We start from the raw sequence: 285,948 nt of genomic DNA on the forward strand, positions 1-285,948 counted from the left end.
CTTCTTAGAACTGCTGTTGCCTTATTGGTAGATAAGCCTTAACATCATGATCTTACGATCTGTTAGTATAACTACCTTAAGAAAAATAGGTATTAAGTGGAACAACAATAACTTATATTTATATAGTGCCTTTAACAGAATAAAACATTCCAAAGCACTTCACAAGAGCATTATAAAACAAATAATACACTGAGTCACATAAGGAGATGTTAGGGCAACTATGATGGACTGGACAGCTGATAGGCATCTCCCCCACCGGGTCCTGTTTTCTGAACTCTCAAATGGCTAGGGTTCCAGGGGAGAACAAAGAAAATGCTACAAAGACATTCTGAAGCTCTCCTTGAAGCGTGGCAGCATTCACATTAATGACTGGGGATTAATTTTTGGAATAATATTTGGCAGAATATTTGACATGTAATAGCACTATTAAAGCCCGGAAAAGATCCCTCAGATCCTAAGAGTTTTCGGACAATTTCATGCTCTGCCACAGCAATAAGCTGTTTGAATGCCTGATACTCAATAGGATAGCACCAACTGTAGATGAGAAGATCATTCCAGAGCAAGCAGGTTTCTGCCCTGGCAAATCAACAACAAGTCAACTGCTCAACCCACACAACATATCGAAGATGGTTTTGAGCAAGGGATCATAACAGGTGCTGTTTTTGTAGACCTGTCAGCAGCATATGATACAGTGAACCATAGACGTCTCCTCTGCAAGATCCTAGAGATGACAAAAGATATTCACTTAGCAGAGCTGTTAGAAAGCATGCTTCAGAATCGCTGGTTCTAGGTTGAACTAGGTGGGAAGCGCAGCAGGTGGCATATTCAGAAGAATGGTTTTCCTCAGGGAAGCGTGCTTGCACCGCTGCTGTACAACATCTACATGAAAGACCAACCTACAGAAGGTGTCACACACTGTTTTAGATATGCTGATGACTTATGTATCACTGCCCAAAGCACTGATTGTAACACCGTGGAGAAAACGCTTTCTGAGGCCGTGGAGGAACACTGGACTATGAAGAAAATTACCTTCGCGCAAACCCATCAAAGCCGCAAGTTTGTGCATTCCACCTCAGAAACCGTGAAGCCAAACAGCAGCTTAAAGTAACCTGGTGTGGAGCACACTGACGCATTGCGAGCACCCTATCTACTTAGGAATCACCCTTGACAGATGCCTCACCTTCAAGAACCACATCGAAAAGACAAAGGCAAAAGTGAGCACACGAAACAACATCCTGAATAAGCTCACTAACATAAAATGGGGAGCAAGTTTGAAAACATTGCGAACCAGTGCACTTGCTCTTTGCTATTCCACTGCTGAATACGCCTGCCCTGCATGGGAAAGATCTACTCATGTTAAGAAGATGGATGCTGTTCTGAATGTAAGCTGCTGACTTATCACAGGTTGTTTAAAACCACAAACACCAACAGCCTATATATCCTGGTGGGTATCGCTCCCCTGATGTAAGGAGAACAGAAGCCAGCAAGAAAGAGTGACTCCGTCAAACATCAGATGAGAGGCACCCTCTACATGGTCATACACCTACACCCAGCCCCTTAAGGTAAAGGAAAAGCTTCGTGAACAGTGTTGTTCCATTACAATCAACCCCATCTGAAGCCCGCATCACCTTGTGGAAAGACCGGCTCGCCAGTCTCGAACAACCCCCAGCGATGGAAATTCTACTGGATGAAAGCCTTCCCCCAGGAGCTAATTGCAACTGGGCAACCTGCAAGTGCCTTAACACAGTGAGTACTGGTGTAGGTCGTTCAAAGCTGTCACTAAGCAAATGGGGATATACAACCAGCGCGACAACTTTTGAATGTGGAACTGAGCCACAGACTATGCAACATCTCCTGCAATGCCTATCGCTAGAGGAACCCTGCACTGTTGCAGATCTTGCCGAATTCAACAACAAGGCGCAAAAATGTGTCCAGTTCTGGCTGGGCCATGTATAGACTGTCCGTGGACACGATAAGAAGACTGGGGGGAGCTCGCTACTTATCATTCAAAACGGTACAACTCCATCAAGCTACATCAGGCTGAGTCCAAACGTCTCAATGATGGAGTGGCAACAGAGAAGGAAAGAGAAGGAAGCAAATCCTGCACTCCAGATCCCACTAACTTGTGGGACATCCTGCCCCCCTGTGCCCAAAGATCTGACCCTGAGTAGATGTCATTCTCAAATCGAGGGATAGCCATCGACGACAGTAGGGCAAATGGACAAAAGCTTGGTCAAAGCAGTAGGATTCAAGGAGCACCTTAAAAGAAGAAAGAAAGGTAGAGATTTAGGAAAGCACTTCCAGAGGTTAGGGCCTAGTCAACCCAAAACTCAGCCATCAGAAGCGGGGAATTAAAACCGGGGATGCAGAGTCCAGAATTAGAAGAGCACAGAAGTCTTGGAGGGTTGTGGGGCTGGAGAAGATTACATAGATAGGGAAGGTTGAGGCCATGGAACGATTTGAAAACAAGGATGAAAATTTAAAACTGAGGTATTGTTTCACTGGGAGTCAAAAGAGTCAGTGAGCACATCTGAGAGCAAAGTTCCAGATGCAGGTTAACATCTGCCATTTGCTACGGAGTGACCTCTGAGCTGTAGCTCAGCGTGCAAGTGCACTGAATATGTCAGTGGGTGGTACTCTGCCCCCACCTGACCGCCCCCCTCAGTGTTAGCCACCGACCAAGACTCGAACAGGTAATCTTGGCTGACAATTTAATGCGGCACTGAGTGGGTGCTACATTGCCAGAGGTGTCGTTCTTTAGATCAACCAAGGCCGAGGAAAAGATTCCACAGCACTGCTTGTAGAGGAACAGGGAGATCCTGGTCAGCATTCCTCTCTGAAGCAGCACCCACAAAAAAGCAGGCTAACTAGTCACCTGTCTTACTGTTTTTTTGTGACTGCTTACATGAAAACCATGTGACACCATACACTGTGGGGGGAAACATTTTGAAACACTGCAACATGATTGGCGCTACGTATTATTTAGAAATCTGAGGGTGAGTTACTCAGACATTGGCAGAGGCTGCAGATGAGCAATTTGCATTTACATAGAGCCTTTCGCATCCTCAAGGTCCCAGGCAAAATGATGAAATTAATGGCCAGTTTTTGATGCCGGCCGGCTGAACGATGAACATTGGCCTGGATACCAGAGGGACAATGGTGCCATGGGATAGACGGGATCTTTTGTTAAAATCTGATCTGAAAGATGGCACCTCTGACAGTGCATCACTGGCACTGTTAGTATTAACCTAGATTTTGTGCTGAGGTCTCTGGAGTGGGAACTTGAATCCACAACCCCGTGACTCAGGTGTGGGACAATTAATCACTGCACTGAGCCGAGACCGACACCTGGCAAAAGTGAAACAAAGCAGAAAAAGGTTAACCGACACCAACAAAGTAAACATTCAAATGGTTGTCTTTCTTTGGTGCCAGCGCAGCTTGCATGTGGCAAATAGTTAAGTCGGCAATTGTGTGTCCATTGAAAAAGTCCAGAATTGAACAATATCCCAAGTCCGGGGAACGAAGCAGAGCAGCAATGCAAATTGCCAGCCTGTTATATAACACTGGCATTTCATATTAATGAATTCAATATTAATATAGAGGGTCAAAAAATGCATTCAGACAATTCTCTATGGCAAGATTTATAAAACTGCCAACAGCACCCCCTACAGGACAAATCATCAGACTTTGAAATCACTTAAAGCTCAATCGAAATGTCCATTTTACTGATGCAGTCGCTCAAAGTAAAAACATGACTTGCGGTTTTCACAACTGCCAGACATCTCAAAGCATTTTACAGCCAAAGGAGTGTTTTTGAAATGTAGCCACTGTTGTATAATGTTGGAAATGTAGCAGCCAAGCTGCCACAAACAGCAGTGATAATGACCAGTTAATCTTTTGTGATGACGGTTAAAGGATAAACATTGGCCAGGACACCGGGGAGAACTCCCCTGCTCTTCTTCGCAATAGCACCACGGGATCTTTAACATCCAACCGAGTAGGCAAATGGGGCCTCTGTTTAATGCTTCATTCTAAGACAGTAACTCCAACAGTGCAGCACTCCCTCAGCGCTGCACTGCAGTGCCAGCCTTGATTTCTGTGCTGGAATGGCATTTGAACCTGAGACCTTGTGACTCAAGAGACAAGAGTGCTACCAACTGAACTACAGCTACCAATAAATTGATTGCCTCCCGGGCATCAGTTGGGACACTACAACAGGCCTCAAACCTAAATACACAGCAGTGGATGCGGGTGAGGACAGGCTGTGACGACTATTTGATCAAGTAGTTTGCTGACATTGACTGTCTAGACCCACACTTGATGAATGGCCAAATCTGCATTTCAGTGTCAGCTCCTGTGAATGTACAACACAGGGTGAGTAAGAGGGAATGATTCACTCCTATCTGCTACTGTACGATCGCGGGTTTTAAAAATTGTTTCTTGGGTTGTGAACATCGCTGGCTAGGCCAACATTTGTTGCTCATCCCTAATTACCCTTGAGAAGGTGATGGTGGAGCCTCTTGAACCGCTGTAGTCCATCTGGTGTTGGTTCACCCAGCATCCTGTTAGGGAGGGAGTTTCGTATTTCCGACCCAGCGACAGTGAAGGAATGGCGATATCGTTTCCAAGTCAGAATGGTGTGTGACTTGGAAGGGAACTTGCAGGTATTGCTGTTCCCATACGTCTGCTACCCTTGATGTTCGAAGTGGTGGGTCATGGGCTCGAAAGATGCTGCCAAAGGAGGCTTGGAAACAATGCATTTTATATCTGGTACACATGGTGCCACTTAGGGTTGGCAACTCCAGCTTAAAACATTGTTTTAAAAGCCTCCCAGATTGCATTCAATGGGTAGATGCCCATTTCGATAGACTCCCAGCGAAATCAGGAGGGTTGACAGCCCCATTGTCACTATGCGTCAGAGGTGGAGGAAATTAATGTTTAAGGTGGTGGATGGGGTGCTGGTCAAGTGGGTTGCTTTGTGCTGGATGGTGTCGCGATCCTTGAGGATTGTTGGAGCTGCATTCATACAGACAAGTGGAGAGTATTCCATCACACTCCTGACTTGTACCTTGTAAATGGTGGACAGATTTTGGGGAGTCGGGAGGCGAATTACTCTCCGCAGAATTCCCAGCCTCTGACCTGCTCTTGTAGTCACCGGTATTTATATGGCTCCTGCAGTCTGGTCAATGGTGGCCCCCAGGATGGCAGTCACCCAGGCAACCCATGCCAACCCTCCTGGGAGTCCCCAGGAATTAATGATTAATCTCCCAAATTAATTATTATTCTCTAAGCAACTCCGGGTGAACAAAATCGTAGAGGTATTAAAAGAACGTGTTTTTTTTTTTCTTTTTTTTTCTTTGAGCATCTTTGTTAATCCATTGCAAAAATGTTGGAGATGGGTTGCTAGACTGCCTGGGGCAGGGTGGTTGAAGGTGGGAGCGCGAATGAACTCCAGGAATACATCCTGCCAGGGTTGGCAACCCTTGGAGTGGTCAGGCCGGCAAACTCATGGTGCCCATTGGCACCTCTCCATGGCTGGTCCAACTCACCGGGGAATGGCAACGAGCACAGTGGGTACAGCAGCAACCACCTTATGATTTCAAGTTCATAAGTTTTCCTTTCTTATATGTTTGTTTTGGCGCTTGTGTGTGCCTGTGCCCCTTTGAAATAATTTTTTTGAGGGGGAGGGGTGAAGAAAAGGACATTTTGAGCCTCCAACAGCAGAGGGCGCCACCTTATCTTCGGCTTTGGCCAGAAAAAACTATATATATATATATATATATATATATAGTTTATACAGCATTACAAAAGAAAACAGAGGAACTGAAAACAAACCTACCGCACCACCTCCCGACGACACTCGGTACACAAAGCAATCCAGGGCAGCGGCCTGAGAATCATTTGCCCCCAATAAATATGGCGCCGCGCCTGGCGCTGTGCCCGAAAAGAAAATGGCGGCAGGCGCCTGTGAGGGACCCACTCCTCCTCCGCAGTTTGCCCCTAACAAACATGGCGCCTGCCTCACCACCACCCCCACCCACCCCTTGCACGATGCGACGCCGGAACGATTGGGCGCCGGAAAATAAAATGGCGGCAGCCCGTGACCCCGCCCACCCGCCTCTAACCCTTGACCCCGCTCCTCCCCCCCCTCGTCCCACCCCCTCGAACTTTGGATTCGGCGCGAGCCAGGCAGGGTTGAAGAAAATGGTGAGTTGACCGGAAGGGGGGTTTCTGTTGGGTTTCGGGTTCGTGCTGCCTTTAACACCTTGGTCGTTTGCTTTTTTAAAAAAAAAATATATATAAAACATTTGCACGGGGCGGGGGAAAACACCGAGTCGATGGCGAGAATAATCATTTTGCCCCACCAACTCGCCATGTGAGTGAGCTCCTCGTCCTCGTCGCCGCAGGGAAGGAATTTGCATTGATTTAGCCTCAGGTCAGGCTCCAGGACTTCTCGCCAGCAATAAAATTTTTTTCATTCGCTCCTTTGAAATGCAGCCACTTGCTGCAAAGCAGGAGGCGCACAGCAAGATCCCACAATGCATGATTCTTCTCTTTTTTAAAAAAAAAAGCAATGTTCATTGAGGGATGAGTATTGGCCGGGAGATCAGATCATCAAAAAAAAACTTAGGTGAAGGGACAGAGAGTAAGGTATCCAAGGCATTACTATGGATTGAGAATGGTTAAGGTCCTAGCACTGATCCTTGCAGCGCTCCAGGAGTCATAGCCCGCCAACTTGAAAATGCCCCTTTCATCTCTATCTGCCCTGCTTCTCATCCGTCACCCTATCTGGTATCCGTGCCTATCTATAAGAACATAACATAGGAACATAAGAACGAGGAGCAAAAGTAGGCAATTCAGCCCCTCGAGCCTGCCCCGCCATCCCTCTCCCCATAACCTTTCAAGCCGTTACTAATTAAAAATCTGACGATCTCCTCCTCAAATTTATTCAGCGTCCCGGTATCCACTACACTTCGAGAAAAGTAATTCCTCCTCATCTCTGATTTAAATCTACCACCCCTTAGCCTAAAACGATGGCCTCTCATTCTAGAATGCCCTACAAGGGGAATCATCTGCTCCACGCCTTCTTTGTCTAACGCCTTTAGCATCTTACATACCTCAATTAGATCTCCTCTTGTCCTTATAAACTCTAGCGAGTATAGGCCTAAACCACTCCATCTCTCGTCATAAGACAAGCCCCGCATCTCTGGAATCAATCTTGTGAACCACCTCCAGTGCAACTACACCCTTCCTCAAGTAAGGAGACCAAAACTGCACAGTACTCCAGGTGCGGTCTCACCAATGCCTTGTACAGTTGCAACACCACTTCCCTATTTTTATACTCTAATCCTTTAGCAATAAATGCCAAAATTCCATTTACCTTCCTTTTAACCTGCTGTACCTGCATACTAGTGATTCATGCACGAGGACACCTAGATCCCTCTGCACTGAAGCATTCTGAAGTTTCTCTCCATTTAAATAATAAGTTGCCTTTTTACTCTTCCAACCAAAATGGAATACCTCATACTTATCCATCACCGCCCCCCCAACTCCACAAGTCTTTATCTTGTGTATGAACCTCTTCTGTGGCACCTTATCAAATACCTTTTGGCACCCCACCCATGTCCCACCTCTTCCAGCAGCGGCTGTGGGGTCTCTAATGTCCACCCCAGAGAGCAAGTGGGGCCTCGCTTTTCAAATCTCGCCCTCAAGAAGGCACCGCCATCAGTGTTGCGCTCCCTTGGTACTGCACTGGGAATGTCAGCCTGGATTATGGTGCTCAGGCTCAAACCCACGACCTTCTGGCTTGATCCTATGTACTGAGCCGTGGCTGACATCAAAGGAAGCCAGCCAGTCCAAGACAACTGAGGGTGCAACCCAGAAGATGCTGGCAGTGCAGAGCAGCTTGAGGGGAGTGAACTTGCAGGCTGAAATGTAACACTGCTACTCAAGAAAGGATGCAGAAAAAAAAACAATTACAGGTCAGTTAGCCTGACATTGGGTAGGTGCTGGAATCTAGTATTAAATAAATCATAACAATGCACTTAGAAAATTGGAACAACTCAGTTTTTTTTTTACAGAAAGGAAATCTTGTTTGACAAATTTGTTAGAAGGGTAGATAATGTGGAGCAGGTAGATGTATTACACTTGGATTTCCAAAAGGCATTTGATAAGGTGTCACAGAAGAGGTTACAAAAGCAAGATAAAGGTTCATGGAGTTGGGGGTGATACATAAGCATATATACAGGATTGGTTAACAGTTGGGAAGCAGAGTGGGTAGAGATAAATGGGGCGTTTTGAAGTTGGCAGGCTGTGTCTCGTGGAGTGCTGCAAGGATCAGTGCTGGGGCCTTCACTATTTTCAATCTACTAATGTCCTAGATACATTACTCTCTGTCTCTTCATCTAAGTTTTTTGATGATACAGAGCTAGGTGGGAACGCAAGCTGTGAGAAGGATGCAAAGAGAGATAGACAGGTTAAGTGAGTGGGGAACGAGGTGGCAGATGGAGTATAAGATGGGGAAGTGAGAGGTTATTCACTTTGGTCTTAAGAATAGAAAAGCAGAATTTTTTCTTTAAGAAGTGTGAAATTTTTAAATGGTGGATGTTCAGAGAGACTTGGGTGTCCGTGCAAAAATACATTTAGCATGCAGGTGCAGCAAGCAATTCGGAAAACAAACGGCATGTTGGCCTTTATTGCAAGGGGATTAGAGTACAGGAATAAAGAAGTCTTGCTGCAGTAGTACGGAGCTTTGGTGAGAACACACCTGGAATACTTTGTGTAGTTTTGGTCTCCATGTTTAAGAAAGGCTATGCTTGTACAGAGGATGTTGCAGCAAAGGTTCACAATATTGGTCCCTGAAGGTGAGAAGGTTGTCCTATGGTGAGAGTCTGAGTAAATTGGGCCTACGTTCTCTAAAGCTTAGAAGGATGAGAGATGATCTCATTGAAACATTCAAGATCATGAAGGGGCTTGACAGGGTAGTTGCTGAGATGATGTTTTCTTTGCCTGGGGAATTTAGAACAAAGGGTCACAGTCTCAGGATAAGGGGGGGTGATCATTTAGGACTGAGATGAGGAATTTCTTCACTCAGATGATTGTGAATCTTTGGAATGCTCAACCCCTGAAGATTGTGGATGCTCCATCACTGAATATATTTAAGGCTGGGATAGACGGGTCTCGAAATGTTAACTCTGTTTCTCCCTCTGCAGATGCTGCCAGACCTGCTGAGTATTTCCAGCATTTTCCGTTATTATTATTATTGGTCAGAACACCTACCCTTGGAATAAGTGCGATGCGATCTTCTAAAGCCAGCCATCTAGGCCCCCGTATGTTGGAGCTCCCCCTCTAAATCTCCCGACTCTCCCTCTTCATTTCAGTCAGTCCTTAAAATCTCTTTGGCCAAGCTTTGCATTAAAGGTGTGAGATAAATGAACATCGTTTATCTCTCAATAATCTTTTTTATTCAAATTGGAAATATAGTCCCTACCAACAGGTATGGGTCATTCAGCTTCTCAAACTTGCCCTGCCATTATAGAATCATAGAATGGTTACAGCAAGGAAACCATTGCTATCATTCACTGAGCAGAGGAGGAATCTTGAGCCATTCTTAAGAGGTTTATTCACATAACTCAGAGAGCACAGACTCCCTTTTCTTTCCCCCTCCACAGGTGGAAATTGGTTTGCCATAACCTTTCCCCAGTTAGTAAAGGACAACTACACTTCATTGTAATACAGTTGCACCATTTGGTCCTTCCTATATCTGCTGACCCTCTGCAAGAGCAACTCAGCTGGTCAAACTGCCCACCTTTTCTCCGTAGCCCGACAAATATTTTTTGTTATTCTCTCCTTTTTGTGAAGCCACGATTGAGCATGCCAACAGCACGTTCTCAGGCAGATCCTAACTAAACATGCTGCGTTTAAAAAAAAACAATAGGAATTCCGAAGAAAAACTTGTTTAGCCAGAGAGTGATGAGAATGAGAAACTTGCCACCACGGCACAGAGACGGTTGAGACGAATTTTATAGACGAGCTTCAGGAGAACCTAGATAGTAAGATTAGATCAAGGCCCATTGGTAATTCTGCTTTAATAAAAACAAAAAATTGCGGATGCTGGAAATCCAAAATAAAAACAGAATTACCTGGAAAAACTCAGCAGGTCTGGCAGCATGTGTTCTGTTGAATGGTCATGAGGACTCGAAACATCAACTCTTTTCTTCTCCGCCGATGCTGCCAGACCTGCTGAGTTTTTCCAGGTAATTCTGTTTTTGTTTTGATAATTCTACTTTGTTTATCTGCCTCTGATCCTTATCTTGATACAAAAGCCAAATAAAAGCAGAAATTGCTAAAAATACTCAGCAACTCAGCAGAGAGAAGCAGAGTTAACGTTTTGGGTCTGTAGTCTCCTCCACTCCCATAACCCTCTCAGATCTATGTGCCCCTCTAATTTTGGCTACTTAAGCTTTCCCGATTTTAATCACTGCACCATTGGAGGCCGGCTCGGCTAAAAGCTAAAGGCACTTTAGCTGCCTGGGCTCTAAACTCTGGAATATCCTCCCTATGCCTCTCCACTTTGCTTTCTTCCTTAAAGCCGATCTCTTTGACCAAGCTTTTGGTAACCTGACCTAATATCTCTTTATTTATTGCAAGGGGAATGGAATATAAAAGTAGGGAAGTTTTACTGTATCCATTCGGGGCCTTGGTGAGATCACATCTGGAATATTGTGTGCAGTTTTGGCCTCCTTATTTGAAAAAGGATATAATTGCGTTATAAGCAGTTCAGAGAAGGTTCACTCAACTCATTCCTGGTGTGAAGGGGTTATCTTACGAAGAAAGGTTATACAGGTTGGGTCTATACCCATTGGAGTACAGAAGAATGAGAGGTGATCTTATTGAAACATATTTGATCCTGAGGGGACTCAATAGGGTGGGTACCAGGAGGATTATTTCCTCTTGTGATGGAGACGAGAATGAGGGAACACAGTTTAAGAATAAGAGGACTCTTTTGGGGTGGAGATGAGAAAGTTTTTCTCTGAGAGTCATTAGTTTGTGGAATTCACTTCTACAGTGAGCAGTGGAGGCTGGGTCATTGGATAAGTTAGATAAGATTTTTGATCAACAAGGGAGTTGAAGGTTGTGGGGGACAAGCAGGAAGGTGGAGTTGAGACCACAATCCGATCAGCCATGATCTTATCGAATGCTGGAGCAGGCGCAAGGGGCTGAATGGCCTACTCTCAGTATCACAGGATCTTTACAGTACAAAAGGAGGCCATTTGGCCCATTGAGTCTGCACTGGCTCTCTGAAAGAGTATTCTACCTAGTCCCACTCTCCTGTCTTTTCCTCGTAACCTTGTATATCTCTCTTTTCAGGTAGCAATCCAATTCCCTTTTGAATACCTCCATCAAACCTGCCTCCACAACCCTTTCAGGAAGTTTGTTCCAGACTCCAGCCACCCTCTGGGTGAAAAAACTTTTCCTCACATCACATTTACTCCTTTTGCCAATTATTTTGAACCTGTGCCCTCTAGTTCTTGATGTTCTCATGAGTGGGAAGAGTTTCTCAATATTTACCCTGTTGAGTACCTCAAGCTCCTCTCAGTCTTCCTTTCTCCAAGGAAAAGAGTCCCAACCTCTTCAATCTATCCTCATCACTACAGTTCTTCATCCCAGGAATCATTCTTGTGAATCTCCTCTGTACTCTCCCTAATGCCTTCACATCCCTCCTCAAGTATGGTGCCCAGAACTGGACCCAGTACTCCAAGTGAGACCTAACTAGTGTCTTATACAAGTTCAACATGACTTCCTTACTCTTGTGCTTAATACCAGTGTTAATAAAGCCTAAGGTAATATATCCTTTATTAACTGCTCTCTCAACATGCCCTGCATCTTCAGTGACCGTTGTACATATACACTGAAGTTCCTCTGTTCCTGCACCCCCTTTATTTTATATTGCCTCACCATATCCTTTCTGCCGAAACAAATTACGTTCACAATTCTCTGCATTGAACCTCGTCTGCCCAATCCACCAACATGCCAATGTAGTTTTGAAACTCAAGACTACCCCCATCACAGTTGACAACATTTCCAATCTTCGTATCGTTGGCAAATTTTGAAATCATGCCCTGCACGCCACAGTCTAGGTCATTAATATATATCAGGAACAACAAGGGTCCCAACACTGAACCCCTGAGGAACTCCACTACAAACCTTCCTCCAATCTGAAAAACAACCATTAATCACTACTCTGTTTCCTGTCACTCAGCATGTGTCTTATCCAACTGCTTACTTTTCCTTTTATTTCATGACCTAGAATTTTGCTCACAAGTCTGTTGTGCAGCACTGTATCAAATGCCTTTTGAAAATCCATATACACCACATCAACAGCGTTTTCTTTATCAACCTTCTCTGTTACCTCAAAAAAACAGCAGCAAGATAGTGATTTTCCCTTGATGAATCCACACTGGCTTTCCTTAATTATCCTGCACTTGTCTAAGTTATTGATTTTGTCCCGTACTAGTTTCTAGAAGATTCCCCACCACAGAGATCAAGCTGACTGGCCTATAGTTGCTAACTTTATCCTTGCACCCCTTTTTGAACAAAGGTGTAACATTCGCAGGTCTCCAGCCCTCTGGCAACTCCCCTGTGTCTAAGGAAGACTGGAAGAGTGGCACTAGTGCCTCTGTAATTTCCACTCTGACTTCCCTCTTGCTCCTAAGTCCTATGTTACTCCGTGGCTTGGTGTCATACGTTGTTTTATAATGCTTCTGTGAAGCACCTTGAAATACTGCACTATATAAATATAAGTAGTTGTTGTGAAGTGTGTCACCTCCTTTAGTTGGAATAGAAATTAGACTCTAAGCCGAATTTGAGTTTCACTTCTCCAGAATCATTGCTGTGTTTGAAAATAAAGCTCTCTGAATTTCTGTGTAGGCCAGCAGGAGGCAGACTCTCCGCTGCAAGGTTTCTGTTTGCCCACCGGAGGGGGAGGCACAGCTGGACAAGAAGCCTAAAACACAGGTAAAGTCACTAACCCAGGTTCAACTTCTATCGACCTCCATTTCTCAGCACCCTTGTCACCACACCATGTAATGGTCACTATTCTCCCATTTTATAAAATGACACATTGTTTACAACACAGAAACTGGCATGACTGGTTTTGTGCTGTTTTTGATGCTCCCCACGAGCTCCATCTTGTCCGAACAACATAACCCTCTATTTCTTTCTCCCTGGTGTGTTTATCCAGCTTCCCCTTAAATGTATCTACACCATTCACCTCAACCATTCCAGTTGTAGCATGTTCCACGTTCTCAGCACTCTGAGTAAAGAATTTTCTCCTGAATTTCCCGATTGCATGTATTAGTGACTCTCTTATATTTATGATGGATGAATGCTGCTAAATGGATCAGCCCCCGGATGGCTGAGATTGAGAACTCATGGGGGAATTGCCATGAGGGTCCTGCATGTTAAAGGTAGCAAACTCTGCAGCTAGGTCACTGCGCTGCTTCCTAACTTCTAAAACACAAGACGTCCTGATTATAAGAGGTCTTGAGTTGCAGTGGGTAGCATCTCTGCCTCTGAGCCAGAAGCTCTAGGTTCAAGATCCACCCAAAGACTTGAAGGCCAAGGAAGGTGTGTCCATAACATGGCAAAGCAGGCTGAGTATCAACCTGTAGATCCTTGCAGGGGGAGGACTGGTTGGCTCGGTTGTATGGCCAGTGTGGATCAAATTGGTGCCAGCAGCACTGGTTTCGATCCCTGTTTTGGCTGGGGTGGATTCGGGACCTGTCTTCTTGCCCTACCTGTGGTGAGATCGTGGTGCGGTGGGTCAGACCGCCTTCGGGCAGATAAATGATGAAGGTGCCCTTGATCCCTTCATTTGAGGGGGCTCCACTATTTATGCAGGTCCCTGAAGACCCCTGGTGGAGGGAAGGCCATGGCTTCAGCGAGAGGGGCTGGTTTCAGCCTTTGTGCAGTTAGCACTGAAATATTTGTTTAACTAATTCCTGGGATGTGAGTGTCACTGGCAAGGCCAGCATTATATCCGCTCTCTAATAGCCCTAAAGTGAGTGGCTTGCTAGGCTAGTCAGAGGGCAGTTAAGGGTCAGTCATATTGCAGTGGACCACATGTAGGCCAGACTGGATAAGCGTAGCAGAGTCCCTTCCCTGAAGGCTATTAGTGAACCAGATGGGTTATTATGTCCATCCAATATTTTAATGGACACCGCTACTGATATTAGCTTAAAATTCCAGCTTTATTTTTTCAACTGAATTTAAATTCAGCACGCTGGATTGTTCATCCAGTAATGTACATACTGAACCTCTCCCCCACCGTCCCCTCGCCCTCTGCTCCCCCCCACTCCCAGTGTAAGAGATGAGTTTGGCCATGCTGTGACACAATGTCTGCTGTGCACACTGCTGAAAGACCAGACCACCCCAGAGTCACTACCACCTGTCTGCCCAGAGCTTAGCTGCGGTATGTATGCCACATTCGGTCCTAGTGCCCCTGGGTTAAGCAGGAGAAAATTTAACCAGAGTTGGTATTCCTGCATTGATTTTCACTGACCCTATCTGATTGGTGTGCGTGAACACGAGGGTCAGGTTACAATAGGCCCAAGCTTGCCTGTGGTGCCTGCCACAGTCGAAGAGCAGTCATGCACTGCTTAGGCTTGCATGTGAATAATAATAGCCCTCTCGTGCAAGGCACTGGGGGTTGCCAGCATCCATGTGATGTATCCTAAGAAGAGTTGGTGCTTTAGGAGAACTTTTATCTATGCTACAAGTATGCAGGGGAGTAAATTTATGAACTTTGTCCTAGAGTGTTGAAGAAGGTGACTGTAGAGATAGTGGATGCATTGGTGGTTACCTTTCAAAATTCTATAGATTCTGGAAAGATTCCTGCAGACTAGAAAGTAACAAATGTGACCTCACTATTTAAGGAGGTAGGGAGAAAAGAGAACTACATTCCTGTTAGTTTGACATCAGTAGCAGGGAAAATGTTAGAATCTATTAAAAAGATGTAAAAGCTGGACTTTTATAAAGGAATGGTAAAATTGGGCAGGGTCAGCATGGATTTATGAAAGGGAAATCATGGTTGCCAAATTTGTTGGGGTTTTTTGAGAATGTTACTTGTAGCATAAATAAAGGAGAACCAGTGGATGTGGTGTATTTGGATTTTCAGAAAGCTTTTGATAAGATTCTACATAGGAGGTTAGTAAAACAAAATCAGAGCGCATGGGATTGGGGTCATATACTGATAGGGATTGAGAATTGGTTAACAGACAGGAAACAGAGTAGGAATAAACAGGTCACTCTCAGGTTGGCAAGCTGTGACTAGTGGGGTACCACAAGGACCAGTGCTGGGCCCACAGCTGTTCACAGTCTATTTAAATGATTTGGATGTGGGGAATCAAATGTATTATTTACAAATTTGCTGATAACACTAAACTAGGCGGAAACGTAAGTTGTGAGGATGATTCAAGGGGATTTGAACAGGCTAATTGAGTGGGCAAGTACACAGCAGGTGGAATATAATGTGAATAAGTGTGAAGTTATCCACCTTAGTAGAAAAAGCAGAAAAGCAGAGTGTTTCTTCAATGATGAGAGTTTGGGAAATGTTGATGTCCAAAGGGACCTGGGTGTCCTTGTTCATGAATTACTAAAAGCCAGCATGCAGGTGCAGCAAGCAAATAGGAAGACAAAAGGTATATTGGCCTTCATCGCAAGGAGATTTGAGTCCAGGAGTAAAGACGTTTTGCTGCAATTGCATAGAGCCTTGATGATACCACACCTGCAGTAATGTGCACAGGTTTGGACTCCTTATCGAAGGAAGGATATACTTGCCATAGAGAGAATTCTTCAGACTAATCCATGGTACAGCGGGATTGTCTGGAGGAGAGACTGAGGAAACTGGAGATTTGAAAAATAAGAAGTAATCTCATTGAAAAATTACAGGGCATGACAAGGTAGATGTGGATAGGGTGTTACCCCTCAGTGGTGGTCTAAAACCAGGGTACGAAGGCTCAGAATAAGGGGTAGGCCATTTAAGACTGCGATGAGGAGGAATTTCTTCACAGAGGATGGTGAATCTTTGGAATTCTCTTCCTCAAAGAATCTCAGTCACTGAGCATATTGAAAACAGAGATCAATAGATGTCTGGATACTAATGACATCAAGGGATATGGGGATAGCGGGGAAAAATAGCAAAGAGGTAGATGATCGGCCAAGATCTGTTTAAATGGTGGAGCGGGCTCGTTGGGCTGAATGGCCTAATCCTGTTTCTGTGTTCCTAAATTGCTAGAGGGGATGGTGGGAGAGAAATATGTTGTGTGCCTTGTAGTTAACCAAGATCTGATTTATTTTCAGCCTCCCACTGATGCCTTGCAACGTATTCGATTTACGAGGAGTACATCTAAGAAAGCAGAAGAGGTAAGGTGTCTATTGAACACATCTCCCTTCTTAAAGAAACCGGCCGTTCGGCCCAGCTGCTCCATGTTGATGTTTATGCTCCATTGCAGCCTCTTCCCACAATACTCCTTCTCACCCCATCAGCCTATCCTTCTATTCCCTTCTACCTAATGTACTGTCTAGCTTCCCCTTAACTACATCTACATTATTCGCCTCAATTTTTAAAATTTATTCATTCATGGGATATGGGCAAAGCTCATGTTTGTTGACCATTCCTCATTGCCCTTAGACTGAGTGGCTTGCATGGCCATTCCAGAGGGCATTTAAGAGTCAACCACATTGCTGTGGGTCTGGAATCACATGTAGGCCAGATCGGATAAAAATGGCAGATTTCCTTCCCTAAATGATATTAGTGAACCAGTTGGGTTTTTATGACAATCAATGATAGTTTCGTGGTCACCATTACTGAGATTAGTTTTCAATTCCAGATTTTGCTTTTTATTAATTGAGTTTAAATTCCACCAGCTGCTGTGGAGGGATTTGAACCCATGCCCTGAGAGCATTAGCCTGGGACTCTGGGTTATTAGCCCAGTGACATTACTACTCCCTGTGTTAGTGAGTTTCGCATTCTCACCACTCTCTGGGTGAAGAGGTTTCTCCTGAATTCGTGATTGGAGTTATTGGTGACAGAAATAATTATGAATTATAGTTCTGGTCCCCTCCACAATTGGAAACATTTTCTCTGCATCTGCCCTATCAAACCCCTTTATAACATTAAAGACCTTTGTCAGGTCGCCCTTCCGTCTCTTTTCTGGCGAAAAGAGATGCAGACTGTTCATCAGCTCCTGATGGGTATAACCTCTCTCTTCTTATATCATTCGAGTAAACTTTTTTTTGGACTTTCTATATACTACCTGTAATCTGGAGACCAGAGCTCTTCACAGTGTGCCCTAATCAAAGTTTTGTACAAGTTTAACAGAACTTTTCTGCTTTTCAGTTCTCTAGTTATGAGCCGCAGTGTTTTGTTTTCTATTATGATTAGATTGACATTTAGTGATTTCAGTATTTGAGCCCCAGATCCTTCTGCACCTCTATCCCACTGAGAGAATTATTTTCCAAGGAGTATGTGGCCCCCTTATCCTTGCTAACAAAATGTACAGCCTCGCGCTGATCTATTGCGAGGAGAGGCACAAAGCATGACCTTGATGTTGCAATAAGTACAGAGTAGGCATGCTTTCACTTTAGAAGGGAGACTGACAGGTGCAAAGTATTTATTAATGGGGAGGGTGATGTAAGTGTGTAGTGAAGGGAACGGAGTGAGAACAGGTAACCTAGGAGTTGCGGATTTACCACTCTGCACCAATCAAAATGGTAAATACAATATTGGAGAGACACAGCTTAAAAAAAGTGGTACGTAAGTTTGTCGAGGATTTACATTGCACTGATAAGTGCTCACTCTGTGGTCGCCACTCTTCAAAAGGAGTCATAGTTGAGATTGTTGCAAAGAACAAGAGTGGTCCCAAATGTAAATGTAATTTCCGATGTTCCTTCTTGTAAATGTAATCTCTGAGAGATTAGAGAAGCCTAAACCTTACAGCCTTGAGAGTAAGTGGTTAGGAGGGCCAAATGGAATAATTAGAAATACATTTATATAATGCTTTTCTTGACCACTGGACACCTCAAAGTGGTTTGCAGCCAATGAAGTACTTTTTGAAGTGTAGTCACTGTTGTGCTGTAGGAAACGTGGCAGCCAATTTCCGTGCAGCAAACAGCAATGTGATAATGACCAGTTAGATAATCTGTTTTTGTAATGTTGATTGAGGGATATATATTGGCCAGGACACCGAGGGTAATTCCCCTGCTCTTTTTTGAAATAGTGCCCTGGGATCTTTTATATCCCTAAAGGTAGATGGGGCCTTGGTTAACATTTCACCTGGCAGCAGGCATCTCCAACATTCTAGTGTGGTAGTGCAGCCCTCCCTCAGTATCAGCTTTCATTTTGTGATCAAGTCCTGGAGTGGGGCTTGAACCCGGAACCGTGACTCAGAGGCGAGATGCTACCCACTGAGCCACAACTGACATGAAATCGCTTTAGCTATATCCTGCATATTGCAGTAAGCCAAGTTAAGCCATTAGGAAGCAGAGCATCAATTTATATATTTAAAACTGAGACACGAGAGTTTATGTTTTTCAAAGACTGCTAATTCCTTGGGATTGGCCGGGTAAAATGGTGGAATGACGTCTTGGGTGGAGGTGGGTCCAAGATTCATGCACGAGGACATCCAGGTCCCTCTGCACTGAAGCATTCTGAAGTTTCTCTCCATTTAAATAATAAGTTGCCTTTTTATTCTTCCGACCAAAATGGATAACCTCACACTTATTCATCACCGCCCTGCAACTCCACAAGTCTTTATCTTGTGTATGAACCTCTTCTGTGGCACCTTATCAAATGCCTTTTGGCACCTCACCCACGCCCCACCTCTTCCAGCAGCGGCTGTGGGGTCTCTAATGTCCACCCCAGAGAGCAAGTGGTACCTCTGTTTTCAAATCTCGCCCACCGCCTTCAGTGTTGCGCTCCCTTGGTACTGCGCCGGGGGTGTCAGCCTGGATTATGGTGCTCCAAGGTTCTGGAGTGAGGCTCAAACCCATGACCTGCTGGCTTGATCCTATGCACTGAGCCGTGGCTGACATCAAAGGAAGCCTGCCAGTGCGAGACAACTGAGGGTGCAGCCCAGAAGATGCTGGCAACTCAGAGCAACTTGAGGGGAGTGAACTTGCAGGCCAGAATGTAACACTGCTACTCAAGAAAGGATGCAGAAAAAAACAGGAGAATTATAGGTCAGTTAGCCTGACATTGAGTAGGTGCTGGAATCTAGTATTAAAGAAGTCATAACAATGCACTTAGAAAATTGGAACAAGTCAGTTTTTTTACAGAAAGGAAATCTTGTTTGACAAATTTGTTAGAAGGGTAGATAATGAGGAACAGGTAGATGTATCACACTAGATTTCCAAAATGCATTTGATAAGGTGCCAAAAAAGAGGTTAAAAAAGCAAGATAAAGGCTCATGGAGTTGGGGGTGATACATAAGCATATATACAGGGTTGGTTAACAGATGGAAACAGAGTGGGTAGAGATAAATGGGGCATTTTGAAGTTGGCAGGCTGTGTCTCGTGGAGTGCTGCAAGGATCAGTGCTGGGGCCTTCACTATTTTCAATCTAAATGTCCTAGATACATTACTTTCTGTCTCATCCTCTAACTTTTTTGATGATACAGAGCTAGGTGGGAACGCAAGCTGTGAGAAGGATGCAAAGAGAGATAGACAGGTTAAGTGAGGGAGAACGAGTTGGTAGATGGAGTATAAGGTGGGGAAGTGAGAGGTTATTCACTTTGGTCTTAAGAACAGAAAAGCAGGATTTTTTTTAAAGAAGTGTGAAATTTTTAAATGGTGGATGTTCAGAGAGACTTGGGTGTCCGTGCAAAAATACATTTGGCATGCAGGTGCAGCAAGCAATTCGGAAAACAAAGGGCATGTTGGCCTTTATTGCAAGGGGATTGGAGTACAGGAATAAAGAAGTCTTGCTGCAGTAGTATGGAGCTTTGGTGATGCCACACTGGAATACTGTGTGTAGTTTTGGTCTCCATGTTTCTCCATCTCCACAATACTGTGTGATTATTGATTTTATCCTGTACTAGTTTCTAGAAGTTTCCCCACCACTGAGGTCAAACTGATTGGCCTGTAGTTGCCAACTTTATCCTTGCACTCCTTTTAGAACAAGGGTGTAACATTCGCATGTCTCCAGCCCTCTGGCACCTCCCCTGTGTCTAAGGAAGACTGGAAGAGTGTCACTAGTGCCTCTGTAATTTCCACTCTCACTTCCCTCCTGCTCCTAAGTCCTACGTTCCTCCATGGCTTGGTGTCATACTTTGTTATATAATGCTTCTGTGAAGCACCTTGAAGTACTGTGCTATATAAGTATAAGTAGTTGTTGCAAAGTGTGTCACCTCCTTTAGTCAGAAGAGAGATTAGACTCTGAGCCGAATTTGAGTTTCACTTCTCCAGAATCATTGCTGCGTTTGAAAGTAAACTCTCTGAATTTCTGTGTAGGCCAGCAAGAGGGAGACTCTGCACTGCAAGGATTCTGATTGCCCACTGGAGGGGGAGGCACAGCTGGACGAGAAGCCAAAAATACAGGTAAAGGCACTAACCCAGGTTCAACTTCTATCCACCTCCATTTCTCAGCACCCTTGTCACCACACCATGTAATGGTCACTATTCTCCCATTTTATAAAATGACACATTGTTTACAACACAAAAACTGGCAAGACTGGTTTTGTGCTGTTTTCGATGCTCCCCACGAGCTCCATCTTGTCCGAACAACGTAACCCTCTATTCCTTTCTCCCTGGTGTGTTTATCCAGCTTCCCCTTAAACGTATCTACATCGTTCTCCTCAACCACTCCCTATGGTAGCATGTTCCATGTTCTCAGTACTCTGAGTAAAGAAGTTTCTCCTGAATTTCCCGATTGCATGTATTAGTGACTGTTTTATTTTCATGATGTATAAATGCTGCTGATTGGATCAGCCCCCCGGATGGCTGAGGTTGAGAATTCTCATGGGGGAATTGCGATGAGGGTCCTGCATGTTAAAGGTAGCAAACTCTGCAGCTAGGTCACTGCGCCACTTCCTAATAACTTCTAAAACACAAGATGTCCTGATTCTAAAGTTGCAGTGGGTAGCATCCCTGCCTCTGAGCCAGAAGCTCCAGTTTCAAGTCCCACCTAAAGACTTGAAGGCCAAGGATGCTGTGTTCATAACATGGCCAAACAGATTGAGTGTCAACCTGTAGATCCTTGCAGGGGGAGGTCTGGTTGGCTTGGTTGTATGGCCAGTGTGGATCAAATTGGTGCCAGCAGTACTGGGTCCGATCCCTGTTCTGGCTGGGGTGGATTCGGGACCTGTCTCCTTGCCCTACATGTGGTGAGATCGTGGTGCTGTGGGTACGACCGCCTTCGGGCAGAGAAATGAAGAAGGTACCCTTGATCCCTTCATTTGAGGGGGCTCCACTATTTATGCAGGTCCCTGAAGACCCCTGGTGAAGGGAAGGCCATGGCTTCAGCGAGAGGGGCTGTTTTCAGCCTTTGTGCAGTTAGCACTGAAATTTTTGTTTAACTAATTCCTGGGATGTGGGTGTCACTGGCAAGGCCGGCATTATATCCTATCTCTAATAGCCCTAAAGTGAGTGGCTTGCTGGGCTAGTCAGAGGGCAGTTAAGGGTCAGTCACATTGCAGTGGACCACACGTAGGCCAGACTGGATAAGCGTAGCAGAGTCCCTTCCCTGAAGGCTATTAGTGAACCAGATGAGTTATTATGTCCATCCAATAGTTTAATGGACACCGCTACTGATATTAGCTTTATATTCCAGCTTTATTTTTGCAACTGAATTTAAATTCAAGACTCTGGATTGCTCATCCAGTAATGTAGATACTGAACCTCTCTCTCCCCCACCCCCGCACCCCCCCACATTCGGTCCTAGTGCCCCTGGGTTCAGCAGGAGAGAATTTAATCAGGGTTCCTATATTGTTTTTCACTGACCCTATCTGATAGGTGTGCGCGAACACGGGCGTCAGGTTACAATAGGCCCAAGCTTGCCTGTGGTGCCTGCCACAGTCGAAGAGCAGTCATGCACTGCTTAGGCTTGCATGTGAATAATAATAGCCATCTTGGGCAAGGCACAGGGGGTTGCCAGCATCCATGTGATGTATCCTAAGAAGAGTTGGTGCTTTAGGAGAACTTTATCTATGCTACAGGTATGTAGGGGAGTAAATTTATGAGCTTCATCCTAGGGTGTTGAAGAAGGTGACTGTAGAGATAGTGGATGCATTGGTGGTTACCTTTCAAAATTCTATAGATTCTGGAAAGGTTCCTGCAGACTAGAAAGTTACAACTCTAACCCCACTATTTAAGGAGGAAGGGAGCAAAAAGAGCTACAGACCTGTTAGTTTGACGTCAATAGCAGGGAAAAATGTTAGAATCTATTAAAAGGATTTGATAACTGGACTTTTATAAAGGAATGGTAAAATTGGGCAGAGTCAACATGGATTTATGAAAGGTAAATCGTGGTTGCCAAATTTGTTGGGGTTTTTTGAGAATGTTACTTGTAGCATAAATAAAGGAGAACCTGTGGATGTGGTGTATTTGGATTTTCAGAAAGCTTTTGATAAGACTCTACATAGGAGGTTAGTAAAACAAAATTTGGGCACATGGGATTGGGGTCATATACTGATAGGGATTGAGAATTGGCCACTGAGGTCAAACTGATTGGCCTGTGGTTGCCAACTTTATCCTTACACCCCTATTTGAACAAAAGTGTAACATTCACAGGTCTCCAGCCCTCTGGCACCTCCCCTGTGTCTAAGGAAGACTGGAAAAGTGTCACTAGTGCCTCTGTAATTTCCACTCTCACTTCCCTCCTGCTCCTAAGTCCTATGTTCCTCTGTGGCTTGGTGTCACACTTTGTTATATAATGCTTCTGTGAAGCACCTTGAAATTCTGCGCTATATAAATATAAGTAGTTGTTACAAAGTGTGTCACCTCCTTCAGTTGGAAGAGCGATTAGACTCTAAGCCTCATTTGAATTTCACTTCTGCAGAATTATTGCTGCGTTTGAAAGTAAACTCTCTTTGTAGGCCAGCGAGAGGGAGACTCTGCACTGCAAGGTTTCTGATTGCCCACCGGAGGGGGAGGCACAGCTGGAAGAGAAGCCTAAAATAGAGGTAAAGTCACTAACGCAGGTTCAACTTCTATCCACCTCCATTTCTCAGCACCCTTGTCACCACACCATGTAATGGTCCCTATTCTCCCATTTTATAAAATGACACATTGTTTACAACACAAAAACTGGCAAGACTGGTTTTGTGCTGTTTTCGATGCTCGCCACGAGCTCCATCTTGTCCGAACAACGTAACCCTCTATTCCTTTCTCCCTGGTGTGTTTATCCAGCTTCCCCTTAAATGTATCTACATCGTTCACCTCAACCACTCCCTATGGTAGCATGTTCCACGTTCTCGGCATTCTGAGTAAAGAAGTTTCTCCTGAATTTCCCGATTGCATGTATTAGTGACTGTCTTATTCTCATGATGTATAAATGCTGCTGAAGGGATCAGCCCCCGGATGGCTGAGGTTGAGAATTCTCATGGGGGAATTGCCGTGAGGGTCCTGCATGTTAAAGGTAGCAAACTCTGCAGCTAGGTCACTGCGCCACTTCCTAACTTCTAAAACACAAGATGTCCTGATTATAAGAGTTGCAGTGGGTAGCATCCCTGCCTCTGAGCCAGAAGCTCCAGGTTCAAGTCCCACCCTAAGACTTGAAGGCCAAGGATACTGTGTTGATAACATGGCCAAACAGGTTGAGTATCAACCTGTAGATCCTTGCAGGGGAGGACTGGTTGGCTCGGTTTTATGGCCAGTGTGGATCAAATTGGTGCCAGCACTACTGGGTCTGATCCCTGTTCTGGCTGGCGTGGATTCAGGACCTGTCTCTTTGCCCTACCTGTGGTGAGATCGTGGTGCTGTGGGTTCGACTGCCTTCGGGCAGAGAAATGAAGAAGGTGCCCTTGATCCCTTCATTTGAGGGGGCTCCACTATTTATGCAGGTCCCTGAAGACCCCTGGTGAAGGGAAGGCCATGGCTTCAGCGAGAGGGGCTGGTACAGCCTTTGTGCAGTTAGCACTGAAATTTTTGTTTAACTGATTCCTGGGATGTGGGTGTCACTGGCAAGGCCGGCATTATATCCGCTCTCTAATAGCCCTAAAGTGAGTGGCTTGCCGGGCTAGTCAGAGGGCAGTTAAGGGTCAGTCACATTGCAGTGGATCACATGTAGGCCAGACTGGATAAGCGTAGCAGAGTCCCATCCCTGAAGGCTCTTAGTGAACGAGATAGGTTATTGTGTTCATACAATAGTTTAATGGACACCGCTACTGATATTAGCTTTATATTCCAGCTTTATTTTTGCAACTGAATTTAAATTCAAGACTCTGGATTGCTCATCCAGTAATGTAGATACTGAACCTCTCTCTCCCCCACCCCCGCACACCCCCACATTCGGTCCTAGTGCCCGTGGGTTCAGCAGGAGAGAATTTAATCAGTGTTCCTACATTGTTTTTCACTGACCCTATCTGATAGGTGTGCGTGAACACGGCCATCAGGTTACAATAGGCCCAAGCTTGCCTGTGGTGCCTGCCACAGTCGAAGAGTAGTCATGCACTGCTTAGGCTTGCATGTGAATAATAACAGCCCTCTCGGGCAAGGCACTGGGGGTTGCCAACATCCATGTGATGTATCCTAAGAAGAGTTGATGCTTTAGGAGAACTTTATCTATGCTACAAGTATGTAGGGGAGTAAATTCATGAGCTTCGTCCTAGAGTTTGAAGAAGGTGATTGAATAGATAGTGGATGCTTTGGTGGTTCCTGCAGACTAGAAAGTTGCAAATGTAACCCCACTATTTAAGGAGGAAGGGAGAAAAGAGAACTACAGATCTGTTAGTTTGACATCAATAGCAGGGGAAAATGTTAGAATCTATTAAAAGGATGTGGTAACTGGACTTCTATAAAGGAATGGTAAAATTGGGGCAGGGTCAACATGGATTTATGAAAGGGAAATCATGGTTGCCAAATTTGTTGGGGCTTTTTGAGAATGTTACTTGTAGCATAAATAAAGGAGAACCAGTGGATGTGGTGTATTTTGATTTTCAGAAAGCTTTTGATAAGTCTCTACATAGAAGGTTAGTAAAACAAAATTCGGGCGCATGGAATTGGGGTCATGTACTCATAGGGATTGAGAATTGGCCACTGAGGTCAAACTGATTGGCCTGTAGTTGCCAACATTATCCTTACATCCCTTTTTGTACAAGGGTGTAACATTCGCAGGTCTCCAGCCCTCTGGCACCTCCCCTGTGTCTAAGGAAGACTGGAAGAGTATCACTAGTGCCTCTGTAATTTCCATTCTCACTTCTCTCCTGCTCATAAATCCTATGTTCCTCCATGGCTTGGTGTCATACTTTGTTTTATAATGCTTCTGTGAAGCACCTTGAAATACTGCGCTATTTCAATATAAGTAGTTGTTATAAAGTGTGTCACCTCCTTCAGTCGGAAGAGAGATTAGACTCTAAGCCGAATTTGAATTTCACTTCTGCAGAATTATTGCTGCGTTTGAAAGTAAACTCTCAATTTCTGTGTAGGATAGCGAGAGGGAGACTCTGCACTGCAAGGTTTCTGATTGCCCACCGGAGGGGGAGGCACAGCTGAACGAGAAGCCTAAAAAACAGGTAAAGTCCCTAAACCCGATTCAACTTCTATCCACCTCCATTTCTCAGCACCCTTGTCACCACATCATGTAATGGTCACTATTCTCCCATTTTATAAAATGACACACCATGTACAACACAGAAACTGGCAACACTGGTTTTGTGCTGTTTTCGATGCTCCCCACTAGCTCCACCTTGTCCGAACAACGTAACCGTCTATTCTTTTGTCCCTAGTGTGTTTATCCAGCTTCCTCTTAAACGTATCTACACCATTCACCTCAACCACTCCCTATGGTAGCATGTTCCATGTTCTCAGTACTCTGAGTAAAGAAGTTTCTCCTGAATTTCCCGATTGCATGTATTAGTGACTTGCTTATTTTCATGATGTATAAATGCTGCTGAATGGATCAGCCCGGATGGCTGAGGTTGAGAATTCTCATGGGGGATTTGCCATGAGGGTCCTGCATGTTAAAGGTAGCAAACTCTGCAGCTCGGTCACTGCGCCACTTCCTAACTTCTGAAACACAAGATGTCCTGATTATAAGAGTTGCAGTGGGTAGCGTCCCTGCCTCTGAGCCAGAAGCTCCAGGTTCAAGTCCCACCCCAAGACTTGAAGGCCAAGGATACTGTGTTGATAACATGGCCAAACAGGTTGAGTATCAACCTGTAGATCCTTGCAGGGGAGGACTGTTTGGCTGAGTTGTATGGCCAGTGTGGATCAAATTGGTGCCAGCAGTACTTGGTCTGATCCCTGTTCTGGCTGGCGTGGATTCAGGACCTGTCTCCTTGCCCTACCTGTGGAGAGATCGTGGTGCGGTGGGTCAGACCGCCTTCGGGCAGAGAAATGAAGAAGGTGCCCTTGATCCCTTCATTTGAGGGGGCTCCACTATTTATGCAGGTCCCTGAAGACCCCTTGTGGAGGGAAGGCCATGGCTTCAGCGAGAGGGGCTGTTTTCAGCCTTTGTGCAGTTAGCACTGAAATTTTTGTTTAACTAATTCCTGGGTTGTGAGTGTCACTGGCAAGGCCAGCATTATATCCGATCTCTAAAAGCCTGAAAGTGAGTGGCTTGCTGGGCTAGTCAGAGGGCAGTTAAGGGTCAGTCATATTGCAGTGTAGGCCAGACAGGATAAGCGTAGCAGAGTCCCATCCCTGAAGGCTCTTAGTGAACGAGATGGGTGAATATGTCCATCCAATAATTTAATGGACACCGCTACTGATACTAGCTTTATATTCCAGCTTTATTTTTGCAACTGAATTTAAATTCAAGACTCTGGATTGCTCATCCAGTAATGTAGATACTGAACCTCTCTCTCCCCCACCCCCGCACCCCCCACATTCGGTCCTAGTGCCCCTGGGTTCAGCAGGAGAGAATTTAACCCGGCTTGGCATTCCTACATTGTTTTTCACTGACCCTATCTGATAGGTGTGCGTGAACACGGGCGTCAGGTTACAATAGGCCCAAGCTTGCCTGTGCTGCCTGCCACAGTCGAAGAGCAGTCATGCACTGCTTAGGCTTGCATGTGCATAATAATAGCCCTCTCGTGCAAGGCACTGAGGTTTACCAACATCCATGCGATCTATCCGAAGAAGAGTTGGTGCTTTAGGAGAACTTTATCTATGCTACAAGTATGTAGGGGAGTAAATTTACGAGCTTTATCCTAGAGTGTTGAAGAAGGTGACTGTAGAGATAGTGGATGCATTGGTGGTTACCTTTCAAAATTCTATCGATTCTGGAAAGGTTCCTGCAGAGTAGAAAGTAACAAATGTAACCCCACTATTTAAGGATGTAGGGAGAAAAAATAACTACAGACCTGTTAGTTTGACATCAGTAGCAGGGAAAAATGTTAGAATCTATTAAAAGGATTTGATAACTGGACTTTTATAAAGGAATGGTAAAATTGGACAGGGTCAACATGGATTTATGAAAGGGAAATCATGGTTGCCAAATTTGTTGGGGTTTTTTGAGAATGTTACTTGTAGCATAAATAAAGGAGAACCAGTGGATGTGGTGTATTTGGATTTTCAGAAAGCTTTTGATAAGACTCTACATAGGAGGATAGTGACACAAAATTTGGGTGCATGGGATTGGGGTCATATACTGATAGGGATTGAGAATTGGTTAACAAACAGGAAACAGAGTAGGAATAAATGGGTCATTCTCAGGTTGGCAGGCTGTGACTAGTGGGGTACCACAAGGACCAGTGCTGGGCCCACAGCTGTTCACAGTCTATATAAATAATTTGGATGTGGGGAATCAAATGTATTATTTACAAATTTGCTGATCACACAAAACTGGGCGGAAATGTAAGTTGTGAGGAGGATTTAAGGAGGCTTCAAGGGGATTTGAACAGGCTAATTGAGTGGGCAAGTACACAGCAGGTGGAATATAATGTGAATAAGTGTGAAGTTATCCACCTTGATAGAAAAAACAGAAAAGCAGAGTGTTTCTTCAATGAGGAGAGTTTGGGAAGTGTTGATGTCCAAAGGGACCTGGGTGTCCTTGTTCATGAATTACTAAAAGCCAGCATGCAGGTGCAGCAAGCAAATAGGAAGACAAAAAGTATGTTGGCCTTCATCGCAAGGAAATTTGAGTCCAGGAGTAAAGACGTTTTGCTGCAATTGCATAGAGCCTTGATGATACCACACCTGCAGTAATGTGCACAGGTTTGGAATCCTTATTGAAGGAAGAATGTACATGCCATAGAGAGAATTCATCAGCCTAATCCATGGTACAGCGGGATTGTCTTGAGGGTAGACTGAGGAAACTGGAGCTTTTGCAGAATATGAAGTAATCTCATTGAAAACTTACAGGGAATGACAAGGTAGATGTGAATAGGGTGTTTCCCCTGAGTGGTGGGTCTGGACCCAGGGGATGCAGTCTCAGAATAAGGGGTAGGCCATTTAAGACTGAGATGAGGAGGAATTTCTTCACAGAGGATGGTGAATTTTTGGAATTCTCTTCCTCAGAGGGCTGTGGAATCTCAATCACTTAGCATATTCAAGACAGAAATCAGTAGATTTCTGGATACTAATGACATCAAGGGATATGGCATTGAGGGAGATGATCAGCCATGATCTGTTTGAATGTGGAGCAGGCTTGATGGGCGGAATGGCCTAGTCCTGTTTCTATGTTCCTAAATTGCTAGAGGGGATGGTGGGAGAGAAATATGTTGTGTGCCTTGTAGTTACCCAAGATGTGATTTATTTTCAGCCTCCCATTGATCCCTTGCAACGTATTCGATTTACGAGGAGCACATCTAAGAAAGTGGCAGAGGTAAGTTGCCTATTGAACTCGTGACTCCCTTCTTAAAGAAACTGGTCGTTCAGCCCAGCTGCTCCATGTTGATCTTTATGCTCCACAGCAGCCTCTTTCCACAATGCTCCTTCTCAGCCCATCAACCTATCCTTCTATTCCCTTCTACCTCATGTATTGTCTAGCTTCCCCTTAACCACATCTACACTATTAGCCTCAAGTTTTAAAAGTTATTCGTTCATGGGATATGGGCAAAGTCCACATTTGTTGACCATTCCTAATTGCCCATAGACTGAGTGGCTTGCATGGCCATTCCAGAGGGCATTTAAGAGTCAACCACATTGCTGTGGGTCTGGAATCACATGTAGGCCAGACCGGGTAAGGATGGTAGATTTCCTTCCCTAAACCATGTTAGTGAACCAGTTGGGTTTTTATGACAATCAATGATAGTTTTGTGGTCACCATTACTGAGACTAGTTTTCAATTCCAGATTTTGCTTTTTATTAATTGAGTTTAAATTCCACCAGCTGCTGTGGTGGAATTTGAACCCATGCCCTGAAAGCATTAGCCTGAGACTCTGGGTTATTAGCCCAGTGAAATTACTACTCCCTGTGTTAGTGAGTTTCGCATTCTCACCACTCTCTGGGTGAAGAGGTTTCCCCTGAATTCCTGATTGGAGTTATTGGTGATATAAAATTATGAATTATAGTTTTGGCCCCCTCCACAATTGGAAACAACTTCTGTACATCTGCCCTATCAAACCCCTTTATAACATTAAAGACCTTTGTCAGGTCACCCTTTCGTCTCTTTTCTGGCGAAAAGAGATCCGGACTGTTCAACAGCTCCCGATGGGTATAACCTCTCTCTTCTTATATCATTTGAGTAAACTTTTTTTTGGACTTTCTATATACTACTTGTAATCTGGAGACCAGAGCTCTTCACAGTGTGGCCTAATCAAAGTTTTGTACAAGTTTAACAGAACTTTTCTGCTTTTCAGTTCTCTAGTTATGAGCCGCAGTGTTTTGTTTTCTCTTATGATTAGATTGACATTTAGTGATTTCTGTATTTGTGCCCCAGATCCTACTGCACCTCTATCCCACTGAGAGAATTATTTTCCAAGGAGTATGTGGCCCCCTTATGCTTGCTAACAAAAAGTACAGCCTCACACTGATCTATTGTGAGGAGAGGCACAAAGCATAACCTTGTTGTTGCAATAAGTACAGAGTAGGCACGCTTTCACTTTAGAAGGGAGACTGACAGGTGCAAAGTATTTATTAATGGGGAGGGTGATGTAAGTGTGTAGTGAAGGGAACGGAGTCAGCACAGGGAACCTAGGAGTTGAGGACTTACCACTCTGCATCAATCAAAATGGTAAATACAATATTGGAGAGACACAGCTTTAAAAAAGTGGTGTGTAAGTTTGTCGAGGATTTACAGTGCATTGATAAGTGCTCACTCTGTGGTCGCCACGCTTCAAAAGGAGTCATAGTTGAGATTGTTGCAAAGAACAAGAGTGGTCCTAAATGTAAATGTAATTTCCGATGTTCCTTCTTGTAAATGTAATCTCTGAGAGATTAGAGAAGCCTAAACTTTACAGCCTTGAGAGTAAGTGGTTAGGAGGGCCAAATGGAATAATTAGAAATACATTTATATAATGCTTTTCTTGACCACTGGACACCTCAAAGTGGTTTGCAGCCAATGAAGTACTTTTTGAAGTGTAGTCACTGTTGTGCTGTAGGAAACGTGGCAGCCAATTTCCGTGCAGCAAACAGCAATGTGATAATGACCAGTTAGATAATCTGTTTTTGTGATGTTGATTGAGGGATATATATTGGCCAGGACACCGTGGGTAATTCCCCTGCTCTTTTTTGAAATAGTGCCCTGGGATCTTTTATGTTCCTGAAGGTAGATGGGGCCTTGGTTAACATTTAATCTGGAAGAAGGCATCTCCAACACTCTAGTGTGGTAGTGCAGCCCTCCCTCAGTATCAGCTTTCATTTTGTGATCAAGTCCTGGAGTGGGGCTTGAACCCGGAACCGTGACTCAGAGGCGTGATGCTACCCACTGAGCCACAACTGACATGAAATCGCTTTAGCTATATCCTGCATATTGCAGTAAGCCAAGTTAAGCCATTAGGAAGCAGAGCATCAATTTATATATTTAAAACTGAGACATGAGAGTTTATTTTTTTCAAAGACTGCTAATTCCTTGGGATTGGCCGGGTAAAATGGTGGAATGAAGTCTTGGGTGGAGGTGGGTTCAAGATTCATGCACGAGGACATCCAGGTCCCTCTGCACTGAAGCATTCTGAAGTTTCTCTCCATTTAAATAATAAGTTGCCTTTTTATTCTTCCGACCAAAATGGATAACCTCACACTTATTCATCACCGCCCCGCAACTCCACAAGTCTTTATCTTGTGTATGAACCTCTTCTGTGGCACCTTATCAAATGCCTTTTGGCACCCCACCCACGCCCCACCTCTTCCAGCAGCGGCTGTGGGGTCTCTAATGTCCACCCCAGAGAGCAAGTGGTACCTCTGTTTTCAAATCTCACCCACAAGAAGGCACCGCCTTCAGTGTTGCGCTCACTCGGTACTGCACCGGTAGTCCGGTAGTGTCAGCCTGGATTATGGTGCTCCAAGGCTCTGGAGTGAGGCTCAAACCCACGACCTGCTGGCTTGATCCTATGCACTGAGCCGTAGCTGACATCAAAGGAAGCCTGCCAGTGCGAGACAACTGAGGGTGCAGCCCAGAAGATGCTGGCAATGCAGAGCAGCTTGAGGGGAGTGAACTTGCAGGCCAGAATGTAACACTGCTACTCAAGAAAGGATGCAGAAAAAAACAGGAGAATTACAGGTCAGTTAGCCTGACATTGGGTAGGTGCTGGAATCTAGTATTAAAGAAGTCATAACAATGCACTTAGAAAATTGGAACAAGTCAGTTTTTTTTACAGAAAGGAAATCTTGTTTGACAAATTTGTTAGGGGAAGGGGAGATAATGGGGAACAGGTAGATGTATCACACTAGATTTCCAAAATGCATTTGATAAGGTGCCACAAAAGAGGTTACAAAAGCAAGATAAAGGTTCATGGAGTTGGGGGTGATACATAAGCATATATACAGGGTTGGTTAACAGATGGAAACAGAGTGGGTAGAGATAAATGGTGCGTTTTGAAGTTGGCAGGCTGTGTCTCGTGGAGTGCTGCAAGGATCAGTGCTGGGGCCTTCACTATTTTCAATCTAAATGTCCTAGATACATTACTCTCTGTCTCTTCTTGTAAGTTTTTTGATGATACAGAGCTGGGTGGGAACGCAAGCTGTGAGGAGGATGCAAAGAGAGATAGACAGGTTAAGTGAGTGGGGAACGAGGTGGCAGATGGAGTATAAGGTGGGGAAGTGAGAGGTTATTCGCTCTGGTCTTAATAATAGCAAAGCAGGATTTTTTTTAAAGAAGTGTGAAATTTTTAAATGGTGGATTTTCAGAGAGACTTGGGTGTCCGTGCAAAAATACATTTAGCATGCAGGTGCAGCAAGCAATTCGGAAAACAAAGGGCATGTTGGCCTTTATTGCAAGGGGATTGGAGTACAGGAATAAAGAAGTCTTGCTGCAGTAATACGGAACTTTGGTGAGACCAAACCTGGAATACTGTGTGTAGTTTTGGTCTCCATGTTTCTCCATCTCCACAATACTGTGTGATTATTGATTTTATCCCGTACCAGTTTCTAGAAGTTTCCCCACCACTGAGGTCAAACTGATTGGCCTGTAGTTGCCAACTTTATCCTTGCACTCTTTTTTGAACAAGGGTGTAACATTCGTAGGTCTTCAGCTCTCTGGCACCTCCCCTGTGTCTAAAGAAGACTGGAAGAGTGGCACTAATGCCTCTGTAATTTCCACTCTCACTTCCCTCCTGCTCCTAAGTCCTATGTTCCTTCATGTCTTGGTATCATACTTTGTTTTATAATACTGCACTATATAAATATAAGTAGTTGTTATAAAGTGTGTCACCTCCTTTAGTCGGAAGACAGATTAGACTCTAAGCCAAATTTGAATTTCGCTTCTCCAGAATCATTGCTGCGTTTGAAAGTAAACTCGCTGAATTTCTGTGTAGGCCAGCAAGAGCCAGACTCTGCACTGCAAGGGTTCTGTTTGCCCACCGGAGGGGGAGGCACAGCTGGACGAGAAGCCTAAAATACAGTTAAAGTCACTAACCCAGGTTCAACTTCTATCCACCTCCATTTCTCAGCACCCTTGTCATCACACCATGTAATGGTCACTATTCTCCCATTTTAAAAAATGACACCCCGTGTACAACACAGAAACTGGCAACACTGGTTTTGTGCTGTTTTCGATGCTCCCCACGAACTCCATCTTCTCCGAACAACGTAACCGTCTATTCCTTTGTCCCTGGTGTGTTTATCCAGCTTCCCCTTAAGTGTATCTACACCTTTCACCTCAACCACTCCCTATGGTAGCATGTTCCACGTTCTCAGCACTCTGAGTAAAAAAGTTTCTCCTGAATTTCCTGATGGGATGTATTAGTGACTCTCTTATTTTCATGATGTATAAATGCTGCTAAATGGATCAGCCCCCGGATGGCTGAGATTGAGAACTCTCATGGGGGAATTGCCATGAGGGTCCAGCATGTTAAAGGTAGCAAACTCTGCAGCTAGGTCACTGCGCCACTTCCTAACTTCTGAAACACAAGATGTCCTGATTATAAGAGTTGCAGTGGATAGCGTCCCTGCCTCTGAGCCAGAAGCTCCAGGTTCAAGTCCCACCCCAAGACTTGAAGGCCAAGGATACTGTGTTGATAACATGGCCAAACAGGTTGAGTATCAACCTGTAGATCCTTGCAGGGGAGGACTGTTTGGCTGAGTTGTATGGCCAGTGTGGATCAAATTGGTGCCAGCAGCACTGGGTCTGATTCCTGTTCTGGCTGGGGTGGATTCGGGACCTGTCTCCTTGCCCTACCTGTGGAGAGATCGTGGTGCGGTGGGTCAGACCACCTTCGGGCAAAGAAATGAAGAAGGTGCCCTTGATCCCTTCATTTGAGGGGGCTCTGCTATTTATGCAGGTCCCTGAAGGCCTCTGGTGGAGGGAAGGCCATGGCTTCAGCCAGAGCGGCTGGTTTCAGCCTTTGTGCAGTTAGCACTGAAATTTTTGTTCAATTAATTCCTGAGATGTGGGTGTCACTATCAAGGCCAGCATTATATCCTATCTCTAATAGCCCTAAAGTGAGTGGCTTGCTGGGCTAGTCAGAGGGCAGTTAAGGGTCAGTCACTTTGCAGTGGATCAGATGTAGGCCAGACTGGATAAGCGTAGCAGAGTTCCTTCCCTGAAGGCTCTTAGTGAACCAGATGGGTTATTATATCCATCCAATATTTTAACGGACACCGCTACTGATACTAGCTTTATATTCCAGCTTTATTTTTTCAACTGAATTTAAATTCAAGACTCTGGGTTGCTCATCCAGTAATGTAGATGCTGACCCTCTCTCCCCCCCCAACCACATTCGGTCTTCGTGCCCCTGGGTTAAGCAGGAGAGAATTTAACCCGGCTTGGCATTCCTACATTGTTTTTCACTGACCCTATCTGATTGGTGTGCGTGAACACGAGGGTCAGGTTACAATAGGCCCAAGCTTGCCTGTGGTGCCTGCCACAGTCGAAGAGCAGTCATGCACTGCTTAGGCTTGCATGTGAATAATAATAGCCCTTTCGGGCAAGGCACTGAGAGTTGCCAGCATCCATGTGATGTATCCTAAGAAGAGTTGGTGCTTTAGGAGAACTTTATCTATGCTACAAGTATGTAGGGGAGTAAATTTATGAGCTTCATCCTAGAGTGTTGAAGAAGGTGACTGTAGAGATAGTGGATGCATTGGTGGTTACCTTTCAAAATTCTATCGATTCTGGAAAGGTTCCTGCAGACTAGAAAGTAACAAATGTAACCCCACTTTTTAAGGAGGAAGGGAGAAAAGTGAACTACAGACCTGTTAGTTTGACATTAATAGCAGGGGAAATGTTAGAATCTATTAAAAGGATTTGATAACTGGACTTTTATAAAGGAATGGTAAAATTGGGCAGGGTCTTGGATTGATGAAAGGGAAATCATGGTTGCCAAATTTGTTGGGGTTTTTTGAGAATGTTACTTGTAGCATAAATAAAGGAGAACCAGTGGATGTGGTGTATTTGGATTTTCAGAAAGCTTTTGATAAGACTCTACATAGGAGGATAGTGACACAAAATTTGGGTGCATGGGATTGGGGTCATATACTGATAGGGATTGAGAATTGGTTAACAGACAGGAAACAGAGTAGGAATAAACAGGTCACTCTCAGGTTGGCAGGCTGTGACTAGTGGGGTACCACAAGGACCAGTGCTGGGGCCACAGCTGTTCACAGTCTATTTAAATGATTTGGATGTGGGGAATCAAATGTATTATTTACAAATTTGCTGATCACACAAAACTGGGCGGAAATGTAAGTTGTGAGGAGGATTTAAGGAGGCTTCAAGGGGATTTGAACAGGCTAATTGAGTGGGCAAGTACACAGCAGGTGGAATATAATGTGAATAAGTGTGAAGTTATCCACCTTAGTAGAAAAGACAGAAAAGCAGAGTGTTTCTTCAATGAGGAGAGTTTGGGAAGTGTTGATGTCCAAAGGGACCTGGGTGTCCTTGTTCATGAATTACTAAAAGCCAGCATGCAGGTGCAGCAAGCAAATAGGAAGACAAAAAGTATGTTGGCCTTCATCGCAAGGAAATTTGAGTCCAGGAGTAAAGACGTTTTGCTGCAATTGCATATAGCCTTGGTGAAACCACACCTGCAGTAATGTGCACAGGTTTGGAATCATTATTGAAGGAAGAATGTACATGCCATAGAGAGAATTCATCAGACTAATCCATGGGACAGGGCCATTGTCTTGAGGATGATTGAGGAAACTGGAGCTTTTGCAGAATATGAAGTAATCTCATTGAAAACTTACAGGGAATGAGAAGGTAGATGTGGATAGGGTGTTTCCCCGAGTGGTGGGTCTGGACCCAGGGGACGCAGTCTCAGAATAAGGGGTAGGCCATTTAAGACTGCGATAAGGAGGAATTTCTTCACAGAGGATGGTGAATTTTTGGAATTCTCTCCCTCAGAGGGCTTCCTCAGAGCATATTCAAGACAGAAATCAATAGATTTCTGGATACTAATGACATCAAGGGATATGGCATTGAGGGAGATGATCAGCCATGACCTGTTTGAATGGTGGAGCAGGCTTGATGGGCTGAGTGGCCTAGTCCTGTTACTAAGTTGATAAGTTGTTAGAGGGGATGGTGGGAGAGAAATATGTTGTGTGCCTTGTAGTTACCCAAGATGTGATTTATTTTCAGCCTCCCATTGATCCCTTGCAACGTATTCGATTTACGAGGAGCACATCTAAGAAAGTGGCAGAGGTAAGTTGCCTATTGAACTCGTGATTCCCTTCTTAAAGAAACTGGCGTTCAGCCCAGCTGCTCCATGTTGATGTTTATGCTCCATTGCAGCCTCTTCCCACAATACTCCTTCTTACCCCATCAACCTATCTTCTCTTCCCTTCTACCTCATGTACTGTCTAGCTTCCCCTTAACTACATCTACACTATTAGCCTCAAGTTTTAAAAGTTATTCGTTCATGGGATATGGGCAAAGTCCACATTTGTTGACCATTCCTAATTGCCCATAGACTGAGTGGCTTGCATGGCCATTCCAGAGGGCATTTAAGAGTCAACCACATTGCTGTGGGTCTGGAATCACATGTAGGCCAGACCGGGTAAGGATGGTAGATTTCCTTCCCTAAACCATGTTAGTGAACCAGTTGGGTTTTTATGACAATCAATGATAGTTTTGTGGTCACCATTACTGAGACTAGTTTTCAATTCCAGATTTTGCTTTTTATTAATTGAGTTTAAATTCCACCAGCTGCTGTGGTGGGATTTGAACCCATGCCCTGAAAGCATTAGCCTGAGACTCTGGGTTATTAGCCCAGTGAAATTACTACTCCCTGTGTTAGTGAGTTTCGCATTCTCACCACTCTCTGGGTGAAGAGGTTTCCCCTGAATTCCTGATTGGAGTTATTGGTGATATATAATTACGAATTATAGTTTTGGCCCCCTCCACAATTGGAAACATAGAAGGGAGACTGATAGATGCAAGGTATTTATTAACGGGGAGTGTGACGTAAGCGTGTGGTGAGGGGAACGGAGTCAGCACAGGTAACCTAGGAGTTGCGGACTTACCATTTTAATTGGTGCAGAGTGGTAAATACAATATTGGAGAGACACAGCTTGAAAAAGTGGTGTGTAAGTTTGTCGAGGATTTACGGTGCTTTGGTCAGAGCTCACTCTGTGGCCCCTACGCAGTCATAGATGAGAGTGTTGCAAAGAACAAGTATGGTCCCAATTGTAAATGTAATTTCCGATGTACCTTCTTGTAAACGTAATCTCTGAGAGTCTAGAGAAGCCTAAACTTTACAGCCTTGAGAGAAAGTGGTTAGGAGGGCCAAATGGAATAATAAGAAATGCATTTATATAATACTTTTCTTGACCACTGGACACCTCAAAGTGGTTTGCAGCCAATGAAGTACTTTTTGAAGTGTAGCCACTGTTGTGCTGTAGGAAACGTGGCAGCCAATTTTCGTGCAGCAAACAGCAATGTGATAATGACCAGTTAGATAATCTGTTTTTGTAATGTTGATTGAGGGATATATATTGGCCAGGACACCGTGGGTAATTCCCCTGGTCTTCTTTGAAATAGTGCGCTGAAGATAGATGGGCCTTGGTTAACATTTAATCTGGAAGAAGGCATCTCCGACACTCCAGTGCGATAGAGCAGCACTCCCTCAGTATTAGCTTTAATTTTGTGATCAAGTCCTGCAGTGGGGCTTGAACTTGGAACCGTGACTCAGAGGCGAGATGGTACCCACTGAGCCACAACTGACATTAAATCGTTTTAGCTAGATCTGGAATATTGCTGTAAGCCAAGTTAAGCCATTAGGAAGCAGAGCATCAATTTATATATTTAAAACTGACGTGTGAGAGTTTATTTTTTTTGAAAGACTGCTAATTCTTGGGATTAGCCAGGTAAGATGGTGGAATGAAGTCTTGGGTGGAGGTAGGTTCAAGATGTGTTGGAGTGGTTGGCCTGTTGGGTGGAATGAACTAGAGGGATAGGCTTCTCGGACTTCATCATCCGTTATTTCTTCCTTCCTTGCAGACCAACCATCGCTCCCTTACCTTTAAGAAGGAAAGTTCCCCTCTTATCCCTTTCCTCAATTTGCTGACTCTTGCAGGGATTTCAGTCAGTGTCAGTGTATGTCCCCCAATGCCGCATTCAAGTGTCGTTCCTCACCTGAGACCAGGCAGCGAGTGTCAAGAGGCTACTTGTTTGTGGTGAACTCGACCTTGTCCTCACCCGGCAGCTTGTGGCCCCTGAATGGTGATAGGAGGAAGGAACCCTGGGTGAATGTTCCTCTGCGCCCACAGCCTCCCTATTACTACCCTAGCTAAGGTCAGCACAAACCAGGAACAAAATTCACCACTGAATATAAATACTGTAACTACCTTTGTTGCTGGATATTGTAAGTTTGGTGTGGAGACTGAACGATGAGTAAAGCAAGTGATTCATTCTTGCACAAGTCCGTTAGGAAACAGTTCCAGTGCTGTTATTGCAAAATTGCAGCACCTACAACATTTGGTTAATGTAATATTCACGGGATGTGGCCATCACTGGTGAGGCCAGAATGTGTTGCTCTTGAGAAGGTGGCGGTAAGAGATCGTTGCAACCGGTGTGGTGTAGGTACATCCACCATGCTGTTAGGAAGAGAGTTCCAGGATTTTGACCCAGTGACAGTGAGGGAACTGTGATATAGTTCCAGGTCAGGATGGTGCGTGGCTCGAAGGGTAACTTCAGGGATTGGTGCTCCCATGCTTCTGCTGCCCTTGTCTTCTAGATGGTAGAGGATGCAAGTTTGGGAGGCGCTGTTGAAGAAGCCTTGGTGCATTCTGTGGAGTGTAGGCACTGCGTCCGCTGTATACTGGTGATGGAGAGAGCGAATATTATGAAATATTGTGATAGTTTCCTACTCGTTTATTGACAGATATTTAATCCCAATGAATAGTTCCTTTTCTGTTTTCAGACGCCCAGCCAACCATCTGGATGCAGTAATGGAGCTCCAACGATGCCATCATTTGTGGAAATTCAAGAGGTATGGTTGGGCTGAGGAAACTTATTGCATTGCTGTAACATTCTCAGAATTCAGCAGAGATCTCAGTGTTTCAGTGGCTACAATGGGGTGAGGAAGTGACGTGGAGACCTTAAGACCCCAGGTTTTTTGCGCTCTTTTCTGTGTTCTGAGTTGACCAGATTGGCAGTAGTGGAGTGGGGTGTTCATTAATGAAGGCTTTAGCACTCGTGGATTAGGAAAGGAAAAGTCAGCCAGGAGTTATTCCGGATTACCATCATTAGATAAGAACACGACAAATCAGCACAGGAGTAGACCATTTGGTCCCTCAAGCCTGCTCCGCCATTCAATAAAATCATGACTGATCACCTTGTGTTTCGATTTCCACATTCCCATCTAACCTCGATAACCTTTGGTTCCCTTGCCTAACAAGCATCTACCCCCTGCAGATAGATACATTCTATCTACCTCCTCCTTTAAAAATATTCAATGACCCCGCCTCCATCACCTTCTGAGGCAGAGAGTTCCAAAGTTGCACAACCCTCTCTTAGAAAAAAATTTCTCCTCATCTCTCCTAAAAGGGCGTCCCCTAATTTTAAAACAGTGCCCCCTAGTTCTGAACTCACCCACAAGAGGAAATATCCTTTTGACTTCCACCTTATCAAGGCCGTTCAGGATTTTGTATACTTCAATCAAATCACCCCTCACTCTTCTGAATTCAGTGGAAACAAGCCCAGTCTGTCCAACCTTTCCTCATAAGACAGCCCACTCATTTCAACAATCAATTTAGTAAACCTCCTTTGAACCGCCTCCAATGCATTTACATCCTTCCTTAAATAAGTCCAAAACTGCACACAGTATTCGAGGTGCAGTCTCACCAATGCCCTGTATAACTAAAGCACAACATCCTTATTTTTACGTTCAATCTCTCGTAATAAAGGATAGCATTCCATTAGCCTTCTTCATTACTTGCTGTACCCGCATACTAACTTTTTGTGACTCATGTACTAGAACTCCTAGATCCCTCTGCACCTCAAAATTAGACAGCTGTTCTCCATTTAAGTAACAGTCTGCTTATTTGTTCTTCCTGCCAAAGTGAACAACTTCACATTTTCCCACATTAAACTCCATTTGCCAGAGTTTTGCTCACTCACTCAACCTATCTATATCCATCTGCAACCTCCTCATGTCCTCTTCACAATATACTTTCTTACCTATCTTAGTGTCATCTGCAAATTTAGCTACCATGTCTTCGCTCTCCTTTTCTAAGTCATTGATGTAAAAGTTGAGGCCCCGTACAACCCCGTGGGACTCCACTCGTCACATGCCAATCAGAAAAAGACCCATTTAAGCATATTCTCTGCTTTCTGCCAGCCAGCCAATCTTCTATCCATGCTAATATGTTAACCACTATACCATGTGCTTTTATTTTCCATAATCTTTAATGTGGCACCTTATCAAATGCCTTCTGGAAATCACGTCCAGTACATCTGCAGGCTCCCCTTTATCCACTGCGCGTGTTACTCCTTCAAAAAACTCCAATAAATTAGTTAAATTTTCCTTTCACAAAACCAAGCTGACCCTTCCCTATTGCCTTGAGTTCTCCTAAGTGCCTTGCTATAACCTCCTTAATGTTCGTTTCTAATAAGCTCCCCACGACAGACGTCAAGCTAACTGGCATATTTTCCTGTTTTCTGCCTCTCTCCCTTCTTGAATAGAGGGGTTATATTCGCTACTTTCCATTCTGATGGAAACTTTCCAGAATCTGGCGAATTTTGGAAAATTAACACCACATCAACTCCCTCAGCCACCTCTTTTAAGAACCTAGGATGTGGTCCATTGGGGCCCAGAGACTTGCCAGCCTGCAACCCCATCAATTTACTCAGTACCATTTCCCTAGTGATTTCAATTTCACCTTTCTCCTGTTCACCTCATGATTTGCAGCTATTATTGGAATGATTTTTATATGCTCTATAGCAAACACAGAAGCAAAATATTTGTTGATTTCTTCTGTCATTTCCTTATTACCTACTGTTAACTCCCCATTGTCACTCTCTAGAGGACCAACGCTCACTTTACTTACTCTCTTCCTTTTTAAGTACCTGTAGAAACTTTTAGTATCTGTTTTTACGTTTCTAGCTAACTTCCTCTCACACTCTAATTTCTTTCTCCTGATTAACATTTTAGTCATTCTCTGCCATTCTTTATATTCTGTCCAATCATCCGTCCTGCCGCTTATCTTTGCAGAATTGTAAGCTTTTTCCTTAAGTTTGATGCTTTCTTTAACATCGTTAGTTAACTACAGATGGTGGGTCCTCCCCTTAGAATTGTTCTTTAAAGTGGAATGTACTTATTCTGAATATTTTGAAATATCCCCTTAAATGTCTGCCACCACTTCTTTATTGATCTATGCTCTAGCCTATCCTGTTCACTTCAGCTAGCTTGGCTTTCATCCCCACATATTTGCCTTTATTTAAGTTTAGGGTACTAGTCTTAGACCTGCTCTTCTCCCTTTCAAACTGAATGTAAAATTCAATCGTATTGTGTTGCTGCTACCTAAGGGTGCCTTTACTCTGATGTCATTCATTAATCCTGTCACGTTACACAATACCAAGTCTAAAATAACCTGCTCTCTGGTTAGTTCCAGAACATGCTGCTTTAAGAAACTATCTGGAAAGCATCCTAAGAACTCCTCATCCAGGCTACTACTGCCAATCTGATTTTTCCAGTTTGTGTAGATTAAAATCACCCATGATTATTGCTGTCCCTTTATTACAAGCACCCAATATTTTCTCTTGAATGCTTTGCCCTACACTGTGGCTACTGTTAGGGGGCCAGCAGACCATTCCCACTAATGACTTTTCTCCCCTACTATTCCTCATCTCCACCCAAACCGATTCTACATCCTGATCTCCTGAACCAAGTTCATCTCTAACTATTGCACCGATGCTCTCTTTGATTAACAGTGCCACCCCTCCACCTTTACCTAGCTTCCTATTCTCCTTGAATGTCATGTACCCTTCAATATTAAGGACCCAATCTTTGTCACCCTGCAGCCACGTCTCCATAATTGCTATCAGATCATATTTATTTACTTCAATGTGCGCCATCAATTCATTAATTGTGTTATGAATGCTACGTGCGTTCAGGTAGAGAGCCTTCAGTTTTGTCTTTTTGTTACCTTTGTAACATCTAGTCTTGACTGTTGATGTATTCTTAGTTTTTTTTCTCTCTGTCCCTTCCTGCCATTCTCTAACTCTCATTTCTCATATTACTATTTTGCTGTCCTGTCTTGACTCTACACCCTGAATTGCTACCTCTACCCAAACTTGATCCCTCACCCCTGTTGCTCAGTTTAAAGCCCTCTACTTCCCTAGCTATGTGATTTGTGAGGACACTCATCCCAGCATGGTTCAGGTGTAAACGGCACAGCCCCCACTTTCCCCAGTACTGATGCCAGTGCTCCACAAACTGGAACCCACTTCTCCCACACCAGTCTTTAAGCCACGCATTTGCCTCTCTAATCTTATTTGCCCTATGCCAATTTGCACGTGGCTCAGGTAATAATCCAGAGATGATTTAATTTGGTGCCTAGCTCCTCATACTAACTTTGCAGAACCTCTTTACTAGTTCTACCTATGTCATTGGTACCTGGATGGACCACGACAACCGGATCTTCCACCTCTCACTGCAAGTTCCTCTCCAGCCCTGAGCAGATATCCTGAACTTTAGAGCTGGGCAGGCAACATAGCTGTTTGCTGCAGAGAACAGTGTCAATCCCCCTACTATTCCCTACTACCACTACATTTCTTTTTGCTCCCCTCACTTGAGTGGCTTCCTATACCACAGTGCCGTTGCCAGCCAGCTCATCTACCTTGAAGACTTTGCTTTCTTCCACACAGGCTGTGAACACCTCAAACCTGTTTGACAATTGCAAAGTCTGAGGCTCCTCCACTATTGTCTGCTTGGTCCCATTACCTGCCTCATTGACAGTCACATCCTCCTGTCCCTCACTGCTGACCAAAACAGATGTGACTGTCTTCTGGAACAAAGTACCCAGATATTTCTCTCCCTCCCTTATGTTGCACAGTACCGGCATTTCGGCTTCCAGATCAATAATCCTGATCCTCAAGCTGCTTACGTTTCCTGCAGGTTTGTTTGTCATGGATTGCCTTGGCGCCCAAAAGCTCCCACATCTCACAGCTGCAATATAACACCTGTCCCGCAATTCTAACTTATGTTATTTACACTTTAATTACTTTCTTCCTATGTATGCTACAATTTACTGCCTTTATTGAATGCTAGTACCACTGACAACTGAGGTTATATGCTTCATAACTGCAAGGTATGTCTTTGCACTCTTTTATCCCCTGTCTCTGCTCTCCTTGCGATCTTTTATCCTGTGCCTCCACTCTCCTTGCGCTCTTTACCCTGTATCTCTGCTCCCTTCATGCTCTTTTCGCCTGTGTCTCCACTCTCCTTGCGCTCTTTTCTCCTGTGCCTCCATTCTACTTGCGCTCTTTTCTCCTGTGTCTCCACCCTCCTCGCACTCTTTTCTCCTGTGTCTCCACTCTCCTCGTGCTCTTTTCTCCTGTGTCTCTGATTCCTTCGCACTCTTTCCTCCTGTGTCTCCACTGCTCTCTTCGCGCTCTTTTCTCCTATGTCTCCGCCACTCTCTTCGCGTTCTTCTCCTGTGACTCCGCCGCTCTCTTCGCGCTCTTTTCTCCTGTGTCTCTGCCGCGCTTTTTTCTCCTGTGTCTCCGCCACTCTCTTCGCGCTCTTTTCTCCTGTGTCTCCACCACTCTCTTCGCGTTCTTTGCTGTGTCTCCGCACGCTCTCTTCGTGCTCTTTTCTCCTGTGTCTCCGCCGCTCTCTTGGCGCTCTTTTCTCCTGTGTCTCTGCCACGCTCTTTTCTCCTGTGTCTCCGCCGCTCTCTTCGTGCTCTTCTCCTGTGTCTCCGCCGCTCTCTTCGTGCTCTTCTCCTGTGTCTCCGCCGCTCTCTTCGCGCTCTTTTCTCCTGTGTCTCCGCCGCTCTCTTCGTGCTCTTTTCTCCTGTGACTCCGCTGCTCTCTTCGCGCTCTTTTCTCCTGTGTCTCTGCCATGCTCTTTTCTCCTGTGTCTCCGCCGCTCTCTTCGCGCTCTTCTCCTGTGACTCCGCCGCTCTCTTTGCGCTCTTTTCTCCTGTGTCTCTGCCACACTCTTTTCTCCTGTGTCTCCGCCGCTCTCTTCGCGCTCTTTTCTCCTGTGTCTCTGCCACGCTCTTTTCTCCTGTGTCTCCGCCGCTCTCTTCGCGCTCTTCTCCTGTGTCTCCGCCACTCTCTTTGCGCTCTTTTCTCCTGTGACTCCGCCGCTCTCTTCGCGCTCTTTTCTCCTATGTCTCTGCCACGCTGGTTTCTCCTGTGACTCCGCCGCTCTCTTCGCGCTCTTTTCTCCTGTGTCTCTGCCACGCTCTTTTCTCCTGTGACTCCGCCGCTCTCTTCGCGCTCTTTTCTCCTGTGTCTCCGCCGCTCTCTGCGCTCTTTTCTCCTGTGTCTCCGCCGCTCTCTTCGCGCTCTTTTCTTCTGTGTCTCCGCTGCTCTCTTTTATCCATTCCCCAGTGAGTCCATCAGGCAAGTGTTTGTGTGGTGAGGCTGTTACGCACTCCATGGTTGAATGACCCGCCGGCAATCACTGCTTAGGCAAATGGAATGATTAGCAGCCGGCCACTCTGGACACTGTGGAGTAGCCAGTGCCCACGGAGTGGTTCTGGAGCAAGATTCAGAGCCTTCAGCAGAGGAGGGCAGAAAAGCAGGATAGGTTGCAAGTTCGCCATTGAAAGATTTTGAACATGTTTATCATGTCTTTGTGATCTTCCAGACATGTAGAAGACAGCTTCGTCGGAGACTCGTTAACATTCCACTCTGTGAAAACAGCAAGGTAATGTTGATGGGGAAGCTGCACCGAGGGTTGTAGGGTTAATTGTAAGCTAGCAAGCCAAAAATACATTTTCCCCGTGCTTGTGTACACTGTTCCTTTGGACGTACTGGTGCATGCACTGAAGTGCTAATGGTAAGATGGAGAGAACTTGGATCTATATGGCACCTTTGCTGACCTCAGCTCATGCCAAAGAATTTCATAGCGATTAATTACATTTGAAGCGTTGTCACCGCTGTAGGAAATGTGGCAGTCAATTGTGCACTGCAAGCTCCCACAAACAGCAATGTGGTAATGATTAGCTCATCTGTGTTCTTTTTCTGATGTTGATTGAGGAGTAATTATTGACCTGGAAACTGGGGAGAATTCCCCTGTGCTTTTTCAGCATAATGCGCATGGGATCTTTTATGCCTGCCTGGGAGGGTAATGTCTCACCTGAAAGACAGCATCTCTGACCCTGCGCCACTCCCTTGGCAATGGAAATGTCAGCTTGGATTTTTATGCTCAACTTTCTGGGAGTGTGTCTGGAGCCCACAACTTTCTGACTCAGACGAACACGCTACCCACTGAGCAATGGCTGACCTTCAGTTTATATTCTTAAGTGGGTGGGTCAAAAATAAGAACATCAATTGAAATACATAAATTGGAAAATTAGAATTGTGGTTCCATTTTTATTTTGTCAGAAGAGACACTTTTTTTTATTAATTGACTTTTTAGATGTCAGCGGAAAAATCTCCAAGGAGTTCATCGGGTGTCAGTGCTACACAGAAATCACCGCAAAATGACCTCTGGCAAATGTCAACTGCCCCTTGCGAAAAGCCCTCTCAGAATGGTAAGGACTCTGCTGGTATTATAAAAGGCCATAACTGGAGGCATTGAGGGTGCAGCCAACAAATGGTGACAACTTCTTGGGAAAATGTGTGGAAGTTGCAATCAAAACTGCATTTTTCCCCCCTTTTTGTATTCTGGGGATCTGGGGGTGACCTGTCTGGCAGTGAAATGGGCCATGGTTTACAGAACCAATGCAGGTGGATAAAGTTAAGATATGGATCAGCCATGAACATAGAAAATGGCCCCTTGAGCCATTCAGTACAATCATGGCTGAGCTACCTCAACTCCACCTTCTCTCCCCCCCAACCCCCTCTCACTTAACCCTTAACCCTAAGTATCCAAAAACCTGTTGATCTCAATCTTGAATATACCCGACAACTGAGCATCCACAGCTCTCTCAGATAGAGAGCTCCAAAGATCCACAACTCTTGAGTGAAAAATATTCTCCTCATCTCAGTCCTAAATAGCCAACCCCTTATCCTGAGACTCTGACCCTGGTTCTAAATTCCCCAACCGAGGAAGCATCGTCTAAGCATAACCCTCCGTAACTATTTATATGTCTCGATAAGGTAACCTCTCATTCTCCTAAACTCTAGGAACCATAATCTTAAGTCTGCTCAAAACAATCCCTCAACCCAGGAAATTAGTCTTGTGAACCTTTGTTTGCCCCCTTTAAGGCAAGTATATCCTTCCTTAGGTGAGGAGAACAAAACTGTACACAATATTCCAGGTGTGGTCTTACGAAGACTCTAAATAATTGAATAGCAGAACAGGCTCAAGGGGCTGTATGGCTTTCTCCTGTTCCTATGTTAGAGGTAGAACTTGCATTCAGGCTCGCACCAGCAGAATGCAGGGTCCCCTTGTGTTTGGTCTCTAAGGGTCTTGTGCAAAATGAGTTCGGAGCAGTCACAATCTAATTCCTGATGAGCGTGAACCAACAGCACTGCTTCAAATTTACTGCAGATTGCCAAACTGATAACCTCACCCACAGTGGGGGAAAAAAGGGGGATAAAATGGGTCATTGATACAATTAGGGAAAACGCTTGAATTGGGGCTGAGGAACATTGTTGATGCGGTGCAGAGAGAATTTTGGTCTGTTTCTAATCTGTGGCATTACCTGACCTTGGGAGTGTTTGACTTTGAGGTTCAAATATATAAATCCTATGAAAGTGAGAATCCAGGGAGATAAAAATGCTTAGAAAGAAAATTGGGATTTTATCAGTAGGGATATACAAAAGTAGTAGTATTGAATTTATGCACAACGTTGGTTAGGCCACAGTGCACTGGGTGCAGTCTTGAACATCTCCATTATAGGGAAATAATTGAAGCTAAGGTCAACAAAATGATGTTCAAGGTGGGAAAGCACTTAGAAGAAGCTTGAGATATTGGAATTATTGCTAGTGGAACAGAGAAAGCCAAGAGATTCAATCAAGATGTTCAAAATTGAATATTGCAGAAAAGAGAGACATGTTGCCAGAGCTTGAGGAGCTCCTGTTGCTTTTTTCATGGCCAATCAGAGTTGACTTACGAACCAGTCAGAGTTGACTTACGAACCAGTCAGCATCCTTTTCTTGGTAGTATAAATTGTTGTGCTTGTTTGAAATTTGGCATTCTTGTGCTTGTCAAGAGTGCAAGATGAAAAGCTTTGGAAACATGCCTCTCTGTGCTGCAGTATTCAAGTTCTGTACTACCAAACAACTGTTTTTAAAATTAATGGATATTTCCGAGTTGAATATTGAGAGACTTTTTTTTTTGCTTGAGGAGTCATTGATTCATAATTATCAGAGAGGGAGGCAAGAAATTAACAATGTCTTTGCATATTGCGTCCTTGAAGGACAGAGCATTTTGCCACTGGAAAATGTTAGGAATGTGGCAGGATTTAAGCAAGTACAGAAGTAGAGAAAGGCAGGCGACAGTGGGAAAGAAGAAAAAGGAAGGTCTGTGGTTGGATGGAAGGCAGGAGCAATTAAAGGGGAGACGGTGGTGTAGTGGTAATGTCACTGGACTAGTAATCTAGAGGCCCAGGCTAATGCTCTGGGGATATGGGTTCAAATCCTATCCCGAGACGTGGTGGAAGTTGAATTCACTTAAAACCTGGAATTAAAAGCTAGTCTTGGTGATAGTGACCACAAAGCCATTGTCAATTGTTGTAAAAAACCTCTCTGGTTTGCTAATGTTCCTTTAGGGAAGGAAACTTGCCACCCTTACTTGGTCTAGCCTACATGTGACTCCAGATCCACAGCAATGTGGTTGACTCTTAACTGCCCCCTGAAAATAGCAAGCCACTTCAGTTCAAGGGCAATTAGGGATGGGCAATAAATGCTGGCATTGCTAGTGATGCCCACATTCCATGACAAAATAAATTTAAAAAATAACAAAAAGCAGTGATTGTGCGATGCAAAAGGCAATGGTAATAGGACGAGAGATGGGTTGTTATGAGCACCCGTGGTCTGATAAAATGGGGGCAGTGGTTCTGATCTGGAGATATTGAAATCATTGTTGAGCCCTAAGGTTATAAAAGGCCTCAATTGAAAAGTTCACCCATTTAGTACTGAACCTTCTGGCAAATCACCTCACCCTGGATTTTTTTTTAAATTTCTGTTATTTAGCCTGTGTAAAGAAGTTTTTCCTAATACCTTTCACAAATTGAAATTTTTGTCCCGTTGTCCTATTATCCCAATTCATGTAAAGTAATACAGTGATTACACTTCAAGTATACTTCATTGGCTATAAAGTGCTTTGCGATATCCTGTGGTCATGAAAGGTATTATGAAAATGCAAATGTTTCTTTTTAATAGTTTGGGCCATGGCTCTATTGCATATGTAATTTTTTTTTACAATTTTACAAACGTATTCATTGAGGATCTGTCTTCTAGCAATTTAACCTGTGCCACCAGTGAATCAATTTGGTTAGATTCTTAAAAAAAAGCAGTGACAGAGGTGTTTCAAATGATCAAGTGAGTTGATAGTATAATAATTCACTGCATATTCACTGAGCAAAGGAGGAATCTGGAGCAAGTCTTTGCTTAACACCGGTTTATTCGCATACGCACAGGCTCCCTTTTCCACTTCTCCCAACAGGTGAAAACCAGCTCTTATATATACTTAAGAATAATGCCCGAACCTTTCCCCAGTTAGTAACAGCTGCTCTCATGTACAACTAGAGCATGTATTTGTGGCTGGATTACAACATTAAGAGATAAGGAGAAGCCATTTCCTCTGGTGGAGAGGGAATTCAGAACAAGGCGGGGTTTTAGAGCCAGGCTTTTCAGGGACAATGTCAGGAAGCACTTCTTCACACACACACACACACACGAGTGGAAATCTGGAAAACTTTCCCCCACCAAAAAACTGAGGCTAGGTGGGAGGTTTAGGGGAGGGGTGTTCAGTTGACCATTTCAGTACTGGGATTGATAAGTTTGTGTTGGGCAAGGATATTGAGGGCTAGGGGACGAAAGTAGGGAAATGGAGCCAAGGTATAGATTAGCCATGAGTTAATTGAATGACAAAATAGGCTGGAGGGGGTAATTGGCTTCCTCCTGTTGCTATATTCCCTGCTAACCTTACTCAAGCTGAACTGTTCTGTCTTTCGAGATGAGTTTGAGGGTGGAAACTCTGAACCAAAAGAAAATGAAGAACTGCCCCAGATGAGGTGCACTGAAGCCACAGGAACCGAATCGGAAAAAGTGAGGGTAATGTATCCAAGCCGTCTTCATCCATTTGAATGCTATTGCTTCCTTGGATTTATGCTAAGTATTATAACATTAATAGGACTGTAAATTGACTTTAAAATGTACATATTGAGGAAACGTTTTGAAGGATTTGTGCATAATGCTTCTAAGCGCAAATATAAAATCCTAAGATCAGAAGAAATAGGAGTAGGCCATTCAGCCCCTTGAGCCTGCTCTGCCATTCAGTAAGATCATGGCTGATCCGATTGTGGCTTCAAGTCCACTTTACTGCCTGCTCCCCCGCCCTCAAACCCTTGACTTCCTTGTAGTTCAAAAATCTGTCTAACTCAGCCTTCAGTACCCAATTGAATGACCCAGTCTTCACTGCTTTCTGGGGAAGAGAAGTCCAAACACTCATGTTCCTCTGAAAGAATAAATTCCTCCTCGTCTCTGTCTTAAACGGGAGACTTCTTATTTTTAAACTGTGTCCGCCCCTCCCCAAGTTCTAGAATCTTCCTCAAGGGGAAACACCCTCTCAGCATCCATCCTGTCAAGCCCCCTTTTAAACTTTAAAAATGCTTAGCCTATTTAAAAGGTGTGGTAGACTTCGGGGGGGACAGAGAATGGTGATATAGGAAGACATTTTAATCCAGCTTTCTAGCCTTTCTCTTTGCCTGTCATTCTTTTTTCAGAAATATGTTTTTGTGAGTGTGAACTTCTGCAGAAATTTCCCTTGTGTTTGATGTGGCTTTTATGCTTTGTCTGTTTGCTGCCTTGTAACCAAGACAATAGTTATATAGGCGGCTGTTGACACCCACATGCTATACTACTACGACTGCCCCTGACCAAGCCCAGACTGAAGGCATGAAGGTCTCTGTGGGCCATCATCGTCTAAGTCCACTTTTGCCTCGGAGTCAGAAGGTCACGGTTCAAGCCCCTCTCCTAACAGCTTGAACACACAATCCAGGATGGCACTCCCAGTGCAGTCCCGGGGGAGTGCTGCACTGTCTTTCAGATGAGTCGTTAAACTGAGATCCCCTCTGACCTTTCCAGTGGATGTAAGAGATTCCATGGCACTGTTTGGAGAAGAGCAGTAGAGTTCTCCTTGGTTTCCTGGCTAATATTTAGCCCTCAACCAAGGGTGCCAAAAATAGATTAACTGGTCATTTCCTCATTGCTGTTTTGTGTGGCATTGCTCTGTGGGAAATGGGTTGTTGTAGTTGCCTACATACCTCCAAAAGTAATTCCTTGACCGCAAATCTCTTTGGGACACCCAAGGACATGAAAGGTGGTATATAAATGCCAGTTTCTTCTTTCATACTAAATTTTTAGGTTGAGAGATTCTCAAAATTCTAAACTAGTAATCTCGTAATCAAAAATTCATAGAACAGTTACAGACCAGAAGGAGGCCATTCGGCCCATCGTGTCCATGCCACCTCTCTCCAAGAGTATCTCACCTTGTCCCACTCCCCTGCCTTTTTGCTGTAGCCCTGCAATTTTTCTCTCTCCAGATAGTTATCCAATCTCCTTTTGAAAGCCAAGATTGAATCTGCATCCATCGCACACGCAGGCAGTGCATTCCAGATCCTAATCACTCGCTGTGTAAAATAAGTCTTCATCATGTAGCCTTTGGTTCTTGTACCAATCATCTTAAATGGGTGTCCTCTGCTTCCTTATCCTTCTGCCAATGGAAACAAGTTTCCCCCTATCAACTCTGCCCTGACCTCTCATGATTATGAAAATCCCCTCTCAGCCGTCTCTTCCTCTGAAGAGGATAAGCCCCTGCTTCTCCCATCTATCCACCTATCTGACGTTCCTCATTCCTGCAACCATTCTTGTAAATCTTTTCCACACTCTCTCTCAGGCCTACACATCCTACCTACCTTCTGGTACCCAGAATTGGACATTTGAGCGCAAACCAGTGCTTTGTAAAGGTTTGACATTATTTCCCAGCTTTTGTATGCTCTGCCTCTCTTTACAAAGCCCAGGATCCCAAATGCCTTTTAAATGCTTTCTCAACCTATCTTGTCACTTTCAATGACATGTGCAAATATACCCCAGGTCTCTGCTCCTGTAACCACTTAAGAATTTATCCTTTATATCATTTCTCCTCATTATTCACACTACACCATGTAATGAATTTACCAACTGGCCCATTCAGTGGCCCATGGGATAACCGTGTTCAAGGGTACTGGTATCAAACCAGCTATATTAAATGGCCCAAAACTCTGGATTTGGTTTAAATATATTCATACAACAAGCAGTTTGTCAATTGCTGCAGGATCCATAATCTTGTGTTGCCTATTTCAACTTTTGTTGCTTTTTTTTGGTGTCATTTTCAACCATGAGGTCTGGACTAATAATCCAGAAAGCTGGAGGTCAAATCCCACCACAGCAGTTAGGGGAATGAAGTGCTGGTACCAGTAAAAGTGACCGTGAGGCTGTCAGGTCATTGTTTAAAAACCCCCAACTGGTTCACTCGTACCGTTTAAGGAAGGAAACTCGCCGCCTTCACTGGGTGTCACTTACACTCCAGTCCCGCGCCAACATGGCTGACCCTTGACTGTTCCCTGAAGTGGCCTCGCGGGTCTCATTGTTGTATCAAACCAGTGACGGACGCCAGTCCTGCCAGTGGCACCCACATCCTGAGAGTGAATTGTTTTTAAGTCTCCAGTTGAGAGGTATTCACGTGGAAATAGCTGGAAACTGAGGACCTCCTTATTGCAGTGCAGAGGGAGTATAACACACTGGGAGCTTTGCTGAGGTGAGTGTGAAGATGGATCACTGCAGGAGAGTAGAGAGTTTTTTAAAAAAAATTTAGATCTCTGAATGCTTGCTGCCAGCACTGGATGCCAGAAGTGAGGAATTCTCCAACCTCTAACATCCCACACCAGGGTGAACAGCAGCTTCCATTAAAGTGCATAAATTAGAAAATAAGATTACGCTGAGCCTGTTAACTGGAAGAAATACAAATTCTTTTTAATTGGCTATTTTTTTTTTTAGGAGGCAGAGAAGGCAACTTCGAGGAAACCACAACTTGTCAGAGGAACACAGAAATCGCCACAGAAAAGAGACCGCTTTGGCCACTGGTTGCCGAGGGTTAACTCTGGTGAGGGACTTTGGGAAAGGGTGGAGTTGTGATGGGGTAACTGAAGGCTCAAAGCTTAGAGCGTCTGGCCAACAAAAAGTGGTGGCATTGAGTTAGATGCTGGCCTTTTGCTTCAACTGCAATCCAGCCCGCCCTGACAAGCTGCCTCTTGTCTGCTGGCTGGAAGGGCCTTGCCCGATTTGCATTTGGGGTAGTCTTAATCTGGTTCGTCGTGAACATTGGCTCACAGCACAAAGCTGGCTGTAATTCAGCACTAATTGGTAATCTCGCTCAGAGAGGCCGGGCACAGGAGGGCTGATATAATAACCATAGAAAAATACAGTGCAGGGAGAGTCTATTCGGTCCATCGTGCCTGTACTGGCTCTTTGAAAGATTTAAAAAAAAATTCATCTTGGAATGTGGCTGGCTAGGTTGGCCTTTATTTCGTAACCCTAATTTCCCTTGAGAAGGTGGTGGTGAGCTGCCTTCTTTAACCGCTGCAGGCCATGTGGTATTGGTACACCACAGTGCTGTTAGTGAGGAAGTTCCAGGATTTTGACCCAGTGACAGTGAAGGAACGGGGATATATTTCCAAGTCAGGATGGTGAGTGGCTTGGAGGGGAACTTCCAGGTGGTGTTGTTCCCATTTGTCTGCTGCTGTTGTCCTTCAAGATGGTAATGGGTCATGAGTTTGGAAGGTACTGTCGAATGAGGCATGGTGAATTCCTGCAGTGCATCTTGTAGATGGTACATACTGCTGCCACTCTGCGTCAGTATTGGACGGAGTGAATGTTTGTGGATGGGGCCAACCAAGCGGGCTGCTTTGCCCTGGATTGTGTCAACCTTCTTGAGTGTTGTTGGACCTGCACTCATCCAGGCAAGTTGAAAGTATTCCATCACACTCCTGACTTGTGCCTTGTAGATGGTGGACAGGCTTTGGGGAGTAGATGGTGGACAGGCTTCGGGGAGTTAGGAGATGAGTTACTCATTGCACGATTCAGAGCCTCTGACCTATTCTTGTAGCTGCAGTATTTATATTGTTAGTCCAGTTCAGTTTCTGGTCAATGGTAACCCCCAGAATGTTGAGGATTCAGCAGTGATAATGCCATTGAATGCCATGGGGTGATGGTTAGATTCTGTCTTTTTGGAGATGGTCATCGTCTGGCACTTGTGTGGCGCGGATGTTACTTGTCATTGTCAGCCCAAGCCTGGATACCTGTGCAATTAATTCCCCTCCCCTTTTTCTCCTTGTAAGTGTTTCCCCTTCAAGTATTTAGCCAGTTGCCTTTCATAAATAGGAAGATGTCTCAATGATCCAGTAGGGAGCATCTAGGGTATTGCTGAGGTATATTTTAACAGTGGTGTAACTCTGCATGGTAGACCCACCCTTGAGAGAGGTGATGATTGTATGTGATGTGTAAACTGAAGCACCATGTATTTCCCCAGTTGTTAATGGCCTTTATGAATATAAAATTCACACAGATTCTCTTCTTGTCTACTCCTTCTCACCCCATCCCCACAATTTGGTGTAAACGACCTGCTTACTAATGTTAGACACGTAATTGGTTTACTGAAACATTATCATCGTGGTGGTGGTGGTGTCAGGTACCGAATTCTGATATGCAAATAAAGCCAATGATCATAATTTATGTTAAAGTTACGGGCAGTTAATAAAATAAAAATAAAGTATAAAATAATAAAAAGATTGCATAATTATGGTCATATCAGCATTCAAATAATTCTAACATATTGTAAATGCAGGTCTCCTTATATGTTGTCAGGTTGAGTTCATTGAATTCTTAACCATTTCCATAGTATTTGAGTTTTATAAAGTAGGGGATTGGGCTGTCTTATAGTCTTCTATTGTTCTATATTGGAAGGTATGACGGAGTGACCCATGTTGATTTGGCTGCTGAGATCTAAGTTTGAGAGAAATATTTGTTTAAAGCTTGCTTGCCTGTGCTTTCTCCATTCCAGCACATTGTTTATATTAGAGCCAGCCCAAAATGCCTCTTTATTTTATGATGCCTTACAATTTGAAAACCTAACGCAGCAGCACTTTGAATAACTCTGCTTGTTCCTTCAACCACAGCTGATCAGTTCTTCCTGTGCAATTGCCAAGCATTTTGCTTGGCACAGTCTGATGTGATACTGAGTTAGGGGAAAAAAAGTCCTAGGAAGCTTTACATGCTGTTATTGTCCCAGCAAGGTCCAGAACATTCAGTTCTTCACAGCCACTCAATTTCATACCCCATACCTCCTATTACTAAATGGCCTAACCTTTATATCTGCAATACTCTTCAATACTGAATAAATAAAATTAGTTTTAGGGGGTACATAATGAAAGAGTGATGGCAGTAGTTTCATTTGTGGCTTTCCAAAGGAAAGCACCTGGAGGTAAAGCAGGGCTCCAGGGAAAGGATGGGGGAGTGGGACTAGGTGAATTGCTCTTGCAGAGAGCCAGCAGGGACTTGATGGGCTGAATGACTTCTGTCTGTGCTGTAACCATTCTATGATTCTAATAAATTCTTCCTGATCCTATGTCACAACAGTGACTACACTTCAAGTTTTTCATTGGCTGTAAAGAACTTTCGCTGCACAGTGTGTGGTCGTGAAAGGTACAAGGAATGCAGAAAGTTAGCATGCAGGTGCAGTGACCAATTAGGAGGGCAAATGCGTGTTGGCCTTAATTGCAAGGGGATTGGAGTCCAAGAATAAAGAAGCCTTGCTACAGTTGTACAGGGTTTTGGTGAGACTGCATCTGGAGTAGTATGTACAGCTTTCGCCTCCACATTTAAGAAAGGATATACTTGCGTTGGAGGCAGTGCAGTGAAAGTTCAATTAATTGGCACCTGGGATGAGAAGGTTGTCCTATGATGAGAGGCTGAGTAACTTGTCTTATATTCTCTGGAATTTAGAAGAATAAGAGGTGATCTCATTGAAACCTACAAAATTTTGAAGGGGCTTGTTCGGTTGGACGCTGAGAGATTGTTTCCGCTGGTCGGGGAATCTAAAACACGGGGGCACAGTCTCAGGCCAATCACTTAGGACTGAGGTGAGGAGAAATTACTTCACTTAGAGGGTTGTGAATCTTTCAAATTCTCTACCCAGAGGATTGTGGATTCTCCATCGTTGAATACGTTTAAGGCTGGAGTAGACAGATTTTTGGTGTCTCAGGGAATCAAGGGATATGGGGAGTGGGCAGGAAAGTAGAGCTGAAGGTCAAGATCAGCCATGATTAACTGAATGGTGCAGCGGGCACGATGGGCCGTGTGGTCTACTTGTATTTCTTATGTTCTTATAAGTGCAAGCCTGTCTGCCATTTGTAATAAATTGACTTCTCATTTATTTGGATCAATGTTCTCTGAGGCGACATGAGGCAGAACTTTTTTTTTGCACGATGTGTAGCTAGGATTTGGAATGCACTGCCTGATGGGTTAGTGAACACAGTCTCAATAGCAGCTTTCAAAAGAGAATTGAATAAATACTTGGAAGGAGAAAAAATTGCAGGGTTAACAAGAGAGAGTGGGACTAACCAGGGGGACACGATGGCGTAGTGACAATGTAACCCAGGGGCCAGGCTGGGAACACCAGGTTGGAATCCCGCCAAGGCAGCTAGTAGAATTTAAATTTAATTCATAAATCTGGAATTGAAAACTAGTCTCAGTAACGGTGAAAGTTTTTTTTATAGTACTGGATTATTCTTTGACAGAGCTGGTGCAGACTTGATAGACCAATGTGCAAGGGTACGGGTAAAGGGCAGGGCAATGGCACAAGTTCAGGATGCTCATTTGGAGAGCTGGTGCAGACAAGATGGGCCAAATAGCCTCCCCCTGTGCTGTTAAGACTCTGTGGTCTCCTTATCTCCATTTCTCCTTTTTTTCCAGTTTGCTTGAAGTAATAGTCTGAGCTCATTACACCAAAGCTACCAATATTTTGATATACTTAATTGGAGATTGTTCAACTTTTAAGTTATTTTGTTTACTTTTTTCTGGTTAATACCTTGAAGGGAAGCTGGATACAAAGGTCAAAGGGAAGCTGGATACAAAAGCCAAAGGCAAGCAAGATGCGGATGTAAAATGCAACGCAAATGAAGAAAACTCACTCGTACAGCAAATTGAAGCACCAGGTATAGAGCCGGAAAGGACAGAGGTAATTCTTCCGAAGCAGCTATATCCCTTGTGTTTGCTGATGCTTCAGCGTTTAAGTTATATGTGTAGGGAATAGGGCCAGAGGTCCTGTCTTGTCCTCAAGGGCATGTGTGCCATGAGGACTCAAAGCAGAGAAGGTTAAGAGGAGTTTGATTGAGATGTTCAAAATAATGAATGGCTTTGACGAGTAAATATAGCAAAACTGTATTTTCGATGGGAGGCGTCTTGGTAACTAGAGGACGCAGATTTGATCTATCAAGAACCACAGGTGAGTTGTTGCGATCTGGAATACACTGCCTGAAAGGACGGTGAAAGCCATACAGATCACAGTGAGTGTAGTGGTATAGGAAGATGGCTCACCACCATCTTGAGGGACGTTATGGATGGGCAATAAATGCTGAGCTTGTTAGCAAAGTTGACATGCCATAAATGAATAAGAAAATAGAAGCAGATTCAATGGTAACTCCCAAAAAGGAATAGGGTGAGTAGGCGAAGGGAAAATTTTACAGAGCCAGGGAAAAAGGGCAGGGAATGCATGAAATTAACCTACCAGAAAGCCAGCAGAGGCAGGATGGGCCAAAAGACCACTTGCTGTGCTTTATTGTCATTGATTCTGACTGATTCGGAGATGTTATGGTAGTAATAAAAGTATAGAGATAATAATTTCCATGTAAAATCAACTAATTCTTCGCCTCTGCACATGGTAACTGATCCTGATCCCAGAAAATAAAAAAATTGTGCTTTAGCTGCTAAAACCTGCATTATTCTTTGAATCAAGTGGCTTGAAGCCTGATCAGAGACACTGGTCTAGGCTATTCTTAGCTGGTCTCGGGGAGACAGGGAGATAAGGTCATGTTCTTTCCAGGCGGGGAACACTTAAGATTCAAACCCACATTTGGCTACTGTACATTCATAGATTTGGAGATCGAATTACAAAAATGATATAAATACAGATTGATAGCAGCTACCAAAAAAATGACTGGCATATCCTAATTTACTGTTTGAGTGTTGCTGAAGAAAGAGATGAGCTGTCGAAACGTTTTGTCTTGCACGCATCAGGACAGATCCGCAAGAAAACCAATTGTAAAGGGAACAACCATTTATATTGCATAAGAAGAGAGTGCTGATCGGCTGGCAAGTGTATTCTGGTGAAGGCGTTGCCATGGAGAGTGCACCAGGGTATAGTTAACTACCAAGCTTCTTGACTCTGGCCAAGGCAATGCCCTGGAGAATGAACCAGGGAATGGCTGCCCCCAAAGATTTTTTTTTTAGTTGGTAAAGGCACAATATGCGGTTATGCTTCTTCTGTCTGAAAAGGACAGAGTCTTGTGTATGTGTAACTTCTAGTACGCGTAAGTGAGCCGCGCTGTGAGCCCGACTGATAAACTTAAATTGGTTGTCCATGTAATTCTTGGCACAGTCAGGATTGTTTAGCAAGTGCTGTACAATTACAGAATCACATTTTTGTCTTGAATTTTGCAAGCAAAGGCTGTTTGGGTGCGCTCAGTACTTTGCCTGTCGCAAACAGTTGAAGGGTTATGATCCGCCAGTCGTTGGGCTATACAACCTACATACCTGGCATCACACCGGCACTGAAATTCATATATCATATTACTCATTTGTGTGATAGAAAGTCTTTATGGCAGTATCCCATTAGTGGCAAATACCATTCGTGTCGCTGCTTCATAGCAGCGTCAAACAGCTAGCTTCACCTGTTGCTCAAATTTTTGAGACACCTTCGGGGTAATCCGAGGTGGATTGGGCACTTTTCAGGACCAGAAGTGGCAGCCTTAGGCCCATTCATGAGTTTACGCAATTATATAGCGAACAATGATCTGATCGGGGAGTCATTATCACAAAGGATGGCTTTGATACACCCTATTTCGGCATCAAGCCTGCACTGTGAGCAAATGTCTCAGACCCTTTTTGCAAATGTTGCTGATCAGGCCAATTTTATAGCGCATGGGACTGTAGGAATTCCGATGTGTATATTGACCAGTGAAGGTAGGCTTGCAGTAGACAGTAGTAAAGAACCTATTGACAGATCGCTCTCTTGTCATGCAATATAAATTGTTGTTCCCTTTACATTTGATATTCTTGCGAATCTGGCCTGATGAGTGCTAGATGAAAAGCTCTGACAACATGTCTTTTCAGCAATGTTCATTTACTATTTCTTCATTCGTTGTCGTCATAACCTTAGTGGGGCTGTTGGCATCATCTTGCTTCTTCTCTGGCTTTCTTCAAGCCTCCCTCAGTCTGTGTCTCAATGTCATCCACCCATCCGATTTTTTTTCTTCTTACTCTTCTGTTTTTACCCTCAATTTCTCCTTCAATTGTTGCCAGGACAAAGCTGTTGGATCTTTGTTTCCAATGTCTGTAGTTGACTATCTTTCTCTCCCTTAACTGTACTTAGCAACCGTTTTGATTCCTGAACTTCTGTTCTAGATCTAACCCACTCATTTGCCTTCCTCAGGAACTTCAGAAGCCTACTCGAAGGAAATCATTGCGTGTTGCCAACCAGCAATCCGTGCTAGAGAAGTCATGCTCAACAATCAACACTGAACATATTTGTCCTGAACACAATGGCAGTAAACCAGGTAAAAGAATCTGACAGCTGAATGGTGTAGACCTGTAGTTGAGCCATGGGACTCGGAGAGCTGCTTCAACATCAAGAATACATACTTCCATCTCCATAACATCTCCCATCTACATGCCTAAACCCTCTCCTGAAACCCTCATCCACCTCTTTATACCTCTAGACTCAATTTCTCCAATGTTTCCATGGCCAACCTCGCACCTTGCACCCTCTGTAACCTTGGGCTCATCCAAATCTCTGCTGCCTGTAGCTTCACCACCACCTGAAAGTTCCCCTCCAAGTCCCACACCATCCTGTCACCGTTCCTTTGCTGTCACTGGGTCAAAATCCTGGAACTCCTTCCCTAACAGCACTGTGGGTGCACCTAACCACATGGACACCAGTTCAAGAAAGCAGCTTACCACCACACTCTCTCTCTCTCTCTCTCTCTCTCTCTCTCTCTCTCTCTCTCTCTCTCTCTCTCTCTCTCTCTCTCTCTCTCTCTCTCTCGAGGGCAGTCTGGGATGGGCAACAAATGCTTGCTTAGCCAGCGATGCCCACATCCTGTGAAAGAATACAAAAGAAAGAGCAAGATCCATTCACCCGTCACCATTGCATTCATTGGCCTTTTGTTCTAAAGCCTTTCAGTTTCCTCCCCTTCCCTTTCCCTGTAATCTCCTCCAGCCCTATAACCCTCCAAGACCCCTGTACTCCTACAGCTCTGGCCTCTTGGACATCCCCGATTTTAATTATGCCCTCAGATGCTTGGGCCCTCAGCTCTGAAATTGCCACTACCACCTCCCAAACCTCTCAGCTCCTCTCTCTTCCTTTATGATGTTCCTTTAAATCCTACCACTTTGACCAAGCATTTGGTGGCTGTGTTTGATAATGCTCTTGCGAAGCATTTTGGGATTTTACTTTTTTTCTCTTTCAAGGGATGTGGGCATTGCTGGCAAGACCAGCATTTGTTGTCCATTCTTAATTGCCCTTGAACTGAATGGATTGCCACACCATTTCTGAGGGCAGTTAAGAGTCAACCACATTGATGTGGGTCTGGAGTCACATGTAGGCCAGACCAGGTAAGGCCAGCAGATGTCCTCCCCTAAAGGGCATTAGCCAGATGGGTTTTTACAACAATCGACAATGGTTTCTTGGTCTCCATTACTGAGACTAATTTTTGAATTCCAGATTATTAATTCAATTCAAATTTCACCAGCTGCAGTGGTTAACGTTTTGGCACATTGAAGGTGCTATATAAATGCAGGCTCTTAGCCAAACAAAAGAGTGTGGTTTTTTTGTGGTTGCCAGTTCTCTATCAATTGCGTGACCCCTTGTGAAATGAATTGAACTTAATATGATGGATAAGTAGCTATTGCTATTTGGACACATTTTCAACTCGAGCATGTCAAAGAAGCTTCTTTAAATCAAACATCCTTTGTTACTATCCATGTCTTAAGAAGGAACGCAAAGAAAACACATAACATGGATAGAGGACTGGCTAACTGAGGAAGCAGAGAGTTCAGATAAATGGGTCATTTTTAGGATGGTAAACTGTAACTATTGGAGAGCCACATGGGCCAGTGCTGGGACCTCAACTATTTACCACCTATATTAACGATTTGGACAAAGGGCCCGAGTGTATTGCTGGCGATTCAAGGATAGGTAGGAAAGCAAGTTGTGGGGATGGATAATACAAAGGGTCAGCAAAGGGATATAGGTAGGTTAAGTTTGTGGTCAAAATTTGGCAGATGGCATATAATGTGGGAAAATGTGAGGTTGCCCATTTTGGCAGGAAGCATAGAAAAACAGAATATTATTTAAGTGGAACAAGGCTGCAAAATGTTGTGGTACAGAGGGATCTGGGTGTCCTCGAACATGAATTACAGAAGGTCAGCGTGCAGATACAGCAAGTAATTAAGAAGGTAAACGGAATGTTAGCCGCCTTGGTAAGGGAGTTTAAAAGTAGGGAATTCTTGCTACGACTGTGCAGGGCATTGGTGTCTAGAGTACTGTGTACAGTTTTGGTCACCTTACTTAAAGAGGAATATACTTGCATTGGAAGCAGTTCATTGAAGGTTCACTAGGCTGGTTCCTGGGGTGAGGGGTTTATCTTATGAGGAAAGGTTGGGCCTCTACTCATCTGAACGAAACGTATAAGATTCTGAGGGGGCTTGATGGAGATGCTGAGAGGAAGCTTCCCCACCTTGGGAGAATCTAGAACTAGGGGGCACAGTTTCAAAATTACGGGTTTCCCAACGAAGATGGAGAGGAGGAGGAATTTCTTCTCAGAAGGTTGTTGATGTTTGAATTTCTCTTCCCCAGAGAGCAGTGGGTCATTGAATGCATTTAAGGTTGAATTAGACAAATTTTTGATCTACAAGGGAGTGAAGGGCTGTGGGGGAGGTCGGGCAGGCAGGATAGTGGGCTTAAGGCCACAATCAGATCAGCCAGTTCTTACTGAATGGTAGAGCAGGCTGAGGGGCCGAATGGCTTACTCCTTTTTCTTATGTAAACCTGCAAACCAGACACACAACAATCTCAAATTGCCTCCGAGCTACAGCTTGAATTGAAATTAAGCACCAAATGAAGTAGCTCATCATATACTTGGTAGCAAGTAGAATTGCGATGTTTTCCGATGTTAAAGGTGCTATATAAATTCATGTCGCTGGTTGTGAAGAGACTCTGGTTCACCTCAGCAGCAGAATAACATCCAAACCGGGATATCACCTGACTTCCCAAGAGCAATGCCCTGGGGCACTCGCTGGTAATAGAATGCTATTTTTTTTAAAAAAAACAGCATGTCTGGCCTGTGTTCCCACTTGTGCACTCTTCCAATATCAGGCTTAAATTTCTGAGTCGCGGTTAACAAATGAAAGTAGTGTTACAGCAGCAACCTGCGTTTTTACAGCAGCCTTAAAGTAGTAAATCATCCCAAGGTGCTTCACACGTGATTATCAAGCAAAATTTGACATTGAGCTGCAAAGGCAATCTTAGGGCAGGCGACCAAATCGGCCAGAGAAACATAGGAATAGGAGTAGGTCATTTGGCCTACTCCTGCTGATCATGTTCCTCAGTGGTGAACCTCCGTTGCACTCCTATGGCAAATATATCCTTCCTTAGCTAAAGAGTCCAAAGCTGTGCTGAATACCCCAGGTGGGATCTCACCAAGGCTCAATATAACTGCAGCAAGACATCCTTACTCTTGTATTCAAATTCCCTAGCGATGAAGGCCAGCATACCATTTGCTTTCCTAATTGCTTGCTGTACCTGCATGCTGACTTTTAGTGACTCGTGAGCAAGTTCCTTTGGACACCTACACTTCCCTACCTCTCACGATTTAAGAAATATTCTGTCTTTCTGTTTTTTTATTACCAAAGTGAATAACTTCGCACTATGTGAATAACTTCACATTATATTCCATCTGCAATACTCTAGGCCATTGACTTAGTTTGTCCAGGTACTCTTGAAGCCTCCTTACATCCTCCTCACAAGTTATGTTCCCACCCAGTTGGTGTCATCAGTAAATTTAGAAATATTACAAGTGGTCCCCACATACAAATCATTTATATAGATTGTAAATACCTGGTACTGATCCTTGCGGTACCTCGCCAGTAGCACCTGTCATCCTGAGAATGATCTGTTTATTTCTACTCGCTGCTCTGTCTGATCACCAATTCTCAATCCATACTAGTATGTTTTTCTCAGTCCCATGCGCTCTAATTTTATTCACTAACCTCCTGTGCGGGACCTTATCAAAACCTTTCTGAAATTCCAAATCCACTATGTTCACTGGATCTCCCTTGTCTATGCTACAAGTAACATCCTCAAAAAATCCCAAGTTTGTTGAACATGATTTCCCTTCCATGCTGACTCTGCTCGATTTTATCATTCTTTTCTATCTGTCCAGTTATCACATGCTTTATAATAGATTCTAACATTTTCCCTAATATTGACGTCAAACTAACAGGTCTGTAGTTCTCCATTCTCCCTCTTAAATAGTGGGGTTACATTTGCTACTTTCCAGTCTTCAAGAACCTTTCAGAATCTAAATAACCACCAATGCATCCACTATCTCTCTAGTCACCTCCTTCAATACTCTGGGATGAAGCTCATCTGGTCCGGGGGATTTATCAGCCTTCAATCCAGTTAACTTTTCAAGCACTACCACTTTACTAATACTAATTTCTTTTAGGTCCCCGTTTTCACAAGTCCCTTGGTTGCCTTGTATTGCTGGGAGATTTTCTGTATCTTCTTCCGTGAAGATAGACACAAAAGAATTGTTTAGTTTCTCCACCATTTCCCTGTCCTCCACTATACATTCTGTCCCCAGCAGTAATGGTCCCACATTAGTCCTAGCTAATCTTTTCCTCTTCACATTCCTAAAGAAGCTTTTATAGTCTGCCTTTATGCTCCTTGCTAGTTCACATTCATATTTTCTTTTCCTATTCTCAATCAGCTTCATGGCTGTCCTTTGCTGGGAGCAATTTAGAACCCAACCTTCAAGCCATTTCCTTTGATCTAATGCAATCTTTAACTTCTTTTGTTAACCATGGTTGATTTACCTTTCCCTTTGGGTATTTGTGCCTTAGAGGAATGAGGTAGGTTTTAAAAAGTGTCTTCAGAGGAGGAGAAGAGAGAGGGAGAGTTTGAAGGAGGGAATTCCAGAACTTGGGGTCCAGGCAGTTGATAGCATGGCCGCTGATGGTGGAGTGATTTAAAATCAAGGAAGTACAAGTGGCCAGAATTAGAGGAGTGCAGAGAATCTGAGGGTTGTGGAGCTAGAGGAGATTATGGAGATGGGGAGGAAAAAAAGGATGAGAATTTTAAAATCGAGGTGCTGCTTGACTGGAATCCTCTGTAGGTCAGTAAGCACAGTGGGCGATGAATGAATGGGACTTCATGTGAGATAGGAAATGGCAACACTGCCCCCTAATATAACTACCCTGTGCCTATCCCCCTGATTATATTGCCCCCTAATATAACTACACTGTGCCTATCCCCCTGACTTTACTGCCCCCTGCAACAACACTGTGCCTATCCCCTGACTGTACTGCCCCCTACAACTACACTGTGCCTATCCCCCTGACTATACTGTTCCCTACAACAACTACCCTGTGCCTATCCCCCTGATTATATTGCCCCCTAATATAACTACACTGTGCCTATCCCCCTGACTTTACTGCCCCCTGCAACAACACTGTGCCTATCCCCCGACTGTACTGCCCCCTACAACTACACTGTGTCTATCCCCCTGACTATACTGTTCCCTACAACAACTACCCTGTGCCTATCCCCCTGATTATACTGCCCCCTAATATAACTACCCTGTGCCTATCCCCCTGATTATACTGTTCCCTACAACAACTACCCTGTGCCTATCCCCCGATTATACTGCCCCCTAATATAATTAACCTGTGCCTATCCCCCGATTATACTGCTCCCTACAACAACTACCCTGTGCCTATCCCCCTGATTATACTGCCCCCTAATATAACTACACTGTGCCTATCTCCCTGACTATACTGTTCCCTACAACAACTACACTGTGCCTTTCACCCTGGCTATACTGTTCCCTACAACAACTACACTGTGCCTTTCACCCTGGCTATACTGTTCCCTACAACAACTACACTGTGCAGAGTTTTGTATTGATTTGACACGAGTCAGAAATCCAGTCTGAAGCAGTGTTAGGATATTGCAGGTTCTTAAGCTGACTGCAACACCACAGTTTCTAGGATGTTTTGTGCTTTCCAGGTTAGTTAAAATGAGTCTTTGTTTTGATATGATTTAATTTCTGTGACAGACACCTTGTTTTATGTTTAAAGAGGAGCACGTGGATACAAATTGCGGGCCAGATGTAACTGAGCAGAGTGAATTGCAGACGTCAGGCCTTAACAGAAGAGGTAAAGAGGAGCTTGAAGTCACGAAGGCTAAACAAGATAATATGGAAATGGACAAGAAAGAGGTAATAGAATGTAGCTATTTGCTTTGGAGATTGATCACACTTCATCCCTAAGAATCTTTGTTTCATTTTATCATTGTGTGCCTCATCTGAGAAGCAGGTGACTGGATAACAGCTCCTGGACCTCTTGACAGATCTGGACTGTAAATTGGCACAAGATAGTGTGCAAATTTCTCATTGTAGAGGTAGGTGGGAGGTGGAAACTTGATCCCTACTCTCCTTTGATTTCTTTCTCTCTCTTCCCATAAAAAAGCACCCAGGGTTCTGCCTGTTGTCTCCCCAGTGCAGCGTACCGTGAGGCTGGAAGGTTCAGTTTGCTGGGGTCTAACCCCGAGGCATGTCCCTGCTCAGCACACTGCACTATTCTACAAAATTTATAGGTGATCTAATATGGGGGGGTGGGGAAGAGACAGTGATGTAGTGGTAACATCACCGGACTAGTAATCCAGAGGCCCGGGCTAATGCTCTGGTACATGGGTTCAAATCCCACCACAGTCGCTGGTGGAATTTAAATTTAATTAATAAAATCTGCTGCTCTCAGTATGGTGACCATGACAGTTATCATTGCATGTCCGAAAGGGAAGAAGATCTGCAATCCTTACCTGGTCTGGCCCACATGTTGACTCTTAACTGCCCCCCCGAATTGGCCTCTTGGCTCAACGGCAATTAGGGATGGGCAACAAATTGTGACTTTGTCAGTGACACCCACATGACATGAAAGAATAAAAAATCCAATATATTTGCAATGCTGCAAGTGCTGGGCTATTTTGATCGAATTGTGTTCGTACATTTTTTTTTCCTTCAGGATAAAATTTTTGAGCAATTACCTTGCGACACTGCTTCCTGCGTTGTACTTGAGCAGGGGTCTTTGCTATTGGAAGACACGTGTGGAAGTTCAACACAAAGTGCCAGTAAATCAGGTAAAAATTGTCACTAGATCCCGAATAAATGATAGACGTGTGGAATGTTCTTAACATTCTTGATAAACGCCAGAGTATTGCAGTTGTGGGTGCAGAGCAGATTGCCTGGATGATATTGAATTATGAGGACAGGTTGCCTAGATCACATTTGTGGAAGACCCTGAAACAAGGGGTCTTAAATAGAGACCCACTAGGGAATTCGGGAGGAACTTCTTCCCAATATTCTTATGCAGGGACCCGTTCTCTGCTAACAATAAGTTCAAGCCTTGCACCTTTTTTGAATTACCTGGGAGCCTATAGTTCCCTGTTGCTTTTTCCATGACAACACCTCAGCCAATCAGAGTTGACTTGCCAACCAGTCAGCACCCTTTTCTCCTGTAATATAAACTGTTGTGATTGTTTGAAATTTGGCATTCTTCCTCTTGTCCTGATGATCGAGACCCAAAGTTTGGCAACATTTCTGCCTTTTCAGCAAAACTTCTTTACGCAGAGAGCGTTGAGGTTGTGGAACTCGCTATCACGGAGTAGTTGAGATAAATAGCATAGATACACTTCAGGAGAAGCTGGATGAACACATGAGAGAGAAAGAAATAAAAGAATAGGCTGATAAGGTGAGATGAAGAAGCTAAGAAGGAGGATCGTGTGGAGTATAAACACTAGAGTAGACCAGATGGGCTGAATAGTCTTTGTGCTGTAAATTAAAATTCCATGTAATCCTATGTACAGTTAAAGCCTTTGTTATCCGGCATGCTTGGGAAACAGGCGGTGCTGGTTAATCAAAAATGATGGTTAACTGGGAGTTACATTGTCCTGGATTGCTCCAGGGGTGAGGGGAAGCAGCTGGGCAGTCGAGGGCCCCAGCACAGCAGGGCACCACAACTGAAGACCAAACTGACACCACAACTGATGCCATGGCCTTCAAACCGGCATTTTTAAAAATAAAAAATCGAGCTGTCAGTTTCACAGAGTTCCTTTGAGTCTCTTTACTCAGGCACAATAACCAAAGCAAACCCAAAAAATGTAATAACTTTAATGTAAAGCCTAAGAAAAAATTTTCAGATTTGGAATCTACTGTTATTGTTACTAGTTTTTTTTAAAGAATGCATTAACTGAACATGGACAGTGACCGGCTTTTAAAAAGAATCCAGCTGTGAGAAATTTTGGTTACGAGAGAATTCTGGTTGGTAGAGTGTAGGATGAGGCACAGTTTATTGTATTTCCTTGGGTATAAAGACTACAGTGTGATTTAATTGAGGTGACGGAATGGCGGAACAGGCTTGATGGGCCGAATGGCTGCTTGCTGTCCCTATAGATTCTGTTGAAGCCAGCTTGAGTAGCAACTGGGGACTTCTGAGCTTTAAAACTACTGGGTCAAGTCTCGGTGGAAGAAATTTGAGGGGTGGGTTAACAATTTTACACAAGGGGTGTATTGGGGTTAAGGCAACTTCCAAAAGCGTATTGGAAATAATACACCAAGCAGGCTAAGTTAATAAGCTAATCCTGAGAACTTTTAATGGTCTCTGGCTGACCTGTCAGGGGATCATCAGGCAGGCGAATCTATTGAAGAAAAACGCTCGCGTTTGGTGTGAATAGTAGCAGCCCCCATCGTCCGAGCCTTCGTTAAAAAATTCAAAGATGTATTACTTGACCCAAAGAAGGGCAGTGAGTGAGGACAAAGCAAGAGGCTGTTTGTTAATTTTTCAATCCCAGGGCAATCAAGTTGCAAGAAGTTGCCAAGGAATACCATAGGAGGTTGACAACCCAATGGGCTGAAGGGACAATTGGAAGTGTTTGTAGGAAGGGGAGGGCCTTTTATTATCTTGATATCAGGCAGCCCCAAAAGAAAGCCAATGCAAGCCACTTGTGATCACTAAGTCTGATTTATTGCCAAACCCACAACAGAAACAGAAGGTGCTGGAAATGCATGAAGTTTATCGGAATAAATGTAGAAATTAACATCCTGCATGGCATTCATTGACTGAACTGGTATAGTCAGGGATTCAAAGTTTTCTTTTTGTATTATCAGAGAAAAAAGTTTTTTTGATAGGATATTGGCCTGGTATTTGCAGTTAGATGGGTTATTTACCCAAAATTTACAATGCACAAACAGGCCATTTGCTGGTCCATGCCAGTGTTTATGGTCCACACACAACTCCTCCCACTCTATCTAACCCAAGCAGCATACCCTTGTATTCCTATCACCCTCTTGTACTTATTCAGTTTCCCTTTAATTGCATCTATGCTATTCATCCCAATCCTGTGGTGGTGAGTTTCACAGTCGCATCACTCTTAATGTGGAGGAGTTTCTTCTGAATTCCTTTTGTATTTGTTTTTCTTTTTATTTAGGACCCCTTGTTTTGGACTGTTCTCCCCCTCCCCCCAGCACAGACATCGCTTTACCTCTATCCTATCTAATCCCTTCACACTGTTAAACACCTTCTGGGCAGCGATTTCAGCTGTGCTTAAAACAGGGGCAATTTTCCCAGCAAGGGATTCTTACTGAGACATTTTCCTCCTTTATAGCACAAGAAGAGGGACCTCTGGTTGCGGTGCCTAAGATCAACTTCGCAAATAAGGAAGTGCAGACTGTGAGTTGGAACCCCATTGTAGTGACTGCGGAAGAATTGAAGGTTGAAGACCTAGAAACGGAAGAGCAATTGGTAACGTTACCCTCATGATCAAACCCTTTATTTAAAACATTCACGGGTTTATCACTTGACCCAAAGAAAGGCGGTGAGCAGGGACAAAGCAAAGTGCCATTTTTCAATCTCAGAGCAATCAAAACTGCAGGAAATTGCCAGGGATGACCATTGAAGTAGACACCGCAGACGGGGCAAGGAGACGATTTGGAAACGTTTGTAGGAATCGGGTGGGGTATTTGTGAGATGTCTTAGGGTGGTAACTGAGGTGGTGGGAGGGGCGACCCATGAGTGAGAAGTGGTGGGGTGTGACCCATGAGTGAAAAGTTGGGGGGGTGGCGGGGGGTGGGGACAGTGGTCAGGAGGGCTTACATGGCTGAACAGTCTTTTCTTGTTCTGCAGCATATCTAGTGGAGTGCATAAGAACAATTACCAGGTGACTGTCCTCTTCATTGTGTTTCCCCTTCCTGCTGTTGGTGGGATAGCAACATGGCTGGGGGTCTGGGATGGCCGGCGGGTCGAGACAGAAATTGGTGATGGAAAAACTTGTCTCTCTTGAGAACGATGTAGGTGATTAATGCTTACCAGGGATCTATTGATTTTTTTTTCTCCCCACCGCCCCCCACCACACCTTTTTTTCCTTTCTCGCCAACTTCCCCATCTCATGCGTGGGTTCCTGCCCTCTCTGCGTCCTCCGAGGGCAGCAAGTAGCTGACAATTATACTCTCGTTTAATTTTCACTTTTCAGCAGGGGTTTAGTGGATGCTGAGCCAGAAGAAGTTAATTCTCTTCCTACCTCTTACTTTGCTCCCCCATTCCTATGATCCTGTTGGAACTCATACCAGGGACAGAGCTATATTTTAAAGTAAGTTCTGATCTGTTGTAATGTCTGTGTTCCTCCTTAGCTTGTGGAAGACTCTTCTCCAAAGGAATCACAAAAAGATGTTGTTAAAGAAACCCCTCCTTTCGAACCAGCCCACAGCAACCTCGGGGACGGAACAAAACCAGGTAAACGAAGATGAGATATTTTGTGTCTGAGGTATTTTGTGTCTGAGGTATTTTGTGTCTGAGATATTTTGTGTCAGAACTTTGCAAACAGGACTAAAGGTACCTCCTGTTCTAGAAATTTACACAACTAATATCTGTTCTGGACACTCGTGCATAACTTGCACTTTTCTGCATTTTCTTACACTGCCACCTCCAGCCATATTTCTTTCTTCTGGTCTCTTGTTGTGCTGTTTTTTCCCTGTGGAAAGTACTAATAATGGAATGGCACCGCCTCTGGCATTATTGCTCTTACTGAACCTATTAACAAATCCTTCTATTCCTTTCTCCCTCACGTACATATCCAGCTTTCCCTTTAATGCATTAATGCTATTTATCTCAGTTACTCCGTGGTAGTGAGCTCCACATTCTTGCCACTCTCTGGGTAAAGAAGTTCCTTCTGAATTCTTTTTGGATTTATTGGTGACAATCCTGTATTTATGACCCCTCATTTTCAATTTGCCTATAAGGAGAAATGTTTTCTTTACACTTTTAAAATGGCTGTCATTTCTGCCAACCATGGCACAGTGATAGCGTGATCGCCTCTGAATCAGAAGATCTTGGGCTCAAGCTGCACTACAGAGTCCCAAGTGTAAAATCTATCCTGGTGCTTCCAGTGCAGTCAATAAGGGAGTGCTGCATTGGTATATGAGGTTAGGCTGTCTGCAATCTAAGGTGGATGTAAAATATCCCATGGCTACTAGTGGAAGAAGAGCAGAGGGAGTTCTCCCTTAGCGTCTTAGGATGGTATTTATCCCTCAGCTAACATTGCTAAAAATATGATTTATCTGGTCATTATCAAATTACTGTTTGTAGGAGCTTGCTGTGTGCCAATTGACTGCCGTGTTCCCTACATTACAGCGGAAGCAAACTCACGTGGTTCAATAGTCACTGCGGGGGGGGTGGGGGACGCACTTAATCTTCGCCTTCTAATAGAGGGCGAATAATAAGAAAAGTGAAAGATACGGTGCCTGATGTAAATTTTTAATTCGCAAAAACATTATTTAAATGCATACTGCAGTATGCTTGGCCTCAAAGAGTTCTAAGCAAAAGTTTGTCTTTAGCAGTGAGCTTGTGCTGTACTTTTTGTTTAAATTCCCTTTGTTTGGCCAAAAGTTGGCTTCCAAAAGGCTTGATGAAAACTGACAGGCGGCAGTGTTGCATGTAACACGGGATCAACTGAGCCTTAGTGTGGCAAGGTTTTTTGTGTTGCTGATTGGTTCAGGAACTGGGCGCGGCCTGGTCCTTGGAGCATGTAATCGGCTGCTGAACCTCGAGGGCTGTTCAACAGCATTCAGACAGCCAGATTGGGATAGAATGTAATAAGAGAAATGAGTTGGTTGGGAAAGGTACTTTCTCGGGAAGGATCGAGCACAGATTTTCACTGTCGGGTTATTGCAACATAGGGTTATTCGGAGCACGAATAAGACTGAAGCGGGGGTGCTGAGATTTTCAGACGGCTTCTGCTTCTGATGATTGAATTGGAATTCTGTGTGGTGACTGGAGGTTTGCTCGCGAAACAATGTCTGGAAAACAGGAAGAGAAGGCGGAGGGGCTGGATGCTGAATGCTCTGAGGAGACACTTCCTGGAGCTGAAAGCCCCGAGGGCAACACGGATGCCTCATGTTCCAAGAGCCTGTTTCACGGGTCTGAACGTGGTGAGATTTTCAGTGGCCTGATGAATGAGCAGGCAAATGGAGAAGAGGAGCCGGTTTTGCATACCGATGTCACTGCTAGCAAAAGGGAAATCTCGGAGTTGTTCAGTGAAACCCTTTGTGAAACAACAGGAAATCGAGAGCGCATGGTGGAATGTGCACAGCACACTGGAGAAATTGGGGCAGCCGTGACTGACAGGGCACCTGTTAGCCAACCAGATAATTTTGCAGACGAAAGGCACCTTGAAAATGCTTCGCCAAGCAAACGGTTAAGTGAAAATGTGCTGGCTGTACAGACAAACCTTTCTGGGTCACAAACCTCTGAGATCGAAGCTGGGAGGACAAACCTTCCTGGATCAACCATCTTGGAGACTGAAGCTACCGGGACAAACCTTTTTGGGTCATCCATTCCTGAACCTGATGCTGAAGAGACAAATCTTCCTGGGCCGTTCATCTCGGAGCTTGAACCTGAAGGGGCAAATCTTCCTGAGTCAGCCACGTTGGAGACTGAAGCTACAGGGGCAAACGTTTTTGGGTCATCCATCTTGAAGCCTGATGCTGGAGGGACAAACCTTCCTGGGGTAACCATCTTGGAGACTGATGGATGGTCAAACCTTCCTGGATCACACATCTCCGAGCCTAAAGCTGTAGGGGCAAACGTTCCTAGGCCAACTACCTCGGAGACTGGAGCTGGAGGCACAAACGTTCCTGGGCCGACCATCTTGGAGAATGAAGGTGCTCCATCTTTGAAATTGCAGCTGCAGCATAAACAGAGAATGGCAAACACAGAAGATCTGTGTGCATCCCTACAGGAGTCTGAACATCGAAACATGGGAACTTCAGTGACTTCCAACGAACGATATTCAGAAGATGGGGGGGGTTCGCTGCTTTTACCTTTGGTCAAGTTGGATGTCTGTGAATTGAAGACGACGATAGGAACTGATTTTAAACCCTCGGAGAAACACTCCATCAGTAAGGAAACAACTGAAGCTTCAAATAGCTGTGAGGACTCTGTTGCTCTCCAACCAGCAGAATGTGTGGAAGAGCCGATGAGCATTCCGGTAAAGTGCTGGGATGCCACTCTTGAACCAGAGGGAATCTCCAGGTTAACGTTAGAAACTCTTTCCCCGCTTACAGATGGCAGACCTAGCATTTCAGATGCCGAGGCAACTATGGAACTCCCAAGGGTTTCTGCATCTATAGTTCAAGCAGAAAACCAGGAGAGAAATGCTGTGTTAAAGCTGAAGGACGCCCAGGGCGTGCCAGCTTCCATTCCAGTGGAAGAGAAGGCAGTCCAAGCCGGTAAAGGTGATGAACCTGTCACGTCCGCAGGCTCGGAAAACGAAGAGGGGTTGATGGACTCAGCAAATCGCAAACGATCAAAGTGGAGGAAGAGAAGGAGGAGGAGAGGAAGAAAATCTTGTTCCAGTGTGCAGGCAGGCTGTGAATCGAGGGTTACAGATGCCTCAGCTGATGTTATGATGTCAGACAGGGGTCAGCAGGCTGGAGAGATAACAGCCCCGTCTCCTATTGATGCGGTACAGACTTCTATTTATGAAGTAACGGAATTGTGCAGTGAAGGGCCAAGTGATGGTAGAGGGGATGACACCAAATCAGAGTGTGTGAAGATAATAGTGGGCTGTGATCAGACTGAAGATCAGACTGAAAGTAAGGATATTTTAATATACCCAATCAGCTTTGACTTTGGCACCCAGAATTTTTTACTGAACTTTAAAAACTTTTGATTTTAACACACACTAATTTAATAAGAAATAGAAGCAGGAGTAGGCCATGCAACCCTGCTCAGCCATTCAGTATGATCGTGGTTGATCTTCCACCTCAATTATGCTTTCCTGCCTGATCCCCATATCCCTGGATTTCCTTGGTATCCAAAAATCTATTGATCTCTGTCTTGCATATACTTAATGACCGGATATGCACAGTTTGCTGGGATAGAGCATGCCAAAGATTCGCAATCCTCTGAGTGGAAAAAATATCTTATCTCAATCTTAAATAACCAAACCTTTTAAGCTGTGACTGTACCATCTAGTTCAAGAATCCCCAACTGAGGGGAACACCCTCCCAGCATTTATTCTGTCTAGTCTCTAGGATTTTTGTTTAATGTTTCAATGAGATTATGTCTATTCCTTTAAACGCTAGAGATTTTTTAAAAAAATTCATTCACGGGATATGGGCTTCGCTGGCTGTGCCAGCATTTTTTGCCCATCTCTAGTTGCCCTTGAGAAGGTGGTGGTGAGCTGCCTTCTTGAACCACTGCAGTCCATGTGTTGTAGGTACATCCACAGTGCTGTTAGGAAGTTCCAGGATTTTGACCCAGCGACTGTGAAAGAACGGTGATATATTTCCAAGTCAGGATGGTGAGTGACTTGGAGGGGAACTTCCAGGTGGTGGTGTTCCCATCCCATCTATCTGCTGTCCTTGTCCTTCATGGTGGTAGTGGCCGTGGGTTTGGAAGGTGCTGTCGAAGGAGCCCTGGTGAATTCCTGCAGTGCATCTTGTAGATGGTACACACTGCTGCTACAGTGCATCGGTGATGGAGGGAGTGAATGTGATGGGGTGCCAATCAAGTGGGCTGCTTTGCTCTGGATGGTGTCAAGCTTCTTGAATGTTGTGGGAGCTGTACTTATCCAGGCCATCGAGGAGTATTCCATCACATTCCTGACTTGTGCCTTGTAGTTGGTGGACAGGCTTTGGGGAGTCAGGAGCTGAGTTACTTGTCACACGATTCCTAGCCTCCGACCTGTTCTTGTAGCCACAGTATTTATTTGACTCGTTCAGTTTCTGGTCAATGGTAAGCCCCAGGATGTTGATAGTGGAGGATTCAGTGATGGTAATTCCATTGAACATCAAGGGGTGATGGTTGGATTCTCTCTTGCTGGAGATGGTCATTGCCTGACACTCTTGTACAAATGTTACTTGCCACTTGTAAGCCCAAGCCGGGATATTGTCCAGGTCTTGCTGCATTTTGACATGACTGCTTCAATATCTGAGGAGTTGTGAATGGTGCTCAACATTGTGCAATCATCAGCGAATATCCCCACTTCTGACTTTATGATGGAAGGTCATTGATGAAGCAGCTGAAGGTGGTTGGGCCGAGGACACTACTCTGAGGAACTCCTGCAGTGATGCCCTAGAGCTGAGATGACCGACCCCCAACAACCACAGCCTGTGCTGATCCTGGCATGCCCTCCTGCACTCTTCATTGAACCAGGATTGATGCCCTGGCTTGATGGTAATGGTAGAGTGGGGGACATGCTGGGCCATGAGTTTACAGATTGTATTCGAGTACAATTCTGCTGCTGCTGACGGAACACAGCATGTCATGGATGCCCAGCCTTGAGTTGCTAGATCTGTTCGAAACCTATCTCAATTAGTACGGTGGTAGTGCCACACAACTCAGTGTGAAGGTGAGACTTCGTCTTCACAACGACTGTGCAGTGGTTACTCCTACCAATACTGTCATGGACAGATGCATCTGCAGCAGGCAGGTTGGTGAGGATGAGGTCAAGTATGTTTTTCCCTCTTGTTGGTTCCTCACCACCTGCCGCAGACCCAGTCTAGCAGCTTTGTCATTTAGGACTCGGCCAGCTCGGTCAGTACTGGTGCTACCAAGCCACTCTTGGTGATAGACAGTGAAGTCGTGTCGTCGTCGTGTCTCTCTCTCTCTCTCTCTCTCTCTCTCTCTCTCTCTCCTCCCCCCCCCCCCCCCTCCACCCCAGAGTACGTTTTGTGCCCTTGCCACCCTCAGCGCTTCCTCCAAGTGTTGTTCAACATGGAAGAGCACTGATTCATCAGCTGAAGGAGGGCGGTACATGGTAATCAGCAGGAGGTTTTCTTGCCCATGTTTGACCTGATACTATGAGACTTCATGGGGTCCGGAGTTAATGTTGAGGACTCCCAGGCAACTCCCTCCCGACTGTATACCACTGTGCTGCCATCTCTGCTGGGTCTGTCCGGTCGGTGGGACAGGACATACCCAGGGATGGTGATGCTGGTGTCTGGGACTTATCTGTAAAGTATGATTCCGTGAGGCTGACTATGTCGGGCTGTTGCTTGACTAGTCTGTGAGACAGTGCTCCCAATTTTGGCGCTTGCCCCCAGACGTTAGTAAGGAGGACTTTGCAGGGTCGACAGCGCTGAGATTGCCGCTGTCATTTCCGGTACCTAGGTTGATGAAGTGTGGTCCGTCCGACTTCATTCCTTCTTTGTGACTTTGTTGTGATTTGTTACAACTGAGTGGCTTGCTAGGCCATTTCAGAGGGCAGTTAAGAGTCAACCACGTTGCTGTGAGCCTAGAGTCACAGGCAGGCCAAACCAGGTAACTATGACAGATTTCCTTTCTTAAAGGACATTAGTGAACCAGATGGGTTTTTACAACAATTGACAATGGTTTCATGGTCATCATTAGACTTTTAATTCCAGATTTTTATTGAATTCAACTTGCACCATTTGCCGTGGTGGGATTCGAACCTGGATCCCCCAGAGCATTACCTTGGGTCTTTGGATTGCTAGTTCAGCGACAGTACCACTACGCCATCACCGCTCCCAAATGCGGGCCATTCTGCTCGATCTCCCCTCATATGACAGTCCTGTCTTTCCAAGGATCAATCTAATGAACCTTGGTTGTGCCCCCTTTTTAAAGCAAGTATAACCTGCTTTAAGTACGGAGACCGAAACTGTGCACTCTGCTCCAATTGTGGTCTCACCAAAGTCTTGTATAATTACAGCAAGACTTCCTGTCACTTTGATTCCAACCCCCTTGTAATAGAGGCTTGCAAATAATTTGCCTTCCTACTTACCTGCTGTAATAATAGAACATGTTCGCTCGCATATATCTGACATTTAAGTTGGTAGGGAAAGTTTCAGCTCATTCTTAATAATAATATTCTTAAATATTACTCATGATCTCCTGTGGCATCACTCAGTTGATCTGTTTTTGTAAGAATTGGATTATGTACAGCATATGAGTCAGCTATTTATCCTCTGCTGGCCCATTTTAAAGCCATAGGATCAATTGTTGTGAAAAGACACCATGCTGAAGCCCATTCTTGGGTGATTGTTTCTTTGTATATTAGCTGCTGTTTGTAAATCTCCAGTGCTTAGTGAGGAAATGGCTGGCTTTTTTTTTTCTTCCATGCACTCCATACATATTGGGAGCCCTTGCCAAGTTTTGGCTTTGTCCTCTCTCTCTTTGGGTTAATTGGAGTGTGTCCCTACAAAGAGAGGGTACACACTTCGTGTCAGGCTATCAAACCTTCCCCGTGTAGCTTGGTCAGGAATTCGAAGTGTCAGGACCAGGCCACTCAGCCCCTCAAGCCTGTTCTGTCAGTTAGTCTGATTTATGGGTGAGCTGCAACTTATCTCTATCCACCCACCTTGGTTCCATAACTCTCCAAACTCTAGCCTAACTAAAGATGCTAGGTGATGGATTGGCAAGTATCCTTTGGACCAAAAATAAATGTGGTGGTCATGAGCAAGGTGTTTGGTCTTTTGTTTTTTTTTGCAACGTGGGACCAAATGGGACAACTTGCTAGCAATAATGGAAGGTTTAAGCTCTGATAAATATTGCAATGGAAACCGTCTACAAGCTGAAGAAAATATATTTTTTTCTTGACTTGTAAGAGATGTTCCACTATATCTTGGCTCTACAAAAATGCATCTCAAACCAGGCAAGCAATCCAATGTACCTTTACAATTATCCTCTTATTCTGTAGAATTCCACTGGGCTCAGGTGATGGTGCAGTGGTATCGTCGCTGGACCAGTAATCCAGAGACCCAGGGTAATGCTATGGGGACCTGGGTTCGAATCCTGCCATGGCAGATGGTGGAATTTGAATTCAATAAAAATCTGGGTTGAAAAGTCTAATGGTGACCATTGTTGATTGTTGTAAAAACCCATCTGGTTCCCTAATGTCCTTTAGGGAAGGAAATCTGCTGTCCTTACCTGGCCTGGCCTACATGTGACTCCAGACCCACAGCTGATCATGGCTGATCATCTTGTGTTTCGATTTCCACATTCCTATCTAACCCCAATAACCTTTGATTCCCTTGCCTAACAAGAATCTACCTACCTGTGCCTTAAAAATATTCAATGACCCCGCCTCCACCACCTTCTGAGGCAGAGAGTTCCAAAGCCCCACAACCCTCAGAGAAAAAATTCTCCTCGTCTCTGTCCTAAAAGGGTGATCCCTAATTTTAAAACAGTGCCCCCTAGTTCTGGACTCACCCACAAGAGGAAAAATCCTTTTGATGCTTATCTTGTCAAGGCCATTCAGGATCTTGTATACTTCAGTCAAATCACCCCTCAGTCTTCTAAACTCCAGTGGAAACAGGTCCAGTCTGTCCATCCTTTCCTCATAAGACAACCCACTCATTACAGCAATCAATTTGGTAAACCTCTACTGAGCTCCCATTGTATAGAATGAGAATGGACCTATTTCATTCCTAGTAGGCCCACTCCTTCCCATTTCACAGAATATCATTGAAGTTAATTGTTTCCCTGTTCAATACAGTTGTGCAGGGTCCCAATCCATGTCAGTCATTCCAGATAATCCAACTTGGTGGATAAAAGCACCCCCACAAAAATATTGAATGAGTGTAAAATATTTCCAAGTTAACTTTTGCAATCCATGTGCGTCACTCCTGTTTATGGCCAGTAAACCGTGTGGTGGTGTCCATGGTGGTCAGGGCAGTGCATTGCTCAAGAATTACTCTGAGACTTGCATGCTATGCTGATGTTAAACGTGTTAATTTTAGTTTTCCATATTTCATATCTAGGAGCTGTGCAGTCAGAGGTGGATATGGAAGGCGTCAGTGCAGACCCTCTGACAGTGGGTGAAGAAAGGACAAGTGAAATGATGGTAAAGCAGGAAATGGACAAGGTAAAAGGCATATAGCACTTATGCCTAGTGACCATATTTGCAGTGTTTTGATGTGAAATGCTCATTCCTAGGTATTGGCGAACAAAATATTTTTTTTTATCTCCAGTTTTCTGCCTCCCTCTCCATCCTCTCACCTTGTTCTCCCCAGGGATCATCAACAGTGCTATCAAGCGGCACTTGCTCAGCAATAACCTGCTCACTGACCTCCAGTTTGGGTTCTGCCAGGGTCACTCAGCTCCTGACCTCATTACAGCCTTGGTTCAAACATGAACAGAAGAGCTGAGCTACCAAGGTGAGGTGAGAATGACTGCCCTTGACAGGGCAGTCATCATGGTCACACCCGACTGAACGTGGCACCAAGTAGCCCTTGCCCTTGCAAAACTGGAATCAATAGGAATCAGGGGGAAAACTCTCCACTGGTTGGAGTCATGCCTAGAACAAAGTAAGATCATTGTGGTTGTTAGAGGTCAATCATCTCAGTTCCAGGATATCACTGCAGGAGTTCCTTGGAGTAGTGTCCTCGACCTAACCCTCTTCAGCTGCTTCATCAATGACCTTCCTTCCATTATAAGGTCAGAAGTGGGGATGTTCACTGATGGCAATGTTCAGCATCATTCGCGACGACCCATACTGAAGCAGTCCATGTCCAAATGCAGCAAGACCTGGACAATATCCAGGCTTGGGCTGACAAGTGGCAAGTAGCATTCATGCCACACAAGTGCCAGGCAATGATCATCTCCAACAAGAGAGAATCTAACCATTTCCCCTTGACATTCAATGGCATTGCCATTGAATCCCCCGCTATCAACATCCTGGGCTTACCATTGACCTGGACTAGCCAAATAAATACTTTGGCTACAAGAACAGGTAAGAGGCTAGGAATCCTGTGATGAGTAACTCACCTCATGACTCCCCAAAGCCTACCCATCATCTGCAAGGCACAAGTCAGGGGTGTGATGGAATACTCCCCAATGGCCTGGGTGAGTGCAGCTCCCACAACACAAGAAGCTTGATACCGTCCAGGACAAAGCAGCCCTCTTGATTGGCACCCCATCCACAAATATTCACTCCCTCTACCACCAACTCACAGTGGCAGCAGTGTATACCATCTACAAGATGCACTGCAGCAACTCACCAAGGCTCCTTAGACAGCACCTTCCAAACCCAGGACCTCTACCACCTAGAAGGACAAGGGCAGCAGATAGATGCGAGCACCACCACCTGGAAGTTCCCCTCGAAGTCACTCACCATACTGACTTGGAAATGTATTGCTGTTCCTTCACTGTCGCTGGGTCAAAAACCTGGAACTCCTTCCCTAACTTCACTGTGGGTGTACCTACACCACAAGGACTGCTGCGATTTGAGAAGGCAGCTCACCACCACGTTCTCAAGAGCAACTAGGTGTGGGCAATAAATGCTGTGTGAAGCCCACATCCCGTGAATGAATAAAGAAAAAAAAGCCCTCGTCCCCTCGCTCCTCATTTCTTGCCCTTGCTGCACCCCCCCCCCCCCCCACTCCCCATTCCACTCTGCTCCTCCCTCACCACCCCTCCTCCCTCTTCTACTCCCACTCCATCACTCTTTGTTCACACACAGTGCAATGGGAGCAGCCTTCTACCTTCTGTGCTAGTAACATTGAGCAACCTCTTTTTTGATTGATGAATTCTGGAGGTGGCATTTCTTTTCACACCCTTCTTGGCTTCAAGGCAGAGATACCAGAAGCTGATGAGAAAGTTGAAGGAGTGAATGACCAGGCTGAAGCGATTGCAACGAAAGTGGATCAGGAAGCAGAGGAACAGAATTTGGAGAAAAGTGAAGTGACACCCAAGTCAGGTAACTGAGTGAAAGCAGGGCCTTTAAGAGGCTTCTTCAGAGCTCAGAGGGCCCTCGGGAAGGGCGGGTGTCGGATTTCCATTTTCTTCAACGGTTTTTGATTTATTAATACCATGTTCCTGGCTCTCTGCTCATAATAATTACTTTCATTAAAGAAAGCATTGACTTTCGGGGAAAGAGGATCCCTTGGAAGAGTCAGTGATGACAGCCCCACCATCTAGAACTTTAAATTTTATCTCTCTAAAAGTCCTGCCCAGACATCTACCAATTGTGAGTGAAATCAGAATGCTCAGGATTACGAGCGATAACAGGCATCCTGGAAATCTGAAATAAAAACAAAAGGAACGCTGGGAATTCTCAGCAGTTGTGGCAGCATCTGTGGAGAGAGAAACCGAGTTAACATTTGAGGTCAGTGATTCTTTCAAGAGGCCTGATGAAGTCACTGACCTGAAACATGGACTGTTTCTCTCTCCACAGATGCTGCCAGACCTGTTGAGTGTTTCTGGCATTTTTTAATTCTTATACAGTCAATAGCAACCTGTTTGAACGAGCACATTATCCTGAGCAGGCAGGGGAAAAGAGACCAGTGAATCATGTTTTTTTTATTCTTTTGTGGGATGTGATCAGTGCTGTCAAGCATTTGTTGCCCATCCCTAATTGACCTTGAGAAGGTGATGCTGAGTTGCTTTATTGAATCGTTGCAGTCCATGTGGTGTAGGTATACTCGCAGCGCTTTTAGGAAGGGAGTTCCAGGATATTGATCCACCGACAGTGAAGGAGCAATGATATTGCTCCAAGTCAGGAATTCTTGTGGCTTGCAGGGGCAATTGCAGATGGTGGTGTTCCCGTGAGTCTCCTGCCCTTGTCCTTCTAGGTGGTAGAGGTCGCTGGTTAGGAAGCTGCTATTGGAGGGGCCTTGGTGAGTTGCTGCAGTGCATCTTGTAAATAATAGACACTGCCACTGTGCGTCAGTGGCGGAGGCAGTGAATGTTGAAGGTGGGATGCCAGTCAAACAGGCTGCTTTGTGCTGGAATGTGTCGGGTTTCTTGAGTGTTGGAACCACACTCATCCAGGCAACATGAGAGCATTGCATTTCACTCCTGACTTGTGCCTTTGTAGATGGTGGACAGGCTTTGGGTAGTCAGGATGTGAGTTACTCTGCAGAATTCCCAAGCCATGACCTGCTCTTGTAGCCATAGTATTTATAAGGCTGGTGCAGTTCAGTTTCTGGTCAATGATAACCCCCAGGATGTTGATAGCAAGGGATTCAGTGATGGTAATGCCTTGGAATGTCAAGGGGAGGTCGTCGGATTTTCTCTTGTTGGAAATGGTTATTGTCTGGCACTTTTGTTCATGTTTGGACCAAGGCTATAATGAGGTCAGGAGCTGAGTGGCCCTGGTGGAACCCAAGCCAAGCATCAGTGAGCAGGTTACTGCTGAGTAAGTGCCACTTGATAACACTCTAAACAACACCTTCCATCATTTTGCTGATTATTGAGTGGAGGCTGGGGTGGTACTTAGCTGGGTTGGATTTGTCCTGCTTATTGTGGGCAGTTTTCCACATTGGAAATTGTTGGATAGATGCCAGTGTTGTTGCTGTACTGGAACAGCTTGGCTCAGGGTGTGGCTAGTATTGTCAGCATGTTACGAGGACCCATAGCCTTTGCAGTATCCAGGGCCTTCAGCCATTTCTTGATATCCCATAGAGTGAATTGAATTGGCTGAACGTTGGCATCTCAGGCAGAGGCTAAGATGGATCATCCACTCGGCACGTGGCTGAAGATGATTGTAAGTGTTTCAGCCTTGTCTTTTGCACTGTTGTGCTGGACTCATCCATAGTTCAGGATGAGGATATTTGTGGACCCTCCTCATCCTGTTTGCTATTTAATTGTTCACCAGCATGCATGACCAGATGTGGCAAGATTGTAGAGCTTTGATCTGATCAGTTGGCTATAGGATCGCTTAGCTTTGTCTATCACATACTGTTTCCACTGTTTGGTTCCTGTCCACAATTTTCCTCTCCAACCATGTAGCATTCTTTAAGTGTAAGTACTAAGAACAACAACTTATACTTATTTAGCATCTTTAACATAACAAAACATTCTAACACACTTAACAAGAGTGCTATAAAACAAAATGTGACACCTCAGTCACAAGGACTGAGGTCAGGTTAGGTCAGGTGACCAAAAGCTGGTCAGCAAGGTGGGTTTTAAGGAGCATCTTAAAGGAGGAGAAAGAGAGGTGGAGAAGTTTAGGGAGGGAATTCCAGAGCTTAAGGCCCAGGTAATTGCCAGCGCGACTGCCAGTGATGGAGCGGTTAAAGTCAGGGATGCTCAAGAAGCCAGAGTGAGATGGAAAGTATGGTACAAACAGTAAAAGAAGTCTTCGGGGCTTGTGCAACAAATGTGCCAACTGAGCATGGTGCTTTTTTTCCCCCCTCATTCCCTCAAGCAGCGCTTCAGCTGATTGTGAGTAACCTGGATTCTTCTAAGAATTTTGGCGAGCTGCAGATTGCTGTCATCAGCTTCTTCATGGAGAGAAAGCTGTCGGTCACATCCATCAGCATGAAGAAATCCAGGTACAGCGATGCACGTAACTGTTATTCGGAGAATGCCTGCTAGCTCGTGTGTCTGTTTAAGATAGTCAAACATCCCAAGAAGTGACTGTCAAACAAGAGGAGACGCTGAGCCACAGAAGGTGACATTAGGACAGGTGACCAAGTGCTTGGTCAAAAAGAATGACTTTAAGCAGCATCTTAAAGGAGGAGAGAGAGAGGCGGAGAGGTTTTGGGTGGCAATTCCAGAGCTTAGGGCCCGGGTGGCTGAAGGCACGGCTGCAATGGTGGAGCGACTAAGATCGGGGATGCTCAAGAGGCCAGAATTGGAGGTAGGCAGAGATCCCGGAGGTGACAGGGATTGGGACATGTCAAGGCAGCAGAGGAACTTGAAAACAAAGACGAGACTTTGGACATTATAGCCATTACCCAGTACACTGTCATAATCTGTAGGGCAATGACAGAGTTGCATATCAACTGCAGTTTTTTGATGTGTAAACACTTAGATTGCTATGATGGTAACCAAGAGCTGGTTATGAGTCAATGTACCAAGTAATGCCCATAGAATAATGTTATGACTCAGTCAGTGGTAAAGGCTGAGTTATTCAAATCCCAGAGGGGAAACTTGAAGCCACTGTCATAACCCATTTTTTTCAATTTGTATGTTTCGAGATGTAGGCTTTGAATTCAGCAGTAATAAGACCAACGAGCCTCAAGAGGGTTTTATAAAACTAAATTAAACATTTCTTAATACAAGAAAATTGTAAGCACAAACATACGCCTACAAAATTACTATTGCATTAACTACAAAAATCCCCTCATTAATCTGACTCTCTTAGACCCCCCAGTAAGGCAACAGTAAATCTCATAGATTTAAACAGACACCTGGCAAATCAGACCCTGGACAGTGGCATTCAAAATGAGTTTCTTTCAGCCCTGAGACCTTGCAGACAGAAACTTGAGGCTTCTCACACTTGTTGGATCTTAAAATGCCTCTATTTACCCAGAGCCTCCTTTATACATATCTCTCGCTTTGAATGTAAATTTTCCATTGTATCACTAGGATTTTAATTTTACCTCTTCTAACAATAACATCCTTTGATTCCACCAATTTTATTAAAAAAATAAACACATTGCTTGGCGCCTTCTCGCTAGGTGACAGATTTCACCCATTCTTTTGAATAGTTTATTTAAAAATGAAAATTGCCCCCTTGACATCTAATTGGCGTTTCAAACCTACTTCTTTCTATACATCAAAGTCTCTGGACCAGATGGCTTTAGTCCAATTAAGACACAGACACCGCAAAACTCTATTTTTAAAAAATAATTTCCAATAATATTATAGACATTAATATCTCTTCATGACAATAATGAGATTATTGGGAGAGTGATGGAGACCCTTTTTGGCTCTTAACTTAGAGCCTTAGAAAAATGGCCAAAAAGAAAACAAAAAATTTTGTAAAAGCTAGCCACCCATTCTGTTACCACCTTTCAGCACCAGGTCCGTAGCTTTGCAGGCTACAGAACTTCAGGTGCTGATACAGGCACCTTTTAAAAGAGTTGAGGGTTTCGGCCTTCACTACCAAACCAGGCAGTGAATTCCAAACACCCACCACCCTCTGGGTGAAGAAAATTTTTCCTCATGTCCCCTCTAATCCTCCTACCAATTATGTTAAAGCTGTGCCCCTGGTAACTGACCTCTCCGCTAGGGGAAACAGGTCTTTCCTGTCTATTCTAACTAGGTTCCTCATAATCTTGTACACCTCAAGTAAGCCACCCACAGCTGCCTCTGTTCTTAGGAAAACAACCCTAGCCTATCCAATCTTTTCCCATGGCTGCAATTTTTAAGCCTTGACACCATTCTTGTAAATCTCCTCTGTACTCTCTCCAGAGCAATTATGTCCTTCCTGTAATGTGGCGACCAGAACTGTGTACACAATTCCAGCTGCAATCTCACCAACGTTTTATACAGTTTGAGCATTACCACCCTGCTCTTGTAATCAACACCTCGTCCAATAAAGGAAAGCATTCCATATGCTTTCTTCACCACCTTATCCACCTGTCCTGTCACCTTCAGGGACATGCTCTCCCATGGCCCTGCATTTATCTACCCTCTCAATATCCTCCCATTTATTGTGTATTTCCCTAGCTTTGTTTGCCTTCCCCATATGCATTACCTCACACTTCTTTGGATTGAATTCCATCTGCCACTTTTCCACCCACTCAACCAGACCATTGATGTCATTCTAGGGACAACAGCTACCCTCTTCACCATCAACTACCTGGTCAATTTTTGTGTCGTTTGCAAACTTCCCAATCGTGCCTCCCACACCTAAATCCAAATCATTAATATATCCCCCAAATAGTGGGCCCCAACACTGTTCCCTGTGGAACTCCATTCGCAAAAACATCCATCAACCGTTACCCTTTGTTTCCTGTTGCTGAGCCAATTTTGGACCCAACTCGCCACATTTCCCATGGGTTTTTACATTTCTGACCAGTCTGCCATTTGGGACCTTGTCAAATGCCTTACTAAAATCCATGTAGACAACATCCACTGCACTACCCTCATCAATTTTCCTTGTTACTTACTCAAAGAATTTGATTAACTTAGTAAGACACGACCTTCCCCTAAAAAAAACCATGCTGACCAACCCTGATCAATCTGTGCTTTTCTAGGTAACAGTTTATCCTGTCTCTCAGAATTGGTACTAATAATTTGCCCACCACCAAGGTCAGACTGACCGGCCTATAACTTGTGCCCAAAATAATAAATTCTCCTCATGTGATATCTGTTGAACTTTTCTTGGTTGCAGATTCTGATAGCCCCTCAAGCAAGGGGAGATGGTGGCATAGTGGTCATGTCACTGGACTAGTAATCCGGGGGCTCAGGCTAATGTTGAGGGTTCGAATACCGCCACAGCAGCTGGTTAAATTTAAATTCAATTAATAAAATGTCTGGAATTGAAAGCTAGCCTCCGTGAAACTCTCATCGATTGTTGTAAAAACCCATCTGGTTCAATAATATCCTCCAGGGAAGGAAATCTGCCATCCTTACCTGGTCTGGCCTACATGTGACTCCAGACCCACAACAACATGATTTGACTCTTAACTGCCCTCTGAAGTGGCCGAGTTAGCCGCTCAGTTCAAGGGTAATCGAGGATGCAAAACCAATTCTGTCTTTCTAGTGACGCCCAAATCTCTGAAAGAATAAATAGAGAAAAGCCAACAATTTTGTGCAAATGCAGCCATCCCGTTTTGGTCAAGTGCCCAGTCCTCCTTGCAGAGGCCAATTTGAGTTATATTTCAAAAATCTAGACTTGTACTTGGGGAAATTACAATGGCAACAGGAACACGACACAGCCAAAAGAGATCTTAAGCCTAGAGCTGTGAAAGGAGCAAGTCTGACTTAGGCCCTGGGGCAATGTTGATCACAGCACAGGTAGAGATTTAGGATGTTATAGCTGGCATCAGCCGCACTGGGCAGTGAGGAAGAAAGTGCTTTGCTTTTATAAAACACTTTCAAGACCTCAGGATGTCCCAAAGTGCTTTACAACCAATGAAGCACTTCCAAGTATAGTCACTGTTGTAATATATAAAATGTGATTATTAACACACACAAATCTCCCCCAAATGAAAATGATCAGACCATCAGTTTTAGATGTAGGTTGAAGGGTCAATCTTGACCAGGGCATGGCAGGGGGAGAACTCTTTTCTCCCAATGACAACAAAGTGTAGTGTCTTTGACCTCCACTTGAGAAGGCTAACAGGGCTATGGTTTAATGTCTCATCCAAAAGACTTCCTTGGCCACCGCGAAGAGCGGTCAGCCTGGATCATCATCTCAGATCTCTAGAGTGGGCTTGATGCCTTCTACAGTCGAATAGCTCAGTTGATGCCTTGTGCAGTCAAATAGCTCAGTGACCCTTCCTGTCTTGGGCGCTAGCAACCTTGGAATAAATTCCAGCAGGTCAGAGCAGGGGTGACAAATAGCAATGCATTATGTACATTTAAATTTTTTGTGTGGATTTTCGTATTCTCGTTTGGCTGGGGGGGAGGTGGTGGTTTGACCCTTGTTGCACAGTAAATTCCTCTTCTTCCTATCTTATGTTGTGTTTTTTTTTCTCTTTTCCCCACACCCCACAGAAAACGTGGCCAAGTAACCTTTCTCTCTGGAAAGGATGTAAGCCGGGCGCTGAAGTACAACGGGGAGCAGTTACTGGGCCGTGCGCTGAGGTTGCGCAGACCACCGCAGATTCAGAAACCTGTGGCAAGTAAGTTAAAGGCTTGCATAACGTTCGATAGAGTGCAGTGTATCGCGGGTGAAATTATAATATATTTTTTTAATAAATACAATGATTTGTTTTAAAAGTTGTCAGGGGGAGGAAACGAAAGCTCAAGGAATCCGACTTGGGGGCCACGATTTCGCCCCCAGCCAAGAAGAAAAATGTGCAGAAAACAAGTACGTAGCCGCGTTTGGCATCTTTGAAAGCATTCTTAGGGAGCCACGGTAAGATGGTGGCGCCGTCGAGTACCTGTAGGAATTTGGTGAGCAGGGAACCTGAGCAGCTGCTGCTCTTGTTTTGGGGTTCTGTAAGCTGTGGCCCAGTGGGTAACACACTCGGCCGAGTCACAAGGCTGTGCGTTCGAGTCCCACTCGAGGAACTTGAGCACAAAATCCAGGCTGACGCTCCCTGCCGCGGTACTGATGGGAGCGCTGCGCTGCGGGGGTGCCATCCTTCGGATGGGACCTTAAACCGAGGCCCTGTCTGTCCCCTCTTGGACGTAAGGGACTCAATGGCATTACTTGGCGGGAGAAAGAGCAGAGCTGTCCTGGGGGCCAATATTTATCTCTGAACTAATATCTCAAAACAGCTCATCGTGTTGCTGTTTGTGGGATCTTGCAGTGCGCACATTGGCTGCCAGGTTTCTGACGTTAGAATTCTTCAAAAGTGCGTCATTGGCTGAAAACTGTTTTGCAGCGTCCCCGAGTTTGTGAGAGGCACTGTATGAATCTATAAAACTTGCAGGGCTACCGGGGAAAGGCATGGGAAGCGGGGCTAGCTGAGTTGCCATTGCAGCGAGCTGGCACAGACACGATGGGCCGAATGGCATACTTCCGTCTGATAACCATTTTGTGATTCTGAAAGTCTGGCCTAGTCTTTTCCTGAGTGTTCTCATTGTTACTCAGCTCTTTATTTTTGTTCCCCAAAAGCCGTTTTAACTAAGAGAAAAAAGAAGGAGCCTATGTCTCTGCTGAAGAAGAAAAAGAAGAAAGTACAGGAGCAAAGTAAGTATATATTATTTATTCCTTTACTGAACCTGTAAATGAATCTGTATTTTTCTTGCCCTCTTCTGTCTAATTCATTACTCACCGGAGAGCAAGGGACAGTGCACGCTAGTTCCAGCTCAGAAAATGACCACTGGTTGTAAACGGATCTGACCCATGCAGTCCAGGAGGATAGCTACCTGTGTCAAGCTGGCTCATTAGAGTAGGACCATAGAATCGTACAACATACAAGGAGGCCACTCGGCCCATCGTGCCTGTGCCGGAGGCGCTACACTTTTAATGGGGAGACAGGTAACCGCAATTCCCACCTTATCAGTATATAGTGACTCTCATGCTGGAAAGTTGAGTGAGGACCATATTGGACAATATAATAGTGTCTTCTGCTCACTCAACTTTCCAGCCTCATTTATGTCATTGCAACCGGTGAGAGCGGATGGGTGACTCCTGGACACCCCTTTTGCCTAGTTTCACAATAGCAGAATTGGGGGAAAAAAAGCCAAAAATGTTGCGAGAGCCATGAAGAAAATCCCAAATGATTTGGGTTGATCGGTGAATCCGCACTGACAGTGTCGAGTGAGAAACCAGTTGCCTTGGGGTGGAGTGACTTCCCACTGCAGCACTAACACATAGAGATCAGAAGGTAACTGTGTAGGATTATTGCTATTGATTGGTCCTCATGTTTAGGGGAGTAATCCGATTACTGGTTCTAACCTTGAACGGAGATGGCAACCATATTAAGCTAACTAAATAGAAGAGGAGATTTTTTTTGTCGAAGCTTTTCGTCTTGCACTCATCAGGACAATTCACAAGAAAATGCCAATGTCGTGAGAAACAACATATTTATACTGTATGAGAAGAGAGTGCTACAACCAATCAGCACTCTTCTAATACAGTATAAACATGTTGTTTCCCCTGACATCAGCATTTTCTTGCGAATTGTCCTGATGAGTGCAAAACGAAAAGCTTTGACAAAAAATATCTTTTTTAAGCAATACTTAAGTTCTGTACTACCAAACGACTATTACTAAATGACTTATTTGATTGCCAAAAAGCAGCGATAAGGAATACTCAGAACTGGAAACACTGTTCAGAACATAGATTTACTGGACTGTTATTCTGGGGGGGGCCAGGATTGTCTACCAAATAAATTCTTCCTCTTTCATGTCCCCTTTCCTCCCAGTTGTGCAGTTGTTCTCCTTTATAGACAGTTTTAGGTAGAGGGGACCTCGTCTCATTGTCTGTCTCGGCGATGAGAAGTCTATTGTTGGTGGCTCACTTAGGCTGAGTTTGCCAATAGCCCGAGAATCAAAATCCATAGCACTTAAAGAAGCCAAAAATATTCCTGTGCCCTACACCAGATTCATTTCCCAGTTTGTGTTGAGTTCCCAGGGTGGTTTTGGGAGCACTACAATTGACTTTGATGCTCCTGGGCTAGTGAGTCAGCGAGGGTTTTGGCTCCTGATGACTTACCAGTGACCTCCCTGTTGCTAGCAAAACACATGGGTGTGGATGGCTGAAGAGGACAAAGTTGGGTCTCGCTTGGATTTCACTTACTATCCTGGTGTCACTCATTGTATATTTATGCCTCAAAAGCTGAGAAAACTGAGGAGGAGGAGGAGGAAGCAGCCCCACTTCAGAAGAAAAAGAAAAGGAGCCAGGAAATGGGTATGTAAATAAACCCTTTCAGTTATATTGCTGAAAGAAAAGACATGTTGTCGAAGCTTTTCATCTTGTCCTCATGGACAAACACAAGAATGCTAAATTTCAAACAATCACAACAATTCATACTACAGGAGAAATAGGTGCTGGTTGGTTGGCAAGAGGTGGAGGCATTGGCACAGAGCTGCCAATGGGAACTGTAGGCTCTCCAAGCTTACCCGTAATTACCCATATAAATTGGTGTGATCGTTTGAAATTTGGCTTTCTTGCATTTGTCCTAATGAGCGCAAGATGAAAAGCTTTGATAACATGTCTCTCTTTACAGCAATATTGAAGGTCCGTGCTACTTTCAGTTATAATTTTCACAGTTTCAGTTTCTTCAGTACTGCACGGGTGGTTGACAGGCATTCCGGACAGAATAGTGAATGGTTTGCTATTTTAAGTGTCACTTTCAAGGCCAACCTTAGCTGCCGTGTGATGCTGATGATAGAACTAAGCATCTTGCTAGGCCACTTCAGAGGACACTTAAGTGTCCATCAAATTAACATGGGACTTGTTTCACACAGAGTACCAGACTGGGTAAGGGCTTCAGGTTTCCTTCCCTTTAGGACATCATTGAACCAGTTGGGGGCCTCTGCTCCTTGGTTGCTTTTATTGGTACGAGTTTTTCTTTGTTTCAAATGTTAAAGTTTTTTTTCATGAACTACATTCAAATGGTTTGATTTGAACTCATGTTATGAAACTAGAACTAGGGGACATCGTTTAAGAATAAGGGGTGTCCCTTTTAAGACAGATGAGAATGCTTTTTCTCTCGAGGGATGTTAATCTGTGCAACTCTCTTCCTCAGAAAGCAGTGGAGGCTGGGTCATTGAATTTATTCCACACGGAGATAGAGATTTTTGATGGACAAGGTAGTCAAGGGTTACTGGTGGGTGGAGGGGGTAGAGACAGGAAATTGGGACTGAGAGCACAACCAGATGAGCCACGATCTCATCAAATGGCAGAGCAGGCTTGAAGGGCCGAATGGGCTGCCTCCTCTCCTCAGTCCTATGTTATCTTATGATTAGTCCATGACTTTGAATAATTAGCTGAGTAGCATAATTACGATGGTATCATACCACTACCTAATTGACTCACACACATAGAGTCATGGTCATTATGGCACAGGAGGAGACCATACGGCCCATTGAGTCCATGCTGGTTCTCTGTGAAACAACCCGTCTCCCCGCCTTATTCTGTAGCCCTGCAAGTTCATTCCCCTCAAGGGCCCAAAAGATTTCCTTTTGAAATCATTCATCGTCTCTGCTTCCATCACCCTTATAGGCAGTGAGTTCTAGATCATTAACCACTTGCTACACCTCACCTCACTCCTGTCTCCCTTGCCCAAAGCCTCAAATCTGTGTCCCACTAGCCCTTGTGTGAATAGCAAATGGGAACAACTTTTCTTAGGTTAAATAGAGGTAGCCAAACATAATCTTGTCCACCTCTATCAAATTTCCCCGAATCTCTCTTGCTCCAAAGAGAACAGCCCCAGCTTCTCCGACCTAACCTTGTGACTAAAATCCTTGATCACTGGAACCATTCTGGTAAATCTCCTCTGCATGTTTATGGGAAGGCAGAAAAAAGATATAATCCGTTGTTTAAAATCTTTTGCAAAGCATGCATTTTCTGCCCTCAAATCTCACTTCCTATTCTCGGTTATACTTTTCCATCCATGTTTTCTATTCATTTTTACTATGTCAACTGTCATGATGTTGTTGAAGACTCCAACCATTAGTGGCTCTGTAAGAGCAAGTTTCTGAAGTCTCTCTTTCCAACTCTAAATGTGAATATATTTCACATACTCACTATACATCCAGGAAGCGTAATGTCACACTACTTATATCATCTAGCCTTTGTGTTTCATAATTTAAGTGCATTTTCTGTGTTCTCAGCTTCCAATTTAAGAGAAAATATGACATTTGACTCATTTTTTGGCCAGGCACTGACTCTTTTGCTCGATCCTTTTCCTCCACCTGATTCCAGCCTGCAGATCCGCCTGAATACCTCCAGCCTGCAGATCTGACTGAATCCCTCTCCCAATAGATCTGTAACCACCTCATATGTATTCGAGAAAAAAAATAAATACTTGCATTTTTATAGCGCCTTTCACAGCCTCAGGACATCCCAAAACACTGCCCAATCCAATTTGAAGTATGGTCACTGTTGCAGTTTAGGAAATGCAGCAGGTAGTTTGTGCACATCTGGCTCCCATATGCAGCCATGAGATAATGACAAGATAATCTCTTTTATGTGATGTTGAATGAGGGGGGATAAATATTGGCCAGGATACCAGGGAGAATTCCCCTGCTTTTCTTCAAAGTAGTAGCTGAAGGACCTTCCACACCTACCTGAGAGGGACCTTGATTTAACATCTCATCTGAAAGATAGCGTTTTCGAGAGTGCAGCACTCCCTCAGTACTTGCTACTGGGAGTGTCAGCCGAGAGATATTTGTGCTTGTGTCTCCAAAATGGGACTTGAACCACCCACCTCCACATAGCCCATTAAATCAGAGGTGAGAGAGCCAATGCACTGAACCATGTTTGACACATTAGCATAGAGACTTATAGACCCAAAAGAGGAGAGAGCAGAACCGAGACTGAAAAGTAAAGGCAGAGAGAAGCAAAATAGAAGTGAAACAAAAATGTAAGTGGAGATAGAGAGAGAGAGAAGCAGGAAAACACACAAAAAAAAACCACGAAGAGAGGAGACAAGAGAGCAGGGGCACATCCATAGACTTGTGACATGAATACAGTAAAAGCAAGCGGGAGATGATGCACGTATCCTCTGACTCAGCATGGGGAGTGCTACTGGTGTATGTTACGTTGAGTTTCTGTGGAGTAGTGGTAGCATTCCTGTCTCTGACCCAGAAGCTGTAGTTATGAGTCCCACACAGGACTTGATGGCACAGAAAGTGTATCCATAACGCAGCCAAAAGGGTTAACATCAACCTGCAACAGTCAGACTGGGAGAGATTCTCAGTCAGCCTTGTGATGGAAAGCAAGTTGGAGGCTCTACCGTCATTATCCATAGCCCCAGATGACTACATTTTGTAAAAGTGCATGTTGCCACAGCAACTTGGACTGCCTGAATAAACTGTTAACTCCACCATGTTACTTTGGGTCCATGGTCTTGTTCAGGGTAAGCCGCAGGACAGGCTGGTTCATGAGAACAGGAACACTTTACCATGTGACACATAGTATACTATTCTTTTAGCAAGTCTGTTCCTTAAAGGCCACAAGTTTGTCTTGTTAAATGGATGCACAGAACAATTGAAAGGGCTTGCCTTTGGGAATAACTGACGACCTCCAGCTCTATAACACCCCCGCAATCTCTGCACTTCGCTTATTCTGGCCTGTGGTACAACCCTAATTTTAATCACTGTGACTGGTGGCTGTGCCTTCAACTGCTGAGACCCTAAGCTCTGGAAGTCCTTCCCTAAGACCACTGCATCTCTCCTTTTTAAGCCGCAATTTAAAAACTACCCTGCCTGTCGTAATATCCCCTCATGAGGCTCAGTGTCAAATGTAATGCTCCTGTGAAACACTTCAGAATGTTTTGCTTTGAAACATATAAAATCCTGATGGGATTTGAGAGGGTGGATACCAGGAAGATGTTTTCTACTAGAACCAGGGGAGTGCAGTTTAAAAATAAGGGGTCTCCTTTTTAAGGTGGAGATGAGAATTTTTTTTCTCTCAGGCGGTCGTAGGTCTGTGGAATGCTGTTCCCTGGAATGCAGTGGAGGATGGGCCATTGAATTTACTCAAGGCTGAGCTTAGATTTTTGATGGACAAGGGAGTTGAGGATTATGGTGGGGAGGTACAGGCACGAAAGTAGAATTGAGACCTCAACCAGGTCAGCTATGATCTTATTGAATGACAGAGCAGGTTCGAAGGGCCAAATGGCCTACTCCTGCTGCTAAGTCTCATGTTCCTATGTCTGTTCTTTCTGGTGAATGTTTTTACATAAGCATGGTGCAGAAATTTATACTTGAGACAATAAATTAAGCTAAAAAGTTATTGTCTGTACTTTTTAAAAAATGCATTACTTGTACTGGAGAGAAGTTGCCCTTTGCGATTTGTGCCAATGCAACTAATGTGTTTCAGTTAATCTGAAACACACACTATTGATATGGTGCCCTTTGTGGTTGAACATCCTCCTTGATTCCTCTCCGTCAGGGAACCACACACAAAGAGTCACTCCCCGGAGGGTGATGGACTAAGGCAGAACCAAACGCCAATGAGAGTCATTGTCACGAAAGGGGAGACTAGCGAACAGGGATTAAACTGGATCCCATTCGCTGATGTGCCCGGTAATGTAACAAAGCTCTTTGTTTCTTAAAAGCTGCTTCAAATGAGAAAAGTGAGGAGGAAGAGAAGGAATTTATTACACCCTCGCTTAAGCAGCAGCAGAAACGAAAACAGGAAAAACGTAAGTGAATAAATCTTCTTACAAGTTGAGATCACCTTTTTCTTATCCTCTTCAAGCAGAATGCTGTCTTCCCTGGCCAAGCAGACCCCAAACTCGGTCAGTACCATGAGGGAGACATCTCCTGTTAGAGGAATTGGAATCATAGACCCCAACAGCACAGAAGGAGGCCATTCAACCCATCGAATCAGTGCAGCCTCTTTCAAAGGACCACCCAGTTAATCCTGTTCCCCTCCTGCCCTTTCCCCACATGCCTGTATTTTTCCTCCTTCAAGTGTTGACCCAATTCCCTTTTGAAGGCCACTATTGAGGTTATTTCCACTGCCCAGTCAGGTACTGCATTTCAAATCCTAACCGCTCATTGCAAAAGCTTTTCCTCCCTGGCTCGTTTGCTAATCAACTTAAGTCTGCTGTAGAGATGTTCTACCGAGAGGCTGCTTGAGTTGAACAACAAACTCTATTTACAGAGCTGCTGGATTAGCTGCAGGCCTCTAGCAAGGCTCCAATACACTCTCTAGACAAGGAAAACTCTGCCCATTATAAACTTCCCCGTGCTTGGTGCCAATTGGCTGTTCTGACCACGTGACCCTTACTCCGTAAGGCTGGCCTTAAAGCAACAATCACCACATCTGTGTTCTCTGGTCATCAACCTTTCAGCCATTGGGAACAGTTTTTCTTTATTTACTTAAATACCATTCTATTCAATGTCCCCCTGGCCTTCTCTGCTCTAAGAAGCACAAACCCAACTTTGGTCCACCCATGTAACTAATCCTTCATTCATGGAAGCATTCTCATAAACCTCCTCTGCATCTGCTCCGAAGGCTTCACGCCCGTCCTAAAGTGTGGTGCCCAGAATGGCAGAGTACTCCAGCTGGGGCTGAACTGCTGTGGTACGGTTCAGAAGGAGGCCATTCAGCCCATCAAGTCTGTGCCACTTCATTGGTTTTGCTGCTCTGGGTTACCAGTACCTGCTTTTAATTGATCCAAAGGACACAAAAAGGGTAAGCTCTTGGCAAATTTGAAGGAGTAGTGGACAGTAACGAGAAGACAATCACTGGGGGAAATGAAGAGACCAGATGGGCGACATTTCCAGCAAGATCTTTTAAAGGTGGAGAGTGGGGCAGGAACAAACCAAGGCCTCTAGTAGACGCTGGGCTGGAAGAGCGGGAGAGGCTGTAGCCACAAATGTAACGGGGTAGTGAGCCTAGAGTATTCCTTGTCTATCGAAATTGTCACAAAACTCATTGTTTCCTCCTCAAAAAGTGATTTTAAGTGAAAAAAGCGAAGAGGATGAGTGGAAGGACAAGCTGCCTGGGGTAAAGAAGAAAATTGCAGAAAAACGTAAGTAAATAAAAATAAATTTTGCTTTCTCCTCAGTCTCTGAACCCCATATCTGCTCAATGGGCAAGGAGGCTGGCAGGCACTTGGGTCTCAGACCCTGCCTGTTCAACTCTTCTCCTGACCACCAGGGTCACCCAGTGAGGTTGGCTTAATTGGGGAGATGGTGATGCAGGTGTAATCCAGAGGCCCAGGCTAATGCTCTGAAGATGTGGGTTCAAATCCCACCATGGCAGCTGGTGGAATTTAAATTCTTTTAATAAAATCGGGAATTGAAAACTACTCTATGACTGTGAAACTACCATGGATTAACAATGCAAAAACAGAATTACCTGGAAAAACTCAGCAGGTTTGGCAGCATCGGCGGAGAAGAAAAGAGTTGACGTTTCAAGTCCTCATGACCCTTCAACAGAACTAGGTGAATCCAAGAGAGGGGTGAAATATAAGCCTGTTAAATTTTTTTTTGGACTAACAATGGTTCACTAATACCCCTTTAGGGAAGGAAATCTGCCGTTCTTACCTGGTCTGGCCCACATGTGACCCCAGACCCACAGCAAATGTGGTTGATGCCCTCTGAAATGATGTGGGTGGCAAACCACTCGGTTCAAGGGCAATTAGGGATGAGCAACAAGTGTTGGCCTTGCCAGCGACGGCAGCATCCCTGAAAGAGTTTTTTTTTAATTCACTGGCTGTGCGAGTATATTGGCAGTATTCATATTTCATACAAATAGTCCCGTGTATAGCATGCACTTCCTGTTGTCCTAGGAAGTGTCTTTTTTTTTCAAGGCTGCATTTGCTGACAGCGCTGTGCATGCACAGTTTATCTGCCAACGGCGTGTTTTTATAGAGGGCAATGTGCAGCAGGGCACATGCCATCTTTATAGGGGGCAATGAGCGACATGAACCCAGTTTATTAAGTTTCAAAAACTCGATTGCATGCATCAAAATAAAGTGGCTATCTTGTGAGCTACATATTCCTAGCAACCTGGTCACTAAGGGCAGAATTTATCGCTCGTCGAGCGGGCATATGCCCGACCCGAATGAAGGTAAAATGATGCACAGTGACGCCGGGCAAGCGTCCAGCGTGGGAGTTGGCAGTGTGCCAGCCGACAATTAAAAGGCCCATTAAGGCCTAACGGTTGGCGGACAGGCGAAAAGACTTTTTGCAATTTTTGCGTAAACCGATCGATGGGCCGGATGAGGTTTCGGTCCGTCATTGTTTTTCTTTTAAAAATCATATAGAAATTAATATGCAAAAATTTTTACATATCCCTGCTCGTGTGATGGAGTCACGTAAGGGGACATGTTTTTTTAACATATTACAATGCTTTATTTTTCATTTTCAAATCTGTTCATCTCCCGAAGGCAGCTCAGTGCCTCAGGGAGCTTTTCCAGCAAGTACCCACGTATGCGCACTTGCCCTCCTCCTCCACCCAAACCCCTCACCCCCACCCGCCAGCTGCCACACGCGTTTCACGCTGGGCGGGGTCTGTATTTGGTCTGCCGGCGTGAAATCGCGGTCCGGCCCTGATCGCAGACTGATCCCACACGCCTGATGAGGGCAAAGTTCTGCCTTAGGTGATGTGTGAGATCCACAAACTAAGAGCATATTGGAATAACCAAGTTAGAAAGTACAATGAGTTGGCGGTGTGCTGGGTAGACTGATGTGTGCATGTCATTCCTGTGCAGGCGCAGATGGTTATCAGCCGGCCATAATGCGTTGGCAGAGGACAGTATGTTTTTTTTATTCTTTAATGGGATGTGGGCATCACTGGCAAGGCCAGCATTTGTTGTACATCCCTAATTTCCCTTGAACTGAGTGGCTTGTCAGGCCATTTCAGAGGGCAGTCCGGAGTTAACCACATCACTGTGGGTCTGGGGCTACATATAGGCCAGGCTGGGTAAGAACAGCAGATCTCCTTCCCCAGAGTGAACCAGATGGATTTTTACAACAATCGATGATAGTTGCCATGGTCACCATTACTGAGACTAGCTTTATATTTATTGAATTTAGATTCCACCAGCTGCCGTGGTGAGACTTGAACCATGTTACCAGGACATTAGGCTCTGTAGTAATGACATTCCCAATATGCCACTGTATTCCCCCCTAAATGCTATTTCTGTGACATCCAGCTGTTACAATTTGTGTATTGCTTGCATTTCTATAGCGCCGTTCACAACCCCAGGACATGGCCTTACAGTGAATGAAGTGATTTTGAAGTGTCGTCACTGGCGTAATGCAGTGAACCCGGCAGCCATATTTGTGCACAGCAGCTCCCACAGACAGTAATGTGATAAATGGCAAGATCGCCTGTTTAGATATCGTTGAGGGATAAATGTTTTCCCAAGCCTGGAAGACTTTCGTGGCTCTTGGTAACATTCACACCTCTGAGTCAGAGGATCATGTGTTCAAGCCCCCCACCTCCTGAGACTTGAGCATCTAATCCAGACCGGCACTTCAGTGCAACGCTAAGGGAGAGCTGCGATGTCACAGCTGCCGTCTGTTAGATGAAGTGTTAAGCTGAGGCTCCACCTGCGTCTTAGATGGATACAAAAAAATTCCATAGCCATTATTCAAAATGAGAGCAAGAGAGTTATAAAGCCATAAAATCATTACAGCATAGAAGGAGTCCATTCGGTCTATTGAGTCCATGCTGCTTCTCTGCAGAGCAGTCTAGTCAGTCCCATCTCTCCTCCTTCCCCATACCCACTCTTGCTGCATCCCAGTAGCCCTGCAAATTTATTTCCCTTTATTACCTATCCATTTTCCTTTTAAAATCATTAAATCGCTTTGCTCTCACAACCTTGATAATGACTTCAAGGCCATTATCACTCGCTGCGTAAAAGAACCTCTTTGTAATGTCCTGGCCAATATTATCCAACGTCACTATCTCATCTGCACCCTCTTGACATCCTTTATAAAGTGTTGTGCCCAGAATTAGGACACAGTGCTCTAGCTGAGAGCGAGCCAATGATGTATAAAGATTTTGTACTCCGTGTCCCTGTTTGTTTGCAAAGCCCAGGATCTCGCACGCTTTTTTTTTGAGGCCCTGGCCAACTTTGTACCTTCGGGAGGTGAAAGGGGAGAATTAGCAGAGAGAAAGTCGACCCAATCTCACTTGTAAAAATGTGGGGCCTCGACATTTTCCGCAGACCACTGTCATTAAACCTTTTCTTTCTTCCTGAAAAGCTACTTTAAATGAGAAAAGAGAAGGGGAAAGTGTTCCTCTACTTCAGAAGAAGAAGAAGAAAAAAAATCAGGAGAAGGGTAAGAAACTTTTTTTTTAACACTTGAAATTGTGTTCGCCTCAGCCTTATCAGTGATGACCATTGCTCCTTTGGGCAGGGAGCCTGGCAGGCAGACACATCCCAGATTCGTGCCAGTGCAACACTCTGCCTGGCCCTAAGGGACATTGATTACAGGGTGACACAATTAGCTGGTTGTATCTAAATGGGATGGTATTATTGGCAGTATTAGGGCTTGCGAATAGTCTGCATATCCTGTATTTCCAAGAAGTATCACGTTACGCTTATGTCACACCTAGCAGCCACATTTCACAGGGATATACTTATTTCTCAGTTGACGTTTCGAGTCCGTATGACCATTCGTCAGAACTAAGACATGTAGAAATGAGATGAAATATAAACTGGTAGAAGTGGGTGGGACAGGAGAGCTCGATAGGGGGCCAGTGATAGGTGGAGGCCAAGAAGAGACTGCCAAAGATGTCATAGACAAAAGGACAATGGGCTGTTGATTGTGGTGATATTATCTAAAGGATGTGCAATGGGGACATTAAGGGAAGCAAGCGAGTGGCAGATGACCCTAGTGTGGGTGGGGTGGGGGGAAGGGATCGAAATGGTCTAAAAGGTGGAGATGAAGCAACAGATCGAAATAACTTTTAAAATAGGGAAAAGAAAAAAAATTGCGTTAAAAAAAAATTATAAATCATTGAAAAAAGGAGGATTGGAGAGGGGGTGGGGATGGAGGAGAGAGTTCATGATCTGAAATTGTTGAACTCAATATGAAGTCTGGGGGGTGGGGGGGTGGTGGTGAAGGGAAGATGTGTTTGGTAGTGGCATCATGCTGGAGTTGGCGGAAATGGCGGAGAATGATCCTTTGAACGCGGAGGCTGGTGGGGTGATAAGTGAGGACAAGGGGGACCCTATCATGGTTCTGTGAGGGAGAGGAAGGTGTGAAGGCAGATGCACGGAAGATGGGTCAGACATAGCTGAGGGCCCTGACAACCACTGTGGATGGAAAACCTTGCTAAGGAAGATGGAGGACATGTCAGAGGAACTGTTTTGGAAAGTGGCATCTTCAGAACAGATACAATGGAGGTGAAGGAACTGAGAGAATGGGCTGTAGTCCTTAGAGGAAGCAGGGTGTGAGGAGCAGTAGTTGAGATAGCTGTGGGAGCTGGTAGGCTTGTAATGGATATTGGTGGACAGTCTATCACCAAAAATTGAGACTGAGAGGTCAAGGAAGGAAAGAGAAGTGTCAATGATGGGCTACGTGGAAATTGGAAGCAAAATTAATAAATTTTTCCAGATCCAGACGATAGCATGAAGCGGCACCGAAGCAGTCATCGATGTACTAGAGGAAAGAGTTGTGGGAGGTGGCCTGAGTAGGACTGGAACAAGGAATGTTCCACATACCCCATAAAGAGACAGACATAACTGGGGCCCACACTTTTTATTTGGAGGAAGTGAGACGAGTTTAAGGAGAAATTGTCCAGTGAGAGAACAAGTTCAGCCAGAGGGAGGAGAGTAGTGGCAGATGGGGATTGTTGGGGCCTCTGTTCGAGGGAGAAGCAGAGAGCCCTCGGACTATCCCGGTGGGGGATGGAGTTGTAGAGGGATTAGACATCCATGGTGAAGAGGAGGCGGTTGGGGCCAGGGAATTGGAAATTGTTGACATGTAGGATGTGAGAGGAATCGCAGATGTAGGTGGGGAGAGACTGGACGAGGGGAGAGAGAATGGCGTCAAGATATCAAGAAATGAGTTCCGTGTGGCAGAAACAGGCTGACATGATCGGTCTGCCGGGAGTGTCCTGTTTTTGGATTTTGGGTAGGAGGTAGAAGCGGGCTGTCTGGGGTGGGAGACTGAGATTGGAAGCTGTGGAGGGAAGATCTCTAGAGAAGATGAGGTCAGTGACAATCCTGGAAATGATGACTTGATGTTCAGTGGTGGGATCATGGTCCAGGGAGAGGTAGGAGGAAGTGTCTGCGAGTTGACGCTCAGCCTCTGCGAGGTAGAGGTCAGTGCGCCAGACAACAGCAGCACCACCCTTGTCAGCAGGTTTGATGACAAAGTCAGAGTTGGACCTGAGAGAACGGAGTGCGGCAAGTTCAGAAGAAGACAGGTTAGAGTGGGTGAGAGGAGCAGAGAAATTGAGACAACTGATGTCACGCCGACAGTTCTCAATGAAATGATCAAGAGCAGGTAAAAGTCCAGAGGGAGGGGTCCAGGTGAAGGGAGAATAATGGAGGCGGGTAAAAGGATCCGTTGAACCGGGAGAGGACTCCTGCCCAAGGAAGTGAGCACAGAGGTGAAGGCGGTGGAAGAAGAGTTCAGCATCGTGACGAGCCTGAAATTCATTGAGGTGAGGGCTTACGCTTATGAAACTGAGTCCTTTGCTGAACGTTCAGCATCAGAGAGGGGAAGGTCAGAGATTATGGTGAATATACGGCTGGGGCTGGGATTGGAAGATGGGACAGGGACAGAGACAGAGGGACGGGCAGGGCTGGAGGGTCCTGGGTGGGCGTTGGTGTCGATGAGTTGTTGGAGCTTGCGTTCCTTTGCACCTGAAAGAAAGAGACAAAGTTTCTTGTTGAGGCGTCGGATGAGACAAAGAATAAAATGAAACTGGTGGCAAGGACAGCTTAGAGATAGGGTGAGTCGGTGCTGCTGGAGGGAGAGGTCAGTGTGTTCATAGGGCTGCGCATGGCACTGAGTGTGGATCTCAGGATGCGATGAGAATAGCAGTCCGAGGAGCGTTGTATGTTCCAGAGATACCTGTAATCCTGGGTGGATTCGAAACGTGAGGGATGGAACTTCAGTTGGAATCCATGTGGGGTAGGTCGGAGACGGAGACAGTCACTGAGGAAGGAAAAATGGCTTTGAAAAGCAAGTTTTAGTAAACACCTCGCCAAACACCAGGAGAGAACAGTACTTCTTCAAGGGAGTCATTCCAGGAAGAGAAGTGGCAGTCAATTAAGCACTAAGATAAAAGCAAAATGCTGCAGATGCTGGAAATCTGAAACAAAACAAAAATAGCTGGAAAAACAAAGCAGGTCTGACAGCATCTGTGGAGAGGAACACAGTTAACGTTTCGAGTCTGTATGACTCTTCATTAGAACTAAAGAAATGTAGAAATGTGGTGAAATATAAGCTGGTTGAAGGGGGTGGGACAGGTAGAGCTGGATAGAGGGACAGTGCTGGTGGAGGCAAAGTAGAGATTGCCAGAGATGTCATAGACAAAAAGGACAAATGTCCCAGCCCCCTCAACCAGCTTAGATTTCACCACATTTCTATATTTCTTTAGTTCTGATGAAGAGTCATACGGACTCGAAACGTTAACTGTGTTCCTCTCCGCAGATGCTGTCAGACCTGCTTGAGTTTTTCCAGCTATTTTTGTTTTTGTCTCATGTTCCTATGTCCTTTCTTTCTGGTGAATGCTTTTACATAAGCATGGTGCAGAAATTTATACTTGTGAAAATAAACTAAGCTCAAAAGTTATTGTCTGTACTTCTTTAAAAATGCGTTATTTGTACTGGGGAGAAGTTGGCTTTTGCAATTTGTGCCAATGCAACTAATGTGTTTCAGTTCATCTTGAACACACACCACTGACATGGTGCCCTTTGTGGTTGAACATCCTCCTTGATTCTTCTCCGTCAGGGAACCACACACAAGAGTCACTTCCCGGAGGGTGGTTGACAAAGGCAGAACCAAACGCCAATGAGAGTCATTGTCACGAAAGGGGAGACTAACGAACAGGGATTAAACTGGATCCCATTCACTGACGTGCCCGGTAATGTAACAAAGCTCTTTGTTTCTTAAAAGCTGCTTCAAATGAGAAAAGTGAGGAGGAAGAGAAGGAATTTTTTACACTCTCGCTTCAGCAGCAGCATAAACGAAAACAGGAAAAACGTAAGTGAATAAATCTTCTTACAAGTTGAGATCACCTTTTTCTTATCCTCTTCAAGCAGAATGCTGTTTTCCCTGGCCAAGCAGACCCCAAACTCAGTCAATACCATGAGGGAGACATCTCTTGTTAGAGGAATTGGAATCATAGACCCCTACAGCACAGAAGGAGGCCATTCAACCCATCGAATCAGTGCAGCCTCTTTCAAGGGGCCACCCAGTTAATCCTGTTCCCCTCCTGCCCTTTCCCCACATGCCTGTATTTTTCCTCCTTCAAGTGTTGACCCAATTCCCTTTTGAAGGCCACTATTGAGGTTATTTCCACTGCCCAGTCAGGTACTGCATTTCAAAGATAAAAACAAAAAAACTGCGGATGCTGGAAATCCAAAACAAAAACAGAATTACCTGGAAAAACTCAGCAGGTCTGGCAGCATCGGCGGAGAAGAAGAGTTGACGTTTCGAGTCCTCATGACCCTTCGACAGAAGGTTCATGAGGACTCGAAACGTCAACTCTTTTCTTCTCCGCCGATGCTGCCAGACCTGCTGAGTTTTTCCAGGTAATTCTGTTTTTGTACTGCATTTCAAATCCTAACCACTCATTGCAAAAGCTTTTCCTCCCTGGCTCGTTTGCTAATCAATTTAAATCTGCTATAGAGATGTACTACCGAGAGGCTGCTTGAGTTGAACAACAAACTCTATTTATAGAGCTGCTGGATTAGCTGCAGGCCTCTAGCAAGGCTCCAATACACTCTCCAGACAAGGAAAACGCTGCTCGTTAGAAACTTCCCCGTGCTTGGTGCTGATTGGCTGATCTGACCACGTGACTTACTCCGTAAGGCTGGCCTTAAAGCAACAATCACCACATCTGTATTCTCTGGTCATCAACCTTTCAGCCAATGGGAACAGTTTTTCTTTATTTACTTAAATACCATTCTATGAAATTTCATCCTGGCCTTCTCTGCTCTAAGAAGCACAAACCCAACTTTGGTCCACCCATGTAACTAATCCTTCATTCGTAGAAGCATTCTCGTAAACCTCCTCTGCATCTGCTTCGAAGGCTGCACGCCGTTCCTAAAGTATGGTGCCCAGAATTGCACAGTACTCCAGCTGGGGCTGAACTGCTGTGGTACAGTACAGAAGGGGGCCATTCAGCCCATCGAGTGTGTTCCCGGATGTGCCACTTAATTGGTTTTGCTGCTCTGGGTTACCAGTACCTGCTTTTAATTGACCCAAAGGACACAAAAAGCCTAAGCTCTTGGCAAATTTGAAGGAGTAGTGGACAGTAATGAGAAGACAATCACTGGGGGAACTGAAGAAGCCAGATAGGCGACATTTCCAGCAAGATCTTTAAGGGTGGAGAGTGGGGAAGGAACAAACCAGGGCCTCTAGTAGCCACTGGGCTGGAAGAACAGGAGAGGCTGTAGGCACTAACGGGGTAGTGAGCCTAGAGTATTCCTTGTCTAGCAAAATTGTCACAAAACTCATTGTTTCTTCCTCAAAAAGTGGTTCTAAGTGAGAAAAGCAAAGAGGATGAGTGGAAGGACAAGCTGCCTGGGGTAAAGAAGAAAATTGCAGAAAAACGTAAGTAAATAAAAATAAATTTTGCTTTCTCCTCAGTCTCTGAACTCCATATCTGCTCAATGGACAAGGAGGCTGGTAGGCACTTGGGGTCCCAGACCCTGGCGCTTCAGATCTACTCCTGTCCACTAGGGTCACCCAGTGAAGGTTGGCTTAATTGGGGAGATGGTGGCATAGGGGTAATGTCACTGGACTAGTAATCCAGAGGCCCAGGCTAATGCTCTGGGGACGTTAGTTCAAATCCCACCATGGCAGCTGGTGGAATTTAAATTCTATTAATAAAATCTGGAATTGAAAACTAGTGTGTGATGGTCGCCATGAAACTACCATGGATTAACAATGGTTCACTAATACCCCTTTGGGGAAGGAAATCTGCCGTCCTTACCTGGTCTGGCCCACATGTGACCCCAGACCCACAGCAAATGTGGTTAATGCCCTCTGAAATGATGTGGGTGGCACACCATTCGGTTCAAGGGCAATTAGGGATAGGCAACAAGTGTTGGCCTTGCCAGCGACGATAGCATCCCTGAAAGAGTTTTTTTAAAATTCACTGTCTGTGCGAGTATATTGGCAATATTCATATTTCATACAAATAGTCTAGTGTATAGCATGCACTTCCTGTCGTCTTGGGAAGTGTCTTTTTATTCAAGGCTGCGTTTGCTGACAACGCTGTGTGTGCACAGTTTATCTGCCAACTGCGTGTTTATAGAGGGCAATGTGCAGCAGGGCACTTGCCATCTTTATAGGGGGCAATGAGCGACATGAACCCAGTTTATTAAGTTTCAAAAACTCTATTGCATGCATCAAAATAAAGTGGCTATCTTGCGAGCTACATATTCCGAGCAACCTGGTCACTAAGGGCAGAATTTATCGCTCGTCGAGCGGGCATGTGCCTGACCCGAACGAGCGTAAAATGATGCACAATGACGCTGGGCAAGCGTCCAGCGTAGAAGTTGGCAGTGCGCCTGCCGACAGTTAAAAGGCCCGTTAAGGCCTAACGGTTGGCGGACAGGCGAAAAGACCAGGCGGCTTTTGTAATTTTTGCGAAAACTCATCCATGGGCGGGATGAGGTTTCGATCTGTCTTTTTTTAAAAAAAAATTTAGAAATTAGTATGAAAATTTTTACCTATCCCTGCTCGTGTGACGGTGTCATGTGAGGGGACATGTTTTTTAACATGTTACAATGCTTTATTTTTCATTTTCAAAACTGTTCATCTCCCTAAGGCAGCTCAGTGCCTCAGGGAGCTTTTCTAGCATGTACCCACGTATGCGCACTTGCCCTCCTCCTCCACCCAAACCCCTCCTGCCAGCTGCCGCACAAGTTTCATGCAGAGTGGGGGCAGTATTTGACCTGCCTGTGTGAAATCGCGATCCCGCCCCCATCGTGGTCGACTTCACGACCGCTCCCGCCCACCTGATGAGGGCAAAGTTCTGCCTTAAGTGATGTGTGAGATCCACAAACTAAGAGCATATTGGAATAACCAACTTAGAAAGTACAATGAGTTGGCGGTGTGCTGGGTAGACTGATGTGTGCATGTCATTCCTGCGCAGGCGCAGATGGTTATCTGCCGGCCATATTGCGTTGGCAGGGGACAGTGTGTTTTTTTTATTCTTTAATGGGATGTGGGCATCACTGGCAAGGCCAGCATTTGTTGTACATCCCTAATTTCCCTTGAACTGAGTGGCTTGCCAGGCCATTTCAGAGGGCAGTCCGGAGTTAACCACATCGCTGTGGGTCTGGGGCTACATATAGGCCAGGCTGGGTAAGGACAGCAGATCTCCTTCCCCAAAGTGAACCAGATGGGTTTTTACAACAATCAATGATAGTTGCCATGATCACCGTTACTGAGACTAGCTTTGTATTTATTGAATTAGATTCCACCAGTTACCAAGGTGAGACTGGAACCCATGTTACCAGGGCATGAGGCTCTGGAGCAATGACATTCCCACTGTGCCACTGTATTCCCTGCTAAATGCTATTTCTGTGACATCCAGCTGTTACAATTTGTATATTGCTTACACTTCTATAGTGCCCTTCACAACCCCAGGACATGACCTTACAGTGAATGAAGTGATTTTGAAGTGTAGTCATTGGCGTAATGCAGCCATATTTGTGCACAGCAGCTCCCACAGACAGTAATGTGATAAATGGCAAGATCGTCTGCTTAGATATTGTTGAGGAATAAATGTTTTCGCGAGTCTGGAGGACTTCCGTGGCTCTTGGTAACACTCACACCTCTGAGTCAGAGGATCATGTGTTCAAGCCCCCCACCTCCTGAGACTTGAGCATCTAATCCAGACCGGCACTTCAGTGCAACGCAGAGGGAGAGCTGCGATGTCACAGCTGCCATCTTTTAGATGAAGTGTTAAGCTGAGGCTCCTCCTGCATCTTAGATGGATACAAAAAAAGTTCCATAGCCATTATTCAAAATGAGAGCAGGAGAGTTATAAATCATAAAATCATTACAGCATAGAAGGAGTCCATTCGGACTATTGTGTCCATGCTGCCTCTCTGTAGAGCAGTCCAGTCGGTCCCATCTCTCCTACTCCCCCTTGCTGTATCCCATTAGCCCTGCACATTTATTTCCCTTGAGTGCCTATCCATTTTCCTTTTGAAATCATTAATCGCTGTGCTCCCACAACCCTGATAATGATTTCAAGGCCATTATCACTCGCTGCGTAAAAGAACCTCTATGCAGCGTCCTGGGCAATATTATCTGACGTCATTATCTCCTCTGTAGCCTTTTGACATCCTTTATAAAGTGTTGTGCCCAGAATTAGGACACAGTGCTCTAGCTGAGAGCGAGCCAGTGATGTATAAAGATTTTGTACTCCGTGTCCCTGTTTGTTTGCAAAGCCCAGGATCTCGCACGCTTTTTTTTTGAGGCCCTGGCCAACTTTGTACCTTCGGGAGGTGAAAGGGGAGAATTAGCAGAATGTCGACCCGATCTCACTTGTAAAAATGTGGGGCCTCGACATTGTTTGCAGACTACTGTCATTAAACCTTTTCTTTCTTCCTGAAAAGATACTTTAAGTGAGAAAAGAGAAGGGGAAACTGCCCCTCTACTTCAGAAGAAGAAGAAGAAAAAACATCAGGAGAAGGGTAAGAAATGTTTTTTTAACACTTGAAATTGTGTTCGCCTCAGCCTTATCAGTGATGACCATTGCTCCTTTGGGCAGGGAGCCTGGCAGACACACAGATCCCAGACTCTTGCCAGTGCAACACTCTGCCTGGCCCTAAGGGACATTGATTACAGAGTGACACAATTAGCTGGTTGTATCTAAATGGGATGGTATTATTGGCAGTATTAGGGCTTGCGAATAGTCTGCATATCCTGTATTTCCAAGAAGTGTCACGTTTCGCTTATGTCATGCCTAGCAGCCACATTTCACAGGGATATACTTATTTCTCAGTTGTCATTTGGAGCCCGTATGACCCTTCATCAGAACTAAGATATCTTTTAATGAGATGAAATATCAATTGGTAGAAGTAGGTGGGACAGGAGAGCTCAGTAGGGGGCCAGTGATAGGTTGAAGCCAAGAAGAGACTGCCAAAGATGTCATAGACAAAAGGATAATGGGCTGTTGATTGTGGTGATATTATCTAAAGGATGTGCAATGGGGATATTAAGGGAAGCAAGCTAGTGGCAGATGACCCTAGTGCGGGTGGGGTGGGGTAAGGGATCGAAATGGGCTAAAAGGTGGAGATGAAACAATAGATCAAAATAAATTTTCAAATAGGGAAAAGAAAAAAATATTGCGTAAAAGAAATTATAAATCACTGGAAAAAGGAGGATTGGAAAGGGGGTGGGGTTGGAGGAGAGAGTTCATGATCTGAAATTGTTGAACTCAATATGAAGTCCGGAAGGCTGCGAAGTGCCTAGTCGGAAGATGAGGTGCTGTTCCTCCAGTTTGTGTTGAGCTTCACTGGAACATTGCAGCAGGCCAAGGACAGACGTGGGCATGGGATGAGGGTGGAATGTTGAAATGGCAAGCGACAGGGAGGTCTGGGTCATGCTTGCGGACAGTCCAAACGTGTTCCGCAAAGTGGTCCCCCAGTCTGCGTTTGATCTCGACAATGTAGAGGAGACCACATTGGGAGCAGCAAATGCAGTAGACTAAATTGAGGGAAGTGCAAGTGAATTGCTGCTTCACTTGAAAGGAGTGTTTGGACCCTTGGATGGTGAGGAGGGGGGAAGTAAAGAGGCAGGTGTTGCACCTTCTGCGGTTGCATGGGAAGGTGCCGTGGGAGGGGGTTGAGGTGTAGGGGGTGATGGATCAGTGGACCAGGGTGTCCCGGAGGGAACGACCCCCTGCAGGAAACCACCGGGGGGGGGCGGTGAAGGGAAGATGTGTTTGGTAGTGGCATCATGCTGGAGTTGGCGGAAATAGCGGAGGATGATCCTTTGAACGCGGAGGCTTTTGGGGTGATAAGTGAGGACAAGGTGGACCCTATCATGGTTCTGGGAGGGAGAGGAAGGTGTGAAGGTGGATGCATGGAAGATGGGCCAGACATGGTTGAGGGCCCTGTCAACCACTGTGGGTGGAAATCCTTGGTTAAGAAAGAAGGAGGACATGTCAGAGGAACTGTTTTGGAAAGTGGCATCATCAGAACAGATACAATGGAGGCGAAGGAACTGAGAGAATCGGATGGAGTCCTTAAAGGAAGTGGGGTGTGAGGAGCAGTAGTTGAGATAGCTGTGGGAGTCGGTAGGCTTGTAATGGATATTGGTGGATAGTCCATCACCAAAAATTGTGACTGAGAGATCAAGGAAGGGAAGGGAAGTGTCAGTGATGGACCATGTGAAAATTGGATGCAAAATTAATAAATTTTTCCAGATCCAGATGATAGCATGAAGCAGCACCAAAGCAGTCATCGATGTACTAGAGAAAGAGTTGTGGGAGGGGGCCTGAGTAGGTCTGGAACAAGGAATGTTCCACATACCCCGTAAAGAGACAGGCATAACTGGGGCCCATGCGGGTATGCATAGCCACACCTTTTATTTGGAGGAAGTGAGACGAGTTTAAGGAGAAATTGTTCAATGAGAGAATAAGTTCAGCCAGAGGGAGGAGAGTAGTGGCAGATGGGGATTGTTGGGGCCTCTGTTCCAGGGAGAAGCAGAGAGCCCTCAGATCATCCGGGTAGGGGATGGAGGTGTAGAGGGTTTGGACGTCCATGGTGAAGAGGAGGTGGTTGGGGCCAGGGAACTGGAAATTGTTGATATGATGTAGGGCGTGAGAGGATGAGAGGAATCGCGGATATAGGTGGGGAGAGACTTGACAAGGGAGAGAGAATGGAGTCAAGGTAGCAAGAAATGAGTTCCGTGTGGCAGGAACAGGCTGACATGATCAGTCTGCCTGGACAGTCCTGTTTGTGGATTTTGGGTAGGAGGTAGAAGTGGGCAGTCTGGGTTGGGAGACTGAGGTTGGAAGCTGTGGAGGGAAGATCTCCAGAGGAGATGAGGTCAGTGACAATCCTGGAAACAATGGCTTGATGTTCAGTGGGTCATGGTCCAGGGGAAAGTAGGAGGAAGTGTCTGCAAGTTGATGCTCAGCCTCTGCGAGGTAGAGGTCAGTGCACCAGACAACAGCAGCACCACTCTTGTCAGCAGGTTTGATGACAAAGTCAGAGTTGGACCTGAGAAAACGGACTTCGGCAAGTTCAGAAAAAGACAGGTTAGAGTGGGTGAGAGGAGCAGAGAAATTGAGACCACTGATGTCACGCTGACAGTTCTCAATGAAAAGATCAAAAGAAGGTAAGAATCCAGAGGGAGGGGTCCAGGTGGAGCGAGAATAATGGAGGCGGGTAAAAGGATCCGTTGAACCGGGAGAGGACTCGTGCCCAAAGAAGTGAGAACAGAGACGAAGGCGGCGGAAGATGAGTTCAGCATCGTGCTGAGCACGAAATTCATTGAGGTTAGGGCGTACGGGTATGAAACTGAGTCCTTTCCTGAGCACTGAACGTTCAGCATCAGAGAGGGGAAAGTCAGAGGGTATAGTGAATACATGGCTGGGGCTGGGATTGGAAGACGGGACAGGGACAGAGGGATGGGCAGGGCTGGAGAGTCCTGGATGGCCATTGGTGTCGATGAGTTGTTGGAGCTTGCGTTCGTTTGCACCTGAAAGAAAGAGACAAAGTTTCTTGTTGAGGCATCAGAAGAGACGAAGAATAAAATGAAACTGGGGGCAAGGACAGCTTAGAGATAGGGTGAGTCGATGCTGCTGGAGGGAGAGGTTAGTGTGTTCATATGGCAGCGCAAGGCACTGAGTGTGGATCTCAGGATGCGATGAGAACAGCAGTCCGAGGAGCGTTGTATGTCCCGGAGATAGCTGTAATCCTGGGTGGGTTCGAAACGTGAGGGATGGAACTTCAGTTGAAATCCACGTAAACACCTCGTTAAACACCAGGAGAGAACAGTACTTCTTCAAGGGAGGCATTCCTGGAAGAGAAGTGGCAGTCAATTAAACACTAAGATAAAAGCAAAATGCTGCGGATGCTGGAAATCTGAAACAAAAACAAAAATAGCTGGAACAACTCAGCAGGTCTGACAGCATCTGCGGAGAAGAATACAGCTGACATTTCGAGTCCGTATGACTCTTCATTAGAACTAAAGAAATATATAAATGTGGTGAAATATAAGCTGGTTGAGCGGGGGGTGGGACAGGTGGAGCTGGATAGAGGGCCAGTGATAGGTGGAGGCAAAGAAGAGATTGCCAGAGATGTCATAGACAAAAGGACAAATGTCCTACCCCCCTCAACCAGCTTAGATTTCACCACGTTTCTATATTTCTTTAGTTCTGATGAAGAGTCGTACGGATTCGAAACGTCAGCTGTATTCCTCTACGCAGGTGCTGTCAGACCTGCTGAGTTTTTCCAGTTATTTTTGTTATTGTCTCATGTTCCTATGTCTGTTCTTTCTGGTGAATGTTTTTACATAAGCATGGTGCAGAAATTTATACTTGTGACAATAAACTAAGCTAAAAAGTTATTGTCTGTACTTTTATAATAGAGAGAAGTTGCCTTTTGCGATTTGTGCCAATGCAACTAATGTGTTTCAGTTCATCTTGAACACACACCACTGACATGGTGCCCTTTGTGGCTGAACATCCTCCTTGATTCTTCTCCGTCAGGGAACCACACACAAAGAGTCACTCCCCGGAGGGTGGTTGACAAAGGCAGAACCAAACGCCAATGAGAGTCAATGTCACGAAAGGGGAGACTAGCGAACAGGGATTAAACTGGATCCCATTCACTGATGTGCCCGGTAATATAACAAAGCTCTTTGTTTCTTAAAAGCTGCTTCAAATGAGAAAAGTGAGGAGGAAGAGAAGGAATTTATTACACTCTTGCTTCAGCAGCAGCAGAAACGAAAACAGGAAAAACGTAAGTGAATAAATCTTCTTACAAGTTGAGATCACCTTTTTCTTATCCTCTTCAAGCAGTATGCTGTCTTCCCTGGCCAAGCCGACGCCAAGGGTGGAGAGTGGGGCAGGAACAAACCAGGGCCTCTAGTAGACGCTGGGCTAGAAGAGCGGGAGAGGCTGTAGGCACAAGTGTGATGGGGTAGTGGACCTAGAGTATTCCTTGTCTAGCAAAATTGTCACAGAACTCATTGTTTCTTCCTCAAAAAGTGGTTTTAAGTGAGGAAAGCAAAGAGGATGAGTGGAAGGACAAGCTGCCTGGGGTAAAGAAGAAAATTGCAGAAAAACTTAAGTAAATAAAAATAAATTTTGCTTTCTCCTCAGTCTCTTAACCCCATATCTGCTCAGTGGACAAGGAGGCTGGCAGGCACTTGGGTCCTAGACCCTGCCTGTTCAACTCTACTCCTGACCACCAGGGTCACCCAGTGAAGGTTGGCTTAATTGGGGAGATGGTGGCATATGGGTATTGTCACTGGACTAGTAATCCGGAGGCCCAGGCTAAAGCTCTGGGGACGTGGGTTCAAAACCCACCATGGCAGCTGGTGGAATTTAAATTCTATTAATAAAATCGGGAATTGAAAACTAGTCTGTGACCGTGAAATTACCATGGATTAACAATGGTTCACTAATACCCCTTTGGGGAAGGAAATCTGCCGTCCTTACCTGGTCTGGCCCACGTGTGACCCCAGACCCACAGCAAATGTGGTTAATGCCCTCTGAGATGATGTGGATGGTTCAAGGGCAATTAGGGATGGGCAATTAGTGTTGGCCTTGCCAGCGACGGCAGCATCCCTGAAAGAGTTTTTTTTTAAATTCACAGGCTGTGCGAGTATATTGGCAATATTCATGTTTCATTCAAATACTCTAGTGTATAGCATGCATTTCCTGTCATCTTGGGAAGTGTCTTTTTTTTTTCAAGGCTGCGTTTGCTGACAACGCTGTGTGTGCACAGTTTATCTGCCAACGGCGTGTTTATAGAGGGCAATGTGCAGCAGGGCACATGCCATCTTTATAGGGGGCAATGAGCGACATGAACCCAGGTTATTAAGTTTCAAAAATTCGATTGCATGCATCAAAATAAAGTGGCTATCTTGCGAGCTACATATTTCGAGCAACCTGGTCACTAAGGGCAGAATTTATCGCTCGTCGGGCGGGCATGTGCCTGACCCGAACGAGCGTAAAATGATGCACAATGATGCCGGGCAAGCTTCCAGCATGGGAGTTGGCAGTGTGCCCGCCGACAATTCAAAGGCCCATTAAGGCCTAACGGTTGGCAGACAGGCGAAAAGACCAGGCGGCTTTTGCAATTTTTGCGAAAACTCATCCATGGGAGGGATGTGGTTTCGATCCGTCTTTTTTAATAATTTAGAAATTATTGTGAAAATTTTTACATATCCCTGCTCGTGTGACAGAGTCACGTGAGGGGACATGTTATTTAACATATACAGTGCTTTATTTTTCATTTTCAAATCTGTTCATCTCCCGAAGGCAGCTCAGTGCCTCAGGGAGCTTTTCTAGCAAGTACCCACGTATGCGCACTTGCCCTCCTCCTCCACCCAACCTCTCTCTCTCTCTCTCTCTCTCTCTCTCTCTCTCTCTCTCTCTCTCTCTCTCTCCCCCCCCCCCCCCCCCCCCCCCCCCCCCCGCCAGCTGCCACATGTGTTTCATGTTGGGCAGGGGCTGTATTTGACCTGCCGGTGTGAAATCGCGGTCCGGCCCTGATCGTGGGCGGCTTCACGACCCCTCCCGCCCACCTGCCGAGGGACAAATTCTGCCTTAAGTGATGTGTGAGATCCACAAACTAAGAGCATATTGCGATAACTAAGTTAAAAAGCACAATGTGCTGGCAGTGTGCTGGGTAGACTGATGTGTGCATGTCATTCCTGCGCATGCGCATAATGGTTATCAGCTGGACATATTGCGTTTTTTTATTTATTCTTTAATGGGATGTGGGCATCACTGGCAAGTCCAGCATTTGTTGTACATCCCTAATTTCTTTGAACTGAGTGGCTCGCTAGGCCATTTCAGAGGGCAGTCCGGAGTTAACCACATTGCTGTGGGTCTGGGGCTACATATAGGCCAGGCTAGGTAAGGACAGCAGATCTCCTTCCCCAAAGTGAATCAGATGGATTTTTACAACAATCGATGATAGTTGCCATGGACACCATTACTGAGACTAGCTTTGTATTTATTGAATTTAGATTCCACTAGCTGCCGTAGTGAGACTGGAACCCATGTTACCAGGGTATTAGGCTCTGGAGCAATGACATTCCCACTATGCCATTGTATTACCCCCTAAATGCTACTTATGTGACATCCAGCTGTTACAATTTGTGTATTGCTTGCATTTCTATAGCGCCTTTCACAACCCCAGGACATGGCCTTACAGTGAATGAAGTGATTTTGAAGTGTAGTCATTGGTGTAATGCAGTGAACCCGGCAGCCATATTTATGCTCCCACAGACAGTAATGTGATAAATGGCAAGATCGTCTGCTTAGATATCGTTGAGGGATAAATGTTTTCACGAGCCTGGAGGACTTCCGTGGCTCTTGGTAACATTCACATCTCTGAGTCAGGATCATGTGTTCAAGCCCCCCACCTCCTGAGACTTGAGCATCTAATCCAGACCGGCACTTCAGTGCAACGCTGAGGGAGAGCTGCGATGTCACAGCTGCCGTCTGTTAGATGAAGTGTTAAGCTGAGGCTTCACCTGCGTCTTAGATGGATACAAAAAAATTCCATAGCCATTATTCAAAATTTGAGCAGGAGAGTTATAAAGTCATAAAATCATTACAGCATAGAAGGAGTCCATTCGGTTTACTGAGTCCATGCTGCCTCTCTGCAGAGCAGTCCAGTCATTCCCATCTCTCCTCCTCCCCCGTACCCACTCTTGCTGTATCCCAGTAGCCCTGCAAATTTATTTCCCTTGAGTGCCCATCCATTTTCCTTTTGAAATCATTAATCGCTGTGCTCCCACAACCCTGATAATGACTTCCAGGCCATTATCACTCACTGCGTAAAAGAACCTCTGTGCAGCATCCTGGCCAATATTATCCAACATCACTATCTCCTCTGCATCCTCTTGACATCCTTTATAAAGTGTTGTGCCCAGAATTAGGACACAGTGCTCTAGCTGAGAGCGAGCCAGTGATGTATAAAGATTTTGTACTCCGTGTCCCTGTTTGTTTGCAAAGCCCAGGATCTCGCACACTTTTTTTGAGGCCCTGGCCAACTTTGTACCTTCGGGAGGTGAAAGGGGAGAATTAGCAGAAAGAAAGTCGACCAGATCTCACTTGTAAAAATGTGGGGCCTCGACATTGTTCGCAGACTACTGTCATTAAACCTTTTCTTTCTTCCTGAAAAGATACTTTAAGTGAGAAAAGAGAAGGGGAAACTGCCCCTCTACTTCAGAAGAAGAAGAAGAAAAAAAATCAGGAGAAGGGTAAGAAATGTTTTTTTAACACTTGAAATTGTATTCGCCTCAGCTTTATCAGTGACAACCATTGCTCCTTTGGGCAGGGAGCCTGGCAGACACACAGATCCCAGACTCGTGCCAGTGCAACACTCTGCCTGGCCCTAAGGGACATTGATTACAGAATGACACAATTAGCTGGTTGTATCTAAATGGGATGGTATTATTGGCAGTATTAGGGCTTGTGAGTAATCTGCATATCCTATATTTCCAAGAAGTGTCGTGTTACGCTTATGTCATGCCTAGCAGCCACATTTCACAGGGATATACTTATTTCTCAGCTTGCTCAGCTCCCAGTTTGCCTCCAAGATAATGCTTACCGACCTGATTTTTTTTTTAGGACTGATGTTAATCTTTTGGCCCTTTTCCCTTCCCTGGCGCAGACCTGACAAGTCCATCTCCCAACCTGCTACCACTCACCACACACCCGACAAGCTGAGGGGGCTGAAACGCATAACAGTAGGAGAGAGAGGCAGAATGAGGCAGGGACAGAGGAAGGACAGGAAAGCTGAAATGACAGTGTAGAACAAGTGGAGAGAGACACTGGCGACGTGCTGTAATTGAGTGTCAGCTGCCGCTCAGTGGACAGCACTCTTGCCGTTGAAGCAGAAGGGCATGGGTTCAACTTCCACTCCAGGATTGGAGCACAGAGATCAAGGCTGGCACCTCAAGTGCAGCACTGAGGGGAGTGCTGCTCAGAGGTGCTATCTTTTGGGTGACACGTTAAACCAAGACCCTGTCTGCCTTCCCATGGGGTCGTAAAGATTCCATGATGCTACTTCAAAGAAGAGTAGGGGAGTTTGCACCAGTGTTTTGGTCCAATAGTTATCCCTTAAGCCACATCAGAGAAACATTATTTGCTGATTTAACACATCACTGTTTGTGGGAGCTTGCTGTGGGCAGCTTGGCTGCAATGTTTCCCACATTGCAGCAGTGACTACGCTTCATGGCTATAAATTGCTTTGGGAAGTCCTGTGTTCATGAAAAGCACTGCATAAATACAAATCTTTCCGTGTTAATATACCAGTTAATTGTCTGTGTGACTGCTCATAATCAGTTGACACGCTTTATACTTTTTTAAAAATTTGTTCATGGGATGTGGCCGTCACAGGCTAAGCCAGCATTTATTGCCCATCCCTAATGGCCCTTTTTCAGAGGGCATTTTAAGAGTCAGCCACATTGCTGTGTGGGTCTGGAGTCACATGTAAGCTGTACCCGGTAAGGACGGCAGATTTCCTTCCCTAAAGGATATTAGTGAACCGGATGGGTTTTTACAACAGTTGTCAAGGGTTTCATGGTCATCATCAGACTTTTAATTCCAGATTTTTATTGAATTCAAATTTCACCATCTGCCATATTGGGATTCAAGCCCAGGCCCCAAGAGCATTACCCTGGCTCTCTGGAATACAAGTCTGCCACCGCCTCCCCTTAACTTCTACTCTGCCATTTCTGTTCTTGTATTTAAGAGATTGGACGAGCAATACAGAGATCTCGAGTTCTAATCCAACCATGGCAGGTAGTGAAATTGACATCAATTTTCCGAATTATTGTTAAAATCCTACTTTTTCACTAATGTACCTCCTTCAGGAAAGCAGTTCCTCAATGGAACCCAGTCTCCTACAGGGAGTCCTCACTTAAAGAGGTGGCTGTGTTCCTGAAAATCGCCACTTTTAAGTGAAACCCCGTTAAGTGAAGCATAGTTTGCCATAGGAATCAATGTTAAAGCCAGAATTAGGTTTCTGAGGACAGTTGTTACCCTGAAAAATCAATGTAAAAATTGAACGATACATGTGCTGCGCTGTGCGTTCCTAATTAAAATATCCTGCAAAATAAAATAATTCACTGAATATAACAAATACTATAAATTTAAACACAGGTACAGGACAGTACAGAGCAGCACCCCTGTATAGCAAAGAATTATTTTATAAACAGGAGTCCACAGCAGCTCCTCAGGTACATATAGTACAGGCAGCAGAGAAATTTGAAAAACAAAGTTTATCGTACAGTACCTGCACTGTACAGCGGAGAATTCTTTCAAAAAACAAAGTCCACAGAGTTCCTCAACTAGTACAGCAAAAAAAACAGTTTAAAAATGAAGTTTAGTTGAGGGCACGGAGCACCTGAAAAGTCAGCAAAAATTCATGTTCCTCAAATATACAGTAAGGGCAAAATGGCACCAGCACAATTACAAACCAGACTCTACTCTCAGAATCACTGGGCCTGGTCATGTGATGACATGTGCAGGGGGTGGGGGGCCACACTGCACTTTAATTAGAACCCATCTGTAAAAAATTAAGCCCTTTTTAAACGAAACTACTTTAAAAGGGGACACTTAAAACGGGAACTCCCTATACATGTCCCATGGTCTGTGGTTCACCATTGGTGCACATATAGAAAATACTGCCTTTCCGATGTTGCCCACGTTGCGCAAACAAGTTTTTAAAAATGACCAGTAATGGAAAGAAAGGCTTTAGGTATGGAGCAATAGTGAGTAAACGGAGGTGAGATATAGATGATGAGATAATTGAGTAGCCACTTGGGCCCATGTTGCCAACGAGCTTTGTTTCTTAATGTCCCTCTTGCACCCAGAGAGAGAGAGGCTTTAAAAACCCACTTCACAAAGCCACCTAGTCACCAAAACATGCAACTACATTGTGACATAACAAAATTGAATGGAAGATGACAATTTAAAACGGTGATTTCTGGCAGGGAAGAGTGATCAAGTGTTCTGACAACAGGAAGTAACATTTGTGGACTTGGACTCCCTGCTGATGGTTTTTGATAGCGTGTATCGATTTGGTTTTCATATAAATGCAAAATTTGGAGTGGCAAGTATTCTCCCTTCTTGATTCATGGCAGTGTAATTATAAACAACTGCGATGGCCTCCATGCCCGAATGACCTGTTGATAGCCATTCTCCAGACCCACACATAACAAATGGGCATTTCGGTGAGGCCCTGAAGGATAGTTGGAACTGGGGCAACACTACCCAAGCGAGAGCCGATATTGTTGGGAAAGGGAAGGGAAAATAATTAGTGTGGAAATGAAATTGGATCTCATTTATCATAATATGAGGTTCTGTCTGTGCTTTTTTTTAAATTCATTCATGGGGTGAAGGCATCACCGGCAAGGCCAGCATATGTTGCCCATCTCTAATTGCCCTTGAACTGAGTGGCTTGCTCAGGTCACTTCAGAAGATGGTGAAGAGTCAACCATATTTGCTGTGGGTTTAGAGTCAGAAATAGGTCAGACCGGGTAAAGACGGCAGATTTCCTTCCCTAAAGGACATTAGTGAACCGAGATGGGTTTTCATGACCATTAATGATAATTTCATAATTACTGTTACTGGCTTTCAATTCCAGATTCTATTGAATGAATTTAAATTCCAACAGCTGCTGTGGTGGGATTTGAACCCTTGATCCCAAAGCGTTAGCCTGGGCCTCTGGATTACGAGTCCATTACTGCCAGGCCACCATCTCCCCTAAAATACCACAGGCAATGAACTGGTATAAAAAAAAGGCTTGCAATCTGATTGCCCGGTCCCATTGTCACTAAACATTGTTTCTCCCTCAGAAGTTATCTTAAGCGAGAAGCGAGTAGAGGAGGGGGAGAAAGTTGCCTCTGTGCTGAAAAAGAAAAAAAGTAAGGAAAAAAGTAAGTGGGATTAAACATTTTTTTTCAAAAATATATTGGAAGTTGTATTTGTTCTCGGTCCTTTGACCCCGCAGCCTGTTCCGTTAGCAAGGAGGCTGGCAGATGCAGGTGTCCCAGACTCTTCCAGTGCACTTTTGTGCTCTCTGTGGTTGCCCAGTCCGCCATCCGTCATTAAACTCTTATTTTCTTTCTCAAAAGTTGTTCTAAGTACGATAAGAGCAGAGAAGGACACTGCACGTCCAAAGAAGAAGAAGAAAAAGCAGGAGATAAGTATGTCAAAGAAAACGGTTAGAGAAATATTTTCTCCCTTCCCCTTGCCTGCCAGGCACCAGGATCCTGCTGCACAGAAGGAGGCTATTCGGCCCCTCGTGCCTATCATGCCCTGGAAAGGGCTACCCAGTTCGTCCCACTACCTCCACCCACCCCCATTCTTTCCCCTTAGCTCTGTGAAATGTTCCCCTTCAAGTATTTACCCGATTCCCTTTCAAAAAATAATAATTAAATCTGCTTACACCACCCGTTCAGGCAGCACATTCCATAAGAACATAAAAAATAGGAGCGGGAGTAGGCCATTCGGCCTTCAAGCCTGCTGTGCCATTCAGTGAGATCAGGGCTGACCTTCTACTTCAACACCATTTTATTGCACTCTCCCCCTACCCCTTGATGTTTTTAATATGTAGAAATCAATCGATCGCTGTCTTGAACGTACTCGACAACTGAGCCTCCACAGCCCTCTGGGGCAGAGAATTCCAAAGATTCATTACCCTCTGAAGACATTTCTCCTCATCTCGGTTCTAAATGGCCTGCCCCTTAGTCTGAGGCTATGTCTCCTGGTTCTAAACACCCCCAGCCAGGGAAACCACCCTTCCTGCATCTACCCTGTCGAGTACTGTAAGAATGTTGTACATTTGAATGAGACCACCTCTCATTCTTCTAAACTCTAGAGAATAAAGACCCAGTCTATTGAATCTTTCCTCATAGGACAATCCCTCCATCCCAGGGATCAGTTTGGTGATCAGAACCAGATCACAGTAACTCACCGTATTGTGGGGGGGGGGTAGTTTTCTCATGTTGTCTCTTGTTTGTTTTGCCAACCAACGATGAACAAAATTATCTTGGATAGAATCTGGCCAAATGGCATACCAGCAGGGGCCTAATTGGGGATTAAATTTTCTCATCTCTTGCGTTGTCCAGCTTGCCCTTCTGTTGCACTCCATACATCCCTGCACCCAATGCCAGTGTCCACTAAAGCAACAGTGTCAAGGGTTAAATTATGAGGACAGGTTGCATAAACTTAGCTGTGTGCTACCTTGAGATTAGAAGGTTGAATGCTGGCCTATTCACAGTGATTCTCAAACCTTCATGTTTGAAGCACGATCTCAGTTCCCCTCCATGCGCTGTCTCCTCCCAGGTGAGACAACCAACGCCCAGTCTGTGGTGATGCACCTCCCGGCTCACACCAGGCCCGCCTCAGGATAAGCTCAATTATTTTGGGGTCCCAGTTTGCTGACCCCGTTTGAGAACCACAGATCCAATCGTGATGTTTAAAACGGTGAAGCATTTAATTGGAGTCGATAGGAAGAAACCATTACCTTTGAGGGAATCAAAAACGAGAGGTTCTAGTACTTGATTTATGTTTATTTATTGTTCTTGCAGGTTCCTGGTGTCTCTGCATACAGAAAGTACGGTCTCAGGAAGCTCTGTCTGAGCTGAAGACAGCCGTTGCTAATTTTCTCAATGAAAGATCAGTCGCCTACAAAGAGATTGTACTGTATCCTGATAGGTACGACTTTGGGTTACCCTCACTGTTGGTGTATTTTGTGCCCAAGAGGGAAATGGTGTCACTGCTGGGGGATGAAGTGTTTTTCTTTCAGCTCTTGGCATCTAGTGTCAGAACCGCTTCCAGATCACATACAGCATGGGGTTAGATACAGAGTAAAGCTCCCTCTACATTGTCCCCATCCAACACTCCCAGGACAGGTACAGCACGGGGTTAGATACAGAGTAAAGCTCCCTCTACATTGTCCCCATCAAACACTCCCAGGACAGACACATGAGTGAAGCTTCTTTTCCACTGTAACATCAAGTGCCTTTGAATCAGGAAAAAGATTGATAGAGGTACATTTAAACTTCTTAACCAAGGTCTTTAACAAAGTTAAATTCAACAAAGTCCCCAGTTGTCACTTTGAATCTTGAAGAAAGACTTGCATTTACACAATACATATCGCAGCTTTCAAAGGTCCCAACCCTTCATGCAGGCAGTGAATTACCTTGTGAAGTGCAGTTATTGTGTCATAAAATGTAACAGACGTGCGCACAGAAATACCCCACAAGCAACAGCGAGGTGACTGACTTTGAACTGTGGGGAGAAATGTTGGGCAGGGTGCCAAAGAGCAAATGGGATCTTCAATGTCCACCTGAGCCAGCGGAACGCGCAGTCAAGTCCTGGGTTTAACATCTCATTGGAAAGGCAGCGTCTTCGACAATGCAGGACCCTCTCAGTGCTCAGTCTCTTTTATGGGGAGTGATGGGTGAGTGGGGAGCCCATGGGACAGGGGTGGTGTTCAAACGCACAATACGGTCACCAGAGGCAAGACTGCTGTCAATGCACATCGTTTGGAAGCTTGCTTAGTCTGATTTCAAATGGGACCCAAATGAAATTGAGGGGATTTAAGCATCATCCTGTCAGTGTAGGTTCACATATTACTGTCCAAGAGATGAGTGGATGCAATTCCTTCCCAAAATTCTTCCTTGCTAGATGTAATCTCTTCATCCTGGTATTCTTTTACTAAATCATTTTTGCACCTTCTCCAGTGCCTCTATATCCTTTTATAGATTGTCCATAGTATGGGCGTGATCTTCTATGCAAGTTTAACATAACCTTTCTGCTTTTCAATTCTATCCCTTTAGAAATGAACCCCTGTGCTTTGATTCTTCTTTAGGCTCAATAACCTGCACCACAAATATGCTTAAATCCCTTCAATGTCATTGGGCAATCCTGTTCAATGTTATCTGAAATCAGACTTAGTGATTTGTGTCTTTCCTTTAAAAGAAGTATTTTTCTTATGTAAATAACAGCTCAGAGTATTTACAAATTGACTGATTTGTGGCTGTTTCACCTTTAGCTGCTCCGCTTGTGTTGAGCTCTCCTGTGAGGATGACCTGAATGAAGCTTTGCAGTTTGATCCATGCAAGATTATTGGGGAAGCAGCAAGGTTAAGCAAAGTAGAGAAACTGGGAGCTATAGTTGACGGTAAGTGAGTGACCTTTGCTACGCTTCCTTCGATTCTCAATGCTCTGCTTGAAGGCATTGACTCCTCCTGATGTAGGATTTCCCAGGCACCGATGGCCCTCCAGCTCATCGACAAAGAAGCCTGGCGATGCATGTGAGCCTGAACAAGGAGTGTCAGAAGGCTGCGTGGTGGACGTGCTACAACAGAGCCCTGATCCCTTCCTTTCCCAATGTCCACTGGCTTACCAGCCGGAGAGTGTGCCTGTTACCCCTTGCAAAGGGATGTCATTCCAGGTCTGTACCTGATCACAGAGACGGTAACATAGTTGTACTGTTACTGGGCTAGTAAGCCAGAAGCCTGGACTATTGCTCTGGAAACATGGGTTCAAATCCCTCAATGGAACCTGGGGGAGTTTAGATTAAGTTAATTGATAAACCTGGAATAAAATGCTCGCCCTGTTAATAGTGATCACGAAGCTACATTTGATTGTTGTAAAATCCCATCTGATTCACAAATGTCCTTCAGAGGAGCAATGTCACACTAGGTAAATAATAGGACAACTGATGGTCAAAGAGGTAGGTTTTAAGGAACAACTTAAAAGGAAGAGAGAACATAATAGAGAGGCAGAAAGATTTTAGGTGGGCAATTCCAGAGCGGAGGACAGCAGCAGCTGAAGGCACGGTTGCCAGTGGTGGGGCAGTTTAAAATCAGAGATGCTCAGGAGGCCAGAATTAGGTCAATTGTGCCTAAAAATATCAATCTTAACTTGAATCTGAAATGGATTAGCAAGTCACTTGGTTGTATCAAACTACTACAGAAGAAAGCACTGTGGGCGTACCTATAGGACACGGACTGCAGCAGTTGAAGAGTACGGCTCACTGCCACCTTCTGCAGGGCAATAAATATTGCCTGGACAGTGACGCCCATGTCCCACGAATGAATGTAAGAATAAATTGTGGCAAGTCTGCATTTCTTGCCTTCTTTCAGTCCCACCAATAATCTGTCCAAACTGTCATTTAATAGTTTCCATTGGATTGATCTCACTTGTCATGCTATGAGCAGGGTACATAAATCTCCATTGGATGTTGCATAAAACTTAAGTCTTTTCCCATTATTTTACTGTGGAGTGCAACTGTTGCGGGGGGTCGGGGGGAGTGGGGGGAGGGGCTAGTGTGGAAGCTACAAATGAACGCCAAGATGGCTTGGAACTGGCCTTCATGGAAACAGTAAAGAATGGTGCTTCTGACTAAGTGGTAGCTGATTTATTACTTTCTGACCTGCCTCAATCTCTGTAACCTGCAGCCCCTCTCCCACTCCAATTCTAGACTCCTTGAGCATCCCTGATTTTAATCGCTCCACCACTGGTGACTGCGCCTTCAGCTGCCGAGGTCCTCAGCTCTGGAATTCCTCACTCAAAATCTTTCTGCCTCGCTATCATGCTCTCTGTTCCTTTTCAAATTGCTCCTTAAAACCTACTTCTTTGACCAACAGTTGTCCTATTATGTAGCTTATGTGGCTCAGTATCAAATGTGTGTTTTGATAACATTCTTGTGAAGCCCTCTAGGGAAATGTTATGACATTAAAGGCACTATATCAATGCAAGTTGTGTGTGTTGCTGAAAGGAAATTTGTGCGGGGGAAGGGGGAGTTGTTGAAGGAGAAAATAAATTTAGAAATGAACAGGAGCAAGCTAAAGAATACAGATATTGGTACAAACTAGGGTGATTTTCACTTTATTATGTCTGTTTGCTTTGCAGGAAGTGACCCCAGGACACTGCCCATGAAAAGCCTTCCAAGTGAAGTCTGTGCCAAAGACCTTAAAAACTTATTTGAGAGAGTTGCTGGCATTTGGATACAAGAGTGTCAGCAAATTAACAAAAGGTACCTACTCATTGAGTTGTTGTGATCGGGAAGGCACTGCCTGTAAGAGTGGCGGATGCAGATTCAATCGTAACTTTCTAAAAGGAATGAGATTGATACTTGTGAATTATTCCTTTTTAAGGGTTACGAAGAACGAGTGGGGGAGCGGGATTAATTGGATAGCTCTGTCAGAGATCACAGACACAATGGGCTGCGTGGCTTCCTGCTGTGCTGTGTGTATGTATATAATATATATATCTATGATGGTACCTGAGCCACAGGCTTAGCATCCACTGATAAACCAAAAGAAGCAATGGCCACATGAGGAGAAACATTTTCACGCAGCAATTGGTTAGGATCAGTAATGCACTGCCTGAGCGTGTGGTAGAGGCTGGTTAAATCAAGGCTTTCAAAAGGGAATTGGATTGTTATCTGGAAAGGAAGAATGTGCAGGGTTTTGGGAAGACGGCTGGGGAGTGGTATGAGGCGAGCCGGTGCAGACAGGATGGGCCAAAATGGCGGCCTCCTGCTCTGTAACCATTCTGTGATTCAGAGGGAATAATCATCGCAAACCCTGCAAATATCTCAATAAGTTGAATGGTTTCCATTTAAATGCTGCATTAAAATGGAGGAAGCAACATTTAAAGGCCGATCCTTTTGTCTTTTTGAGGTATTTAAGGGCTCTGTGGAAGCCCTGCTGAAATGATTAAGAGCGGGCATAATAAAATTAGAGCGAAATCATTTAGAATGTAATTCGGGAAGCACTCCGTCACACAAAGGGTTACAGAAATCTGAAACTCTTGTCCCCAATAGTCTATGGATATAAGAAATTCTAAGACCTGAGGTAATAGATTTCTGCTGGGTACGGGTATCAACAGATTTTGAGTGAAGGTGAGTAAACAGAGTTGACGTTAAAGATCAGCCATGATGTAACTGAATGGTGCAGTAGACTCCGAGGGGCTGAATGGCCTAATTTTAGAGCTAAAACTAGCTCTAATTTTAAGATTATGCCTCCTTGTTCTGGGACCCCCCCCCCCAACTAGAGGAAATAGTTTCTCTTGATCAAGAGAAACTATCAATTTTTTAAAAATAATCTTAAACTTGAGTATTGCTGAAAATAAAGAGTACTGGTAACTACATATATTAATACGCAGGTCCCTGTTTTTTGCAGACAGAAAGACTATGTGTACACATTGCACCTGTTTCAGCTAAACAAAATAAGTGGCAGCTATTCATTGGTTCATTCCTCAGGGCAGTGCCTTAACCAATCAAAATCAAGCTGCCTGCTTTAAATTTCAAACAATACTTGGCAGTTAACTGTCGGTCACCATCAACTGGTGCATTCCCCATGACAATGCTTCTACCAATCAGAGTCCACTTGCCAGCCAATCAGCATCCCCTTCTCTTGTGGTATAAATTGTTGTCCCCTTTTTATTTGCAAATTGTCCCTTTGAGTGCAAGATGAAAAGCTTTGACATTTTTTTCAGCAATACTCAAGTTCTGTACCACAAAAAGACTATTCTTAAATTTCTCAATTAGATCACCCTCTAATCTCCTAGCTGTCTTCATAATTTAACCCTTCAGTAACAGTCAAATGGTGGACCAACACTTCTTTTGGCTAATCAACACCTGCCTTGGCTGACATGAAGATGCCAACTAAAGGGGTGGGCAACTCATCCGATTACTTCCAGCACAAATTGGGATGGTACAGCTAACCTTCAGATGGCATGCTTTGACACAGACAGATCTGTGTCATGGTGCTAGAGTGGTTATGGCACGTTATCAGTAAAACAGAGATCTTGAGTCCAGATTTCACCAAGGCAATTTATGGAGTTGAATTCAGTAAATCTGGTCAAGTGCACATAAAAATGACTTTGAAAGCTCTAGAATTTTCATTAAAAGCCCAAATGCTTTACAACTCATTCAGCAAAGGGAACCTGCCACCTCTTATATGTGACTCTGGCCCCAAACAACATGGTTGACTCACAAGAACACATAAGAGCACACAAGAAATAGGCATAAACCATATGGCCCATCGAGCCCACTCTGCCATTCAGTACGATCACGGCTGATCTTGAGCTTCAGCTCCATTTTCCCACTCACTCCCCATATCCTTCAATTCCCTGAGAGACCAAAAATCTTGTCTGTCCCAGACTTAAATGTATTCAACTCTGGGGTATCAATAATGCCTTATTAATTACATTGCTAAGGTTTGTTAATGTCAATTACATCCAGGGAAACAGGTGATGGGTATTTGAACACCCCTTTAAGGGGCTGTTGTCACTTTGTTTATTGTTTATTTTAAAAGAGTATAAATAGGGGATAGCTGGGACACTGAGTGTATGTGAGGAGTGTTGGCACTGAAGAAAGTCAAGAAACTCTCTCAGCAAGGAAAAGTTCTGTGTCTTAATTTAGACTTCACCAACTCGCATGGATCCTATGGGGTAGAGAATTTCAAAGATTCACAACTCTTTGAGTGAAGTAATTTCTCCTCATCTCAGTCCAAAATGACTCACCCCTTATCCTGAGACTGTCGCCATGTTTTAGATTCCCTCACCAGTGGAAACAGTCTCTCAGCTTCTACCCTATCGAGCCCTTTTAGCATTTTGTAAGTTTCAGTGAGATCACTTCATTTTCTCTGGAGTTTAGGAGAATGAAAGCCCAGTTTACTCAGCCTCTCATTATAGGACAGCCCCCTCATCCCAGGGACTAAACAAACACTACAAATGTCAGCTGCCCCTTCCCTACTTTAAGGAGTTCATTGAAGTGCTTAGAAGAACCAACTGCCTGAAAGTTTAGCAGCGGTGGGATTCAAACCCAGTCCACAACAGAGACTGGAGCCTTAATCCAGCACCCCAGAGCACTTGGCCTTGCTACCACTCCACCTGCCCTCCAAAGTGACTCAACAAACCACTCGATTGTCAAGTCACTATTGAGGAGAGCCCACCAGTCCCTTTTCGATGAGATCGAGTGTGGACTTGGCAACAGCACATAAAGCTCAAGAAGAAAAAGATGCTTGTCCCAGAGCAGCTACCCTGTAATTAATCTCATGAGCTGGTGATGGAGAGAAGGTCCAACCTGAGGCATGAAAGGGATGCATCAGTTACGCAATGTACATTATGTTATATAATCCTCTTAATTAAACAGTGCCGCATCTTAATTGTGAGCAATGGCACAGAAGATCCATCGATATGTTAATCAAAAACTAAATATGCACATCAATGTCTTATTGCCTTTGGTCAGGTTTGCGTTTGTTGCATTTGAAACGGCAGAAGCTGCAGCAAATGCGCTAAGTAAAGGTGAAGTAGAATGCCAAGGAAAGCTAATTCAACTGACACGTGCATGTCAAAAGAGCAAAGGTATGTCTATTGATGAACATGTAGTCTGCAAGTTTCCTGACCAATCCAGAAAGGTCCCATTGCAGTAATTGATTGTAGCCTCCTCTGCCTAGGAGTTAGTGACATGACTTTAACATTCCATGTGAAGAGATCTTCCTGGCATCATTTATCTTTTACTATTTTAGAGCCATGTTTCCTGTATCAAATCCTCCTGCAATTTAGTATAAAGTACATAAGTCACATGCTAAGCTTAATTTCTCTAGTCGTTCCTCCTACCTAAGAATTTTGTCACTGGATGATCAGCAATAGTGGCCTTTCTTTGCAATGCTCCCAGCATGTGAATGTCTCCCTTGTGTCTCAAGGACCAGAACTGGACAGAGTACTGAATGTTAGAAATGATTGCTGAGAATTGTTGGTGGCTACGTAGCCTTGTCAGTTCATTCATGGGACATGGACATCACAGTCAAGGTCAGCATCTCTTACCCATCCCTAGCTGCCCTTGAGAAAGTAGAGAGCTAACTCTATCTAACCTGTGCTGCCCTAAGTGTTTTGCTGGGACAGTGTAGAGGGTGTTCTCTGTATTTAACTCAGGGCGTTATCTGCCCTGGGAGTTTTTAAAAATGTATTTGTTCATGGGATGAGGGTGTTGTCGGCAAGGCTAGTACCCTTGAGAAGATGGTGGTGAGCCACCTTCTTGAACCGCTGCAGTCCGAGTAATGTAGGTACACCCACAGTGCTGTAGAGAAAGGAATTCTAGGATTTTTACTCGGCAGTAATGAAGGAACAGCGATGTAGTTCCAAAATAGGAAGGCTTGGAGGGGAACTTGGAGGTGGTGGTGTTCCCATGCATCTACTGTCCTTGTCCCTCTGGGTGGTAAAGGTCGTGGGTTTGTAAAGTTCTGTTGAAGAAACCTTGGTGAACTGCTACAGTGCATTTTGTAGATGGTACACACTGATGCTCCCGTACACCAGTGATAGAGAGTGAATGTTTAAGTTGGTGGTGGTTGGAGTGCCAGTCAAGTGGGCTGCTTTGTCTTAGACGAAGTCAAGGTCCTGGAAAATTGTTGGAGCTGCACTCATTCAGGCAAATGGAGAGAACTCCATCACACTCCTGACTTGTGCCTAGTAGATGGTGGACAGGCTTTGGGGAGTCAGGAGGTGAGCTACTCACTGCAGGCTTCCTAGCCTCTGACCTACTCTTGTAGCCACAGTATTTAAATGGCTGGTCCATTTCAGTTTCTGGTCAGTGGTAACCCCAGGGTGTTGATGGTGGGACATTCAGCGATGGTAATGCCATTGAATGTCAAGGGAAGATGGTTAGATTCTCTCTTGTTGACATGGCCATTATGTGCTGCCACTTATGTGGTGCAAATGTTACTGTTTGATGAGACAGTGTAGAGGGAGCTTTACCCTGTATCAAAGCATGTGCTGTACCTGCGCTAGGAGTGTTTATTACTGACACCAGGCAGTAATTTTGGATATATATTCCATTTTGTGCCACTTGCCTGGAATACAAAAATGCTGTTTGCAAAATACTGAAAGTACAAATTATTGTTCCTGCAGGGAAAAGGAAGATTCTTATGGTGAAAAACCTCCCTTACCCATTGAGTAAAAAATATCTAAAATCTGTATTTAATAATGCTGAGGATGTCCGAGTATCTAAGGACAACCAATCGCAAAGGTGAGTAAACCTGTTGCCTTATCAACAACAACATGCATTTATAAAGCACCCTTCACGTGGTGTATCATCCCAAAGCACTTCACAGGAGTGTTATTGAACAGAATTTGACACTGAACCACTTGAGATAGTAGGGTAGGTGACCAAAAGCTTGATCAAAGTGGTAGGTTTTAAAGAGCAAGTAAGAGGAGGAGGAGAGAGAGGCGGAGAGATTTAAGGGAAGGAACAGCCACCAATGGAAATCGGCGTGGGGGGGTGCACAGGAGGCCAGAATAGGGGGGAGTGCTGAAATCACAGAAGTCTGTGGGGCTTTAGGAGGTTACAGAGATGGAGTGGAGGCAAGACCATGGGGGGATTTGAAAAGCAAGAATGAGATTGTTAAAACTGAGGCTTTACCAGACTGGGAGCCACTGAGTGTCAGCGAGCCACAGAGCGGGTAATAGATGGGTCGGGCTTGTTGTGAGTTAGCGTGGACAGCAAAGTTTTGGATGATTCAAATTTCTCTCCTGACATCCAATCAATTTTAAAAGGGATGGGTAGGGTGGGCGGGAGAGTTCCCCATAGGTCTCAGAAGTATGCAATTGAGCCATACAGACCAGGCGGTCTTCGGTTCAATTTCTAGCCCACGCTGATATAGCTGATGCTTAACCAGGGTGGGAAGTTGGGAATCCCAACTATTGGCCTCGGTGTTCCCGGGATTGAAAGAAAGAAGAAAGTCCACCTTGGCTTCTGGTCACTGCCGGATGCCCCCTGCTGTGGTGATGGGATCAGTATGAGGGTAAACAGAAACAGAATTACCTGGAAAAACTCAGCAGGTCTGGCAGCATCGGCGAAGAAGAAAAGAGTTGACGTTTCGAGTCCTCATGACCCTTCAACAGAATTCCATTTTTGTTTTGGATTTCCAGCATCCACAGTTTTTGTTTTTACTTCTGTTTTTATCTCAGTATGAAGGCAGCCTGGGTTTCGGGATGAGGTTGGCCCAGGATTGGGCTCAGCAGTGTTAGCTCACAGAATCTCTAGTTTAGTTTATTGCCAAGGTAGCTTCGACTCTGCGTAAAGTTCCTCTGTTTTCTGTTTAATGCAACTGCTTAAGCCCTTTGGTTGGTGGCCGTCTGAAAAGGTTCAATAAAGAATATTACAGGAATGTCGTAAAGTGATTGGTGTGACATGAGGAAACATTTTTTCCAGAGCGAGTTGTTAGGATACAGAAAGTGCTGTCTGAAAGGGTGATGGGAGCAAATTCAATAGTAACTTCCAAAAGAGAACTGGATAAATTAGGAGGAAGACGGTGGTATAGTGGCCATTATCACTGGACTGGTAATCCAGAGGCCCAGGCTAATGTCCTGGGGACACTGGTTCAAATCCCACCACAGCAGCTGGTAGAATTTAAATTCAATTAATGAAACCTGGAATGTAAAGCTAGTCTCAGTAATGATGACCATGAAACCATCATTGATTGATGTAAAAGCCCATTGGTTCACCAATGCCTTTCAGGGAAGGAAACCTGCCATCCTTACCTTGTCTGACCTACATGTGACTCCAGGCCCCTCTCACCATTGTGGTTGACTTTTAACTACACTCCAAAATGGCCTGGCAAGCCACTCAGTTTAAGGGCAATTAGGGATGGTTAACAAATGCTGATATCGCCAGCAATGCCCACACCCCGTGAAAGAATTAAAAAAATACTTGAAGGGAAAAGATTTAAAAGGAAATGGGAAAAGAGCAAGGGAAGTTGGACTGATAAACTCACTCTACAAAAGAGCATAGGCATGATGGGCCAAATGGCCTCACTTTGTGCTGTACGTTCTCTCACTGCAAGAGGATTCAAAAGCCCATGAAGGAAAAAGAGCAGATTTCTGAAAACTGCCATGTGCAAACTTTTCTGTGTCTCTTGTTACATCTTATAACTTATTTTTGATATTCCAGAATTGTCTACATAGAATACAAGACTGTAAAACAAGCCAAAGTTGCTTTGAAGGAGTTCAAAGGCAAAAGCCTTCCAGGGGAGGCAATTAGAGTAGCTGCGATAGAGGAAAGGAAAGAGAGCCCAGAATCGAAATCAGATGGTCACGGTATGTACTGATGGCATCACTCAGGCCTCTCATTGTAATCATGTGCTCCAGATATGGGATTATGGTTAATTCAGGTCGTTTGAGCCATCTAGATAATGTAACACCATTGTGTGACATTGAGACATGGAAGCTACCAATGTTGGAATCAGGAAATGAGATGTTTCATAGTGTCTTTTTGCACTTTGGGCTTCACTGGCCTGTCTCCTATGGCGCCTGGTCAGATTGAACCCAGACCAATCGGTGAACATTGTCCTAACCTAAGAAATAGGAGCAGGAGGAGGCCATTCGGCCCCTCGAACCTACTCCACTGTTCAAAAGACCTGTTCTTGGCCTGGACTCCACTTTCCTTACCTGTTCTCCATAACCCTTGACTCCCCTACAGTTCCAGAATCTGTCTATTTCAACCTTGAATATGTTCAGTGACCCAGCCTCCATAGCTCTCTGGGGTAGAGAATTCCAGAGATTCACGACCCTGTAAGAAAAGAAATTCATCCTCAGCTCCATTCTAAATGGGGTTCCCTTATTTTGAAACTATGTCCCCTAGTTCTAGATTCTTTGCTGCCTGCAAAATTTAGTGATATTAGTTTGGGACATTCTCAGTCCCTTTGCTAGTGGGAATGAGCTCACATCATGAACTGCTCCTATTTTAGTACTGATTGGAAATCTTGTTAGTGTGGCAGGTGTAATAATGCCACACAAGTCCAGTAACGGCATCTCTTCTGAAATTGGAGTAGAGTAGAGGGAGCTTTACTCTGTATCTAGACTCATGCTGTACCTACTGTGGGAGTGTTTGATGGGACAAGGAAGGGGGAGCTATTCTTCCTGAGTTACAAGGCCCAGACCTCCAGACAGGGCCTAACTGAGGTTCTATACGATTGGAGCATCATTTCTTTCCCTTTGAATGTTAGCCTTTTGATAAAAAGGTCAACTTCTGTATTGATTTTTAAATTGTTTTGTCCCTGTCTAGTAACTTTTAAAGAGTTGTGTAGAGTCTAATCCCCTTCCACAGTTCTCAGTCTTTTGCCATTTCTAGAATTTAAAATGGATGCGCTCATACTTAGCCATACTGGAATCCATGTGTGCCACACATTTCATAAGATCATTCGAAATAGGAACTGAAGTAGGCCATTCAGCCCATCGAGCCTGCTGCACCATTCGGTAAGCTCATGGTTGATCTGATTGTGGCCTTAACTCCACATCCCCGCCTCTCCCTCCCCATAATTCTTGACTCCCTTTCAGATCAAAAATCTGTCTACCTCAGCCTTGAATATATTCAATGACCCAGTCTCTGCTGCCTACTGGGGAAGAGAATTCCAAAGACTAATAATTCTTCCACATCTCCATCTTAAGGGAGACCTTTTATTTTTAAACTGTGCCCCCAATTCTATATTTCCCTTACAAAGGGGAACATCCTCTCAGCATCCCCCTCAGAATCTAATGTGTTTGATAATATCACCTCTTGTTCTTCTAAACTCCAATAAGTACAAGCCCAACCTGCTCCACCCCTTCATCCCAGGAATCAGCCTAGTGAACCTTCTCTGAACTGCTTCCAATGCAAGTGTATCTCTTAACTAAGGAGACCAAAACTCTACACAGTATTCTAGGTTTGATCTCACCAATGTCCTGTACATGTCCTGTAGCAAGACTTCCCCTCTTTTATACTCCATCCCCCCTTACAATAAAGTCCAACATTCCATTTGCTTCCCTAGTTATTTGTTGTACTTGCATGCTGACACTTTGTGATTCATGTACAAGGACACCCAGATCCCTCTGTACTGCAGTGTTCTGCAGCCTCTCCCCATTTAAATAATAATCTCTTTTTCTATTCTTCCTGCCAAGGTGGACAGCCTCACATTTTCCTACATTATATATTATACTCCACCTGCCAGTTTTTTGCCCACCCATTTAACCTTACTATATCCCTTTGCAGACTCCTTGTCTCCTCCTCACAACTTGCTTTCCTATCCATTTTTGTATCATCTGCAATTTTGACTACAATACTGACCATCCCTTCATCCAAGTCATTAATGTAGATTGTAAATAGTAGAGGCCCAGCACTGAACCCTGCGGCACCCCATTCATATTGTTGGTAACCTTAAAATAACCCATTTATCCCGACTCTGTTTCCTATTAGTCAGCCAGACGTCCAGAGAAAATTCTAACGTCATTGTTCATCGCATGGAAGGCGGGTGGGGCTCAATCTCAGTTTGGATTTCCTGAGGAAAAAGCAGTTGGAAGATTTGCTGTAGTTTGCAGATCATGGAATAAATCTACAGTGGCCCTCACAGAGCAATGCGGCAGAAAGCAGTCAGCAGAATTGGCTTGGAAGGCAGTTGGATATCTACCAGCAATTCAAACAAGGAGCTGAGGCATCCATAGTAATGAGGCCTATAAAGAAAAGGGTTGGAGGGTTGTGTAGCCAAAAAGCTAATGGAAGGAACCCCCATAGAATTTTACTTGAAGAATAGCTAGAATGCTAAGGAGAATTCAAATGAATTCTGGAGGGCTGTGGCATACCTCCAGGAAAGGTGAAGGAATCTTCAATATTTTGTAAGATAAGGGAACTCTTTGGCGGTGGTGGGAGTAAAAAGTAGAGCTGAATTTATAGCATAAATCTTTAAGCTATAGTGTTAAGTTAATGGTGCTTGCTTTGTTTAATTTCTCTTTATATACATTAAAGTTTTTGTTTTTGTTTAAAAATGTGAAACCTTGTGGCGTAGTTCTGTCAGTTAATTGCTGGGTGTTCGGATTTCTGGTTTAAACGTTAACAGTCCCTAACAGAGTCACAACAATGCCCCCCCGCCCCCAAGAACTCTAACTTTGTCAAATGCTATTTCCCTTTCACAAAACCATGTCGACTCTTGTCTGATTTTCTGTACTGTGATTTTCTAAATGTCCTGCTGCTACCTCCTTAATAATGGATCCTAGGATTTCCTAATGACAGATGTTAGGCTAGCTGCTTTCTGTCTCATCTTCTTGAATAGAAGTGTTACATTTGTGGGTTTCTAATCCACTGGGACTTTTCCAGAATCTGGGAAATTTTGGAAGATTATAGCCAATGCATCCAGTATCTTCACAGGCACTTCTTTTAAGACACTAGGATGCAGGCCCAGGGAACTCGTTACCAACTCATCTAATTAATGCCTCCAGGCTATGGCTGTCTGGCCTCACTACCTTTGGCTCCCTCCCTTAAACCACTCTTTTTTTGTAAAAGACCAGAAAGCACCACCTCCCTCACTGCACCAAATTCCCAGAATTAAGCACTCGGCCTCGCTGCACTCAAATAAGCTTGCGCCTTTTTGCTACAGCTTTAGTCTGTATGTCAGCTTTTAACCTTCCTATTCCCATCTACACAGCCTAGTATGCCTCTTATCACCTGCAAACTTGGATATATGATTCCCTTCTTTTCTCCATATCATTGATACAGATTGTTAGGGTTTCAGTTTTCTCCAGGTTTACCCTATTATGTGAGCCTATGATTGTTCTTGGACCTAGAGAGCCTCTTCTTACACAGCCAGATAGGGTACAACAAAAGCTCTGTTAGAGAGGTGATCTCCTCTCTCGGCCAGCTTTTCTTTTGCCTTTCTCCTGTTGATGCCATGGTCAGTGCTGCTGTGAACTGGGAGACACACTGCACAACACGTTTCTCTCCTCACATTGTTGAAATGGTCATGCCCTGATTCAATGACCAGTATTTCGCAGGACCTCAAAGACTGGGCTTGGGAGGTGGGTTGGGGCCAAAAAAAAATCTGGTGGGAGGCAGGGGCCTGGTATGTCCATGGGCTTCCTGCTGCCACTGGCATTTTACCAGCGGTGGTGAAGGTGGTGGTCAGCCTTCCTGCCTTTTAAGGCCCTTAATTGGCCAGTCAAGGGCCTTCTCCCATCACCACTGGAATTTTACCAGAGGTGGTTGGGCTCCAAGGCACATGGGAAGACTGCCTGGTGAACCCTACAGGCTTGAGGAAGGTGGGGGGTGCCTTCTGATTGGACCCAATGAGGGCCTATCCTGGTGGTGATGGCTGTCCCTGAGAGAAAACACACCGCGCCCCCACCCCCATCCTCACCAACCATACAATACCCTGTCCCCTTGTAAGGTCCTACCTGACCAACCCTGGCGACCTCACTTATTTTGGTCCATGCTGCTCTCTGGCTGGGTGCAGTCCCAGCTGTGGCCGCTGCTCCCGGTGGCGCTACTGGCTCTCCAATTGGCCAGTAGGTGTTGGCGAGATCTTGTCCCTTAAAGCGATGGACTTCCCGGCACCAGGCAGTTAAATCCAGTCGGGACTCCCAGAATTGGTGGAGGCGGGATTTAATTTCCAGCCCATAAAACCCCGGCCAATCTTTATGAAGATTGCAATACAGTGGAACTCCTTCCCTTCCCTTCCCTTCTTGATTCCGTCAGCAGAGTTTGGCATTGCCCAGCTAACTATTACTACGTTATTTTATAGTATCTTCTCTCCTGCCCTCTCCAGCGATGGTGCTGTCCTGCACCGTGAGTGATGGCCTCTTCATCCAGGCCTGGTTGGAAACCAGAGGCAAGTATCTGAAGGTTTTACTGACTTATTTTCTCTCATTTCAGGTCCCACCAGCTCCCTGTTTATACGGGGCCTGTCAACTAAAACAACGGCTGGAACGTTGAAATCAACCTTCAAGGGGGCTGTGAATGCCAGGTTACCACAGAACGCAGCCAAACGGTGAGCACTCCTGACCTAATCTGCTGTCCTGGCATAGAGAACGCAGGTTCAGGTCCCACGCATTTGTGCACAAAATCTAGGCTGATGCTCCCAGTATAGTAGAATGGGTGCTGCATTGTCAGAGGTACCGCTGTCTGGTGAGCTGTTAGCCCAAGGCCCGATCTGCCCCCTCAATCGGGCATAAAAGATCTCATACCACTGTTTTGCAGAAGAGTTGGGAAGTTTTTCCTGGGTTTTTTTTTTTAACCAAGATTTATCCCGCAACTAACATTACCAAAACAAAAACACGCTACCCCAGTTATTGCTATATTGCTGTTTGTGGGAGCTTGCTGTGCGCAAATTGGCTGCCACATTTCCTACTGTACAATAGTGACCAAACTTCAAAAAAAGTACTGTGGTTTGCTTTGGGACGTCCTGAGGCTGAAAAAGACACTACATAGCTAGGGCCTACCTGTAAAATAATGGTTGAAATATTAAACATTCAAAGGTGCGTTAAGTTCTGGGTTATTAAGGAGCTTATCTTTTTTAATTGTTTCCTTTAATTCCTCTATTGGTAAAATTCCATATCACAGGAATCAGTCAGGCTTCCAACTCTAGGGGTGAGATATGGGAAGGCTTGCCTCGCATGACATGTATATAGTGTACCCTTCCCGCCTGTAAACCTGACGATATGTCACGATATTTTGGTTACGGTTTTTCTGCCAGTGTAAGTTGCTATGTCAGTATTTCCCCATTGAGTTTTGCAATGTCAGCTTTCATGGTGTAGTTTGAGACTCAGACCACTGGGAGCTCTGCGGAGGAGTTTTGGCAGTCTCCACCAACTCTTGATGCCACCCTGTACATCAAACAAAATATGGTATTGTCTTACAAATAAGCACGGACAAATACTGCCAGCAATTTACTCATAGAATGAATGAAGAAACATTGAGACCAAACGACAAGGCTGACGTTGTTGAAGTTGTTGGTTGTTTGCTTTGTAGGTTTGCCTATGTTGACTTTAAAACAGCAGAGGAGGCTGCGAGGACGAGGGTGGAGATGCAGAATGTGGAGATAGATGGTCATAAAGTGAAGCTCTACTTCGCCAACTCCACGCAGCGAGGGGAAGAGGCTGTGAGAAATCCACATGTAATTTAGTCACAGATGGTATGCACCAGCCCACAGAGAGAGAAAGTGGGGGGGTGAGCTATGTAGCTAAACGGAAAAGACTGCAGTGGGTGGAAGGGAGACCAAAACTAGAGGCCATGAATATTCGATAATCACCAATAAATCCAATTGGGAATTTGGGAGAAATTTCTTTAACTGGAGAGTGGTGAGAATGTGCATCAGGGTTATCCTAGTTTATTTTCTTCTGCTGGAGATTCCTACTCCCGCCATTGTGTGGTGGCGTGGAGAGCAACATCCTGACTAGTTTCTCAGCTAAGTACCCATTTTCCACAGTGAGCTTTTCGACTGTGCAAGGCACATCTCGCACATCGTGCGCACACATCACGCTCACACGCACTCTCGTCCGTCACACCCTGCCCAGCCGGAGCCTCGATGGGCTCCAGTTCCACTCAAAATGGTTGACTATTTAACCCTTTGAAAGAGCCAAGCAAACCATTCCCATTTTATTAAGAAATAGTTTAAACACCTGTCACTGTGAATTTTTTTTTTTCCTCACTCCTTGTTCTGTTTCAGGTGGATCTGAATCAAGCAGCACCAAGACCCACGAGAAAAGGCAAAAAGCAAAGAACAAGAGAAATGTTTGATAGGTTTCCAAAACCCAAAACACTCCAGTTATATTTGTATGGTCCTGGTTCCCTGTCTTTTATATCACGCTGTGCTGGCAGCCAGAATCCCAAAATTGTTTTATTTCAAATGAATATGTATCCTAAGATAATGTATCTGCATCTGCTGGTAATTTGATGTATTCCCTGTGTTTTTCTTTAAGATTGCGTGTATCCCAAATTTTCTCCTTTGTGTTTCTCTGTTTAGAGTGCCTCTGCCTGCTCTTGGCTTTTACTGGTGCTGTTTGTTAAACTGACCACCAGGGAGCAGCAGATGGCAGTGTCAACCGAGGGCTGGGACTTATATGGGGGAGATTTTTATCGGAGACAGGGCAAATATTGGGTACAAGCCCATGTACTTTCAACCTGGTACGTTGATGGCGAGCTTGTGCAGGCCTGTAGTAGATCTGTGTGGATTTGCCTTACCGAAGACACGCAAAAGAATTCCATCTCTAAAGGATGTGACATTTTAAATGTACTCGCAAGTGTTGCTTAAACGTTAGGAGAATTGATTGCAAATCATGGATGAATTTAGATGGTGCGTTTCAGTAACCTTTGAGTTTTCCAGTGGATTGTAAGCCTTTACCCTGCTTTCGCCACCGTCTCCCCCCAACCACTCCCAATTGGCCTCTCCACCTCTTTCGTCCCTTCTTGGCCTTCCTGTATCGTTTCAAACTGTGAGGATGGGCAGACGTTACGCTCTGCAGCAGTTCCTAGGATTCCCATCTTTCTTGATCTCGTTTTGCCTCGGGAGCGTTTAGAGGGCTGGGCTGGTGATTTTAAAAAAGGGCTGTTTTCCTGCTTAAGGATCGGCACTCGCCAGGAGCGCTGGTTAGGGAATAACTGCTGTCTCGCAAGCCCCACCTTTTCTCATCCACCTAAATGTGTGTCACTCCTCTGAACCACAAGGTTCTGGGTTCAAGTCCCCTCCAGGCTTGAGAGCATAAAACAGCTAGACTGACACTCCAGTGCAGCAGTGACGGAGCACTGCACTGTCGGAGGTGCCGTCTCTTGGATGAGACATTGAATTGGGGTCCCATCTACCTGCTCAAGTGGGTGTAAAAGATCCCATGGGACTATTTTGCAGAAGAGCAAGGGAGTTCTTCCCTCCCTCCCTCCTCCTCCTCCTCCTCCTCCTCCCCCCCCCTCCTCCTCCCCCACCCCCCCCCCCCCCCCCCCCCAACTAATTCGATATTTATCCCTCGATCAACATCACAAATGAAACATTATCTGGTCTTTATCAAATTGTTACCATATTCACTGAGATACCAGAGGAATGTGGATGTTCGTCAATAATGACGGCACAACTGAAGCAGAACGGATGTGAAATCGGAAGCCCAGGCCGCAATCGCCCGATCCGTGCCTCATCGTGAGGCCCCACCAGGTCAATCAGCCCTGTGTATGTCGGAAACCCGAGGTGGGGGAATGAAACGGTGGAAGCCTACAGCAGCTCAACCCGCCTCTGCAGAAAGAATTCACAGAGGTTTGAGATGGGAGCTGAAGACACAAAAAATTGAATGCGTCTGATTTGTTCAGGGACAGGCTGTGCTTTTTCCTTTTGCCCCCACTGCCAACCCCCTGCCCCAGCACTTGCCGGTTTCGTTCTTTTTAGTTAATTTTTGCATGGTGCTGGGTGTCAATTTTTTTTAAAAAGGGCCAGCAGGAAATTTTAACTCCTGTCATTTCCAGAGCTAGAGAGGATATTCGTAATATTCTGCCAATACATGAACAAAATATCCAACTGATGAATCTCTTCTGATAAATCATGAACCAAAAGCATATGTGAAATACAGAAAGCTGATACCCCCTGCCCCCATGTACCAGCACAGGAGGAGTATATTATTCCTGATTGTGCTCCCCTTGGGAAGGGAAGAATATGAAACCAGGGTTTCTCCACCGTCCTGATCACAGTGTGGTCAGGCTTAAGGTTGACTGTAACATAATCTAGGCTCCAAGTCAGAAAATGTGGTAATATATCGGAGGGAATGGTGTTCAGTAAGCAAGTTGGTGCCTTCTGTGAGGAAGACAGATCGGGTGACGATGCATCTTTCGGATAAGAACAGAAAATTCTGGAAACACCCAGCAGGTCTGGCAGCATCTGCAAAAGGTCAGCAGCCTAAAACATTAACTATGCTTTTCTCTCTCTCTCTCTCTCAATTTAACAGATGCTGCCTGACATGCTGAATACTTGCAGTATTTTCTGTTTTTATTTCACTTTTAGCTTAATGCAATTTTTAAACCTGGTTTGAAACGTAATTTGAGAATAATTGTGAACAATTATCTCTCATTTCACTACTCGCTTCAGTTAAAATAAAACTGGATGAAGAGTTGGTAGCTGTTAAGAATCCATTATCTTGCTGTAAGTAAGTTTTTAAAAGTTACATATTCAGTTAGTCTTTAGACCTACTATAGTACATTTTAACTTTCATTTTTCTTTCTGTCCCATGTTTAACATGAAAGGGCCTGGACCACCCCACACTCACACACACACACACACACACACACACACAGCTTTTGAATAGGAAATGTATTTTTATACGTCTGTCTTGACAAAGTGTGACCTGGATTAGCTCAACCATGAAAGTGCCTGTCTGATTAAAAAGTTGACATGTGTTGTCTTTACTGTGTTTTTTATACAAAACAGGCCATTTGGCCCAAATGAGGGAATCGAGGAATATGGGGATAGGTGGAATTTTGCTTTTATTTATTCTTTCATGGGATGTGAGCGTCACTGGCAAGGCCAGCATTTGCTGCCCATCCCTAAGTGCCCTTGAACTGATGGCCTGCTGGGCCATTTCAGAGGGGCAGTTAAGAGTCATCCACATTGTTGTGGGTCTGGAGCCACATGGCCAGACCATGTAAGGGCAGATCCCCTTCCTTAATGGGCATTAGTGAGACCAGCACTGAGACTAGCTTTCAGTTTCAGATCTTATTAATTGAATTTACAAACTTGACAAATACGTGAATAGAATGGGAATAGAGGGATACGGACCCCGGAAGTGCAAAATGTTTTAGTTGACGGGCAATATGATCAGCGCAGGCTTGTTCCTGTGCTGTACTTTTCTTTGTTCTTTAAATTCCACCATCTGCCGTGGTGGAATTTGAACCCACGTCCCTGGAGCATTAGCCCAGCCTTCTGGATTGCTAGTCCAGTGACATTACCACTACACCACCATCTCACCACACATTGAGGCAGAAGATCAGCCTTGATCTTATTCAATGGTGAAGAAGGCTCAATTCAGCCTACTCCTGCTCCAATTTCTTGTGTAATTGGTTCCTGTCGGTGTTTATGCTCCACACAAGCCTCCTTTCGTCCCTCTTCCTCTCTCCTTATTGGCTTAACAACTATTCCGTTCTTTGTGTTTGTCGATCGTCCACTTAAATGCATCAATGCTATTTGCCTCAATTGTCTTTAAGGTGTTAGTGTCAGGTGCTGCTTGGTTTTAATGTCCCCTCTGCAAAGGAATCTTGTTAAAGCAGGCAGTCAATGAGACGTTGGAAGGGTCAGTAGCAGACTAGAACCCCTGAAAGGACACAAGCTTCTTGAAAATTCTCATAGCCAAGAGAGGGCAATGATAATACATCATTCTGAATTATTTACTGGTTATTTATTTACTTTCCCATATGGTCATTTCACCCCTTGGGTGAGGAGGGTGATTAGTAATAGAATAATGCTTTTTCATGGGATGTGGGCATCACTGGCTAGGCCAGCATTTATTGCCCATCCCTAATTGCCCTTGAGAGGGTGATGATGAACCACTGCAGTCTATGTCCTGTAGGTGCAAACAGTGCTGTTAAGGAGGGAATTCCAGGAAGTTGACCCAACACCACCGAAGGAATGGCGATATAGTTTCAAGTCAGGATAGTGTGTGTGACTTGGGAAGGAACTTGTAGGTGGTAGTGTTCCCATGCATTTGTTGCCCTTGTCCTTCTAAATGGTAGAGGTCGTGGGTTTGGAAGGTGCTGTTGAAGGAGCCTTGGTGAGTTGCTGCGCAAGAATTCGGAGCAGGACATCTGGAAATTAGAGCCTGCTTCCCCCATTCAATAAGACCTTGACTGATCACACTTTCTTACCTGATCACTTGCAGTAAAGCACTGCACTGATAGAAGAATTTGGGCAGGGATATACAAAGACTGAAGTTCTCGCACCACAATTAAATAGTGAGGCAGGTCGAGCTGGTATTGTTTCATATGTTGTTTCCATTGACCAAAACCTTAAGTGGATCAGCCACATTAATACGGAGACTACAAGAGCTGAAATATTTCACTTCTCTTTCTATTTCGGACTCGAAATGTTAACTGTGTTCCTCTCTGCAGATGCTGCCAGACCTGAGTTTTTCCAGGTTTTTTTGTTTTTGTTTTGGATTTCCAGCATCTGCAGTTTTTTGCTTTTATCTACAAGAGCTGGTCTGAGTACTTCCTGACTCCACAAAAAGTTGTCTCCATCTACAAGATACAAGAATATTCTTCACTTGACTGGGTGAATACATATCCAACAACATTCAAGAAGCTTGACACCATCCAGGACAAAGCAGCCCACTTGATTGACACCATCCACCACTTTAAACACTCACTCCCTCCACCACCGGCACACTTTGGCTGCCATGTGTGCCATCTGCAAAATGCATTGCAGCGACTTGCTAAACCTCCTTTGATAGCACCTTCCAAATACCCATGACCCCTCCAACATTGAAGGACAAGGGCAGCAGATAGATGGGAACACCGCCACCTGCAAATTCCCCTCTAAGCTGCTCCCCGTCCTGACTTGGAAACATATCGCCATTCCTTCACTGTTGCTGGGTCAAAATCCTGGAACTTCTTTCCGAACAGCACTGTGGGTGTACCTACACCACATGGACTGCAGCGGTTCATGAAGGCACTTTGAAGACTATTAAGGGTGCGTAATAATAAATGCTGGCCCAGCCAGTGCCACTTGCATACCAGGAATGAATTTTAAAAATTGAATAGATTTACTTTGTGAAATATATAGACCAGAGGAAATTTCCTTCAATCGATTGCAACCCAGCTATTTATATAAAAGTTTATAAATTCTGTGTCACATGCAGATATAGCAGCAACTAGTCACCACAAGTCAATCCATCAGAAATGTACAGAAGGAGAAATAACCAGTTATTTTCATTGCTTTTTTTTATGATCTGGAGAAGTTTAAGAGACCTCCCAACGTGAACGATGATTAGCCACTAATTAATCTTGAGAGCTGTTTTGACCACGTCCCAATGGGGGAGTGTCTGAGGAATGTCATTGAAGTGATAGGCTAGCATTACAACTGTGCACCCAAATACATGCTTGAATATACCAGAATATCAGGCAAGATAGACACCAGTTGGCCCATCAAGTCTGCCACACACCCCATGATGTCTGGAACATTGTGATCAGACCTTTCCTCCCACACTGCGGACAAAACATAGGGCCAAAAATTCTCCAACTCCCCATCCTCTCCCCCTCATTAAAACGTCATGAGCAGATACAGGAAAAGAATCAAAAAGACTAATGGAATGCTGGGCCTGGCAGTGCTCTCCAGACTTCCCCACTGACACCAGAGATACTTGAAAATTGGTGTGACCTCAGATTGGGGGGTAAAAAGCTAAATTACTTTAAAAGAACAAAGGAAATAAACAGCCAAATAAAGCATTTTTATAATAGGGTGTGGGGAGGGGGTGGGTTGGGTGGCGTGGTGGGAGGGCGTGTCCAATGGTTTTGTCCACAACTGTTTTGAAAACTGATGGGGCCTCAGAGCTAAGAATCGTGTGTAACGGAGCCTTGGTGCCAATCCCAGGACTGTCCTGCCAGAGTCTCCATTCGACAGAGCTTGCAACCCCAAATGATCATCCTGCCACCCCCAGCAGAGGTTGTGACCCAGGGTTTGGAAACCCCTGATCTAGAGGACGAGACTACAAGAGGGTGAAAGCCATTTTTCAGCCACACAAAGCCCTGGTCAGAGCACACTGGGAGTAACTGTGAGTTCTGGGTGCCACATCTTAGGAAGGATATATTGGCCTTGGTGGGTGTGCAGTATAGATTTACCTAGAATAACATCTGGATTGCAAGAGTTAAATTACAAGGAGAGATTACATATACCAGGGTTATATTCCCTGGAATTTGGAAGGTTGGGGTTGATTTGATTTACAAGATATTAAGGGGAACAGATAGTTTCTATCTACCCTATCTCCACTGGTTGGGGAGGCACAGTCTAAAAATTAGAGCCAGACCTTAGGAGTGAAATTAGGAACTCTCTTGCACAACTAGCAATTGTTGTGAGATCAACTGATAATTTTACATCTGAGATTGGTAGATTGGTGTTAACCAAAGGTATTAAGGGATATGGGGTAAAGGTGAGGATGTGGAGTTAGGTTTGTTATGATCACAGCTGATGTTAATACTGGGCAAGCCAGATTCCAGAGTGAAACCTGGCTTGATAGATCCTAACTTTTTTTAGAATCCGTCAAGGAAAGTTAAGAAAAGTGAACTATACTGCACCAGACAAATAGGTTGTAAAGATCTCAATACAAACACAAGATGATTCAAATTCCCACTATTCCTTTATCACAGCATTATCTTTACAGACACATAAACCTCGACACAAAGGCTTCTCACTTGAGATTGGCAAACAACTTTCTTCCAGTGAATTCCTGAGCATTCATGTGATGCTTCTCACCCAAGTCATTTCACTCCCCGAGACACTCCAACATTGCACTCTAAACTCGATGTTTCTTCGACTGCAGAGCGAGTAGCACCTCTGCTAAACTGATCACTTTACTGAGTTCCATAACTGATTATTCAGTTAACTACTGTCCCACTAGCCTTGCAGTTTTCTTACCAGCTTCAACTCCCTGTTTTCTCTCACACACACACACACACACATACATGCACACTGTCCTCCCCTCTCTCAACTCCTGTCCTTCCTATGTCTGTGTTCCTGGATCACTACTGCTACTTTGTGTTTTGTTTTCCAGAATCACTGAACTTTCAACCCCATCTCTTTAACTTCAGGGGCTGTAAGACCTCATTAAAAATGTATATATACAAACAAACCCCAAAAACTTGAAACCTTTTAGTCACAAGTCTATCATAGAAACGGAGAAACCAGGAGTAGATCATTCGTCCCCCTCAAGCCTGCTGCGCCATTCAATGTGATCATGGCTTATTCTCCATCTCAACGCCATACTCCTGCTCTCTTCCCATACCCCTTGACTCCTTTAGAAATCTATTTCCTTCTTAAATATATTCAGTGACTTGGCCTCCACAGCCTCTGTGGTAGAGAATTCCATAGGTTCACCCCCATCTAGGTGAAGAAATTTCTCCTCATCTCAGTCCTGAATGGCCTACCCCATATCCTGAGTCTGTGACCCCTTGTTCTAGAACCCTGTCCCCAGCCAGAGGAAACATCATCCCTGCATCCAGTCTGTCCAGCCCTGTCAGAATTTTATACGTTTCAATGAGACCTCCTCTCATTCTTCTAAACTCCAGTGAATACAGGCCTAGTCAACCCAATATATCCTCATATGACAATCCTGCCATCCCAGGAATCAGTCTGGTGAGCCTTCGCTGCACTTGCTCTATGGCAAGTATATCCTTTCTTAGGTAAGGAGACCAAAACAGCAGACAATACTCAATGGCCAGGATTTCCCAGTCGGCGAGCAGGGGGGTGGGGCCCATTCGCCAATGCATAAAACGACACGGGATGACATTGGGCTGAACTCCTGACCTCACCCTGCTTCATTTCAATTTTCAGGTCAGCAGGGGCTCAGCCGAATCAGCTGTGCACCCACCGACCTGTCAATGGCCAATTGAGGCCATTGACAAAGTAATTAACGTAATTAGTGGACCTGCCCGTCCAACCTTAAAGTCGGCGAGCAGGCTGGGAGCCCTGGCGGACATTGGAAAAAGTGTCAAACCTCATCCACGGGTGGGATGAGGTCTCATGTAGGTTTTAAAAAATTTAATAAAAGTGTAACTAAAAGTGATGGACGTGTCCCAACTCATGTGACAGTGTCACATGAGGGGACACATCAGGGAAATTTTTTTTTCTGTTTTTAATGTTTATTAATGTGGAGCTGATCTCCCTGAGGCAGCACTTAGCCACAGGGAGATGAGTGCGTTCTTTCACGCGTATGCGTGAAAAAGGTCACTCTCGCCTCAAGGAATCCCCTCTGCCTGCCTGCACAGGGAGCGCATAGCACTTCCTGGAGGCTTGCCCACGTAAAATGGCGGCGTGCCCCCAATTGGGGGTGCCGATCGGAGGTACACCTCCACATGCCTGCTCCTGAACTTCCCCCTCGACAGGTGGAAAATTCTGCCCCAGGTGTCATCTTACCAAGCTGAACTAAGACATCCTTGCTCCTATATTCAAATCCTCTTGCAATGAAGGCCAACGTACCATTTGCTTTCCTAACTGCTTGCTACACCACGCTTGCTTTCAGTGACTGATGTGGAAAGACTCTCGGATCCCTTCATCCATCAACATTTCCCGATCTATCACCATTTAAATAATACACTGCCATTCTGTTTTTCCTATCGAAGTGGCTAGCTTCACACTTATCTATGTTACACTGCATCAGCCATTTATTTGCCCACCCACTCAAACTTGTCTAAATCGCCTTGAAGCTTCTTTACACCCTCCTCACCACTCACCCAGGTACCAAGGTTCATAAACAAAACCTAAATGAAACTGAAACCATTTTTACCTTTCTTAACATACAGATGTATGTATATATATATATAATCTCAACTTAAAGTTATACATTGTTCATTACAGGTTGTAAATCAGCCACAATCTTATTTAACTGGGATAAAAGCAAAATACTGAGGATGCTGGAAATCTGAAACAAAAACAAAAATTGCTGGAAAATCTCAGCAGGTCTGACAGCATCTGTGGAGAGGAAGACAGAGTTAACATTTCGAGTCCATATGACTCAAATCACAACTCTTCATCTGACGAAGAATCTTACGGACTCGAAACGTTAACTCTGTTTTCCTTATTGAATTGGGAAACAGGTTTGAGGGGCTGAGTGACCTCTGCATGTTCCTGGGTGATTAAAAGCAGACCAGGATGTCATGTGGAGCGTGCGTGGATTAACTTTTAATCCACTTAGATTCCATATGATGTGATTTCTATTCCAGTTAAGAATCTTTAAGGAAGAGAACACACCAGTTGACAATGCATTCCAGAGCTCAGAAATCTCAGAGAAAAGATGAACCACAGAACATTGAGGCTGTTAGCAGGGAATCAGTTGGTTCTGTATAGATGTTTTGAAAGCATCCATTCAAGTTCTGATGGACAGTTTTAAGTATCAAAGGTCTCTCGTGCTGCTTTTGCTGAGCTCCAATGCAAACTTTACATGGCCCTGCCGACCTCCAAACTTTCCTCACCATAAAGCAATTAAACTCTGAATGACCCCCAGGCTGTATTTATTTACAGCCACTAGACTTTATGACATTAATCAGGGTGTGTCAAAAGAAAACAATTTCTACTTTAGTAACAGAATGGTACATTTTGTGTTACATGTTCCAACACTCCAGTTTTCAAATCCCTCCACAGCTTCACGCACCCTCCCTCCCTGTCTATACAAGCTCCTCTTGCCCCACAACCCTCCAAGGTCTCGGTTGCACCTCCAATTCTGCATCTTTTTAAAATTTTAACTCATTTTGGTTCAAGCTCCACTCCAGGGGCTTGAACACAGAAATCTAACGCTGAGAGTGTTGCAAAGTCAGAGGTGCTGCCTTTTGGATGGGATATCGAACGGGGGCCCTGCCTGCGCTTCAGGTGGATGCAAAAATAAAAACACATTGATCCTTATTTTGAAGAAGAGCAGGGGAGTGCTCCCAAGTGTCCCCTGGGCAGGCAAATATTTACCCCTCAATCAACATCACAAACAAAAAATCTGCTCATTATCACATTGCTGTTTGTGGGAGCTTGCTGTGCGCGAACTGTTAGGTTTCGTACCGTACAACAGTAGCAACAATTCAAAATTAATTGATTAAGGGACATGTAATCGTTGTATGAATGCAAATATCTCTCTTCACAGCAGATGAGAGTGTTACCAAGTACTAACACTCTAACCATTGCATCCTTTTATAAAGTGGGGGGGGGGGGGGATTGAAATTATATTGATTCCCAGCCGCTCCAGAACGGCAGTGGCCCTTTAGAGGAGACAGGGAGTGGGGAGGGGGTTATGCATGAGTGAAGAAGGGCGTCTCCGCCTGACAAATGAATAAAAAAAAACGCTCTTGTGCCGCTTTAGCAAATGAAGGGGCCCCGCGGGTGTGATGGAGGAGTCGGCGACAAGAGGACCGGACTGGGAGGCGGGGGGTAGAGGGAAAGGGACCAACCACAGGGAGAGAGAAATCACATGGGTCATTGTCTCATGATGCTCAATTGCGGATAATGCAGGTTGCAAGCGGGCGATATGGGCCGGTAGCAATATTGTTTCCAGCTGGCTGTATCCAATTGCGGTGCCTTTGAAATGGACACTCAGTGAGCGAGGGTTACATTGTGCATTTCAGTAACGTCGTGGGTGGGGAAGGAGGAGAGAAATCCCTGTACTGTCGCTTTGTGGTGTCTTACAAAGAATTCTTTATTCTAACCACCCCCCCTCCCCCCCCATTACTCTCTCTCTCTCTCTCTCTCTGATCATGTCCAGCGAGACTTCTCCTCTTCTCAACTACCGCCTCTACAATGTGGCCGGCGGCTTCGCCGAGAGTTGCGTGGCTGCATCGCAGGAGGAGGTCGCCGTCTCTCAGCAGGATGACAGCAGGAAGCTTTCCACTTTCTTCGGGGTGGTGGTCCCCACCGTCCTCTCCATGTTCAGCATCGTGATCTTCATGCGGGTTGGTAGGTGCAGGCATTCGAAAACCTGACCCCCCCCCCCTCTCTCTATGTCTATATCTATATATATATATATATATATATAACCTCATTTATTGCAGATTTTTACATATTAACTGGATTCTCTATTTAAATGCTGACATTTTGAGAGAACTGCATTGAGTAGCTGCACTTTTTAATACTGCATTTCAAACTTGCCCTTTTTTTTAGCTAATATAAGAGACACTTGCAATGGAAGCCCAGTTCACCTCTTGTGACCCCTCTTCCATCTTTCTATTCCTCTCCTGTGTTGGGTGCATACTCCTGGGGGTGGGGGGAAATGTTATAGCTGCGGCGTGAACCAGATTTTTTTATTTATTTATATATTTATATATATCTCTATATATATCTCTATATATCTATCAGCTCATGGGAACTTGGCCGGACTGTTACTTTGCAGATGGGGGTCAGGTGTAGTCTGCGCAGAACAGCAGCCTTTAGCCCTGCACTGTGTCCTCGAGATAAGGTGTCCCCTTTCTTTCTCTTTTCTGCCCCCCCCCCCCCCCCCCCCCCCATTATTAAAGAGATGATTGCTGTTAGGCATTTTATAATATAGCAAAAAGGTAACGCAACAGAATTGCATAATCTCGTCGTCTACTGTATTTCATATGTTCCTATGCGATCTCGACCATTCCTCTAATCTTCCCCACCAGCGACTGTGCTTTCAGCTCCCTAGGCTCTAAAACTCTGGAATTTCCTCCCTAAACTCCTCTCCCCCTGCTCCTTTTTAAAGCTTTGACCAAGTTTCTGGACACCTGCTCAGAGGAAAAACCTGTGATGTTTGTGTTCTCTCTCTCTCTCTGCCTGTTCTGAGTATTTCCAGCTTTTTGTTTTACTTCTAATGTCTTTTTTGTTAAAATGTGGCTTGGAGTCAAATGTTTGCCTGATAGCACTTCTGTGAAATGTTTTATTATGACTGTGCCCCAGTATAGCACCATAAAGACCCTGATGCCACCCCCCCCCCCCCAGCCTTATATTGGTATTTTACTGTGTTCCAATTCTCATCCCTACACAATCTGAAATGTTTCCTCATTGCAGATTTTACATTTCATATTAACTGGAGTTTTCATTTAAATACTGACGTTTTTAAGAAAAAAAATGCGTTGAGAAGCTGCACTTTTTAACACTGCATTTCAAACCTGCCAAAAAGAGACACCCTCCAATGGGAGCTCAGTTCACCTCTTGTGACCTCTCTTCCACCTTCCTATTCCTCTCCTGTGTTGGATGCATACTCCTGGCGGGGTTGGGTGGATGGTTATAGCTGCAGCTTGGACCAGATTTTTAAATGTCAGCTCATGGCTCGTTGTCCCATGAGAGAATAAACCAGGAACCTGAAGCAGGTGATTCATAACTTCCAAGTCACATTCAGCCCCTTAATGACCATCTGCCCTGAAGATCCTCTCTGTCTCTCAAACTCTGCTCCTTTCCACCCTTCCTCCAATCTACCTGTCAAACCCTGGCCTCTGCCCTTTTGGCACCTACCTAGGCTCACTCATTTTAATGCTCTCCTGTCTTCCCTCCTATCCTTGCATCTGCTGTGAATCGTTGGCTCGTTCTATGATCTGCCCATGTTCCTTTCCTGCTCACCTGGGTGTCCGCTGGGTGAAGACTGAGCCCCTGGTGGAAGCGTGGAGACATGGAGCTGGAAGGGGTTGAGGTAGCTAGGCTAAGAACGCGTCTGCTTCTGTCCTTATCGTCGTTCTCCTCTCCCACCCCCAGCCCTTTCTCTCTGTTCTAATTTCCACCCCTCCTCTGCCTTTGTTGGCCTCAGTTATGCTGCCCATACTAATGATTCTCTCAGCAGCTTGATTTTCAACTTGGCTTCCCTCCCTTTTCCTGGCACTAAGTCTGCCTCCTGATTGGTAGATTTGGAGAAGAGTTTTCCCAATTCTTCACAACCCCAAATGACTAGTCGGTGGAGATGGGGCTGACGATGTGTATTAATGCACAAACAGGGTTTTCTTTTGTCTGGGAGGCAGGGATTGAAGGAACGCTTTCTGTCCCACTGTTTAACTCTGCACAAAGCTGTCTTCTGTCTATAGCTCATCGTTTTAATGCAGAGCACGAGATGGTACCAGGGATGAGGAGCTCCAGTTGCGGTGAGTCTGGAGAAGCTGGGATTGTTTTCCTTGGAGCAGAGGAAGGTTAAGGGGAGATTTAATCAAGGTGTTCAAAATTATGTGTTTTGATAGTGTGTAAGGAGGGTCGGTGATTGGAGGGGTATAAATTGGAGTTAATTGGCAAAAAACCTGTGTGGTCACTATTGCTGGAATGTTGTCAGGTCCCATAGTTTTGCAATATCTAGTGCCTTCAGCTGTTTCTTGGTAGCATGTGGAGTGAATCGAATTGGCTGAAGACTGCCATCTGTGATGCTGGGGACCACTGGAGGAGGCCGAGATGGATCATCCACTCGGCACTTCTGGCTGAAGACTGTTGCACATGCTTCAGCCTTATCTTTTGCACTGATGGGCTGGGCTCCCCCATCATGGAGGATGAGGGTATTTGTAGATCTGCCTCCTGTTAGCCGTTGAATTGTCCACCCCCATTCACAACTGGATGTGGCAGGACTTGGAGCTTGGATCTGACCTGTTGGTTGAGGGATCGCTATCTCTATCTAATGCTGTTGACATGTGTTGTAGCTTTACCAGCATGACATCTCATTTTTAGGTGTTCCTGGTACTGCTCCTGGCATGCCCTCCACTCTTAATTGAACCAGAGTTGATTGCCATTACCATCCAGTTTGGGGGGGTGGGGGGGGTGGATTGGGGGGATATGCCAGGCTGTGAGGTTACAGATTGTGGTTATATACCATTGTGCTGATGGTCCACAGTGCCTCATGGATACCCAATTTTGAGCTTCTAAAGCTGTTTAAAATCTATCCCATTTGGCATGGTGGTAATGCAACACAACCCGCATCCTCAATGTGAAGGTGGGATTTCGCAAGATTTAATTAAGATGTTCAAAATCATGGGCTTTGGTGAAACCGCTCAGTGGCTGGGAGGGTTGGTGACCGAAGACAGAGATTGAAGGCAAAAGATGGGGGGGGATGGGGAGGGAGGAGATTAATTATTTTAGGCAGTAAGTAGTAATGATTGTAGACTAGCTCGTAGGATTGGGGTTAATATGTTAGCATCGTACGAGGGTTGGTTAATGGACAGAAAATGGAAAGCCGGTGTAACCAGGGGAGTGCTGCAAGGATCAGTGCTCAGACTGTAGTGGTTAACAATCTCAGTCAATTGACTGCGATAAGAGGACTGAGTACAATGTAACCAAGTTTGTTGCTGATTTAAAGTGAGGCGGGGCAGTGAGGACACACACATGCATACTGAAAAGACCAGTTAAATGGGGTAACACCCCATGATGTGAGGAAAGTGTGAAATTATTCTTTTGGTAGGAAGAATGGAACAGCAGAATTTTTTTTCAAGTGAGAAACTATCAGATGTTGATGTTCAGAGGGATTTGGGTGTCGTTGTGTGATCTTTGTAAAAAGTTAGCAGGCAATTGGGACAGAAAACGGTACATCAGCACCCTTGCAATAAAGGCTGGATTACAAGAGTAAGGAACTCCTGCTGCATTTGTACAGCAGTTTGATGAGACTAAACCTGTAATATAACGCACAGTTTTTGGTCTCCCTGTACCTAAGGAAGGATACACGAGTGGGTGCAATAAAGGTTCACTAGGCCGATGCTTGGGGCAGGAGGGCTGCTGCATTAAAGGGAATCGAGGGATTATGGGGGTCAGGTGGCGGAGGAGAAGGTGGAGTTGATGTCCGAGTTCAGTTACGATCATGATGAATAAGCTCGAGGGGCTGCGTGTCTTGACACCTGTTTCTGTTTCTTGTGTTCTTTGCTTGTAGCATTAGAGTTGTAGTAATTTTCGAAGTGAATTTGCGTTCAAAGCTAAAGGAGAGAAAAACCTGCGGGGGAGAGTGGGACAAATTGGATTGTTCTTTAAGGGCCAGCACAGGCATGTGCTTAGCATTCTAAGAGTCTAATTGAGAGCAGTTTAATGCCTAGATCGTTTCTACTTGTGGCACTCTTTATCTATAACCAATTCTGTGCATCATCCGCAATTACTTTTTTAATAAAAATTATCCTTTCACGGGATTTGGGTGTCACTGGCAAGGCCAGCATTTGTTGCCCATCCCTAATGGCCCTTGAGCCGGGTGGGCTTGCTCGGCCATTTCACAGGGGCAGTTAAGAGTCAACCACATTTGCTGTGAGTCTGGAGTCACATGTAGGCCAGACCAGGTAAGGGTGGCCGATTTCCCTTCCCAGAAGGCACACTGGTGAACCAGGTGGGTTTTATGACAGCTGACTGTCGTCGCCATCAGACATAGGAGCAGAAGTAGGCCATTCGGCCCATCAAGTCTGCTCCGCCATTAAGTGAGATCATGGCTGATCTGATAATCCTCAGTTCCACTTTCCTGCCTTTTCCCCATAACCCTTGATTCCCTTACTGATTTTAAAAACCTGGCTTTCTCAGCCTTGAATAAACTTAATGACCCAGCCTCTACAGCCCTCCGCGGTAAAGAATTCCACAGATTGACTATCCTCTGAAAGAAGAAATTCCTCCTCATCTCCGTTTTAAATGGGTGACCCCTTACTCTGAGATTATGCCCTCTGGTCCTCAGCTCTCCCACAAGGGGAAACAACTTCAGCATCTACCCTGTCAAGCCCCCTAAGATACTGAGATTATTAACTGAATTTAAATTCCACCAGTTGCTGTGGTGGGATTTGAACTTGTGGCCCCAGAGCATTGGATGGGACCTCTGGATTACTGGTGACATTACCATTATGCCACAGCCTCCCCATGATGCCTTGTCATGTGTTGCCAACTCTGGTCAGGTGTATACCTGGAGGTGTCATCACGTGACCCTCCTCTCTCAAAATACCCTGCCCCCACTCTTCAGCCATTAGTTGCCTGGGCTAATATTGCAGTGCCCTGTCTTCCCCCACCAATTGGAAATAAAACCAACTTTTCATTACCATAATGGGTTTTTTGGTCAAACAACTTTTGTTGCCATGTCCAATATTTTTATTGCTTTTTTTATAAGCAAGTGGTGTTCAAAGAAAAGCACTTTTTTTCTCTTTCGGGATTTGAACAGGAGGAGGCCATTCAGCCCCTCATGCCTGCTCATGCCATTCAATGAGATCGTGGCTAATCGTTGCCACAAACCACAGATGGTTGGTTATGTTGGTGGCATAAAATTGGCTCACAGATCAACTCTGACTTTGCTTTTAGGAGGAGGAAGAAGCTTCTGTCTTACAACCTCTCCCATGGCTGTTCCCCATGTCCTACTCCCTCTGCTAGCCTTGTACTTACACACACATTGAAGTGTAAGTATTTTAAAATAGGTGTATAATTGGTGTAGGCTGTTGGCAATTGCTTCCCATGGCTTGCAGAATCTGCTGTCAGAACATGTTTCCAAATTCTCACTGCCTGATGGCCCCTAATTGGCACCAAACCTTCCTGAGTTGCTAATTTGCACATAGCAAGCTTCCACAATTGGCTATGTGATAATGACCAGGTAATCAGTGTATTTGTGAGGGTAGATTGGTTGAGGGTTTAATATTAGCCCAGGGCACAAGGGAGAACTTTTTTTCTGAACAGTGCAGTGGGCTCTTTTGCGTTGACCTGCTAGGGCAGTTGGGGGCCCCTGGGTTAGTGGCACGTCCAACAGTGCAGCACCTGCAGTACCACACTAGGGCGTGTCAGCCCAGTTATGTGCTCAAGCCTCCGGAGTGGGAGTTGCACTCAAGGCCTTGAGATTCGAGGCAAGGGAGCTACTGTATCCACAGAGCAAAGGCCAACAGCAGAGAAGGAGGTGAAGGCAATCGAGAGTTTCCTGATCATTCAGGGGCCCAGCTGAGATGAGAATTGGGGTGGGGGGAATGCAGGTGCTTGTCAAACATCCTGGTGAAGTGCACTCCCCAGGCTTGCACAACGGGAGGTGCCCTGAAAGGAACAGACTTTTTACCCACCAACCACCCCAGCAGCAACCCACTTCCTTGGGGGTGAAGGAAGAGAAACAAAATGCATCCTGCCGCTGAATTCAGTGTCTGGCTTTGGAGGTTCATTGCCGATCCTGATTCTTGGAATGTTGCCGGATCTCTGCCTGGTACAGAGGGATCGAGGAATCGTTTTCACAGCCTCTATCAATGGGCTCATTTGTTGCTTCAACCCCTGACATGTGATGTGGTCATGTTACTGGCTGTTCTGTTGAAATTGGCCTGTCTTCATTTCAGAAGCTATTACAAGCATCGGAACTCTTGGGTTCCCAATATAAAAGGAGGCTGCTCACTTGGGCAGCTTCAAACCGTCTTCCCTTGACTTCTCTGCTTGTTCCCACAATCTAAATTTTGCAGCAGTATTAACCAGCTGATATTGAGAGTTTGCAACCGTCTGCTCTAGGCTAGAAGTTTGAAATCTAGGGACAGCAGGCAAGTGAGAATGTCAAAACTAATCTGTACAGCTTAATTATTTTGCTGACGGGAGTTAAATGAAACCAAGTTGGGGTAGATGGAGTTTGGATATGGATCAGCCTGGATCTAATGGAGTAGCAGAACAGGTTTGCGGGCTGAATGGACTCCCTGTGCTTATGAGTGACAGATTTCACGTTGCTATAGCATTTTTCATAACCATTGGACACCTTGAAGCACTTTACAGTCAATAAAGTATAGTTTGAATTGTAGTCACTGTAATGTAGGAAACTTGGCAGCCAATTTATGCACAGCAAGCTCCCACAAACAGCAATGTGATGATGACCAGATCATTATTTTTTTGTTTGATTTTTGAGGGGTAAATATTGGCCCAAGCCACTCCCCTGCCCTTATTTAAAATATTACCATGGGATCTCTCTGCCCCCACTCAGCCAGGCAGGTGGGGGCCGCAGTTTGACATCTCATCCGAGAGACTGCACCTCTGGCAGTGCAGTGCTCCTTCAGTACTGCACTGGAACGCCAGCCTTGATGTTTTTCTTTTTGTTGTGCCCAAGCCATGGATTGGGTCTTGAATCTCAGACCTTGTGACCCCCTGAGGTGTGAGTGCTGAGCAGCATCTAATGCAAAGTTTTTTTTTGTTGAATCCATTGAGGTTTTTGTTATAACATGGATGTGGTTTAACTGCTTTTTTTGGAAGAAAATGCGGCTATGCATTATGCAATTCTTTGGTTAATCTCACTTCCTTCCCCACTTTGGAGCAATTCTTCACTCGGTCCCACCACACACAGGTCAAATATTTGGCTATTTTTGTGCGCAAGATGTCAAATTCCTCATGCTCTTCCCCAGACCAGCCAACTGCTGTAACTAGTCAACTACCCTCCCCTAATAGAGGGAAACAAAAGGAGATGATCTTCCTTTTGTATCTTGCTACCCTGACCCCAATAGCAGTGTGGGCACGCACTCCACTGTGGTTCAGTGGGTAGCACTCTGGCCTCATAATCAGAAGGTTGTGGGTTTAAGTCTCACCCCAGAGACTTGAGCACAATCGGTGGTGACACTCCCAGTGCCATACTGAGGGAGTGCTGTACAGTTGGAGGTACTGTCTTTCAGATGAAACGTTAAACCAAGGCCACAACTGCCCCCTCGGGTGGATGGCTGGACCCCACAGTGGTATTTGAAGAAGAGCTGGGTCCCCTGGGGCAATATCATCCCTCATTGCAGTAACTGGATAATCTGTTAGTGGGTGCTTGCTGTGCACAAATTGCCATGTTTCCTACATGACTAACAGTCGGTATTTAGTGAATTGTAGTTGTTAACTGTAGAGCTCTTAGTACCAACCTCAGGTTGTGGAAGGTGCTATATATAAATTAAAGTTATTTCCTTTTGTATTGATATTTCCAGGTTAGGCTATTTCTGTAAAAGCACCTTTATTGAGGCCTGATTATGGAGACTGCTGATGCTTGTGTAACTCTGCTGCCTGCAATCCTAACCCTCTCCAACTCCAGTTCACCCGGCTCCACTTGCTGGCCTATATTGGCTCCCACTTTAGCAACATGTCAGTTTTTTTTACAGTTCCTCCCCTTGCCCTATCTATGCAACGTCCTGCATTTCTCTTGACATTCTTGCGTTCCTCCAATTTGGGCCTCTGGTGCATCCTTGCCTTTGATCATTCTGTTAGGAGCAGCTGTCTGGGCCCTGATCTCTGCAAATTCCCTCTCTCTCGCTGCTCTTCTCTTAAGATGTAGCTTAAAACCCTCTGACCAAGCTTTTGGTGACCTGCCCTCCATCTTCTTGTAGCTCAGTGTCAAATTTAACTCTCCCGTGAGTGTAATATTTCTGCAGTGCAATTGCCATTATGCTTTGTACAAAACTACCTCGTTGGCTATAAAGCACTTAGTGCTTTACATTTTTATATAGTGCTTCAGTGCTCTATAAATGTACGTCTTTCTTATCTGCACTTTGATGTTTTGTCACGCTAACTGTGCTACATGGATGCAAGTCATGTTTGTAAAAAGGTGGCACTGGGAGACAGCTGCCTCCATTGGAAATCAAAGCAAAAGAAATGTTTTTAATGAACTCAGGCCATGCCTGGGGTTGCCAGCTCTCATCAGTTGTTTTGGGGGGTGCAATTTTTGAAAATCGAGTTTTGCAAGCAGCAGTACCCTAGACGTTTTAATGCCCAATTCCTGGAGACTCCAGTACAAACGGCCTTGCCCTATTGAACTCCTGGAACATGGCGTCTCCCAACTCAAACAGGAAGTGGGTTTTATAACTCTATAAAACATCTGATTAAACCTTAACAATCGATTGTAATCTGTTATGCCTGGGAAGCCATTGGGCTTCATTTATCCCCTGATCAACAGACCGACTGATTATTTCTCATCTGTTTGTGGGAGCTTGCTGTGTGCCAGTTGGCTGCCACATTTCCTATATCGCAATAGTGACCATAGTTCATTGGCTCAAAAACACTTTGAAATAAAAACTTGCATTTACAAAGCACTTTTTTTATATAACCACAAAATGGTTTACCGCCAATGAAGTACTTTCTAAAGAGTAGCCACTGTTGGTAACAGCTAATTTGCGCACTGCAAGCTCCTATGAACCAGCAATTGATGGATGACCAGATCACCTGGTTTTCTTCTGTCCTTTAGGGAAGGAAATCTGCCACCCTTACCTGGTCTGGCCTACACGTGACTCCGGATCCAGAGCAATGTGGCTGACTCTTAATTGCCCCTCTGAAATGGCCAAGCAAATGCACACAAGTTCAAGGGCAATTAGGGATGGGTAACAATTGCTGGCCTTGCCAGTGACACCCACATCCCATGAAAGAATGAAAAAGAAAATATGCTTTTGTGAAGTCGATTGAAGGACCAACATTCATCAGGGAGTACTCTCCTCTTCAAAATAGTATCATGAAATCTCTTGCCTCCAACTGAGAGAATGGGCTGCGTTTTGGTTCAACGCACCTCCAATAGTACAGAATGTCAGTCCTTTTTTTTTTTTTTGGCTCAAGTCAACTTGACCCAGAACCTTCTAAGCCCTGAGGTTAAAGTCCTCCATACAGAGCTGGGGCTAACTTGGCCTTGAATATATTCAATGACCCGACATCTTCTGCTCACTGGGGGAGAGAATTCCAAACACTAAAGACCCTCAGAGAAGGAATTTCTCCTCTTCCTCTGTCTTAAATGGGAGACTTCTTATTTTTAAACTGTCTCCCCTAGTTCTAGATTCCTCTTCCTCTTCTCCACCGCAAGGGGAAACATCCTCTCAGCATCAAACCTGTCAGACCCTTCAAACTTATCTTTCAGTAAGATCATTTCTCTTTTTAAATTCCAGTGAATGTAGGGCCAACCTGCTCAACCTTTCTTCATAAAGACCACCCCTTCATCCCAGGAATTAGCTGAGGGAAGATTCTCTGACCCGACTCCAGTGCAAGTATATCCCTCATTTTAATGGGCCAAATGGTGGCTTCCTGTGCTGTTGCCCTATGAATAGTGCCACTGGAGATCTTGACAACTGGAGACACCAGACTGGACTTGACTGAACAGAACATAAGAAATTGAAGCTGGCCATTCAGCCCCTTCATTAAGATAATGGCTGGTCTCCAACCTTACCTCCTGCACTGTCCCTATATCCCTCGACTCCCTTGGTATCTAAAAGATCAACCTCTCTACTTGAATGAGCATCCACACCTCCCCTGGGTAGAGAATTCCAAAGATTCGCAATCCTCTTGAGAAATTTCTCCTAATCTCAGCCCAAGGTGGGTGACCCCTTATCCTGAGGCTGACTCCTGGTTCTGGATTCCCCAGCCAAGGGAAGCATTGTCTGAGCATCTACCCAGTCAAACCCCTTGAGTTCTGTATCTCGCCAATGAGATCACCTTGCCTTTTCCTACACTCTATGAAATGTAGGCCTGGCTATTAAAATATGCAGTGCTCCTATATCCAGATGAATTTTTATCCCTTGCCAAACCCCATTATTATTTTTTTTAAAAACAGGCCAACTTGGTCACCAACTTGCTGCTGTGGAATCTTGCTGTGCTCAGACTGACTGCACTTGGGAAGACCTTTTTAAGGTTTTGGGTACCTCCTGGGGGGAAGAAAATTGTTATGCCAGTTTCTTATAACTAGTGGAAAGTTCTTGAGGGCAATTAGGGAAGGGCAATAAATGCTGGCCTAGCCAGCGACACCCACATCCTATGAATGACTATTTCAAAATTTGCAAATTAGGTGGTGGCTGTTGAATTCATGTTTAACTGGTATGGAAATGTGTGGTGAGCCTCCGGAGAATTTACATCTGATAAACATTCATTTAAACATCCTTCAAAGATAACTGTAGAAAGGAGCTTTCTTCACTCAACTCCCACGAGGGATTCCAGATGTCTGAAAGAATGCCTCCTCGTTCTCTGATCTGTCAATTTTTTTCACACTTAATTGAAAAGCCAGATAGGGCCTCTAAATTATTATTTTTTTTTTAATTCTCCTGTTTGTTTTCAAGTCCCTCCATGGCTTCCTGCACCACCCCCTCACTAACCACCTCTCACTCTCTTGATCTCTGTACTCCTCCAATCCTGACCTCTTGCACTTGCCTATTTTAATCACTCCATAGTTGACAGCCGTGAGATGTTTTGTGTGGTTGATTAGATGTCTAAGGCGATGCAGCACTCAGTACTGCCCTTGAGGTGCAGCCTAGATGTAAAGGCTGAAGGCCTGGAGCGAGGGCCCAAACTCCCGACTTGAGAGTAACTGAATGACACCCGTCGTTTTGGAGTTTGCTGACATTGGCTTGGATGGGGCAGCTATCACAGAGATTGCAACAGCTTCCGAACTCATTTTATGTAGTGCCTTCTGCGACCTCACTAGCTGTGAAGTGCTTTGGGGGAATGGAGTACTTTAATGTTTAATTTAGGCTGCCTTCTCTGGCTGTGAGCCAGAAAGTGGTGGGTTTGAGAGCTCGCCAGGCCAAAGGCAACAGGAAAAGCTTTTGCCTTTCCCCACACAGCGAGTGCTTAGGATCTGGGATACACTGCCTGAGAGTTTGGTGGAGGCAGGTTTGATCATGGTTTTCCAAAGGGAATTGGATAATATTGGAAGAGAATGTTGGCAGGGCTAGAGGGAAAGGGTGGAGGAGTGGGACTAGCTGAGAGGCTTTTTTACAGGGTCGGTCCAGACAGGAATGGCCAAATGTTGCTTTCCTGTCCTGTAACTGTCCTATGATGCAATCCACTCCAGAGCCAGTACAGAGGGAGTGCTGCAATGCCAGAAGTGCAGTTTTTTTTTGGATGAACAGTTTATAGTGAGGCTCTGTCCCACCCCTTGGGTGAATGTAAAAGCCCCCAATAGGCACTATTGTAGGTATGCTAACCCTCGCAAAATAGTTTCAAATTGTGAAATTGAAATCCCAATCGCATGCAATTTGTACTTGGGGTTAGAGGCTTAAAGAAGGCTTGGTCCAGCATGCTGGCTTATTCAGCTCAATGCAAGTGCTGATATGGAACATCATTCCGAGAAAGACAAGGGCAACAGACTCCACCTGCAAGTTCCCCTTCAAGCCACTCGCCATCCTGACTTGGAAATATATCGGCTGTTCCTACACTGTCGCTGGGTCAAAATCCTGGAACTCCCTCCCTAACCGCACTGTGGGTGTACCTACACCACACGGACTGCAGCGGTTCAAGATGGCAGCTCACCACCTCCAGGGCAATTAGGAATGGACAATAAATGCTGGCCTACAGTGACACCAACATCCTGTGAATGAATAAAAACCATAAACTTGATACAAAAACAGAAATACCTGGAAAAACTCAGGTCTGGCAGCACAGTCAATGTTTCGAGTCCTCATGACCCTTCAACAGGACCATTGTTTTGCAGTGCATCTACTAACTTATAACAGGAAATACAGTCTCTCCACACAATTGAGCAAGTCTGTGTGGCAGAATCCTACAACCACAAGAATTTCCACCAGATCACTGAAGAGTTACAGCTGCATTGACAGCTTCCAACTACTAGAGTGAATACTGGAGTAGAAATAGCGCTTGTGATCTTCAGCTTGGTTATGGTCCAAAAAAGTTAATTGGGTCACTGCAATGCTTTCTAAAGTTTAGTCTCGTGCAAGAAAAGATTTGAGCACCAGTCCATGGTTGCCATTGTGACAGCCATTATGTTCACTATTGTGCTATACACGGACCCTGCCATGATGCTGGCTGCTATAGCATGGGGCTCAGTATAATGAGGGTCTATCTTAGGATTTCTTCATTCGCTCTTGGGAGGTGAGTGGTGTTGGCTAGGTCAGCATTTATTGCCCATCCCTAACTGCCTTTGAAGGTGGTGGTGAGCTGCCTTGTTGGACCGCTGCAGTCCATATGGTGTAGGTACACCCACAGTGCTGTTAGGGAGGGAGTTCCAGGATTTTGACCCAGCGACAGTGAAGGAAATAGTGATATAGTTCCAAGTCAGGATGGTGTGTCTTGGAGGGGAACTTACAGGTGGTCATGGTCCCATGCATCTGCTGCCCCTTTCCTTCTAGATGGAAGAGATCATGGGTTTGGAAGGTGCTGTCGAAAGAGCCTTAGTTCCTGCAGTGCACCTTGTAGATGGTACACACTGCTGCCTCTGTGCATTGGTGGTGGGGGGAGTCTGGGAGGTGCTGTCGAAGGAGCGTTGGCGAGTTGCTACAGTGCACAATCGTGTGGTGGAGGGAGTCAATGTTGAAGGTGGTGAATGGGGTGGCAATAAACAGCTGCTTTGTCCTGGATGGTGTCGAGCTGTCAGGATGGCATTTGTGGTGTTGAACCCCACCAGTCGGGAAGGCTTCCAGCTGCGTAACTGAACAATGCTTGGGGAGCATGGAAGACAAATGCTACTGTTAGCAAAGTGTTGCTGGCTGGAATACGTACATGCAAGTCTAAGCACCTAGGCACTGCAAAAGGCAGCGGGGCCTAATCCATACATATCTTCCTAGCTCAGGAGGAAGCAATAATTGATGTAGGAAATAAATTATGCGCGTTCTTGTATCTTTTTATACACCGCCACCGCCACTTCCATCAGCTGTCGATACATTTCAGTCCCATTTTAACATGGTCTCACCTATATCGAGTTCTGGGGAGACAATCTGTATAATAGCAGGGTCCCTGTATGTTGAGGTCTATGATTTAAGACCTAGCTTTATTTTGGAAAAAATCATTCAGTGAAATTAAATTTTTAATATCTTGGGATTATGCATGTCACTGGCAAGGCCAGAGTTTGTTGCCCATCCTTAACTATCCTTGAACTGAGTAGCTTCAGAGGGCAGTTAAGAGTCAACCACATGGCTATGGGTCTGGAGTCACGTAGACAAGACCGGGTATGGGTGGCAGATTCCCTTCCCTAAAGGGGCATTAATAAACTGGATAGGTTTTTAATGACTATTTTTAGTCACCATTATTAAGACTACCTTTTATATTCTGGAGTTATTCATTGAATTTAAACTCCCCTAGTTGCCACGGTAAGGATTTGAACCCAGGTTGTCAGAGCATCAGTCTTAGGCTTGTGGATTACCAGCCTGGTGATGTAACCATTAGGCCACCCATCAGCTTGATGAGCAATTTTTTTGACTTGGGGAAGTTTCGTCTTGAGTTGACAACAGCTGGTTAAAACATCTGTAAACAATTGAATAATTTACGCGAACACTTCATTTTTCATTTCCTGCTGGCCTTGTAACAGTTTGCAGTAAAGAGAGGGATATCTATTTTTACTAAGGGATTAGATGCATAGCAACAAGGCAATAGCAAGTAGTGCTTTTGTGAAGCATTTTTCAAATGTAGTAAAATAGTTTTTGTAAACAAATCTGTTAAACCTCATTGGATAATTTAGTTATAAACCAACTGTCCATTTTATACTGGTTTGATGTTTTGTGGGGGAGGGGGTGGAGGAAAGCTGCACTTTATTAAAATAATAAATCCCCTTTTAAATTGTGGGCTCAAAATAATTGTAGTTTAAGTAGAGTTGACATGTCTTCTATTGGGGGTGGTGGAAAAAGGGAAGTTTGTGATATTTACCCCTCAACTACAACATGAGGCCATTCAGCCCCTCGAGCCTGTTCCACCATACAATGAAATCATGGCTGATCTGCGGCTGAATGCCTTTGTCCCATGCCCCACATACCTTTTTTTAGTTACAAAAATCTCTTGATCTCAGATGTTAAAATCTTAACAATTGACCTAGCATCAATTGCCATTCAGAGTTTTAAACATCTACCATAGTGAAGGAGTTTTTCTTGATTTTGCCCCTGTCTAGCTCTAAATTTTAGGTTCTGTCCCCTACTGCTGGGCACTCAAACTAGTGGAAACAGGGTCACTATCTGTCCCCATGAGTGCCTGGAAACTTTGATCAAATCTTAACCTTAACCTTCTAAATTGCAGGGAATGCAACCTTTAGTTTATGAAATCGCTCCTCGTAATTTAACCCTTGGGGTCCAGGTATCATTCTAGTAAATCTATGCTGCACTCACTCCCAAGGACAATGTACCCTTCTTAAGGTGTGGTGCCCAAAACTGCTCGGTGACCCCAGGTGTGGTCTAAGCAGGGCTTTATGCAGTGGCACATGTCCTTCTTTTGTACTTGAAAGGGCCAAAATACGTCACTGAAACAGGTGATTGGGAGCGCATTTGCTGTCTGTGGGATCTTTCTGTGCGTAAATTGGCTGCGTTGCTTCACCTCCACTGATCCACGCCCCCCTCCACCCCTTACCCCAGCACCTGCAGCCTTTAGAGGGGAATCCAGAATCTGCTTTGTGTGAGGATGAATTGTTTCCTGAATAGGATCCCAGTCACTGATTTAGTTGGACTAATGGATCCAGGTCGCATGTTTGTTTCTGGATGGCCGAGTTGGTACCAAAGACAGAGAAGATCAGCACACGGTTCTTATGTGGAACGCATTCTATTCATTTTACAAAGGAATTCAGCAGCTACACTTTTATGTGCTTACAACTCAAACCCTGTCTCTGCATTGCAGACTCTAACTCTAGACTACTCCTACTGACTACTAAGGTAACCTGTGCTACTCTGCTATTGGATGTGATCTTCCATTATAACCTCCTTTAATATTACACATCAGATTACCACAGTCGGGCTCTCTTTTTTCAGATGTTTATCCCTGATTCACAGGGATCTGAAAGACGGCTGCACTCCCTGTGGTAGACAGATGTATGTAGAGGGCAGAGTGGCCTATTTAACCCTGGATGGTAGGACAGTGACAAACCTGCAGGAATGATATGTTTACACCCCCTCCTGCCCCTCACTTCAGCCCACAGGCTGCACACTTTTTTTTGTTTCTGAAATTCCCTTCATTAACAGTTGCTCTTTTGGATCCTGGATGTAACCACCTTTGTCTGACAGCTGGTCTTTGATTTTTTTTTAAGGAGTGCCCAGTAATTGGGTAAATACGGTAGTTATGGAGACAGCAGGTTGGAGTTTCATCACCTGGATGATAAACAACTGCTTCTCCGACACCACCTATCCAACAGAAACCTGTTTACAGCCCAGCTCTGAGCTCATATGCAGCATTTAGTGACATTACCTTTCCTGGCTGCATACTTTATATTCAGGATGTGGGTGTTGCTGGCTAGGCCAGCATTTATTACCCATCCCTAATTGCCCTTGTTCAGAGGGCATTTTTTTTTTGAGTCAACCACATTACTCTGGGTCTGGAGTCACCTGTCCAGGTGAGGACACTTTCTCTCTTTAAAGGACATTTGAGAGAACCCATCTGGTTCACTACAATTGACAATGACCGTGCAACCAGACTTTTAACACATTTTTATTGAATTCAGATTTCACCATCTGGCCTGGTGGGATTTGAGCCCTGGTCCCCGGAGCATTGCCCTGGGTCTCTGGATTACTAGCCTAGTGATAATACCACTATGCCATTGCCCCCCCACCCAGTGCTGGTGTGGACAGGTCTGTCACTGTCTAACACTGGGGTACAGTACTGGTGGGGACGGGTCTGTCACTGTATAACACTGGGGTACGGTACTGGTGGGGACGGGTCTGTCACTGTATAACACTGGGGTACAGTACTGGTGGGGACTGGTCTGTCACTGTATAACACTGGGGGACACGGTTGTCACTGAGGTTGGGCACGTTGGATGTTGATCAGAGTCCAGGAGCCTATGATGGACATGTGGTAAAAGTGTGTGTAATATTGGCTGGAATGGCTTGCTGAGATAAATCCAGTTGTGGCCAAGTTATTTTCCCTTCCCTTTTACAGGGAAGAGGGTGTCCTGTAGATTACATTGAGAAAACAGTTCTCGTCTCTTGTCTTCCAGATGCCAACAGTTGACTGTCCCCTTTGTCTGCTTCTCTCCAGGTTTTGTCATCGGTCAGGCCGGGTTCCTGCAGTCACTCCTCATGCTAGTTGTGGCTTACATCATCGTCAGTCTAACGGTGTTGTCGGTGTGTGCCATCTCCACCAATGGAGCAGTGAAGGGTGGCGGGGCTTACTGTATCCTTTAACTCTGTGTGCCTGCCTGGGCCTATTGAAAGCTTTGTCACATCAACTTAAAAGCCCTCTTCGTTCCTGCCTGCCCTCTAACTAATAAACAAAAGCATTTGAAGAAAAATTTGAGTAAAGTTAGACAGTGTGTTCCATGCATCTAATTGCAAGTGATTCGGTTTTTAAATTCTAGAGGCTCCAGGGCAGAACCGGAGGGTTGGCAACCCAAATAACGGGGGCTCCCTACCCAACACCACCTTGATGCTAAGGGTGATGTGAAGTGGGCCTGTCATCCAGGACTGTACAATAAATATTCACTTTTCCACCAACACCCCTGTCGCAAGAACGCTTTTTAAGATTTAGAGCAGATTTATTAATATGAATCTTTCTGCTAACCCGAGACTAACTATTAAATGGATTCTGTTTTGCAAGTGATAATCTGGGGCCTGGTGGGCTAAGGCCTTGGGGGCCATTGCCTTTTTATTCAAAATCAACTCTTGTCTGTTTATCTTTCCTTTACAAACGGCTCCCAGTTATGATTAGCCGTACGTTGGGCCCAGAGTTTGGCGGGAGTATAGGCCTGATGTTTTTTCTTGCAAATGTTTGTTCCTGTGCGGTTTACATTCTGGGACTGGTGGAGGCTATTCTTGACGTGTTTGGAGAGCTTCCCAATGCAGGTGAGTCAACCCTCACTTTGGTGGGGGACAGTGAGAGTCTCGGCTGTTTTTGTTTGCTTAAGGATTAAATCCAGCTGGATCTATTTGGGACAGCCAATGTTTTAGCCTCTGAAGAGGCTGCAGAGAGTTACTAGAGTGGGGGCTTGGGTTGCTAACTTGATTGGATGAAACAAAGACTGGAACAGGCTTTTTTTAAAATTTATTTATGGGATGTGGGCATCTCTGGCTAGGCCAGCATTTTATTGTCCACCCCTAATTGCCCTTACCAGGGTAAAAATCTTCTCGATGGTCAATCAGCTACTGAATCGCTTCCGTTTTTAAGAATACCTTCCTCCCTGCCTCTTATTTTCCCCCATTTCCATTATTTTGTCCTTGCATCTTGAACTGACCTTTTATTGTTAGTGTCAGCCACAGTTTATTGGGTCGTACACTCACCTCCCAAGTCAGAAGGGTTTGAGTCCCACTCTGGAGACTTGAACGCACACACGCAGTGTAGATTGACACTCGCTGTGGAGTGTGCTACACTTTCAGAGGTGCTGTCTCTCGTCTGAGATGCTTAACTGAGGTGGCACATCTGCCCCCCTCAGATGGGTGTAAAGTATTCCATGGGCACTATTGGAATGAGGAAGGATGACAGAATTCTCCAGTGGGGACAATATTTTATCCATCAACAACATTAGAACAGATTAACTGGTCATTGTCGGGATCCTGCTGTGTACCTATTGGCTGCTGCGTTCCCACATTACACAGGTGATCATGCTTTTTAAAAAAAGTACTTTAGCTGAGCTTAGCACTTTGGGGCATCCTGAGGTGAAGAAGGGTGCTGTAGAAATGCAGGCTTGTTCTTTTAATACCTTGAATGGCCACCTCACTGAGCTGCATGAGACCATAAGATGTAGGAGCAGAAGTAGGCCATTCAGCCCATTGAGCATGCTTGCCATTCAATGAGATCGTGGCTGATCTGATAATCCTCACTCCACTTTCCTGCCTTTTCCCCAAAACCCCTGATTCTCTTAAAGATTAAAAATCTATCTATCTTGGCCTTGAATATACTTAGTGACCCAGCCTCTACAGCCCTCTGTGGTAATGTGGGAGATGCACTGTGGGCTGGGATATCAGGATCAGTAATGTCCCTTATGGATGGTAGATTACAAAGAGAATTCCTTAAAAAAAATAAATAAACATGGGACTTTTTCTTTACTTGGAATAGAGGTGATTAGCAATGTTCCCAAGTGATGGGCAGGACAGAGATAGAAGTAGACACTCTCCCAGGGATTTGTTGGGGGGAGATGGGCAGAGAGAAGAAATAAATACAGGATCAAATGGAAAAGATGAGCAGGCTGGTGAGGTTGGTAATCGAAGCTGAGCCCATAACTGGCATCTAAATAGGTCAGCAAGTGGTGGAAAGAAACAACAGCCTGCATTTGTATAGCGCCTTTAAGAAATAAAACATCCCAAGGTGCTTCACCAGCATCAAACAAAAGGCAACACTGAGCCTTCTAAGGGCAGGTGACTGTGAATTTGGATTATTTAAGGGAGTTTCTGAAGTTGGAAGGGGAGGTTTAGGGAGGGGGCCCTAGAATTTGGGGACCCGGCAGCTGAAGACTTGGCCACCAGTGGTGGGGTGAAGAGCAATCTGAGGATGCACAGGAGGCCCAAACTGGAGCGATCCCATAAGGACGGAGGACATTGGAGACAGTGAATGGGGTAAGTAGGGAAGGATTGAGACTTGTGGAGGGTAGGCACCGCTGGGAATGCCTGTCTTTCGTTGGTAGGGGACACTACGTTGTTACTTGTTTAAAAAGCTGTGTTTGTGGCCAATGCCGTGCAGGCACAGTTGTACTGGTTTACTCAGTGACGTCATTGTGAGCCACAGAGCAGACAGCGGACAGGAGCAGAGATGCTTGTCAGATGATTATTAAAAAGATGTTTTCCCATGAGTTTAAAGATATATTTCGAGCAAATACAGATGCTCTAAGAAAACACCAGACAAGGCCCAACCTCCAAACCAGTGGAGGGGGAGTAAAAAAAACCAAAACGGATTCACCCCCACAGCTCCCAAAACCAGAGGAGCAGGCAGCAGCTCTGACTGGCTTGTGTGCGTCACACTGCCCCCTCAGACTGACATGTGATCTTGCTATTGATCGATGTGGATTTCAGTCATGCCCTGGTCCCCAACCCCTCCTCGCAACGGGTTAAGTTGCCCGTCAGCCACTCTGACTGGTTTTTGCTGGCACCGCCTCCTGCTAGTGACATCATTGGTTTTTGGCATGCGCACGGACAAGTGTGTGCGCATAGATGGGTATCGGTGGCCATCTTCCATTGGCAGGAGACAGTGTATTTAAAATCACTGAGGCAATGCTGACTTGTGCTGTGGTAATGGGCTACCCTCCAGATGAAATATGAAGAGCAGGTTACATAGACTAGCCTAATGTTCCCATGACCGTAAAAGTTTGAGGGGTGATCTGATCAGTGTTGGAACACTAGTAAAAGATTACTGAATAAAAATATGTCAAGGCTTTTAGCTTGCACTCATCAGGACATTGAAGAATACCAACATAAGGGGACAAAATTTATACTATATGTGAAGTGATTAGTAGAGTCCACTTGCCAACTAATCAGTACTCTTCACGTACAGTATAAATTGTTGTCCCCTTACGTTGGCATTCTTCAATGTCCTGATGAGTGCGAGACAAAAAGCTTTGACATGTCTCTTTTTTTCAGCAGTGCTACCAAATGACTCTTACTATTAAAAGAATTCGGTAGGTTAGAAATAGAGGAACTATAATCCCTCCGGTTTGGGGAGCAAGAGGGAGTGGGTGGTGTTGGCTAGTGGGGGTGGGAGCGCGTTACTGATGATTAAGGACTATGAAATTGGGACCTGGTCATTCAGGAGTTGAATTGGGAAGAAATATTTCTCACTGAGAAGACACTTTCATGATCAGTGAGCTTGGGAGTAAATTGGACTTTCGGAGTGAGATTTTTATTGCATAAGGGGTCTTCAGTAGGCATTGAATCATCATCTGAGGAGATTGTAGGGTTTTGGGGGTAGAGGGTAGTGGGACTGGCTTAAGTTGCTGCTGCAGAGAGCTAGCACAGCAGGATGGGCTGATTGGCCTCCACCTGTTCTATAACAATTCTATGATTTCTATAAGAGAAAGGGAGCAAAGACTGGGTAAATGGTGTCGAGGTACAAATCAGCCATCATCGGAGAGATTGAAGGGTGAATGGCATCTTCGGTTCCAAAGTAACCACTTGATCTGTGTCCTTTTTTCCCCACCCCCTCCCCATCAGCAGATACTGAAACCAGAGGCATTCATGTGCTGCCGCAGAACTACCTGTACGATGTCCTGTACGCCTCCAGCATCCTCTTCCTCTGCCTCCTGGTCTGTCTGGTCGGAGCCCAGATTTACGCCAGGACTAGTTTCCTGATCTTCCTGGTGGTCCACATTGTCCTTATCACCATCGTTGTCAGCTTTTTCGCAGTGAGCCCCAAGACCATCCTGATCGTGAAGCAGTCCGGCAATGAGAGCCGGATCATTTACACCAACTACACTGGCTTCAGTACAGCAACACTGAAGAAAAATCTCATGGGTAAGATTTTTTTTTTTGCTCTCACTTGACCATACAACTCCACACTGGTTACTTGTAACTTTTAAGGCCTTCAGCAGAAACAGGCCCGTGCTGGAATTTACCCTCCGCCCAATCCTCTTCATCTCTCCCTATCTCAACATATCCTTTTATTCCTTTCTGCCTCTTGCCTATCCAGCTTCTCCTTTGAATGTACCTATACTTTGGGGAGAGGATGGCGCAGTGGTAATGTCTCTGAACTAATCCAGAGGCCCAGGCTAAGGCTCTGGGGTCCCTGGTTCAAATCCCACCTCGGCAGCTGGTGGAATTTAATTTTGACTAATAAATCTGGAATATAAAGCTGGTGACCATGAAACCATTATCCAATTTGATGATGTTAAAAACCCATCTGTTTCACTACAGCCCCTTTTTAGGGAAGGAAATCTCTTATCCTTACCTGGTCTGGCCTACGTGTGACTCCAGACCCACAGCAATGTGGTTGACTCTTAATTGCCCTCAATGGCTGAGCGAGCCACTCCGATCGAGGGCAGGTAGGGATGGGCAAGAAATGCTGGTCTTGCCCACATCCTATAAAAGAAATTTAAAAATAAATAAATAAAAATCTCTTGTGGTAGCAACATCTACATTCCCACCACTCTCACACTCTGGGTAAAGAAGTTTCTCCTGAATTCCTGATTTGGGTTTATTAGTGACTCCTATATCTATGACGTCTAGTTTTGGCCTCCCTCCCGAAGGGTAGATGTAGACGAGACATTTCCACATCGAACCATTTCATTAATTCTTAAAGCCCTTGGCCTTTCCCTTCACCTGAGAGAAGAGCCCTAGCTTGTTCAGCCTTTTCCTGACACCGAAATGCAGGTGAGCAATTTTGGAGGCAAGGGGATGGTGACATCGGGAATATACCCAGTGTTGGCAAGCCTCACACTCGGGCCAAAGTCTGGCATGAATCAGTTTCTGAGCCTTGTCACTTCAACACTGGATTATTGTTTGTGATGGAAACTCCCCGTTAACATGTACAGGGCAAGTTGCCAAACTTTTTTATATTTTTCCCCTCTTTGCCCAGTCTCAACTGTCATCTAAACCCAAAAATAGATTGAGCAACGCTGGGGAGTCAGGACTGGCAAATAAGATTATTTGAATCTCTTAAACCAATTCACTTACATTTAGTATGAGAGGGGGGTTGTCTTGTAATTTAATGTCCAATTATTTAGCATCCTGTTGATCATTTTGGAAACTTTCCTGTCGTGCTTTGGGTAGACTGAACTCCTGAGGCCTAGTTACAAAGCAGCCTGGGAGTAAATTATCTGCTGAGGGGATTGTGGGGGGAGGGGCAGTGAGATAGAATGTTGGAAATGTTTTTTGTGGGGGTGGTGTGTATGTGAGGGCAGCACTGTTTTGAGTAATGTTTGTCCTATACTTTCTAGATGATTATTCTGTGGATTACACCACCAACTATATGATGACGTTCGCAACGGTGTTCGCTGTCATGTTTAATGGCTGCACTGGTATCATGGCTGGCTCCAATATGTCTGGTAAAGATTTCCTATCTCTTCCCTAATCCAGGGGCACTGAATTGTGTATCACACTCCCTTGTGTTGGAGCTGTGGTGTAGTGGTTATGTTTCTGGACTAGTAACCCAGAGGCCTGAGCTGATGATCTGGAGGCATGAGTACAAATCCCACCATGGCAACTGGAATATGAATGCAGTTTACTAAAATCTGGAATAAAATGTTTGACCCATTAATAATGTTTTTTTTTTTAAAAATCCCCATCTGGTTCACTAATCCCCTTCAGGAGAGGAAATCTGCCATTCCTACCTGGTCTGGTCTACATGTGACTCCAGACCCAAGGCAATGTGGTTGACTCTTAACTGTCCCTTTGAAATAGTCTAGCAAGCTGCTTAGTTGTATCCAACCCCTTTGTGGGGTGCAGGAAAATAAAGCACTGGGTGTGCCTACGCCACATGGATTGCAGTGGTTCAAGTAGTTGACTCAGCCCCACCGCCTTCTCTAAGGCAATTAGGGATGAGCAACAACTGCTGGCCTTGCCAGTGACACCCACATCCCGAGAATATGTATAAAATATGAAGGTCTTCTGTTGCAATCTTGGATGAGCGGTGATCGAGGATCAAACTCTGGCTGTGCGCTTGAGCTTATTTCCAAACTCCTCACACCCAAGCTCACACCAAGCCTCTCTTGCGCTTGCCCGGTGTTTGCTGACCCCCATTGGCTCCCAGCCCAGCTGAACCTCCGATTTGACCCATCTCGGCTTTGCTTTCAGACCCTGTCCGTGTATTTGCCCCTCCCTATCTCTTTCAGCCCCACAACCCTCTGACCTCTGCGCTCCTCCAATTCTGGCCTCTTGCTCACCCCCTGATTTTAATCTCTGCACCATTTGGTGGTCGTGTCTCCCCATCAGTCTGGACCTGAAGATCTGGAAATCCCTCCCATGTCTTTTTTAATAATCCTTTTAAAGACACTTTTTTTAAAATGACCTCTTGCGATTGAAAGTTGTGTCACTGTCCTGAGATCTCCTTGGGTGTCCCAGTGATGTGTAAAGTTTGAGTTGAGGGCTGTATGGCTTCCCATTCACAGCATCGAGTTTTGCCAATAAGCCCAGCTTTAGGTCCTTTCTATAATATAGCTGGAGAGGTGATCCAGTTGCCTCTGCCCAACCATTAAAACCCCAGGAGGGACCTGGTAGCTAATGGCCCCTGAGTGAGGGCACCTCACTCGGGTGAATACCCCTCTCTTGTGACTGGGACTTTCAGAAGAGGGAAGCGTTCATCTTGTGGCTTTCTGTAAATGTTGACTGGGGCCTGGGAGTCGTGCTATTGACTCTTCTTCACTTTCCAGGGGATTTGAAGAACCCAAGCTACTCGATTCCCAAAGGCACGGTCATTGCTGTCATCTATACCTTCCTGGTCTACTTACTGCTGTTCTTCCTAGTCAGCTTTACCTGTGACAGGTGAGGTCCCAACAAATCCCGAACTGGCCTCTGCCTCCTGCAGAGGGCTGAAGTTTGTTTGTTTGTTGGGTGGTGGTTATTATAGACCGTCGAGCACTTCTCTTGTCTGCCCTCTTCTCCAAGTTGAAGTAGGAGATGTCATTTTGGATGTGCAAAACGGAGATTCCCTATCTTCATGGATGCGGTAGGATAAATGACTAACTTGATCCCAAGAAAACCCTGCTACTGCCATGAAGAAAGCTGCCCCTTGCTATTTTGTCACGTGTTGGTATGCTAAACTGGCTCTGCCAGTGGAATTTTATAATGGGCCATTCTGCCCATCTGCTCTGTGCTGGTATTTATGCTCCACCCTATCCTCATCTCACCCCCTCAGTATTTATGGCTAGACCAGTTTCTGGTCAATGGTAACCCCCAGGATGTTGATAGTTGGGCATTTGGTGATGATCATGCCATTGAATGTCAAGAGCGATGGTTAGATTCTCTTGTTGGAGATGGTCATTGCCTGGCACATTTCTCCCTCGTGTTTATCCAGTTTCTCCTTAAGTGTATCTATACTGTTCACCTCCACCACTCCCTGTGGTAGCGAGTTCCACATTTTCCCCATGAAATCCATGTTTGGTCCCCTGAATCTTGTTGGGACCTGCTTGTAATTTGTGCAACTTCAAATTGGACATCAATTGTAACAATACAGAACGAGGTATTTTAATGAGCTCCTGTTGCACAGTCCAACATGAGTATCTCACACTCCACAACTCAATGTGACTACAGTGTATCTCAAGGCTCTTCTACCAGTTCCTACTTTTTTTTGATCTGCACATTTCATGCATGCTACCACAGCACCATGGAGGTCATGTGGCGCAGTGGATAGCTTCTCTGCCTCTGAGCCAGAAGCTCTTGGGTTCGAGTCCCACTCTCGAACTTGATACGGGCGATGTGTTCGTAACGTGACAGGCGGTAAGAGCGGGAGATTCCTGGTCAGCCGTGTGATGAAAAGGACTTTGGAGCCTCTACCATCACTACCCATAGATCCAGACCCCAGCATGCATTTAAACATAAATGTTGCCACAGCAACTGGGGCTGAATGAGCTGTAACAAATCGCAACAAAAATTGGAATGTTCACCATTCATGACTCAGATACTGAAGCAGTCCATGTCCAAATGCAGCAAGGCCTGGACACTATCCAGGCTTGGACTGACAAGTAGCATGTAACATTTGTGCCACATAAGTGTCAGGCAATGACCACCTCCAGCAAGAGAGAATCTAACTATCACCCTTGACGTTCAGTGACATTACTATCACTGTCAACATCATGGGGGCTACATTGACCAGAAACTGAACTGGACTAGCCATATAAATACAGTGGCTATAAGAGCAAGTCAGTTTGGGAATTCTGCCACCACCTCCACAAGGCCTGTCCATCCATGGGAGTGTGATGGAATACACCTCCCCTTGCCTGGATGAGTGCAGCTCCCACAACACTCGAGAAGCTCAACACCATCCAGGACAAAGCAATCTGCTTGATTGGCACCCCATCCACAAATATTCACTCCCTCCACCACTGACCCACAGTGGCAGCAGTGTGTACCATCTACAAGGTGCACTGCAGGAACTCCATAGACTGCACCTTCCAAACCCATGACTGCTACCATCTAGAAGGACAAGGACAGCAGATGGATGGGGACACCACCACTGGAAGTTCTCCTCCAAGCCACTCACCATCCTGATTTGGAAATATATCACTGTTCCTTCAGTCGCTGGGTCAAAATCCTGGAACTCCCTTCCTAACAGCACTGGGGGTGTACCTTGCAGCAGTTCAAGAAGGCAGCTCACCACCTTGACGGCTATTAAGGATGGGCAGCAAATGTTGGCCTAGCTAGTGGCACCCATTCATCCATGAATGAATGGAAAAGATGGCATCAGAGTAGCAACAAGCCAAGAAGATGTACTAGGTTCATCCCTAGATCTCCTAAATCATTGTCATGGTTATATGGTCCACTTAAGGTCTTCCAATCACTTTACTATAGACAGTGAGCAGTGTATCAGGACACGGATCTTCACATTCCTTATCCTTGCCTTTAGACTGTTTCACAAAGTGTTCCCGTTTAGCAGAAAGCTGGTTTAATCCTACAAACAGCTGAGGAAATTTGAGTACTGGAGTAGAGCCCATTTTCCCCACCCCTCCCATTGTCATATCCATCTCAATACTGAGCACCCTCCATGTTAAGTTCATTAGATTATCCCGATTTGTGGTGTTGTTCTGCCTGTATGGGTTTTGATCATCTACCCTGGACTGAGCAACTTAATCTCTGGGGTCTCACTGTATATCTCTCTCTCTCCCCTCTGCTGCTTAGGGCACTACTTAAAGGGGATTACATCTTCTTCCGGCAAATCAATGTCTGGCCCCCGTTTGTGGTAATCGGTGTTTATGCTGCCTCGCTGTCTGCATCGATGAGCACCCTGATAGGGGCATCACGTATCCTACATGCCCTGGCCAGGGATGACCTCTTTGGTAAGTTCATTTGTGTCTTAAACCAATTAAAGAGGGTTTTTTTTTTTTTGTTGAAAAATCAAGGTGCAAGGTCCGCATTGATACAAATAAAACCGGTAAATCGTAATTCACGTCTATAGATATGTCAATCATGGAAATGGAGTATAAAATTGCGCAATTATCATTCCAATATATAAATAATTACAATGCAAAATGCAGATCCCTTTAATTTACGGAATAAAGTCGATGGCTGATACGTTGTCAGGCTGGTTTCCTTAAATTCTCAATCATTTACGTACTATTTGAGTTTTATAGCGCAGGGAATTGGGCTGTCTCGTAGTCTGTTCGTTCTATGTTTGCAAAACGGTGTCTTTTCTCTTGATGCCACCACACATTTCCTTTTGTGCTGCTGTGGCAACGGGACGTGGGATTGAAGAGTTTTCCAGTCAAGTTCTGACTAAGCTGCTGTTTTTTTTCTTAAAAGCACAGGAACATGCATTCAGCCGTTTGAGTCAGTAGTTTTTGGTACGAGTTGCCAAGGATCAGTTTGAGCTGATTTCTGGACGCTTTCGAGCTTGTTCACATGCTGTTTTGCTAAGCTCAGCATTCCAAACCAGAGCTGCCTATTGGAGCGTGCATCTTGTGTAACTAGTAAACACTTGAATAGGTCAGCTCGAAGACGGGCATTAGCATGTTTACATCCAGGATCAGAACGGCTGTCGCGTGGGTTCAGTACAGAAGGAAACTGTGTACTCTGGAGTTGCCCTGCCAGGATTGATTGGGCAATGTGAGGCATAGGGTGGATGCGATCTCTGGGTAGGGGGCTGATAGTTTTAGGATGGAGGTCGGAGATGAGAAATTTCTTTACTCGAGGGTTCTGAGTCTTTGGAATTCGGAGGGCTATATGGTCACCTGCACTCATTTCTTATCTTTGGAGGCACCGTAATTGAATACATGTAAGGCCGAGATGGACAAGTTTTTTTTTGGGAATCTATGGATATGGAGAGCAGGCGGAAATGTGGCAGGAGACGAGACAGGGCCGTATTGAATGGAGAAGCAAACTTGAGGGAGCTGGGTCATCTTCTGCTGTTCTTGTGTTTCATGGAAGGGGTGAAAGGTAATGAAGCTGTCTGCAAGCAACATTGGAGTGAGGTTAGCCCTGCTGGAGGGAGGGAGACGGGTTGAGACTTGGGGAAGGGGACCGATCTGGAAATTGGGGGAATGGTGTGCCAGGAAACAGCACGGGCTTGAAGATTGGGGGCCCCCAGGGAGGGTAAATGATGAGATCCTTCAAAACCCCACTGGCCGAATTCCAAATTACATCGAAGTTTACAGCACAGAAACGGGCCAACTGGTCCATGCTGGTTTTTTATGTTCGGCAGGAGCCTCCTCTACCCTCTCCATCTCACCCCATCACTATATTCTTCTATTCCTATTCTAATCTCCCATGAGGGAGGAGAGAGGGGAGGGAATTCCAGAGCTTTGTGATGTGCTGTTGGGGGAGGTGGGTGGGGGGGTGCATGGCCACCAGTGGTGGAATTGAGAAACCGGCCAGAGGCCTGAGAGGGAGGAACTCCTTGAGCTCTAGAGGTTGTCAGGGAGGAGGTGGTTACGGAGATTCGCAGGAATGGAACTGTGAAGAGGATGAGAATTTTTAGTTTGACTCCTGGTCTGACATAGCCTCTGGTGTAGGTCAGCAAGCGGAGGGGTATGAGTGAAAGGCGGTTTATATGGAAGACAATGTGGGCATCAGAATTTACCCCAATACATGGTTTGATTTTTCTACACAGGGGTAATACTCGCCCCTGCAAAGAGAACCTCCATGACAGGAAACCCCTGGGTCGCCGTTCTCTACACCTGGTTAATGGTTCAGGTAAGACTTGACACCTGGATCTTAAGTGTTCATCCTGTAAAGCTACTCAGAGCAGGAGGAGGCTGTTCAGCCCCACTACCCCCTTGGGCCTATCCCACCATTCGGTTTGATGATGGCTGACCTGTATCTCTGATGTCTACCCATCTTTTTATTCACATTCCTTTAATGCCACTTCCCAATACAAACCTGTAGCCCTCGAGAGCTGAACATTTTTTTGAGCCCCCACACCTTTTTTGGATGTTCCACCAGCCTCTGGGTGGGAGCTTGGAAATGCCTGCTGACTTCCCTCCTGAATATCCTAGCGCGAATGGCCAGTCACAGAATGGCCTTCCATTCGGTCCCTCATGTCGGTGCTATCTCTCTCTACAAGACTAACTCGGCTAGTCCCACTCCCCCATCATCATCATCTTCCCCGTTGTCCTGCAAATATTTTTCCATTTTGGATGATTATCCAATTCCTTTTCAAAAGCCACGATTGAATCTGTCTCCAAAAATACGTGGGCAGTGAATTCCAGATCCTAAACGCTCGCTGCAGTTTTAATAATAAGTTGCTGCTCATGTCAGATTTTGGTTCTTTGACCTTTGAACCCCATGACCTCTGGCTCGCTCTTTCCACCAATGGGAAGTGATTGGGTTTACTCTGTCCGAAACCCTCATGTATTTGACCACCTATCAAAACAATTAGCCCCTGTTCGTTTTCTTTTTTTTTTTTTGGTCTTATTTTCTCTTTTTTAACCCCCTTCTCTCTTTTTGTCTTATGTCACACCACCCCCCTCTTTCTCTCTCTTCCCCTCCTTTTTCCCCCACCCATATACATTTGAACATTTTAGAACCCCTTGTTCAGTTGTTTTTGGGTTGGGTTCTGGGATGAGGTTAAATGTCTTGCAAAGACTTGCTCCCCGAGCTCTTGAGCAGTTGTTGTGAAAAGTCAACAGACGCAGTCCCTGAAGTGTTGGGTCACATACCCACCCAGTCAGGGGACAGTGCATGTAGAGTCGCCGCTCAGGGAGCTCTTCCCTGTGGACTGCACCCTCAGTGGAAGTTGACATCACCTTTTGGAGGGGAGTTGATTGGGGAAGTCACTTCTGAAGTGTTTTGGCCCACGTGAATTATGTCTGTCTCTTTTTTTTCTAGTCTGTGCTGTTTGCAGGTAAACTGAACACTATTGCTGGCATTGTCACCATCTTCTTCCTGATGGCTTATGCTGCTGTTGACTTGGCCTGTTTGGCACTGGAATGGGCCTCCGCACCCAACTTCAGGTAGTTCACCTTTCCCCTTCATTGTGATGTCAGTCAGGCATTGGGCAATCTGAGCAAATAACACCTAGTTCCAGGCTTGCATAAGGCTGTGATACAGTAAAACAGGGAGGAATACATTTTACACTAGTAAGGGAGTTGATAACCAGACCAGAAAAGCTTTAAAACTCTACTGAAAAGAGAGACATTGATGCCGAAGCTTTTCCTCTACTGTTTGATGCAATTCCGCAGTAGAGGAGCACTTGCTGAACAATCCTGAGTGTGCTACTAACGACACTAACAACCGATTTTTAAAACAATTGGTCAAACTCGTCACATTGCTCACTTACACTCGCTAGCAATGACGAGCCTTCAGATGTTGGGACTCGTTCTCTGCAAACAATAGGAATATGTTTAAGCCTTGTCTCTTTTTTTGGAATCGCTTGGAGCCTCCATGGCAACATGTTGGCCAATCAGCACCCCTTTTCTTTCCTGTTGTATACATTGATGTGGTTGCCAGATTTCAAACAAACATTCTTGTTTGTCCTGATGAGTGCAAGACAAAGAGCTTTGACAGCATGTCTTTTTTTAACATTCTGTAGTATCAAACTTCACAAGGTAATCGGTAAAAGGACCAGATGGAGAGACAGGATTGAATGCGTTGACTGAAAAGGTGGTGGAAGGAGATTCCATCGTGATCTTCAAAAAAAAAGGAATTGAATGATTGCTTGAAAAGCGGAAGTGTGCAGGGGAACTAATCAGAGCTCTTTGAAAGAGCTAGCCTGGGCACGATGGGCTGAATGGAATCCTTCTGTGCTGTAAGATTCAATGTTGGCGAAGGTTACTTGAAGGAATTTTTTTTTTCTTGCATTTGAAGGCAGTTCAGAGAAGCTCCTGGGATGAAGGGGTTTTCCTTATGAGGAAAGATTGAGCAGGCTGGGTCTATGCTCATTTGGAGTTTAGAATATTGAGGTGGTCTTATTGAAACATCGTATCCTGAGGGGGCTTGACAGGATAGATGCTGGGAGGATGTTTTTTCATTGATAACACAAGGTTGTCTTCCAACACTTCCAGTATTTAGTTCACTGGTTGAGCACTTGCCTTTCAATGTCTCGAATGGTGATTTGTTATTTTCCCTTTTTCCTCTTGACAGGTTTTCAGGAGAGCAGGTTATAGATACAAGGAGAAAAAGCCAGTTAGCTATTATTGTGGAATTACTGGAATCTTACACACAGGAGCAAGAAGTTTTAGGTCTGTTTTCCTTTCGGGCAAGGAGCTATTCCGATGTATTGTTCTCATCAGGAGCCAAACATTGTTGCCAGGTAGTTCCCCATTAAACCAGACTCCTCTCAGCACCATCCTGTCTTTCATGGCACAATTTTTTTTTGTTCCAGGGCAGCGACATTGTATATATCCTTCGCACTGTTTTAGTAGACATGTCCTTCAAACTGCAACCAGTGTAATTTTAATCCACAGTCCAACAGAAATAAAAAGATATGTTCTTTAACAACAGTTATGAGCTAACTCCATGCTTGCTTCTAAACAGGTCTCTGTCTGGTCCACAACCGATTCTTATCTTGGGTCATGTCTCTTTACATCACACTATGGGTGGTACTGTTTCCCAGTCCCACCTTTAACCCTTGCTATGTCAAATACCTTTGTACAGCAGTTATCAAATATATTCTAGGCTGAGTTAGACAGATTTTTGATTGACACGGGAATTGAAGGTTATGGGGGTGCTGGCAGGAAAGGGGACTTTAAAGCCACAATCGGATCAGTCATGATATTAAATGGCAGAGCAGGCTTGAGGGGCTAAATGGCTTAATCCTATTTGTGTTTGGTTTAGCCTTTCCTCCAAGTATTTTCTTTTTCCTCCCTCTCCCTGACCTGCTGGGTGGGTGCAGCCAGCCTTAGGGGAATATCAAGGACCTTCTATATCTGGCAGCTTGCTCAATTGGTTATATGGTCTAACTGGGCCTGGATTTGGAGAACGAGTGTCTGTTCCGGCCTCTAACGGCTCCCCGCCACTCGATCCCTAGGGGAGAGGACGTTGGCCTCCTAACAGTTTTGAGTGGGGGGTGAGGTGGGGGGAAGAAGAGGGAACGAGATGGTGGCAGAGTGGTAATATCACTGGACTATGATAATCCAGAAACCCAGGCGAATGCTCTGGGGACACAGGTTCAAATCCCACCATGGCAGCTGGTGGAATATGAATTCAATCCACATTTTCGGGTAACGCAAGGTGACTATGACAACTATTGTTGTAAACACCCATCTGGTTCACCTTCCCTTTAGGGAAGGAAATCTGCTGTCCTTACCCGGTCTGGCCTACCTGTAACTCAAGACCCACAGTGTGGTTGACTCTTTTATCTGGGGCTCAGGTGAAGGGCAAATAGGGATGAGCAACAAGTGCCGGCTTTGCCAGTGATGCCCACGTCCCATGAGAGCATTTTAAGAAAAAAAGAAGTCCTCCTGCCACTCCCCTTGCATTTGATCCTCGTTCACTGGGCTTCCTTTTTCCTTCAGGCCTACTTTCCAACTCTTCAGCTGGCACACGTGTTTGCTGGGGATAATCAGTTGCCTGGTGATGATGTTCCTGATCAACCCGGCCTATGCTTCCTGCGGGATTGTCGTCATGCTGATCCTCCTGGTGGTGATCCACTACCGGTCTCCCACCAGCAGCTGGGGCTACATCAGCCAGGCCCTCATATTCCATCAGGTGAGTGCAGCCGCCGACTTTGTCCAAGGTCGGCAATTCTGGGGGTGGTGGTGCGGGGAGTGCTCTTTATCCCTCCCTCCCCCCAACCCCCCACGTTCCTGGAGGAGATGCTAAGATGAGGCCTGCTCTCGTGGGTGGACATAAAATGTCCCATTTCGAAGAAGGGGTCCCCCACATAAATGGCATCCCAAAATCCTTTGCGGCCAATGAAATTCTTTAAGAAATGTTGTCGTGTGGGAAATGTGGGAGTTTGCTGTGCACGTGATACGTGGATCAGTATGCAGACACAGCAAGTGATTAGGAAGGTAAATGGAGTGTTGGTGTTTAATACATGAGGAGTGGAATATAACAGTAGGGAAGTTTTACTGCAGCTGTACAGGGCCTTGGTGAGACCACATCTGGAATACTGTGTACAGTTTTGGTCTGCTCCTTTAAAAAAAGAAGCAGCTCAGAAGGTTCACTGTACTCACTCCTGGATAAAGGGTTTATCTTATGAGGAAAGGCTGTGCTCATTGGAGTTTAGATGAGTGAGAGGTGATCTATTGAAACATAAGATCCTGAGGGGACTTGTAGGGCAGACACCAGAAGTATGTTTCCTTCTTGGGATTGGGGGGGGGAAGGGGATCTAGAACTAGGGGTCACAGTTTTAAGAATAAGGGGTCTCCCTTTTAAATCTGAGTGAAGAGAAATTTTCTGAGAGTCATTAGTCTCTGGAATTCTCTTCCCCAGTGAGCAGTGGAGGCCGGGTCACTGAATATATTCAAAGCTGAGTTACAGATTTCTGATCGACAAAGGAGTCAAGGGTTATGGGAGGGCAGGCACGAAAGTGGAGCTGAGGTCAACCATGATCTTATTGAATGGTGGAGCAGGCTTGAAGGGCCGAATGGCCTACTACAATGTTCAAACAGTAACGTGATAATGGACCAGCTAATCTGTTATGATTTTGATTGCAGACTGAATATTGGCCCTGGGGTTTTTATGGGGGGCAGGTGGGTGGGGAGAAAGCAGAGGTGGAGCTTGCTAGACCATCCTGCTCTTCCGTTAGCGGGCGTGGTAATGTGGACACCAACCACCAAGCATCTAGATAGAAAGACGGCACCTCCAACAGTGCAGCACTCCCTCAGGGCTGGCACTGGGAGCGTTGGCCTAGATCACAGGCTCGAGGCTCTGGACTGGGACTTGACCCCACAACCTCTTTCTGACCAGGGAATGCTCTTGATCCGATGAACCTCACGTGGACTCCGATGGAAGAGACTGCGTGCGTTTATTTGTTTTAATTTTTCCAGGTGAGGAAGTATTTGTTGCTCCTGGACATTCGGAAAGAACATGTCAAATTCTGGAGGCCTCAGATCTTGCTCATGGTGGCCAATCCGCGGACCAGTGCTCAGCTCATCACCTTCATCAATGACCTGAAGAAGGGGGGGCTTTTCGTGTTGGGCCACGTGGAAATCGGGGATCTTGGTAAGATGGTCTCTTGCGTGTGGAGGGGCGTGGTGGGTGAGGGGGGTGGAGGGGGGGGGGTCACTGTTGCAGGTCACAGCGGCATCTGGAACCTTCCATGTATGGTTGTTCTCACACGAGGCCTAGCCTCAGGCCGAGTCACCGTGTCTGATTCCTGTTCCCAGCCTGATGTAGATACTCCCAGCAGCTTTGTCTGAGAAACCTCCTCCTGTAAGGTCAAATACTATCGATCTGAAATTAGGGCAGGCTTACTTGCAGAATCTCGCACGCTAAGACTTGGTAGTTTTGGTGAATGGTGCAGCACTTTGACTAGCTGCGGTACCAAACAGGTTGCTAGCAGCAGACCTATACCAGCCTGTGGAGAATGGGTAGGTGCCTGGCCTCTTAAAGTGACACTCCAGGATGGTGAGGGTAGCTGTGGGGAAATAAGGGTTTTTTTTTTTTGGATATTCTGGCCCACTTTTCTTCCCCCACCACCCCCCCCGCCCCCATTCTGCACGGAAAGTGCCAAATTGGTGGTGTTACAGTTGCTCATGGGGGTTTGAGTCACTGAGGTAACCCTGTACTTTTACATGCATGTTGTAGTCTGGAGCTATGGTTGGGGGTCCATTTTCTGTCCATCACTTAGCTGACCAGGAATCTCTCCTGCTCTTACCACCTGCCATTGGTGTGTTGCAAGGATTTGCAGGTTGATACTCGACCTGTTTGGCTGGGTTATGAACACCTCTTGACCATCAAGACCTGGAACCTGGAGTTTCTGGCTCGGGCCACAGCTGTGCCACAAGACCTTCAGATCCGTGGTAGAGAAAGTAAAATCCTGCAGATGCTGAAAATGTTGCAATGCAACCTGAAAATGTTCACTGGGTAGGGCAGCACCTGTGGGCTTGGGTGGTAGATGTGAAGCATTTGTGGTTGAATAGCCTAGCAAAACTGAGCATCTTGGGCAATGTCATTGTTTTAATCTTTTAAAAACTTTGCACCAACTGCAGTTGTGACAGGCTCTGTTCCCTAGTCACCGACTCCATCCCTCTCCCTGGTAACTCGAGGCTGATTCAGCCTGTTTGTAACCTCCGGTGATGTATTTGACCCCAAGCTGAACTTCTGTCCGCATGTCTGTGCCAGCACAAAGGCCACCTATTTGCATCTCTGTAATATTACCAGCTTCAGCTCATCTACTGCTGAATCCCTCATCCAGGCCTTTATTACCTCCTAGAAGTAACTCTTGCAGCATGCTCCTGGCTGTTCTACCCTCCATAAACTTGAACTCATCCAGAACTCTGCTCCTTTTACCCTCACCAAGTCCCATTTCCCCTATCATCCTGGTGCTCGCTGACCTACAGTTGGCTCCTGGTTAAGCAACACCCCAACTTTTCTAAAGTTACTGGCTTTGTTTACAAATCCCTCCTTAGCCTCACCTCACCCTGTCTCTCTAATCCCCAACCCGACCACCCTCCCAATCTCTGCACTCCTCCAATTCTTCTGGGCTTTTGAGTGTTATCTGTTCCCCCCCGCCACCCCCCTTCATCACCCTTGGCCATCTGCCTTAATACCTCCTGATGTGGCTCAGTGTCCAATTTTGTTCCTGTGAAGTTGGATGTTTTGTTAAACGTGCTACATAAACCCGAGCTGCGCTGTAATTGTCTGACAATCGGACCAACGTCTTTAATTGTCTGTGGCACTTGTGCACACACAAGACTATTGTGGTGAAGTCCTGCCCTTCACAGGGCTTACGTTCCTGCAAAATCTCAGACAGGGAACGTGTTTTTGAATTTGACTCTTTTTTAGCTAGTCTCCAGTCATGCGAGGGCTGTATTGGATTCTCCAGTAAAACAGTGGTGCAGTACCTGTATACGACAGATGGGGGAGCCTCTCTTCGATGTTAAATCTTCACCGGTGGGTTGCTTGGAGCCATTATCGCAGCTCTGGACCCAGCAATTCTGACATGTTCGGGTTAACCCCTTTGTTCGGGCTGCACCTCCAGCTGAAACTATTTCAGTCTCGGCTCCGTCATGGCTGCCATCTCCTTAGGGAGAGAGAAAGAGAGAAGAAACCGTGGGTAAGCGAACATTGCTCACACCATGGGCAGTGCTGTGCACAAAGTGTGGGTAAGTGAGAATGCGAATGAGCAAGTTTCAAACGGATGGACTTTCCTGTAATAAACTTTACAATCCCTAACTTGCCAGGTGAACAGTAGAAGGGCCCGACTGTCCTCGGTGCTAACTCAGTAGACTTGGTGCCTTGCGCAGTTCTGTCAAGGGTTGAACAAGCTTCAAGGGTATTCCGCACACAAACCATCCTCTCCCTTCAGTAGTAGATGAGACACAAGCCACAGTCGTTCAAATGTGCGGAGTTCAGTTGATCTCTTGAAATTCTCAACCCCAGAATGCCAGCTCCCATCCACTGAGTCACGTTCAGTATGGTGCTCACTAGCTCCCATTGTTTTTTTCCAGTTTGTGTGTATTATGTTTCTGATTTATTTTGGAGAAATGCAGAGATGGCAATATTTTCTCTAAGTTTGCAACAGGTTTATTTAGCATTTTAAAACATCTCTGCAATCATAAAGTCTGTGCCCAGGCTTCCAGGTCTTTCTTGAGCTGAGTCCACACACCGACTTAATCAATCAAACGTAGACAGCACAGACCAGCTATCAGACTCTCCTAATTAAACACAGAACAATTAAACCACTGAACGCTGCCAGAAGTCAACTCCTGGACAAATATGTTATGCTCCTGTGGGGAGAGGATGGGGGGGGGCAAGTTTTCTGTTTGTCTCCCCACAGAATGGGGGCAGGCCATTCAGCCCATTAAGCCTGCTGTACCATTCAGCTAGCCCATGACTGATCATCTACCTCAATGCTACTTCCCTGCACTCCCTGTATCACTTGGATGTCATTATCTAGAAATCTATCAATTTCTGTCTTGAACATATTCCATGACTTGAGTTTCTACAGTGCCCTGAGAGTCTGATAGCCCTGGTTTATATTGTAACGCTGGACATTTGATAGTATTGCTAGGATCTTTAATTTACAAAAAAAGTCTTTGGTTTTTTTTGTGCTGGAGTGAGTGTTGTCCTCTAATGTAGGTTGTACGCCCAGAGCTAAAAACTTGTCTTCTCTCACAGACACTCTGCCAACTGACCCCATCCAGCCACAGTACAACTTCTGGCTGAGCCTGGTGGACAAGTTGAACGTCAAGGCATTTGTGGATCTGACTCTGTCTCCGACAGTCCGCCAAGGGGTGCAGCATCTCCTCCGCATAACGGGACTCGGTAAGGGCCAGTGGGAGTCATTACAGCACAGGAAGAGGCTATACCAGCTCCCTGGGGAGTGAGTGAGTCAGTTCCATTCCCCCCCCCACCCCGAGCTCTATCCCTGGCGCCCTGCAAGTTTATTTCCCTCAAGTGCCCTTTCAACTTCCTTTGTGAAATCGTTCATGGTCTCCACTTCCACCACCCTCATCTCTGCCTCGGAAAATTGAGAGCTGGCTTCAAGAGGTGGAGGGCCAGATAGGAGAATGTTGGAGAGTCTGGCGATGAGACAGGCATGAATGCAGTGGAACACTTTTTTTTAAGAAAAACATAGGCCATTTGGCCCCTCGAGTCTGCTCTGCCATTTGATAAGATCATGGCTGATCTGATTGTGGCCTTAACTCCCCTTTCCTGTCTGTCCCTCCATAACCCTGGACTCCCTTGTCAATCAAATCTATTTAACTCCAGCTTGAATACATTCAACGACCCAGCCTCCACTGTTCACTGGGGGAGAGAGTTCCAACTACCCTCGGAAGAACTTCCTCCTCATCTCCATCCTAAAGGGGAGAACCCTAATTTTGAAACTCCATGCCCCCTAGTTCCAGATTCCCTCATGAGTGGAAACATCCTCCCAGTATCCACTCTGTTGAGCCCCCTCAGAATCATAGTGTTTCACTAAGATCACTTCATTCTTAACTTCAACGAGTATGGGCTCAACCTTTCCTCATAAGACAAACAACCCCTCATCCCAGGGATCAGCCTGGTGAACATTCTCTGAACTGCTTCCACTGCGAGTATGTTCCTCCAGTTAAGAGACACAAAACTAATTCTGGTGTGGTCTCACCAATGCCCTGTACAGTTGTAGCAAAATTTCTTATTTTATTACTCCATCCCCCTTGCAATAAAGGTCAACATTCCAATTCCCTTTACCTGAAGGTGTGATCTATGTACAAGGACACCCAGATCCCTCTGTACTGCAGTCCCCTCTCTCCTTTTATATAATATCCTGCTTCCCTAACCCCCACCCCCACAGTAGCAAAATGTGCCACAATGATGAGGAAGGAATTTAAAAAGCTTAAATAAAAGCACAAAAAATGCTGGAAAATGCAGTCCTGGCAGCATCTGTAGAGAGAGAGAAAGAATTAATGTTTCGAGTCTGTATGACTTTTCAGAGCTGAAGAGGTAGAAATGTGGTGGATTTTATACTGTTTGTGGAGGGGTGGGGGGGGGGGGGGTGGTGGAGGGGGGCAGTGGTAGTTGGTGGAGCAAAATAGGTCAGGGATAGGTGGGAGCTCAGATTGACAAAGATGTCATGGACACCAGACAAAGGGAGTGTTGATGTTAGTGGTAAAGAAAAGCTTTTGTCTTTAACACTACCATCTCGTGCTTGCTCATGCTCTGCAGCAAGGGTTTGGGCACCAGCCAAGTGACTAGGTGGCCCTGTTGACTTTCGGTGGGGGGTTAACTGCAGTTGTTCTCTTGTCCTGCAGGTGGCATGAAACCCAACACACTGGTCCTCGGTTTCTACGACCACTGCGTGCCAGAGGATTACTTCCTGTGCGACCCGGCCTTCAAAGACGCCAAGGAGAACGACCATTTTGGCGTGGACATTGCCTCTTTGCAAGCCCACTTCCCACCCGTCCGGGATGGAGAGACCAGCAGGAGCCTGACGGAGGCGGAGTATGTCGCCATCATCTCGGATGCCCTCAAGATGCAGAAGAATGTCTGCCTGGCCCGCTATTTCTTCACCATGAACAAGAAAGACCTGTTCGCCAAGAAGCGGCCAGAGCGGGTGTCCATTGATGTCTGGCCACTGAACCTCTTGAGGCCTGACAGCACCAACTACGTGGACATGTGCAGCCTCTTCCTGCTACAGATGGCCTGTGTCCTGACCATGGTGGTCTCCTGGAAGGGTGCTCGGCTGCGCATCTTCTTGTGCATAGAGTCCGGTGACGACAGCTGGATCAAGAAGGAGGAGAAGCTGAGGGAACTCCTGGACAAGCTGCGAATCAAGGCCACCATCAAGATTGTGACCTGGGACGACGTGGTGAGCTTGCACTGGCAGAGCCGGCTGTCTGGCGAGGAGCACGAGGCGGCCCGCCACTCGAGCGGCGACCCCTCGGCCCTGATCTCGGACGAGTACCTGCGGGCCGCCAACAGGATGGTCCTCGACCAGGGCTTCCACACGGCTGTCAGGTTCCTCTACCTGCCCCGGCCGCCTGCCGACGCTGCCCGCTCCCAGCGCTACCTGGAGCAGTTGGACATCCTCACCGAAGGCCTCGGGCCTACCCTGCTGATCCACGGCCTCACTCCAGTCACCTGCACTGACCTGTAAGGGCAGCAGACACTTGGAAACGCCAGCGTCACGGGCACTAAACCTTTGAACACTGAGCTCCGAGATGACCAACTTGTATTTGAAAACAGTGACATGCCTTAGACAATTTTGAGAGGAATCATTCACATTGCCATTATTTATATTTAATAGAGGGGAATTTAATGGAAAAGAATGTGTAATTTGGATTTGAAAGACATTTTCTGGAGAGGGGGGGTGGGAAGGTGGGTTTAACTTATTAAAATTGTTAAACAATGTTTATCCTGAGTTTTTAAACCATTTCTCAAGGTTGGGATGTTACATGGTGATCTTCTTCATTTAAGTGTTGGCAGGAAGGTGTGTGTGAGGGCTGTGTCCCTGTTGAGCTGAGGCTGATGTCCATTGGACACTGCAGTCCAGGTCAAAGCAGCCCGCTCGATTGACACCCCCATCCACCACCTTCAGCGTTCACTCCCTCCACCACCGACGCACGGTAGCAGCAGTGTGTGTACCATCTACAAGATGCACTGCAGCAACTCACCAAGGCTCCTTGGACGGCACCTTCCAAACCCACGACCACTACCATCTAGACGGACCAGGGCAGCAGATAGATGGGAACACCACCACCTGGAAGTTCCCCTCCGAGCCATTCACCATCCTGACTTGGAAATATATCGGCCGTTCCTTCACTGTTGCTGGGTCAAAATCCTGGAACCCCCTCCCTAACAGCACTGTGGGTGTACCTACACCACGTGGACTGCAGCGGCTCAAGAAGGCAGCTCACCACCACCTTCTCAAGGGGCAATTAGGGATGGGGGATAAATGCTGGCTTAGCCAGTGATGTCCATGTCCTGTGAAAGAATCTTTTAAGAGAAGACATCCACACCTAGCTTTGCAGGGAGGAGGGTAGGACCCTGGTTTGGAGGGGTCATTCTCTTTCTTTCATCCCCCTCTAGTAGGAAACCTTTGCTTCTGCCCTGGCTGCAGTCTGCTCTACAGAGACCTGGAGTAATTCTTGAGTGACAGGACTTTTTTATATTTCTTTCACAGGATTTGGGCATCACTGGCAAGGCCAGATTCGTTGCCCATCCCTAATTGCCTCTTGAACTGAGTGGGCTTGCTCGGGCACTTGAGTTAACCACATTGCTGTGGGTCTGGAGTCACATGTAGGCCGGACTGGGTAAGGACGATAGATTTCCTCCCCAAAAGGACATTAGTGAAGCGGATGGGGTTTTTACAACAATCTATTTAATTCCAGGTTTTATCAATTTGAACCACTGCCATGGTGGGATTTGAACCTGTGTCCCCACAGCATTAGCCTTGGCCTCTGGATTACTAGCCCAGTCTCATTGCCGCTGTGCCACCATCTCCTGGCAGTCTCGTCCCCTAAAAATGAAGGGGAAGGTGGGGAGGGGCCATTCAGCCCCTCTACATTCAGTGAGGTCATGGCTGTTCTGTGGCCTGACTCCATACCCTTGGACCCAGCCATTGAGATGCTGCTAACCCAGCAGCGTCCAACTGGAATCATCTTGGCCCAAGGGACTGTCACCAGTGGAAATGCACCCTGATGGTGAGAGGATGGGTGAGGCTCTGCTAGTACATGGGAGTACCAGACCTCCAAGACTTCTACTTGAGGATTCGAGATCCTGACCAGTGATGGTGGACTCTTTTTTTTTAAGCAGGGATGTTACAGGATGAGTCTGCATGGATTGTACTTGGGTGTGAGATGTTCAGATCACTCTCCATTCCCTGCATGTGGTTGCAGTTTGATTTTGCATAGTTGCAGGCCCCTTCTCGAACCGCTGCAGTCCATGTGATGTAGGTACACCCACCGTGCTGTTAGGCAGTTCCAGGATTTTGGCCCAGCGACAGTGAAGGAGCGGTGATATATTTCCAAGTCAGGATGGTGTGTGACTTGAAGGGAGCTTGCTAGAGAATGACTTCCTGTGTGACCTGGCCTTCAGAGGCGGAGAATGACCATTTTTTGGCATGGACATTGCTGCTTTGCAAGCCCCACTTCCTGCCCGTCCAGGATGGTGAGACCAGCAGGGGCTTGATGGAAGCAGAGTACGTCACCGTTATGTTCCCAGGCATCGGCTCCCCTTGTCCTTCGAGGTGGTGTGGAGATTTCGTGGGTTTGGAAGGTGCTGTTGAAGGAGCCTTGGTGAGTTGCTGCACTGCACCTTGCAAGTGCACAGGATAGGGGAGCCCAACAACTGAACTGTTGAACATAGAAACTGAGCGTGGACGTTGGGGGGGAACGGAATTACTCCTCTGGACCCTGTTGCATCCTCTTGCAGTGATGAGATATTGCGGGCGACTGTGCTGAAGGTTAGCCAGGTGGTCAAGTTATAGAAGGGCTTTTGCACCAGGTGGCATTAGCCTGAGCCTGGACCAATACTGGTTGGTACCTGGGCCAGGGTGGACACGGTGTGGTGTAGAGGGGGGGGGGATGGCTGCTCGATTCAAACGGGGTTGGAGGCCTGTGACCTTGGATTGTACTCATGCAAAACCTGAAGTGAGGTGACTCTCTGACCCCAGGTGACTTCCTCCACAACCCTGGTTTTTAACTAATACTTAACTGCCCGAGAGGCGACTGTAATTTACTTTGTGATTTTTCACAGATTGAATGTGACTTTAGAGAAGTTTAATATTTTGAAATGGCTGTGACGACAACCTGTGCTCTTCATTAAGATTATCTGGATTAGTTATCTTTAGGGTGGTGGGGGAGGGGGTAAGCGATGGTGGCTTAGCGGTAATGTTACTGTCACTGGGCTAGTAACCCAGAGACCCAGGCTAATGCCCTAGGCCATGGGCTCAAATCCCACCAGGTGGTGGAATAAAAAACGAGTCTGTGATGGTGACCATGATCGATTGTTCTTTTCTCTTTTTTTTTAAAAAAAACCCCATCTGGTTCACTAATGCCCCTTTTTTAAGGAAGGAAATCTGCCACCCTTACCTGGTCTGGCCTACGTGTGACCCCAGACCCACAGCAATGTAGTTGACTCTTAACTGCCCCTCTGAAATGGCCGAGCAAAGCCACTCAGTTCAAGGTCAGTTGGGGATGGGCAACAAATGCTGACCTTGCCAGCGACGCCCACGTCCCATGGAGGAATAAAGGGGGGAATGTGGGTTTGGCTACCTCTGGAGAGCCATTCATTGAATGGAAATGACCCAGATTATCCTTGAGGTTTGATGGGACACTCATCCCATTTTGAGGATGGGAAGGATTGATGGGTCACCTTAGGAAGTAATGTGAAGGCATTGAGAGGGTGCAGAAAAGATTTACGAGAATAGTTCAGGGGATGAGGAACTTCAGTTGCGTAGATAGATTGGAGAAGTTGGGACTCTTCCTTGGAGGAAAGAAGGTTGTCGATCGAGGTGCTCAAAATCATGAGGGGTCTGGTCAGAGGGAGAAACTGTTCCCATTGGTGGCAGGATTGTGAATGAGAGGGCACAGATGATTTAAGGTAATTGGTAAAAGAAGCAATGGAGACATGAGAAACTTTTTTTTCACGCGGTGAGTGGTTAGGATCTGGAATGTGCGGCCTGAGTGGGGGAGGGAGATTCAATCATGCATTTCCAAAAGGAATCGGACAATTATCTGAAGAATGCTTGCAGGAGTATAGAGAAAAGGGGGGGGGGAGGTGGTGGCAGGACTAGGTGAGCTGCTCTTGCAGAGAGCCAGCATGGTACACTGTGTCAAATGGCCATCCCCTGTGCAGTGACCATTTGATGATTGCAAGCCAGCGTGCTGGTGATCTGCCAACTGAGAATCTGATGTTGGGCTTGTGTTAATGGTTAATACTGTAATTTGAAACTGGAAATCCTCAACCGGTCAGGCAGCATCTGTGGAGAGAGAAACAGCCTGTGCTGACCTTTCTTTAGAACTGGGAAAAGTTAGATGTTATGGGGGGGTGTTAATGGGATTAGTGGCTCCTTTTTCTTTCCCACTACCATCGCCTCCTCCCTTTTGCTTTCCACCATTATCCCTTTAGTCATTTAATCTCTCCTGCCTTCCACCCTATAACACACCTTCTCTCCCCCCCACCCCCAACCCCAAATCTCTCTCTCTCTCTTTTGGTTCTTTCCTCCCTTTTTTTTCCCTACCTCAACGCATTTGAAATCTGTTAAATCTCCCAACTTTTTTTTTGACTTCTGACCAAAAGGCGGTAATGTTAGCTCCACGCTTGCCTCCAGCAGCTGCCTGCCTTGCTGAACATTCCCAGCATTTTTCTGCTTGTTCTCCTGATTTCCAAGCATCCACAGTATTTTGCTCTTTTTATTAACGATTACGCGGCGATGATTTTCTGTTCAAGCAGGATTTGTGGTCGTGAATCAGACGAAGGAAGTTGGCAGTTCTCCGAAACCATTAAGAGTTGACGTGCTGATCCAGTTTACTCTCGTCTCCACAGCTCGTGACATTTTAACTGGCATAGCCGTAGCTGCTTTTACACGCTGTTTTGCTTTCTCTTGTGGGGTTTCCCCCCTTTTTTTTGTCTGAACAGGTCTAGAAGTTCTGACCAATCAGCTATCTCACCTGAAGGTAAGATGCCTCTTTTTTTTGTGAAAGGTTTTGACCTTTTTTTAAATTTCCACCGGTATTTGGGATTGAAGTCATTTTTAACTGTGGTTAGTTGCCTGTGTTTGATCATCTTTCAGCAGGGAGGATTGGTATGGGGCAAATCTTTCTTTATTCTCCCATGGGGTGTACACCAATTTCAAAACTGCAGTTTTGGATCCAGCTGATCTCCCTCTCAACATGGAGGTCGTGTGGTGGTAATATCCCTGCCTCTGAGCCAGAAGGTCTGCGTTCCCTCTGCTCTGTGTACAGGAATTTTAAAAGTCTTGCTACAATTGTGCAGGGCTTTGAGACCACAATTGCAGTACCATGTGCTGAGCTGCCTTCTTGAACCGCTGCAGTCCCTGTGGTGTAGGTACACCCACAGTGCTGTTAGGGAGGGAGTTCCGGAATTTTGACCCAGCGACAATGAAGGAATAATAATATTTCCAAGTCCGGCTTGGAGGGGCACTTCCCATGGTGGTGTTCCCATGTTTCTGCTGCTCTTGTCCTTCTAGGTGGTGGAGGTCACAGGGTCTGGAAGGTCTTCGAGAAATAGGAGCTGGAGTAGACCCATTCAATACGATCATGGCTGATCATTCATCTCAACTCCTTTCCCACTCGCTCCCCATAGCCCTTGATTCCCTGAGATCCCCCCCCACCCCCCCAAAAAAAAATCTCTATCCCAGTCTTAAATGTATTCAACGATGGAGCATCCACAATCCTCTAGGGTAGAGAATTCCAAAGAGTGAAGAAATTTCTCCATCAGCCCTCAATGATCGTCCCCATATTCTAGATTCTCAGACTGGGGCAAAGACCTAGCATCTTAGTATTAAAGACTGTCCAGGACAAAGCTGCCCACTTGATTGGCACCCCATCCACAAATATTCACTCCCTCCACCTCCGATGCACAGTTAGCAGCGGTGTGCACCATCTACAAGGTGCACTGTGGAAACTCACCAAGGCTCCTTAGACAGTACCTTCCAAACCCACAACTACCTCCAAAGCAAGCATATGGAGACCAGAACTGGGCATAATACTCCAGGTGTGGTCTCAGCAAAGCCCTGTACAATTGTAGCAAGACTTTTTTTTTTATATACCTGTACTTGAGAGATTTTTATGGTGTTAGTTCATGGGGTCAGAGTTGCTGTGTTGTAGACTGGAGCTATGGATAGTGATGGTAGAGACTCCAGTGGTCATTCCATAGAGACAGAGAAGCAGCTTCCTTAGCCGTCCAGTCCTGGAGCGGGATTCAAACCTGGATCTTCTGGCTCGGAGGCAGGGATACTACCACAGGATCTCCATGTTGAGAGAGATGAGTTGGATCCAGAGTTACAACAGGTGTAGTTTGAGTTTTGCCAAACTGGTTGAGTGCTGGCTATGAGGTCAATAGTGGATTTTTTTAGTAGGCCAATGATTGCCTGGAATGGGAGCAGCAGATTTAATGGTCCATCATGTCAATGCCAACTCTTTGAAAGACTTGTCCATTTAGTCCCACTCCCCCAACCCCTGCTCTTTGTTTTCCCTGCACCTGTATCCCAAACAACCTTTATTTTCTCATGGGACCAATCCTAACCTGAACCTCCACTGGACCAGCCAGTGGTATTATTATTGGACCAGTAATCCCATCACAGCAGATTGTGAAATTTAAATTCAATTAAAAACCTGCCACACTAATGTCCTTTTAGGGAAGGAAACCTACTGTCCTTCCCTAGTCTGGCCTACTTGTGACTCCAGACTCTGGTTGATTCTTAAATGCCCTCTGAACAAGAGTGATTAAGGATGGGCAATAAATGCTGGCCTAGCTAGTGCCACCCACATCCCATGAACAAATAAATACTGTGGCTCCAAGAACAATTCAGAGCTGGGAATCCTGCAAAGAGTAACTTGCCTCCTGACTCCCTGAAGCCTGGCCAAAAGGCACAAGCCAGGAGTATGACGGGATACTCTCCACTTGCCTGGATGAGTGCAGCTCCCAGAACACCAGAAGCTTGATACCATGCAGGACTAAGCAGTCTGCTTGATCGGCACCCCACCCACCACCTTCAGCATTCACTCCCTCCCTCCAAGCCTATCCAACACACCTGACCTTTACCAGCTAGAAGGACAAGGGCAGCAGATAGATGGGAACACCACCACCCGGAAGTTCCCTTCCAAATCGCTCCCCATCCTGACATGGAAATATATCGTCAGTTCCTTTACTGTCGCTGGGTCAAAATCCTGGCGCACCCTTCCTAATAGCACTGGGCATGTACCTAAAGACATATGGACTGCAGAGCAGTTCAAGAAGGTGGTTCACCACCCCCTTCTCAAGAGCATTTGTGGATGGGCAATAAATGCTGGCCTAGCCAGCAATGCCAGCATCCCATTAAAGAATAATTTGCTGTGAAGCACATCCCTCCTCTCTGATTGCAGACTCTATATAGATAAACTACCGGATATCAGTCTAGGAGACTGAAATTCTGGTTTGGACAGGGAACAATGGGCTTGGGTAGACATGACCCATCACTAATCAGACAAAGATCTGACTTCAAATAACCCTTCTCATCCTGTGGCAGGAGTTCTGATTGGTCAGTTCATGACCTCTGGCCCTCAATAAATGAGTAGGGCATGTTCTAAGAAAGAACTTTGATTTTCTATAGCACCTTTCACCACATTTAAGATGCCCTTTTAAACCCAATGAAGCATATTTTCTGCAACAGAGGGAACATAACAGACAGCAATGTCACAAGGACCAGATCATCTGTTTTCGCGATATTGGTTGGGAGATAAATATTGGCCAGGACACTGGGGTGAATCCCCTGCTCTTCAGAATAATGTCATGGAATCATTAACATCCACCTGAGGGGCCTCACATTAACATCTTAGGCAAAGGATTTCACTTCCTCCACTGCAGCTGTGTTTGGGCTGAGTGTTTGGCGCACGACTTCCTGGCTCTAAACTGGAACCACAGGTTTAGTTTTCAAACCCCTCTGTGATCATTTTTTCTCTGCCCCCTCCCCTTCCTATGTCCCCCACCTCTCGAGACCTTTTGCGCTTCTCCAACACTTTGTCCGATTTTAACACCTCTGCCATTGGCAGCCATGCCTTCAACTGCCTGGGCCCTTGGCTCTGGAATTCCCCTCCCTGTGACCTTTTCAAACCTACCTCTGAACAAGCTTTTTGTCACCTGTCCTAACGTCATATGTTAACACTGCTGTGAAGTGCTTGGAATAATTGGGAAAGGTGCTATATAAATGCAAGTTGGTACACTAACCAGCTATCAAACAATGTGACTGGCTGGTAACTTGCAGGGAAAAATGGATAGCATTGCAAAGTCCAGTCTCAAATGCTGGAAAAATTTCCCTCATCCCCATTTTAAAAAAAAAATTAGCCTATAGTCTAAATGGCAGAGTCAGGAACCTCTTTCCCAAACACCAACTCTAAATTTCCCAAAAAACCTTGTCAGAAAAATGATTCCTGTATTCCCATATAGTGTATGTTTATGCCACAGGCAGGTATTATAGTGAGTGGATTGTCCACTTCCTCGATCACTGAGACCATCCTGCATCACTGCTGTCCATGGAAGTGTGCATACTGTAGTTCACTGGACTGTTCTGTAGTTAAGAAGCACATAAGCCAGGCTGATGTTCCTCCCCATCCCCCATGCAGTTCCTCAGGTTAAGGTCTTAGGCCAAACCATCATCAGCTGCTTTATCAATGACCCTCCTTCCATCATATGGTCAGAAGTTGGGATGCTCACTGACAATTGCAAAATATTCACCATTCATGACTCCTCAGATACTGAAGTAATCCATGTGCAAATGCAGCAAGACCCGGACAAGATTCAGGCTGGGGTTGATAAGTGGCAAGTAATATTTGCGCCACACAAGTGCCAGGCAATGACCAACTCCAACAAAAGAGAATTCAACAATCACCCCTTGCCATTCAATGGCATTACCATTACTGAATTCCCCCACTATCAACATCCTGGGGGTTACCATTGCCCAGAAACTCAACTGGACTAGCCACATAAACACTCTGGCTACAAGAGTAGGTCAGAGGCTGAGCTGAGTAACTCACCACCTGACTCCCCAAAGCTTGTTCCACTATCTACAAAGCACGAATCAGGAGTGTGATGGAATACTCTCCACTTGCCTGGATGAGTGCAGCTCCCACAACACTCAGGACAAAGCTGCCCACTTGATTGGCACCCCATCCACAAATATTCACTCCCTCCACCTCTGACGCACAGTAGCAGCAGTGTGTGTACCATCTACAAGATGCACTGCAGCAACTCACCAAGGCTCCTTCGACAGTGCTTTCCAAACTAGTGACATGTATCACCTAGAAGGACAAGGGAATCCAACAATCTTCAAGTACCCCTCCAAGCCACTCACCATCCTGACTCGGCCATTCTTTCACTTTTGCTGGGTCAAAACCCTGGAACTCCCTCCCTAACAGCACTGTGGATGTACCTACACCAGGTGGACTGCAGCGGTTCAAGAAGACAGCTCACCACCATCTTCTCGAGGGCAATTAGGGATGGACGATAAAAATGCTTAGCCAACGACACTCGTCCCCTGGATGAATAAAAAAAAGTGCTTGGGGAATGCTGCGTTCTCCGAAGTGCTGTCTTTAGATGGGACATTGAACGTAGTCTGGCTGCTTCTGAGTAGGTGTGGGAGATCCTGTATCAATATTTCTAAGAGTGGCAGGGGGTGGGTAGGGAGGGAGAGAGGGGTGTTTGGGGGAGAAAGAGAAGAGGGGAAGGAGAGGTGAGAGAAAGGGTGTGGGTGCTAGATCTTCAGTTTCCCAACACCCTACCTTTTTATTGGCATGCTGTTCTGGCTGCACACCACCAGGTGGCCCTGTTCCACCAAAATCTGTGAGCTGTAACTCCATTGGCTGCAACTCAACAGCAACTTATACAAAATTAATATAGCATCCTTGATGTAATAAGACGCCCCAAAGGTGCTTCTCGGCAGTGTTATATAGCCAATTATCGCAGTCACGTAAAGGCAATAGGTCAGATAACCAAAAGCTCAGTCAGAGAGAGAAGGGAGGGGGTTTAAAGGAGGGGTGTGAGGCAGAGGGGTTTAGGGAGGGAATTGCAGGGCTTGGGTCCCAGGCAGCTGAAGGCACGGCCGCCAATGGTGCAGCGATGGAAATCTGGAACGCACAAAAGGCTAGAATTAGAGGAGTGTAGAGATGTTGGGAGTTGTGGGGCTGGAGGAGATTAGAGATGGGTGGAGGCAAGGAGGGATTTGAAAACAAGGGTGAGAGAGAATTTAAAAATAAAGACATTGTGCTCATTGACTTACACTGGCAGCAGGGCCTGATATGGAAGCAGGACACGCTGAGAGTTAAGATACAGGCAGCCGAGTTTTGGATGAGCTCAAGTTTACAGAGCGTAGAAGGTGGGAGACTATATCAGAGGGTAGAGCTGATGGAGGCATGATTGAGGGTTTTAGCAGATGCGCTGAGCTAGGGGGGGAAAGGTCAAGTGATATTGGAGGAAACTTTTTTTTTCTTCCAGCACAGGAGGCCATTCAGCCCATCCATGGCTCTGTTTAAAGATCACAACACAAGCACTCAGTACTGTCTCAGCGTCCTAGCTGAAGTGAGAGCCGCAAGTGATCTCTCCCACTCCCTCATGAAACAGTCTGCATCTTACCCAATCAGCCTAAGCACAGAAGGAATAGGAATTGGAGGAGGCCATTCTCCAAACTGGTGGCTGATAACCTACCTCGACTGCACCTTCCTGCATCTCCCGTTAAATTGAAGAATGATAAGTTATTTCAAAAAATATGTCTTATGTATTGAAGTTCACCAAGTTTGGTAGGAAGAACTTGGAGAGATAATGTAACAATGAGGCGGGGGAGGGGTGTAAGAGGAGCACAGGAACCAGTTTATTTGTGCATAAGTCATTGAAGATGGCCGGACAGGTGGTGCAAGTGGTTAAAAGGGGCATAGAGTACAAGAGCAACTAAGTCATTTTAAACTTGTATAGAACTCTGGTTTGGCCTCAGCTGGAGTATTGTGTCCAGTTCTGCACGCCACACTTTAGGTAGGATGTGAAGGCATTGGAGAGAGTGCAGAAAAGATTCATGAGAATGGTTCCAAGGATGAGGAACTTCAGTTTCTTAGATTGGGGAAATAGGGACTGTGTCCTGTGGAGAAACGAAGGTTGAGAGGGGATTTGATCAAGGAGTTCAAAATCATGAGGGATCTGCACAGAGTAGATGGAAAGAAACTATTGGTGGAAGGATCGGGAATGAGAGTACACAGGTTTAATAAGTCATGTTTATAGCTACTACAGCAGAAGCAGTGTTGCCTATTCTGTGATGAGTGACTTGGCCCAGGCCCCCTGAGCATTCCATGTCAAGCACCCTCATCCGAATGATTTGGGGTGGGGGTGGCAGTGAGGTGAAAGTATAACACTCCCAAAGGAACATAGCACCTTTCCAGGCCAGAGCAGTGTAGTGTCCCTGCCTCTCATCATCATCCTCACTGGGGGCGTTCTGCAGAGGAGGAGGTGGTGTTGTGGTATTGTCACTGCACTAGTATCCTAGAGACCCAGGGTAATACTCTGGGGACCTGGGTTCGAATCCCACCACAGCAGCTGGAATTAAAAATCTGTTGATGACCACGAAACCATTGCCGATTGTTGTAAAAACCCCATCTGGTTCACTAATGCCCCTTTAGGGAAGGGAATCTGCCGTCCTTACCTGGTCTGGCCCATATGTGAGTCCAGACCCACAGCAATGCGATTGACTCTTAAAAAAGAACAAGGGAAGTTAGGGATGGGCAATAAATGCTGGCCTAGCCAGGGACGCCCACATCTCATGAATAAATAAAAAAACAACTAGCTGCAGGGCCCAGGCACTCACCTTTGCTTCCAACGATGGAATGAGCGCCTTCACTTCACACATCCACCTGGACATGTCACCCATTGGCATTGAGTTAGTATTTGCAGAGTTTCCTTTCCCTCAGCAGTACCTTCACTACACAGCCTTCAACCAGTTCCTTCTTGAGGCACCTGGGGGATGGTCAATAAACGTGTGGCATCGCTGGCTAGGCCAGCATTTATTGCCCGCCCCTAACTTCCCTTGTTCAGAGGGCATTTTATGAATCAACCACATTGGTGGGGTTGATGTTGGTTCCCATTCTCTAATTAAACAAGCAGCTTTTGTTTACAGCAGCATTATTATCAGAAATACACTTCAGTGGTCAACAGTTCTTGAAGGGATTATTTTTTGTGTGCACTTTGGTTTGGTGATATCGTTCTTCTTGTCTCTCTGGTTGGATTGGGTGAGGTCATTCCTTTTGACTCTGCTTCAAGTAAGGGGTTCTTCCTATCCCTGCCCTCCCCCTCCCCCTCCCCCAGTGTAAACACTCCCCTCTCCCTCCTCCTTCCCAACTGCGGGAATCTCACTGTCTGGGCCAGTGCTCCACAGGTTGGAATATGACAGAGCAGGATCTTAACTCAAAGTTGCTACTGTGTGGTGCAGGTTATTGAAGATTAGGGTGGGAGAGCATGGAGGGGAGGAGAGCACATATTGGGGGGGAGGGGAGGAGAGCACATATTGGGGGGGGAGGGGAGGAGAGCACATATTGGGGGGGGAGGGGAGGAGAGCACATATTGGGGGGGGAGGGGAGGAGAGCACATATTGGGGGGGGAGGGGAGGAGAGCACATATTGGGGGGGGAGGGGAGGAGAGCACATATTGGGGGGGGAGGGGAGGAGAGCACATATTGGGGGGGGAGGGGAGGAGAGCACATATTGGGGGGGGAGGGGAGGAGAGCACATATTGGGGGGGGAGGGGAGGAGAGCACATATTGGGGGGGAGGGGAGGAGAGCACATATTGGGGGGGAGGGGAGGAGAGCACATATTGGGGGGGAGGGGAGGAGAGCACATATTTAGGGGGGGGGTGGAGATGGGAGCACATATTTAGGGGGGGGGGTGGAGATGGGAGCACATATTTTGGTGGGGGGGGGAGGGGAGGGGGGAATGAGGCCAGGGCAGTGTGGTGGTGGGAAACCATTACAGCCAAGGCCCTATCTCTCCACTCCACTAACCTAGAGGTTGCCAATGAAATCACAGGCCTTCGTTGCCATTGAATTGCAACCTTTGGACCAGCCAAGATCTACTCTACAACCCTTGGGGAATCCATGCTGCCGCTCCTTGTTGGCTTTCCTTTCTTCTTTATCCCCCCATGTATGCACAGCCCCCACTCACACAAACCAGCAGAACGGCCCATCGGGAGTGAGCCGATCCTGCTCTTAAAGCCCAAGAGGCCTCAACACCTACAATGTTTTCCCCTCATCTGATTGTGGGACACAGCCTCGAAGGGGTTACATTTCCCTCCCCTTCCCTCCTTCCCCCCACCCCTCCCCACCTTTATTCTCTCCTTCCCCTGCCCAACCTTCAGAACTTGAGACCCTCGCTTATCAAGGCAAATAAACAGACCCCACAGTTTGGGATTGAAGGTTGTGGGGGGGGGGGGGGGGGGGGGGGGGAGAGAGAGAGATACTACTGGGTGAGCAGGTTTTATTCTCCCCATAGGGCAGCCCATTGAATTTAGATCTCCCCCCCCGCCCCGCCTCCGCTCCACCCCAAGACTTAAAAGGCAGGACACCCTTCTGAAAATTCCCCTCTCCTTTCAATGTATCACAGCCACTTTCCTGAGCAGGAGAGGCTGAAGGTAGTTGAGCCGAAGTTGGCTTCTGGCTTCCTGCATTTCCCAACCCTTGTCTTAAGGCCCCGGGGTTACAAACCAAAAGTTCTTGTCCCCCAGGCACTTGTAGTGGTTTGAACATTGTTCCCGTCCTGGCCTTTCTCAGGCGCTTGGGCCATTTCTGAGGACAGGTTGCCGCGGCAACTGTGGTAGGGAAAAGATGGCGGCTAAAACATTTCACAGCCCAATCAAAGGCAGCCAACTTCATAGGACCGAGGCAGGGTTTACCACCCCCCCCCCCCACCCCATTCCCAGCTACAAGGGGTCTGAAATGCAGTAACCCCTCGTCTCACCAACATCTGGGTTCATTCAAACATCTGTCTGCGTGGCAGTTGTGCAGTGGTTTTCTTCCCCAACATCTGCCCTGGATGCAATAGTGATACGTACATGCCCACCTCGAGCACCAGATCTACTGGTCGGGATTCCCTGCCCATGTTGCCAACACCCGGGTGCCCGGGGTGTTTAGTGAGTGAGCACAGATGGTCTCCAAGTGAGCTCAATCATCTTATCAGAGCATGCTGGATCTCCAATAGTGTTGCTGAAAGTAAGGTAGAGTACTAGACTATATAATATGTATTATTCTGCTGCTAAGGTCAGGTAGAGTGCAATTGCTGGCATGATACTTCTCTTTTTAAAAAAAAATAGTACAATAAAAAATATAACAGCTGTATAAAACACCGATCACAAGTGAATAACTTTGGAAGAGATGCATACACAAAATCGCAAAACCATTTTCGCTGTCTTGACTAGAAAGTCAGTGATAGTGCAATTCTCCCAACGGATGTCTTTTTCTCTCGAAGTTTACTGCAATTCCCCCAGCCCCTCCCATGAATTCTCTCTCCACGTCTTTCGCCGCTTCCAATTCTATCGTCACCACGAGAGACTGCCTGCCCGTCCCTGCCCTCCAACTGCTGCCCACAGGGTCGTGGTGGGCACAAATCGACGACTGGGCCTAAAAGCCCCAACCCCCAGGTGTGCAGCTTTTCTTTGGAGGACGCCCAAGGTACAACGTTTGCTTTGGAGTCGTGCTTGAGTCTGGCAGAGGGGAGGGGTAAAGGTCACCGACGGAGCAAAGGTGTCAACAGAAGCAGCAACCGATTGGCAAGACGGGAAGAGGAGGAAAAAAAAACCAGTGAGGTAAATCCACATGTAGTGTTTGCACCCCGCCCCCTCTCTTGAGCAGTCCAGATGTGCAGCACCGTAATATGCTCGAGTCCGTCATGGCTCCCTCCCTCGCTCGTTCTCCAGACTGAAATCGGCCTTCCAAAGACCTCCGCTAGGCCGGAGCAAGAGGCCGTCGCCTTATCTTGTAAACCGCTCGTTTTTCTCTCTTCCCTCCCCTCCCCACCGCTGTCTTGGGGGGGGGTTTCAGAAGGACACGTTTGCTTTGCTGGTGGTCTCGCTGGGTCGAGTCTGATGCTGAGCGGCCTGGAGCAGCCGATATCGCTCCCTCAGGTTCCGCCTCCGGACGTGCTCGTTGGTGATCTCCTGCACGTTGTCGCTGGGGAACCAGCCCTTCTGCCCAGTAGACAACTTGCAGCCCTCGAACCACCCTGGCAAAGTGGAAACAGCGCTGGAAATCAAAGCGGTTACAGCAGGGAAGGCCCGTTGTCCCTGAGCTGGTTCCCTGCCAGAGAAGCCCGCCTCATCCCTCGTCTACCCACCTCTCCTCTTCATCCCCCCCCCCCCCACCCACCCCCCCACCAAACCTGGCCTCTTCCCACCCCCCCGAAGCCCTTCAAATCTTTTCTCCTCCGTTACCGAATCAGTCCCCTTTTGGAAAGCCGCGATTTAATCTGCCTACGCCCAGTTCTCAGGCAGGTCCTAACCGTTCATTCTCCTGAAGTCGCCACTGGTCCCCTTTTAACCAATCGGTGTCCTCTGCCTCCCTGCCCACAAACATGAGGAACAGGAGGAGTAGGCCGTTCGGCCCCTCGAGCCTGCTCTGCCATTGGATAAGGTAGCTTGAATCTTCAGCAGACTGGTTCCTGGGGTTGGCAGGATGGTCATGTGAGGAGATATTGGGCCGACTAGGCCTGTATTCACTGGGGTTGAGAAGCATGAGAGGGGATCTCATTGAAACGTATAAAAATTCTGACAGGGATGGACAGACTGGATGCAGGGATGATGTTTCCTCTGGTTGGTGGCGGGGGGGGGGGGGGGGGGGGGGGGGGGGGGGGTGGGGGGGGGGGGTCACAATCTCAGGATACGGGGTCGGCCATTCAGGACTGAGATGAGGAGAAACCTCATCACTCAGAGGGTGGTGAACCTGTGGAATTCTCTACCACAGAGGCTGTGGAGACCGAGTCACTGAGTATATTTAAGGAGGAAATAGATTTCTAAAGGAGTCTAGGGATATGGGAAGAGAACAGGACAATGGCGTTGAGATAGAGGATCAGCCATGATCATATTGAACGGCGGAGCAGGCTCGAAGGGCCAAATAACCTACTCCTACTCTCTGTTTCAGCTCCACTTTCCTGCCTACCCTCTCCCCACCCCCAATCCTCAACTCCCTTGTCGATCAAAAATCTGCCTAACTCAGCCTTGAATACAACTCAATGACCCAGCCTCGGCTGCTTGGAGGGGGGAGAGAATTCCACAGACCAATGACCATCTGAGGGAAAATTTCCTCCTCATCTCCATCTTAAATGGAAGACCCCTTATTTTAAAACTGTGGCCCTCTAGTCCTAGTCTCTCCTGTGGGATGTGGGGAAACATACTCAGCATCTACTCTGTCAAGTCCCCCTTACGTTTCAGTTCCAGTGAATCTTTGAAGGTGACCAGGACGCAGCTGTTTATTTCAATAAAAAAAAAATGCATTCAGAATATTTGCCTTTATTAAACATTTGAATCCAGTACAAAAGCAAGTTAGGCAGACTCCCCTATCACCGACCTCCAAGATATCAGCAGCGCTAGGGCCTCAAACACGGGAAATGCTGCTACTCCCAAATAAACCGGTGGTTTCCCCCTTTCAACTTTACTCTGCCCCTCCCTGGCCTCCCTTTCAATTTCACGGCTAGTTTGGCTGATTGTCACTCAGCCTCCTTGTGGGATCTTCCTGTGCACAAACTGAGGCTTCCCCGCCCTGCAGATTAGAGGCTGCCCCTTAAAAACTCCAACCAACAGAGACAATTCCTTCTTAAACTACCTGCTAATCCTTTCTCCGACTCTCTCAGCCTGTGCCCGGTTTCCAATCCCACATCTCCTCGCTCTACTCACTTTTCTACTCATACCGAGCTGGTCTTTATCGAAACCAACTCCCCACTCTACTTCATTTGAAATCCCTATTTCTTTATTCATCGTTCAGTATTTACAGGGAGGGTCGGGGAGCATGTGTCAGTATTTACAGGGGGGTCCCCGGGGAGTGTGTGTCAGTATTTACAGGGGGGTCCCCGGAGAGTGTGTGTGTGTCAGTATTTACAGGGGGTCCCCGGAAAGTGCGTGTGAGTATTTACAGGGGGGTCCCTGGAGAGTGTGTGTCAGTATTTACAGGGGGTCCCTGGGGAGCGTGTGTGTCAGTATTTCCAGGGGGTCCCTAGGAGTGTGCGTCTGTATTTACAGGGACTGGGAATATGATAATATTTACCAGGTGATCCTGTGATCAAACTGAAGTTTCTAACACAAGAGGATAATCAATTAACAAAGAAACATGATCTCACCCTCTGCTGATTTCCTCGTGATGTTAATTATGTCCGCAGGCTCCAAGCTCAGCTCATCAGCTTGCTGGGCTGTGTATGGGATCAGACACTGCATCTGGGGACAGTCTGTTTGGGAAAAGGAGAGAGATCAATGGGGTCACCTCAAAATTTCTCAAACTGACTGCCTGCACCTCACTCACTGACATGTTGCTCCTGTGATGGAACCTCCAAGGAATCCATGTCCAGGAGTTGTCCACAAGTGAGATACACAACAGAGAGTTGGACCTGCCAGTTGTGGCTCAGTGGGTTGCCTCTGAATTAGAAGGTTGTGGGTTTGAGTCCCACCCCGGAGACTAGATGGACCCCAAGATCCAAGTTGACGCTCCCAGTGTTAGCACTGAGAGAGGGTGCTGCACTGTCAGCAATGCCATCTTTCAGGTGAAACAATGAACCGGGGCCCTGTCTGCCCCCTCGGGTGTTCCTTCAACAGCCCCTTCTGAACCCACGGCTTCTATCATCTAGAAGGACAAGCGCAGCAGACACATGGGAACACCACCGCCTGCAAGTTCCCCTCCAAGCCACTCGCCATCCTGACTTGGAAATATATCGGCCGTTCCTTCACCGTCGCTGGGTCAAAATCCTGGAACTCCCTCCCTAACAGCACGGTGGGTGTACCTACACCACATGGACTGCAGCGGTTCAAGAAGGCAGCTCACCACCACCTTCTCAAGGGCAATTAGGGATGGGCAATAAATACTAGGCACAGCCAGCAATGCAAAACTAGGGACCTTAAATATAGGATGAATCCAACAGGGAATTCAGGAGAAAATTACCCAGAGAGTGGGGAGAATGTGGAACTTGCTAATGCAGGGAGTGATTGAGATGAATAGTATGGCATTGCTGAAAAAAAAGAGATTCGTCAAAGCTTTTCATCTTGACTCATCAGGACACTCGCAAGGACACCAACATCAGGGGAAGACAACAACTTATACTATAACTTACCTGTAAGTCAAACTATGTAGTTGATATCCTGAATTTGGTCTTTGTTGTGCCTTGGTCTCAGGTATATAAATAGTTTTACGGTAGTTGATGTTGGTGTTTTTGAGAGTGTCCTGATGATTGCAAGAGGAAGAACTTCGACACCTCTCTTTTCTCAGCAATACTCAAGTTCTGTCCTACCAAACGACCATTTGAATAGTATAGACACGTTTAAAGGGGAAACCGGACAAGCACGTGGGAGAAAGGTATAGACTGATATGGTGATAGGGTGGGAGGAAGGATGGGAGGAGACTCACGTGGAGCATAAATACCAGCACGGACCAGATAGGCTGAATGGCCTCTTTCTGTGCTGTAAATTCAATTGTAATTCTAAGCACAAGTGCGATTTTTACCCCAGCGTTCGTAGATTTTGTCATCGTTGGAATCTTCCGGAAGGTTCTCTTTGCCCGACATTAAAGCGTCCATCCAGCGGTGCCGGTCAGACCTGGGAACAGAGCTCACATTAGAATCAGGCCTGCCCACGGCTGAATCCCTGGCGACGGGCGGGCATCTGTGCGAGTGGACGGACGGGGTACTCACTCTGTTGAGGTCTTCACGAGGCGTTCAGATTGCTTGCCCTGATGGTTCTCCAGCAGGATCAGCATGAAGACGTTCCCGATTCCAGCCCCCATCGAGTTATTGGCGCATTCCTGCACCTCAACCAGCGATCGATGGGCATAGTCCACCACCTGGTACCTGTCTCCACTGGGCACAGCATCACAGCTTGGTTAGAGGGCCAGAGATTCGCCACGGAAACGGCCAGGGTTATCACTCATGGGTTAAAGTTGAGAGCGAGGAGATGGAGGGGGGAGGGGGGGGCAGGGCATGAGCAGGGTGAGGGCATGAGGGGTTGGGGGAGGGGAGGTGAGTGCGAGGATGCGGGAGAGCAGGGGAGTGGGTGCGAGCTGGGGTGGGGGGGGTGTTTGTGAGCAGGAGTGGCTGGGGACACAAGTTGGTGGGGGAACAGGGCCGCAAGCATGGGGGTGGCGGGGGGTAAGCGAGCTGGGGTGAAGGCAAATAGGGTGGGCAGAGTAACCGGAGGGGTGAGCCTGTGTGAGCAATGGATTGGGGGGGGGGGGGTGCAGGCATGAGCGACCTGGGGGAATGGAGGGAGGGGCACAGGTGTCAGCCAGCAGGGGGGCGCTCAGGGGTGAGCGACTGGGGTGGGGCTGAGCACAAGCAATCATTGTGCAATAGAGAGAGAGAGACCCCTGCTCACTTTAGCACTAACCCCATTGGCCTGCAATGTGTGTCCTTTCAGATATCAGGTGTGGGAGATCTCTTTTTGATGAAAATATGTACCCCCTCCCCCTCCCTTTGACGCCTGAAGACCTTGGATTTTGCTGGGCCATCCCAGAGAAAGACGGAGCCAAGCGACCATTGTCCACATGGGGACCTGGGTGTATGCAAAGCAACACAGAGTCTACCCCATCCTCACTGGCCACCCATTTACACATTCCATTGAGAAACCTCCGGACAGCGAGGGTCTCGTCTCCCTCTTCCTTTCTCTGTCCTGCGTCTGATCCTTTCCCCATCGCAGCCGCCAGTATTTTATACCAACCCCCGGGGTAGGTCCCATTCCCCCGTTTAAACAGGAGGCATCTGGGGGGCAGACGGTGACATGGTGTTAAGGTCACTAGGCTGTTAACCCGGAGATTGAGGCCAACGGTCTCGCAGACACCAGTTCAAATCCCACGGCATCAGCGGGTGGAATTTAAATTCAAATTAATAAAAATCTGGAGTATAAAGCTCGTCTCAGTAATGGTGGCCAGATCATCGATTGTTGTTGAAACCCATCTGGCTCACTAATGCCCCCTTTAGGGAAGGAAATCTGCCATCCTCACCCTGTCTGGCCAACATGTGACAACCACAGCGATGTGGTTGGACTCTTAACTGCCCCCTCTGAAATGGCCGAGCCAGCCCACACAGTTCAAGGGGCAATTAGGGATGGGCAACAAATGCTGGCCAAACAGCGACCACCCCCTCCCCTCACACAACCTAATTCCCTTCATCCAATTCCAGGGAAACTCTGCACCTCTCCAACATTTGTCTCCTGCTTGACACCACAATGGATTGTCTGCTGTTGATGGGATCTTGCTGTGCGCCAATGGGGGGGGGGGGCGCCCGCGTAGCCAAGAGCGACGAGCCTGCCCAGAGCGTACGATCGGGCCTCCACGAGGAAGTGAAAGATGGAGGTTTTAAGCGTAACTGGTTGTTCATACAGATCAGAGACTCACCTCCTCTTATTGGTAATGAGCAGTAGGTCATTGAAGAGAAAGAGGTACAAAGGAGTGACCTTGGGCTTCATCCCAAACAGATTCCCCCGGAAGACAATCTCAGACAGCTCCCCCTGCTTCTCGAGGTGGCGAAGCTGGGAGATAATAGGAATAGCCTGAAAAAAACAACAGAGTTTGAGAGGGGAGGGGAAGAGAATTAGCGACTGGGTGCCCTCCCTCATTTGTTGACCAGTTGGAACTGATTACAATAACAACTTGTATTCAAATAGCACCTTTAATGAGGTAGAAATCGCAGAACGGTTACAGTACCGAGACCATTCGGCCCGTTGTGTCCCTGCTGGCTCTCTGAAAGGGTAACTCAGTTCGGCCCACTTCCCGCACATAACCGTGTAATGTTTCTCTCTCTAGATAATTGTCCGATTCCCTTCTGAAAGCCGTCACTGAATCTGCCTCCACCATACTCTCAGGCCGTGCACTCCAGAGCCTAAACATCCGCTGTGTATAAAGGTCCTTCATGTCTCCATTGCTTCTTTTGCCAATCACCTTAAATACGTACCTCCTGGTTCTCGATCCTACAGCCAATGGGAACAGTTTCTCCCCAATCAACTCTGTCCAGACCCCTCATGATTTTGAGCACCTCTATCAAATCTCCTCTATCAAATCTCCTCTCAACCTTCCCTTCTCTAAAAGGGACCAGCTTCTCCGATCTATCCATGGAACTGAACTCCCTCAGCCCTGGAACCATTCAGGAATATTTTTTGCATCCTCTTGTAAAGCCTTCAGACCAAAAGACATAGGAGCAGAAGTAGGCCATTCGGCCCATTGAGTCTGCTCCGCCATTCAATGAGGTCATAGCTGATCTGATAATCCTCAACTCCACTTTCCTGCCTTTTCCCCATAATCCTTGATTCCCTTTAAGATTAAAAATCTGTCTATCTCAGCCTTGAATATACTTAATGACCCAGCCTCTACAGCCCTCTGCGGTAAAGAATCCCACAGATTAACTACACTCTGAGAAGAAATTCCTTCTCATCTCTGTCTTAAATGGGCGATCCCTTACTCTGAGATTATGCCCTCTGGTCCTAGACTCTCCCACAAGAGGAAATAACCTCTCCCCCATCTACCCTGTCAAGTCCCCTAAGAATCGTATATGTTTCAATAAGGTTGCCTCTCATTCTTCTAAACTCCAATGAGTACAGGCCCAACCTACTCAACCTCTCCTCATAAGAAAATCCCTCCATCCCCAGGATCAACCTAGTGAACCTTCTCTGGACAGCCTCCAATGCCAGTATATCTTTTCTTAGATAAGGGGACCAAAACTGTTCACAGTATTCTAGGTGTGGCCTAACTAGTGCCTTGCATAGTTTTAGCAAGACTTCCCTATTTTTATGCTCCATTCCCTTTGAAATAAAGGCCAACATTCCATTTGCCTTCCCTATTACCTGCTGAACTTGTATCCTAGCTTTTTGGGATTCATGCACGAGGACCCCCAAATCCCTCTGTGCTGCAGCTTTCTGCAGCCTTTCTCCGTTTAAACAATATTCAGCTCCTCTATTCTTCCTGCCAAAGTGCATAATCTCGCATTTTCCCACATTATATTCCATCTGCCAAGTCTTTGCCCACTCATTTAACCCGTCTGTAGACTCTTTGATCTTTCCTAAAGTCTGGTGCCCAGAATTGGATACAACACTCCAGCTGAGGCCGAACATACGAATGAGGAGCAGGAGTAGGCCACTCGGCCCCTCGAGCCTGCTCCACCATTCAACAAGATCACGACTGACCTGATTCTCACCTCAACTCTACCTTCCTGCCTACCCGCCATAACCTATTACCCTCTCACTTGTCAAGAATCTATCCACCTCGGCCTTAAAAATATTCAAAGGCTCTGCTTCCACTGCCTTTTCAGGAAGGGAGTTCCAAACACTCATTACCCTCAGGAAAAAATTCTCATCTCTGTCTTAAATGGGTGACTCTTTATTTTTCTGACCCCTAGTTCTAGATTCTCCCACAAGAGGAAACACCCTCTCCACGTCCAAAGGTTCATCATAACCTCGTACTCTACACCTCTTTATAAAGCCCAGTTTCCCACGAAATGGTTGAGGTAATAAAAAGGTCCGCAGGTATTTTGCAGGAGCATGAAACCAGACAGAAATTTGATCCCGGCCCACGAGGAAATATTAGGACATGTGACCAATAGCTTGACCAAAGAGGTCAGTTCCTGCGAGGAGGAGGGGGGGATTAGGGAGGAAATTCGAGAGCTTGGGGCCCAGGCAGCCGAAGGCAGGGCCGCCAGAGGGGGAGTGACTAAAATTGAAGATGCTCAAGAGGCCAGAGTTGGAGAAGTGTAGGAGCCTCGAAGAGTTGCAGGGCTGGAGGAGGTTAGAGAGATAGGAAGGCAGAGGGGGAGTGGAGGTGAGGCCATGAGGCTGAGAATTTTGAAATCGAGGCATGACCAGGAGCCAGTGTAGGTCAGCGAGCAGAGGGGATGATGGCTAAACTGGACCTGATGCGAGTTAGGACATGGGGGCAGCAGGGTTTAGGACGCGTTCAAGTTTATGGAAGGTAGAATGTGGGAGACCGGCCAGAATAGTCAAGGCTAGAGATAACTAAGTCATAGGTGAGGGTTTCAGCAGCAGATTAGCCGAGGTAGGGGCAGGGTTGGGCTGTGTCATTGGTGTGGAAGCGCTCATCCAATCCTGGATGTCAGGTAAGCAGTCTGGCAATTTAGGGGGAATTGAGAGAGGTGGTGGTGAGGTGGAGCTGCCCCATCATCGGCGTTCATGTGAAGACTAACCCTGTGCTTTTAATGATGTCGCTGATCCAAGGATAGATCCTGGGGGGTGGGGGGGACATACCAGAGGTAACGGTGTGGGAGCAGGGAAGAGAAGCCATTGCCAGAGATCGTCCGGCTACAATGAGAGAGATAAGAATGGAAGCAGGAGAGGGCTGTCCCACCCAGCTGGATGACAGTGGAGAGGTGTCAGAGGAAGACGGTGTGGTCAACCACGTCCAAAGGCCGCAGACAGGCCGAGAAGGACGAGGAGGGACAGTTTCACACAGGATGGCCACTTGTGACATTGGAAGGCCTCAGGCCTTCTGCTCGACCATAGTCATCATGTGTCACAAGAATTTTGTTCCTCTACAGGATTGTATGGGAAGATACCAAACCCTTGACCCTCTATCCTTGCAAACTATCATCCCATCAGCAACCTCCACTTCCCAATCAAGATCCCGGACCCAGGGATTCCAGCCAGTTTAAACTCCATTACCTTTAGCTTATCAAACTCCAGCTTCTTTCCGATGTGGATCATTTCCTCCATTTGCTTCATTATCCCGACTTCCCGGTTGCACTCTTCAATGATCTGGGAAGAGGATGGAAGTTGGATGAGACGGGAGTTGAAGTTAAAATGTTCAGGACTGTGGAAGTCTCCTCTCTCCCTGTAGCTGAAGGGGACCCTGTGGTAAATGGGTTTGGTGAAACCAGGGTCATCGTGCACCCGACTTCCACAGCAGAGAACAACTGAACAAAACTATTGATCTGACCGAGGAGAAAGGGAAAAAGTCAAACTGGTAGAGTGAGGGGAATTCTGAGGTTGGGCTTTGCTCTGTATCTAACCCCATACTGTACCTGTCTTGGGAGTGTTTGACAGGGACAGTGTAGAGGGAGCTTTACTCTGTATCTAACTCCGTACTGTACCTATCCTGGGAGAGTTTGATGGGGACAGTGTAGAGGGAGCTTTACTCTGTATCTAACCCCATACTGTACCTGTCATGGGAGTGTTTGATGGGCACAGTGTAGAGGGAGCTTTACTCTGTATCTAACCTCGTGCTGTACCTGTCCTGGGAGTGTTTGATGGGGACAGTGTAGAAGGAGCTTTACTCTATATCTAACCCCGTGGTGTACCTGCCCTGTTAACAAGGTAATGATCATGGTTTAAGTTAGTGATTGGGGCTCTTCTCCTGGTTAACCATTAGATTGATACTCAGTTCTGGCTTAGTGAATGTGCTTGGATTCTCATTCTTACCTTGGATACAAGGCCTAGTGCTTTTGAGGCAGTTTCTTCGTTCACTGATCCAACCTCGGATCTTTGGAGTATATTCTAAAGAGATAAAAGCATCTCAGAATTGGGACCAACTTTAAAAAGAAAGACTTGCATTTCTAGGGCACCTTTCACAGCCTCAGGACATCCCCGTGAGCTTTACAACCAATGAAGAACGTAGGAAAATCAGCAGCCAATCCGTGCACAGCAAGCTCCCACAAGCAGCGCTGCGACAATGGCCGGATCTTCTGTTTTTAGTGATGTTGACAGAGGGATAAGTGTTGCCCCGGATACCAGGGAGAACTCCCCTGCTCATCGACAAAAGTCATATCTAGGCAGTCATTAGGACCTCCTGTTGGGGCCAGTTCTGGGGGGGGTGGAGTAATCGAGAATTCGAGAAGGCGTGTGGCTTGAAGACCAACTCAGCCGAAGATCGAGGATAAAAATACAGTGTGGTGAGGAAACGTACCCCTTAATACAAAATAAAAGCAAAATACTGCGGATGCTGGAAAAACTCAGCAGGTCTGGCAGCATCTGTAGAGGGAGAAACAGAGTTAACATGTTGAGTCCATATGACTCTTCTTCAGAGCTGAAGAGAAGCGGAAATATTATGAAATTTATACTGTTTACTGGAGCGGGTGAAGCTGGATAGAAAGCCAGCGATAGGCTAAGGAGAGATTGACAAAGATGTCATGAACATCATGAAGTGGTAAGGACTAAAATAAAAGGTGCTGTTAGTGGCGTAAAGGTAAGAAAGCAGAATGTGATAATAGCAGAACAAGGGTAGCATGGTGTGAAAGAGCAACACAGGACAAGTAACAGACGGCCCTGTGGGGGATGGGGTGGGGAGAGAGGGGGAAAAAAGGATCAAAATTGGGATAAAAAGGGGGGTTAAAAAGCTGACAAAAGCTCCTCTCACAAGCCCTCTCTCACCTGACACTTCCCCCACCCCTTCCCCACATTCGACACTTCCTCCAACGTCCCCTCCCCCCCGCCTTCCCTACCTCTGACACTTTCCCCCACAACACCCCCAACCCCGCCCACTGCACCCCCCCACCCCTCCCAAACCACCACCCCCCCAATGCCCCCTCCACCCGCCACACCACCCAAACCCCCACCCCCTCCTTAACCCCCACCCCCCCTCAACCCCCAACCCCCCCACACCACCCACGCCCCCCTCAACCCCCACGCCCCCCTCAACCCCCACGCCCCCCTCAACCCCCACCCCCGCCCTCAACCCCCACCCCCGCCCTCAACCCCCACCCCCAACCCCCACCCCCGCCCTCAACCCCCACCCCCGCCCTCAACCCCCACCCCCGCCCTCAACCCCCACCCTCTCGGGTTTCACAGAGCGCCTCGCGGCCGAGATGGTTCAGGCCTGGCCTACCTCGAGCAGCATCTTAATCCGCGTGATCCGTTGGAAGGGGAGGAGCAGGAAGGACATGAACGGCAATCGCTGGCATCGCGGAAGCTCCTGGAGACGGACAACCACAGCGGCGAACTGGGCGTTCTCCTCCCTGTGCGGAGAGAGGGGCGGGGGGGAGCGAGAAACAGCGTGAGCCCTTTCCACCTGTAACCACCCCCCCCACCCACCCCTGCATCCCCCCTTCCCTGGCTCTGAATGGAAAACCACTCCCCAGGAAGTGACATCGTGCTCAAACCCCTCCCCTCCCCCACCACCTCAAACAACAACAACTTGCATTTAGGTGGCAACTTTAACATAGGACTCCCTAGGCTCTTCACAGGCCTCGGTGGTTGACACAAAGGGAGGTATTAGGGTCAGGGTGGCCTAAAGGAGGTCAGTTTTAAGGAGCAGCTTATAGGAAGGGAGGGAGGGAGGCGGTGAGGGTTAGGAAAGGAATTCCAGACCTTTGGGGCCCAGCGCCTTCTAACATTAACAACAGTATCGAAAGTTAACGGCTAAGGGAATCAACCCGATACAAAATGTGGAGCGGCGTGCCATTAGGTCATTGACGTAGGAGGGCGCTTTGAGGGGAACAACAGAATGGTGGAACGGGACTGACTGGATTGCTCTACAGAGAGCTTGCTTGGGCTCGATCGATGGGCTGAATGGTCTCCTACCGCACAATAACGACTCTAAAGAAAAGTTAAGGTGAGGTTGGTGAAGCAGCGATGCGCGGGTGCTTCCTTTCAGTCGAGTCTACTGCATTGGCTGCTCACTCTACAGCCAAGTTAGCAACTTTCAACAACTGCTACAGCCAACCAGGCCATATAGGTGTTTGCCTTTCCGCTGGACATCAGCCTATGGAGGTTGGCAGGGGGGGTGGTGGTTACAGAGGCAAGTCGGCACCTCCCAAAACCAGGCCAAGGCTATGCAGCGAACAACGATATTCTTCCCGCTAGGAAGCTGGAACGAGAGGGCTGTGTTTCCCTAGCGTGAACAACCAGCCACGAGGGTAGGCAAGATACCACCCGATTGCCCGTGATCTACTCAAAGCTCGGTGTCGACATTGCCACTCGACAAGAAACCGGATTGGCCGAATCGGGCTCAACTCGAGGGGCTGATTCCATGGCGCAGAAAGGGCGCAGGAGATCGCCATTAGCGCGGCGTGGGCTTCACAGTGAGCAAGCGGCTGGCACAGATGCCAATCGCAACCTTTGGGGGGGGGGGGGGGGGCCCCGCATCTTCCCCCACAGCTGCCGTTTGGCGGGCAGAGCAGTCAACATCGTATGTGCCTACGCACCAACTCTGTATGGGCAGCCATCTCAGACAAAGAGCATTTCTAGGAGACGTTCCGAGGAACCTTCCAAATGGCGAGAGGCTGTTCCATCCTGGGTGACGCCAATGCACGCTTTGGGGCAGACCCAGTCGTCAAGTGTGCCTACGAGTGTGGCACGAGGGTCCTTGACACCGATTGTCACGCCTGGGAGTCGCCAACTGGCAAGGGGAAAATGGCGACACCTCCTGTGGGTTGGCGTATACACCGCCACGATGACCAGAGGGCTAAAGTGGAATAAGGTGCCAATGCCAAAAGCAACAGCGACCCACAAGGTTTTAGCAGGCATCTTGGTGGCAGAGGCTGCCCCTCAAGGACTGGCCTCTTCAGCCATCGTTAGAAGTGTGCCACGTGAAGATACCCCCTTTGTTGACGGAAGGAAGCCATACAGGGCCCAGGACAGGGTAGAGACTCGGCCGCCAGTGGTGGAGCGCTTAAAGTTGGCGATGCCCAAGAGGCCGGAACGGAGGAGCGCAAATACCTCAGAGGGCCTGTGAGGGTGGAGGAGATTAGATAGGGAGGGGCGAGGCCTTGGAGGGATTTGAAAACAAGGATGAGAATCTTAAAACCGAGACGTCGCTTGACCAGGGACCAACGTAGATCAGCGAGCACAGGGGTGATAGGGGAATGGGACTAGGCATGAGTAAGGACATGGGGACAGCAGTAGTTTAGAGAGAACAGAGAACTAATTGCATTATTTAGGGAGCTTGTTTCATCACCCCCGAACACCTCAAAGCGCTTTATAGGTGACAAAGTACTTTGAAAGAGGGGTAACGTAGCAAACAGCCATGAAATAAACAGCCGGATTATCCGGCTTTGAAAAGACGGTGTTGGTTGAGAGGTGAACTGGGATCCCAGCGCCCGTGGATCGTTCACGTTCCCCTGAAAGAGGATTGACATCTCATCGGAACAAAGTCAGTTCCCTCAGCACCAGCACCAGTCTAGACCACATGCTGAAGTCACTGGAGTTGGATTTGAACCCACAACCTGCTGACTCAAGAGAGAGAGTGAGCGAGCTACCTGATGAAACATGGCTGACACACGCTGAATCATCTCAGAAACAGCAATAATAATCTGCGGGCTGCATAGTCAGAGACCGGAATCATTCCTTACATGAGTTGGCTGTACTTCTGCTCCTGATAAAGCTGGTTACGCACATAATCAACATACACCTGGAAGTTGTGCAGGGCGTGCAAATAAATAATGTCGCACACGTCCTTAATCTTTATACTCTCGTCCATGCGATCTTCCAGGTCCTTCAGAAAACTGTTTTTTTAAAAAAAATAGGATAAAAGAAGCGAATTACTTCCTTGTGGGTCGATATCGTCTCTCAGGCCTCTGCCAACTCAGGCACTTGCCGCTAGGTGGTGATCACCATGACAACGCGGCCTAGATTTGAGGCCCTGCTTGTTTCGGGTGGCAGAAGGGAGAGAGAGAGAGATGTTTTGGAGGCCGAACCCCTGTCCCTGGTACTTCCATTATTAAACCCCCTAAAGTCAAAGCGCTGACTGAAGTTCTGGATTTCCAATCGCCTGGAAATCTTCGCTGCACCGATCAGGGTCAGAGGTGAAAGGGCAACGGCCTCACAGATTACAAACACGCACTCAAGTCGCTCCTTTCCCTCCCACACCAGAACGGACTGGAGATAATTATCTTTAAAAAATCACAGGACAGAAGGGACATGCCTCGCGCCACCCACAGCTCCATCCTTCTGCACCCTAGACCAGACCCTTAATGAAGGGGTTACAAAGTTGACAGGCTACTGCAACACATGGGCACATCCCTCTCCAAACCGTATCCAGGGTATTCCACCTCCACAACCCCAGTGCCAAAAAAAAGAATCGCATTATCTACATGGATGGCCGGTGGCAAAAGCATGATCCCAACCCAACGTACTTGGGAGTGACTCTAGATGGGACCCTGTCCTTCAGGGAACAACTGAGGGAAACAGCAGCAAAAGGCCAAAATCAGAGACAACCCGTTAACCAAGCTCACTGGATCTATGTGGGCCGCTGCTACCACTACTCTGGACCTCAGATCTCGCCCTAACATGTTCTGCAGCAGCATACTGCGCATCTGTCTGGCACAGGTCATCTCTCACACACACATCTTGACCCTCAATTGAATGCAACAATATGCACCATAACTGGAATTCTCCACTCAATACCCCTGTCCTGTCCTCGTGAAGGTAACTCCCCCGCACAAGTGTCGACTAACGAAAACCCACAGGCTGGTCAATGCCATCGGTGCCACGCTTCACTTCTGCCCCAAACAGAGCAACATTCCTCAGCAAGATCTACCAGCAAGCATCCTTCGGATCAAGGAATTGGGAAAAAAACCCAGAAAATCACTAAAGCTCTTCGTGACGAACCCGGCCTGTCGAATGGCAGGGCTAAAACTACCAAGGCAGGAGTGGTCCTTGTTAAACAGGTTCAGGCAACCAACCTCCATTGCCCAGACCTCAGTTCAAAGCCCTCACGCCCTTGTGGAGAGATACAAACAATTCTGCATATTGCAGAGGGAGTGTGCCCTCTACAGACTAAGCGACAGACCAATCACCTTAAACTAGGCAAATGAAGAGACTATCATGTGGCTTCGGGGATTTGTGTTTGCTAAATAAATAAATTTTTAAAAAGCACTGAAGGAGGCCATTCGGCACTTCGTGTCCATGCTGGCTCTCTACGAGATCAGCTCACCTCATCCCACTCCCCTACCCTTTCCCCAGAACGTTGTAAATTTCTTTTCTCTTCAGTTAATTATCCAATTCTCTTTGGAGGGCCGCGATTGAATCCACCTCCATCACACCCTCAGGCAGTCTACTTCAGACCTTGATGACACTCTGTGCAAAACCTTTCTCCTCATGTCTCCATTGCTTCCCTTGTAAATCACCTTCAATCTGTGCCCCCTCATTCTCGATTCTTCCACCAATGGGAACAGTTTCTCCCTGACCAGACCCCTCGTGGTTTTGAACACCTTGATCAAATCTCCTCTCAACCTTCTCTTCTCCGAAGAAAACAGTCCCAACTTCCCCAATCTTTCGACACAACTGAACTTCCTCATCCTGGGAATCATTTCCTTGAATTTCTTCTGCACTCTCTAGAATGCCCTCACATCCTCCCCAAAGTGAGGGCATCCAGAACTGGACTCTAATCGAGGCCAAACCAGTTTTTTTTAAACACACTAAGATAAAAGTAAAAAACTGCGGATGCTGGAAATCCAGAACAAAAACAAAAATACCTGGAAAAACTCAGCAGGTCTGACAGCATCTGCGGAGAGTGACACAGTTGACGTTTCGAGTCCGTCTTTGGCTATCTCTTCTTGGCCTCCACCTATCACTGGCCCCCCTATCGAGGCTCTCCTGTCCCACCCCCATCTACCAGCTTATATTTCATCTCATTTCTAAATGTCTTAGTTCTGATGAAGGGTCATACAGACTCGAAACGTCAACTGTGTCCCTCTCCGCAGAAGCTGTCAGACCTGAGTTTTTCCAGCTATTTTTGTTTTTGTTAGTTTTTTGTTTTAACCGCAGGTTTATCACAACCCTCCTTGTTTTAGTAGGCTGCGCCCCTATTTATAAATCCTGCCGGCTTTATTAGCCACTTTTTCAACCTGTCCTTCGACCTTCAATGATTTGTATAGACGCACCCCCGGGTCCCTCTGCTGCTGCACCCTCTCTAACAAACACCATGATTCGGAAGAGCTAGCCTGGCACGGAATGGGGAGCGGCCCAAGGGCTACAGGCCTCACTGCCGCACTACAGGCCTGTTAATGACCATGCCGTGCAGAGTGGGGGGGTCTCTGAATTGTTAACAGCCACCCTGTACCTTTCGCTAACTTCCTTCACTCTGGTGATGCACGAAAAGAGCGTCTTTTTGTCGCGTAAAATGATGGTTTCGTTCAGGTCCTTGCTGTCCATGAAATGCTCGGTGAGCACGTTCAGGCTGCGAAGGTACGAAGCCTCGGATGTCAGAACTTCGAACATGCTCTGCAACAAAGCAAATCGCAGAGTCACCGCCAAAAAAACCAGAACAACAGCTTGCATTTATATCGCAACTTTAATTTTGGAAAGACGCCTCAGAGCCCCTTTGCAGGAATAGAATTCGACACCAGGCCATACAAGGCGATGTTAGGGACAGGTGACCTAGCGCTTGGTCAAAGAGGTAGGTTTTAAGGAGCATCTTAAAGGAGGAGAGAGGGGGAGGCGGGGAGGTTTTAGGGAAGGAGTTCCAGAGTTTCAGGGCCCAGGCAGCTGAAGGCACGACCGCCAATGGCGGAGCGATTAAAAATCGGGGGATGCTCGAGAGAACAGAATTGGAGATCCGAGGGCTGTTGGGTGTTACAGAGATAGGGAGGGGAGCGAGGCCACGGAGGGGTTTTTACACGAGGGTGAGGTTTTAAAATTCAAGACGTTGCTGGACTGGGAGCCAATATAGGTCGGCGAGCACAAGGGTGAAGGGTGAACAGTCCATAGCTCAGTAATGAAATTCAATCCCCGTTCTAAAAGCTGATATATAGAACGCACCACACAGAAACAGGTCATTCAGGCCAACTGGTCTACGCAGGTTTTTATGCTCTACATGAACCTCCTCCTATCCCTCTTCATCTCATATCAGTCCTTAATACAATAATCCTACAATAAATTCCTATGTTCCTGATCTATAATATAAATATGTCACACCGTCCTTTCACCCTCTTGCCAGTAGCACTGCAGTGCCTCCACTGGTGAGAGAGAGTGCAATTCAGTGTGACCAGTTTACATAGAAAAATTCCATTATAAATATTGGGCACAGGAATCTGTGAAGGGAAAATGGTTGGCAGGAACAATCGTTGGCAGAGACAAAAAACATGGAGATGGTGGCATAGTGGTAATGTCATTGGATTAGTAATCCAGAGGCCCAGGGTAATGCTCTGGGGACAAGGGTTCAAATGCCACCACGGCAGCTGGTGGAAGTTGAATTCAATAAATCTTGGATATAAAGCTAGTCTCCGTAACGGTGACCATGGCAACTATCAATTGTTGTAAAAATCTGCTTCACTAATGCCTCTTAAGGGAAGGAAATCTGCCGTCCTTACCCGGTCTGGCCTACATGTGACTCCAGACCCACAGCAATGTGGTTGACTCTTAACTGACCCTCTGAAATGGCCCAGCGAGCCCACTCAGTTCAAGGGCAATTAGGGATGGGCAACAAATGCTGGCCTTGCCAGCGGTGCCCACATCCCATGAAAGGATTAAAAAAATCATTAGGTTCATAAAAATCAGTAAGAAGATGAGAGACTGCAGAGTGCGTCTTTTCAATGAATATCTTCTTGTTTAAGGATTGGCTCCGATCCTCTTATTTTCATTTCAGTTTAGACCTTTTAAAGGGCTAACCTTTACTAACAAAGTGGTCATTCATCAGCCTATATTAAAGTAATAAACCACGATAATACCTCGTTAAAAAAAAACTTGTCTTCGCCAGTAACCTTTAAACCTTGTCTGTTTGCCAAGGTGCACTGGAGCGTTCTTCACCAAGCGTCTTTGATCAAACTCTCGTTGTTAATTGAATGACAGGCTTAAAACAGCTCAGCGAGACAGCGGGAGATCTCGCATGGATACAATGCCTTGCATGACCTCAGCATGTCCCAAAGTGCTTTACAGCCAATGAAGCACCTTTCCCAAGTGTAGCCACTGTTTTGATGTGGGAAACGCAGCAGCCAATCTGCGCACAGCAAGCTCCCACGAACAGCAATGTGATAAAGACCAGATCATTTTTTTTTTAAAAAGTGATGTCCGTTGAGGGTTGAGTATCACCAGGGAGAACTATGAACATATAAATTAGGAGCAGGAGTAGGCCATTCAGCCCCTCGAGCCTGCCCCGCCCATTCAATAAGATCAAGGCTGATCTGACTGTAACCTCAACCCCACATTCCCGGCTACCCCCGATAACCTCTCACTCCCTTGCTTACCAAAAATCTATCCACCTCTGTCTTAAAAACATTCAAACTCTGCTTCCACCGCCTCTTGAGGAAGAGAGTTCCAAAGACTCATGAACCTCAGTGAAAAAAAATTCTCCTCCTCTCTGTCCTAAATGGGCGACCCCTTATTTTTTAAACAGTGACCCCCTAGCACTCCCAGTGCTCTTCTTGTGAAAAGTTACGTGGGATCTTTTACATCTGCCCGAGTGGGTTTAATATCTCATCTGAAAGGCAGCACCTCAAGCAGTGCAGCATTCCCTCCAGACTGCACTGGGATCTCATGCTCCGGTTTCTGGAGTGGGGGGTTTGAACTAGTAACGTTATTAACAGCCACAAAAGAAAAACACATTAAAATAAGAAAATAATAAGTAAAGAAAAAAAGCAGAGACTATACTCTATAGTGCGTCATTATTTGGCCAATTTGGTCTCTTAAGGACTAAGCTATTGGAGGAAGGCACTTTAGTGTGTCCCTTTACTTAATCTGGAGTGCCCATATTTCTCCTTGTAGGGACAACCCTCCTGTCCTGTCCCATCTCATCCTTAGGTCGGGAACCCCCAGGTCAGGTCCAAGGGAGCTACCCCAGTTGACGGTAGCGATGGGATCTGCTCGGAGTAGACCCCCGTGTCTTGCAGTGAAGAAGAGGTTCAAGAAATTAGCTGAAAGGCTCACTCCTGACGACGGTCGTCCAGCCTGAGAGCTTGGGTGCGAGGCATCCTGCGGCCAAATAGCCAGTCGCCAGTCAGGGATTGGGGCTTCTAGTCGAGGAAGGTTAACATCCACGGATTCGTACGCAACGTGTCAGTGCCTTCCTCGGAAGGGAGGGGGTGGGAATGTGAGGCTATAATATTATTGATTATAGCTGAAAAAAAAAGAGACATTTTGTCAAAGCTTTTCATCCAGCACTCATCAGGACAATCACAAGAATACCAATGTCAGGGGAAGCAACAACTTTATGCTGTAGGAGAAGAGAGTGCTGATCGGTTGGCAAGTGGACTTTGATTGGTAAAGGTGTTGCCATGGAGAATGCACCTTGGCAACGCCTCAACCAATCAGCACTCTCTAACTCATACAGTATAAAGTTGTTGCTCCCCCTGAACATTGGTATCCTTGCGATTGTCCTGATGAGTGCAAGACAAAAAGCTTCGACAAAATGTCTTTTCTCAGCAATATTCAAGTTCTGTACTACCAGACGACTATTACTGATTATATTTTAACCGGGGCTCTCTCAGCTCACCTCTTGGAGACGGCATTCCCCCTGGCTGAGCTCATCCAGAATTCCACTTTGACGGACGGCACTCAGATTCTGCCACAGCGAGTTCCCGGGGCTCTGTGACCTCGGATCTTGCAGGGGAGCTCTGTCGCTGTCCGGGACGAAGGGTATGCTTTCGTACACGTAGTCCTCGCTGGTCTTACTGGAGTCTCGTATCAAGGTCTGTTGCTTAATCGCCTTGTTGATTACTGTCTCCCGATAGGTTTGATACAAGGGCTCTAGAATCGAGGGTGGAAGGAAGTATGAACCATTGTGAGACCACTGGGGCCCATCAAACTCACTCCTCCCATGTACGCTCTACCCATTCACAGGCTGTACCCACCCATTGAACCTCCGCACCACCCACCCCCCCCTCCAACACCACTTACGCTCTACCCACATACCCCACACTAACAGCACTGTGGGTGTTCTTACACCATGTGGACTGCAGCCGTTCAAGAAGGCGGCTCACCACCACCTTCTCAAGGGGCAATTAGGGATGGGCAATAAAATTCTGGCCCAGCCAGTGACGCCCATGTCCTGTGAAAGAATAAATAAATTTTAAAAAACCAAGAACATAAAATAAACAGGAGCAAGAATAGGGTTGCCAACCCTCCCTGATTGGCCTGGAGTCTCCAAGGGATTGAAGGTCAGTCTCCGGGGCGCTGCTGTGTGCAACCCTGGGGAAAAATCATCGGGACGTTAAAAAGAGGGTTTTCTTTGCCACTTTATTTGAACATTTATTTTTACCAGACGTAAAAATAATGAAAACAGGTGACAAGAGGCTGTTTGGCTGACAGTCAAGCATCATCCAATCGGGTAATGGGTCTTTTTGCTTTCCAATTGGCGTAGGAAGGCCGTGCGTCACAAGGATGGACATATTGGCCGACCAATGGCTGGAGCGTGGGGGCAGGTCATGTGATGAAACCTCCAGGAATACCTTTATTCACAGTTGGCAACCCTAAGCAGGAGTAGGCCATTCACCCCCATCCAGTCGGCTCTGCCATTCAATAAAATGTTGGCTGATCTGATCGTGGCCTTAACTCCACTTTCCTGCCTGTCACCCATAACCCTAGGCTCCCTTGTCCATCAACAACCTGCTTAATTCGACCTTGAATATATTCAATGACCCGGCCTCCATTGCTCTCTGGGGGAGAGAATTCCACTGACTAATGACCCTGAGAGAAGAAATTCCTCCTCACCTCCATCTTATTTTGAAACTGCGTGTCCCTTGTTCCAGGTTTCCCCACCAAGGGAAACATCCTCTCAGCCTCCACTCTCAGTGAACACCCCCACTCAGAATCTTATATCTTTCAATAAGATCACCTTTCATCCTTCTAAACTCCAACGGGTACAGGCCCAACCTTTCCTCATAAGACAAACACCCCTTCATCCCAGTGGGTGCCACCCACTGAGGCATCTCACGTGAAGGATAAGTGCTGACAATACCAGAATTGGAGGAGTGGCAGGCAGCGAGGGTGGTGACAAACAACTATGTCAACAGGGCATAGATGGGCTAGCAGAATGGGCAGACAAGTGGCAGATGGAATTTAATACAGGGAAGAGTGATGTGATGAATTTTGGCCAACGGGCAAGGGAGAGGTAACATAGACTGAATGGCAGAGTTTTAAAGAGTGTGCAGGGACAGAGGAACCTGGGATGCATGTTAATTTTTATTCATTCACAGGATGTGGGCTTCGCTGGCTGGGCCAGCATTTATTGCCCATCCCTAGCTGCCCCTTGAGAAGATGGTGGTGAGCCGCCTTCTCGAACCGCTGCAGTCTCATGTGGTGTAGGTAACACCCACAGTGCTGTACATCAGTCTTTGGAGATGGCAAGGCATATTGAGAGTGTGTTTAGCAAAGCACATGGGATCTTGGCCTTCATAAATAGGGGTATTAAATACACAAGCAGGGAAGTTATGCTGAATTTAACCTAGGTTACAAACCTAACCCCGGTTGGGTCACAACTAGACTATCGTGCCCAGTTCTGGTCGCCACAGTTTAGGAAAGATGTGAGGATCATTGAGAGGGTGCAGAGGTGATTTACCAGAATGGTTCCAGGGACGAGGGATTTTAGATACAAGGGTTGGATTGGAGAAGCTGGGATTGTTCTCCTTGGGGTGAAGGAGTTTGAGGGGGGGATCTGATAGAGGTGGACAAGATGGTGACAGGTTTGGATAAGGTAGACAAGGAAAAGCTGTTCCCATTGGCTAATGGTACTAGGGCTGGGGGGGTGGGGCATAGATTGAAGGGTTTGAGCAAAAGATACAGGGCGGATGTGAGGAAGAACTAGATTTTTTTTAAAGCACAGCGAGAGGTAATAACCGGGAACTTGCTGCCCACGAGGGTGGGGGAAGCGGAGGCGATGAAATGATTTCAAAAGGAAACTAGGTGGATAGTTGAGGGAAGTAAACTTGCTGGGCTATGGGGATAGAGCGGAGGGGGAATGGGACTTAGAGAGCCAGCAAGGATCCAATGGGCCGAATGGCCTCCTGCCATGCTGTGATGATTCTCTGGCCAACAGGGATTAGTTATAGGGAGCAGCCCATGTCCATTTTGTAATTCCTATCTAATTCTGAAAAAGGCTTCTGCAAAAATAATGGTAAATTTTAATAGACATCCAGAACAGGCATCCATCCACACTGCCCCGTGAATCATCCTCAGCCCATTGCTCTTCATTTCACCCTGGCCCAAGTAACACAGGCATTCCACAGTTTGGCTGATTATCTCTGTCCATATTTCTATCCCTATTTATCTTCAGTTGTGTGTCAACTAGACCGTGGATTCATGATTAAAGTTATTTTACAAATCTTATTAAATTGTTAATAAAGATTGGTATTTTCAGACAGGGGCAGAGAGTTAATTCTGAACCTGTTTATACAGTGTTACTCTGTCTGCCTTCTCTGTCTCTCTATCACACTATCCATCTCTCTCTGTGTCTATCACTTTGTCCGTGTCTGTGTCTCTCTCTCACTCACTCTTGCTATCAGTCTCGCTCTCTCTGTCTGCCACTCTGTTCCTCGTCTGTCTCTCTCTGTCTCACGCTATCCACCTCTGTCTGTCACTCTGTCCGTGTGTGTTTCTCTCACTCTCGCTATCAGTCTCTCTCTCTCTCTCTCTGTCACCTTGTCCATCTCCTCTGTCTCTCTCATGCTATCCATCTCTCTCTGTCACTCTATGCGTATTCTCTCTCTCTCTCCTCTATTTTATCAAAAGTGCAATTGCTTTCACTCCCCTGAATGTTCTTAACGCATCTGATCTCCTCACTTTGCAGTCTCGAGCCTCATTGGCCCGTTCTCAGCATCCCCATGCCATGGAGACCCTCAGCCTTGCTCTTGTCGAATTTTGAAAACACAACCCAATCACGACTCCTCGACTGAGAGCCATTGACCGGCGCGGTAAATGAGGAGGCCATTTGGCCCAGTGCTTTGCTGTCTCTTTGAAAAGCCTATCAAATTATTCTCGCTTCCCCCTGCTCTGACCCCAAAGCCCTGCAACGTTTCCCGTTCAAGTATTTATTCAATTCCCCTTTGGAAAGTCACGACTGAACCTGCTTCCATCACCCTTTCAGGTGGCGCCTTCCAGATCACAACAACTCAATGCACAAAACAAAAATCTCATCTTGCCTCTGGCTCTTTTGCCGATTATCTTCAATCTGTGTCCCTCTGGTTACTGTCCATTCTGCCACTGGGAACGAGTTCTCTTTATTTACCCTATCAAAACCCTTCATGATCTTGAATGCCCTCGATGAAATCTCCCCTTTCTCTGCTCCAAGGAGAACAATCCCAGCTTCTCCTGTCTCTCTACATTAACTGAGTTCCCTCATCCCTGGCCCCTCTCCAAGGCCTTGTCGTCCTTCTTAGAGCGCGGTACCCGGAGTTGGACACAACACTTCAGGTGAGGCCTATTTAGCAATTTCCCAAATCTTCCAACTTAATTTGAAACTCGGTAATGATGTTCGTCTGAAGTTTCTTAATTTTATACTTTTAATAAAAAGCCATCAACACTTGGAACACAGAGGGTTGCTGTAAATAAAGGCATCCCTGGAGGTTTCATCACATGACTTGCCCCAAGCTCCAGCCATTGGTCGGCCAACATGTCCATCCTTGTGACGCACGGCCTACCTACGCCAATTGGAAAGCAAAAAGACTCATTACCCGATTGGACGATGCTTGACTGTCAGCCAAACAACCTTTTATCCCCCATTTTCAATATTTTTATATCTGGTGAAGAGAAATGTTCAAGAAAATCTTTTTAAAAACACGATCTTTTTTAATGTCGCAATGATTTTTCTCCAGGGTTGCATACAGCAGTGTCCCAGAGATTGATCTTCAATCCTCTGAAGACTCCAGGAGGCTTAGTAACCCTAGGTACACAGTTACTCTTCACAGGCCAGTATCTATAAAGTACAGCTCCCCAAATATATTTCCGTATAATTATTGCTGATTATTTACCGCTTTGAAATTGGGATTCCCAGTTAGTCATCTTCTGATTACCAGTCTTTGCAGGCCTGGAGGTAACAATGAAATGAAGCAGATATCACAGGCAGTTCAACCTATCTGGGTAATCACAAGTCTCGCTTGCACACTATGTTTGAAGTGAGTCCCTCCTTGCAAAAAGCGTGAATGAAACTCAATTAATCACGTGCACCACTCAAGTACAGGCAGATAGTTCTGATGAAGAGTCACGCGGACTCGAAACATTAACCCTGCCTTCCTCTCCACCAAGGCTGTCAGACCTGCCGAGTTTTCCCAGCTATTTTTGTTTTTGTTTCAGATTTCCAGCATCACAGCATTTTGCTTTTAGACAGATGGTGGTTGGCCATAAGAAATAGGAACAAGAGGAGGCCATTCAGCCCCTCGAGCCTGCTCCGCCATTCAATAAGATCATGGCTGATCTGGCTGTGGTCTTAATTCCACTTTCCTGTCTCCGCTCCACACCCCCCCCCCCCCACCCCCCGGCATAACTCTTGTCAATCAAAATTCTGTCTAACTCAGCCTTCAATATATTCTATGATCCAGCCTCCACTGTTCTCTGTAGAAGAGAATTTCAGACTAACGCTCCTCTGAGAGAAGAAATTCCTCTTCCATCTCCATTTTAGATGGAAGTTTTTAAACTGTGTCCTCCCCAGTCCTCGATTCCCCCGCAAGGGGAAACATCATCTCAGCGTCCACCCTGTCAAGCCCCTTCGGTTGGCAGTTTCTCATCCAGCCCAGCTCCCTGTCGTTAAAAATATATTTTTTAAAAAATGAAGATGATTCAAATTATGCCGAGAAGCAAGTATCACCACCGACCATCATCGTCTCACGCATCAACTTTTGCCTCCATGTTTCCCTTTCTTGACTCCCTTGGGAGCAGGGCGAGGCCCTTCAGCCCCTCGAGCCTGTTCTCCGAATCACAAAAAGCCAGCACTGCAGATACAGCAAGGAATTAAGGTGACAAATGTGTTACGCGGATGGATTGAGCAGGTTGGGCCTGTTCCGTTTGGAGCTTAGCAGGATGAGAGGTGATCTTATTGAAACATATAAGATTCACGAGGGGGCTCTGCAGGGTAGATGCTGAGAGGACGTTTCCCCTCATGAGGGAATCTGGAATTAAGGGGCACAGTTTCCAAATAAGGGGTCTCCCATTTAAGAGGGAGATGAGGAGGAATTTCCCCTCTCCGAGGGTCATTAGCGTTCGGAATTCTCTTCCGCAGAGAGCAGTGGAGGCCGGGTCGCTGAATATATTCAAGGCTGAGCTTTGATCGACAAGGGATTCGAGGATTATGGGGGGAGAGCAGACAGGAAAGTGGAGTTAAGGCCACAATCGGATTAGCCATGATCTTAGCGAATGGCAGAGCAGGCTCGAGGGGGCCGAATGGCCTACTCCTGGTCCTAATTTGTACGTTATGTTCTCCGCCATTCAATTCAGTCATTCTCAAACCTTTTTATTTGGCTGAGGGACCACTTTTAGAACGATTCGCTAATTAGTCACAAATCCCCATCTAAATTACAATACCTGCTACCACTCTGAACCTGAAAGTGCTGCATGTAAAAGAATGTTTTAATAATGCTTTGAAGAAAACAGGTCGCCATGAGATGGGAGGGCCCGCTTACATATTTAAAAGCTCCCCTCTCTTGAGCGAGGCTGAACTAACCTGGTGTTGCCTCCAAGCCCTCTTGCCGCTGAGCTCATTCTCGGCCCAGCGCTTACCTCAGGTGACCTTTGACCGAGTGCCGTCAACCTGGGAGGCCATACTCAGGAGGTGGGGTTGAGCGGACATGTCTCTCCGACGACCCTCGTGTGCAGTGCCAACGACAAGTCAACTTGTAGCCGTGCAGCATGCCTCCCGCCCTCTCCTCCTCAACACACAAAAAGGGAGGGTCACGAGAAGCCCATTGAGACCCGAGGTTCCCTCAAACTGCACATCGCCCGGCCAAAATCCCATGAACTCCCTCCCCAACAGCGCTGTGGGTGTACTCACCCCACACGGGCTGCAGCTGTTCAAGGTGGTAAGCTCCCCACCACCTTCTCAAGGGGCAACTAAGTGTATTTAAGACCGAGATAGATAGGTTCTTGATTGGTAAGGGGATCAGAGGTTACGGGGAGAAGGCGGGAGAATGGGGTTGAGAAACATATCAGCCATGACTGAATGGCGGAGCAGACTCGATGGGCCGAATGGCCTAATTTCTGCTCCTATGTCTTATGGTCTAACTAGGGATGCTGGGCCCAGCCAGCGAGGCCCACATCCCATAAAAGAAAGAAGAAAACAAATTCTTCCTACTCTTGGCCTCCCGCCAGCCTCAGAGATTTGAGGTAACTGGACACGGAGGTGCAAACTCTATCCACGGGCCCCGATATGCATCCGTGGAGTCAAAAAGAAAGACTTGCATTTATATAGCGCTGTTCACGATCAGCAAACGTCTCAAAGCACTTTACAGCCAATGAGGTGCTTTTTGAAGTGTCGTAACTGTTGTAATGTAGGAAACGGGGCAGTTAAATTTGCGCCGAGCGAGTTCTCGCACAAACAGCATTCACAGCCAGATAATCTGGTTTTTTTGTGACGTTGATTGATGGGATAAATATTGGTGGGGACACCGGATGTAACTCCCCTGCTCTCCTTTGAAAAAGTGCCACAGGTACTTTTACGCCCACCTGAACAGGCAGATTTACTCAGTTTAACGTCCCATCCGAAAGGCGACACCTCTGACAGTGCAGCACTCCCTCAGTACTGCACTTGAGTGTCGGCCTTGATTTTCACACTCAAGCCCTGGGGTGGGATCTGAACTGGGGGGGGGGGGGGGGGGGGGGGGGGGCGACATTGTGACTCAGAAGTGAGTATCCGGCCAGCAGAGCCCCAGCCGACACCCCGAGTCTAAAAAGCTCTGTGTCCTATTGAGCTCAACACCACAACGTCCTGAAATTTTAGCCCACCGAGGAATTGTATGATGGAGAGATCGCCCTTTTCGAGGAAGATATACCACAACAGCACAAGGAGTTTAGCGAGGAGAACAACAGAAGAGATCTGACCTGCTCTCGAGAATCTCCAAATAAGCCTCATAATCGTCCCCTGAATCGTCGTCAACACCTGTCAACATCAACCACACGCAACCAAATCAGCCAATGTCCCTACTGAGCGATTTATCCTCCATTTGTCTCTGGAGGCTACAAAACAATATTGAGGGGGGGTGGGGGTTGTGTTACATTTGGGCCTGGTTTTCATGGTCTGGAATATCAGCTTCTGATCACCATCCAGGCACCTTAAGAGGTGAGAATGAAGAAGACTGGCTCAAGCTGTTGACTACTCTGTCAACATTCCTTGTCTCGACTGGTTCGTGGAAGGCTAGTCAGGCTGCCTGTGAAATCAAAGCACTAGATTCAGAAGGCTCAAAGGGATAGGGCAAGGCTGAGTAGGCTTTTGCTAAGGGAACTAGCTCAGTCTTTCACTTCCAGCAGCTCTCCTTCCCCCATCTACACTCTTACCCCTTCTATTTCAACATGATCAGGAAAGGTCATGGAGTCATGATGGCACAGAAGGAGGCCATTTGGCCCATCTCTCTAGAGAAATCCAGTCAGTCCCATTCCCCCAACCACCACCACCCCCCCCCAACCCCCCGCCATAGCCCTGCAAGTTTATTTCTATCAAGTCTCCATCCAATATTATTTTGAAATCATTGATCATCTCCACCTCCACCACCCTCGCAGGCAGCGAGGTCCAGGTCACCTACGCACTCACTGTATAAAAATAGTTCTTCCTCATGTCCACCAATGTGTCTCTCCCCCAAAACCTTAAATCTGTGTCACCCTAGTCCTTGAACCATTAGCCAATGGGAACAGTTTTTCTTTATCTACCTTCTCTAAACCTGTCACAATCTTGTCCACCTCTATCAAATCTCCCCTCAGTCCCATTCGCTCCAAGGAGAACAGCCCCAGATTCTCCAACCCAACCTCTTGGCTAAATTCCCTCATCCCCGGGGCCATTCCAGTAAATCTCATCTCAAGGACCCTCACATCCTTCCTAAAGTATGGCAACGAGACAATACTCTAGTTGTGGCCTCTCACCAGAGCTTTATATGTCCTGTTGAGTGTAACCAATCGACCAAAAGGGGATAAATTAACAAAATAAAATCAACAATTTTAGGTGGGGGGGGGGGGGGGGGGGGGGGGGGGGGGCTGTGGGGGAAGGTGGGGTCCTGTCTCTTAAAAGGGACAAAATTCTGAAAGGAATTCAGCAAATCGAAACAAAATGTTGTTGTGGGGGCCAATGATGCACCCCAGCCCTCACGATGCCCACCAATCACAGAAGGCCTCCAGTGTCCTCTCCAGGGACAACTGGCCGCAAATATAGCCATGGAAGAGGGGCAGACAGTCGGATAGGGTTGGGGGGGAAACCCACCCCCTCAACCACCTGCTGCCTGGGCCTGTGGGTACCAGAGCTTTATAAATGCTCCTGTGTTCAATTGGTCAGTGAGAATAAGGATCCAACAGATTGGCAGTGCGGAACTTGAGTATTGCTGAAAGAAAAGAGACATTCTGTCAAAGCTTTTCATCTTGCACTCATCAGGACACAATCGCAAGAGTACCAAATCTCAACGGGAACAACAATTTATACTGCATGAGAAGATGAGATTAAATACAGTTGCTGCCTTTGAGATCTGGTACTCTTGTGATTGTGTCCTGATGAGTGCAAGATGAAAAGTTTCGACAGCATGTCGCTTTTATTTTTTTTCTAAAGCAATAATCCAACAGATTACAGGGTCTTTTAGCCAATAATGGGACACATGGGGGTAGCTAAAGCAGAAGACTTCACTTTTCTAGCAGGGTTTCCTGGGAAACCCTGATGGGGACCCAAGGCCCATGGTGAAAGAGACCATTGCCTATGAGGGGGAAGAAAGGGTGAAAAGGGTGGGGCGGGGGAAGGGGTGTGAAACATCGCAGTGGATGCAGGATTTAAAGGGGTCCTTCCATCACCAGGCCAGGGTTAGAGCATGGATTGGTTGCCCCATAACTGCCTGCACTCTTTGGGCGGAATTTTACACTCCTGTGGTGGTGGTGGTGGTAGTGGGGGTGGGGGGCTGTAAAATGCGGCAAGCCGTTCAAAAAAATCCATTGACTTTTTGGGACCAGTAAGTCCCGCTGGCGGGAGAAACCATAAAAATCTGCCCCTTGACGTACATCCAAGGGTAGATGCTGGATGTTCCCGATGGTGGGGGAGTCCAGAACCAGGGGTCACAGTCTGAGGATACGGGGGTAGACCATTTAGGACTGAGATGAGGAGGAATTTCTTCACCCAGACAGTGGTGAGCCTGTGGAATTTGCTACCACAGAAAGTAGTCGAGGCCAAAACATTGTGTACAAGATTATGAGGGGCATGGACAGGGTGGATGGGAAGCAGCTGTTCCCCTTAGTTGAAAGGTCAGTAACAAGGGGACATAAGTTCAAGGTGAGGGGCAGGAGGTTTAGGGGGGATGTGAGGAAAAACCTTTTTACCCAGAGGGTGGTGAGGGTCTGGAATGTGCTACCTGGGAGGGTGGTGGAGGCGGGTTGCCTCACATCCTTTAAAAAATACCTGGATGAGCACTTGGCACGTCATAACATTCAAGGCTATGGGGCCTAGTGCTGGTAAATGGGGTTAGGTAGGTAGGTCAGGTGTTTCTCACGTGTCGGTGCAGACTCGATGGGCTGAAGGGCCCCTTCTGCGGTGAGGGATTCTGAGGTTGCATGTTTTCGAGAAGGAGTTAGATAGAGCTCTTGGGGTGAAAGGGATTGAAGGGGATGGGGAGAAAGCGGGAGCAGGCTATTGAGTTGGATGATCAGCCATGAGCACGATGAATGGTGGAGCAGGCTCGAAGTGGCCTACTCCTGCTCCTAGTTTCTATGCAAGTCCAGATGGGGTAGGACTTGCCCGACTTCTAGGGGGGGGGGGGGGGAGGTGGGGAGAAGGATTGGGATTGGGAACTGGCACAAGCGACGCCTCAGAAAAGGTTTGAGAAGCTGCGGGTACCTGTGCCAATCTCGTCGTAGATGGCCTGCAGGTGCTTCTCCTTGGGGCTCGGAGGCGCCGAGCGGGTTACTTTGGGGCTCAGAGGCTTCAGGGCTTCAGGGGGCAGAGAAGGGGGCGGGCCCAGCTTCCGAAAATGCAGGTTCAGCCCGTCCACGCACTGCGAAATTTTGTCCAGGTCGCTGGCCGTGTACCGCTGCCTGATGCGGGAGGGCGGGTCAAGGTCGGACCGCCGGACCTGGGCCAGCCTCCTGTGGGGCAACGGAGCCCCCTTGCCCGCCAGCGACGACTGCCTGGCGGGCTTATTCCGGCGAGGGGGTTTGGGCAGCTGATTGGCAGCCGCCGGCCTGGCAGTGCCCCCGGGGAGCGGGGCCCCGTGCGCCCGATCGAGCCCCTTGCCCGCCGAGGCCCCGGGTGGTCCGCCCGGCTCGGGGAGGGCGGGCCCTGCGCCACCCTCGGTCACCGTCGCCGTGGAGACGGAGGCGGAGGCGGAGCCGGGCGGCTGACCGCCATCTCCCTCCCGCTCTCCGGCCGCCTCCGTCCCCGTGAGGCTGATCTCGGGCACGGTCCAGCCCGGGCGGCCGCTGCATCGCACGTGCTGGTGGTGGTCCTCCTCCTCCTCCGAAGTGTCCTCGCGGCCCCCCTCGGTCACGCGCATGACGTAGCGAAACGGCTTGGCCCCGCCCCCGCTCTCCGACGAGTCCGACAGAGAGTTGTCCAGCTGGTCCACGCCCTCCTGGGCGACGGACGCGGGTCTCCAGACGAGGACCATCCCGGGTCGTGTCGTGTGGCACACGCACGGGCAGGTGGGCGAACAGCGCCGCTCGGCCTCACCATCTCCAGCCGGGTCACCCTGATCCCGCGTCTCCTCCGGTTTCGGTCCTGTAAAAGAGGCATCAGGCTATCGGTCACTCGCTCGTGCATCTCGGCATCACTCAGCAACACCTCGCATTTATATAGCGCCTTTAATGTCGCAAGAGACCCCCCCCTCCCCCAACGGCGCGTCCACCTGCCACCCCCAACCCTGCCCCCCCCCACCCACGGCGCGTCTACCTGCCCACCCACCCAACACCCCCCCCCACCGCCGCCGCCGTGGCGCGTCTACCTGCCCACCCACCCAACACCCCCCCCCGCCGCCGCCGCGGCGCGTCTACCTGCCCACCCACCCAACACCCCCCCCCACCGCCGCCGCCGTGGCGCGTCTACCTGCCCACCCACCCAACACCCCCCCCCACCGCCGCCGCCGTGGCGCGTCTACCTGCCCACCCACCCAACACCCCCCCCCGCCGCCGCCGCGGCGCGTCTACCTGCCCACCCACCCAACACCCCACCCCCCAGCAAATGCGGCAAGCCATTTAAAGCTCCATTCAGTTCGGCGGGACAATAGTGTCCAGCTGTGGGGGAGGGGCCGTAAAATCCAGGCCATGAGATAAGTTTTAAGGGGCATCTTAAAAGGAGAGACAGAGACAAAGAGAGAGAGACAGCAACAGACAAGACAGAGAGAGAGAGACACACAAACACACAGAGAGAGACAGAAAGAGAGAGACACACAGAAAGAGAGACACAAGAGAGAGACACACACACACACAAAGAGAGAGAGACACACACAGAGTGAGACCGACACACACACACAGTGACACACACACACACACACACACACAGAGTGAGACAGACACACACACACACAGAGTGAGACAGACACACACACACACACACACACACACACACACACAGAGTGAGACACACACACACACAGAGTGAGACACACACACACACACACAGTGAGACAGACACACACACACACACAGTGAGACAGACACACACACACACACACACACACAGAGTGAGACAGACACACACACACACACAAACAGAGTGAGACAGACACACACACACACACACAGAGTGAGACAGACACACACACACACAGAGTGAGACAGACACACACACACACACACACACAGAGTGAGACAGACACACACACACACACACAGAGTGAGACACACACACACAAACACACACACACACACACAGAGTGAGACACACACACACAGAGTGAGACACACACACACACACACACACACACAGTGAGACAAACACACACACAGAGTGAGACAGACACACACACAGAGTGAGACAGACACACACACACACACACACACAGAGTGAGACAGACACACACACACAGAGTGAGACAGACACACACACACACACACACACACACACACAGAGTGAGACAGACACACACACACACACAGTGAGACAGACACACACACACACACACAGTGAGACAGACAGACACACACACACACACAGTGAGACAGACAGACACACACACACACACAGTGAGACAGACACACACACACAGTGAGACAGACACACACACACAGTGAGACAGACACACACACACACACACACAGTGAGACAGACACACACACACACAGTGAGACAGACACACACACACACACACACACACTGAGAGACACATACACACACACACACAGTGAGACAGACACACACACACACAGTGAGACAGACACACACACACACACACACAGAGACAGACACACACACACACAGAGTGAGACAGACACACACGCACACACAAACAGAGTGAGACAGACACACACGCACACACAAACAGAGTGAGACAGACACACACACACTGAGACAGACACACACACACAGTGAGACAGACACACACACACACACACAGTGAGACAGACACACACACACACACACAGTGAGACAGACACACACACACACACACAGTGAGAGACACACACACACACACACAGTGAGAGACACACACACACACACACAGTGAGAGACACACACACACACACACAGTGAGAGACACACACACACACAGTGAGAGACACACACACACAGAGAGAGAGACACAGAGAGAGAGAGAGAGAGAAATATACACAGAGAGAGGTTAGGATGTCATGAATTCCAGACCTTAGGACCCAGGCAGCTGAAGACATGGCCATTAATAGTGAAGTGATGGAAAGCAGGTGTTGTGTAAGGGGTCAGAATTGGAGGAGTGCAGAGACCGCGGAGGGTTGTAGGGTTGGAGGAGGTTATAGAGATAGAGGGCCGGGGTTGGGGCAGAGAAGGACTCACCACTACCTCTCGGACAGACAGGGTGAAACACTGTTGAAGAAAGGAGACAAGCTGTCAAAGGACAGGCATAAGAAAGCCAAGTTTCAAAGGGAACAAGAATTTAAACTGCATGAGAAAAGGGAGCTGATTGGTTGGAAAGTCAAGGCATTGTCTTGGAGAATGAACCAGGCAACTATTGTTTTTGTTCAATTCAAAAAAAGGCACAATGCTTGGACATGTTCCTTTTACCTGCAGAGGACAGGTCTCTGCCTATGGATATATGTAGCTTCTAGCAAGTATAACTGAGCCACATTGTAAACCTGACTGATGATTTTAAATGCCATTACTGAGGGGAAACGTGACTGACAACTGGCTCACACCAAGATCCCACTACCAGCTAAACAATCGGTTAATCTGTTTTGATTGTGGTAGAAATGTTGGTCAAGATCTGCCCCCTCCCCAAACCCTTCTCCGAATCGTAACACCCACCCTACCCAGGCAAGCCCAGTCTGGGTGGAAGGTCCCTGACAGTGCAGCACACCCCACTCAGCACTGAGCTGAGGCTTCAGCCTCAAATAAGCACTCCTGAGGCGCTGGAGTTGGGGGTTCAAACCCACAGCCTTGGGGCTCGGAGGCAAGAGCGTGGCACCGACTAAGCCAAAACTGACCACGGCTTAAGATGGGTGACATCTTCTGCCGATGAGCCCCAGGTGGCTTCTCAAGAAAGTGCCAAGCTTTGCAGCTTGGATTTAAATTCTCTCTGATGCACATTTGTTTCCCACCCAAAAAGTTAGCAGCGCTTGCTATGGACATGGTCATCAGGCAACGGGCATTCCCTCCACCATCCCACTCGGGTGGACATTCAGAGAGAGGCTGCAGGCTGTTTTGACCTCAACTGCTATCATAGTTGACCTTGGGCCTGTCATTGCGTGTGTCAGCTCTGGGTCACTCAGCTCTCTCACCTCTGAGTCAGGCGGTGTAAGAGGGGTGGGGTGGAGTCAAGACTTGAGCAACTAATCTAGGCACACGCTCCCACTGTGGTTACCGAGGGAGTGCTGCACTGTTGAAAGTGCCTTTTCCTTTTGGATGAGACATTAAACTGAGGCCCTGTCCGCCCTCACATGTAAGAAGAGCAGGGGAGTTCTCCCTGGGTTTCCAGGCCAACATTTATCCTTCAACAAACATTAAGTTTAAAGCTATGCAAAAGGAACCACCTCCGACCATGCAGCACTCCCTCAGTGCTGCCCCATTGAGTGTTGGCCTGGATTTTGTGCTTGAAAGACTCCAAGCGGGAATAGAACCCACGACCTTACGACTTGGGGGCGAGGGGTGCTACCCACTGAGCTGGCATGTCACATGAGGGGGGGGGGGGGGGCGTGAATGATCGTTTCCACCACCCGAAGTACCTTTTGCAGCTCCTCGGCTTGGGGGCGAGACAGAGGGCCGCACCTTGGCCACCGGTGGCACCTGACCGCTGCTGTCATTCACCAGCGGGTGCGGAGGCACTGCTACCCTTGCCATGCGTTTCAGCCGGGCTTTGGGCACCGGCATGGCTCTGGCAGGGGGTACCCTCGCCACCTCCGACTGCTGGAGGCCCCGAGCCGACTTATCCTTGGCCGCTGCCTTTTCTCCCTCCGGCAGGCTCAGCGCTTGCTGGAACAATTCCCGCATCTTCCGGACGTTTCCAGAACTGGAGAGGGCCTCGCCCCCCTCCGGCGCGGCGCCCGAGGCCCTCCGCCTGGTGGGGACGGGGGGGCCAGTTGACTGCGCCCCATCGCTGCTCCTCAAGACGTCGGCCTCAGCGGAAGGTTCTAGACCGGCGGAGGCGCGGGTTCCGTCCTGCTTCCTGGCACCATGGCCCGGCACGGGGGGCTTTGGTTTAAGGGGTGGTCTGGGCTGCTGCTTCCCGGCCCGTTTCTGCACTTCCATCTCTGGGGGCCCGTTGGCCATCGACGCCATCTTGAATCACAAAAAGATCCCCCCGTCAACAACCAACATGTTTCTGAAAAGTACGACAAACAAAAGCGGGTTCAAATTTAATAACTGCCATCGAATTCAACGTGAGGTATACAACACGTAGGAGCTGGGAGTTAAGAGCGGTTTAGACATCCACTTAGCGCTCCTGAGCCAGATTCACAGGAATAAAGACCCCAGACTCCAAAAAAAAAAACCCCACAAAACCTCCCGACAAATTCCACCGGGCAGCGTTCGAACTGCTCGCCACCTCAACACTGGAACCAAAATATCCAACCGTGACCCGCTTCAGAGAAGAGCAAGGGAGTTCTCTCCAAACCCTTGGGGTGTCCTGGGCCAGTCTTTATCTACCCCAACCCCCCACCCAACCAACCAACACCATCAAAAGAAACAGACCACCTATAGTCATTTATCACACCGTGGGATCTTGCTGTGCACAAACTGGCTGCTGCGTTTCGCACGTTGCAACCACGCGTAATGCCGTAAACTCACAGGGGGGGGGGGGGGGGGGGGGGGGGGGCGCGGGGAGAGGGAGGCCATTCAGGCCTTCATGTCTGCCCTTTGAAAGGGGTATCTAATTGGTCCCATTCCCCTCTCCTCCTGCCCCCACCCCCGCCACTTAACCCAGCAGATTCTTCCCCTTCCAACTATTCATCCAACTGCCCCCCCCCACCGCCACTTTTATTCTTTGAAAGTTACGATTGAACCCGCTTCCAACACCCTTTTGGACAGTAAGTTCCAACATCGACCCACTGCGCAAAGATGTGTTTCGTCATTGTCACCAATCACCTTAAATATTTGTCCTCCGCTTATTCCAGATGTGCTTCATTGCATGGAAAAGGGATTTTGGACACCCTGAATTCATAGAAGGCTACATAAATACAGCTAGAAAAAGGAGAATATTATTTACATGGAGAGAGGGCTGCAGATCTGGGTGTCCTGGTACATGAGTCACTTGCAGGCACAGCAAGTGATTAGAAAGGCAATTGGAACATTTGGGATTATTGCAAGGGGAATAGAAGTCTTGCTAACACTGTACGGGACTTTGGTGAGACTGCACCTGGAGTACTGCACGCAGTTTTGGTGTCCTTACTTAAGGAGGGACATACTTGCACGGGAAGCATTCAGAGAAGGTTCACTCGGCTGATTTCCTGGGACGAAGGGGTTTGTCTTATGAGGAAAGGTGGAGCAGGCTGGGACTATACTCATTGGGGTTAAGAAGAATGAGGGGTGATTTTATTGAAACTTAAAATGGATCTGAAGGGGCTTGACTGGATAGATGCTGAAAACAGAAGAAATAGGAGCAGGAGTAGACCACACAGCCCACCGAGACCACTCCGCCATTCAATATGATCAAGGCAGATCAGCTCCATTTTCCCGCCTGCTCCCCATATCCCTTAATTCCGAGACCCCAAAAATCTGTCTATCCCAGCCTTAAATATTTTCAACAATGGAGCATTCCCAACTCTCTGGGGTAGGGAATTCCAAAGATTCACAACCCTCTGAGTGGAGTAATTTCTCTTAATCTTGGTCCAAAATGGCCGACCCCCTTATCCTGAGATGGTGGCCTCCGCATTTTAGACTCTCCAGCCAGAAGAAACACCCTCAGTGTTTACCCTCTCAAGCCCCTTAAGAATTTTATGGTTCAATAAGACCACCTTTCATTCATCTAAACTTCCAGACTTGGCCTGGTTTACTCAAGCTCCACCTCAGCAAACACCTCACTCATCCTAGGAACTAGTCCAACTGCTGCAGGTGCAGCAAGCAGTCAAGAAAGCAAATGGTCCATTGGCCTTCAATGCGAGAGGACTTGAGTACAGGAGCAAAGAGGTCTTACTGCAGCTGTACCGGGCCTTGGGGAGACCACACCTGGAGTACTGTGTGCAGTTTTGGTCTCCTTACCTAAGGAAGGATTCACTCGCCATAGAGGGAGTGCAGCGAAGGCTCACCCGACTGATTCCTGGGGTGGCACAATTGTCATATGAGGATATATTGGGCCGACCAGGCCTGTATTCACTGGAGTTTAGAAGAACGAGAGGGGATCTCATTGAAATGTATAAAATTCTGACAGGGCTGGACAGACTGGATGCAGGGATGACATTTCCTTGGGCTGGTGGGGGGGGGTTCTAGGACAAGGGGTCACAGTCTCACGATACCGGGTAGGCCATTTAGGACTGAGATGAGGAGAAACTCCTTCACTCAGAGGGTGGTGGACCTGTGGAATTCTCTACCACAGAAGCTGTGGAGGCCAAGTCACTGAATATATTTAAGAAGGAAAGAGATAGATTTCTGGACTCTAACGAAGTCAAGGAGTATGGGGAGAGCACAGGAGTACGGCATTGAGATAGAGGATCAGCCATGATCATATTGAATAGCAGAGCATGCTCGAAGGGCTGAATGGCCTACTCCTGCTCCTATTTTCTATGTTTCTATGTCTATGTTTTTCGTTGCACTCCCATTCAGGCAAATATGTCCTTCCTTATATAAGAAAGGAAGGTTATCCATGAATTTATATTAAGGAGGACAATGAATAAGACACTGCACAGTCACATTTCAAGGGATTAGCGAATACATAACAAAAACAGAATTACCTGGAAAAACTCAGCAGGTCTGGCAGCATCGGCGGAGAAGAAAAGAGTTGACGTTTCAAGTCCTCATGACCCTTCGACAGAACTTGAGTGAGTCAAGAAAGAGTTGAAATATAAGCTGGTTTAAGGTGTGTGGGGGGGGTAGAGAGAGAGAGAGATAGAAGTGGAGGGGGTTGGTGTGGTTGCAGGGACAAATTAGCTAATACATGTTGCTTTACGTTGTGACATAGGAAACTACCTTTCTCAGACATTTGACTAGGCATAGCTAGGACATAGTGACATATTGGCATCATACCAGGAAACACCTTTAACCCCATAAAAGGTGCAACACACTTTATTCCTATAGGGACTTGTAAGGGTGGCTGAGTTGCTACTATTGATGATAGAGTTGATCTGCAGACACTTCTTGAGTGAAAACATTAAGTTTATTTACAATGTACTCAGCAGCAGCTAGACGTGTGCTTTCAATTCCAACGATATCTCTACACTAACTGCTAAGGTAGCCCACGCTACTCTCCTATTGGTTACTACAGATCATGTGATCTCTCCTAAACAAGTATTCTTAAAAAGTACATTACACACTAAATAAAACCATAATTGCTACAGGACTTTTTCACAGGGTGGGGGCATCGCTGGCTGGACCAGCAATTGTAGCTCATCCTTAATTACCCTCTTGAGAAGGTGGTGGGTGGTGAGCTGGCTTCTTGAGCCGCTGCAGTCCATGTGGTGTAGGTACACCCACCGTGCTGTTAAGGAGGGAGTTCCAAGGTTTTGACCTAGTGATATTGAAGGAACGGCTGATATATTTCCAAGTCAGGATGGTGAGTGGCTTGGTGGGGAACTTCCAGGTGGTGGTGTTCCCATGTGTCTGCCACACTTGCCCTTCTGGATGGTAGAGGTTGTGAGTTGGAAGGGGTTTAAGGAGCCTTGGTGAGTTTCTGCACTGCATCTTGTAGATGGTACACACTGCTGCTACTGTGTGATGACGGTGGAGGGAGTGAATGTTTGTGGATGGAGTGCCAATCAAGCGGGGACGCTGTGTCCTGGATGGTGTCGAGCTTCTCGACTGTTGTGGGAGCTGCACTCATCCAGGCAAGTGGGGAGTATTCCATCACACTCCTGACTTGTGCTTTGTAGATGGTGCTCAGGCTTTGGGAGTCAGGAGGTGAGTTATTCACTGCAGGATTCCTAGCCTCTGACCTGCTCTTGTAGCCACAGTATTAATACCTTATTTGTACTTTAACCTCACCTTGCTGAAGCTGGCATGAGCGGTGAAGCTTGCGGAATTTCCATTGGGTTGACTGCCCATGCGTTAGTATTGGTGCCAGTCTCGGGCACAGCAGGGAAGACATTGCCTGATAGAACTGATTTGATAAATGGGTAGTATTAACCGGATGTTGAGGCGCCACAATGGGCCTCAGTACCTAAGGCCAGGGAAAGATTTCCACTTAAACCTGTTGCATTGTAGCCCCTGCTAGACAGCGGAACATGAGTAATTAGGTGGGCAATGCCAACCTTCACCATCCACACTCACACTGGGGTAAGATGTCTAAGGGCACCCGTCTCTCTCTCTCTCTCTCTCACACACACACACGCCATCCCCCAGCACCCACACACAGATGCGCACATCCCCATACACAGGCATACACAGGCACACACAGCACCCCCTCCCCCCTCTCTGGTTGCCCTACATGTCCATCATCATGGTGAACCCGCTCTCCATTGGAAAGTGGACAGAATCCTGGCTTCCCGATTGGACGATTTCAACCATCGGACAAACAGCGTTCCCCCACCCACCCCCCCATCTCCAATACCTTCCTAAATCAAAAAGGAAATCGGAGTTCCAAAAAAATTGAAAAAAGGAACAGCCACAATATTTCTCTCAAAACCCCTAAGACATTTTTCCCTCCAGGAAAAATTCTTAATTCCTGAAGACACTCCCGGAGAATCCTGTCCACATTCTAAGCCAGGAGTTCAGCACCTTAAGGATTGGGAGCCAAATGTTAGGAAACGAGGCCCAGTCCCTTAGGCTGGGCCCCTATAAGCTCAGAAATCATACTCTGGCTCCCTGACCTTTTGTAGATGGCTGCTGCTCACCATGTTATTCAGGCCAACTGGAATTAAAGACAAACAGTGCCATGTATGATAAAGTGCAATAAACCTGTCCAAAAAAAAAACAAGACACCACCAACTTCAGAGCATTTAACAATCCGCATCTTTTCGGAGCACAGTCAGAACCCGCATTGTTGCTGTGTGTGACTCAGTAACTCTGGCCAAGACCTGGCACAAGCCTTTTTTTATTCTATGTGGGCGTCGCTGGCTAGGCCAGCATTTGTTGCCCATCCCTAATTGCCCTTGAACCGAGTGGCTCGCTCGGCCATTTCAGAGGGGCAGTTAAGAGTCAACCATGTTTGCTGCGGGTCTCGAGTCACATGTAGGCCAGACCAGGTAAGGACGGGCAGAATCCTTCCCTAAAGGGGGCATTATTGAACCAGATGGGTTTCTACGAAAATCAATGGTAGTTTCAAGGTCATCGCTACTGAGGCTGTCTTTCAATATCAGCTTTTATTACTTGAATTTAAATTCTACCAACTGACATGACAGGATTTGAACCTGTTCCCCCCTCCACCAAAAGGATTAGCTGGGGCTATTGGGTTACTAGTCCATTGACATTACCAACATGCCACTGCCTTTCAGAATTACTGGTATTCAGGCCATTGCTGGCTTTAAACCTACGCACCAACGTGGGATTCGAACTCAGGATCTCCGGCTTACAGGATTGGTGCTTTAACCAACTAAGCCATAGCACCCACACAATGCTACGTAAATGCAAGGTACAGGTGATGCTGAATATTTTCTGGGTATATAACAACCATTAGCGTTTTACCTTAAGTTCAGGTTTCTGACTCAAATGCTATAAAATTATTAATAGTCATTTGGTTGTTCCATTTCACCAGCTGCCATGGTGAGATTTGAAGGCATCTTGAGCCCTGACCTCTGGATTATGAGTCCATTGACCTTACCACCTACCCCGCCATCTCCCCACGGGCTGCACATGACCTGAGGCGTTTAGCCAGGAGCTAAGTTACTCGCTGGGCTACTAAGAATTGACGGCTGTCATCTTGCCTCAAGATCAGAAGGTTGTGGTGGGCTCAAGTTCTGCCCCCCCCCGCCCCCCCCGGAGACTCGCGCACACAACGCGGCCCAACCGCTCCCGGGGGTGCCAGTAGCGAAGAGTGCCACGTGGTCAGCGGCGCCAACTTTCAGGCGAGACGTTAAACCGGCTGCCCGCGCCAGCGGGCATCAAAAGATCACAGTGCTTGAAGGAGGGCTGCGGAGTTTCTCCTGGCATCCCGGGCCAATATTTACCCCTCAACCCACATCAAATCAAACAGGTTTTGTGGGATCTTGCTGTGCGCAACTTGCCCGTTACCTTTCCTACATAACATGGAGTTTGGTCATAGGTCGGCCATGATCTCCTTAAATAGCAGAACAGTCTCAAGGGGTTTAATGGCCTTCCTAGATTGTTGACACAGCAATGCCTGCCCTATTAGGATAAGCATAAAAATGCCGTATAAATTTATTCTTTCATGGGATGTGCGCCTCACTGGGAAGGCCAACATTTGTTGCCCATTCCTAATTGCCCCTCGAACTGAGTGGGCTCGCTCGGCCATTTCAGAGGGGCAGTTAAGAGTCAACCACATTGCTGTGGGTCTGGAGTCACATGTAGGCCAGACTGGGTAAGGACAGCAAATTTCCTTCCCTGAAGGGGGCATTAGTGAATCAGATGTGTTTTTACATCAATGGTTGATGGTTTCATGGTCACGATTACTAAAACTAGCTTTATATTCCAGATTTTATTAATTTAATTTAAATTCCACCATGGTGGGATTTGAACCCGGGTACCCAGAGCATTAACCTGGGCCTCTGGATTACTAGTCCGGTGACATTGCTGCCACGCCACCACCTCCCCCAATATTATCATTTCATTGGCTGAACACTGTCAGAGAATGTCAGTGAGGCATAGCATGAGTACAGTAAAGATGGCTTCCTCTTAGTGTGGTAAAGAAATTAAGGAATTGGTTTAAAATACAAAAACGTGAAGAGGAACAAAGCTGGTCACTTGTGTGGTAATGAAAGAAATATCACATTGCACTCGAATTTAAATGCACTATGTCAGAGTCAGCAGACTAACTCTGCTAGCTGATCTCCTGTGGAATTGCTCACATGGTACCTCAGATAATAGGGAAGGGGTGGGGGGAGGAGGCCATTCAACCCTTCGGGCCTGTTCCGCCCAATATTGAATTAGGCCATGGTTGATCGTATCTTAACTCCACATACCCCCTTTGCCCCGTATCTCTTGATGTCTGCATCCAACAAAATTCTATTAATCTCAGCCTTGGAATTTCCAATTCACACACCCTCCCCAGCACCTCCCACCCCAGCTCTTTTGGGAGAGAGTATTCCAGATTTCCACTCCCCTTTGTGTGAAGGAATGCTTCCTGAGCAGCCTGGCTCGAAATTTAAGCTTCTGGCCCTTCACCTGGACTGTCCCCACCAAAGGAAATGGTTTCCTTCTATCACCCTGGCAATTTCTTTTAAGCATTTTAAATGCATCGATCTAATGATGCCTCAATCTTCCAAAACAGTGAAAGCCACATTTTTCCAAAAAGCAAAATACCGCAGGTTTTGAAAATCTGAAATAAAACCAGAATACCGGCAACACCCGAGCAGGTCCAGGCAGAGAGAAACTGAGCTAACGTTTCAGGTTGGTTGCCTTACGCCAGAACTGTTGAGTCTCGAAGTGCCCAATCGGAAGATGAAGTTTGGCAGGTCGTGAGTTCAAGTCCCGCTCTAGGGCTCGAGCACACCACAGCCGGGGGAGTGCTGCACTGTCGGAGGTGCTGTCTTTCAGATGAGACGTTACGTCGAGACCCCTCAGGCGGCCATCACAGATCTCTCAGCACCAGAACAGAGGAGTTCTCCCCGGTGTCCTGGCCAACATTCAGCCCTCAATCAACATCACCAAAAGCAGATTATCTGGGCATTATCACATTGCTGTTTGGGGGAGCTTGCTGTGTGCAAATTGGCTGTTGCGATTCCTACAACAGTGGCTACACTTCAGAGGTACTTCATTGGCTGTAAAGCACTTTGGGATGTCCGGTGGTTGCGAAAGCTGCTATGGAAATGCAAAGCTACTGTTCCTCGAGTTTCAGTAGAATAGCATTGAGAGTGCAAGTGGGCATTTATGCAATCCACCCTCTTAATTTAACCCTCCAATTCCTGGCATAATTCTGTTTGTGCTGCATCTCTGACCGGGTAGGTTCTGGGGGAAATGCAGAGAGCCAACAACAAGCTGGTTTGCTACTCCAGGCAACGCACAATGGGTTACAAGGGGTCGAGACTTGACTGGTTTTCAAATCAATTCCCTATGGTTCAGACTAATTTTAATAAACTATTGTCAGACTGGCAGCCCCCAACATTGAAGGCACTCATGAAGATGCCAAAGAAAAAAAAGTTCTTAACGAGTGATTGAGGTAACAAGAATATTGTTACATGTGGAAAACATGGCAGCCAACGTACACACAGCAAGCTCCCACAAACAGCAACATGATAGTGACCAGGTCACTTGGTTTAGTGATGTTGGTCGAGGGATAATATTCTCCCAAAGGTGCTAATGTTGCAAAGGCTGCGGCAATTGAGTGCATAATCTTGTTGTGGTTAAGAACAGCTGATAGGAATTGGAGAAAGGTTAGGGCACAGATATAAGAACCAGTTTCCACCTGTGAGGGGGAGAAATGGTGTGGAAGAGAAAAGTAGTCAGGACTTATGTTCTAGAGTCAGAGGTCTACAGCACTGAAAAAGGTCCTTCGGCCCATTGAGTCTGCACCAGTCAAACAAGTACCTAACTATTCTAATCCCATTTTCCAGCACTGGGCCCATGGCCTTGTATGCCATGGCATTGCAAGTGCACATCCAAATACTTAAATGTTATGAGGGTTTCTGCCTCTACCACCCTTTCAGGCAGTGAGTTCCAGATTCCCACCACCCTCTGGGTGAAAAAATTCTTCCTCCCATCCACTCTAAATCTGCTACCCCTTACCTTAAATCTATGCCCCCGGTTATTGATCCCTCCACCAAGGGGAAAAGTTCCTTCCTGTCTACCCGATCCATGCCCCTCATAATTTTATACACCTCAACCATGTCCCCCCTCAATCTCCTCTGCTCCAGGGAAAATAGCCTCAGTCTATCCAATCTCTCTTCATAACTAAAACTCTCCAGCACAGACAACATCCTGGTAAATCTCCTCTGCACTTTCTCTGTTGCAATCACATCCTTCCTATAACGCGTATTCCAGAACTGCACGCAATACTCTAGCTGTGGCCTAACCAGCGTTTTATACAGTTCCAGCATAACCTCCCTGCTCTTATGTTCTATGCCTCGGCTAATAAAGGCAAGTATCCCACATGCCTTCTTAACCACCTTATCAACCTATCCTGCTACCTTACGGGACTGGTGGACATGCACACCAAGGTCCCTCTGAGCCTCAGTACTTCCCAGGGTCCTACCATTCATCATGTATTCCCATGCCTTGTTTGTCCTGCCCAAGTGCATCACCTCACACTTATCTGGATTAAATTCCATTTGCCACTGACCAGCCTGTTTAGATCCCCCTGTAATCTAAGGCTATCCTCCTCACTATTTACCACCCCACCAATTTTCGTGTCAACTGCGAACTTACTGATCAACCCTCCTACATTCAAGTCTAAACCGTTTATATATACCACAAACAGCAAGGGACCCAACACTGACCCCTGTGGGATTCCACGGGACTCAAGTATCCAGTCACAAAAACACCCCTTGACCATCACCCTCTGCTTCCTGCCACTCAGCCAATTCTGGATCCAATTAGCCAAACTGCCTTGGATCCCATGGGCTCTTATCTTCATTATCAGCCTCCCATGCAGGACCTTATCAAAAACCATGCTGAAGTCCAAGTAGACTAGGTCAAATGCATTGTCCTCAACTACACACCTAGTCACCTCTTCAAAAAATTCAATCAAATTGGTCAGACATGACCTCCCCTTAACAAAACCACGCTGACTGTCCTTGATTAATCCCTGCCTCTCAAAGTGTAGATTAATTCCGTCCGTCAGAATTGCTTCCAATAGTTTCCCCACCACTGAGGTTAAACTGACTGGCCTGTAGTTCCCTGGTTTATCCCTTCCTCCCTTCTTGAATAACGGTACCACATTGGCTGTCCTCCAGTCCACTGACACCTCTCCTGTGGCCAGAGAGGTATTGAAAATTATTGCCAGTATCCCTGCTATCTCCTCCCTTGCCTCACTCAACAGCCTGGGATGCATTTCATCCTGGCCTGGGGATTTATCTACTTTTAAGCCTGCCAGTCCACTCAGAACCTCCTCCCTTTCTTTGCTAATTTCTTTAATGATATCACAGTCCTTCTGCCTGATTTCCATACCAACGTCGTCCCTCTCACTTGTGAACACCGAGACAAAGTATTCATTTAGAACCCTACCTACATCTTCTGGCTCCACACACAAATTACCACTATGGTCTTTAATGGGCCCTACTCTTTCCCTAGTTATCCTCTTAATCTTAATGCACTTGTAAAATAACTTTGGATTTTCCTCTATTTTACCTGCCAATGTTTTTTCATGCTGCCTTTTTGCTCTCCTAATTTCCTTTTTAAGTTCCCCCTACACATTCTATACTCCTCTAGGGCTTCTAGAGCCCTCGGTATCTGCCATAAGCCTCCCTTTTTCTCTGTGTCCAATCCTGTATATCCCTTGACATCCAAGGTTCCCTGGATTTGTTGGTCCCACCCTTTGTCTTTACTGGAATATGTTGGCCCTGTACGCTCCCTATTTCCTTCTTGAATGAGTCCCACTGCTCTGATGCAGATTTACTTAAAAGTAGCTGCTTCCAGTCCACTCTGACCAAATCATATCTGATTTTATTAAAATCGGCCTTCCCCCAATTGAGAACTCTGATTTCTGGCCCATTCTTGTGCTTTTCCATAACAACTTTGAATCTAACGAAGTTATGATCACTATCTGCAAAATGCTCCCCCACTGATATCTCTACCACTTGTCTGGCTTCATTTCCTAAAATTAAATCCAGGACCAACCCCTCTCTTGTAGGACCTTCTACATACTGGCTTAAAAAGCTCTCCTGGATGCATTTTAAGAAGTCCACTCCCTCTAAACCTATCACACTATGACTAACCCAGTTAATGTTGGGGAAGTTGAAAACCTCCACTATTACTATTCTATTATTTTTACACTTCTCTGAAATTTGCCTACATATCTGCTCTTCTATTTCTCTCTTATTGTTTGGGGGCCTATAGTACACTCCCAGCAATGTGATTGCTCCTTTTTTGTTTTTCAGTTCTACCCATATGACTTCATTTGAGGAGCCTTCTAAGATGTCATCCCTCCTTACTGCTGTAATTGATTCAATGATCAATATTGCAATACCCCTTCCTCTTTTACCTCCTTCCCTGTCTCGCCTGAAGTCCCCATATCCTGGAATATTGAGCCTGCCCCTCTCTCAACCATGTCTCTGTGACAGCAATGACATCATACTTCCATGTGTTAATTTGTGCCCTCGACTCATCTGCCTTATTTGTCAGACTCCTTGCATTAAAATAAATACCATCCAACCTTGCCAAACTCCCTTGTGCCTTAACTGGCCTATAATTTCTATGCCTTCCAAACTCACTTGCTCTCCCTTCTAGTGTAAACTGAGTAGAAACTGTGTGGGAGGGAAAAGTAGTCGAGACTTATGTTATACTGAGTAGAAACAGTGTGGGAGGGAAAAGTAGTCAGGTCTTATGTTACACTGGGCTTTGTGAATAACCCTATGTTGTAGTCAGACTGGCTCCAAATCCTTTCTTTGCCAGACAGATGTTCACCTGATTAACACATTAAGACATCGAGGAGAAAGCCCCCTGCTCTACTTCGAAATCGGTAACCTTTTTTTATGTCCACCTGAGAGGAGGAAAGCCTGTCTGGGGAGGGAGAAGTTAATGGAGGGACCCCACTGTTCTTGGTGCACCACTCTCCTCCCACCCAAAGAAATCCTATTTGTCTCTGAATGTGAACAGTATGTTTCATCACCACCAGCAACTTCAACGTTCACAATCCCTGTAGAGGCCTATAACTTTTTAACATAAGTTTGAACAGTTACTAGCTGAAAGAATGACATGCCAAGATTTCAACTTTTAAAACTTTTACTGTATCAAATGATTAAAACACTATTGCTTAAACACTAGTTTTGTTTCGTAGGCAACTTATGCTTTAAACTACAGAAAAGAACATTGCCCTTTTATTCATATATCACATCACACTTTCCATGAAATGACAGTCCTTACAGCAAACAGTTCACAGTTACTCCCAGTTTCCAATGGATTCCCGCATCCCCATTTTACTGAGTAGTAACTTTGAGTGACTGTCTCCAGGCACTTCCCTGAATTTTCGGAGAGTTTCCTAAATCCACTACAGCAGTAAAGCCTGTCCCAATGATTCTTCCTCTCTGGCCACATCAGAACGAATCCCCCAGAATCCTTAGAGGGCTGCAGGAGGCGTTTCCTTGAATAGAGACCATTTCCCTCCCACATCCAACTGTGGTAGTTTGCAAAGTCAAGCAGCTTCTTCTCTCTGCTGACCACACAAATTGTTTGATATATTATGAATATCTCTAGCTTTGCAGGGAAGCCTGTAACCTGCTCTAAAAAAACGGCTTGCCCTTCACTCTTTCCCATGGCAACATAAAATACATTAGCCTTGTATCCAAGTGGAAATGCTGCTTAGCTATTCTTGACCTCAACTCTCTTATCTTAGAAGTAACTGGACAGTTTGCAGCACAACTGTTTACAACCCAATACCTTCAACACCTTTCTGGGACTTTGGGAGACTCAGAGTCTACCTGTTGCGAACTCAGAGACTGCCACCATTGTCTCCAACTGTGAACACCTTATACCATCATCCCAGTAACACAATCTGGGCCTCTTTGATCTTCAACCCCATCCAAAAGACTGGCTGTCAAACAGACTTCAGAACAGGTCACATGACCTGCTCCACTTTACCTTAAATTAAAGACACGCCTCTAAAACATAACAATCTTATAAACCTCAATTGTAACAATGCATTCAAGAAGTGGGGTGAAAACTACTACCTAGCTAGTAGATACCAAGCAATATGTTTATGTTACAAATTAAATTGGTACTATGACAGGGGTTTTAGTGTTAAAAGAGGTGAAGTTCAAAGAGGTTGGTGATACATTGAGAATTTACATTCAATGAGCAGTGCTAGGTATAACTTTAGCAGTTGTGTGTGTGCAGAGCAGAGGTAATGTGAAATCAAAAGCAGCTGTAAGCCTCCAACCGGCTCCACAGGAACCAAAGTGAAAAGAACCTCATTTTGAATTCGTTGGGTGAAAATGCTTTGCCTGGTGTCTGGTTAAGTCTTTGGGTTGCTGTTGCCTTAATGGAGATTAGTTTGGGAATTTGTTAAAAGCTGTGATCGTAGTATTTTGTAGCCATGTGTATATATTTTCTAACATGTGTAAATTAATAAAACGTTTCATTTAGTTTAATGCAAAACCTCGAGAACTGGTGGTCAGATTCCTGGATTTAGAGTCGCATCTCAAACATAACACTTAAAATTCTAGGTTATGACAGTTGTTTAAAGTTTCCCTCTGGGATTTTTACATAACTCAGCTTTTACCGACTGCTTGGTCATAACACCAGCAATTCCTGCATCCAAAGAGTGAATGGGGAAAAGAAAGCAACATCCCTCTCACAAGTGTACGAGAAAGGGGAAAACAGTGAAACTTGGAAATAACTGGTGCTGGCTGAGCTGTTCTTGTTTACCTGGGCATGGAACTCCGGTTAGTACTGGTGTCAGTGGTACTGTTTTTTTGACCATTTTGAATGTTCTTTTTCCTGCTGCACGGCACATCAAGAGATTAATGTGAAAAAACTGACCATGGCTGTGCTCGCTTTTAATAGAGCTTTTTCTCTACCTCTGTGCATGCTGGGATAGCCCCACTTCCTGTTAGCATTGCATTACTTACTACTTCCTTTCCGTGGACAACAAGAGAAGGAATTGGGGGGGGGCAGAAAAATGGGGTCCTCAATCTGCCTTTTCCAAACCTCATCCAATTATCACAGGGATTACTCAATAACTCGAGGGAGGGAGGGAGGGAGGGGCAACCCCCCCCATGCCACCCCCCAGTCTCCCTGGCACTGAGCCTAATGAAGGCTGCACATCAGGCCATACACCGACTGCTGGCTGTTGACAGCCCAGACCTCTCACGTTAAGACCAGTCGTAGCCTCTGGTATTTGCCAGCGGGAGAAAATATCCTTCGAGGTGGAAATCTACAGATTGCAGAAACTCCAGGTGCAAAGAGAAACCTTCTGTGTAAACAAGTTATTCTTGATCAGAAGCACACGTGTGCAATATAAACAAAGATTCCACTTTCAGTATCTGAATCGTGTTGTAACTTGTCGCTGATACTACGAGTTTCATATTATTTAGGAGGACGGGAGTTGGGCTGGTTTTGGGAGGGGGTGAGGAAGGGAGGCCATTCAGCCCCTCAAGCCTGTTCCGCCATTCAGTTGGATCCGCACCCCAATTCCTTGCTTTCACTTCCCTCAATATCCTCAACCCGAGAAAATTCTGTAGCACCTCAACTCTGGAAATAGCAATTCTATCTATTGAGTTTGGCGATCAGCCATGATCATAATGAATGGCGGAGCAGGCTCAGAGGGCCGAATGGCCTACTCCTGCTCCTAGTTTCTATGAACTCTTCGGGCTTTCTTCGGGAGTGTGTTCTGGGTTTCCATTCCCCTTTGTGTGAAGAGTTGCTTCTTGACATCAAGCACCATGGATTAACAGTCCAGTAAAATGACCACTGTGCGTCTACGCTGTGGTCGTTGCTCTTCTGAACTCCACCCCACACATTTCTCCCCCCCACACCACCCCCCCCCCACTCCACCCACCTTGGTCCTTCCAAGCTCCGAGCACCTTGGGTTCCTCCATGCTCCCTCCTCCCTGTAACTTGAAGTCAAGACTCATTCTGCTGTTCTCACTGTGGAGTTCCTCGCCTCCCTCAATCTACTTTCCCTCCCTCCTGTCGTCTACAGGCCTCTGACTCCAAGCTACGTGCCACCCAACTGGATCGACCGCAACCTCTCCCCTGCGCACACTTGCTGTCCAGCCTCGAATGCCTCGGCCCTTCAACCTGGATTCTCAATTTAAAGGGAGATTTGCTGTGGCATGCGCGAGCTAATCTGTGAAGGCATCACAGTTGAGCTAACTCACACGAACATAAGAAATAGGAGGAATTGACCACAGGGCTTGTTAGCCCTGCCCCACCATTCAATACCGTCATGGCTGATCTTGGGCTTCAACTCCATTTTCCCGCCCGCTCCCCATATCCCTTAATTCCCTGAGACCCCAAAAATCTGTCTATCCCGGCCTTAAATGTATTCAACAATGGACCCTCTGGGGTAGAGAATTCCAAAGATTCACAACCCTTTGAGTGAAGAAATTTCTCCTCGTCTCAGTCCTAAATGATCGCCCCTCCCCTTATCCTGAGACTGTTTTTAGTTTCTCCTGACCAGCGGAAGTAACCATGGCGACACCCACACAGCCATGGGAACAGGAAGAGGCCATTTAGCCCCTCGAGGCTGTCCTCCCATTCAGTGAGGCCGTGGCTGTTCCGCGACCAAACTCTACATTTTTTTATTAATCATTTACAGGATGTGGGCGTCACTGGCTAGGCCCAGCATTTATTACCCGTCCCTAATTGCCCTTGAGATGGCAGTGGTGAGCCGTCTTGAACCGCTGCTGTCCATGTGGTGTAGGTACGCCAACAGTTCCAGGATTTTGACCCAGCGCCAGTGAGGGAACAGCGTTATTCCTTTTCCCCATATCCCTTCTAACCTTTGGTTGACTAAAGACTTATCACCCATGACAATGTTAGAATTGCAGGTCCCTTTAAGAGTTAAAGCAGGACAAGCTTCAGAGTGAGTGGAGAGCGGGTGATGCTCATTGAAGCCTGGGCTTAAGAGCTGAGGTTTTTCCACAGTAGAGGGGGTTTTGCTTCTGAACAGGGTGAGGATCCCGAAGGGAAGAGTGGGAATTGGTATTCATACAACGGGGAGGTGATGACGTAGTGGTAATGTCACTGGACTATTATGCCAGAGACCCAGGGTAATGCATTGGGAACCTGGGTTCAAATCTAATGGTGATGAGTCTGATGAGTGAGAATCTAATGATGACCAAGAAACCATTGTCGATTGTTGTAAAAACCTGTCCTTTGGGGAAGGAAATCTGCCATCCTAGCCTTGCCCGGACTGGCCCCCAAGTGACTCCTTGCCCATCCCAGCCCGGCCCACAAGCGACTCCAGGCCCACAACAAAGTGATTGACTCATAAATGCCCTCAGAACAAGAGAAATTAGGGGCAATAAATGTTGGCCTAGCCAGTGATGCCCACATCCAAATGAACAGAAAACAAACATAGGGTCTGGTCACAGTCAACCACGACCTCAATGAATGGCAGAACAGCCTCGAGGGGCTAAATGGCCTCCTCCTGTTCCTGCAGCTGTGTGGGTGCTGCCACGATTGCTGGTCGGGGGAAACTAAAAACATAGTCTCAGGATAATTACAGACAAAAACTATAATTTGACAAAAGAACGGTTATGATTCAGTCAACAGATATTCACCCACACTTTCAAAGGCAATCACTGGGCTGCACAGTGATCAGTAGTTGAAGCAAGGAACTGCGGATGCTGGAAATCCAAAACAAAAACAGAAACAGAAATACCTGGAAAAGCTCAGCAGGTCTGGCAGCATCGGTGGAGATGAGTAGAATTGACGTTTCGAGTCCTCATGACCCTTCAACAGAACTAAATAAAAATAGAGAAGGGGTGAAATATAAGCTGGTTTAAGGGGGGGGGGGGGTTGTTGTTGGGACAAGAAGAGCTAGGTAGAGGGCCAGTGATAGGTGGAGATAACCAAAAGATATCACAGACAAAAGAACAAAGAGGTGTTGAAGGTGGTGATATTATCTAAGGAATGTGCTAATTAAGGGTAGACAGCAGGACAAACAAGATATAGATAGACCTAGTGGGGGTAGGGTGATGGTGAAGGAATCGAAAAAGGCTAAAAGTTAGAGATAAAACAATGGATAGAAATACATTTAAAAAATAATGGAAATAGGTGGGAAAAGAAAAATCTATATAAACTATTGGAAAAAACAAAAAGGAGGGGGAAAATCGGAAAGGGGGTGGGGATGGAGGAGAGAGTTCATGATCTAAAATTGTTGAACTCAATATTCAGTCCGGAAGGCTGGAAAGTGCCTAGTCGGAAGATGAGATGATGTTCCTCCAGTTTGCGTTGAGCTTCACTGGAACAATGCAGCAGGCCAAGGACAGACATGTGGGCATGAGAGCAGGGTGGAGTGTTGAAATGGCAATTGACAGGGAGGTCTGGGTCATGCTTGCGGACAGACCGAACGTGTTCTGCAAAGCGGTCACCCAGTCTGCGTTTGGTCTCTCCAATATAGAGGAAACCGCATTGGGAGCAACGAATGCAGTAGACTAAGTTGAGGGAACGTTCCCTCCATGACACCCTGGTCCACTCCTCCATCTCCCCCTACACCTCAAACCCCTCCCACGGCACCTCCCCATGCAACTGCAGAAGATGCAACACCTGCCCCTTCACTTCCCCTCTCCTCACCGTCCAAGGGCCCAAACACTCCTTTCAAGTGAAGCAGCATTTCACTTGCACTTCCTTCAACTTAGTCTACTGCATTTGTTGCTCCCAATGCAGTTTCCTCTACATTGGGGAGACCAAACGCAGACTGGGTGACTGCTTTGCAGAACACCTTCGGTCTGTCCGCAAGAATGACCCAGACCTCCCTGTCGCTTGCCATTTCAACACTCCACCCTGCTCAACACAACAAAAACAGAATGACCTGGAAAAACTCAGCAGGTCTGGCAGCATCGGCGGAGAAGAGTTGACGTTTCAAGTCCTCATGACCCTTCAACAGAACTGCTGAAGGGTCATGAGGACACGAAACGTCAACTCTTTTCTTCTCCGCCGATGCTGCCAGACCTGCTGAGTTTTTCCAGGTCATTCTGTTTTTGTTTTGGATTTCCAGCATCCACAGTTTTTTGTTTTTATCCACTCTGCTCTCATGCCCACATGTCCGTCCTTGGCCTGCTGCATTGTTCCAATGAAGCTCAACGCAAACTGGAGGAACAGCACCTCATCTTCCGACTAGGCACTTTCCAGCCTTCCGGACTGAATATTGAGTTCAACAACTTTAGATCATGAACTCTATGCTGCAACCCCACTCCCTTTCTGATCCCCCTTTTTTCCAATAATTTATATAGATTTTTCTTTTCCCATCTATTTCCATTATTTTTAAATGTAGTTCCATCAATTGTTTTATCTCTACTTGTTAGCCTTTTTCGATTCCTTCACCTCACCCCCACTAGGGCTATCTGTACCTTGCTTGTCCTGCTTTCTACCCTTAATTAGCACATTCCTTAGATAATATCACCACCTTCAACACCTCTTTGTCCTTCTGTCTGTGACATCTTTTGGTTATATCCACCTATCACTGGCCCTCTATCCAGCTCTTCTTGTCCCAACAACACCTCCCCTTCAACCAGCTTATATTTCACCCCTTCTCTATTTTTAATTAGTTCTGTTGAAGAGTCATGAGGACTCAAAATGTCAACTGTGTTCCACTCCAACGATGGTGCCAGACCTGCTGAGTTTTTCATGGTATTTTTGTTTTTGTAGCAATTTGAGCTCTCTCCCTTCCCCCGCCCCTGCACTTTCTATTCCACACAAGCTGAAGAAAAGTGAATTGAGCCCCATTCGAGGCAACAGAGGCTTACTGGCATAGTTCTAAAGAGTGTGCAGGGACAGAGGGATGGACCTGGGTGTTCACGTGCATCGATCTGTGCAGGTCATCTTGGGAGGGTGGTTATCAAAGCACAAGTGACCTTGGGCCCCATAAATAGGGGTATTAAGTACAACAGCAGAAAAGTTACTCCGTACCTTTATAAAAAGGTCTGGTTAGGCACCGACTGGAGTGCTGCGTCCATTTGCAGTCGCTACACTTTGTAGCAAGTGTCTGCGAGAGGGTGCAGAAGAGAATTACCGATTAGTTCCAGGGATGGGTGGGATCTTTGGTTAGAAGCAAAGGAGTTTGAGGGGAGATTTGATAGAATGAGGAAAAGCGTTTTTGTTTTTTAAGCACAACGAGTGGTTAGGATGTGGAGTGCACTGCCTGAGGGTGTGCTGGACTGTTTGGTTACCGCACCGAAGGAAGCCATTCAGCCCATCGAGCCAGTGTCAACTCTCTGCTAGAGCAATTTAGCTAGGGCCACTCCTCCACCATAGCTCTGCAAGTATTTTCCCCTCAGCATCCAGTTTCCTCTTGAAAGCCATGATTGAACCTGCCTCCACCTCTCCCTCGGGCAGTGCATTCCAGATCCTAATCGCTCACTGCATAAAAAAGCATTTCCCCATGTCGCCGTGGCTTCTTTTGACAATCACCCTAAACCGGTATCCTCTGGTTCCTGACCTTGCTGCCAACAGGAACAGCCACTCTCTATATACTCTGTCTCTCTCCATCTCGATTTTGAACACCTCTAGCAAATTTCTCAACCTTTTCTTCTCGAACAAGAACCCCAGCTTCTCCAATCGATCCACATAACTGAAAAGTCCTCCTCATCATCAGTACCATCTCCAATGTCTTTTCTGCGCCAAACATCAGTCCTAAAGGAAACGATTCCCTCCTGTTTGGCACTGTGTCTCTCAGCATCTCCATAGCTGTGTCTCTGTCACACTGAAAGTGCTCAAGTGACATTCGTTGCAGTCAACTCTGTCATAAATGCCCCAGTGCTGTGGTCACGTAAAATGGCCACCATGAACAAAATGGCTGACTGATGGTTGTGGAATTTTATAGATTCTCAGAGAGCGAGAGAGAGAAGGAAAGAGCGAGAGAGAGAAGGAGAGAGCGAGAGAGAGAAGGAAAGAGAGAGCAAGGAGGAAAGAGAGAGGAGGAAAGAGAGAGGAGGAAAGAGAGCGAGAAGGAAAGAGAGCGAGAAGGAAAGAGAGCGAGAAGGAAAGAGAGCGAGAAGGAAAGAGAGCGAGAAGGAAAGAGAGCGAGAAGGAAAGAGAGCGAGAAGGAAAGAGAGCGAGAAGGAAAGAGAGCGAGAAGGAAAGAGAAAGAAAGAGTGAGCGAGAGAGTGAGAAGGAAAGAGAGAGAAAGAGCGAGAGAGCGAGAAGGAAAGAGAAAGAGAGAGAGAGAGAGATGGAAAGAGAGAGAAGGAAAGAGAAAGAAAGAAAGAGAGGACATAGACCAAGCGAATGAGAAGGCAGATTCAATCATGACATTCAAAAGGGAAGCGTATCATCAGAAAAGAAAAATTTGCAGGCCATGGGGAAAAGGTGAGGCCAGTGCGCTTAGGTGAGTTGCTCTTGCAGAGAGCAGGAACAAACGTAAGAGGCCAACCGGTCTCCTGTGCTGTAACTGTTCTATGACTCTAGGTGTACAAGATTACAACAGAGTTAGATAAATTAGACAAAGAAAAGCTAATCCCATTAGCTGATTGCACAAGGATTGGAGACAGAGATTTAAAGTTTTGAGCAAGAGGTGCAAATGTGGGTGAATATGAGGGAAGATTTTTTTTAAAAAAACACCGAGTGGTAACGAGCTGGCACTCACTACCCACGATGGGGGTGGAAGTGGGGATCAGGAATGATTTCAAAAGGAAATCGGATGGATTCTTGAGGGAAATAAACTCGCAGGGATAGAGTGGGGGTGTGGGGAGGGGATGGGGATGGGACCGAATGGATTAATCTACAGAAGGCTGGTGGGATGGACTCATATGGGCTGAATGGCCTCCTTCTGTACAGTAAAGTCCTGCCATTCGCGGGGGGGGGGGGGGGAAGTCACCTTCCCAGGAAGCTTTGCAAAACGGCGATATTGCGAACGATAAACATACTTTGCAATGGGAGTCAATTAGATAGGATGGCCGGGACCTAGAATTTTACCTGTATAAAAAGGATCAAAGGCAATAAAAACTATGTTTTTAATAAACGTGAAGAGAAATTTACTGGAGGGGTTGTTTAATAAAATGAGAAAAATGTAAAATCTGTCACACACTTGACGGTGGAGGTGGACTGTAATCAGCAGCAACGAGGAGCACTCGCGCACAAACAACAGCAGACGACTCACATGCCGTGAGTACTTTCTACCGCAGGGAGTATGTTGCGGATACCTTCCTTTTTTTATAAAAAAAAGCTTACTTTGGCAGCTTTCCTTTTTTGCGGCATTCTCTGAAAATTTACTTTTTATTTTCCAAACTGCGGCTGAGTGGATATTCGGACCCACAGTGGGTGGCGGACAAAGACTTTTGCGCGGATAAGCGAATTCGCAAAAGTGGGGAGTCGCAGAGGGCGAGACCTTACCGTACTTGTAAATAACGCCTGTCACGTTCTATGGGTTGTACAAAATAGCAGGAAAAAAAAATGATCTTAATGCAATAAGGCCAAGGTATCCGCCATGCATCAGTGGGGAGCACTCTCGCCTCGGAGTTGGGAGGTCACAGTTTCAAGGCCTACTGCTGAGGCACGAGCAGACAATCCAGGCCAGCACTGAGGGAGTGCTGCACGTCAGTGGTGCCGTCCTTTGGTCGAGACGTTAGGCCGAGGAACCCCCCCCCCCCCAAACCCGTCTGTGCGGATATGATTCCGTGGCATTACCGTAAGAGCAGGGGAATTCTCCCCGGTGTCTTCATTCATATTTATCCCTCAGTCCGCATCGTAGAAAATCATATTATCTGGTCACTGTCACGTTGCGGATCTGCCTGTGTGCAAATTGGCTGCCGTGTTTCCTAATTTACACTTCGAAAAGAAATTCACCGGCTGCAAGTTGCTTTGGGAGAAGTCCCATTGCAAAGGTGCTACAGGAACACAATCTCTAGAAGAAAATTTCTTCAACATTTTCCTACAAAAATTTCTTCAGTACGGAATATAGCCCAGAGTGTGGCAGCGGGTGGTGGGGGAAAATAAAGGAACAATGCCATCAGGGACCAATGCAGAGGAATAACCAGCAGGATAATTAGCTCAGAAGTTACTCAAGGTCTTGTTGTTAACACTTCCCCATAGCTGAAAAACAGTCTTCCCCCCACCTCACCCCCACTAGGGGTATCTGTCACTTGCTCGCCCTGCTTTCTACCCTTAATGTCCCCATTAGCACATTCCTCAGCTAATATCACCACCGTCAACACCCCTTTGTCCTTTTGTCTATGACATATTTGGCAATCGCTTCTTTGCCTCCACCTATCACTGGCCCCCTTTCCAGCTCTACCTGTCCCAGCCCCCCCTCTACCAGCTTATATTTCACCTCATTTCTATATGTCTTAGTTCTGATGAAGAGTCACACGGACTCGAAACGTTAACTGTGTCCCTCTCCGCAGACGCTGTCAGACCTGCTGAGTTTTTCCAGCTATTCTTGTTTTTGTTTCAGATTTTCAGCATCAGCAGTATTTTGCTTTTATCTTAAAGGGGCAGGCCTGGCTAACAACTAGTCACTGTAACTGCACTTAAACAACAACAACTTATATTTATATTACGCCTCTAACATAATAAAATATCCCAAGGTGCTTCACTGGAGCCACATAATAGCGAGCCACATAACACCATGCCACATAAGGAGATGTTAGATCAGTGATCAAAAGCTTGGTCAAACGATAGTCTCTTCAAGGAGTTAGAGAGGCGGAGAGGTGTAGGGATGGAATTCCAGAGCTTGGGGCCTAGACAACTGAAGATACAGCCACTAATTGTGGAACAATTATAATTGGGGGGGTGCACAAGAGGCTGGAATTAGAGGAACCCAGAGATCTCGGAGGGTTCCGAGGCAGGAGGAGATTACAGAGATGGTGGAGATTGGGGGGGGGGCGAGGCCAAAGGGGAATTTGAAAACAAGGACGAAAATTTTAAAATCAAAATTATTCAAGGTCAAAATTATTCAAAATCATGAGGGTTCCAGATGGAGTAGAAAGGGGAAAAGCTGTTCCCATTGTTGGAGGGATCGAGGAGAGGGCACAGATTAAAGGTAATTGACAAAAGGAGGAATGGAGACACAAGGAGAAACTTTTTCACACAGCGAGTGGTTAGGATCTGGAATGCGTCGCCTGAGTGTGTGGTGGAGGCAGGTTCAATCGAGGTATTCAAGAGGGAATTGTTTCGTTATTTGAAAAGAAAGAATGTGCAGGGTTATGCGGAGAAGGAGGGGCAGCTGGCACTAGGTGAATTGCTTATTTGGAGAGCTGGCGCGGAGACAATGGGCTGAATAGCCTCCTTCTGTGCTGTAACAATCCTATGATTTTGTGAAGATGTTGCTTTACTGGGATGTAGCTCAGCAAGCGCAGGGGTGATAGGGGAGCGGGATTTGTGGTGTGTTAAGGTACAGGTAGCAGAGTTTTGGATGACCTCGAGTTTACGGAGGGTTGACCGGTCAGGAGTGTGTTGGAATAGTCAGGACCAGAGGTAGCAAAGGCCAGGACCACGGTTTCAGCAGCAGATAAGCTGAGACAGGGGCAATGTCAAGTGACATCCTGGAGGCGGGAATAGGGAGTCTCGGTGATGGCACGAACGTGCGGTCGGAGCTCATCTTAGGATCAAACGTGGCGCCAAGGTTGCAAACTGACTGGCTTAATCTCAGACTGTTGCCAGGGAGACGGATGGGGTCGCTAGCTAGGGAACAGAATTTGGAGCAGGGATCGAAAACAACGGCTTCCGCCTTCCCAAAGTTTAATCGGAGAAAATTTCAGCTCATCCAGTACTGGATGTCGGATAAGCAGTCTGATAACTTAGCGACAGTGGGGGAGTCAAGAGAGGTGGCAGTGAGGTAGGGCTGGGTGTCGCTAGTGTACATGTGGAGAGTAACATTGTGCTTTTAGATAATGTAGCCAAGGGTCAGCATGTAGAGGAACAGGAGGAGGCCAAGGATAGACCAAAACATAAAAACAAAAAAACTGCGGATGCTGGAAATCCAAAACAAAACAGAACTGTCGAAGGGTCATGAGGACTCGAAACGTCAACTCTTTTCTTCTCCGCCGATGCTGCCAGACCTGCTGAGTTTTTCCAGGTAATTCTGTTTTTGCCAAGGATAGACCAACCTGTTAATACCAGTGCAGGAAATCACCTCGTCCGTAAATAATAGGTGGCTGCCTCCTGCCAACCTCTTTGGATCTTGATTTTGTTCAGTGACTTAAGGGTGGAATTGTGGCTGTGCCATTCTTTCCAGCATTAACCGAGGCTTTCTGGTACATGTTGATTGCTCATAATTCTTGTAAAGCATTTTTAAAGGAGTTTGCAGGATGCAAGGCCATTGTCAAGGCTTGTTCAGTGGTTGCACAGCTGAACTGAGCAACGCAGCTATTGTGAGGTGTGTGTGAGTACGCAGCTGTGCCTTTTCAAGTACTCGAAGGGGAAAAATTTGCAGGGCGATGGGGACGGAGCAGGGGGCTGGTGGAACTAATAGGATAGCTCTTGCAAAAAAAGCCAGCAAAGGCGCGATGGGCTAAATGGCCTCCTTCTGTGCAGAATGACTGCACACGGCAGGATGAGTAGATGTGCTGATTGGCACCTTGCACGTGTGGGCAACCAAGTATCGCTTTTAAAAAGCCGGATTTCATTCAGAGTGGAAGAGTGAGATTCCGCCAAGAGCTAATGCCTGTGCAATTCTCAAACGTGTTGAGGCCTGAGCTGGCCCCAGCAGCCTCGAAGCCTCTTCAATGTCAAGGTTGGCTTGTGGTTGAAACTGTCCCAGATCAAACCGAGATTCCTGGCATTGCCCAAAAGCAGCAAACAGGGCGAGTCAGGAGTGTTCTTCTGCGTTAAGGTTTAAGGTGTAATTGCAATGTTGAACCACTTGCATTGCTTAACAGTAGCACTTTAAGTTAGCCTACGTATTCCAATGCTGTCCTATCAAACATTCCAACTTCCATAAACTTGAGCTCCTCCGAATCTCTGCTACCCATATTCTAACTCGCACTGGGTCAGCTCCTGTTCTCCCTCCGTATGTGTTCAATGACTTACGTTGGCTCCCATCAGGAACTGTCTCGATTTAAAAATTCAGATCTTTGTTTCCAAATCCCTCCATGGCTTCATCCCCTCCCTATCTCTGTAATCACCTCCATCCCCAGGCAGCTGAAGGCATGGTCTATGCTGAGGAGGTTGGGGGGGTGGCGGAGATCCTCTGAGGTCTCTTGCGTTCGTCCGAATCTGGCCTCATGTGCTTTCCACGATTTCCATCGCCTCACAATTGGGCAGCCATGCCTCCAGCTGCCTGGGCCCTAAGCTCTGGAATTCCCTCCCTAAACCCTTCTGCCTCTCTCTCCTCCTTAAAACCTACCCTCTTTGACCAAACTTTTGGTCCCTGACTTAAATATCTCCTGTGTGTCTTGGCATCAAATTTGGATGATAAACGCTCCTGGGAAGCACCTTGCGACATTAAAGGCACTATATAAATGCAAGTTGTTGAGATAATTAAATCTTCCCATTCTATTACTTTTCCTTAGCAAAAGGGGCAGGTGTCGAGGGTGTGGGGAGGCAAAAGAGGGGGGGCAGATAGACCGAGATATCTAAAATTCAAAAAGGAGAACGACATTCAGGCCATCGTGAATGCACCAGCTCGCCAAATGAGCCACGCACCTAGTGCCACTCTCCCGTCTACTGCCCATAACCCTTTCTGGATAATAATCCAAAGCCCTCTCGGGTCCCTCTCTGCCTCCACCCCACTCCCAGGCAGCGCATTCCAGATCCTAACTGCTCGCTGCGTGAAAAAGTTTCTCCTCGTGTCTCCATTGCTTCTTTTGCCAATTACCTTAAATCGTGTCCTCTCGTTCTCGATCCTTCCACCAATAGGAACAGTTTCTCCCTGTCTGCTCTGACTAGATCTCTCATGATTTTGGACACCTCGATCAAATCTCCTCTCAACCTTCTCTTCTCCGAGAACAGTCCCAAGTTCTCCATAACTGAAGCCCCACAACCCTGGGGAACCATTCTCATGAATCTTTTCTGCACTCTCTCTAATGCTTTCACATCCTTCCTAAAGTGCGGTGCCCAGAACTGGACACAATACTCCAGTTGAGGCCGAACCAGTGTTCTATACAAGTTTAACATATTCTCCTTGCTCTTGTACCCTATGAGCCCATTAATAAAGCCTCAGATACTGTATGCTTTACTAACCACACTGTCAACCTGCTGCCTTGCCACTTTCAATGACTTATGCACATATACATCCAGGTCCCTCTGCTCCTGCATTCCCTTTAGAATTAAAATTAAACTGTGGAACTCAGCAAAACACTAAGTTATGATGTGTCCTATAATGACAACAGCTCTAAGAACAGCCTTTTCTTTCTCTTCAACCCCATGAATATTCAGACACAGAACAGCAACAAGCAAGGTAGCTAAACCAACACAGAACTCAGTTGCTCGGGCCTGATTGTACACCAGAATAACACAATTTGACAAGAGCATGTGGCTCACTGGTCATGGACAGGACACTCCGGATAGACAGGCTTGTCAAGCATAACGAGTTATATTTCCAAAAATACCTTTAATACAGTAGAAATGCAGGTAACAAATGTGTTATCAAATAACATTCTAGGACAGGTGACCAATAGCTTGGTTTAAAGGAACATCTTAAAGGAAGGAAAGAGTGAGAGAGAGAGAGAGGCGGAAATGGCTTAGGAGGGAATTCCAGAGTTTTAGGGCCCCAGGCAGCTGTAAACTCAGCCGTCAATGGTGGAGCGATTAAAATCGGGAACACAGAAGAGACTGGAATGAGAGGACCTTTCTGTAAATACTGACCCACACTCCCTGGGGACCCCTGTAAATATTGACACACACTCCCTGGGGACCCCCATAAATACTGACACACACTCCCCGGGGACCCCCGTAAATATTGACACACATTCCCCGGGGACCCCCGTAAATACTGACACACACTCCCCGGGAACCCTCTAAATACTGACCCACACTCCCCGGGGACCCCTGTAAATACTGACACACACTCCCCGGGGACCCACCTGTAAATACTGACACACACTCCACAGGGACCCCCTGTAAATACTGACACACTCCCTGGGACCCCCTGTAAATACTGACACACACTCCACAGGGACCCCCTGTAAATACTGACACACTCTCCCCGGGACCCCCCCCCCCCTATAAATACTGACACACATTCCACAGGGACCCCCTGTAAATACTGACACACTCCCTGGGACCCCCGTAAATATTGACACACACTCCCCGGGGACCCCCGTAAATACTGACACACACTCCCCGGGGACCCACCTGTAAATACTGACACACACTCCACAGGGACCCCCTGTAAATACTGACACACACTCCACAGGGACCCCCTGTAAATACTGACACACTCCCTGGGACCCCCTGTAAATATTGACACATTTATACATGTCACAACTAGGGAAAAAGAGCACTATGAAATGATCAGCCGAGTTTAATCAGTCAACAGAGCAACCGGAGCTCATGAGCGGATATTCGACCAGTGAGTCAGTCCTTCAGATGTCCCACGCTCTTGCTGTGCGATATTCTTAAGAGCAGACCACCCCTTCCCCTCTTTATAAAGTTTTAAAACCATTAATCTCTTGGCAGGGCTTATATCCCTTCCCTCCCTCCCCCTGGGGTGGGTTGATTCCGGCAGGCAGGAGGGCTGCTCCCCCCGCCCATTCCCGACGCGCCAAAGGGAGTGAGTGGACGGCTATTCGACTCTGGGAGGAAGACACGGCGCCCCTTTCCCGACCCTACAACCACCCCCAGGGTTTATTTTTAAGGCAAAACTCCCACCTCTCTCTCTCTCTCTGTGTGTGGCTCAGATCCCAACTCCTCGCAATGAGCAGAAAAAATTAGAGTACAAACTGGGCTACTCCCTCGAGTCCCCCATACATCACACTGTCGAAAAAAAAGCTTCTCCCTCCATCTCCCGCTAATTCGAGGTATTCCCAAGGGAAGACGTGACCCTTGGATGCACTCAAAAAAATCTAGGGTCCACCAAAACATGTTCCTCAGCTCCAGAGCCGCCTCCCTCCCTCACCGAAAATGCTTCTCCAACTTTGTACATTTCCTGGAAACCACCAACCTCCCCCCCAACCCCCCCCTCTCCTCCCCTCTCTCTCTGTGTGTCAATATCCGGATCCCGCAACATTACTGAATTTCTAGTATCTAGCTGAAAAGCAAAATAATTTAAAAGAAATAAAAAATCTTACAACCAATGGCATCTTACCTCCTCGTACATGGTTCCAAGCTGCACAGCCAACTTTCCGATCGAAACAAGGGAGCAGAGGTTATTCAGGAATAAAGCAGCTTTTCCTGTAACTAAATCATCCTCTTTTCCTTCCCCCCCCCCCCCCTTTTCCTCTCTCTCTCCTTCTCTCTCTGACAGAAAGGATTGTTCCAGTAAATGGTGGAAGAGAGAGAGGGTGAAATCCTTCTGAGTTTGCCTCTTGGGAAGAGAGGGTAGGATTTGAGCTATACAGAGACGGTGAGGGCGGACTCTGCAGTCACTTGCATTTGGGATTTTTCCATGTGTGTCCAGCAGAGGTGTGTTGAAGGAAACGATACGGGACCTACCTCTGGTGCATGTGACTGCCACAAGCAATTGCTTGAGAGTTAAGGGAAATACATGTGGATGAAACACTGACTCTCAAATCCTTATCGAGGGGGTGGTGGGTGGGGTTAAAACAAATAAACGATTTGCAGTCAGGCACAAATATTTAACAGTGTTGGGAGTTTAGCAGAAGCTGAAGTATTCCTTATCAGGAAAGGCTGGAAAGGGATTGGGGAGCTCACCTGGCCGGGGGGGTGGGGGGCGGGGGTGGATGGGGCTGCCAACCCTCCCGGCTTGACCAGCCTGCAGAATAGCTGCTGTGCCCGATCCCTGGAGGTAAAACCAGAGAATGAATGGTTTAAAGCAGCAGCGCTGAAAGACCGCTCGGCCCGTCTCGCACCCAGGCTGGCTCTCCCAACAGAGCAGCAACAGCCAGTCCATCATTCCCCCTCCCCCTTTGCATTCATTCATGGGATGTGGGGTATCGCTGGCTGGGCCAGCATTTATTGCCTCATCCCTAATTGTCCCTGGTTCAGAGGGGCACTTAAGAGTCAACCACATTGCTGTGGGTCTGGAGTCACATGTAGGCCAGACCAGGTAAGGATGGCAGATTTCCTTCCCTAAAGGGGATTAGTGAATCAGATGGGTTTTTAATGGTAAAAGTCCGTTCTGTTGAAGAGTCATACGGACTCGAAACGTTAACTGTGTCCCTCTCCACAGATGCTGCCAGACCTGCTGAGTTTTTCCAGGTATTTTTGTTTTTGTTTTGGGTTTTTAATGGTCATCGTTAGACTTTTAATTCTAGATTTTTAACATTGAATTCAGATTTTATCACATGGAGGGATTCAAACCCAGATTACCCTGGGTCTTCTGGATTTGCTAATCCAGTGACATCCACCTCCTCCTCCTCCTCCTCTTCTTCCTCTTCCTTTTCCTCCTCCCCTTCCTCCTCTTCTTCCTTTTCCTCTTCCTCTTCCTCCTCTTCTTCCTCTTCCTTTTCCTCCTCCTCCTCTTCCTTTTCCTCCTCCTCCTCCTCTTCCTCCTCTTCTTCCTCTTCCTTTTCCTCCTCCTCTTCCTCCTCTTCTTCCTCTTCCTTTTCCTCCTCCTCCTCTTCTTCCTCTTCCTTTTCCTCCTCCTCCTCTTCATTTTCCTCCTCCTCCTCCTCTTCTCCCTCCTTTTCCTCTTCCTCCTCTTCCTTTTACTCCTCCTCTTCCTCCTCCTTTTCCTCTTCCTTTTACTCCTCCTCCTCCTTTTCTTCTCCCTTCTCCTCTCCCTCCTCTCCCTCCTCTCCCTCCTCCTCCTCCTCTTCCTCCTCCTCCTCTTCCTCTTCCTTCTCCTCTTCCTCCTCTCCCTCCTCCTCTTCCTCCTCTCCATCCTCCTTTTCTTCCTCTCCCTCTTCCTCTTCCTTTTACTCCTCATCCTCTTCCTCCTCCTTTTCCTCTTCCTTCTCCTCTTGCTCATTTTCCTCTTCTTCTTCTTCCTTTTCCTCTCCTTCCTCTCCCTCTTCTCCCTACTCTTCCTCCACTTCTTCCTCCTCTTCCTCCTTTTCACACACCACCCCCCCCTCCCCGAGGCATCTCTCCACTTCCCTTTTGAAAGCTATGTTTGAACCTGTCTCCACCGCACTCTCAGGCAGTGTCTTCCAAATGGTCATCACGTGCATAAAAAAAGATTTTCTCACGTCGCCTTTGGGGGTGTGTTTTTTTTTTGCCATTTACCTTACATGGTGCCCTCTGGTTCTCAACCCTTCCAGCAATGGGAACAGTTGCTATCTGCTCTGCTTTGGCTCCTCACAATATTGAACACCTCCACGAAGAAGCTTCTCAACTTTCTCTTCTCTAATCCCAACGGGTTGGGCTGTTAGGGGTAGGTGGTGGCGTAATGGTATTGTCATGGGGCTAGTGTTACAGTAGACCCATGGTAATGCTCTGGGGATCTGAGTTCAAATCCCACTCCATGATAAATGGTTGAGATTTGAATTCAATAAAAAAAAACAATCTAGAGTCAAAAGTCTAATGATGACAGTGCAATCATTTCTAAAACCCACTTGGTTCACTAATCCCTTTTAGAGAAAGGAATTCTGTCGTCCTTACCTGGTCTGGCCTACATGTGACTCCAGACCCACAACAATGTGGTTGACTCTTAAAATGCCCTCTGAACAAGGGGCAATTGGGGATGGGCAATAAATACTAATCCAGCCCACATCCCATGAAGGAATAACAAAGAAACATTTTTTAGAAGTTTTTTTTGTCATTTTCTTTCAACATTTCCCTTCATTAGATATAAAAATGTTGAAAATGGGGGGAGTTGGGAGGGAAGGATGGGGGGGGAGGCTGTTTGGCTGACAGTCAAGCATCATTCAATTGGGTAATGAGTCAAAACAAAAACAGAATCACCTGGAAAAACTCAGCAGGTCTGGCAGCATCGGCAGAGAAGAAAAGAGTAGTGAGTCTTGTTGCTTTCCAACTGGTGTAGGAAGGCCGTACGTCACAAGGATGGATGTGTTGGTGACTAATGGCTGGAGCATGGGGAGTCATGTGATGAAACCTCCAGGAATACCTTTAAGCACAGTTGGCAACCCCATTGGAAAGAGACAGCTGAGGGGTGAGGGGAGTTTTAAATTATAAAGGGGTTTGATATAGAGAAGATAGGTAGATCTATGGGTAGATGTAGAGAAGATATTTCCGCTTGTGCAGGGGAAGACCAATAGGGGCCAGGAATATAAGATAGTCACTAATAGGGAAGTCAGAGATACTTTAGACAGAGTGTTGAGAATGTGGAACTCGTTACCACAGGGAGTGGTTGAGGTGAATATTGCTGACACATTTAAGGGGAAGCTGGATGAGCATGTGAGAGAGAAAGGAATAGAAGGGTACGGTGGTGGGGTGAGATGAAGGGAGGGTGGGAGGAGGGTCACATGGAACATGAGCACCAGCACGGAGCAGATGAGCCAAGTGGCCTGCTTCTGTGCTGTGCATTCCATGAAATTTGGAAAGGATATTTCTAATGGGGTTATTATTTTAAGAACGTTTCGTGACTATTAAATTGCGCGGCTGAGGGAAAGGCCTTTCGTAAAGGTCACGATGAGGGTTGTGGGCAAAATTCAGGAACATGTCATTTGTGCAATTTGTGTTTTAGAAGGCTGTGTTTTGTAAGAGGTAGGAAAAAATGGAGAATGCAACCCTGAGGTGAAGGAAGTAGGAGATTGGTACAATGAGTGCAGATTTCAACACAACATCTGGGCATTGTGGAAGTGTGTGTACATTCTGAAAAGGAACAAGTCGGGGGAGGGGGAGGATGTTTCAGAGAAGCAGGGACCGCAGTTGGATTGATCAGAAAGGAGGCTGCGATAGTGAGAGGGAGGTTGGAGGCAGTTTTTAAAAATTCATTCAAGGGATGTGGGCATCGCTGGGTACACCAGCATTTATTGCCCATCCCTAGTTGCCCTTGAGAAGATGGTGGTGAGCTGCCCTCTTGAACCGCTGCAGTCTGCGTGGTGTAGGTACACCCACAGTGCTGTTAGGAAGGGAGTTCCAGGATTTTGACCCAGCGACAGTGAAGGAACAGCCAATATATTTCCAAGTCAGGATGGTGAGTGGCTTGGAGGGGAGTTTCCAGATGGTGGTGTTCCCATCTATCTGCTGCCCTTGTACTTCTAGATGGTAGTGCTAGTAGGTTTGGAAGGTGCTGTCTAAGGAGCCTTGGTGAGTTCCTGCAGTGCATCTTGTAGATGGTACACACTGTTGCTACTGTGTGTCAGTGGTGAAGGGAGTGAATGTTTGTGGATGAGGTGCCAATCAAGCAGGGCTGCTTTGTCCTGGATGGTGTCAAACTTCTTGAGTGTTGTTGGAGCTGCACTCATCAAGGCAAGTGGAGAGTATTGCATCACACTCCTGACTTGTGCTTGTAGATGATGGACAGGCTTTGGGGAGTCAGGAGTTACTTACCGCAGAATTCGCAGCCTCTGACCTGCTCTTGAAGCCACAGTATTTATGTGGCTGGTTCAGTTCAGTTTCTGGTCAATGATAATCCCCAGGATATTGTCCCTCTGTGTTTAATTTCACAGGCTGCTAGGACACAGAAGGAGGCCATTATGCCCATCATGCCAGTGCCAGCTCTTTGAAAAGTGCCATCCAATTAATCCCACACTCCCCCTTGCTGCTCTTACCCTGTTAATCTTTCCCCTTCGAGTATTTATCCAATTCCCGTTTTAAACATTACTGTTGAATTTGCTTCCATCTCCCCCTTCAGGCACAACAATTCACTGAGTAACAAATATGTTGCCTCATATCCCCCTCTGGCTCTTTGGCCAAATAGTTTTCAATGTGTCCCCCTGGTTATCAACCCTCCTGCCACTGGAAATAATTTCTCCTTATTTACTCTATCAAATCCCTTCATGATTGTGAACGCCTCAATTAAATCTCCTCCCGACCCTTCTTTGCCCTCAGGAGAACAGCCCAAGCTTTCTCTAGTCTCTCTGCGCTAACTGAAGTTTCCTCATCCTTGATACTATTGTATTCCAGGCATGGATATACAGATCAGGAAAGGATTGACAGGCTCCATCACTATTCTCCTGAAAAAAGGCTGAGGGCATGAATGAATAGAGCGCGGAAAAATTCTGAAAGGTTTTGATAGGGCGGATACAGAGAGAATATTTCCTCTTGTGGGGAAGAGCATAACTAGAGGCCATTAATAGAAGATAGTCACCAGGAAAATCCAATTGGGAATTCAGGAGAAACTCCTTTACCCAGAGAATGGTGAGAATGTGGAACTCGCTCCCACAGGGAGTGGTTGAGGTGAATAGTTTGGATACATTTTAGGGGAAGTCATGGTGACCAGGAAACTATTGTCAATTGTCATGGAGTCACATGTAGGCCAGACTAGATAAGCATGGCAGATTTCCTCCTCTAAAGGATATTAGTGAAGCAGGTGGGTTTTTATAACAATCAGTGATAGTTGTCACAGTCACCATTATTGTAAAGGACATATCTTTTTATTTCTGTTGGACTGTGGATTAAAATTACAATGGCTGCAGTTTGAGGGGTCTGTCTATTGGAACAGTGTGAGGGATATATACAATGTTGCTGTCCTGGAACAGAGTGTGCCATGAAAGACAGGATGGTGCCGAGGAGGAGTCTAGTCCAATGGGGAACTGTCCGGCAACAACATTTTAATTGGGTCCTGACCAGGTGACCAGTGTTTGTGTGAGAGCAGTGCAGCAGAATAGCTCCTAACCTGAAAGGAAAAAAGACCTAAAACCTCTCTCTCCTGTGTTTGGAAGAGCCCAGTAATTCTACAATCATAGCTAGCTGGCTTTTTCTCCTCATATTTCTATAACTTGCTCTCTCTGAAAACCCCTGTCAAGAGGCAAAGGGGAAAATCACTGTTAGAGACATTGAAAGGCAAATGCTTAACCAGTGAACTAGACTGAAAGTGCTGGAAGACCACCTCCTGTCATCAACAAAGAGCTGAAAAGAATTTGGAAGACATTGATCAATATCAACCCATCAAAACCCGTACTCCGGAATTGGTGCTATTGAACTGTTTTATCTCACCCTTAAAATCTGTGTTTTTGCGTGTCCTATGTGTCACATATTTGTGTGTTTAGGGATTTAAGAAGAGGTAGAGTTTAGGTTATAGGGTTACAAATTAGCAGTTCATATTTCTTTCTTTTGCTGCCGGTTAAAAGCAATTTGTTCAATAAACAGTTATTTACTTATTACGTGGTGCTCGTATTCTGTTAACCTAAATTAAACAATTAGGTGAGTTGATCAAACTTTTTCCACATTTGTTGCAGCTCAGGGGTCAGTGGGGCTCGATATTACAGCGCCCTTTTTCCAGTGATTGGTGACAAATACTGAGACTAAATTTCAATTCCAGGCCCTTTTTTGTCCCCATCTATTGGATTATTATTATTCTTTCGTGGGGTGTGGGTGTAACTGGCAAGACCAGCATTTGTTGCCTATACCTAATTACCCTTGAACTGAGTGGCTTGCTTGGCCATTTCAGGGTGGCAGTTAAGAGTCAACCACACTGCTGTGGGCTGTCATAAAAAAACCCATCTGGTTCACTAATGCCCCTTTAGGGAAGGAAATCTGCCGTCCTTACCCGGTCTGGCCTACATGTGACTCCAGACCTGCAGCAATGTGGACGACTCCTAGCTGCCCCTCTGAAATGGCCGAGTAGGCCACTCAGTTCAAGGGCAATTAAGAGTGGGCAACAAATGCTGGCCTTACTGACACCCAGTCCCATGAAAGAATATAGAAAAACATTGTATTCCTATATTAGGAACATCGGAACAGACATTCAACCCCTTGGGCCTCTTCTACCATATAGTTAGGTCATGGCTAAGGGACAGAGCAACAGAGATAATGTGTTAGCAACTTATCAATAGAGAAATGTACCAAATTCTCAAGAGACAATGGTTTGGGTTGTATTAAGTACAGTTATGGTCTCCTTACCTAAGGAAGGGTATACCTGCCTCAGTGGGTGCAATGAAGGTTCACTAGACTGATTCCCGCAATGAGGGGTTGTCCTATGAGGAGGGATTGAGTAGAATTTAAAAGGTTGAGCAGTGATCTAATTTTGAACATGTAACATTCTTCAGGCGGTTGACCGATCAGAAGGTGTTTTCCTTGGTTGGGGAAGTACAGAGATAGGAACCTGGGCCATTCCAGACTGAGATGAGGAGAAATTTCTTCATTCAGATGGTTGTGAGTATTTGGAACTCTCTACCCTGGAGAGCTGTGGATGGTCCATCATTGAATATAGTAAAGACTGAGGTCAATAGATTTTGGGAAACTAAGGGAGCTAAGGGATTTGAAGACAGTGCGGGAAGGTGGAGTAGACAGAAGATCAGCCTTGATCTTGTTGAATGTCAGAGCAGACTCAAAGGGCCGAATGGACCATTCCAGCTCCTATTACTTCAGCTCATGTGAGAATCGCCTGCGATCTCCCCACTCATCCACTGGCTCCCTGGAGACCTGTTTGAAAATCCTACGGCTTCACAATGGCATTGGGGGTTGAATGGTTGGGGAATGGTTTGATTCCTCATTTGGTGCAACTTAAGAGGGAATAAATAAAACGGAATGCACAGAAATGATTATTGCTGAAGCTGGGGAACCAGGAGAGTGCCACCCAGTGGCACTGTCAGAACACAGGAGATAGGCTTACAAAGGAAGATAGGAACAAGATTGGGCCATTTAGCCCCTTTGAGCTTATTGTTCATGATCAATAGATTTTCCCGTACCGTGGAAATCAAGGGATATTGAGATTGTGGGAGAAGCTGGGGTTGAGGTAGTCTCACAGTCTAGTCAAGCAACAGCCTGACATAGTCATACTTATGGAATCATACCTTACAGATAATGTCCCAGACATCACCGTCACCATCCCTGGGTATGTCCTGTCCCATCGACAAGACAGACCCAGCAGAGGTGGGGGCACAGTGGTATACAGTCAGGAGGGAGTTGCCCTGGGAGTCCTTAACATCGACTCCGGACCCCACGAAGTCTGAGGGCATCAGGTCAAACGTGGGCAAGGAATCTTCCTGCTGAGTACCACGTACCGCCCTCCCTCAGCTGATGAATCAATGCTCTTCCATATTGAACACCACTTGGATGAAGCACTGAGGGTGGCAAGGGCGCAGAATGTACTCTGGGTGGGGGACTTCAATGTCCATCACCAAGAGTGGCTTGGTAGCACCACTACTGACCGAGTTGGCCAAATCCTAAAGGACATAGCTGCTAGACTGGGTCTGTGTCAGGTGATGGGGGAACCAACAAAAGGGAAAAACATACTTGGCCTCATCTTCACCAACCTGCCTGCCACAGATGCATCTGTCAATGGCAGTATCGGTAGGAGTGATCACTGCACAGTCATTGTGGAGATGAAGTCCCACCTTCACATTGAGGATACTCTCCATTGTGTTGTGTGGCACTACCACCATGCTAAATTGGATAGATTTCGAACAGATCTAGCAACTCAAGACTGGGCATCCATGAAATGCCGTGGGCCATCAGCAGCAGCAGAATTGTACTCGAACACAATCTGTAAACCTCATGGGCTGGCATATCCCCCACTCTACCATTACCATCAAGCCAGGGGATCAACCTGGTTCAATGAAAAGTGCAAGAGGACATGCCAGGAGCAACACCAGGCATACCTAAAAATGAGGTGTCAACTTGGTGAAGCTATAACACAGGACTACTTGCATGCCAAGCAGCATTAGCGACAAGTGATAGACGCAGCTAAGCGATCCCATTACCAACGGATCAGATCTAAGCTCTACAGTCCTGCCACATCCAGTCGTGAATGATGGTGCTCAATTAAACAACTCACTAGAGGAGGACGCTCCACAAATATCCCCATCCTCAATGACAGAGGAACACAGAACATCAGTGCAAAAGATAAGGCAGAAGCATTTGCTACAATCTTCAGCTAGAAGTGCCTAGTGGCTGATCCATCTTGGCCTCCTTTAGAGATCCCCAGCATCACAGATGCCAGATTTCAGCCAATTGGATTCACTCCACGTGATATCAAGAAACAGATGAAGGCATTGGATAATGCAAAGGCTATGGGCCCTGATAATATTCCGGCAATAGTGCTGAAGACTTGTGCTCCAGAACTTGCCGCACCCCTAGCCAAGCTGTTCCAGTACAGCTACAAAACTGGCATCTATGTGGAAAATTGCCCAGGTATGTCCTGTACACAAAAAGCAGGACAAATCCAACCAGGCCAATTCCAACCCATCAGTCTACTCTCCATCATCAGTAAAGTAATGGTCATCAACAGTGCTATCAAGCGGCACTTGCTCAGCAATAACCAGCTCACTGACACCCAGTTTGGCTTCCGCCAGGGCCACTCAGCTCCTGACCTCATTACAGCCTTGGTTCAAAAATGGACAAAAGAACTGAACTCCAGAGGTGAGGTAAGAGTGACTGCCCTTGACTTCAAGCCCATATTTGACCAGGCATGGTATCAAGGAGCCCAAGCAAAACTGGAGTCTTTGGGAATCGGGTGGAAAACTCTTCGCTGGTTGAAGTCATACCTAGCACAAAGGAAGACGGTTGTGGTTGTTGGAGGTCAGTCATCTCAGCTCCAGGACATCACTGCAGGAGTTCCTCAGGGTAGTGTCCTCAGCCCAACCATATTCAGCTGCTTCATCAATGATCTTCCTCCCATCATAAGGTCAGAAGTGGAGATGTTCACTGATGATTGCACAATGTTCAGCACCATTTGTGATTCCTCAGATACTAATGCAGTCTATGTTCAAATGCAGCAAGAACTGGACAATATCCAGACTTGGGCTGACAAGTGGCAAGTAACATTCGCGCCACACAAGTGCCAGGCAATGACCATCTCCAGCAAGAGAGAATCTAACCATCGCCCCTTGGCATTCAATGCCATTACCATCACTGAATCCCCCACCATCAACATCGTGGGAATTACCATTGACCAGAAACTGAACTGGACCAGCCAAATAAATACTGTGGCTACAAGAGCAGTCAGAGGCTGGGAATCCTGCAATGAGTAACTCACCTCCTGACTCCCCAAAGCCTGTCCACCATCTACAAAGCAGAAGTCAGGAGTGTGATGGGAATACTCCCCACTTGCCTGGTTGAGTGATGCTCCCACAACACTCAAGAAGCTTGACACCATCCAGGACAAAGCAGCCCACTTGATTGGCACTCCATCCACAAACATTCACTCCCTCCACCACTGACGCACAGCAGCAGCAGTGTATGTACCATCTACAAGATGCACTGCAGAAATTCACCAAGGCTCCTTCGACAGCACCTTCCAAAATCGCGACCTCTACCATCTAGAAGGACAAGGGCAGCAGACTCATGGGAACACAACCACCTTGAATTTCCCCTCCAAGTCACTCACCATCCTGACTTGGAAATATATTGCTGTTCCTTCACAGTCGCTGGGTCAAATTCCTGGAACCCCCCCTAACAGCACAGTGGGTGTACCTACACCACATGGACTGCAGCGGTTCAAGAAGGCACCTCACCACCACCTTCCCGAGGGCAGCTAGGGATGGGCAATGAATGCTGGCCCAGCCAGCGAAGCCCACATCCGTGAATGAATTTTAAAATATCAGCTGCAGATGGAGCAGGCTCGAGGGGCTGAATGGCCTACTACTGCTCCTATTTCTTATGTTCTTCTAAGGAATGGGACCGCTTAAAGGGATTGTCAAAGGGCTTACTGAAATCCATGTATATAACATCCACTGCCTTTCCATCGTCTATCATCTTTGTCACTTCCTCGAAAAACTGGATCAAGTTAGTGAGACACGATCTCCCCTCCACAAAACCATGCTGCCTCTCACTAATATGCCCATTTACTTCCAAATGGTAGTAAATCCTGTCATGAAGAATCTTCTCCAATAATTTCCCTACCACTGACGTAAGGCTCACCGGCCTGTAATTTCCTGGATTATCCCTGATATCCTTCTTAAACAATGGAACAACATTGGCCATTCTCCAGTCCTCTGGGACCTCACCCATAGCTAGTGAGGATACAAAGATTTCTGTGAAGACCCCAGCAATCTCCTCCCTTGCCTCCCTCAGTACTCTGGGGTAGATCCCATCTAGCCCTGGGGACTTATCCACCTTAATATTCTTCAAGATGCCTAACACCTCCTCTTTTTTGATTTCAACATGATCCAGGCTATCTACACACTCTTCCCTACACAAATCAACCGCTAAGTCCTTCTATTTGGTGAATACTGATGAGAAGTATTCATTCAGTATCTGTCCCATTTCTTCTGGCTCCACACACAGATTCCCACCTCTGTCCCTGAGTGGGCTCACCCTTTCCCTGGCTACCTTCTTGCCCTTTACATATGTATAAAAGACCTTGGGATTTTCCTTAATGCTGGTTGCCAGTGACTTTTCATGACCCCTTTTAGCCCTCCTGACTCCTTGCTTAAGTTTCTTCCTACTCTCTTTGTATTCTCCATGGGCTTAATCTGTTCCCAACCTTCTAGCCCTTACGAATGCTTCCCTTTTCTTTTTGACTAATCTCACAATGTCCTTCGTTATCCAAGGTTCCTGAAACTGGCCATACTTATCCTTCATCCTAGAAGGAACATGCCAGTCCTGAATTCTTATCAACTGACGTTTGAAAGCCCCCCAGATGTCAATTGTTGATTTGCCCTCTAACATTTGCCTTCAGTCTAGATTCCTCAGTTCCTGCCTAATATTGTTATAATTAGCCTTCCCTCAATTAAGCATCTTAATCTGGGGACTCCTGTTATCGTTATCCACCAGTACCTTGAAACTTACTGAATTATGGTCACTTTTCCCGAAATGTTCTCCTACTGAAACTTCGACCACCTGGCCGGGTTATTCCTGAATAACAGGTCCAGTATTGCCCCTTCCCTAGTTGGACTATCTACATATTGTTTCAGGAAGCCCTCCTGAATGCACCTTACAAATTCTGCACCATCCAAACCCCTAGCACTAAGTGATTCCCAGTCAATATAGGGAAAATTAAAATCACCCACCACAACAACCCTATTGCTCTTACAACTTTCCAAAATCTGCCTACATAACTGTTCCTCAATCTCCCGCCGGCAATTGGGAAGCCTATAGTAAACCCCCAACATTGTGACTGCACCTTTCCAATTCCGGAGCTCTACCCATATTGCCTCGCTGCATGAGCCTAATGAGGTGTCCTCCTGTCGTACAGCTGTGATATTCCCCTTAACCAGCAGTGCAACTCCCCCACCTCTTCTACATCCCTCTCTATCCTGCCTGAAACATCTAAATCCTGGAACATTTATCTGCCAATCCTGTCCATCCTTCAACCAAGTCTCTGTAATAGCAATAACATAAATGATTTGGAGGAAAATGTAACTGGGCTGGGCTAATTAGTAGGTTTGCAGACGACACTAAGGTTGGAGGAGTTGCAGATAGTGAAGAGGATTGTCAAAGGATACAACGGGATATAGATCGGTTGGAGACTTGGGCGGAGAAATGGCAGATGGCGTTTAATCCGGACAAATGCGAGGTAATGCATTTTGGAAGGTCTAATACAGACAGGAATTACACAGCGAATGGCAGAACCCTTAAGTGCATCGACAGGCAGAGGGATCTGGGTGTACAGGTCCACAGGTCACTGAAAGTGGCAACACAGGTGGATAAGGTAGTCAGGAAGGCATATGGCATGCTTGCCTTCATTGGCAGGGGTATTGAGTATAAAAGCTGGGAAATCATGCTGCAGCTGTATAGAACCTTGGTTAGGCCACACTTGGAATATTGCGTGCAATTCTGGTCACCACATTACCAGAAGGATATGGAGGCGTTGGAGAGGGTGCAGAGGAGGTTTACCAGGATGCTGCCTGGTCTGGAGGTTATTAGCTATGAGGAGAGGTTGGAGAAACTCGGATTGTTCTCACTAGAGCGACGGAGATTGAGGAGCGACTTGATAGAAGTTTACAAAATTATGAGTGGCATGGACAGAGTAGATAGTCAGAAGCTTTTTCCCAGGGTGGAAGAGTCAATTACTAGGGGACATAGATTTAAGGTGAGAGGAGAAAACTATAAAGGTGATGTGCGGGGCAAGTTTTTTACGCAGAGGGTAGTGAGTGTCTGGAATTCGCTGCCAGAGGAGGTGGTGGAAGCAGGTACGATAGTGGTCTTTAAGAGGCAGCTTGACAAATACATGAATAGGATGGGAATAGAGGGATACGGACCCTGGAAGTGCAAAATGTTTTAGTTGACGGGCAATATGATCGGAGCAGGCTTGGAAGGCCAAAGGGCCTGTTTCTGTGCTGTACTTTTCTTTGTTCTTTGTTCTTTGACGTTGCTTAAGCCATATAGTTGTATCATGGTGTTACACGTGACATCACAAAATGATTCGCAGATTGTGTATTGTCTTGTTCATAGTAAGTTGGAGGATACAGTGCTGCATAATGATAAATGATCTGCCACATAATGAACAATGCATTATTATATTATGAGCGAGCATTTACAAGTATTAGATATTTCCTAATAGACATGAAAGAAATGCCTTGAGGAAAGCAGTCTACACTAAGGTGAAGCTGTATTTAACCTGAGCTGTAATATTGCTGTCTCCGCCCCTGCCTCAGCTCCTTTGCCACCCAAACCCTCATCCATGCCTTTGTCACTTCTGGAATGTTCCATCATTCACAGTAAAGTCCTGCCGTTTGCAATGTTCCAGCATTCACAGTAAAGTCCTCCACCTTCCCCGATTCCCCCATTGTCCTGGCCAGCCTCCCGCCCTCCGTCAACTTGAGCTCATCCGAACCTCTGCATTCAAACCCCACACCAAGTCCTGTTCACTCGTCACCCCTGTGCTTGCTGCCCGACAGCGGCTGCTGGTCCACGGCACTAAAAAGTATTGCCCTTTGCGACTTCCTCTTTTGCGAATTCGCTTATCTGCCCAAAAGTCTTTGCTTGCCAGTTCATGTGCTGCGGGGCCTAAGTGTTCACTCATCCGTCGTTTTAAACAGAATAAAAAAGAAGCCATCTTTAGAAAATGCCACAAAAGGGAAAAGTCGTCTAAATACCTTTAAGAAAAGGAAGGTGTCCACGACGCATTTCCTGCAGTATAAAGCACGCGTGGCTGCAGTATAAAGCACGCGTGGCATGTCTGCTGTTGTTTGCACGTTTGTGCTCCTCATTGCTGCTGATCACAGTCCACCTCCATTCTCAAGTAAAGTACTATAAATGTGACAGATTTTACATTTCTCTTGTTGTATTAAACAATTCCTCCAGTAAATTTCTCTTTAAATTTATTAAAAACATAATCTTTTATTGCCTTAGATCCTTTTTCCAGGTAAAATGTTAGGATGGCTGGGACCTACCTACTTGACTCCCATTGGAAAGTATGTTCGTCGTTCACGATTTCGCTGTTTGAGAGGTTCCGACCGGAACATAAGCCCCTGCGAACGGCAGGACTTTACTGTGAAGCCTGAATTTTGTAATTGCCTTCCCTGTTTTCAAACCTTTCCATGGCCTTGCACTTCCCCCAGCGCCACACCTCCTCACACCCCCAACTCCACCGCTCTCCCATCTCCACAACCTCCCCCCATCCTACAACTCCACATTCATCTGATCCTGGCCTCCTCCACCTTCCCCGATTCCCCCATCGGCAGTCGTGCCTTCAGCTGCTTGGTCCCTAAGCTCTGGAATGAAAATGGAGATGTTACAGTGCCACCCTTGGCAAGAAGTTGTAATTACAGTGTGACGGTTTACACAGGAATTCTCCACTATAAAGGTGAATGCAGAATTTATAATGGTAATATATTTTAAAAAATTTTTAAATGGGAATCCCCTCCCTCTCTTCCTTGAAGATGCTCCTCAAAACCCACTTCTTCGACCAAACCTGCTCCTAACATCTCCTTGCGTGGCTCGATGTCAAAGTCTGTCCGGCGATGCTCCTGCGAAGTGCTACTTTACCACTTTAAAGGTGCTATAGAAATGCAAGTTGTTGTTGTAGCCTAGCTACGTCTCACAAGATGCAGCAGATGAAACTGGCCATGTTTTGTTTTCATGCTTCTGCGACACCAGCCCCGCTACCTTTCCTTCACAGTACCCAGCTCTTTATCAAAGGGTTCCAGAGCTCTAATTCAGCTCTTAAGACATGAACGCAGCTCCAATTCAATGCGTTTGGGGATCTGTCACACATTTTCTTTAACTCCACGACTCGACCTACTGACTAGAAGCAAAATCAAAGCCACATGTCAACTTCAGACCAAGTGACTTAAAGGGTGAGGGATAATTGGATCAGGTCACCCAGTCAGAAGATTCTTGCATAAAATACTTCTCTGCACGACTAGCTGGGAGATGCAAAAAATGGAGATGTTACAGCACCGCCCTTGGCAGGAAGTTGTAACTACAGCGTGACAGTTTACATAGGAATTCTCCATTATAAAGGTGAACACAGAATTTATAATGGTAATATATTTTTAAAAATTTTTAAATGGGAATTGAATTATGCTTGTATTCCTAATCCAATTATGCTGTGCCTTCTAATCATGTTTCACTTAAAGATTAGACTGGCTGTGAACAGCCCAATTGCAAAATCGCAGGGGATGGGTTAGTAAAGAAAGACTTGTTTTCATTTCGCACCTCTTTCAACTTGACGACTTTCCAAAGTGTTTTCCACTCAACAGGCACTTTTGAAGTCACCGTGGTAACAAAGGAAAAGTGACAGCCAAACTGCGGACAGAGAGCTTTCATAAACAGCAGTTTGATAATGACCATAAAACCATCATAAGAAATAGAAACAGGATCATATAATCTATTGTAGTAATGTTGGCCAGGACACTGGGGAGAGCTCCCCTACTATGGAGCAATATGGTCTAGCTGAGAGGGCAGAGGGTTTAATAGCCCATCGAAAAGAGAGTGCCACTGACAGTGCTGCACTCCCTCAGCAACTGCACTGGCAGTGTCTGCCTGGAGCTTATGCAAGTCTCTGGAGTGGAACAGACAGTGTAAAGCCCCTCGGGTTGGGTGTTTGCATCAGAAAATATTGAAATGTCTTGTAAATGTAGATGTAAATTGTATAATAAGTGGAACGAGACGCACCCACCCCTCCACCCCCCACAGAGAGCTGTTTTGACCAATTGTCCTGTAATGTTCTTTACAGATTGTCACAACTGAATTGTAGAAACATAGAAGATAGGAGCAGGAGTAGGTCATTCGGCCCTTTGAGCCTGCTCCGCCATTCAATATGATCATGGCTGACCCTCTATCTCAAAGCCATACTCCTGCTCTCTCCCCATGTCCCTTGATGTCTTTAGAGTCTAGAAATCTATCTATTTCCTTCTTAAATATATTCAGTGATTTGGCCTCTACGACCTTCTGTATGATAAGGTACCTGTAACAAGAAAGTATATTTTTGGGGTAAACATCAAACTCCTAATCAGTGACAACCTTGCAAGGACATGAGAGTTGAGGGAGGCAACAAGGTTAGCCAACAACTTATAGTTATATGGAACCCTTAATGTATAAATAAATCCCACATTACTTCACAGGAGCATTTTGAAACAAGGTATGACACCGGACCACAAAAGGAGATAATTTTTTTAAAATTCATTCATGGGGTATGGGCTTCACTGGCTGGGCCAGCATTTATTGCCCAGGCCTAGTTGTCCTTGAGAAGCTGGTGGTGAACCACTGTAGACCATGTGGTGTAGGCACACCCACAGTACTGTTAGGTAGGGAGGGTGTACCTCCCTCACCAAAAATCAAGGTTGACACCCCCAGTAACAGTACTGAAGGAGTGCTACTCTGTCTTTTGGATGAGGCGCCCTCTTGGATGAAATGTGAAAATACAGGACAGTTGGTCACCCAGTGACCATGCCCTCAATGAAGTAGTTTAGAATGCAGTGAGGTGGTGAAAGGGTTGTGAATCTTTGGAATTCTCTCCCCCAGAGGGTTGTGGATGCTCCATCATTGAATTCATTTAAGGCCAGGGTAGACAAACTTTTGGTGTCTCAGGGAATCAAGGGATATGGGGAATGGGTACAAAAGTGGAGTTGAAGCCCAAGATCAGCCATGATCATATTGAACGGTGGAGCAGGCTCGAGCAGCGGAATGACCTATTTCTCGTGTTCTTGTGTGAAGTGGTTTATAAATGCAGGCCCTTCAACACTGCAAGGGAGCCTTTGAAGGCTGGGTGTTGAAGGAGGGCTTGTGGCTCAGTGGGTAGTGTCCCTACCTCTGAGCCAAAACTCTGGATTCAAGCCCCACTCCAGGACTTAATAGCTAATGAACATGTGTATGTAACACAGCTAAAACCCTATGGGCAGGCAGTAAGAGTCTCCTGTGTGGTACCTGCACACAATGGCATTCCCACATTAATAGACTCTCCATGGGCAGGTGTTGTCCTTGTTTTGAGTCACTCACTCAATAACCAAGGCTGAGTTTCTTTATTCTATCATGGGATGTGGGCATCACTGGTGAGGACAGTGCTTGTTACCCATCCCTAATTGCCCTTGAATTGAGTGGCTTGATCAGCCATTTCAGAGTCAACCACATTTCTGTGGGTCTGGAGTCACATGTAGGCCAGACCAGGTAAGGACAGAAGATTTCCTTCCCTAAAGGGAAATTGGTGAACCAGATGGGGTTTTAACAACAATCAATGATAGTTTCATGGTTACCAGTATTGAGGCTAGCTTTACATTCCACATTTTATTAATTGAATATAAATTCTACCAGCTGCTAAGGCAGGATTTGAACCTGCCTCCCCAACGCCTGAGCTTCTAGATTTCTAGTCCAGTGACACTATCACTAAGCCAATGTCTCCCCCTCAACCTAACACTGGTTGTATTGACCTGCCCAGAGGTAGGGTTGCCAACAGTGATCAAACGTATTCCTGGAGGTTTCATCACATGACTTGCCCCCCTGTTCCAGCCATTAGTTGGCCAACACATCCATCCTTGTCATGTATTGCCTCCCTACACCAGTTGGAAAGCAAAAGGACTCATAACCCAATGGGATGATGTTTGACTGTCAACCAAACAGCCCTTTTGCTCCCATTTTCAATGTTTTCATATCTGGTAAATAGAAATGTTCAGAGAAACTTAAAAGAAAAAGTACCTCGGAGAATTACAAAATTCTTACAGTGCAGGAGGAGGCCATTTGGCCCATCATGTCTGCACCAGCTCTCCGGACCAGCAACTTACTTGGTACCATTCTCCCTGTAACCCTGCACATTCTTCCTTTTCAGATCGCAGTCTAATTCCCTTTTGAATGCCTCGATGGAATCTGCTTCCGCCACACTCTCAGGCAGCGCATGCCAGACCTTAGCTGTTGTCTGAGCAAAAACCTTTCTCTCTCCCGTCGCTTTTGCCAGTTACTTTAAATCTGTGCCCTCTCATTCTGGATCATTTCATGGGTGGAAACAGTTTCTCCCGATCTACTCTGTCCAGACCCCTCATGATTTTGAACACCTCTATCAAACCTTCTTCTTTTCTCCCAAGGGAAACCTAATCTCCAATCTATCTTTCTAACTGAAGTTTTTTAAAAAAAAAAATCATTTATGGGATGTGGGTGTCCCTGGCTAGGCCAGCATTTATTGCCCATCCCTAATTGCCCTTGAGAAGATGGTGTTGAGCCGCCTTCTTGAACTGCTACAGTCCATGTGGCGTAGGGACTCCCAATTGGATGATGCTTGACCGTCAGTCAAACAGTCTTTCTCCCCGCCACCATTTTCAAAGTTTTCATAATAAAAGCAAAATTCTGCAGATGCTGGAAGCCTGAAATAAAAACAGAAAGTTTAATATTTCTATATCTGGTAAAGAGAAATGTTCAGAAAAGAAACTAAACAAAAACCCTATCTTTTTAATGTCCTTATAATTTTTCTAGTACTGGAAGGTGGGATTAGAATGGGCAGCTAGTTTTTCATTTTTGGCCAGCACAGACACGATGGGCTGAATGGCCCCTTACTGTGCCGTAACTTTTCTGTGGTTCTATTGTACACAGCATTATCTTGGAGATTGATGGGGGTAGGGAGATGAGCTGTGTAGTGGTAATGTCACTGGATTAGGAATCAAGGAGGAACATGGGTTCAAATCCCACCAGGGCAGCTGGGAGAGTTTAAATTTAATTAATAAAATCTGGTACTGAATTAATTAATGTTAATTGCTATAAAAAACCCATCTATTTCACTAATGCCCCTTTAGGAAAGGAAATCTGCCTTCCATACCTGGTAGCAGTTCAAGGAAGAAGCTCACCATCAACTTCTCAAGGGCAATTAGGAATGGGCAATAAATGCTGGCCCAGCCAGCGAAGCCCACATCCCATGACTGAATGAAAAAAGGTCTGGCCTATATATGACTCCAGATCCACAGCAATGTGGTTGACTCTTAACTGCCCTCTGAAATGGCCTTGCAATTCCCCCTGTTTAAGGGCAATTAGGGTTGGGCAACAAATGCTGGCCTTGTCAGTGACATTTTAAAAATATAATCATAAAAATATTTTTAAAAGATCTTCAATTTCTGTCGACTCCAATCCTAGAGGGTTAAATAATTAAAATATTAAATATTATAAAAATAAAAATATTACAAAACATTAAAAAAGTTCTTAAATTTCTGGAGATTCCAGACCAGTCCTGGAGGGTTAAATAATTAAAATAGTTTAAAATATTACAAAATATTAAAAATGATTTTCAATTCCTGGAGGCCAGCCCCCAGGGGAATTAAATAATAAAAATACATTTGAAAAACACATTCAATTGCTGGAGATTCCAGGCCAGTCCTGAAAAGTTAAAGAATTAAAATAGTAAAAATATTTTAAAAATATATTCAATTGCTGGAGATTCCAGACTAGTCCTGAAGAGTTAAAGAATTAAAATAGTAAAAATATTTTAAAATATTTAAAAAATATATTCAATTGCTGGAGATTCCAGACTAGTCCTGAAGAGTTAAAGAATTAAAATAGTAAAAATATTTAAAAAATATATTCAATTGCTGGAGATTCCAGACTAGTCCTGAAGAGTTAAAGAATTAAAATAGTAAAAATATTTTAAAATATTTAAAAAATATATTCAATTGCTGGAGATTCCAGACTAGTCCTGAAGAGTTAAAGAATTAAAATAGTAAAAATATTTTAAAATATTTAAAAAATATATTCAATTGCTGGAGATTCCAGACTAGTCCTGAAGAGTTAAAGAATTAAAATAGTAAAAATATTTTAAAAATATATTCAATTGCTGGAGATTCCAGGCCAGTCCTGAAGAGTTAAAGAATTAAAATAGTAAAAATATTTAAAAAATATATTCAATTGCTGGAGATTCCAGACTAGTCCTGAAGAGTTAAAGAATTAAAGTAGTAAAAATATTTTAAAAATATATTCAATTGCTGGAGATTCCAGACTAGTCCTGAAGAGTTAAAGCATTAAAATAGTAAAAATATTTTAAAATATTTAAAAAATAGATTCAATTGCTGGAGATTCCAGACTAGTCCTGAAGAGTTAAAGAATTAAAATAGTAAAAATATTTT

General features: G+C 46.2%; 3 protein-coding genes across 9 annotated transcripts; 2 read left to right on the forward strand and 1 right to left on the reverse strand.

Moving 5' to 3' along the window:
- The first annotated feature begins 5,916 nt into the window (after positions 1 to 5,916).
- On the forward strand, positions 5,917 to 137,522 carry LOC121272247. Its single transcript, XM_041178776.1, has 41 exons — positions 5,917 to 6,207; positions 12,931 to 13,017; positions 16,363 to 16,425; positions 20,512 to 20,598; positions 23,094 to 23,180; positions 25,644 to 25,730; positions 28,922 to 28,984; positions 36,335 to 36,397; positions 39,117 to 39,185; positions 45,018 to 45,077; positions 45,792 to 45,906; positions 49,500 to 49,597; positions 52,580 to 52,685; positions 56,674 to 56,816; positions 59,289 to 59,412; positions 65,216 to 65,355; positions 66,158 to 66,272; positions 68,796 to 68,932; positions 69,817 to 69,919; positions 78,409 to 78,512; positions 80,219 to 80,345; positions 82,800 to 82,923; positions 87,044 to 87,171; positions 87,270 to 87,359; positions 88,113 to 88,187; positions 94,231 to 94,317; positions 104,300 to 104,377; positions 107,401 to 107,478; positions 111,673 to 111,759; positions 115,163 to 115,240; positions 118,844 to 118,924; positions 119,123 to 119,194; positions 120,581 to 120,707; positions 122,050 to 122,177; positions 123,914 to 124,037; positions 127,260 to 127,375; positions 128,918 to 129,035; positions 130,959 to 131,104; positions 135,684 to 135,798; positions 136,779 to 136,941; positions 137,476 to 137,522. Exons 1-40 carry the CDS (start codon positions 5,917 to 5,919, stop codon positions 136,930 to 136,932), a joined length of 4,275 nt encoding a protein of 1,424 aa, XP_041034710.1. The 3' UTR covers positions 136,933 to 136,941; positions 137,476 to 137,522.
- A 10,683-nt stretch (positions 137,523 to 148,205) lies between these two features.
- slc12a9 (solute carrier family 12 member 9) lies at positions 148,206 to 188,133 on the forward strand. 4 transcript variants are annotated; one of them, XM_041178819.1, is made up of 13 exons: positions 148,206 to 148,416; positions 165,235 to 165,369; positions 165,894 to 166,037; positions 169,332 to 169,631; positions 171,053 to 171,160; positions 172,484 to 172,595; positions 174,948 to 175,105; positions 176,875 to 176,957; positions 178,092 to 178,216; positions 180,719 to 180,911; positions 182,198 to 182,372; positions 185,493 to 185,639; positions 187,109 to 188,133. In XM_041178819.1, exons 1-13 carry the CDS (start codon positions 148,218 to 148,220, stop codon positions 187,951 to 187,953), a joined length of 2,724 nt encoding a protein of 907 aa, XP_041034753.1. In that variant the 5' UTR covers positions 148,206 to 148,217; the 3' UTR covers positions 187,954 to 188,133. The 4 variants fall into 4 exon arrangements, with proteins under 4 accessions (XP_041034753.1, XP_041034754.1, XP_041034755.1 ...); XM_041178820.1 differs by having other exon boundaries at positions 169,335 to 169,631; XM_041178822.1 differs by having other exon boundaries at positions 148,350 to 148,412.
- A 13,729-nt stretch (positions 188,134 to 201,862) lies between these two features.
- LOC121272329 (rho guanine nucleotide exchange factor 15-like) lies at positions 201,863 to 266,005 on the reverse strand. 4 transcript variants are annotated; one of them, XM_041178950.1, is made up of 16 exons: positions 265,644 to 266,005; positions 237,106 to 237,658; positions 232,595 to 233,473; positions 229,621 to 229,678; positions 226,563 to 226,618; positions 222,092 to 222,345; positions 218,726 to 218,886; positions 216,015 to 216,167; positions 213,551 to 213,680; positions 212,149 to 212,223; positions 211,393 to 211,485; positions 208,124 to 208,278; positions 206,427 to 206,609; positions 206,240 to 206,331; positions 204,870 to 204,974; positions 201,863 to 202,783 (listed from the first exon to the last, which is right to left on the reverse strand). In XM_041178950.1, exons 1-16 carry the CDS (start codon positions 265,653 to 265,655, stop codon positions 202,662 to 202,664), a joined length of 3,081 nt encoding a protein of 1,026 aa, XP_041034884.1. In that variant the 5' UTR covers positions 265,656 to 266,005; the 3' UTR covers positions 201,863 to 202,661. The 4 variants fall into 4 exon arrangements, with proteins under 4 accessions (XP_041034884.1, XP_041034880.1, XP_041034881.1 ...); XM_041178946.1 differs by having other exon boundaries at positions 201,863 to 202,763; positions 265,644 to 266,002; XM_041178947.1 differs by having other exon boundaries at positions 201,863 to 202,763; positions 237,106 to 237,701; positions 265,644 to 266,002.
- Between the last annotated feature and the right edge of the window lie 19,943 nt (positions 266,006 to 285,948).

This window comes from Carcharodon carcharias, chromosome 33, assembly GCF_017639515.1.
Source record: "Carcharodon carcharias isolate sCarCar2 chromosome 33, sCarCar2.pri, whole genome shotgun sequence".
NCBI lineage: Eukaryota > Metazoa > Chordata > Chondrichthyes > Lamniformes > Lamnidae > Carcharodon > Carcharodon carcharias.

Bases quoted from the DNA above. Each gene is read 5' to 3' on its own strand.
- LOC121272329 (XM_041178946.1), bottom strand. The intron at 213,681-216,014 runs GTAAGGAATGAT...CTCTCCGCACAG, and splicing joins CAGAAGTACAGCCAACTCAT to GGAGGAGAACGCCCAGTTCG. The intron at 208,279-211,392 runs GTAATGGAGTTT...TGTTTTTTTCAG, and splicing joins TGGAGTTTGATAAGCTAAAG to GCTATTCCTATTATCTCCCA.
- slc12a9 (XM_041178819.1), top strand. From the start codon at position 148,218: ATGTCCAGCGAGACTTCTCCTCTTCTCAACTACCGCCTCTACAATGTG. The intron at 148,417-165,234 runs GTAGGTGCAGGC...GCTTCTCTCCAG, and splicing joins CGTGATCTTCATGCGGGTTG to GTTTTGTCATCGGTCAGGCC. The intron at 172,596-174,947 runs GTGAGGTCCCAA...TCTGCTGCTTAG, and splicing joins GTCAGCTTTACCTGTGACAG to GGCACTACTTAAAGGGGATT.
- LOC121272247 (XM_041178776.1), top strand. From the start codon at position 5,917: ATGGCGCCGCGCCTGGCGCTGTGCCCGAAAAGAAAATGGCGGCAGGCG. The intron at 104,378-107,400 runs GTAAGTAAATAA...CTTCCTGAAAAG, and splicing joins GAAGAAAATTGCAGAAAAAC to ATACTTTAAGTGAGAAAAGA. The intron at 115,241-118,843 runs GTAAGAAATGTT...TTTCTCCCTCAG, and splicing joins GAAAAAAAATCAGGAGAAGG to AAGTTATCTTAAGCGAGAAG.